Source organism: Betta splendens, chromosome 7, assembly GCF_900634795.4.
Source record: "Betta splendens chromosome 7, fBetSpl5.4, whole genome shotgun sequence".
Taxonomy (NCBI): domain Eukaryota; kingdom Metazoa; phylum Chordata; class Actinopteri; order Anabantiformes; family Osphronemidae; genus Betta; species Betta splendens.
Window position 1 is genome coordinate 11,877,962 of NC_040887.2, and position 205,416 is coordinate 12,083,377.

General features: G+C 42.3%; 12 protein-coding genes across 26 annotated transcripts; 4 read left to right on the forward strand and 8 right to left on the reverse strand.

Moving 5' to 3' along the window:
* Positions 1-4,666: 4,666 nt before the first annotated feature.
* Positions 4,667-24,533, reverse strand: epha2b (eph receptor A2 b). 2 transcript variants are annotated; one of them, XM_029156908.3, is made up of 17 exons: positions 24,377-24,533; positions 23,697-23,776; positions 21,906-22,554; positions 12,574-12,729; positions 12,120-12,479; positions 11,905-12,035; positions 11,641-11,812; positions 11,470-11,566; positions 10,770-10,825; positions 10,559-10,684; positions 9,700-9,885; positions 9,516-9,577; positions 9,120-9,329; positions 8,860-9,009; positions 8,553-8,746; positions 7,499-7,654; positions 4,667-6,232 (listed from the first exon to the last, which is right to left on the reverse strand). In XM_029156908.3, exons 1-17 carry the CDS (start codon positions 24,459-24,461, stop codon positions 6,124-6,126), a joined length of 2,979 nt encoding a protein of 992 aa, XP_029012741.1. In that variant the 5' UTR covers positions 24,462-24,533; the 3' UTR covers positions 4,667-6,123. The 2 variants fall into 2 exon arrangements, with proteins under 2 accessions (XP_029012741.1, XP_040927517.1); XM_041071583.2 differs by having other exon boundaries at positions 9,688-9,885.
* An 11,808-nt stretch (positions 24,534-36,341) lies between these two features.
* spen (spen family transcriptional repressor) lies at positions 36,342-59,848 on the reverse strand. 2 transcript variants are annotated; one of them, XM_029156776.3, is made up of 15 exons: positions 59,506-59,848; positions 56,645-56,965; positions 50,634-51,248; positions 48,824-48,981; positions 48,489-48,689; positions 48,250-48,401; positions 48,015-48,140; positions 47,750-47,863; positions 47,549-47,662; positions 47,360-47,460; positions 39,506-47,261; positions 39,031-39,366; positions 38,746-38,940; positions 38,400-38,558; positions 36,342-38,294 (listed from the first exon to the last, which is right to left on the reverse strand). In XM_029156776.3, the coding sequence occupies exons 1-15, from the start codon at positions 59,586-59,588 to the stop codon at positions 38,163-38,165; spliced, it is 10,563 nt and encodes a 3,520-aa protein (XP_029012609.1). In that variant the 5' UTR covers positions 59,589-59,848; the 3' UTR covers positions 36,342-38,162. The 2 variants fall into 2 exon arrangements, with proteins under 2 accessions (XP_029012609.1, XP_029012610.1); XM_029156777.3 differs by lacking the exon at positions 59,506-59,848 and adding an exon at positions 57,760-57,981.
* Positions 59,849-62,340: 2,492 nt separating this feature from the next.
* tmem82 (transmembrane protein 82) lies at positions 62,341-64,818 on the reverse strand. Of its 2 annotated transcripts, XM_029156783.3 has the most exons (6): positions 64,686-64,818; positions 64,512-64,581; positions 64,205-64,397; positions 63,631-64,045; positions 63,317-63,504; positions 62,341-62,931 (listed from the first exon to the last, which is right to left on the reverse strand). In XM_029156783.3, exons 1-6 carry the CDS (start codon positions 64,759-64,761, stop codon positions 62,854-62,856), a joined length of 1,020 nt encoding a protein of 339 aa, XP_029012616.1. In that variant the 5' UTR covers positions 64,762-64,818; the 3' UTR covers positions 62,341-62,853. The 2 variants fall into 2 exon arrangements, with proteins under 2 accessions (XP_029012616.1, XP_040927367.1); XM_041071433.2 differs by having other exon boundaries at positions 62,341-63,504.
* Positions 64,819-65,676: 858 nt separating this feature from the next.
* Positions 65,677-68,292, reverse strand: mad2l2 (mitotic arrest deficient 2 like 2). Its single transcript, XM_029156787.3, has 8 exons — positions 67,938-68,292; positions 67,731-67,849; positions 67,564-67,635; positions 67,371-67,471; positions 67,173-67,267; positions 66,469-66,542; positions 66,251-66,343; positions 65,677-66,135 (listed from the first exon to the last, which is right to left on the reverse strand). Exons 1-8 carry the CDS (start codon positions 67,975-67,977, stop codon positions 66,097-66,099), a joined length of 633 nt encoding a protein of 210 aa, XP_029012620.1. The 5' UTR covers positions 67,978-68,292; the 3' UTR covers positions 65,677-66,096.
* Position 68,293: 1 nt separating this feature from the next.
* On the forward strand, positions 68,294-70,931 carry LOC114858983 (solute carrier family 25 member 45). Its single transcript, XM_029156786.3, has 8 exons — positions 68,294-68,575; positions 68,659-68,750; positions 69,148-69,203; positions 69,298-69,341; positions 69,417-69,488; positions 69,607-69,795; positions 69,933-70,167; positions 70,304-70,931. The coding sequence occupies exons 3-8, from the start codon at positions 69,167-69,169 to the stop codon at positions 70,582-70,584; spliced, it is 858 nt and encodes a 285-aa protein (XP_029012619.1). The 5' UTR covers positions 68,294-68,575; positions 68,659-68,750; positions 69,148-69,166; the 3' UTR covers positions 70,585-70,931.
* Positions 70,932-70,947: 16 nt separating this feature from the next.
* LOC114858980 (solute carrier family 35 member E2A-like) lies at positions 70,948-76,932 on the reverse strand. Its single transcript, XM_029156782.3, has 8 exons — positions 76,619-76,932; positions 75,564-76,019; positions 74,985-75,120; positions 74,690-74,817; positions 74,165-74,285; positions 73,963-74,089; positions 73,698-73,843; positions 70,948-72,711 (listed from the first exon to the last, which is right to left on the reverse strand). Exons 2-8 carry the CDS (start codon positions 75,841-75,843, stop codon positions 72,483-72,485), a joined length of 1,167 nt encoding a protein of 388 aa, XP_029012615.1. The 5' UTR covers positions 75,844-76,019; positions 76,619-76,932; the 3' UTR covers positions 70,948-72,482.
* A 222-nt stretch (positions 76,933-77,154) lies between these two features.
* On the forward strand, positions 77,155-82,782 carry LOC114858982 (uncharacterized). Its single transcript, XM_029156785.3, has 9 exons — positions 77,155-77,371; positions 78,578-78,674; positions 78,963-79,137; positions 79,936-80,081; positions 80,922-81,098; positions 81,283-81,399; positions 81,523-81,609; positions 81,860-82,007; positions 82,269-82,782. Exons 1-9 carry the CDS (start codon positions 77,358-77,360, stop codon positions 82,286-82,288), a joined length of 981 nt encoding a protein of 326 aa, XP_029012618.1. The 5' UTR covers positions 77,155-77,357; the 3' UTR covers positions 82,289-82,782.
* A 106-nt stretch (positions 82,783-82,888) lies between these two features.
* nadka (NAD kinase a) lies at positions 82,889-94,483 on the reverse strand. 3 transcript variants are annotated; one of them, XM_029156779.3, is made up of 12 exons: positions 94,324-94,483; positions 93,568-93,733; positions 91,758-91,841; positions 87,333-87,462; positions 87,146-87,254; positions 86,956-87,041; positions 86,766-86,868; positions 86,523-86,665; positions 85,965-86,064; positions 85,459-85,616; positions 85,281-85,363; positions 82,889-84,862 (listed from the first exon to the last, which is right to left on the reverse strand). In XM_029156779.3, exons 2-12 carry the CDS (start codon positions 93,717-93,719, stop codon positions 84,715-84,717), a joined length of 1,296 nt encoding a protein of 431 aa, XP_029012612.1. In that variant the 5' UTR covers positions 93,720-93,733; positions 94,324-94,483; the 3' UTR covers positions 82,889-84,714. The 3 variants fall into 3 exon arrangements, with proteins under 3 accessions (XP_029012612.1, XP_029012611.1, XP_029012613.1); XM_029156778.3 differs by lacking the exon at positions 94,324-94,483 and adding an exon at positions 93,994-94,024; XM_029156780.3 differs by lacking the exons at positions 91,758-91,841; positions 93,568-93,733; positions 94,324-94,483 and adding an exon at positions 89,482-91,737.
* A 1,022-nt stretch (positions 94,484-95,505) lies between these two features.
* Positions 95,506-120,693, reverse strand: LOC114858178 (guanine nucleotide-binding protein G(I)/G(S)/G(T) subunit beta-1). Of its 4 annotated transcripts, none has more exons than XM_029155036.3 (11): positions 120,299-120,693; positions 106,555-106,659; positions 106,109-106,147; positions 105,470-105,576; positions 102,775-102,838; positions 102,057-102,219; positions 100,891-100,957; positions 99,634-99,835; positions 98,964-99,180; positions 98,016-98,131; positions 95,506-97,727 (listed from the first exon to the last, which is right to left on the reverse strand). In XM_029155036.3, the coding sequence occupies exons 2-10, from the start codon at positions 106,609-106,611 to the stop codon at positions 98,025-98,027; spliced, it is 1,023 nt and encodes a 340-aa protein (XP_029010869.1). In that variant the 5' UTR covers positions 106,612-106,659; positions 120,299-120,693; the 3' UTR covers positions 95,506-97,727; positions 98,016-98,024. The 4 variants fall into 4 exon arrangements, with proteins under 4 accessions (XP_029010869.1, XP_029010870.1, XP_040927369.1 ...); XM_029155037.3 differs by lacking the exon at positions 120,299-120,693 and adding an exon at positions 118,980-119,125; XM_041071435.2 differs by lacking the exon at positions 120,299-120,693 and adding an exon at positions 107,736-107,789.
* Positions 120,694-123,804: 3,111 nt separating this feature from the next.
* Positions 123,805-153,323, reverse strand: cfap74 (cilia and flagella associated protein 74). Of its 6 annotated transcripts, none has more exons than XM_029155031.3 (39): positions 153,168-153,323; positions 152,599-152,697; positions 152,362-152,443; positions 152,005-152,157; positions 151,200-151,298; positions 150,982-151,086; positions 150,360-150,533; positions 150,068-150,178; positions 149,527-149,629; positions 149,022-149,179; positions 148,651-148,861; positions 148,410-148,565; positions 147,074-147,232; positions 146,798-146,916; positions 143,342-143,408; positions 143,111-143,200; positions 142,789-142,974; positions 142,484-142,604; positions 141,622-141,737; positions 139,942-140,064; positions 139,733-139,854; positions 136,931-137,059; positions 132,842-132,929; positions 131,491-131,664; positions 130,923-131,056; positions 130,532-130,799; positions 129,535-129,660; positions 129,304-129,434; positions 128,978-129,112; positions 128,513-128,622; positions 128,350-128,405; positions 127,940-128,059; positions 127,613-127,768; positions 127,317-127,455; positions 126,932-127,086; positions 125,450-125,582; positions 124,985-125,118; positions 124,681-124,815; positions 123,805-124,464 (listed from the first exon to the last, which is right to left on the reverse strand). In XM_029155031.3, exons 2-39 carry the CDS (start codon positions 152,690-152,692, stop codon positions 124,363-124,365), a joined length of 4,974 nt encoding a protein of 1,657 aa, XP_029010864.1. In that variant the 5' UTR covers positions 152,693-152,697; positions 153,168-153,323; the 3' UTR covers positions 123,805-124,362. The 6 variants fall into 6 exon arrangements, with proteins under 6 accessions (XP_029010864.1, XP_029010863.1, XP_029010866.1 ...); XM_029155030.3 differs by having other exon boundaries at positions 152,599-152,700; positions 153,168-153,318; XM_029155033.3 differs by lacking the exon at positions 153,168-153,323 and adding an exon at positions 152,809-152,934.
* Positions 153,324-154,386: 1,063 nt separating this feature from the next.
* gabrd (gamma-aminobutyric acid type A receptor subunit delta) lies at positions 154,387-165,595 on the forward strand. Of its 2 annotated transcripts, none has more exons than XM_055510133.1 (9): positions 154,387-154,799; positions 160,660-160,775; positions 161,922-161,989; positions 162,447-162,667; positions 162,843-162,925; positions 163,002-163,139; positions 163,546-163,701; positions 163,815-164,026; positions 164,642-165,595. In XM_055510133.1, the coding sequence occupies exons 1-9, from the start codon at positions 154,777-154,779 to the stop codon at positions 164,963-164,965; spliced, it is 1,341 nt and encodes a 446-aa protein (XP_055366108.1). In that variant the 5' UTR covers positions 154,387-154,776; the 3' UTR covers positions 164,966-165,595. The 2 variants fall into 2 exon arrangements, with proteins under 2 accessions (XP_055366108.1, XP_029010868.1); XM_029155035.3 differs by having other exon boundaries at positions 154,387-154,771.
* A 150-nt stretch (positions 165,596-165,745) lies between these two features.
* LOC114859469 (transmembrane protein 26) lies at positions 165,746-172,179 on the forward strand. The gene is made up of 3 exons (XM_029157631.3): positions 165,746-168,969; positions 170,142-170,286; positions 170,826-172,179. Exons 1-3 carry the CDS (start codon positions 168,773-168,775, stop codon positions 171,552-171,554), a joined length of 1,071 nt encoding a protein of 356 aa, XP_029013464.1. The 5' UTR covers positions 165,746-168,772; the 3' UTR covers positions 171,555-172,179.
* The last annotated feature ends 33,237 nt before the right edge of the window (positions 172,180-205,416 follow it).

The window sequence follows — 205,416 nt, forward strand, 5'->3', positions numbered from 1 at the left end:
TCAATTTCAAAAGCGTCCATCATCGCTCAACTTTCTCCTCATAAATCAGCGTTGTCGTATCTTCTATACTTTTCGACTAGTGAGCGTTTAAATATGGTGTGGTTTTTGTTAAATTTTCAGCTTTTCCATTAGTGTGTATTGGGTCATTTAGAGTGCGTGATGTCACAGCCAGAGTGCGAGGGTGCGCTTTTTAAAGACAGAACTTCTGTCTCTAACTCGTCACTACAGCCACAATTTTTACTCTATCAACATAATTACTTCACTAAATCGTAGTCATACTTGTCTTCTTTCTAATGATGTGTCTGGATATACCCTCAGACCTATACTTTAGTCGCTATCAACCTCAAAGCGCAGAGAGATCCCGAAATTCTCCCATAGACTCTAATGATAATTTTCGGCAGACGTCTGGGGAGAAAAACAGAGGAGACATATTTTGAAATTGCCACTGTGGCTACAAGCTTTTATCCTCAAACATAAAATTCACACCATTTGCTCACTGAAGCCTTGGGACTCGTAAAATGAAATAATTTTTGTGATAACTATCATGGTTTAGCTGAAACAAGCCTGTTTATACAGGGTGAAACTCTGCGTTTACAGAGCAGAGTGAGCCTGATTTTCCCGCCTTTCGTCTCCATGGCGACGGCGCAGCTGCAGATTTCACTGACAGGTCAAACTGCTGATGCTCAGTGTAGACAGCAGTTCCATGCTTATTACTGATTACTCAACTACACTATTGGATTGTGTAGTAATTAAGCACACACTTCCTCTAAATCCTTTCAAAATAAAAGCACCAAGCCAAATAATTAGCTTTAATAGCAATATTTCAACTTTTAGATGGGTAATTATGGCTATTTAAAGATAGATTAACAGTTTAGTAATTACCCACACGTGCTTCCTCTACATCCTTTCAAAATAAAAGCACCAATGCCAATTATTAGCTTTAACTGTTTTTGCTTTTGAATGGGTAATTAAAGACTAATTGACAGTTACGCTATTACCCCCACACATTTCCTCTAAATCCTTTCAAAATAAAAGCACCAATTACAATTTATTACCTTTAATGGCAAGATTGATTAAAAAAATTGTGGTTCTGAATACTTACCAATCGTTAATGGGACTACTTTAGAGTTCAGTAAATAGCCACTCAAACTTATTAGGGTGCTTTTATTCTGAAAGGGCTAAATCTAAATCTTTTGCTTTAATAGGGCTATTCTTGCTATTGAATGATAAATTATGATTATCTAATGACTATTTTATAGTTTAGTAATCGCCCACACACAACCTCTAAATCCTTTCAAAATAAAAGCACCAATGTAATTAATTACCTTAAATGGCAAGATTTTTGTTTCTGACTGGTAAATTTCTACTAGTTATTAAAATATTACACAGTTAGGTAATTATTTACCAATACTTTCTTCAAATCAAAAAGATAGTCAGCTTATTTATGATTGTCAACAATGCCCCTTGGTCAACTTTTTAATGTTTGACATCTTTTAACCGTGGTCAACTTTTGAATCATTGTCATCTCTTTAATATTGTCATAGTATGACCTTGGTCATCTTTTTAATCATCATCTTTTTAATCGCCATCTTTTGTCATCGCTTTAATCTTTGTCAACGTTTTCTCGTTTTCATCGCTTTGCCGTAGTCAACTTTTGGACGTAGTCAACTTTTTGACGTCAGCAGCTTAATCAGCGTTTGTCATCGTTGCGGCAGCAGATCAGCTCTCCCACGTAATTTCTCGAGAAATTACTTTTTCTAGTTATTATTATTATTCTTCTTCTACTTATTCCGCCCTTTTTTTGATTGCTATCTACTTTTTAACGCTTCATCGTAGAATCGTCGTTCAACTTTCTAAACGTGTGTCATCTTTAGGAGATGTGGGCTATTACTTTTTATGTTTTCAGCTTTTCAACTTTTAATGTTATTCAACTTTTTTCATCGTTTTTTTATAATGGTCGTCTATGGGAATCATCGTTCAACTTTTTGTCAACTTCCCTCTTTTCATCAGCGTCTATCATCGTCATACTTTGGCGTAGAAACGTCATTTCAACTTCAAAAGCGTCCATCATCGCTCAACTTTCTCCTCGTAAATCAGCGTTGTCGTATCTTCTATACTTTTTGACTCGTGAACGTTTAAATATGGTGTGGTTTTTGTTAAATTTTCAGCTTTTCCATTAGTGTGTATTGGGTCAGTTAGAGTGCGTGATGTCACAGCTACAGTGAGAATGTGCGCTTTTTTAAGACAGAACTTCTGTCTCTAACTTGTCACTACAGCCACAATTTTTACTCTATCAACGTAATTATTTCACTAAATCGTAGTCATACTTGTCTTCTTTCTAATGATGTGTCTGGCTTTACCCTCAGACTTATACTTTAGTCGCTATCGACCTCAAAGCACAGAGAGATCCTGAAATTCTCCCATAGACTCTAATGATAATTTTTGGCAGACGTCTGGAGAAAAAAAAGGAGGAGACATATTTTGAAATTGCGACTGTGGCTACAAACGTTTGTCCTCAAACATAAAATTCACACCATTTGCTCATTGAAGCCTTGGGACTCGTAAAATGAAATAATTTTTGTGATAACTATCATGGTTTAGCTGGAACAAGCCTGTTTATACAGGGTGAAACTCTGCTTTTACAGAGCAGAGTGAGCCTGATTTTCCCGCCTTTCGTCTCCATGGCGACGGCGCAGCTGCAGATTTCACTGACAGGTCAAACTCCTGATGCTCAGTGTAGGCAGCAGTTTCATGCTTATTACTGATTACTCAACTACACTATTGGATTGTGTAGTAATTAAGCACACACTTCCTCTAAATCCTTTCAAAATAAAAGCACCAAGCCAAATAATTAGCTTTAATAGCAATATTTCTGCTTTTAGATGGGTAATTATGACTATTTAAAGATACATTAACAGTTTAGTAATTACCCACACATGCTTCCTATACGTCCTTTCAAAATAAAAGCACCAATGCAATTTATTAGCTTTAGCTGCACTGTTTTTGCCTTTGAATGGTTAATTATGATTATTTAAAGACTAATTAACAGGTACGCTATTACCCCCACACATTTCCTCTAAATCCTTTCAAAATAAAAGCACCAATTACAATTTATTACCTTTTAATGGCAAGATTGATTAGAACATTTCTGGTTCTGAATACTTACCAATTTTTAATGAGACTATTTAAGAGTTCAGCAAATAACCACTCACACTTATTAGGGTGCTTTTATTCTGAAAGGGCTTAATCTAAATTTTTTGCTTTAATAGGGCTATTCTTGCTAGTGAATGATAAATTATGACTATCTAATGACTATTTTATAGTTTAGTAATCACTCACACACAACCTCTAAATCCTTTCAAAATAAAAGCAACAATGTAATTTATTACCCTAAATGGCAAGATTTTTGTTTCTGACTGGTAAATTTTTAATAGTTATTAAACTATTATTTTTTATTTGCTATTATTTTATTTTTATTTATTATTTAATTATTTACAAATACTTTCTTCAAATTAAAAAGCTAGTTAGCTAATTCATGATTGTCAACTTTTTAATATTTGACATCTTTTTACCTTGGTCAACTTTTGAATCATTGTCATATTTTTAATCTTGTCTTAGTGTGACCATGGTCATCTTTTTAATCATCATCTTTTTGATCGCCATCTTTTGTCATCGTTTTAATCTTTGTCAACGTTTTCTTGTTTTCATCGTTTTCATCGTTTTGCCGTAGTCAACTTTTGGACGTCAGCAGCTTAATCAGCGTTTGTCATCGTTGCGGCAGCAGATCAGCTCTCCCACGTAATTTCTCGAGAAATTACTTTTTCTAGTTGTAAATCGGTTCCATTTCTCTTGGGTATTTAATGTAATGAATTAATCATAATAATCATAATCATCATCCATGTCTACACTTTTAATACTCTGTAGTTATTTCACCAGATCTGAAAACATGATGATTGTGTAAACTGTTTAAAGTCACGCAGTCCGGTTCTATACAACGCAGCGCCGATGCTAGTGTTAACCAGATAAATGATCCAGAAGGATTTTACCTCTCGCATTGTAAACATGATTTACGTCATGAGTGTGCGTGGCTGGAAAAGGAGCTGTAATAACCATGGGTAGGTGAGGCATGAATAACAAAGCTAGGTGCATGAAACCACGGTGAAGTCATGTCTCAGCAAAGGTCACATTTTTTCCCTGGTTTTCGGTGTAAAGGGCCATTTCACTAGGGAGGAACTGGGAGAAGAGTTAGGAGATACACTAAAGGCCATTCCTCAAGGCAAGAGCAAGCAGATAGGTTTTATCCAAACATCAGGTCTAGATTTGACATTTGTAAATTGAATTTCCTCTGAATGATTAGGTCGCATACATCTAATAAGCGCTGAGTGATGCTGATGGAGAAGCGTGTGCGTGTGGACCCTCGCTTCCTCCTGTAAGCACTCACTTGTTTATTACAGGCTCTGACGGACGAGCTCAACCGTGCTGCAGCATTATAAGGATTTCCAGGTGGAAGTATAAACATCCTGGCACAGCTTAAAGCAAACAAAGCATTCCTTCGTTCTGTTGTGTCAATCACTCAGCGGACGCTGCCAACTTCAGTTTAAGGCTTCTTGGCTCCACATACGCAAGGCGGCCAATCTCCTGTAGAAATAATTCAACGAAACAGAGACAGCGGAGATTTTTTTTTAATTATGAAGAATAAGAGCACAAATTTCAATTACAATCCCATCTCAGTGTTTCAGGATAAATAAATACAAGTACAAAATAAATAGACTATTAAATACAGTATAAAACAGGGAGACGTTTGCTTTTTCTCTCATAAGGTTTGGTAAAGCAGGAAAAGTAAGGCAATCGAAAAATATATCAATTTGGTAATATGGTAAATACAAAATGCAAATGCAATCAGTAAACCAGAGTAATAACAAAATCCCTTTTCCAAAGATGGTTTATCAGCTACAAGAAAGTCATATATGCATCTGAAAACAGTTCAAGTTCAAGTAAAGGAAGGTACACGTCAGTAATACAATAATTTGCAGTCATCAATTAAGAGCACGGGGGGGGGGAACTGCTCCCCTCTAATCTAAACTCCACACACAGGAGCTTCAAAATAAAACATGTTGCGACCAAACAACAGAAAATGAAGGAACATTTGTGTATCTACTATAAAACTAAATGAAACATTGAAATTGCAAACCAAACCGTTACAAAAGTATGAAATCATTTTCCCACAGTAAGACTCAGGTTATGCACATTTTATGCTAACCCACCAACATCTTCATTACTGGCCTGCGACAAACAGATGCACTGCTTCGTGTTCCATTCACACGGTTCTCTTTGAGTTTCCAGTTTGCGTGTGATCACCCTCTCCTAACCAGCCTCACTGCTTCTCATCGTTGTGATCTCAAGTGCTACATTTTAAGTTTTTGGTAATCGCCCAAACACAAAAAAGGAGTGATTTTGTACACAGAGTACCTCAAATGCCTTTGTGACATTTCTTTCCCGTGCGTCATCATGTTTATAGCTTAACTTCAGCTTGGAGCCAGTAAAAATCCAGCAAAAACACCAACTCAGTCTGTGTTTATGCACCTAAGCGACAACGTGTCTTTAACTTTGGGCCAGCTCACGCTCCTTTTAGCCCTCTCCACGCTTTGTTCCCATTGGCCTTTAAAGAAATGGGCCAAAGTGCCGATTAAAGGGAGACACCAGCACCGGCCAGACCGGTGCCGCATTCCACTGCTCCCACACCATCACACTCACTGCGTTTCCCTTGTTTGCTCGACACTGGATGCAACCAGCTCCGGTGTCCTTTTGTAGTTTGAGGGTGAGCTGGCTTGATTGTTGGTGTTTATTTAAATCAGGAATGTGAAATGAAGAAAAAAAATATATATATATAATAAATGCATTAGCAACTCATTGCGTCTGTACAGTTATTTCCCATGTAGATAGAGCGAAGAAATCAAAAGTGTACAGTAAGTCAGTCTGATTCAGTCGGCGTCGGGGGATGGCATGACATTTCTCTTGGTTCTGCCGATCCAAAGCCGTCCCTGCAGTTACGCACCAGCTCAGCTTTGAGTTCATAGGGCTGCCGGCCTCAGTGCCCAGTTTTAATTCCCTTCATTGTCAGGATCACACTGCGAACACACTCAGGGTGCTGGTCTGGTCCTTTAAGCCCAAAATGCTGTAGGCGATTCTTTTCAAATGTCCAGGCAGCCTCACCCCTATGTTCTTGATATCCCTGTGAAAGACAGAGAGGACAGCGGGTAAGAAGAGCAGCACGGTTTGGACTCGGCCCAACACTTAACACACACACAACACGCACATCCTTCCTGCTTACTGAAACCAGCCTGAGGCTGGCTCCAGTCAACTGGTTTGATCGCTGAACTGGTTCAGTGGGGAGTGCTCCGCGTTAGTTCTGTGCAAGGGTTCGAACTTCACGGACACATGATGCAGACCTGCAGAAACCCTGCAACGCAGCAGTTTAAAGCCCTAATTACAGCCTTAATTACCTAACGAGGATTCTCCCTCTTGACCATGAATCACTTGTCTGGCGAGCAGAGGGTGGGTCGTAAATAACCACTGGTTTGCCAAGAGTGCTACCAGATGCCCCGAGATGGAAACACGCGGCCATGAAATCACACCCTTCTGCATGACAAATACTTCAAAAGGGCTTGTCGTCTGCTTTCCACACTGGCCGTCTTCTCAAATCAGCACCGGGATCAGCTGACGTACAGTGTGTGCACCGCGGCGGGGGAGAAGCATGTGCTCGATTTTCCAAAAAGGCGTTCAGAGTTCACTACATTAAACTGTCATCTTTTACACATCACAGAGGAGCCAATTGCCCTAAACTGCGCTCCGATAGGGTCAAGGAGTGCACTCCAAGCGCACCTCTTCAGTCGGCACATGCAGACAAGTCTCACCCATCTATTAGAGTTGCCTAATCTCCTCTAGGCACTCGTGGACCACAGGCTTTTCTCCGCTCTTCTTTCCTCCTTGTAATGTTAAAGAAGCCACAGAGGACCTTTGCCCCGGACCAGCTAAATCTGCGGTTCCCAGCGCCGCTAGTACGAGTGGGCGAAGGGAGGGATGAGAGAAAGAATGAGGAGAGGAAAGGAGAACAAGGACTGCAGCGACCGCAAGCCAGCACCGCCAGTCGACCGCGAAGGAGCCCACTCCTTCTTCTTGCCTCCATGGTTTTTTTTCCCCATCTCAAACATTTCTCTGATTGTAACAGAGGCTGGAGATTATATTGTGTACAAACTATTCTGCTGGCTGTTACAAAAAACGCTAAAAGGTTTTGGAAAACAAACGCATAAGAGTCCAGTTGGAAACCCACAACGCGCTTCATTTTTGGGGTGAAAAACATTCATGTGCAAAACGCTGGATTTAATCCTCGGCCGCCAGAGAGTCGTCCCCTCTGCCAGAAACACACTTAACAACTTAACGAGTGAAATAAACGGTTTTTAATGTGGCGCACCAAAACCGAACATCCCGCCCCACTTACTCGTTCTTCATCTGCAGGACCTGGTCCATCGTGACCACCCCGGCGCAGGTGAAGTTCTCGCTGTACTGGCTCATCTTGATGGACTCCAGCCACTCGGACACGGACCTGAAGGGGGACCCGTCGGAGCCGCTGGTGCTGGGCAGGCGGATGGATACGCTGCGAGCAGAAGAAAAGCAGATCCAAATGATGATAATCAACTCAACGCGCTTTCCCACAACAAAGGCGGGCGACTCAGCGCTGTAATTACAGCTCAGGAAACGAGTCGATGATAAAAAAACCGGTTGGGGCACCGAGGGCGAGAGCTGATTGAGTCCTGAACACGACAGCGTTTGCCCTTTCTCACCGTATCTGGTTTTAATGCCTCTTCACAAAGGGAAAAAGTGCATCCATGCATGCAATCACTTAGATAATAATGTTCCTCCAGCAGTGCACACATATTTCTTTCATTAGTCTGGTCGGCTAAGTCTTTTTAATGGTGAAGGTAGGCCATCTTAAACCTATTCCCTCTTCCCCTGCAGACTACCCTAAATACACCATGAGTCTTTGTAAATAGAAAGCTGCTGCCGGAGCTGTGTTTAAGTCATGTGAAGCAAGTCCAGGTCAAGTCTGAAGTCTGGTATGTTTTAAGTCAGAAGAGGCGATCAGTCAAGCCTTAGAGACCAAATTACCACATTGAAACATAGTTGTCTCCTATTTACTGTCTTGTTTTAAAAATAAAATAATAGCAAGCAAGACAGTCATAAAATATAACTTTTTGTTGATACGACCAGATACATATTTTTTAATCAACAGTGATGTTTAGATGGATGAACAGTGGCGACTTTAAACATAGCTGTGGTCACAATAAAAAATGTTTGCCATCCATTTCTGGCTCGTTCTAAAGTTGATAAATGTTCTACCTCCGACGAACTCAAAACTGTGGATGCTTAAGATTGTTATGCATATATGCAACATCAGGCAAAAGGAAGTAAGCCAAATACTTGGCACTGCTCTTGCTTATGATGCGGTCACGCAGCATTTCAAACCCTTGCTTCAGTAAGTAAATAAATCTTACCGTGGGTCAAAGTCAGCAATAGCCTTCAGCGAGTCGGGGCTCCTCAGCAGCTTGTCGATCAGGCTGACGATGTCTCCGAAACGAGGCCTCTTGGAGCGGTCCTGAAGCCAGCACTGCAGCATTAGCTGGTAAACGGCAGAGGGGCAGTCCATGGGCGCCGGCAGCCTAAAAGCCTCGTTGATGGCCTTCATCACCTGTAAGCAGTTTATCGGATGACAACTTAGAGCCATTGGCGGAAGATTGGTCTTGACTATTTGACGAATAATTTGAAGTTGGCTCTGAAAACAAAGCGCAAACTCAGACTCACCTCGTGGTTGCTCATGTCCCAGTAAGGTCTTTCACCAAAAGCCATAACCTCCCATATGACGATGCCAAAGCTCCACACGTCACTGGCTGAAGTGAACTTTCTGTATGCTATCGCCTCTGGAGCAGTCCAGCGGATGGGGATCTTACCTCCCTGTTCAAAAGAAATGCGCTCAAGTTGCAGGTACAAGACAAGAAAAAGGAGGAGCAACGAGCTATGCTACATTTGGCCTAAAGGGAACAGAAGGTTTCATATGAGCTTACACTCGTGGTGTACGTCCCCTCGGGGTCGTCCTCCAGCACTCGAGACAAGCCAAAATCCGACACTTTACACTCAAGTGTGGTGTTGACCAGAATGTTGCGGGCCGCTAGGTCGCGATGGACGTAACTCATTTCAGAGAGGTACTTCATGCCCGCAGCGATGCCACGGAGCATGCCCACCAGCTGGAAGGAGGAAAACTCCCCATCGTGGTCCTGATGGGAGAAAGCCCAACTTATAACTCAACCAAAACGACACGCAGACGTTCAAGTACAAGACTAGACAGTCCTGAAGTAGATGTTGATGCATTGCAGTTAAACTAATTAAGCTGAGAAAGGTGATTCATCATTCCAGCTAAAGTTATAGTAGAAATCTGAAATGTGAAATGAGGAGTGACTCACCCTGAGGTATCTGTCAAGGGCTCCATTTTCCATGTATTCAGTCACAATCATTGCATGTTTAACTGCACACACACGACAAAAACAATCACAAAGTGTCCAATAAACATTTAAATAGTACAAACACACTGAAAAGGACAATTATGTGCCCAAACTGGCCTGAGGAAAAACTCACAGAAATCCTTACATTTGGTGACGACTCCCTCCAGGCGGATGATGTTCTGGTGAGCGAACTGCCCCATGATGGAGGCCTCGCCCAGGAAGTCCTGCCTCTGCTTCTCCGTGTACCCGGGCTTCAGCGTCTTGATCGCCACCGCCACCTCCTTCCTCCCCGGCGCCTTCAGAATACCGCGGTACACCTCGCCAAACTCGCCTGCGGCAAAACAACACAAGTGGGATCAACCCGGTGTAAGAGAGAGAGATATCAGACAGACGCGCGTTTGATATGTCTTCCCAGGTTTCTAGCTGCAGGGGCTCGATGCGCAACGGAGGAAAAATCAGAACGTTTTGCCTCAGGCGGTCTCGTTGAGGTGTGTTCTGGCGGGGTATTGACAGATGCAGCCTGTGTTGTATAATAGGAGGATGGCCTGGTGTGAGGGCATGGGAATCAGCTGTCTTATGAGGTGAAGGGGGGTGGGGGGTGCTGAGGAGGGGGTTTAGGCTGAAAAAAAACAACAGTTGGCTCAAAGCGTAAAGGTGGTCGCGCTTGAGTTAATGCATCGCATACTGTACGGAGGATTTTAGCGCCGCTCAGTTCAATGAGCTGACATTCTTCCACAACATGGTTTCTGCAACACTTTCTTTTTGGTAATTGTTCATACTTGATCCAAAAATTAAAAAAAAAAAAACACAGATCCTGCAGCGAAGTGTTGCCCCACAACAAAATGTCTCAACTTGTTGTTGCATGAACTCAGTCACACAGATGCGGAGCGCCGTCAGTCAGCCAACTAAGCTGAGGAAAGTGTACAGTAAAAACAGTGGAGCGCTCTTTCAACATGTCGGCGTTGAGCCCAGCAGGAGGCTGCCTCAGCGGGCCTGTCACTCACCGGCTCCTATGACTTTCTGTTTGGTTATGTGGCTCGGGTGGATCTCCGTGGCAAACTTCAGGACGGCTATGTTGGGGTCTTCGTATGTATGCGGATCAACGTAGGTCTTCAAAGGCTTCAGTTGTTCTGTGGGAAAGGGATGCGAAGCGTTTAAATAAATAAAAGAGAGTGAATAAAGTAGAGAACGAATGAGAGTGAAACTAAAACATACCAGAGCTGGAGAAATAGGTGTCCTCTGGTCCTTGCCGAGCGTGGGAGTTCCTCTTCCTGAGTAAAAAAAATTAAGAAAAAGCTAATTAATAGATATATTTAATAGTAAATCATTTATGTGAGCCTGCTATCAAAAGCACATACTGTAGCAACCCTTGAAAGGACTTTTCTATATGTGCTAAAGCACACAAAAGGGACCAGGCACTGGTGCAATGCATCCATTCAGAGGGAAGCGGCCCTTTGATAAACGCTGACGATAGACGGTGTTTGCCAACGAGATTTAGCGACTGAAAGACAGACAAGCAGGTGGGAGGGAGGCAGCCAGACGGGCCACCGTCCGCTACCACAGGCCCGGGTCACCTCTAAAGAAGCGCCTGTGGCCCCGTACAGAAAGAGCCAAGCGCCTCTTATCGCCAACAATGCACCACTCTGGACCAATTTCCTTTGAAAGGCCCCAACACTCGCTAGAATGTAACCATTCAAGCAGTGACGAGGCACATTCTTCCCTAGCGAGCACGGCGACACAGATCGAGAGACAGACAAGGGGAGAGTTGGCTGAAGGAAGAGGGAAAGCGGGAGGTGAGGATGGAGTAAATGCGAAAGGGCATTCGGAGGCCCCACAAAGGAAGGGCAGATGAATGAGAGAGGAAACCAGCCAAGGAGAGCGTAGACGAGAGACGGGGAGGGCAGCATCCACTGACCGTCTGCACAGGAACAGGACTGCTATGACTATGAACAACATGGCTGCTCCGCCGACCGCTGCCCCAAAGATGACTGCGTTGTTGTTTGGCGTTAGACCTAGAACAGAGAACCAGTGAAACTCTGCTCTCAAACCGAAACACAGGTTTTTTCAGGCAGCTCTTTAGCGGTACCTTCAGGGAGTGTCTCGAACTGCTCCTCCACGCTGGAGCCTCCGGGGCTGCCGTCGCCGCCAAAGGCCTGCACCTTGAACAGGTAGGCTGTGCCCGGGCTCAGGTCCCCGATTTGGACAAAGTTCTTCTCAAGCACGTGCACGACATAAGTAGTCATGGCCACGTTCTCGTCCTAGAGGAGAGAAATCCAGAACGGCTGTTTAAGACTGAAACCTTACAGTGAGGGCAAAGTGGGAGGCAGCAGATTAAACAAGAGAGTCGGACCTTTTTGCGGTAGTTCAGTTGGTAGCGAACGGGTCGTGACTGGGCGCGGGGCTGGGGCGACACGTCCCAGGAAAGGGACAGGCTGTTGGGCGTCCTCTCCACCAGTCGCACGCTGGTAATCTTGGGTGGGTCTGAGGAAAGCGGACAATCAATGCATGTGGCGAGTGGGAAGGCCAGTCGGCGCGCGTGGCGAGCGTCGGACCAGCAGCACCCACCGGTGTAGTGCAGCGACGTGGTCAGGGTGGCAGCGGACGGAGGCCGGTTCGACCGGGGCGTCGCCTGGCCAGCCAGCGCCGACACGCCGCTCCGCGCCTCCACGGTGAAGGTGTAGTTGAGATGCGAGTCCAGGTCGCTCACCGTGACCCTGGTGTCGCTCAGGCCCGCGTTGCCGGGCTCATAGCGGATCTTTTCCCCGCAGGCCTGGCACACGGTGCCCTCGCAGCGCTGGCATTCGACGCTGTACGTGATGTCGGTCCGACCCCCGGTGTCTTCAGGGGGGCTCCAGGACAGAACCAGCCTTCCCGCCGAGTGCTGGGTCGTGGTCGCCACCAGGTCCTTTGGGGCCGAAGGGAGACCTGCGAAATGGATCAAGATGGGAGGTTAGATAAACAGCATCAGCTGGTTTCTAATCGTTGAACGTGCGACATGCGAGTCGAGGGGACTCCTCACCTGAGCAGGGTCCAGTAGGAGGATCATTAGGGGCCCGGAAGAAGCCACTCGCACAGGTGCAAGAGGAAGCGCCGGAGCTCGGAGCGTGGGTATTGGCCGGACACGGCGCACACTTGTCACCGGATGCTGTGGCTTTGAAGAAGCCGGGCCGACATTCTGCAAACACCAGAACACATTTGGATGAGCAGGTGAACAATAGCGACTTTAGACAAACATCTGATGTAATGCAACACGGGGCCAGTTCCTCCAGGTCATTCAAGCCTGTTCGGAACATCAGTGTTGTTGTGAACTTCTGACCTCGTGTGCAAGTCAGCAAGGTTGGGTGGACGTGTTATTATGTCGAGGCTAAAAGGTCAGATTTGGACAAACGACAAAGATACGAAGGGAAAACAGAAGCGAAGGCTCTGCACAACGTTGGTGCCACGGACACTGTCCATTACAGCCACAGTAAGACGCTGCTCATGAGCCCAGCCCTGGAACAAAAATGCGGACTCCCTGCCTATCCGGCACTCCTACTCTTTACTTTTCAACCACCAACCCCCCCTCTGTTGTTGCTTTCCTGCGCTCTTCCAACAAACACAACCAGTCATCCCACATTCCACAACAGTCAGTCAGTCTTGAGCGCTGCGATACAAAAGAAATGCAACGAGAAAATGCGTTTGCACTTGGTCTACTATACGATACCTTCTCAAACCAATATGCAGAAACTCTATCGCCTGGATAAGATGGCAACTAATGTCACACATGCAACTCAGAACGAACAAATGCAGGTAAAAGGTCCGGCTGTGCGCAGCAGCGGTGAAATATGAACTTAATACGGTGTGAAATTTCTCAGAGTGCACCATAAAGCAGGGTGAAAACGCAGGAGCATTCCTGCGCCGGCCGCTCACGTCCTCGCAGCATCACACGTTCACGCACAGACGCACACATGCACAAAGTACACAGACATGTATGCAAAGCACAAACGCAGGCACGGGGCTAAACCCCACATCAGAAGTGGGATTAGGTTTGCTGCCCGTCACCTGTTCATGTCTGTCAAGCACACGCCCAAATGCACAGAATGTGTGCACAAAGGTGCTTCCTTCCTTATTCCTCAAGTCGCCGCCTGAGGGGTTTAAAAAGGTCTGTGACGGATGTCGTAAGAGAGTCAACAACAAACAAGCTGTAGGCCGAAGGACAACGGATTAAGAAACGTGAGAAGAAAAGAGGAGAATGCTATGGAGATCAAAAAGACTTGACAACGGAGAGCGAGAAAGCGACAGCCAAATAAAATGACGCATGCACGGCAGGAAAATTAGGCTCATGTGACGAGCGGGAAGCAGGGAAACGAGGCGAACGCCGTTTCTGCTTCCAGCAGAGGCAGAGCCAAGGCCTGAGACAATATTGGATTCACTCAGACACTGTCCTGGGCCGCGGCTGCCTCGGAGTGCGGTTCAGTTGAGCCGCGTTCATTTGGAAACTAAAAGTGACCACACGAGGCAGAGAGCGCGCGGCTCCCGCTCCATTAAAGTCATATCAAGGGGATTTACTGGATTGACCGCAAGGTTCGGGTTTTTCTTCCTCTGTAGCTGTGGTGCACCAGGCTGCGGCGGAGCTGCCGTAAGGAGGTGTATTAACTAAAAGGAGCATAACAACAATAGTGGGGTGGAAATACACAGTTTGTAAGTTTGTCCAATACTTCGCCTGCTGCTCAACCGTCCCCTCAAAGCAGCACCTCATCCCCGACCAGCTGTTTCACTAACAGCTACTGCTACTCATTAACGCAGGCCGAGCAGAGCACGGGTCAGGCAGAGAAAAGGCTGGATGAAGGAACAAAAGGTTCAAGAAGGACGAAAAAAGGGGAGAGAGGAATACTGTATCCCACTGAGGAAGAAAGAAAAGACGGCAGAAAGAAAAGAGACAGGCCAGGGTGAACTCTTCCATTGAGAAGGGGGAACAGCTGCTGCCTCAAACCCCGATTCATACGCCTACCTCTCCTCCTCGTAATCCCCAAATTCCTTCCTCCCCTTCCTTCTCTCCTCCCAGTCCTCACTAAAAAGGCTCCTAGCGAAGCCATTAACATTGCTATTCAGCACTGACCAGCAGGCAAGGAGAATGCCATGCCATTCAAGTGCTGAAGGAGAACGAACACACACACACACACACACACACACACACACACACACACACACACACACACACACACACACACACACACACACACACACACACACACACACACACACACACACACACACACACACACACACACACACACACACACACCAAAGGAATAGCCAAAATGCCACAAGGCATCTGAATAGAGGAGGGCTAGCCTCTTTTTTGGAGCTACAGTGCCGTTTGCTTTGCATCGTGGTCGGGCCTGTGGAGATGATGGCCTTACACTGTAAGCCGCCTCTGTAATCATGAGGCATTCCAGTGCACACCACCCAACAGGAGGCCCGTAGCCGAGCGCCTCCACTGCAGCTTCAGCCTCAGCTCAGATCCCCGTTGTAAAAGGCCAGCGGGTTTGTGCATCGTGAACATGTGACACAAAAAGATGGTGAAATAAATGACCTCTCCGCTGAGGTATGAGGATTCCTCGACAAAACAGCAACGGTGCTGAGAGGGAACTTCCTGGTTCCACGGAGGAGCTGGACAGGGCCTTTGAATTGTTGCTGGACACAACAGGAAGCAGGAAGCGCGATGATGACGCAGGCTTCCTTCCTACAGCAGGCAATCAAAGCCTGGAAACACGGGGGAGTGTGACCAAGACAAGAACCAGCACCAAGACTACCAGAGTCGTGAGACGGAATAATACACGCGAAAGGAAGCAGAAACCTGTCGACCCGACATCAACGTGGGCCCTAAAGTGAAGGGGCGGACGGGTGGAGGGGGCGTCCTCAGATAAACGCCTTCCCTCTTATAAACAAAATCCTTTTAGTCTCTTAAAACAACTGACCAACTCAGACCTGCTATTTCATCCTACGCCGTTGTACAAAGCAGGGACCTGTTTGTCATTTGAGAGGCCCCGTGCGCCTCGAGTGGCTCCGTGTTTGTTTATTGAGAATGAGCTCAGGAGCCCGTTACATTCTGGGGGCCCGAGTGGCTCCGGAGTGGGTTCCCCCTCAAGGGCCTCCCGGGTTTTTTGTCGGCAGAAGTTAAGATGGATGAGACGGCGATAGTGATGAATGCACCGTCGGATAGAAGGATGAATGGGTAACATGGTGGCTTGACAACAGAAATCGCCCTCAGGACTGGGGGAGTAAGTGGTAAAGGGCCCCCCCCCACCCCACAATTGGGTCCGGCGCTGCGCTTTTAAAAGGCAGAAAGGTCATGTCTGCCTCAGGGTAGATGTGAGTTAAACTGTGCATGGTTTTACAGCGAGTCGGTGGCCAAGTAAAACAAACACATGCTCCGAGAGAGGAGGAGGAAGGAGAGAGAGCTGTAGTGAGCAGCAGCAGCAGCAGCCGGTGGCTCGTCTCAGGAGGAAGGTTAAATTAAGAAGTATGGGCAGTTAACGCAAAACATCTTGCAACAATAAATTCATGAGAAATACACACATGTCTAGATTTGTATCAGAGCCAGCTCCACAAAAAGAAATCTATTAAGGCAAGGGAGTCCTCGCCTTGTCTTTGTACACCCCCTTCTTCTCCCCATCCCCCCCCCCCGTTCTCACTCGAGCGCTGCTCTGACCCATAATTGCAATATGTCATGTCATTTTGTTTGGATGCAAGGTGACAACATGTCATTAGCATTCTGGGGGAGTTGGGCAGCGGTGGAACAATGAGGGTCTCTGATGGGGGAGGAGGACCGGTAACATGAGCCAGGGGTCACTGAGGTAGAGGAAGGGCTGGGGGGGTGGGGGGCCGTAAAGGTGTAGAGGCTGATGGGAGAGTGTGCCTGTGGAAGAGGGGGGGAGGTTAAAAGAATTAGTCAAAAGGATTAGCTGACCAATGGAGCAGCTGTAAGGGCATTACATCTGTTTTACAATTGCACTCCGGCTTTCATCTGAGGCCGTTAACAGACACAATAAATTCCCTGATGCCGTTTCTCCTCTCACTCTCTGTTATCCTTCCCCCCTGAGTGGACGGAGTTAAAAGGAGGTTCAAACTGGGCCCAACAGAAGAAGAAGACACCAGTGGCCGACAGCTTGCAGAGAACCACCGTGGATCACAGGCACGGTCATTTGGTGGCGTTTCTCCGTGTTGCCGGTCGGATCCAGACAGCCAGGTGGCAAACACAACACCAGGTCACGCAGCGGATGCCGGCAGCCGTCTGCTTCCTGGCCTGGGGAGGGCTCCAGGACGAGGCCAAATGCACCAATAAACAAAATGACTTATCAGGCAGGACAACAAAATTGAAAGTGGCTGAGTGAGGCCGCTTAGAAGAGAGCGACAATGGAAAGCCCTGAGCCAACGGATCGGAGCGTCACCGAGGGATTAGGTGACCTCCGGTTTCCGCTTAGGGCTTGTCCTGTTAGCAGCGAAGGGCAGGCGTTGGGGGCGAGAGAGAGAGAGAGAGAGAGAGAGAGAGAGAGAGAGCGGCTGATACGCTGGAAGGAAAGTGCTGACCTCACACACCAACGCAATACAATGTTCACATTGGACTCCCCCCACCGCCACACACACACACACACACACACACACACACACACACACACACACACACACACACACACACACACACACACACACACACACACACACACACACACACACACACACACACAGCTCAGGAATGTCACCAAGAGGAAATGTGTCCCAACCTCCGCTACAACCAAAACAGCCGAGACTTGCTGAGGTTACGTTTTTGATTAAATATGATCAGTGGATTAAAGATGCACCTAGTGTGCGTGTGTCTATGTGTATATACATAGAAAAGTCCTAATTACTGCTATAGTGGGCCTGTGTCTTGTGGCTGAGTACGTCAGCCAGTTTTACGGTTTGCTATTAAAATGTACCATTTCCGCTTCATATCGCACCATCACATGCATTATGTTCTTTAAAAATACTGAGGGAAACCTAAAGATTCTTCCATGTCAGGATTCAGTTCAACATGTCAGTCACGTCACTGCAAATGATCAGCAAATATGAATATGGAAATTCAAGTGGTACAGTTACAGTGTCAGCCAAAGGCAACATAACATATCAGACACGAGTGGTTTGTTTCTATTATTCTGACAACTCAAAGGCATTACATTAATAACACTTTTACGCCACAACAGCATAATTAGAACTAATCCACATTCAAAGCGCCGAGAGGCCACCAGTTCTCCTCATAACTACATTTCCTGTCATCTATTTCACGGTAATTGTCGGTTCTGTTCATCACAAAAGTGGACCAACAAGACGGCGCATGACACCACTTGAAAGTGCCTTCGGACCCCCCCCCCATTATCTAACCAACTCCCTCCAGTTCTGCCTGCTAGGCAGACGTTACCTTGGCACGAGATCTGAGGAGTCCACACATCAAGTAATCATGGTGTCTTTCGAAAGCCAAGGAATTAAGGGAGAGGTTAACGCGGCGTGCGCATCTGAATGAGCAGCGCTGTCCACCAACGTTTTGCATTTGTCAGATTAGAAGCAGGAGAGCGAATTTAGCTCAGCGGTGAATATCAATGCGGGGGAAATCCAGCAGGAGCCAGATGACTCCATTATCAGAGAACTGGGAGCCAACGAGCTCAAACCCCTGAGCTCCTGCAGAGTGTGCTGCATTCAGCATCTCCCCATCAGATAAGCTGGAGTTGCACAAGACCTTGGTCTTAAAAAGGTTCAGGGACGTTCTGATGAATGAGGCATGAGCACTACTTGCTTTCTTTCCTTTATCCTGATCTCGACTTCCATCATGGATTCAGCAAAGAAAACAAAAACTGACAACTGCTGTTTATATTTCACCTTTACTGTTTATTGCTTTATTCGCTATGTGAACAAAGAAAGTTTTCCTTCTGTCCGGCTTCACTCAATTGCTCCGATTTGCATTGTTCGGCTTTAGCCACTATTTATCTTCACGGGCCGGCCGTGGAGAAATGTATTTATCGAGGAAAAGTGTGCGCGGCCCAAACGCTCCCACCAGGGCCATGTGAAACGGGATGTTTGAACTCCATTGGTGTCATATTCATGACCTGCATCAAAACACCCGGCCAAAAATAACAGTCGCTCTGTGATTTCACGGTCAACAAGAACACACCCCACGAAGGACAAACTCGGCATTGTCTGCTGGTTTGTTTTACTAGTCAGGATCACTTGCACAAGAGCGTCCATCTTGCGGGCAAACGGCATTAAGAGCTGTAAAAAAAGGTCATGGGAATTATTTATTGAGATAAGACGCTATGAAATAAACACGAGATATGAGGTGGAAAACTACAGTTAAAATAGAAAGACTCCTCCGGGACAGGGAGGACGTGAAGAGGGAGGAGGAGAGATTTCACAAAGGCAAGGAAGCAAGCAGAACTAGTAGTTACTCCACTGAAAACGCACAAACACACCCAAGTCAATTACTACCCGTACAAATCACTCACCGCTACACGCAGTCACTCTACAACCACCTCAGTCACCAACTGTTTGTTACATCAGCCGAGGATGAGTCTGGAGACACGGGCGGAGAGGGAAGGGGGGGGGGGCGAAAAAAGTTTACTGGAACCTCTCTGGCGAGAGGAGTAACAACTTTACTGGAAGTCCCTGAACAGTTGTTCCACCAAGATGCCATTTTCTCCACGGCACCAGGACCAACCTCAGCGGAGCAAACACTCTCCCTTCAGAGACACGGCCCTGAGAAAGCCGCCGCGCGGGATTAAGTCCTGTTTGCGGAGGCTTTGGAGCGGCGCGCGAGGTGCGGACCGGGACGGTTAAAAGGCACCGGCCGTGGCGGCCCGTCTCTTTGTGGGGCGAACACCGTGTGCCGCTCCATTGTGCCCATGAGGATTATGGGTAAGGAAGGGCTGTCGGAGAAAAGCTGCGAGTCACGCGTGGAAACACCGCCAGAGAGCAAGAAGAAAGAATGTATCTAAATATTATTCTTCATAGCAAAGGGGATTCAAATCATTCATATAAGATCTATGTGCTATTTTTGGAGATTAAACTTTTTCCCTTCATAATGTTCTGCAATGCCTTTATGAAAAACAAAAGAGCTGCTTTGTGCCTCACTGCATCGGGTCATAAAAGCTTTTACATTCTACACACTGAGCAGGTTTCTGCAGCGCAGGAAGTGATTTGTTTCAGCTCCGGCGTTTGTTTGCCCCGAAAGCAGCGTGGGGCCGCGGAGAGAGGAGCGCCACATGCCACGAGGGATACCTGCACAGAAAAAATAAAACGAGAAGCCCCTCTGACGGGCGAGTGATCTTTACGGCCGCAGCTCACCGCTGTGCTGATGAAGAGACGGGGACGAAAACCAGGCCGAGTCACAGATTTTTACTTTAACATGTCCCGTGGGGCCGGGAGGCCATAAAGCTGAGCGATCACATCGCTCAACATGGAAAGTTTCAACCTAAGCAAGAAAGAAAAAAAGGGGGGCACCACAATTGAAGTTTTGTGGCTTCACCCCGAACGGCGTGCGGCGCGGCGAAGAAGTGGGGAGAATGATTAACTGCACGTCGGTGCGAGATTCCGCTTAAAGCCCTTTGAATCATTCACGTCAACCCTGCGCCGCGGACCCGTGATTCATGTCCGCCTTCAACGGCGACTGCGCTCGTGCATCTCTGACCTCTCATTAGGCTTCATCTCGGTGGTTATTTTTTAAAGGGGAGTATCTGGGGGGGAGAGGGGGGGTTTGTTTAGTCATTTTTATGTAAGGGCTTGGCCTCGAGCTGCTCTTCCTCCCCTGGGAATTCCACAGGTCTGGAGTAATGCGTGGAGGCTCCACCTTGGCAAACTGATCAGTATGTACCAACCGAGCGCGAGGGGAGGGGAGGTGGAGGGGAGGGGAGGTGGAGGTGGGCTCCTCCGGCCTCGCATGGAAACACAGCTCTTCATTGTTCCCTCTGTTTTAATATCACACCCCTCCACCGGGCCCAGAGTCTCCATCTCCTCTGCGTGACTCCTCTCTCATTCCTCCTCCTCCTCTAATCATCCTACCCAGCACTTTCCAGCAGCTAAAAATGATCTACTGACAGAGAACGTCATCGCTATTATCGGCCTGTTGCCAATAAGAGGGCAGCTAAGTGGGGAAGCGCCTCTGTTAAAGCTGACTACCTGTGGATTTACGGCCGCGGTCCAAGGTGTGCGCTCGTACCCGTAAAAGTGTGTTGCAGGTCAGGCAAGTGCCAAAAAAAAAAAAGGTAGGAGAGGAGGAGTTCTTTAGGCGTTCTGTAGCGAAACCGATCTGAGCAGGTCCATGCACGCCAGCCAGTCCTGTATAATCTCACAATACAGCTCAAAGTAAAGGCTCAAGCATTTAATAAAACGGGGACCAGAGGAACACACAAGGAGGGTCTTTGCTTGAACAAGGTCCAAGCAGCTCAGACGCTTCCTCCTCCCTCCTCCCCGCACGCCTTGAAGACACTAATCCATCACGGTACAGTAGGCTCCCAGCTGCTTTGATCGCTTTCAATCACTCTGACAGCCCTTCCCACAACAATTAACACATCATGTGCAGGACCTGAAACACAACCGTGCCACAGAGCGACGCTACAAAGTCCTTTTGACTCTGTAGCGTCTGTATAAGAACACATGACGACGAGACAGGGAATCAACAGAGCGTGGGCTCAGAAGGAAATCAAAAAGTCTGTGACTGACATAAAGATTTGTGGAGGTTTATGCACCAAAATGAGCATTATTAGTTACATACAAACTTTTTTTAAGTTTTGGTTCTTATTCAAAAAAAAACATTCCAAATGGTAGCAAAGTTTCTTGAGCCCTTGAAGACGCAAGGAGTAGAGCATTTTACAGCACAATCGAATCACCCTGAATGGGTCTGACTAGATCTCGAGATCATAGCTGGGGCGCAACGAGCCGGTTCTTAATGTTATAGGCATCAGTTCAAGGTCAGGGATGATGCCAGGACATGTACAAGTAGGCCTGAGCATTCCTTCCATTGCCGAGGAGGGTTGTTAGCCAAGGGGAGAATTCCACAGAACAATGGTAATAACACCTATGATATACATACACAGGCTTGTTTTTCAACACATGGCAATTACAAGCCAGATTCCTTGTGACTAATTCTAAATGGGCTACCGTGGGAACCAAATTCTGTGTTTTATGTCCAAACAGGATGAAAGGACCAGTGTTCCAGCAATCTAGGAGAAACTTACAAAAGAGCGACCTGCTGTCGACCTTTTTATTGGAGAATTCTGTTTGTCTAATAGATATGACAATGCGTTTTACACATTTATTCTGAGTCATTTTAACTCATCTTACCTTGACACGCCTCTTCGACTTCCTCGTAGCCCGGGTTGCACTGGCACTGTCCGACGGGTACCACCCACTCCCCGTCCACGGTGCAGTAGATGCGGGGCAAGTCCTCGCTGCCGGCGTTATCCACGCACGCCCCGCTCACCTCCCGGAGAGCCTGGTTTTCGCCGCCGGCCACCGTCTCTGGAAACGACGCCAGGCTCTTCACCGTGGCCGCACACGTCTTGTAGTAGACCCTCACGGAGAGAATGGCAACACAGGCGCCAATGTCTTGGAAGGCCAGGTAGAAGCCCTTTCGAGAAAGGCTCTCCACCACCCGCGTCTCTGTGTTGATGCGCAGGTCGTTCCGGTTGGTGATTTCGTCGGGGGCGATGGTGGCCACCTTCCGAAACTGGCCCTTGCGGAAGGTGGTGCCCACGTCGGCGTCCGACTCGCACGTGTAGAGGTTGAAGGTCTCCTTGCAGGTGAGCGAGGCGCCGCCGAAGGAGTTGCAGTCGCGCACGATGAACTGGATCTCCACGAAGACCCGCGAGGCCGCGGGCCGCCGCTGGATGAAGGTGGTGCGCAGCCAGTTGTCCTGCTCGCGCTCGCCGACGTTGCACACGGAGTAGGTGTAAAACTGAGACCCATTCAAGGTCCTCTGGACAACCTCCCACTGTAAACAGACCACACAAAGCGACAGCGTTAGAGGCATCAACACTGAGCCCTGAGGTGCCCCTAGGCCTTTTGGCCTGACCTGAGACTCCACAAGCGCAGCCACTGGAACCTGTGAGGGACGCAGATGGCTCTACACACAGTTTTGTGTTAATGAAACCCCCTGAATACTTTAACAATCCTTCAATGCAATAACACATTCCTGCAACACGGAGAGCTCAACCTTTCATGCCTTGGCAGCGTGACAATGCGGATAATCTCAACAACCCTGTGCGAGAAAGCATTTGGGACGAGATTTTCAATCACACTGCAGCTTGAATATTAAAATTGCTGAAATGTCGCAGCGTGTTGTAACGTAACCTTGGCTCTCGCAGAACAACTGGCACCCACAGGGACGGAGAGTCTGGTTTGCTCTCTGCATGGAGCCACCGCGCTATTAATTAGAGGCCTGCGAGTGTGTGGCTCTGCATAAAAAACTGGATACGCCAGCAAAACTAACACCCATTCAACAAATGAGGAATCGCCTAGAAAAATTCCTAATGACGCCTGATATCCAGTTTCCCACTGTGATCGTTTAAGGAGTGAAACTCCTCTGAGAAAGTCGGGGCGAGTCACTGAACAGCACGTCTGCACATGCCTTTGAGTCATCAGCACATGAAATGGGGCCATTTACAGTGAATATGCATGAGCCTGGCTGGTCACCTAACTGAAGCCTAAACGAAGACAAGGATCCTACAGTGATACACATTTTACCACTGTGGGACCAACGTAGTCCTACAGATGCATCTCTGAGCACATACTGCTTCGCTTTCCAAATCTAAAAACCCCTCCTCTCCTGAAAAAGAGCCACCACACGCTGCAAACTTTAAAAGTTAATTGCGCTCCAACATACAATTCTGGAGCTGAAGCCTTCAAACCGCAAGAAGCCACAACTATTCCCAGCTTGGAGCGACCAGCTATTCTGTCTGCCTGCGCTTCAGAGCGGCCCAGACATGCTCAGCAGGCAGGCAGCTCCTGGTGGGATCCCACAGCTCCCGTCCATACGCTCCATACGCTCACGCGAGGCTCCCGCTCGCACGTTTTATAGAAACCTGACTTAGGCCTCCTCTCGCGCGTGTCCTTCCAGGGCAAAGCGACACTCACCCCAGATTTGTCTGCCTGATCCATGCGCCATGTCAACCAGCCCAGTTCACCTCCCGCTGCCTTCATGTCCAGTATCACTTCTGTGAAGACATGAGAACAGGTTAGTTATTTGAGAATGCAACCAATGAGGAGGTTTTATTTTAGTCCTGAACACAAGTTTCGACAAATGACAGGTAGTTGAGCTTTGCCACATCCAAAACGCACATCATGTAATTACATATTGCTGCTGAAGCGGCGCCTTGTTTTAAAACTCTGGATGTGTTATTACAATTATTTGCCACGTGTTGCCTTACAGTTGCGTTTAGCTCATGCGAGCTCGTCAGTGTCAGCTTTAATTAAAAAAAAATCAACAAATAAGAGGACAGTGCGCAGTCAAAGCTCCAAAAAGTGTTTTAAAGTGAACAAACTGTCCAGAAATCACCTGCTGTTACAAAGTGGCAGCGCGCATAAAGTACACGCTCGTTAACAAATCGGCGTGAAGCTGCAAATATAAACGTTTTATATATTTAGCACCAATTAAAAATATGTTAGCGTACATTAGTGTAATAAAGAGGAATAAAGTTGGTTTCCTGCTTTTAGGAAGTTCCTTGAAGGAGTTTCTCCGCATGTGCGCCCAACTTCAACCAAGTTTGGAGGAACGTGTCAGGTTGTGTGAAAGTCATCATTTTAAACGCACTCACCTTCTTTGGTCTGTGTCGTACTGAGGACAGCGTTCATGAGCACGTACGAAAGTAATAAATGCCTGACACCCCCAAAGGAATCCATCGGGCCGACTTTTCCTTCCTCTCCGCGTCTCCGCTCCTGTTCTCGGCTGCGACCGACTGAGGTGAGCTCCGCTCAGCGCGCAGCTCATTCACAAACGAGCCCGCGCGTCACGGACTCCGCCCGCTTACTGGTACTGGGCTGGAATGTGTGTGTGTGCGCGCCCGCGCCCGCGCGCGTGCACGCAGGGGCGTGCGCGTCGGGGAGGCGGCCGTGGAGGCGCCTGAAAAGTTTTTGCACCCTTTAGGGATTGTCGGAATTTTACCCTTTCGGGCGCAGTGGGAAGAAGTCAGCGCTGTAGAAAGTCCAGAATCAGCTTGATGCTCGACTCGGACTTTAAAACTGATTACTATTTTAACTTTTATTCTTTAGAAGTTCCGTGTTGTTATTAGATTATTATTATTTTAATTTAGTGACAATAAACGCTAAATCAGCTGTTCAGATTCCTTATTTTACTAATTTTTCCTGAAAGTCTTCCCTCTTCCACCTGTTAACCATTTTTATATCAACATGAAAATCTTACAATTTTTACTGTATGAGTCTGAGAATTTGTGACTAACACATTTGTTTCATATTGAAACTGAAAGGAAAGTGGGATATCACGAATTTGGGGCAATTGTAACAACATGTTATCACCTATTTGAAACATGTCACAGAATAAGCTAATCATGCAGTAATCTACAGGACAAAATAGCTGTTATAACTCTTCCACTGTGACTTCAGCAAATTTACAGCTTCTCTTTCTAGATTATGCAGAAAAGGGAGTTCACAAAGTGCACTTGAAGGCACCACAACGCAGATTACAGTGCTGCCTACCTGGCTATCAAACAGCTTGCAAGGCACCACAACCATTTGCATGGAGGTATTGATGCACAATTGTTTGCCAGGCCTGAATGGACCCGAGACGGGACCCGGAGCAGGAGCCGCTTTACTTGACGGCCCTTTGTTCTGAGCATCCCCACATACAGAGGTAGAACTATTGTGACAAGCGCAGAGAGATGTATTCATATTAACATAATAGCGAGTGTGAATACCAGAATTCAAGGGTACAGCTGGCCTACTGATAGCTCATCATAATTTATGGGAAATATCCCAAAAATGCTGCACCCCGCCAACACTACAGATAGGCAGTTGTCAAGTTATGAACAAAAAAATGTTAATCTAGTTTTTCCCTCTCATGAGGGTAAGTGGGAGTGCAAATGGGGGTGTCTGCTATGAATATGGGGAATTAAGAAAAGTCCTCTACCTAGCAACTGGTGCAGAGAGGAATTTGCTGTTCAGCTTTATCTGCCTTCCTTTCATTGTTTGTTGCCCAGCGTTACTATGGTGAAATATTAAACTTGAACATTGGAAAAGATAAGGAGGCGCTGTGCATTGTAGCCTGCTGCTTGATGCCCCCCCCGTCCTGTAAACCACTGAGCGTGTCTCTATGGGTGAGGGTTTGTTGCTGGTTCCTGAGAGCTGGTTCCCAGTTGTGTTTACCTTGAAGCAACCAGCCTCTTCCCACAATAGATAATTACAATACAGTGTGTCATTGATCAGCCACGGGTCTCTCTCTCTCCCTCTCTCTCTCTCTCTCTCTCTCTCTCTCTCTCTCTCTCTCTCTCTCTCGCTCTCTCTCTCCAGCGCACACACGCATTGTCGTTCACACACCTGTGACGCTGACACTGCGGGAAAAGACGTGGCCCTCTGCATCCTCGCCCTCCCCCTCCTCCTCCTCACCCTGCCCTGTGCCTTCTGGGGGCTCCAGTTTCACAAAGGCCCCTTCAGACCGCGGAACCACGCCGCAGCTCTCAGCGCGCTTTTGAACCCATAAAATCCGACCACTCACACGCCCCCTCTCGCCTCAACAGCCGCCCTCGCGCCCCCTTCACCCCCACTCCTCATCCGCGGCTGCGAGCGGGACAGAAAGGGGATAGCTACTCATTCGTGGGCCCAGGTAATGGGTTAACGGAGTAAAGGAACCTTCGATATGCAACTATAACGTGCGCCTGAAGGGCCACACGCGCATTTTTCCGAGCCGGTAAGCCTGTTGAATATGCATTGTTCTTTGTAGTGCGGCACTAAAAGCTACCGCAGGATGTAAACCGAGAACTAAAGTGGATGGGGTGTGTGGCTGGGGGGGGTGCATAGATTGGGGAGGGGAGGGGGGCGATCCCAAGCACAGGTGTACGGCAGCAGCGTCGAATGGGGCGAACAGCAGGTCCATTGTTCCCGCGCACACTCACGCGCAAACACGTATCGCAACAAGTGTGGCCCCGGCCCGCGTGAGCGAGAACAGGATACTGGCTCATCTGTTAGTCTGATTAGCTGCCTAGCCTCCCCAATGTAATCCTCCCACTATAACAACACCTGATCCTGTTGATCCGGCTATGCTCAGGATGCAGCATGAGAAAGTAGAAGCATGTGCCGCGTGGGATTTACTGCCCGGCGATAACGGCGATAATGAGAGGGAGTTACGGAGCAGGTTCAAGGCACATGGAGCCGGAGGAAGTGCAAATTAGCTTCAAGCTCCACTCGGCACGAACGGCTCACAGTCTGCAAAGATAATGGCTTCTGCGACTTGGACGATTGTCATGCGAAAGCTCACAGCGCGGCGCCGTGGTGATGGTTTCCTTCAGTCGCTCCAGCATCCACCGACGCACACGGGGGACATCTGCGCGTCGTATGCATGGGAGCAACCGCGCCGTGTGTGCGCTGAGGTGAGAGGCCGGAGGAGCTGCAGGGCATGTGCGACCTGTGTGTCGAGTTGTAACGTAAACCAGCCGCGTGCGGCGGGCTTCGGTGCGGTCGTCCGTGTTTGAAACGGGCAAAGAGGCCGGTGTTGAAGGGAAACACTCGGCGAGAGCTGGGCCTGAGGTTAACCTAGCGTTCAGCGCTCTCCGTCAGGACACTCTCTACGCTTTGTTCGCGGTGTGTGTGGACTGGACATGTTTTGTCAGACACTTTAGCCCTCAACTTTCCCCCAAAATCACGTTGAAGGGAATTAGAACCGCAACAAGGATCCAGCAGAGCTCAAACAAGAATATGTTTAGTTCAATATGTTTATTATAGAGTCTATTATAAGCAGGAATTTTGTCAATAAAACATATTTTTCAAAGTCTTTACAAATTCAGTGGTGAAGAAACTTTTATTTATGACTCATCAAAGAACACACAACTGTACTGTAACATATAATAATTACCAGTTTTGCCGGATTTTGTAATGCAAGCTGCCCCTTGATGGAATGCTGAGGTACTTTTCCACGTTAAAAGTGTCACATCTACCTGTGACCAAACGCTAAATCATTGCCAAGCTATAAAATAAACACGCTAAAGCCTGCTCAGATTCGGCCTCCCTCTCCTCCCTCACTAGAAGTAACTGTCTATTTGCACTGAACTCCCCTGCAGGGGAAAAGCTGCAGTAGACGCACTGTGGCGCTCATTCAGCTCCTTATCACAACATTATCTCAGCATACCGATGCCCTGAGCTGGAACGCACTCATATTCTCAGTCGACGCCTCCCGTGTGTGTGTGTGTGTGTTTTTTTTTTCTGCTGGAGCCGCGGGTCAGGATGGAGTGGCAGATGTTCCCATTTGCTCACCCAAGTAGAATGACCTGCTCCTCACGGAAACTCCTTCCTCCCCTCCTTCCAGATCGAGTGACTGGCAATCTAAAGGCCTTTGTGGGCGTTTAAGGAGGCACAAAGGCAGGCACAAAGGGATACAGCACTTAGAATTAAGTCGAGGTGGATTCCTGGAGGGGCCGAGGAGGCGGCGGGTCCTCCAGGCCCCGACCGGGCGCCCGCGTGCTGCGGAGAGCCTCCGCGCCCAACCACCTGTTGATTCAGCTCCAGAGGACCCGCGGGAGCAGTGGTATCAGATGGGACGGAGGGTGGGAGGAAACGATGCACACGGAGTGTGTGAAAATAAACCTCTGTTCATACCGTAACGTTTCCATCGCGTCCTGTGCTCTGTGTGTTCCGCTCCTTCCTCCATACAGATGTTGTTCCAGCTACAGACTGACACCTGGAAAGGACACACACACATTTATTGATTATAGTATCACTGTGTTTAGTTTAGGTTGCTAGTTGGAAACCTGCAACCAGAGGTCCATAGTTAGCTCAAACAGCGGACCCCCACTGCACAGACAGTGCAAACATAACACAGCTGGATGCTGAAGAACCTGCAGCCCGGTGACTGAATCGAAAATTTGGGGAAATTGTGGGTCCAGCTGACCAAATACTACGTAACCTGCCGTCAGCCTGATTAAAAGGCGGCTTCAAATCGTGGCGTGGCGGTAGGTAAGTTTAAAGATCAACGCTAAGACAAATACACACGGTTCCCGTCCTTCCTTCCTCCAAAGCAGCAGCAATTAGCAGGTGATTGACAGCACAGAACTCAGCTTTCACGCTCCGGCGTACTTGGTCAGACGCCCAAACACGGCTTCATTTGGATGCAAACAGAGGCCCGTGCCAAGATTCTGACAAATGACGGGACTTATTTGTGTTGCTTTTGCCGAGCTCACGCAAAATGACGCGTGAAGCCGCAGGAGACCACACTTTCTCCGGCTCCGCGTCCCCTTTTTATTGTTATTGACGTATCTGGCTTTTCTCACAGTTGTCATCGCTGCTCGCTCCTGCACACAGAGGCGCGTTATGAGCAGCTCCCGCCCGCGGCAGGCGGTGACGGGGCCTCGGCGGCACCTGTGGACCACCTCCTCCCGGCGCTCGGCCGACGCAGGCGCGTCAGGCACGCGGGGCCCGGCCTCCGGGGGAACGAGGGCCTGTTGTGCCAGAGACAGTGCGGAGGCAGCTGCGTGCGTGCGTAGAAAGGCCGGGTGTGAAACAGGACACATCACCTTCACGTACCTTCATAATAATGCATGAATTTGGCAAAAAAAGTCCAAAAATGAGCACCGACCTCCGCATCATCCGGCTCTGTTGAGCGTTTCAGCATCCGTTAGCTCACTGTTGGCCGTTCAGGGCTGCTAATGTACTAATCTGGCTTCATTTCACCACACTAATCCACCCAACAGCCAGCTGCAGCTGTGCTAAGCTGCGATGAACGCGTCTCCCAGCCAGGGGAAACATTATTAACAGGCATTTCATTTCCCCCTGTGGGACCATTCTTCAAACCAAATTAGCATTCTCACAAGATTAGAAACAATAATGGAAATATATCAGATAGTTTCATTTAATGCACTTTGCAGTCATATATAATGTACTGGATGAAAAACACTCATGTCCATTGTTCCAGTCAGGAGAGTGCTCCAGTTACGGTGGAAGTGGTTTGTGGGCTGTTTTTGTTTGGCATGTGCCGGATTTTTGTGGGAAATATCCAATACTCACAACATTTTCAGTTTTATTACTGACACGACTGGAAAAAATGACAACATAATTGAAAATGCTACTAGAAATATCAGTAGAGAGTATAAAAAACACTAACTGGGAAAACTCTCAACAAATGTAATTGTTTGGATCAGGTGGACAAGGTGTGTGTGTGTGTGTGTGTGTGTGTGTGTGTGTGTGTGTGTGTGTGTGTGTGTGTGTGTGTGTGTGTGTGTGTGTGTGTGTGTGTGTACAGTATTTGAAGGTGTGGTCCGATCTGTAAACCACCAACATAAGAGATGTTAGTACCTTATTTCCTTGTTTATTCAAGAACCAGTTGCATGGAACTTTGCACCTGCTCTCTGCCATAAAAAACACTTTGAGGGAAAAGTGTTTTTCCACCATCAATGCACCTAAAATGATCTTCCAGATGGTAAACGCACACACGTTGACTTGGTCCGAGGACGCTGCTGCCTCGTGGTGTTTAGACAGCCTGCTGGCAGCTGTCGCGCCCACACACACACACACACACACACACACACACACACACACACACACACACACACACACACACACACACACACACACACACACACACACGCTCCAGTGTGGGAATGCAGGGCGTGGGGCCTGCGCTCCGGCAACGTGTGCGTGCCTGTGGGAGCACGGAGGGCGGGGACGGTACGTTCAGGGGACGGTGCGTTCAGGTACCTGTGCGGCTCGCTCCCACGGTCGCTGGACTCGGAGGCCACCGGCTCAGCAGCTGCTCGTTGGGCTCTTTCAACAAACGCCAAACGCCGGCGAGCGTCTCTCTGCACCTGCGAGGCTGCTGAGCGCTGCCTGCTAACACGTGGGCGTAGGGAGGGGAATTAAAGTCTAAATAAGCTTCGTAATGACTCGGCATCTTGGAGGTACATATTTTTATTCTCCAACGCCGGTCCGAGCATGTTCCTGAGCAAAACTGCCCAGTCTCACCAACTGTTTTCTCCCCAGCTGGTTAAGTAATGACTTAAGTAAGGATTTAAGTGGCAATAAAAGCATCACTGTAGAGGGTGTGTTGTGTCAGGCCCTGGATTAAACGTCTGGAAAGTTTTAAAGAAACCTAACCTTTATGTTACAAAATCATGTGCCAGTATTGAGCACAGGCGTTTATGTGGTTGAGCGATGCAGCAAACTGCCACGTGCTGCCACTGAAGACTCCACAGCCCAACTGTGTTTCTCCTGCTGTGTCTTTACTTTGACCTCACATCACCGACAGACACACACACACACACACACACACACACACGCACACACACACACACACACACACACACGCACGCACGCACACACACACCCCTGTGGATGTAGTCACGCATATAGCTTCGCTTCCATATGCTGATGTATTGAGACACGCCTCTGTGATCGTCTGCCAACACAAAGATACAACGCGAGTGCAGTGAAGTGAGTTTTAACTCAGATAAGAAGTGACATGAGTGACGGCAGCGCAGGCCTCAGCTCAAGCTCTTCCCCCGGGTTCCTCAGGGTTTTTGAACATTTCTCCTTAGACCTACTATTTCCTCATAGAAGGTCTTAGATATTCAGGTGAACTGGAGAAGGAAAACAGGTTTTCTCCAGCCAGCATCTGCAAGCCATCAGTGGGACTGCACCTTAATGATCAGCCGGCTGTTTCTTGTGTTACTCCATGTGCTCCATAGGTTTGTAAGTGTGTTTCAGTTCCTCCTGCTTACGTCATTTATAGCACTGACCTTCTAACACATCCAAGATTTTACCTAATAATAAATCTGCTTTTGAAAAATCAGTCCATGCTTATTTTTTCCTTGTTTACACAGAAGTTTGTGGAATTAAACCTTAGTTTGGGTTAAAAAACGAATATCCCCAAGGTAGAAATGATCTGATGATGGGAAAACGTTTTATTTAAATGTCCAAATCTCGCCGTCAGAGGCACAGTGTCCCAGTTTACACGACTGAAAAGCCTCCATAGCATCACAGCAAGACATAGATTTATGTGGAGCTAGACTTTGGTAATTGCCTAAATCCCTGGTGAGACCACAGCTCTGCATAAATCATAACATGGTTAAGGTTTGAGGGCGGCAGTGATATTCCTGTAAACGGCTCATAGCTCGTTATGGCCACGGATGCTCGGCCGAGGAAATCGAAAACCAACAAATACAAACACACACAGTGGAAAAGAACACTGCTGTCTTGGTCAAGTGTTTTATCTCTTCCTTGATTCCACTCTAGTGTTTTCCAGCATTTAAAAAATTCCAGCCCTATAATTCGGACCGGGCAGAGCTGGCTGAACAATCAACACATCCTGACTGGCATAATAGCTCTTTGTCCTCCCCCACCCCAGCGCTGGAGAGGCTTTCAGAAGGAGCCAGGCACATGCACATGTTTTCAAACCGACACCCGCCTCAAGTGACCCGACTCTTCGTACTGACACCCGAGCACCCGAGGCCCAGTCTCAAGTCTCTCACACTTATTCACGATGGCTGACAGATTGGGTTCTGGAGGCGGGGAGAGCGGTTAAATCCGAAATAGATGGAGGGGGGGGCACAACAACACACAAGCCTGTCTTTTATTTTCCCTGAAAAGTGAGAGAACCGCAAATCAACTTCACATCTCCCTCGAGCCAGATCACGATCCAAACCCCACGGGTCCAGAGAGGAAGGAATGAAACGAGACACACACACACAGTCCCACTGTGATATATGGAGCATAGCACTATATTTAACCACTGCTTATTTGAATGCATCACAAGTGGTAATTTACTACATGTTATGTCTACTGTGTGTGTGTGTGTGTGTGTGTGTGTGTGTGTGTGTGTGTGTGTGTGTGTGTGTGTGTGTGTGTGTGTGTGTGTGTGTGTGTGTGCCCAATTGTTTTACAATACAAAAGCAGCATCTGAGCTAAAGTCCTTTTAAGCCTCAGATTTTATAGATGGTGGGTTTTCCCCATGCCTGTTTAAATTCAAGATGTTTTAGGGCGAGTAACATTAAATTAATTGTGTTTATTTCCAAGAAAACCATGTTTTGAGAGGGAAACATTATGGCACAGCCAAAAAGAAGCCTGACAGTGAATCCAGTTCATAATCAGGCAAACCCTCTTATTCGGAAAAGAAAATGAAGCCATTAAAATAACTAATATGCACAATAACCATTACAGTTTACGGCGCAGCCTTTGATTTAACATTTTTCCAGTGTTTATGTGTGGACATTTTTGGCTGTTCCCAGTTTCGGTTTCAGCCGCAGAGTCTTTCGCCATAAACTTGTTACAGTTTCCCCCTCCGGCCCGTTGGCAGCGCTGTGAGTTGCTGTTGCTGTTCTGCGGTTCCGTTCCCTGTTCAGGTGTGTCTCATTTCATTGATTTGCGTCTGTGTCCGTGCTAAATTTAGAATTTCATGGATGTATTCAACCACACATAAACCAAGTTAACTGTGCCTGCAGCTTGATTTGGCCTCTGATGTATGGACAATTGTGTGACTAAATGAATTTATCATTCAAATAGTAATCTAATTTACATGCATCAGAATGCAAAACAGATTAAAAAACACGTACCAGTGACATTTGCATAATATCAACAAAACTGAGTTTTTATGACAACAAATGAGGCAGTTTGAATATTCAAACGTGCAGATATCAGGCTGCAAATAGCACACGGAGCCTTGGTGTCACGGGAAGGCGTCTCGGCTCACGAGGGTGAGGCCGTCCTGCGGTGGTGCCGGTCCACACCTGTGCACTGTGACCCCATCAGTCACTGGAGCTTTTCCTGACTGCCGTCGAGTCGATTGTGCGGCGGAGTAATCACGCCGTTGCGTTTCATTCAGCCGAGCTTGTCCGACACTGACCCCGTCCTGTTCAGCCTGCAGGAACCCTCTCGCTTTACACGAACGGGGGATGAAAGTCAGCTACGAGTCACATTGTTAGATTTTACATTACAGAAAGTGGACGTTAAACAGAGTTTAGTTTCTCATGAGAGCGGTTCTCTTCCAGAGTGTTTTCTAATTAACCTGATGGAGCCTGCTTGCGTTTATCTCCGTGACCTTTGCCTCGTGCTCTTCCTGACTGGAGTTCCTGACCTGGTGAAACAGCATCTTATCTAGCTCATTACACGCTTTGGCTTGTGTTCATATTAAATCTCATAGATTAAAGCATTTACACCCAGGCTCCAGCCTGTGTTTGTCTGCCAAACCTTCACCTGATCATTTCTTTTACAATCAGCAAACAGTAATGTGACCTTGATAAACAAATCCCACACTCTGCATTACAGCACTTGATGAAATCTGAGTTTAGCTTGTTGACACTGTTGCTTCATATGCGTGAAGGACCACCAGTAAAATAATCTCTGTGCCTCTTGGTGTTTCTTGATGAAATATTTACACTATGGGTTTTTCCTACAGACAGACAGACGGAGCTTCAAAGCTCTGTTTCTGCCACACAGACTCTTTTATTGGTCTTGATCTGTAATAAATAGGACATGATCTAGTTCCAGCAAGTGCAAAGGCTATTTGCTTATCAGTCTACAAATGAGTCCAGTTTAAAAGCATCTATTCTATAAGATAAACACAGAAATTCTTGGAAAACAGTCAGTTTTGAAGCAAGTCCAACAGGTAACACATGCAATCAAGAAGCGAACCTCCAACATGAACATCACACGAGAGTCCCCGAAAAGACAAACGCTTCCACGTGTGTGTGAGTTGGAACGAGTTCCAACACTGCGCTATCAAAGCTCCCCCTGCGGCTGCAGGCAGACGGAAAGCTGAAATATGTGACAAATCAAGTTTGGGGTCTTAACTCGGCGGAGGAGCGCCTGATGAAGCACCTCGGGTCTCTTTTAAAGGGGATGTTACTGCTTCCTGTAAAGCGTGGGGCCTGGCCTCCATCTGTGGAGCAGAAGGGCACTCTCCGAGCCTCCGAGGCAGCTCTGCATTGGTCCGAAGCTTCATCTGCGGCTTCTCCATCACCCAAAGAGCCAGCGTGTATATGTGCATGTCTAAATGAATTCTCCCAAAGCTCCCGTCGTCATCGCACCGCGCCGCCGTGCAGTTCACTTCATCGAGCTGTAATGCAGCCGCTAATACTGCCCCCCTTTGTTCTGGCAGGAATCCATCACGCTGCGCTAAGCACAGGTTCAAATTTATAGGACAAGCAAATCTCGACCGTTTTAAACAGCTAAGTAATCAAAGGCAGCGGCCTCGCGTAAGAATAGGCTGTCCGAGCAGCGTGGAATGTAGAAATGTAAATGCCAAGAGGACACAAACAAGAAAACAAGTACTTATCAGTGTCTAAAAACACCACCTATGAATTTTCAACATTCTTCTCATTTTAGCTAAAATTGGGCCCTTGAAATGTCATCCTGTGGTGACAGAACCGGCTTGTGCTGAAGCGGACGAGGTCCACTTTAAGGACAAGGGGTGAGATCTACTGTAGCTTCCTTTGCTCAAAGGTGGAGTCTGTGCTCGTAGAAGAGCTACATGAGGAGGAGGAGGGGGGGGGGGGGGGGGGGGGGGGGGGGGGGCTACGGGTATCTTGGGTTCTCCCCCCACGCGATCTGCTTCTTCTCCCGCTGTGGAGAGGGCGTCAGTTTCAACATCCAAGTCTTGTTCTGTCAGAGAAGTGTAAATCATTTACGCCTCACTTCTGCTTTATACTGTAGACGCAGAGAGGGAGAAAATGTGCGGCGCGCGTGTCTGACCCTCCTCTGGGTGCTCCGTCACCAGCCTTCCCTGCTGTCGCTGCTCTTCTCCTGTGTCTGGGCCGTGACCTGCTCAGAATAACGATTAAAAAATAACATTCCTCAATGGACTGCAGGAAGATAATTCATACACTGCGGCTACATTGTGACTTCAGGACTATAAGGCAAAAGCCGTAACTAGTGTTATGCCTCTTTACAGGCAATTTGTTTTTGATTGGAATTAATTACACACTAAGACGTACTTGAAAATAATGAATAATGAAAGATGCTGCAGCCGTGACCGCCAAACATTCCCAAAATGAATTCAGACCACCACCTAACCCCATGGGCCTGCCTCCTCTGGGGAAGCTGCCAGCTAGCATCGTCTTGACTTCCACGGGTGCAGCCGGAAACCTTCATGTTCATTTCGATTCCTGAAACCGTGGCGCTGCGTACTTGCTGCAGGGATGAGTCTATAAATGTGGCCTTGGCATCCACGGTGCTCATTTAACGGCCTCCGCAGCTACCGTTCGAAAGACCGAGGCACAGAAATATTTCCACACATATCTGACATGATGGTACAGTGTGTGGTTGGTACATACTTCTACACTGCATCAGACCAGACTTCATAGACAGACACGTGGTATTGGTGGCGAGCTACTGACACCTTCTGGCTGTTATAGGAACTGCAGCTCTGACTGAGTCAAACAATGATGGATGTGAGCAATTTACCCAATTCTAACTGCTGTCACTCTCAGAATGTGAGCAAACAGAGGTTACAGAGGTTTAAGACCCTGGGTCCTAAGATTGTAGGTTGCGGTTCTTTTTTAACCAGAGAAATTAGCCAGATTCCAAAGAACATAAAATCAGTGTGAGTGACCATTTAATGATCTTCAGAAGTAAGTTAAACAACCATTTATTTTACATTTTAAAATGTCCTCATGGAGGAACAGCAAAATACACTCAAGATGAAGATTGATCAAAAGACAGTTTTCATATTAATCATCGTTTTTTTTCTTCTTGTTTATCAAAAATTATAAGTGCCTTCAACATAACCATGAGAGTATTCAGCTTGCAGTCAGAGAAATATTTACACCACAAAACTGACAAGCATGGTTTTACTTTCAGCATCGGTTTCAAACGCCTCATCTCCTGTCTCGTTCAGACTGCTTTGTTTTGTTGCACAAAGCAAAATAAGGACCCTGAAGAAAGACAATTATAAAGGGGGAAGAATACACAAGCACAGATTAAGGACATAAGTATTTACAGCTTGGCTCAAAGAGACGGATAAAGGAAGGGATGGAGACAGATGATCAACACATCCATTAGCGGCATGATGTCAAGTTCAAGTCACATTCTTTTCATCAATGATTTACTTTACCCTTTAGGGTTAGAAAATAACGCATGCTTCAACGCATCAGACATGAAGTCATGGCTTCAACGACCTCAGGATGCAGTTCTTAATGTGGAAAACGATGTTCAGACAGCAGGGGGCAGTAGAGGACCACATCAGGTAAATACAAACAAAAAAATGCTACCCCTACAATACAATAAAAAGATCCCTTCAAAACGAGGATACAGATTCAAAATGTTAAAGCACTGTAGTAACAGATTTGGATTGATGAACAATACAAAAAAAATTCATTCTGCTTGGTGACTGGCAAGATACAAAGTCACATATGAAAATAGGTCTTGATCAAATTCTGTTTTAGATACAGAGTTTGTTGAGCATTTGGCACAGAAAATGTCTTTTTGTTAATACCACTCCAGGATCCTTTACAATCCTCCAAACCCCTTCATGCCCCCACCGAAAGAAAGAAAGAAATAATGAATGAATGAATGAAAAGAAAAGAACATCTGATGATCTGTCTTGTAAAATAATTCACTTGGTCTCCACATTGCTTCAGTCTTTAAATATTTATAGTATTTACAGTTTCACAATTGTCCACAATACCCTTAGGTTTAAAGAAGACGCAAACAAAAATAAACAAATTAAATATTCTTTATAAAGTCCCCTGTTGAGGCATTAAGTGTAAACTGTACAACTCTAAAGGTCCCTTCACGAGTTCCTGGGGCAGGGAACACTTGGGGAGGAGTTGAGTCCAGAAATGAAATAGAAGTTAGCTGATGGCGAAGGAACAAAAGCAGGCTGATCAGACCGAAGTGACTCTTGATCAGTATCTGGGCAATGATTTTTCTTTTATCGTGCACAAACATGGCTGATCATGAGAATAATTCTATAACATGTATGATATTATAATCAAATCTGTACAGAGTCCACAATTATCCTTAACATAGTGCAATGACGTCTCATGTCATTTTCTTAAAAAACAAAAAAAACAATCACTTTTATGAAGGTAAAAAATATCCCATAGGAAGGTCTCAATCCATAGCTTTTTGAATACTATGAATTAGAAAAGGCTTCAACAACACCTCCAAAAACAATAGCAAAAAAGGAAATTCATAATCAGAAATGATTCCTTAAAAAAAATCCAAGTTCGACCTTCTGCATCCTCTCTGTAAAGGTATCGTTTTTGGAATTCAACGTCATTGGGTGACTTAAGGACTCGGTGAAGTGAAGGAGAAAAGGTGAGTGCGTGCTAAATTAGAGTTTTTATAAAGTCAAACTCATCAAAATATGAGGCAATGCCAGTTTACAAAACTGGATGAGTCCAAAAGGGCTGGTGTTGGCGTTGTTCAGGGGGGAGAAAATGGAGGTAATTAAACAGAGGCAATGACAATCATGAGGTGAGGGGAAATGCTGGAGATGCTGTTAAGAAGGTCCGGGGCCAGCCGTGACAGGTGGTTCTCAGAGAATTCACACGGTGGGAAAATCTGCACCACGTAAGCTGGCTGTGAATCCAAAGACGAAAATGATTGGATGAGAGATAGTAAAAGCAAGTTAGTGCATTTAAGTCAAAGTAAACCTAAAAGAAAACAAGCAGAACTTCCACAGACCTGATTAGAGCCGGGGTTGGGCACGTTGATGATGCCAGCTGCCTGTTTGGCTTGCAGGTACGTGATGAAGCCACTTTTCAAGGCTTGGGTTTGACCAAGCACATCCTCTTGGTCACGACCACAGGGTAGAGCCAATAGTAAACAGTAGTCATTCTCCACCTAGGAAAAAAAACTCAACATTTTTATCATTACAAAACAACACGCCCCTAAAACAATTATCCCTATGAATACGTTTGATTTATGATCAGCTTCCAAACATTTTCATGCTCTCAGTATCTGTGTCTCCATTTTGTTCTCCAAGTTGCTCATCAAAAACAACAATGACACAACAGTAATAAATCCTCACAGTCATTCTGCGTGCCACACTGTCCAACTGGGACGCCTCAAGCCTCATCCTCTGGACAATCCGAAGGAGTGGCCCTCCCTCTGGGGGTGGCAAAGAGCGCTGTGCCAGCATGGTGTTCCCAGAAACAAAGTGCAGCTGGACAGCAGCCTGGTCGTTCTTCAGTGCCAGCAGACCTTGCCAAACAATAGGATATTTCTGAAATAGAGAGAAGAACAGAATAGTGTGTTAAAATTGTACGTGTGTCTGTACAGTATGAAAACTCGACTGATATACACATCGTCCTACCGTCAAAAGCTGCACCATGTCAATGGAGCGATGACCTGAATGTTCCAGCTTGGCTTCGGGTCGTGGCTGCAGTGAACCCGATGAGGGCACCGCTGGTGGAGGTGTTGACATGAAGGGAGGGCCCTTCTGAAGTGACACATCAGGCTTGTGAGTAAGACTCATCGGGGACGTCATGGGAGACTGATATAAGGGCGAGATGGTATCGCCTGGTATTCGAGAAATGTGCGAGTGTTCCGTAGATGGAGCATGGCGAAGATGGGACATCTCAGGTTTGCAATCGCTTCCTCCTCCATGTGACAGTTTACCTCTGCGACTCAGGTCAGGCTCAGCAGGGACCTGTTTAATATAGTTCATGAAAAATAAAGAATTAATTTGGCACCTGTAGAGAAATCTACAATGTGAATTGTAGATTGCAGTTATTCATAATAAAAGCTGATTATTAGTAACAAAATGTTAATAAAGCATGTCGGCTGACCTGTGAAGATGTAAGGCCTTGGTTTGTGATGCTGTGTCCTGATGAAGAATGTCCTGGAAACTGTGATGTGAAGCCTCGCACGTCCCTGTACACTGAAAAGGAGCTGGCACCTCCTGGATGCATGAGCTGAACCCCATGATGGTGAGGAGACACCATGACGGGACTGGAGGCATGAACACCTCTGATTCTACTTTCACCGGCCGGTGGATGGATCAGCTTTGTTTCTAGTGGTTTCAGAGATTCCTTTCCGGAAAGTTCGATGGCCTTCCCTGCCATGGGACTCTTTGAGATGCTGCTCGAGGACGGTCCAGGCTCTGCGGTGCGTGGCTGTCTTGCTTCTACAACACTCTGCTCTCCCAATTGCTGGTGCAAGAGGATTCGCTGGTGCATGTCTCTGTACTGGTCCATGCGCAAGCTTGGATGGAGCACTCGGTGATCACTGTGAATCATCATTACATCTGACTGAAGCTGGGGCCCTGGTGGTCTACTAAGGGCTTGGTTGAAGTGTCTGGGGTCCTCATCGGTCATGCTGCTCCCACTACCACTTGATACAGACTGGGGGCTTGAATGACTCTGCAGTACCATATCTCGAATAACATTTGACTGAGGGGTGTTGCAGCGCTGTGGAGGCCCTGGATGGGATGATGAGTGTGAGTCACCTCGCCTTACGTAGTTAATCCCCGACATAGGAGGAGTGTTTATTCTGGATTCATGAGCGACTGACTGGGTGACACTGTGAGCTTGCATTATGACGGAGGACTGTTCTGAGTGCGAGTGATGCATACTAGAATGATAAGCAGACACTGATGGCATACCCTGACTCAGAACAACAGGGGTCCCTATAGGAGAACTGCCTGAAGCACAGGCTTTGGTGAAGGTTGAAGGTGAGGGAACAGCTGTCCGTGGAGACTGGGGCTCTTGTTTGAGGTGTAAAGTTGAACGATCGGTTTGGATGCCAGGGCTGGGGGTCATTCGAGATCCAGACAGTGACGGGTGGTGTGGATTCATGACCGGGCTGAGGTTAGACTGCTGAACAGCTTTGGCAATGTCCTTCTTCTTTGACAGCGGTTCTCTCTTGCCATGCTGCTGGATCACAGCTGTATTATACATCAAGACCTGTGGAGAACTAACCGGTGGTTGGAACATCTTTACCGTCGGGTGATACGGGCGTTCATCTGACTTGTCACACCCCAGACTCTCCTTGGTGCTTGAAATGACAGGTTGGGAGTTATAGGACTGGCCAGTCAAGAGAACTCCTGTGTGCCCGTAAGATGCAGGAACTGGACCCATTTTGGGGCTAGGGGACTGGGATGATGAAGAGAGTGGGTCTTGCTTTATCTGAGATTTAGAAACAGATTGCTGAAACTCTATATCACCAGCACTAGCTTGAGGAATTTGACTAATCTTGGCTCTCATCCTGTGAGGTCCTTCGGTTTTCTGACCAGAATAACTCAAGACAACAACACCTTCAGATGTGTTGACCCTCAAGCCTGGACTGGAGCCTGTACTATAAGAAGTGGTCTCAACCACCGAGCGCCCTCGGGTTCCATCTTCTACCATATCAATGCCATGGTAGCGATTATTCTCATTAGAATTCGATTTAAATTTCTGCTTGGGAAGTGACAGGCCAATGTTCCTGTTGCTTAGGGAAATCCGCGGAGTTTCCTCTGTATCATAAGGCATTGGAATGCGACTTATTACTGAGGTAGCAGGAGAAATAACCGTGTGCTGGGTCTTTTCTCCACAGTTCTGCTGGGACTCTGTCAGGGGAGATGGTTTGTGATGTATAGGCTGCGGGGTTAATGTTGGTCTGTCTTCGGGATGTAAATGTCTTGAGCTCAGCGTATGACAGGGATTTTCATTCTCTGACATCCGTGAAGGCTCTGACAAGGCAGACGTCACCATGGTTGTTGGTATAGAATTGCTCTTAGACGCAGACACGTATTTAGGCTCCATTAGAATTTTTCTCAAGGTGCTTGAACTGGGGTCTATGTCTGAGGCCTTCGTGTCGGGCGGCATTGGAGGGTTTGCAGAGGAAGTTCCAAGAGCAGTCGATGCTGGTACAGTAGGAGTCACTACTGTGACATGACATGAGGGAGCAACATAGATTCTACTTTCTTCTGGTCTTTGAGGCCAGTCAGGCGAAAGTGGCATTTTGGCGGGGCGCAGCAGAGATACACCGAATGGGGATGCGGCATGTGAACGGGCAGGAGCAGAGGCAAGTGTAGGGGTGGACGGCTCTATTACTGGTGGATGCTTTTTACAACTGGATATGTTAGTTGTGCCTGAATGAAAGGCAGATTCTTTGGGTACAGGTTGTTCAACCTCAGGCTGCTCTGCCTCTTTGGGTGTGTCTACAGTTATAGCACTGGTGGCGTCACGCCTACAAGTTGCAACAGCCGTGACCACAGAGGTTGCTGCAGTTGCTGTAACTGTCACTGCTTTTAAATTAATGGTTTCTGGGTCTTCTGGAATTGACTCCGGTAACTTGACGGGGGAGGGTTCCGGTTGTGGTACCTCTTCAGGAGAATCCGCTTTCTTGTTACCTTTGCGGCTTCTTGACTTTTTGGGGGTTTTTGCTCTGACTTTGCCTGTTTTCTTGGGTGTTTCAAGTAATGGTGCATCTTCAGCTGCCTTCGACTCTGGCACTGCTGCTTTTGGGCTGGATGATAGAGGACCCTCATCTGAGTCTGCTGCAAGAATATTATTAATGACCATGTGGGTTTCGGGTTCCATAATTTCATTTGAGGATTGGGATATCAGGGATTCGGGGGTTGGAACAAGGGCAGTGTAAGTAGAAGAAGCCGTGAATCCGTCTGCATCTGCACATGTTTCTTCTGTAATGGAATCAATGGCAGCTGCAAGTTCAGTTTCACTAGCAGGATTTGCTCGTTTTTCCTCCTCAACCTCTACTTCTGGCTCCACTATGACCGGAGGCAATATGATTGGTTGCTCTGAGGGTGGTTCTTTATATGGACGGGGAGGATGCTCAACTGTAAGTTTTGCAATATTTTCCACAGCCTGCTCTAATTCCATTTGTCGCGCTAAAAGTGCAGCAGCTGGATCAGCAGGAAGTTCAGGTTCTGATAAACAATCTTCGTTCTCCTCTGGTGATTCTTTTGGAAGACAAACTATTTTTGTTTCCTCATTCCCTTGAATTACTGTCTTTTTTGTAATGACAGAAGCCTCGGCCGCCTCAGGTTCAACCTCCTCCGAACGAAGCAATCCTTTTACGTCATCAACGCTTACGCGGATCTCAAGGTTTTTTAAGCTGTGTGATTTCTCTTCTGTGATTTGCCGAGTATTTTTTTTAAACCTTGGTGTTTTTACTTTTATTACGCTTTTTTCAGGCTGTGGCGTTCTCTCAGAGGAGTTTGTCTCCATACTTTCTGTAGCCACCAATTTCTTTCCACCAGGCTCTTTTTCTTTTCTGTGCACTGGTGATTCTGAGTTTTCTGCACCTTCTGCCAACTTCCCAAACACTTCTGAATCAGCTTTAGGCTTAACCTCAGACTCATCCTGACTTGCAAGATCAGATTGGTCACCTAGTGCTGTTGTGCCCCCTGACTGTTTTTCTATTCTACTTCCTTTCTTGCTAACTGGGATCGATGAGGCCAGCTGTGTTTGCTGCACCTTCTGGGTGCGAGGTGACCGCCATCCCTCACAGGGCTTAACAGTCTCTACACTGGTTGGGTTGTCTTTGATGTCCATCTCCTCTTCTGCAGTTTTCTGTTGATCCCCTTTCACCGGTGATACATCCTCACTTCTTTTAGCGCCTCTTTTGGGTGGACGCCCTCGCCTTGTATTGGTAGATGGAATTTGAACATCTTGCTGTATCGGTTCTTTATCAGCACCACGTTTGCGCATTGAACGTGATGACTCAACCATCTCTTTGCTAGCTTGGTCATCTTCGTGTAATTTGGCATAAACTGACCGTACATTCCTACGACGGGTTCTCCCATGGATCAAACTTGACTCCAAGTTCTGTTCAGAATCTGATGCGTGACTTGGTGACTTTGATGAGGTTTTAGGCTCAAATGTTGCTTTTGGTGTTTCTGCTCGAGGAGATGATGCCCTCTTAAGTTTTTCTCTGTCAATCCGTTCACTTTTTCGTGTTGCAGGTTTTTCACTCACAACATTTTGGGAAGGCTGTGGTGTGCGCAAAACCGTAAGTGGCTTTGCCCTTTTACTCTTGGGCTGTCTGCGATTTGGAAGTGGTTTTATTTCTGCCTCCAGTTCCGGCATACATGCTTCACTGTCCGTCTCCGTGTTCTGCAACTCCTCAAAGTTTTCCGGTTCCTGAATATCTATTTTGGGCTCTGGGTTTAAGATTTCAGGTTTTTCATCTATCTTTGGATAATCAGAATAAGCCAAGTCAGTCGTCTCTTTTTCAAACACACTTGGGGATCCACCAGGAGTAGCCGGCTTATCTTCCACTCGAGAATTATGTTCCACTGCCAATTTTCCATCACCAATTTTTACTTTAGGTTCATGCAGCTCTATCTTGGTTTCTAGATCATTTACTATATCTGAAGAGGCAGTCGGAGGGCTTATGCTTAACTTAGGAACAACTGGTTTCAAGTCATCCATAGGCAGACAATGAGGCAGAGACATCTCAACAACTAAATCCTCGCTTTCTTCTTTGATACACGAAACAGTTTGATCCACAGATGAAGTTAAGAAATCTTTCTTTTCTGGTGACATTTCTTTAGGGGAAGCATCAAATTGTAAAACTGACAATGCCAAAGTGGGACTGGTGGATTTGTTTTCAACTTTTAGTAACTGCTCAGATATTTTATCTGACAGTAGAGTATCAGAATTCTCCACCTCCTCTCTTTTCATGTCTGTTGCTAACAAATCATTTTCGGTGTCAGGTGTGGGGTGGTCTTTGTCCTTCTGTTGTTGAAATTCCAGAAACCGACGGTGGAAAAGAACTATGGGCTCTTGAGGGATGTCACTACTTCCAGAATCAGACGGTCGCTCGGTAGCAGCTGGTTTAGCAAAAGACCTACCAGTTCTAGTTTCAGAATCTTGATCTTTGCGTTCCAGATGCTGCAACCTCCGAGAATCCTGTTCAAAAATGGAGCTATGAAGGAAGCGAGAGGCAAACAGCTCCTGGCGCTCTTGGTCCTGGGGATTAAGGTCCTCCTTTTTATCATGATGTTTTTCATCAGAATTAGTCCGAATCTTTTTCTTATACCAAGAAGGAATAGGTCGAGGGGCCAGCTCTACCTTGTCCTTATCTGAACAGCTGTGGGAGGTGGGAAAGCGTGAAGGAAGAAATGACCAATTATCTTCTCTAGAGGAGTACAGTGTTTTGGCCCTCTCAAGGAGTGCTTTCGTATCAGGGGTTATAGTTTTATCCAGTGCAAAAGAATAAAACTTATTCTTTTCCAGTGACCCTGAATGTTTTAAGTCTATCATTCGCTCATCATGTTCCCTGAGGATATAAGACAGGGAACTAGATTTAGGCGAGATGTGTTTGTTTTCTCCATTATCGTCATCCTCATCTGAATCTGATTGCACTTCACCAGGTTCTAAATCCTGGCTAAGTCGTTTGCAGATGCTTTCAAGTTTGACTACATCACTTGGAAATGTCATTTCCCTTCTAAGTGAATCAGATTTCATCCTTCTTTCCCAACGTTGCATTAACTCTTCATCGCATCCAAGCAAGGTAGTCTTTAGCTTCGGCAGTTCGATGTCTGAAGACTGAAAATGTCTAGTCGTTAGCCCTAAATTGTTTTTTACTGACTCAATATGGGCCAATTTATCATCTATTATTGGAGAGGATTTTCTGTCTTTGTTTACAACAGACATCAAAATATGGGCTGTGCCATCTTCATCATTTGTAGAAAAATGGCCAGTTCCTACTGGGGATGTTATAGTATGATATGTTTCCTCATTCAATTTTTCTGAACTTGCAAAACTGCGCTCCCCTTTTGCAGCGCCCATTTCAAAATCAAAAGTCTCCACTTTCTTTCGTTTTGAGGAAGAGAAGTCGTCATTAGCCACTTCCAGAATTGGTTTTCTGGCATCATGTATGATGTAATCCTTTTCAAAGTCTCGAGTCTCTTTGTTTGATGGTTTTTCAAACTTTATTGACTTCTCGGGATCGCCAGGCTTGGACCTGGACCATTGATTGTGTTCAATTTGTTTTGTGCAAAGATTAATCTGGTCAACGTGCGAGTGTTCCTCCCCATCAATGAAATCTCTGCATTTTACACTCCCTTGTTCATTTTCAGACTGAACCGGTTTCTGTTCATTCAAATCAAGACTACCATCATCTGGCGTCTTTGTGAGACTGCTGTGAGTATCACTCTTTGAGCCCTCTAAATCCATTTTAAGGTAGGCAGAGTCTAATTGATCTGAAGAGTCCTCTGGCAGTTCTCCCAGTTGGGACGCCCTCTCCAGAGAAAGGCCAACAGAGTTTCTCTCACAGTCTTGTTCTTCTGAAGGACTGCTAACTGAGACCACGCGAACACCTTTGTCTTTGTGGTGCTCCTTTTTATGGCTCCCTTTTATAAAAGGGTTCCTATCCAAATCAGTTTCTTTAGTATTGTTCCATGGTTTATGAAGCCCAGATCTTGCAAGGTCCTCATCACTGGTTCTCTTTTGTCGCTCGTTTTTTCCAGAGTCTTCAAAGCGCCTTTTCCTTGCAGCTAAACGATCAATATCAACACAAATACTACTGTCAAATCCTATTTCAGCTTTTCCATGCTTTTTGGATTTTACTTTAGTATCCTTTTCTATAACCTCCACTAAACTGTGCATGTTTTTATCCCTGGGCACCTTACCATGTTTGGAAATATCTACTTTTGATGGTTCTGTGCGGAATAGAGGGCTCCTCTGATCAGATGAAGGTGATGCTAACCTAGGACTGTCACCCCCCCCTCTCTGTACTTGTTTGTCTTGCACAGTCTGACCAATCAATTTCCCTTCTTTTTCTTTAACCCGTGTTAACTGTACAACACAAGGGAGAAGGTCCAATCTTCCTTTGCTCAAGCCTTCCTTTAAAACTTTACTGTTTTTACTTCGAAGGGCAGATTCCGGACTAACGTCTCTTTCAATCTCAGGGTCTGTCTCACATGCTTGGATAATAGGTGATGTAACTTTGAGCTTCTTAAGTCTCTGTTTCTCAGTTTTGTCCTTGTCCCCTCGATCTTTACGCCCAGCCCGCTTCTCCTTTTCAACCAGACTGCTTCTTTCAACTTCAAAAACACGATCTTTTTCAAGTTTGTCCGTATTATACCTTTCAGAGCGTGTTTTTTCAAGTTTTTCAAATCTAGGTGGAGAAACTGAGCTGCAACTACCACTTCTATCAGATGATCGACAGCAAATGCGACGATCTGAATCACTTGGAATCCGCTCAGAGAGTGAAGGGGAAGCAGTGGGGCTAGCAGGACGACGATTGCTAATGTGAGACGGGCTTTGGCTACGCTCAATGGTCCTCCTTCCATGATCACGTCCACGATCTGTTTCAAAGCGTTCTCTCTCTCTTTCACGTTCCCGTTGCAAGTAGCTGTATTTGCGAATGTCCTGCTCATAAGGGTCAGCTCTATATTCCCGATACTCCCGAGGGTCTTCAAAGTATTGTGGATCATAGTAATCTCCCTGATAGGGGTCCCATTCAGTGTAGAACTCCCGACTTCTAGCAGAGTATTTCCTGCGTGAATCTTCAGTATATGCTCCTGGTGTTCGCACATTTTCATAATATTGTCTTTCCGCTGGAAATTCATACTGAGTTCGTCGATCATCTCTGCCAAAAAATAAATAAATAAACAAACAAGGTTTAGCAAGATTTTTCCAGTTATGTTCTAATAATTGTTTAATTTAGTTCTGCATACAACCACAAACCTTCTCTCTGAGAGTATGTCGTAAAAGTCTCTAATATCCTGACCAGACGCCTGCATTGAGCGATAGAAAGCCATCTGACTTTCCTGATTTGCAAAGTCAACCTAAAAAATAAATAAATTTGGAGTGTTAAAGAGTACAAGAAATTGCACAGCACAATTTAAGAGCTAAAATACTGTATGTTACACTTGCTTTGATTTTACTGCCTCCTATCTTCCACCCCTTCGTGTCTTTGACAGCAGCTTGTGCATATTCAATGTTGTTATACAGGATAAGGGCCATTCCTTTCATTCTGTCGAAAACAACCTTAGGAAAGAGAAGAGAGGAAAATAAGAGCCCCAGTCTGCCAGAAAAAGCAAAACAACGGGCAGCGTTGAAAACAAACAGGCTTACCTTGACAACATGTCCATAGCGGCAGAAATGGCGAGTAAGAAACTGCTCGGTTGTATTTGATGCTAATCCATCCAACCAAACACATGTTGTAGGCATACTCTTTCCAAAACCCAGCTGAAAAAGGAAGGTTATATTGTCAGGTTTCAATTATTTCTACCTAATGATGTAGCAACATGTACAAATGTAGTCCTTTATAACGTCAAACATGGAATTGAAAGTTAAACATGTGGGGGATTAAAAATTAAATTACCATTGTGTTTCTCACCTTTAGTCTGTTGTTACCAAGGTACTCCCCATCCATCTTTTTTATAGCCTTGCAGACACTGGCAATGTCGCAGTATTGTAGGAAGGCATACTGTGGGGCTCCATTCACCTTCTTAATGTCAATATCCTTTCAGAGTGATGGAAATTAAAATATGTTGTTGTCAAGTACAACAATTTCAAACTAACATGCATACTTCAACATGGCTAGTAAAAAGTACTTTACAAGATGAACATACCACAATTTCTCCAAAGCGTTGGAAAATGTTGAGCAGGTCATGATAAGTGGTCGTCTTCTCAAGATTTCCAATGAATAAGGTCCGTGTGGCTTTGGGATGAAACTCATCTATCCTCTCATCCAGGGGACGGAATTCATTCTCACTTTCCGTTTCTAAATAAAAGGTTTTCAATTAACCTTGTGCATTTTCATCAACAATTTAGTTTTTTTGCTAAACTACAGTCACAGATCAAAACTTACCAGGTCCATTCCAGGCTGTGACATCAATCTGCATGCCAAAAAACAGCTTCCCCTTTGATGCTCCCAGGGCTTTCTCTTGGTCCTCTTGCTGGCGGAAAAAAACAAGCCCATAGCGCTCTTCTGAAGCTCCGTGTATTTGCACAGACGTGACCTTTCCATGTTTCTTAAATTCATGAAACAAACCATCCTTCAGGCTCGTATCTGTAGTAAACGGATAAAATTAATACATTTGAAATAATATTAATAACCTAATATTGACTTCCATTAATATTTAAGCACTTGACATAAATATAAAACACCATTTTTCCACACTGCTGGAGAGCACTGAGACTAACCTGTGGAGCGCACAGGAAGGTTTTGGACCTTGATGCCAAAGCTTTTACGTGGTTCATCCTTGTCAAGGGAGGATAAAGGAAGTGCTGTGGGTGCCGGAACAGCAGCAGACTGCACAGAACGTGCTGGGGAGTCATCACTTGAACTACTGCTAGAATCACTGTGATAAGAGGGATAAAATACAGTAATTCATATTTTGATATTGCATCAACATCCCAGACTGATCTGATGTAAATTAATTTTCCACTAACTGATTTGCTATGTTGCAGTATATTACACAGATGAAATATGACGTAACACTCTAAAAAATTTAAAATTACAATGTTAAGATAAAATATTACAGTTTATCAAGGAGGTGTGTGTTTAATATTTCCATTACAGCAGCTGACTAACGTCTCTTTCTTCTTTTCCTCTTTGAAAAAGAACCCTGTTGTGCCTAATTCATATTCACAAAGCGCACCTGGCGATCAGTATAAAAAGATGGATTTGTCAGAGACATATTCGCAGCGGACTCGTGCACCCTTTTCTCCGACCATTCCCTCGCTCAGCTTTCTAGGCCCTCTGCCGTCTGCCTCCGTCTTACTTTCTCCTCCTGTGCTCAGACACTCCCGGAAGTGCTGCTGACGGAGCCTGGCCTGTGGGAGTGGGCAGGCAGCCAGCAGTGGCCAGAAATTTCCAGTTCCAACTGGATCTCACGGAGGGGGGGCGGTCATTACCCATACACGGAGGTAGGCAGTGAGAAAAATATACCAGCCGTCTCCTGAAATTCCCCCTATAGCACTACCTCGTCAAACCACATGTGTCGCTACACGTCGGTCAGAGCGGCACCCAGAGGTGATGCAGCTGAACAAAAACGGACCGGGGTGGGCTGCACTCGCATAAGACAGACAGACATCCGTGTTTTTAAACCTTCCGACCTCTCTTGCATTTTTTTAATACTAACCTTTTTAATTCAGCAGTTCTCATTCATTGCACAAAAACAACCAAATCCCCTAAAACATTAAAAATACATTTGCAAGAAAACGAATCTCAGAAGGTTCTTGGAGCAAAACCAAGCATTTTGCATTTGGCCAAAAAAAGCTGTGATGATGCAGTTTTGTAGCATGTGAAAACCAGAAACAACATTTAAAACACAGTGAGTTTTGGACCTTAACCTGATGCAAAGCACTAACAGCTGCAATAAACCCATTCAGAAATCTTAATAACACCAGAAGTGTGTCATTAGAGTCAACACAAGCAGCAAAGGTCATTTTTCAGGGTATGAATTCACAAGTAGTCTTTACACGAAGGTGCTTCACACACTTCCAGTGTGTGTTATTGTCAACATTAGCTGCCGATCGTGCTCAACATGATGATGTTTCTTAATAATCACCTCATTATTAAACAACATAAAGATACTTGGATGACATTTGTGCCATGTGCCATGTGGAGCGAGGAGATAAGTTCCAATATTCTATGCTGAAAATTTGAGCCTGTCCTTGCAGATGCCTTTTGCAACATTCTTGGAAACTCTCGGTTCTTTTGCAACACTGCAATGAAAGCTTGCCCTAATTAACCATCTGCAGCACCATAACCTTTTAAAACCTGTCAAATAGCAGTATTCCATTAAATGTTTAATCATCGATGTTTAAATATATAAACCGCAGCATCTGCCTTTTAGGATGGAGAGCACCAGAAAATAACATGACTGTCTTTGTGTAAATAAATTTAAAAGAAAAACATGATGGAAGCAGCAGTAAGCGTGTCATCAGCCAACTCTGTCCAGGAATGCACAAAGGTAAACAACAGTCATGCTAGATTAGCCTCACTCACCTGCCACTCGTGCTGCTGCTGGTACTGCTGACCGAGTCTGAACTGGAGGAGCGGCTGCGAGAGCCTGACCCACTGTGGGAACGTGGAGGACGGGTAGCTTGACTCGCCAGTCTCTGAGGAGAAGGGTTGCGAGAATGTGTTGAGTGTGGAGACCGGCTGCGGCTGTGGCGGTAGGACCTGTCCCCCCGCCGACCCCTGTCCTCCCGGTAAAGGTCCCTGTGAACCACACTGGCCAAAGTGAAGGGTTCCCTGCCACGAGACTCATAGCGAGGCTCTGGCGTCTCAAAGCGACAAGGGCTCCTGCTGTGAGAGCGGTAGAAGCCGACCCCACTGGATGTAGATCCCCCACTTCCTCCTGTCGTGCCCCCTGCTGATCCGCTTGTTCCCGTGTTGCCAGCAGCAGTGCTTACGATAGTTCCACCGACTCCCGATGACACGGTTGTACTGCTTCCACTTGAGGTACCAGACCCGCTCCCAGCTGTACTTAGAGTCCTTTCTCTCGTGTCACGGTAATAGTCTGTTTCATAGTGCCGCTGGCGGTCAAAACTGCTACCAGGACGCTCATGATGTCCGTAGGCACTGTGATCATATGCCCGCTCCCGACTTTCAGCAGTCCTAACGAACAAGAGCAAAGAATACCATCACATTCTTGTCACAATTTAATTGTTTAAGAAAACTGCAACTAGACAAAAATGACCAGGTGGCTCTAGTGGGGTTGTTTTAATTAGACACACGGGAAGACGCCCTAAAGTGTTTGGAGAGGGATGTTTTTTAAGCATCTGAAGGAAGGATTCATTCCCAGCCCTCACATAGAGCTAACCAGGGGATTAAATGATTTAAATGCCTGAGAAAAAATTCCTATATTTTTATATCTGTCTATTTATGACGCTGAAAGGACACGTATCAGATCCTATGGCCACCATGGCAACCAGTTATTTCAACAGAAAGGAGGATAGGCACCAGTCTTTCACTTTCACTAACACAAGCCTCAAGTGTATTATATGAAAACTGTCTTTGAATTTATTATTCTGCAGTTCAAGAATCAAAGATAAGATAAAATATTATACTGAAATCAAGACAAATCACTAAGTTTTTGTTTTTTTATTCGTAGCAAAAGCTATGTATTAAGCAAAACCTGCAGCTTATTTCAATGTGTAATTGTAGGATATATGAAATTTGCCCAAAGATTTAAAAGGAATTAAACAAGAGATTATGTCTTTACACATTTGTCAAACCACTTCCGTGCTGTAATATCTCGTAATTTCAACAAGAGCCACATTTTGAAGGATTTCTCATTCTACAGAGAGGCTTTGTTGGTGTTTTTTTGTACATTGCTTATGACAAGCCTTTTGTTTTTAATGTTACACAATTTGACACCGCTTGTTCTGCTGGGAAAAAAGGAGGGGGGAGGGGGTCTTCAAAGCATCTTTGATGAAAACGAAAACCAGGACATTCTGTCCAGACCCGAACACACTTTCTGAATAAAGCAATCAGAATTTAATTTGGTAATTCGTCCGCTGTGTCATTACAGCAGTCATATTACCAAACTCCCTGTAATGAGCAGGACAGGACAGCAATTACCACTGTTTGAATTCAGATCAAATTATAATGAGAAAATTAGCCATGATGTTCCAACACAGGGCAAGATATAGTTTAATATATCAACAGCTACAAACCCTCATTATAGTCATAATTAAAATGAGAGATTGCGATTTATTTTTGACTAGACTTTAATGAAAAGTAAACCTGAAAGGTCATAATACTAGAAACCTATGCATTGAAATTAAGTCGATTTAATAATTTGCAACAACTGTACCACGCAGATTATATGTATGTATGTATGTATGTGTATTTATATATGTACACACTGTACATACAGTAGCATGTACATGTGATGTTTTTGGTTTAGCTCATGTTTCATTTGGAGACAATCCAGTTCAAGAATGAGCTTATATCTATGTGGTTCTTTAAAAACTTCTAAAGAAAAATAAAAATTTAAATTTGTATTTCTATTGAAAACCCTCAACACAAAAGAGCAAATATGGAATGATGTAAGATTCCTGTGGGGCCGCTGCTCTAATGATATTACTACTAAATGAATGCCCAGTTCTTGGTTTGAGTCTTGACCTGTTCTGCTGGTGTCATGTCTTCACCAACTCTTTGCAAAATGTCCAGCATCTAATATTTTGAAAAGATTTGTGGAGCTTTCTTTCAGACTGATGTATGAATAGAATTAAAGTAAAAGAATGGCACCTGGTTGCTTGGAGTATTCAAATGCTTTAATTCCTGACAACTGACTGTCTGATTTGGGGAATCAGAGTAAATATTTATATCCAATTTGAAGAGATATAACTAATTAATTATAAATAAAAAGAGAAGATGTCAGCAGATTTTGGTTGGTGATTTCTGAGTAATGGTTCAAATGAGGAAATGATGCATTTCTTGTGACTCTTTAGCAAATAACTGGAATTATGTATTTTGCAACACACTGCACTTTAATAATAACCTTTTAATTTGATCATTTTGAAACTTATGCTTTAAAATGTCAAACAATAGACAGTGTTGCATTTCCTTTAGGAAATATCTATTGAGTTAATCTATTTGTCAACCTGTATAATAAAAAGTAATAAAAATCATATTCATGAGGTATGACTCTCTGAGAATCCAACATGGGATGGTGCTAATAGCAGACTGTGCTCATTTATCTGAAGACATGACACGAGCGTTGTCCTCCGCTCCACTGATGCACAGTGATTTCCTGAAAAGCGATTTGCTAAATGAGCCGTGCGATGAGATCCCTAAAATGTCTAACTCGACCTTAACACCTAACAAAAAACATCCTATCTCACACTTAGGCTTTAGTACCATAAGATTAACCTGCACCAAATAATAAGCCTCAAGACTTTTCTAAATTAATATTATAAAATTAAATTTTTAAATTGTTAATGTTGAAAGTATAATTATTTAGTATAATTAAAGCATTTCATACCATGTGGCACAAGAAGAGGCACCTGGACTATAACCATATTTCACTGCACTTTAGATAAACTACAACAGATCAGGGACAAATTCTGCTTCAGTTTTTCTCATTTAATCATGTGTGCAGGACTCATGAATAACATCTTTGGCATAACAACGTCTGCTGTGAAATTGATGGATTACCTTGACCCCTAGATGCTCTCGAAAATGCTAATTTGGTGGTGCAGGCTCACTGCTCAATAGATAGCCTTCAATTCCACTTTACACAAAACATGTTCTACATTATTCATGGAGTGTAAAAATAATTCAGTTAGACTTTTTTGGCAGAATTTCCATCAGTGTTTGATTATTCTCTTGCTCTGGTGCATGCTAAGCACATCAGCGTGAACAGCATCATTATTAGGATGTATTCCTGCAGCAGTCTTGCATGAAGGCAGTCGCCCGGGAGCAATGCATGTGTATCCAGTGGATCCACGATAAAAGTGTTATAAGCGGCGCGTCGTTAAATGAGCTGCTGCCATGCAAACTAACTTTAACGGCTGTTCTTGCAGGTTCAATAATAAATCATAGAGCAAGAGTTGTGGAAGGAGTCAAATCTATCACAGTTCTGTTTTAGATCAACCTTATAGAAAAGGTCTAACAAAAATCTTACTGCAGGGGTTACATTTCTCTCGTGTTATATGTAGTGTTTCAATACAATTCTAAATGTTCAAGGCTTGGGAAAAAAAAAAAGAATACTACGCCTTCATAATGACTGTATATACACATTTTTAAACTAAACTGAGTTAATTGGATTGTTTACCCTTTTCCCCTTCAATCTAAGCACTAGCCTTATATGTTCCTCTTTTCTTTTAACAGTCATTCCGCACACCTTGTAGTAAAGCAAACACATCATCTGCTTTGCACATGTTTTTAAATGAGCACCTGATAAATATCTAAGTCCTACGTTTGTTTGTGTAACAATGGTGTAATATTATTGCACTATTGTCTAAATGTCAAAAATTGAAATATTTTACTTCTAACACTTATCATCTGTGCAGGAGTTAGAGGAGCAGGGAAAAGGATCTGACAAACTGAGTCAGGTAGGAGGAGGAAAAAGGAAAACAAAACAAGGTAAGATACAGAATTTTGCATTTAGACACATAGTAATAATAGTCTATGCACCAGCTACTTCAGTTAGTGGGGAAATGGAGAGAGACAGGGGTTCAAACTAGGGGGTTAGAGAGGACAGCTAAAATACACAGGGCAGGACATACCAACCTTTTGAGAGAGTGGTAACTTGACCTATTATTCCAAATACAATCTAGGGAGATAGAACTTTGTGAGCAGACAAAAATGAGCTGTTGAGTGGAGAGGAAAAAAAATGTTCACGCTAGGAACTGAAAATGTAATCCACATCTTCAGGCTGGGAGACTTGGTGTGCATAGATGAGCTGGAGCGTGTCGGATTGATTCGAATGAGGGAAACAATCATATGGATCCAGGTTTGGACATTCGGTACGCTGGGAAATGTCAATGTGAGTCTATAAATCCATCCAAAAGTGGTGGGGGATAAATAAATTGATGCTAAACTTAAATCCTCTTAGAACGAATAATAACATTTTTAGAAAACTGATATCCAGTAGTCTGTTTCACACTGTTGAGCCCCCACAGTAACAATAAAAGATGTAAAAAAAAATACGTCTTGCATCTTCATTTGTACAGTCCAGCACGTTCCAGTTGGGTCGCACTGTGTGCGTCTGTAAAGTCATCAAACACCTTTGGTTCTGGAGGAAAACGACATGCCAGGACTAGAAACAAAGACGTCTCCGAAATAATCCAGATTCTCATGCACAGTAGCGCTGCGATCGTTCAATACTCATCTTGAAGGTGATTGATGCTAATGTCTGTTTATCCTTCGCTGAGGTGTTGCAGACTCTTTTGCAGTCCAAACATGCATCGAGTCAGTTCAGTTCATAGGTGCACACAGATCTGCAGGACTGCTTGCGATCATATCCAAGGTCTAGTTATAGTTCCACGTTTAAGAAGGTAGAAGTAATCCACAGACATGAGATACATCTCCAATAGGAAGGCTGGTACAAATTTCCAGTCACCTTTTCCAGCATGTCTCTTGTGAATTGTACAATCCAAACACTGTCCATGTTGGTCCTCATCAGTTTTCATTTGGTGAAAAATAAAAATAGTTTCCAAAAAAAAAACAACAACTGTCATTTGCTCACGTTTAGTTGTCTCTACTGAGTTGGATCGCCAGTAGAGGTCTCCCAGTGATCAATTTGCAAAGCCCTGATCTTAGATATAATCCCAAATAAATCAACAAAGAATTACAAAGAACCAAGAAAGCACCCCATACCTGTAGCATGATAGCGTATCCTTTAGGTGTCTGGTCATTGTTAATCCAACAATGGGGAATAAATATCCTGTGAAGGTTATCCACATGATTCCAGCCCACAGGAGAGGTGTGCACAATTTGAAATTAGACTAATCCAAACAATGGTGTCATATACCTTTAATGTGTGCTCTTGGATGTTTTATTACATGAGGAAAAAGGTGACATTAATCCACCGAGCAGGGCACGTAACTCCAGATTAGGGGAATCCCAGGGATGGACGCTGGACCACTCTCTCTTTTTCTCTCTTTCCCACTCTCTCTCTCTCCAGCAATCTCCAATAATCCTGGGAAATTATTACGATATCCAATCTTTGCCCCGTATTTTCCACAAATGATACATCCACCTCACAGATGTTAAAGCTCACAAAGATAATCCCCAACAGCCTTTTAAGCTATCGCCTACTCGTTTAAGTTACACATGCGTTTGTGTACAAAGGCTTTCACTTACATAGTATTTCGACTACTACGTGAGTATAAATCCAGGAGCGGGTGCCTATTATATTTAATTCTTGAGCATCAACTTTTTTTTCCTCCTCTTTAACCCCCAAACAAGTGAATGAATAGATGATGGAAAGATGCTTGGGGATAAGGTGTCTACCAGAAACCACGGTCCCCCCTGCCTTCAGAGAAACTTTGTCCACTTACCCGTCTAGTCTGCGTTCATAGCGTCCATCTCTGCTGTGGAGAGACGTGGGGGGCCCATACACGACCCCCCCTGCTGCCCTTGTGAACCCTGATACATCCCGGCCACGAGAGCCTAAGGACAGACTATCGTCCAGCCCTCTTGCGGCACTAGGAATTGTGCCTGGTTCATTGTAATCAGTGCGCAGGTCTCTGTCCCCCATCTTGTTGATAGCATTATGAGCTTTCTGAGCACTTTTAATGTCCACAAAATCCACAAAGGCGGCAACTCCACCTTCTGAACCGCGCTTGGGCAAGACCTTGACACTCTCCACGCGTCCATATCTACAAAGAACGCAAAGGAAGAACAAGGTTAGAATTGGGGTTTACAGTACACTGCAAGAATGCACTTGATTCCAAACCATTAGTTCAGTTGTATTTCTTTAAAAGAAATGCATCGTGAGGCCACTTTTTTTTAATTACATGAAGATGAATTCATTTTAGTCAATGCATGTGTCTAGGGAGGGGTGGGAGGCAAGGTGGGTTGCCACTCCTATTTTCTATTCTGTGGTGCTTTCTTACAAGGCAACAGTAACCCAGCAACTGGACTTGAAACCTGGATGCATTGCACGTTATTAAATACAGGGATTTTCTTAAATTAGCATGTGTCTTAGGAGGGAAGGAGTTCCAGGAAACCAGGGAAAAAACTGATAAGGCTTGACTGGCATTTAAACGCAACATTTCATATGATGTTTTTAGGTTTATAAAGACAATTCACATATGAATAATGAAATTAATTATTTTTAACTATTAGGAACGCATTTCTGGTGTAGATTTTATAACTTCTCATTCCGCATTTTACTTTCCTTTAATCCAACTGATCAAAAAGGAGCTGACGCTGTTTTATACATGAATGAATATTGTGGTTTTTTTTTTAAATAAAAAAATCCTACAAATGCACAACATCAATCTATGGCTGCAACGCTTTCTCTCAAGTGCGTTGCGCTTCCTCCCAACCTTCGTGTGTTTCGTCTGTGTCCGACAGACGCAGGAGGGTACCCATGAATTTATTGGCATGCCAGTTCTCAACGTTGAGCAGCCTCCGACGCCATTTTAGAAAAGCTGTTCACACTGCTTACTCATTCTGCCGCCCCCCATCTTCACTGACTTCTATCACACGTCGGGCTGTCATGCACCTGCATGCTGTGGCTGCCTCTGGCTCTGCGCTGGGGCGGCACGCTCAACGGCGCCCACCGACCGCTGCTGCTGCAACAATATGCCGCCAGTCGCCGCGCAACGTTACGCACGTCGCTGCGCGGACTAATGTAAATAAACGCGCTCGTAAGACGCGTGATTCGGAGCGTTCCGCATGGCTGCGTGGATCGGACGCGAGCCACGTTCGTCGTCCGAACCGCTGCATCCGTCAACCGTCAATATGGGGATCCAGAGTCCAAACGCCAGATTAATCATCGTGGCGTATGTTGGGGGGCGCCTTCGGTTGCAGTTTTGTTAAATAGACATGTATGATTTATATTGGTAATTTAGCAGCTTTCGTCTGATGTGGCGACGCCTACACAGTAAAAAAATGGAAACGCAACCCCGCTCTGATGTGTGTACTGTAGACTGATGTTTTTCAGCCTTCGGCTCTCCAGCACATATGCAGTGAGAGGCGGGCTGCTATTTCCTTGACAGTCGTGAGCGCGCAGACAACCGTGAAAGCCACACAAAAAAGTCATATTTACATTTTTTCCCTCCATCCGAGCAAGACAACAAAGCAAAGAGCTGAAAGGCAGCGTGAACGGTGCGTGCGTGGCGTCCGCTCCAGCAGCCCGAACTAAACGGGACACATGGAGCTCGGCGTTAATGCCGCAATTAAAATATCGATACGTTGTCTGTTTTCCTTAAAATCAGACCGCGCTGCAGGCTGTGCAAGTCAGCAGCTGGGGGTGAGGAGGGGGGGTTTCGGGGAGAAGAGGGAGCGAAGGGGGGCGGCTTTAACGTAGCAACGAGCCATTTTCTGTGTTCATACGCGCACAAAGTAAATACCAAGAGCGGCGCTACGATGTTGCGCATCAGTAAGCGCGCGCGCGCGGCCGCCCCGTTCAATCGTGGCCAGCTCGCGACGGCGTTACAGCGTGATGTTGTGTCACCGTACGAGGCTTCGCCGACTTTTGTGCTGGATTTCCGAAGAAATCTCCCAGCAGCTGCAGTGCACGCTCATACCGAGATATGCTAATCAACCGTGCTCGGTGCACGCGCGGGCTTAGTCAGAGGTAGTGACCTGGGGAGCCTCGCGGAGTCAAGTGAAACACCGGATCCCATTTGCTCGAGCGACACAAAACGCACACCGATGCGACGTCGCGAGGCTCCCGGCGATGAACACTCTTACAGACGCAGCTCGTATGGCGTGAGCAGCGCGGCTGAAGTTTGTTTACGCTGACAGCGTGATATCAGCGTTCGGGCTTCGGCAAAAAGTGTCTCCTTTACGGCCCCCGGGAGGCAACGTAGGCAGCCTGGAAGTCAAATGGTCACCTGGTGGGAACGCAGCCGCACGCGACGCGACGAGACGGATGAAGTTGCCCTTAGCTAACAAGTTAGTGGCCGTAGCACAACAGCAGAACCATATGGTCACAATCCGGGGGGCTGCTTGCTAGTCATTGTCATTTTTACCAGCTACCAGGAGAAATGCAGCGCGGTGCTGCTGTTGTGGCTTGTGAGGAGCTGACAGCACGGTTGCCAAACGGGACTTTGCTACGGGGGAACCTCCTGCTTCATCCCGACTTCACTAAAATGTGACACAACAGAGGCAGAGATGCTAGCCGTGCACTCGTCCTTACATTATATCCACAGACACACACGCGTCGCTCGTCAGCGCTGCTACTCACCGCTTGAAGTGCTCAATGATTTTCTCCTCTCGTACATTTTCGGGTAAATTTCCCACCCATAAATGTCTGGTTTCCCGGACCATACTGTGTGCTCCTGCTCCCCGATCATACAGATGAGTTTGCTATGTCAGTTTGTTCCCGTGCAAAATAGAGGAGCTTTGCAAACTAATGGCCGAGCAAGAGGAAAAATGCTCGGCGCAAATCATTGATTAGTCGTTGTGACCCAATGTAGACCATTAGGTTGAATCCCCGCACGCTGTTTGATACTCTTCACTGTTAAAAGCGCGATCATGCACCTCGTGAGCGCGCTTTGGACTGTTCCCGTGACTAGGCGCGTCCCTGACACCATGCGACCTTTGGGTGTCGAAAGAAAGCGTGTAGCTTCCTAAAAAGATGCAGCAAGTTCGCTTGTAATGAGAGGCACACCGCGCAGGCGTGGCTTTGTGTGTGAACTTCTTTTTTCCCCTCCCAGATGAGATAGTTGCCCGCCCGTGCGCATGCGTGAGAAAACCCCTGGTTGAATGTTACTGCTTTGACATTTGAGAAGCTTTGACTCGCAGGAGGATCCCATCAAATGAGTTTGCCAAGGTGAGGACATCCGCAGGCAGCAAACCCAAAGAGCCAAAGTCTGCTCTACTACCACACGATCAATGTAAAAATAATCATAAAGTGAGCCGTAATCACACTTAAAACGGCAACAGAGCAGCATTGATGATTGCTTCCTCTTGTCTAATTGTTGACTTATGTCAGTCTTTCGTCACTTTGGCCATGTTCTAATAATTACAGGGTGCTTTGGGATGGGCTCCAGCCACTGTGCTGTGAAACACAACAACATATTGTTGAACTTGGTAAAGGGAGGAATTCTTGACATCTTTTTAAAAACAGTCTAATAAAGTGTTGACTATTTTGACACACAAACTGTAAAAGAGACCTGCAGGTAACAGGTAGGCTGAGTGTTAATGATTACTTCACAAACAGACCATATGTTTAATGCCATACCTATTAATCTGTATAGAGCCCATTAAATTTCTCTCATTCATGTTCAGCTCAATAATTCCCTAATGATTATCAGGATGGTTAATAAAAGGTTTGGTTCTTCAGTTCTCTAGAACCTCTTTGAAATTATAAAGTAAGTCTAGTTGCCCCTTAAACCCAACCTGACATAATGTCAGACCTGACAGGATAAAACAAATATCATCTAAATGTTAGATTTTACTGAGTGACACCTGCCCTTGCACATGAACAACATTACCACAATATATTCATTAAATTACTATTACTATTATTATTATTATTATTATCATTACACTCCTCTTAGCATTGTCATGTCCATATATTTATTGTACTGTTTTACTCTGCTATTATGAAGTGAAAAATGATGAAATAATGGCAGGAACTTTGCCCTGATCTAAGCTTTGTTTTAAGCTAATCAGTAACATGAGATAATTGGACATATGTCCAAAGGTCAAAAAGACCAGTGGTGATAAGCTGCCGTTTTATGTGTTTACTGAAAAACGGTGTCCCCTCTTTTTATCAAACTTGACAGTCGCTTGAGGTCATAAGAATAAAATAACATCTTTATGTCAATAAATGTTTTCCTCAGTGCATGTTTGTATCACATAGTGCAGCTGCGTGTTTAGCGTGATCTCTGACTTGATGTTTGGTCCAGAGGAGCTCTGTTACTACACTACAGCACCATTCTGCTTTTGTTACTATATTAAGCTTGCAGACCATTGGAGACGGGAGTGCGCATGCGTTAGCATGCGGTAACTGGGGACACGCAAAGCCGATCGGCGCATGCGCCCTGCCTGCCTATGAGGTGAAAACAGAAAAGACTGGAAATCTCCAGAGGAGGTGAAAAACCACAGCTCAGTCTTATCAGAGGACATTTTCACCACTTTCGGGGGCTGGTGGAGATCCTCCTCCCCGTGTCTCCTGAATTCGTCCTGATGTGGAATTTTCTATTCGGTTCAGTTAAAATTCAATAAACCTATGGGAGTACAATTTCTTATTTTGGTGGATCGACTAGACACCAAATCTAAATTTCCTCTTCAGTGATTTTCAGACCTGGATTATCGTGGAAACTGGACGACCAGGCTAAAGTGCCCATTGTAGTTTCACACGCCTTTTTTTGTCACGGAATGACGGGACTAATATAACAAACAAACCTATCGTGGAATATGTTTCTGTGAGCACACAACTCTCAATAAAGGCGCCTCAAATGTGGCTTGATGTGGATGTGGGTGTCAAGACGAAAAGTCACAGTAGTGTCTCTGCAACGGTACTGAGGCTGCTGCAAAGACGAGAATGTAAAGGCGGCAACACATTAGGGTCCCTCATTAAAACCAACCGCGCGTGAATGTGTGTCAGTGCGTAAAAGTCTCCATTAACGCGGGTACCAACAGCAGAATAGTTCGCACGGGTCCGAATAAAACCAAGTAACGGCGCATTTTATTTGTCTAACGCCATTTTGTGTGACTTTGCTGCACTAACGCTGTCGTCAGCCATTTTGCTATTTCTTTTCAAGCGATCTCTGGAGAGACGACACGTAAACGTAACGACATGCACAAGTGCGTTAAAGCTGGGCGCGCGAGCTAACGACGGAGCGGTAAAAAGCCCCGCGAGGTGCGGGTTTAAAATGCGGCGAACGAAGGTTTGCGGCCAATGCAAGACGCGCAAGAGGAGGGTTCACCCTCGCCAGACGTGCCACACGCCTTGTGGTCCGTGCTGTAGATGGTGTGTGTTCATTTTGTGAACTAGTTGCGCGTCACGAAGTTTAACGGACATTTGTTTTTATTGAATACATTTTGGGAAATCTAAAGGTGAAAACGAGCATTGTTTTATTGGAAGTAAACGGTAGGCGAGTAAAATGCATAGTTAGGTTGTGGCTGTTTTTCCCCATCAAACACATACATTATGTTATGCGAATCCGCTAAATGCACAGGTAGGTGTTATTGTAACAGCAGCGGTTTAAACGTCGCCTATTTTACCTTTTTGTGGCGTGAAAATGTCGCAACCGCCCTCAGGCTCCCCGCCCCCACAAAGAAAATGTGGCACAATGAATCTCCCCCGGACTAATCGTCAAAACCGTCCTGCGATTATTGCAATAGATCATCTAAGAGGCCACAGAGACATCCTGGGTTTGTTTCAAAGCACGTGGAGCGTTTCTGCTTTGTAATTACACCTAATATCAAGGACCGACTCTTCAGGCCACACGTTAGTTTGGAAATTTTAATGAAAAAATAATCCATTCTACAGGTACAAAAACTCCTGAAGGCTGACGTTGCCCTGATGGGACTAAGACTAAATACCCACATTAAAAAGAAGCAATCCAATATCTTTAAACCTCTATCTTTGCTTCTTCTGCTGAGTTTGCGTTCTTTGGTGGTGTTCTCTTTCAGCATAGTCTGTGTAATCCTCTTCATCCTTTATGCACACAACAAATATGACAGATGAAATAGCTGCATACAAATACAAAAACAAACACTTGACAACATCTACCCATTATCTCTCAGCTGTATTTGTCTTCTACACAACAGAAAGGCATAAACAACTATTTAAATTTGAACCTTTTGATGCTTTCATCTGGCTTTTTAAGTTAAAGGGAAAGTAGGCTTCGTATTCCAACTCATGGGATGCCTGACCTGAATCTGTCTTAGGGGTCTGAAACCTTCTCTACCTGGAATACAAGTTCGAGAAGCTCAGCCTCATCTTGGGACCCAGTCTAATGAACGCATTGATATTCTGCCCTAGTTTTATGGTCTCGATGGACAGAAATCGCTCTCGGCCCTGCACATTGCTTCGCACTGACCTGTGAGGATGCTGCGCCCACAAGATCCCAGTTGGGGATTAGACAGCTGGCCTCGCCGAGGAAACACATTAGGATGTGGAGCACATCAGCCCAGTGTCCGACGGTCAGCATCAGGACCAACAACCCCCCCAGGCGCACCACCACTGTGTTCAGGATGACCTGGCTGCTGGGCTGACTGTGCTGCTCCTCTGCAGAACCAAGAAAAGCAACGGACATATAAAATTAATCAGATTTCTAGAAATCTGTCTATGATTAAGCTTGGGCATCGGTTCTGATGAACATTTCACCATGACGTCTGACAATCACGCGCTCACCCTGCATGTACACGACCAACAGGGTGTAGCAGATAGTCAGCGGCGTCCAAAACCTGAGGGCCTCAGTGGCGGAGAGGAACTGCTGATTAATGATGGATATGGCGGAAAATACAGCCACAGAGAAGGTAACGATCAAAACCCTGCACAGCAGGGGCAGCAGGAGGCGGCCTGATGTGAGCAGGCCGATGCAAATGCCACAGTAACGCTGGGAGCTGTGGAGTTTATAGAGAACGGTGACGTGGTGCAGCAGCCGTGTGGCCTGGCTCGCCAGGGACCAGCTGAGCATCGCTGCCAGCAGTAGACACAGCCAGCGCTGGGGCGCCCCCTCGTGCAGGAAGTACAAACTGCAGCTGAGAGCACAGCCCAGGGAGAACTGGCTTTGAACCAGCAGCTGCTGCAGACATTTGCTGGACTCCTGGTGGGAACAAAGGAAACAAATCTGATGGATGAATCAAAAGACAGAATCAGCTGTTTGCTGAAGATAACGTGACATGAAAAAGATCTAGCTCTGCACATCTCAGCATTATAAGCAAATCAGACAAAATATAATTGTATGACATGACTGATTTCTTACTGGTCTAGCTGTAACCCATGCAGACACGGTCCGAAGACAAAATTCTAATACCACCAGGGAGGCCACACGGGAGCCCACAACAGCCAGTGTAGCAGTCACCAAGACAAACTGGAGCTTTGCACCAAGTCCAGCTTTATGTCTGTGGTGATGACTCCTCTGAGCTGTTGTGTCTTTATCTGTTTTATCACTCCAGCTGTAGAAGGCGTGGGCAGACATTTAAAAAATAAAATCCATCAGTGAACCAGAACTGGAATAACAATAGCTCATTTCCTTATTAAATCATGCAAAGTCAGATTAGCTTTCTCACCTCTCCTCTAAAAGCAGATACACCCTCATCAAGGAGGTTAACACCGAAATGCCGCATGCACACACCAGACCTGCAGGTCACGGAAAACCAACTGTGCAACGCGCCATGGAAACAATGCAGCAGCTGCTTGTAGCAATGTTGACATTAGAGAAAATGAATGGATGAGGAGCTCACCTTGAAGCAAACTATTCAGCGGATTCCTCTCTAGAGTCAGCCAGCCTGGCAGAAAGGAAGTCAGAAGAAACGACATAATAAAAGAGAGCGTCGTTCTTACACTCAAAGATGACCAGTTTAGTACGAATGCACAGGTCACCACAACTTAAACAGTTACACATTCAGGAGCCGTATAATGTGGTTAATGCAGATCCAGTTGTAACAAGGCGTCCGTCTGTTTATTTCCGCCTCAACTTTGAGCTTTGCCCACAGAGAAGCCTGTTCTGTGTCCAGTGCCAAAGTTCATCTAAGCGTCAATGGAGCAGAGGCCCTCAACAGTGTGAGTCATAACAAGATAATAGGGGTTACTGAACTACAGGAAGCCTATGTTAAATTATCTAAAAACCCAGATCAATACCATCAAGTGAAGCTTTACAATATGAACAGCACCCTGTATTCTTACCATTAGATACATCTGCCTTTAGTTTTAATGACATTCATAAACATAACACAATGTGTCTTGGAGTTTTGGCATAAGAATAAAAGAAGATAAAATGTTAACACACAACTCTAGAAATGCAAGACAACAAAAAAAACCTGCAAAAGATTTTTGTTTGAGACTGAGGGGTCTTGTAAGTTTAGTATCTGTCCAGGAGCGGGCAGCAGTGCACAACAGTCAGGGTAATAAATCTCTCCTAGTTACTGCAGGTAATCAAAAATCAATACAACTAAAATGGAAGGAGAGGTTAAAACGTGCAGGTTCCCAGTGAGGTCTCCCTGGAATCAGCTTCCACTCTTTTCCCTTACTGCTGCTAACAGGATGTCACTTGAAGCAAAACAAAATCCAATGTCAGACACAAAAACATGTCACCGTCAGCCCTTCAGGTGATAATGACAGAAGGAAGATACAGCAGCATCTTATAGCCTGTACTGAAAGTGAAAGGATGCAGGCACTTTATTACCTACAGATGAGTTAAATCAGGGCTATTCTAAATAAGCACAGAGTTCTAGGTTTGAAGCTTAAAAATACTTTTATTACAATTTAACAACATATTCAATCAGGCTTATCTGAAGTAAAAACTGAATAGTCCTGATGCTACCGTGAAAAGAAACTAATTTTACTAGTACGTTTTACTTTCCATGGTCTGTGTTCAAACTATGCATTAAAAATAATATATGACAACAATCCAATCATGTTAGTTCATATTGGCATGGGATGTGTATCAGTCAGAGGCCTGGAGCAGTGTGGATATTTCTTATGTCAGCCAAAATAACAGTTCATCCATGTTTAAATCAAAAGACAGTATCTGTCATGATTAATCCATGCAGACATTCATCTTTCACACTGTTCCAGCTCTGAGAGACTTTAATGTACATCCTCATTATTCAGTGTAGAGTGACGGGTGCCACAGCACCCCTGGTTTCTGACGACCTATGATTTCTGTGCTCTCTCTTCGACATACAACTGCATCTGTAAAAGAAAAACAGCTGTAAAACACGGAGGAAGACCAGGGGACTGAATTTTGATACTTGTGTTGTTGTCCTTGAATAAATAAATAGTGCAATGGAGGGTTGTTTCCACTCACTTTCACTATGTCAGACGTCATGGTCTTCAGTGGTATAAGTCTAGGCTCCTGCATGTGAACCTCCTGCTCATCAGCAACAATCCATGGGAAATCCTGAAGATGGAAATGCACATATGCCGCGCCTGCCTTTAATTATTCTGTATTTCTACATATTTAAAACTCATTACAATGCTTCCAAGAATGATCCCATATATAAGTTGAGGTTTTCACAATCTCACCTTTATGACTTGAACCTTTTCCATGTTGCGTGTAGCAGCATCTCTGGTATGTACTAGTACTGTAAATGAACATCCTGTGACAAAAAACAAGTCACACAATTACATCTACTAACTGATTTTATCTATTTCCAGCTGCTTATAATGAGTGGATTATATCCCTAAGAACAAAGGCACTACTGTTAGAGACTTATCTGTCTTTTAGGTGCCATTTTTTTATATCTTGCATGGTTGTTGTTAAACAGGACTCTGATGTACCCACATTTAGCCTATCGCTCCCAAAGATCTTGTCAAAGACATGTTTAGTACCCAGAAGACTTATAATAGCATCAATTAGTAAATTATACTTAGTTAATACATCTACCATTCCTGCTATGACATGGAACATGATACTTTTGCTTGGAACAAAAAATAACATAGTACTCTGATGCTGACAAGACTCAAATTTCAGATTAGCAAAATTTGTTTAGTAAGCAATACCACATGTTCAAACATTCAGAAAAACAAGAAAAATGGATGTATTGATCCAATTCTGAAGAGCCACAAAAAACTCACTTGAATGTGGAAATGTGAAAAACAAAAATCGGCTTGTTTCATTTTTGTTTCAAGTTGATGAAAAAGTAATACATTCATGCATGCAATAAAAAATGTAAGAACTTTTCTTAATATTTAATTACAAATCGCAAAATGTAAAAAAAGAACAATACCTGGCGGGTTATTAATTAAAACAGCATCACACACACTGATCTTCAGGAGAAACGCTCTTAGCAGCTGCTCCACATGTGATAGTAACGTGTCAGAGCTGTAGTGCCAAAACCACAGTTGATGAACACAATCAAGCTTGTTCAATTTAAAGCACTACATGTATGAGGAGAATATACTGTGTAATAATTTATATTAATTACCTGATAGATAAAAGTGGAGGTTGGGAAATTTCAAACACAAATCGTTCTACTGGTCGGTGTTCTTTGTCCGTGATGACCACTACTACCTTCTCTGCATCATTCTACAAAAAAACAGGCTTTAGTAAAGTTAACAAGTAGATGAGAAATTAAATTAATTACAGTCTATTACCAAGGTGGCTTAAGGAAATGTTACCTTCTCAATAAGTGGCTTCACACAATGCAGTGTATCTTGGATGTACTGATTCAACTCTGGGTGACACGACATCTGTAAAAAACAGGGCAGACTCTTATTAAAGAGAAGACGCAAACATGTACCTTAATACAAAGTGAGCTCACTGAATAACTACAGATGTTTTATACCTGCACTGGCACATTGTATTTCTTTCTCTTCTGAAATATTCCAGAGGGATAAACTTCACGGACATACAAGATGAGATGAATGGCGACCTCCAGGAACTCACACAGGATGTCAGCAACCACTAGAAAAGATATACACGCGCAGATAAAGAACCTCATCCACACGTTGAAACGTTATTTAACCATGTCGTGTTCAGTTGGTTGTCTTACCTTGTCCAAAATTGAGGTCTTGCCTTGTTATCGTTGTCATGTTTTGCTCATTCAAACGACGTTATATCGCCTTTTTTAAAAAGCTAATTTTAAAAAGCTAAAGCCAACCAAACGCTATTTAACAAAGCTGCATCAGGCAGTCGCTGAGGCGTTTTTATTTCATCGACATTCCCTTATCTATGCCCGTCATCAAAGAAGACACTCACTTAAAATATGAAAATAAAAAATACGGAATCGTAATTTTTATCAAGTTTTACGTATAAACAATCCACGAAACGTCCTCCTTGGTACCTTATTTCACAGCTTCAATGCGCATGACATTGACGTCACTACTGTTTACAGGCCGCCAGCGTCCAGTAGTGATGACGTTGACAACGTTTTCGTAAATTATTCCGAATCAGAATCAGGTTTGATCGCCAAGTTCGCACATAAGCTTTATGTCTGTGGGTTCTGGTGGCCATAGCTCTGTAGCGTCTGCCAGAAGGGAGGAGTTTAAGCATGTGTGCGAGGTTTAAGCTCAATCACAATATCCCCGACACGTTTGAGAAGATTTGAACACACAACTATATATGGCTAATGCCATAAAAAGTAATTTTACATTCAACCGATCAAAAGTAAAATTTCCCCAACACAAAAAGGTTGTTAATAGTTATTAGTATTAGTAACATGTAGTTTGGTCCACGTTGCGCTTGAAAAAATGACTGAACACTATTCCCTGCAGTTCAACGTGCAGGAGCGGATAATCATTCATCCGAGAAGCGAGGAAAGCGACTGATAACGATTTCATGATGGTGAGGTGATTTCTGCTAGAAGGTAAGCCGGATGCAGAGTGAGCTCAAATCAGTTTGTCGTGATACAATTGCAACAGTGTATCATCAGTGATACAGTACCATCAAAGCGAGGATCGGCGGAGCTAAAACATCCTTGATTTGTGTAAAAGTCCAATGCAAGGCTGAGGAAAATCAGCAGTCACACGATGTCAAGCCCTCTTTACAACATGCTTAGTAACAGCGTAGTGTTAGCAGCAGTGCAAAACGTTGTACGCGAGTTAGAAGTTGTATTTAAAGTTAGTAAAAGTAAAGTTTAGAAGCATGTTTACGTGTTTGTTGATTTTAAACTTTAGACTTTGAGTCATATTTTAACCCTCTGTTTCCTTTACAGCGGCTGTAAAATGTCCCTTCTTCAATTATTAACTTTTAATTATTTTCAGGTTGTTGGTTGAAAAAGACATGCCTTTTTTGGAATTCATAGCTGGGAGCATCTCAGGTAAAAACTATCCATTTAATCTCATTATAATATATATGCAATGTCATTTATAGCGTAATAACATGGCTTTGGTGCTTAATATTGTATATTGTAGGAGCCGTGGGGCTGACAGTGGGGCATCCATTAGACACAGTGAAGGTTGCACAAAACATTATATCATACACAAACATCTTTATTCATCTACTAGCTTTGTCTCATGACTTTTATTTGTAGGTGCGTCTGCAGGCCCAGTCTGTGTATAAAGGAATATTTCACTGTGTGGCTAAAACATACACACATGAAGGGGTAGGCATCACTTCCTCCTGTTTCACTGCATGTTAAGTGCAGTTCCAAGCTGCACCATCAAACACCCAACAGAAGGAAACGATGCATGTGCACTTATCTGCTTGTGATGTCACATCAGCTCCGTGGATTCTTCAAGGGCATGGCGTTTCCCGTGTTGACCAATGGCCTCATCAATTCCATTGTCTTTGGCTCTTATGGTAATGCCCTGGATTTTCTCACCCAGTCTCAACGCAGTGATCGCATTGAAGGGAAAGCAGCATCAGCTGCACATGTCTTCACAGCCGGTTGCTTTTCAGGTCTGGTGCAGGTGAGAAACCTTCAAAAGACTACATGGGCAAAGTATGGGTAAAGTTATATCTTTCTGACGACCATATATAAACTGTATAAATGACACCAATGAGGACAATTTACGTAGGTTCACCCTTTAATATGATCTTCTTTCAGGTGTGTTGTTGTGCACCCATTGACCTAGTGAAGGTGCGTCTCCAGGGGCAGACAACCTCTGACAGATACCGTGGACCCATTCATTGTGTCACTGTCATCCTGAGGGAGGAGGGACCCAGAGGTCTGTTCAGAGGAGGACTGGCCCTTGTCCTGAGGGACGTGCCCTGTTATGGACTCTACTTTTTGCCTTATGAAGTCACGCGGAAGGCTCTGACAGAGAGCGGTAAACAGCCAGGTTAGTGCAGGTGCAGCAGGTCTCTCATGTAACTCATGTAACCAGTGTAGACTTTAAGGTAAGGATGCTCATTCATTTCCAGTATAATCCTCATTATCATTAAATTAGTTAAATCCCTACACTTTTATGTTTTCAGGTACGTTTGCAATATTAATGGCAGGTGGGATCGCAGGCGTGGTGACCTGGGCCTTCGCCACGCCCATGGACGTGGTGAAAGCCCGGCTGCAGATGTCGGGGGCCGGCGGGCGGGTGTACAGGGGGGTCCTCCACTGCATGCGCGTGAGCATCAGGGAGGAGGGAGTGCGGGTGTTCTTCAAAGGCCTCCTGCTGAACAGCCTGAGGGCCTTCCCCGTCAACGCCGTCACCTTCCTCAGCTACGAGAGTCTGATGAAGGCGCTCTGTCCACTAGCGACATGACATCTCTGTTTGTTTTGTTTATGACACGTTTCTTTTTTGTGGGTGTGGAAGAGGTCAATTATCACCTGACTAGAATGTCAGAGAATTCTTGCAACATCTCCTGTGACCTGTACTTTCATATCATGGTTACGCTGCTCATGTTTACTGGAAACTGAATCCACTTCACTTGAATTACATTGTTGGGACAGATTCTTTATATGAAATGATTTTAGCTGGAAGTTCAATGATATTAGTAAAAACTACAACTTACAACTCCTAAGTGTTACTACTGTGTGTTATTTCATATCTTTAGTAACAACAACCTTGGTTGACATGCTCCTTCAACAATAAGCAATTTCCCCACTGTTTCACAACATTTGAAAATTGGTGAAGAAAACATCTTTTTTTTATTAACAGCATCCAATAACACAATTAGATCCTCACTAAGGAGTTACATCAATTATGACCACCACATCTCACATATGAACAGGCCCATACACTACATGCTCTTTTCAGTCTCATTCTATTTGTGAACCTTTGATGATACAAATACACACAAAGACAGTTTCCCCAAGAAGCAGCACTTAAGATTTAATGAGAGAGACTAGTGTTTAAAGAAATAGCAGAGCCCACTTTTGTTTTTAAAAGCACTTGACAAAGAAAGACATTTTCAAATGGTAATGCAAAATAACACACAACATAAACTATATGTTCAAGTCTGATAACACTTTTGGTTCCATTCAAACAAGTTGCCTGAGTGTGTGTGTAAGACACAACAAAAAAATAAAGGTACTTGTTGAGGCACAAAAGAAAAGCTGGGAAAAAAAGGACACAGGTGTGAGACCAACAGTGGCCAACACATTTTTGACTTAACGGACACACAGAGCACTTTGTTCTGTTTCAAAAAAAAAAAAAGTGCAAATGCCAGACACAAATATGAGCATAGGAGGAAATAAAGGCAGGAATTGAAAGTTGGAATTTGTTCATCCGGTTCATCTTCTTCCTGACACGCACATATGCTGTTGGAAAGATTTCATTTGCAAACAAATGCAAATTAGCCAATTTCTATACATCACCAAAACCAAAATCAACAGCAGCTGAATGAGCCCTCTTTGCACAAACAGGACAGTGGGTTGAGGTAAACCAGGAACTGGATTGTAAACAGATATATTTTTACAAGAACTGTTCTGTTTTAGGTTTACAGTTCACCATGTGATGGTGTGAGTTTAGTGTCGTTTGTTGTCTGACTGTTGGACATAACTGAACCAGTGGAGAAGCAGAACTCAGGTCATAAGCAGGTTTGGTGATCCATCCGTTCGCCACCCAGCAGCATGCACAGTAGGTGGGTCAGATACAAGTTCATGGTCAATAATGAGCATTCCTAGAATGCAGTATGTGCCTTTTAAATGTTCCACACATTCTTTACAAGTGTGTTAAATGGCCAGCCCACCTCCGGGTGGACCAGCCTCCAAACTCCACTTTGGCCCAGTACACATCATTACTTAAGTGCAACTAAGACAAAATTTACGTCCCATAATGCAAAACAGGCTCCATCGTCGCAAATTAAACTTTTACAGCTACAACGTTCTGCACATATTGACAATAACGTACATGGAGCAGACGCTGTATCACATCAGTGAGCTGAAGGCCTGAGATCCCCTCGCACAGACCACCACAGGATGTCGTTTCGTTAGGGACAGAAACATACTTACACATTGTTCCACAGGTTTAATGATGGCTCTGTCAACAAGCCCTGACCTTCACCAAGCCAGTCACCAAAGGTCTTCCTGACAGTGGCACTGAACAGAAAACATGAATGACTCCTTCAAGTGCAGAGAGCAAAGTAAGCAGCCACTTCATGAGGACAGCCACAGGTGCAGTAAGCCAACAGCTCCGTCTTAGTCATAACTGTGCTGTTCTCAGTGAGAATGGGAAGCTTGGAAGTCCAGGCCGTGTCGTAGCGCCTTGTGGTTCTGCTCCGCGGCCATGGCCTGTAAGGTCTTCCTCTGTATCTGCCTGGCTTTGTTGTAGAGGAACACGCCGATGAACACGAGGACGGTGCCGGTGGCACTGAGAACGGTGATCTGGTTACTGAACACGATGACACTCAGCCACACCGACAGGGCGTGCTTCACAGTACTGGCAACACTGAGAAAGAGAGGGGAGTCATGACTACATTAGCACAGAAATCCTTGCTACATTTCACATCTCATGTTTACAGGTTCCTCTTAAACAGCCAATGATGTGGCTGCTACTTGAATTCTAAAGCATGCAGCCAGAAAGTGAGTAAACATTAGAAAAGTGACATCTGACACTGTGCAAACTAACATACAGTAACACTGTCTGATACATTATAAGAGGTACAGCTTTAGAACAGGGTAAAGTAAAGGATTCCTCATACTTTGTAATATATGTCTTGCGTATGAAGACGCCAGATCACAATAACCTGGTAAAAAGGTCACAGGGAGCGTAGGTGTCAACGGTGAACGATCTGCTCAGGACGTGTCGGCGCACGTTAACCCGAGTCTAAGTCTGTGTTTAGGGTTGACTGAGTTTTGATAAGGTGCCTCACGGCTTCAGATGTTGAAGCCACAGCTTTAGATGTTGAAGGCTCGGATTCATGATGTTGCAACAATTTGTGTTGCCTGTATATACTTTCACATGTGCAATGGTTTTGCTTGATCAACAAAACAGTGTGTCAAGTCATGAGTCAACTCATAACATTTCAAGGTGGTTACTGTGATTTATCCGCAAACCACAGCCCAACAGAGCACGTTAAAAATACACTCAATCTGTAACCGACGTCTGACAAGAATCTAACTTAGTGAGACATAAGCAGACATAAACAATTAAACTGCACTGCTGATACAGGTAGAACAGGAATTCACAGCAATATTTTAATTAATGTAATTATAAGCCCTGTTCTGCCTTAAGAGAAATTAACTGAATTTGAACAATGAATTGACTGCTGAAGATTTTGTGGAGGCTGAAGGTTGCTATTTAGCAAACATTTTCCAGGTCACTGATAAATCTTATCAAGAATTCTGAGATACAGGAAATAAACGCAGGCCACACTTTAGTGATTAGGCAGGTGTGCAAGCAAAACCTGTGTTAAAGAATGATTGGTCTCCTACCTGAAGGTAACAGGGGAAATCCGCCCCATGAGAGCATAGGCAGTGACACTCTGCAGGTGGAACAGGGCCCCATCAAAAAGCAGCAACAGGATAATGTCTTGGCTGAAAATGAAGCTACGGCCACTTTTCCCAATTACTGGAATGTCCTAGAAACCCAGAGACAGAACACATGCAGCCACCTGATCATTCATACTTACATGACTACCTCACAGACATCGCCCATGTCATACTGCTTCCTCAAAGCCCAACATACTTGTTTACCTACCAAGAGGAAGACCCAGGCAGGCACAAGCATGATAACTGCTGCTGCACTCGTGTAGAACTGCAGCTCTGGAGGGCTGAACTTGTAAGTGTCTCCACTGAGCAGTTTCTTGGAGAAAACATTCTGCAAACTGAGGCAACGAATAAGTCACAAGGTTTAGATAACAAGCAATGCTATGAAAGCTGTGTGTTGAGAGCTGCAGTACCAGTCCATAATGTTGGTGGAGAGAGCAGCGGAGAAGCCGAGCGTGTTGAAACTGATCTCTGTGACTGTGCAAAGGGCCAGGCCCGCCATGACTGGGAACAGGGACAGGTTCACCCACACCCCTGCATAAGCAAACAGCACATACCATGAAGTGCCACAATACATTCATTATCACAAAAGCCATTTGACCGTAGAAACAGAAGGGTGGTGAAATAAAAGCTGTAAGACATAAGTTCATAATAGAAAGGCCCTCGCCCATGTTTTACACAGTGAAAGTGACTGGGTATATATGGTTTATTAGATAAACTCCTGCTCTTGTTTGCTTAGAATGATAAATTTTAACAGCCCTGCTTTAAGAGATTCATTAAATTTGCCTGGATGCGACAAGCTGTGATTTGTGTGTCAAGTAACGCAACTTAAAGTGGTATAATATAATATAAAACTGATGTCAACGTCTCCTCTAAATGGACCAGTGTTTGACTTCAGTGTCTCCTACCCCCCAACATGAACATCACTGTGCGTTTACCTGTGTACTCCCCGAGTATCAGTCTAGACATGATCACAGTAAAAATGGGCGCCGAACTCTTCACCGTCTCTGCAAATGACACAGCCACATTCTTCAGGCTCACCAAGCCCAGGACCACGGTGGTGAACCTGACACAGATGACGGACATATAGAGAAGTTACATATGCATGTCTGCAAGTCATTAAGCTACGTGATCACAGCACAAAAACACTACTACAGTGCTCAGTAGTTAGTATGTTTCCATGTGTGCTTTTAAGCATAATAAGTTGTTATCAGTCGAACAGAAGGAACACACCTCATGAGTCCAACAAACAACATGATCATTACAAAGTTTGGAGGGTACTCGGTTCTGGATTTGTGCTGGTAAAGGCAACAAGGGATAAACATTTTTAGACAGCCAATGACTGTGGTAGACAACATCTGAACAGCACCTGGGGAGCAAACAAAAGTAGAGCTTGATTAAAGACCTAGAGCAGTGGAGATCAGGTTCTGTAAGTTTTGCACAGAACCATTTATTTACAATGAGCTTAGGTAAAGAGCGGCTCACAGTGACACAGAAATAAATAGTATGCACACACTGTAACCGCATCTCTTTGAGGGGCAACTTACTCCTACAGTACTTAAATGACACTATCATCCATATATCTATGAAAAGGTTATAAAAACAAACACGGTGAAAACATTATGACAGCTCGTTTTTCTTGATTTTCAGAGTTTGGTATGCGGTAGGAAGCGTTGGATCTTAAGTGTGCCTGATTACCTTCAGACTGCGACTGTCATTGCCAACAAACAAGCACAACCAGCTACACGTTATTTAACCCTAACCTACTTTTTCAGTAGTCAAAGCGCAATAACATAGCTTCATTATTCTTACCCAGCATGCTGGGCTCCCCCTCCAGCAGCGTCAGAATGTACTTGTTGAGGAAGAGGGTGCAGAAGCTGAAGAAGAACCAGAGGCCTAGGTAGGTCAGGGATCTCACATTCCACACCCCAGATTCCGCCTCGATCACTGTGGTTTCCGTTACTGTGATCTTGAGCACCTGCTCCCCCGGTAGGCTCTCACTGCGGGCCAGCACCACGCGCTCTTGCCGGTTGCTGAACGGTGACAGAAGGCACCACAGGGTGTGCTTGGGGGTCTGCCTGCCACCTGGCATCGCGGCTGCTGCCCGGGGGCCTCCAGGGGCCGCACAGGTGGGTGATAGGAGGAGGATGGAGGAGTTGACAAGAGTTTGCCTGGTTAGTCCATCTTCTTATTGGTCCAGTATTTAGCCAGAGTCTTCTCCTTGTAGTGATTGATGGGAATGCTTAAAATGTTAAAGTACTGCTGTTCCTAAAAAGGATGGGAAAAAAGAGGAATAAATACATCTGCAATCATTTGGCTCTCATTGTAGAATGCAAACTAGATATTTTTTCCATCAGTCCATTGTGCTTTATATGCAGTTCACACAATTACATGTTTTTCTGGTTATTGTAATTTGATCCTTTATTTATCTTGACAGGAAAAAAAACTGCATGTGTGTAATTTAGTCAAGTTGTGTCCAAGGTGTCTGTCTACATTTCATATGATCTGTCTGCCGCTGTCACTGCTGTGAGAACCCGCAGTTTGCTTAAAGTATATTTACTGGGCGTATGCTCCATATTCCACTTCAGACAGATGAGAAGATATGTTTGTTCTAAAAGTCGTGTATACTTTGATGAACCTGCTGTGTTACTGTACAGACCTGCAGATGTAGCAGTTCTACACTAACAACGAAAGCGAGCGGCTACACGTAGAGGACGGAAAATCAGATGAATGTGGCCACAAATAAAAGCGGCGTTGAAGGAAGTAATGCATTACACTTTACCGCACTTTAAGCGCAGCGCAGCGCTACAGGCGCAAGTAGACGTGACAAGACTGTCACCTCAACAAGCGATCCTGAAGTCTCTTACCTGCGTTTGATTGTGGCCGCTTCACTTGGAGCTCAAGCGCAAAACCCGCGACGGCAGCAGGAAGTTCAATGTTCAACTAGCCGCTATTTGTTGGCGGCAACACGGGCTTCGAATGAGCTAAACAAGCAGCGGCGCAGTCTGCCATGGTCTACAGCATGAGGGAGTGTTTGCCGAGTCAACACCCAGTCCACGCAAACATGAACGTCTCCTGGGCGAAGCGCGTGTGTGCACCTGCGGCTGAGACGTGGCCGCTAACACCGAGCGCAAAGCAACGCCAAGCTAAACCACAACAGTTTCATCTTCTTCTTGGTCGTTAAAGCGGGTGGTAATCGACGCCGTGGTGCAACACCTACGCCCCCTGCTGGTGATTACTGGCAATACAAAATATTATACAAATTTAAAAAAATAAAGATATATAATATTAAATATTCATTAATTAAACCTCCATGCAAATGTGTAGAGGTTATCATGATGTTTTGTTTTAAGACAACGTTTTAAACCAGAAAGAATTTACTTCATTTACTCTGGAGATTAAACCGTTGTCCCGGACGGCCACTAGAGGGCAGCAGCGCAGTCGACGAGCCTACGCGCTGCAGCCGCAGCAGAAGAAGAAGCGCTGGTTCCTGTTTGTGTTGCGAAATGTGAAAGTGAAGTTTGTCAGGAGGAGCCCCGCTCGCAGGAACGCACCAGAGGGTAGCGGGGATGTAAACTCCGGCCCCTCTGCTGTGTCCTCAAGGAAATGGACGAAATAAGGTTGGCAGCTTAATTTGTACTATGTAGACTTTGTAGACTTTGTCGACTGCTATTTCTTTTATTGCGTAGTGGGATGAAGATGCTGCATGTCATTGGCACAACATCTTCTCAACCAACACAGGATCAAGCAACAGGTTTTTCCAATGGAATGCAGACTGTCCAAGTGCTGAATATTATATAGTGTGAACATGTGTTTGACTTCCTTTTTTAAAAAAAATCACATTGTGGCTGTCGATGACTAATCCTGGCGTGGCTGCTTTAAGATCAGAAGGAAAACCGCCACGAACATTAAACTAAAGAGCGAAATGCATAAAAATACCTTTTCAAATACACGTGACACCCATTTGAGTAGTGATCACCAGATTAACCCCCAGTTTTTGAGCAGGATTAATTAATGTTAATGTAAATTAACATTAATAAGTTAATGTAAATTGATGGTTACAAATTAATGTAACCATCAAGTAACAGCCAGTGTGTTACTGGATTCTATTAAACAGTGCCGATCTTTAACATGTTTGTACTTGTCTGTTTGTGCAGCGATGACTTATGAAAGACTAAAAGTATGAAAAGGATGTACAGATTCAATGCAGAGCAGCATCTGGGTGGACCAGAGTCATTGTGGGAATAAGCTCAGTGGACAGAAAAAGACATTGAAGATCTTTGCCAAATAAAAAAAAACAGTCATCGATTGATAGAATGTCTTTGTCAAGGGCATGAGATGGTCCAGTGATCCAGTGACTAGAGCCATGCTGCTCTGAGTAGAGTATGAATCACAATATAACCCTGAACCCTCGCACTCAGTATTTCCAATGACTTGGGAACACCTTGACAGAATATAAGTACTTGTTCGTTGGGCACACGCTTTTATCCAAATTGATTTATAGCACCATACGAATACAAAATACACAGTGTAATGAAAAGAAACGCTTGAGTTTGGTAAGTCGGGTACTTTCCATAGTTACCAAGTGGGAATTATTACCAAGTAGTAATTCTGCATAGTTGTATTATATTTTGTAAGGCCTTGTCTTGAAATTGTGTTTGTATCATAGGAATAAATGTAAAGGGATGAAAGAGCTGTGAATATGTAGAAGGATTTCCGTATATGTACACCAGAGCTACATCATTTAGAAAAAAGGAAGAAAGAAAAGAAGAAGTATTTATTAAATTACCGCAGCTCTCAGTTCCCGATACTGTGTTGCTCCACAGACCTTTGTTGGGCAACCAGCCACTGGAGGGCCCAGACCCTCTGCCACTAAACCTGAGGCCCAGGCACCAGGAACTGATTCCGACACCATGTGGACCTGTGAGCTTCTCTGTCCTTTGTCTCAGTATTGTTGCAACTGTGTGACCATTGAAATCAAATAAATAGTTACTACTAGTAACTAGTCAATACTAGTTAGATCTAAAGTTGAGCCTTATTTCCACGTAGCAATGACTTAAATTGAAACTAATTATGTGGGTGCGACAAACGAAAGAGGACCATAGATATAATATTTGAAATAACTAAATGGAACAATGTGTAAATACAGTCACAACATAGTTTTTTAACTTGCTTAGTCTGATTCTTATTGTTGTCTCCACCATCTTGCAGATAAAATCCTGGTCAGAGCTTTCGCGTCTGCTGAAGCTCTATTTCTGCTTAGCCATAGCGTCTCTGCTGGTTTTGCTGGGCCTCACCCTGACCAGCATTTACAAGCAGCGCATGGGCACAGGGGTGACTGATGAGGACAACTTCACCGTATCGCTGATCCAGATGGTGGGAATACGTGAGTACCATGGCTTCAGCAGCAGGGAAGGCATTTACTATCAGGAAGTCCATGTTACGCCACACCTGCTTTACCAGTAAATGAAAACAATTCCTGGCGCAGGTAAAATGAGGAAAACTAGGCAGGAGATGAATACTTTGCTAAGCCTTGATTAGAAAGACATTATAAATTATTTGTTAAATTTATTTACATTTTTTTGTAAAGTCATTATTTTATCATTCCATATTCTGCATTTGATTTTTAAACGTATTTGTATCATCATCATATCTCATCAATCTCTTCTTTGGTGGTGCTGTCTCTGTAGTACAAGGAGAGAGACACGCAACTGGACAGAAAACAAAAGTGAAAGGTCTGATTAAAGTGCTCAACAAGGCTCCACTTGTTTTAACGACTTAAAACCAGCTCTAACATGAATCAGATGTTCCAAACTCGTTCCAATCCTGGCTTTGGTTAGAATGGACGTTTCAGCCATACAGCAGCAGAGAATTCTTCCTATAAACATGACTGTGCTTGTCAAGGACACGCAAACATCAAGTCCCGTTTCATAAACCTAGTATCACCTTTAGTGATCGGTATGTTGACCTGCTGTATATGGGTTTAAACTTCCCTTTATATGTTATGGCTAAATCCAGATCACTGAACAGCAACAAAGAAAACTTGAATGAATGTCCCAAAATGCACTCAGATGTTGGCATGCTATGCATTCAATGATTCACAGGAGACCACTCTGGACCATAATAACTACATCCTTTCTTGACTGTGTAATAAACCAGAAGCTCCTCATTCTGTCTTCTACAGTGTTCTGTGTGTACTACATAATTCGGGGTGTGCTGCAGGAGAACAGACAGGAGCTGGTGGCCTTCGTGCTCAGTGTGCTAGTTCTCATGATTCGATCGGTTGTCAACTTCTCTGTGCTGGGAACGGAGGGCAAGCAGAAGCTGCTGGTAAGTGTTCAAATTAGTTTGACAAAAGTCTTTAAAATAATAATTATCAGAAAAGCTTGTTTCATTTTCTTGCATCTTGATTGATTTGATACAGTAGCTTTACTGTACGACCGGTCGAGGCAGATATCTGCCCACAGATGCTCTTAGCTTTATTATTATTATTATTATTATTATTATTATTATTATTATTATTATTATTATTATTATTAATAATAATAATAATAATAATAATAATAATAATAATAATAATAATAATAATAATAATAATAATAATAATATTTAGTTATTCTAGTTTAAAATAGTTGTGACCACATATTAGCGTTACTTCCTCAGGTCACCACTTGATGTCAGTGTTGTCAAAGTGTCTTTGGATTAAAGATCATATTGAAAACTAACCTCCAGCTAATCCGTCCATCTCAGCCTGTAGACTGGGGCATTTAGTACGTGTCTACTGATTTTTATCACCTCATCAATAGAGATGAGTGATTAGCAAAAGCTGTGGGAGACCGGTTTTGGTGTTCACCTTTAGACACACAGGCCACCCCTCTGTAAACCGATAAGGATCTTAGCTGAGACACTGCACTCAGACTTGGTGTCTGCGTTAATATCAGGTTCAGAAAATATCACATGTAAACGTGACAAGGACAAATATGCCAAAGTAACCTTAAACCTCAACATTAGCTCAGGGCTTGGTGTCAAGCATGGGTTAGACTCCGGGCAGATACTAATCTGTTACCTGGCCGTAACATCACCCACGAGTATCTTCTGCCTGTTTGTGGATTGCGCGCTAAGATTCATTTTCAGCTGTGCGTTACCGGCTCTGCTTTGCTCGTTTTGCAGGCTCGATTCGTGTGCATCATGTGTTTGGGTGTGTTGCACATCTGCTGCACCTTCCTGCTCATGCAGAGGCCAAACATGATGGCGTTCCGCGTCGGGGGGGCCCTGCAGAGTCTCCAAGGGCAGTACTTCTTGCTTAACCTGTGCTTCTCCATGGTGACCTTTGACCTGCAGGCTCAGGTACATGAGCTCAGTTTTTTTGAGGCTGTGACTAGAAACAGTGAAAACAGTGATGGCAATTCAAGAGAGCAAGTTTGTCTGGTTCAGCTTTCCATTAATTTCAGGTCTGTCAATGTTATTGTTCGTTTACTGTGGCTCAGGTTTAGAGGAAATAAAACTAAAACTGGCTTTGCATGTCTTTCAGCTGAGTCTCTGTATCCTAATCACAACCTCGGACTCGGCCATGTCGGATCTGAACCGGATCATCCTGGGTGTTGGTGTGTTCTGGGCCTGCCTGACTGCCGCTGTAGGCACCGTTGCAGTAAGTGTGGGTCCTCACACTGAGACTTAAACCTGTTAGTAGCACATTTCTGGGTTCTAAACAGTTAGCAGAACATATTTATATAATTCAAAAGCAGATATGTTTGCAACCACCTGTTTTCAGGTTCTGAAAGAGGCCAAGGTGTTGGTTTGGATCTTCATGGTGCAGAACCTTCCTCAAGTAGCCTTCTTTGTTTATGTGGTGTATATGGTAGGTCAGCTTTCAATTGTGTCAGTATATGGAGAGAACTGACTTCAACACAAACTTTGGGAATCACAGCAAAAATAAAATTGATGTAGGCCTCAGTCAAAGTAAACTAAATTACAATAATGCTAGAAGTGTGTATTTTTCTAAAACGTTCTAATACGGATGCATGCATTTTGACAAAACCCAACTTGTTAACATATATGTCTCTTTAATGTTTTAAACACTGCATTGAGATGCACTGCTTTAATTACAGACGGCAGAGAAATGGTCTCAAGACAATATATACACCCAGGAGGCAGCGGCCGTCACCGGAGCCGTGATTTCTCTTTTAATTAAAGTGGTTCTGTTCTGGGGCCTGATCAAACTGGTGCAGAGCTTCGGCCAAGGCCTGAGGGAGAGAAGTGAGTGAGCCGTCTTATGTCGCTGCTTCCATTCTTCTGTGTCAGGCCTTTACTCTGAGCACAAGGCCACCAAACGCTGGAACAAGGAGCTGTTTAACTAACCGTTGCCTGTTAGCACATTTCTAAATATCCTCATCTACTTCCCCTTCGTGTGTCGTCTCAAACATTTCCCCTGTGCCGATTAACCGAGCGTGCCGACCTTGAGTATGTTTATGTGAACTAGAAAACCAAAATGTTGCCATTATTTTTTTTTTTTTGCAGTGCTTGAACCCAGCAAGTGATAAAACCACCAGCGGTAAAAGACCAAGGACAAAACAGCTGCACACCAAGACGCTTTCTCTCTCTGCTGTTGAACTCAGAGCTTCGATTCATTCCTGTCATACCACTGAAAGAACCAGCCAGCTTGGTTTTTAACATATGCTGCTCTTGGAGATTTGATTTGAACTACTTTGTTTTGTCTGTATCTACAGGACAGAAAAGCCAAGTCCCCTGAAAATGCATTCGCAGATTTTCGTATGAATTCGAATGACATGCCTTAGTAGCTTCATGTTTAATTGTCTTTTTCCACTGGCTCTGTGTTGGTAGCAAACATTTCAGTTAGTGGCAACGTCCTGCACTGTAACAGCATAAGACATACACTAACATCAGTCTAAGCTCATCTGTGGAGTATAGATGATGCAACACTCCAATGTTTTTTAGTAAAAGTTTTTAAAAGTGTTTTATCAAACTTCAAGTGTTTTTCATGCAAAGTTCCTAATAAAAGGTTCAAATGAAACTTTCTGGTTTGTTGCAAAAGTATGTATAACAGTGATCTCGTGTATGCAGAGTTACTGTACACCCAGGTAACACACATGTATGAAGCACACTGATCAAACAGAATACACACTTCAACTTTGTCCGTTTATTAAAGTGCTCTGGGGAAAAAAATAGTATTCTAATAAGAAAATGTTACAAAAGTGGAAAAGCACTAAGTCAAGAGTTGACAATTGTTCTTGTAGTGCTGGGGTTTCCTGCAACTGAATAAAAGGTAACAACATTTTAACTATACCAGTGTTCAGACCTTCAGCTGACTTTGGCTTCATTTCAATGTTTTTCTGATCGATTACAAAGTTGGAGACTTTAGCTTAAAATGACCCTTCAAAGAGAATTAACAGAAGTTTTTAATATTAGAAAAGTACCAAATAGGTTTATTTTCAGCAACGACACACTGTAAACTGCTTAATAAACATAGACAAAATACATATTCAAGCATCACGTGTATGTACATAATCAGTTATAGGAATGATTGCCATTCAGAGCTTGTTGGTCCTTCTTTAGCGTTAACAGGTGACACAGTTGTTCAACTTTTTTGAGTCATTCACAATGAATAAATTACCATCAAAACAGATACTGTATGTAGGATAGGCCACCAAAGTATTCAAAGGCTGCGCGGAAGCAAACCGGCAGCAAACTGATATGAAAGATGCACCAAGTGTCTAATAGTTCAATCCTTCATCAAACACAGATACTGGTCTATAAAAACTACAGAGAGTTGAACTATGGCTTAAAGAAGAAACATTTAAAAGACGCTGCCGACATCAAACTGTGGTCTGGGTGCTTGGAATGAATAATGAATGCCTTCCGACTACACAACAGCCACTATGTAAAATACTACATCATTTAATTAGTCAGGAGTCGACGCGTTACAATAAAAATGTACGAGTCACAGGTGTAGGTAAGTGTGCGATTTTAAAAATGACCATGATGCAAAGTTTAAAAAAATAATTTTTCTATACATTAATGATACCAGTGTTTAAGGCACATTCTGGAGAGTTGGGCGACTACTGCCAATCATAAAAGAAACGCACCTAAAGCTACGTAAAACAACATCATTTTCTCATGGCATTAGATCACCTTTTCCTGATTCATCTAATAAAATTTTAAAATATTGGGGTACAGCCTGCCCAACGTTTGTTGTTCACTGAGTAGATGTGTTTCTGCCACCTTGACCTTAAAGATTAAAATGTACTCATACAGCCCCAATAACATATCAACTACACTGTAATAATTGAAATCCACAAATGATATTGGGCCTTTTAGTCCAAGATAAAAGAAATAAAAATAAATCTACCATTCTGTGGTGCTTAGACATGAGAAACATGAATGTGGGGAGCGTATTAATGCTGCTACGTCTAACATTCAACTATTTGACCATCTGCATGTTTCATTGTAACATGTTCAATTTCATGTAGACACTAATGGAACAAAGCCCCTTTTTCTTAAGTTTGTTCTAATTAGTACAAATATTCTAAAATCTCACTTTAATTCACTGCTTCATTCAAAACATGAGATTTAGAATTACATTTATGTAAATATATACTATAGAATAAAAACGAACGTTTGAAAAAAGGAACTTTGTAACATTAAATATAATGTATATTTTTGGCAGATTATTATTTAATTAAATGTCTTATTCTATTATTTCATCATTAAAGTTTGCGTCTTAATACATTTATTTCACAAAAACACAACTGTGACAACAGCAACAAATGTGTTTTTACACTCAACATTTCCTAAACCAAAACAACATTATCCTGACTCTTGAAATGAGTTCGGAGAATTTTCCTCCATAAAAGACAGCACAGAGAGCGCAGTCAAGCTTAAACCAAGACCTACGCGGTCCTGGAGACCTGGGAGAACCTTAGAGATGGTAAAGGTGAACGTGGCCTCAGAACTCCTCGTCCTCTGAGCTGAGGTAGTTCTGCTTCTTCCTCACATTCCAGTGTAAACATTGGGCGAGGCTCTCAAACCAGTCATTGACTGGGTCACGGAAACAGATGGAAGGAACAGGGAAGCAGGAAGTAGTGATGGTAATACTGGAAATAAAAAGGACAAAGAACAAGAAGGTCTCAGTGGCTAGAAACTGGATGAGGAAAGTCCAGTGTTTCTGATCACGAGGAACAAAAGAGGAGCAGCAGACAGGTGCAGAAATCCCCAGCCTCCCTCTGAGGCAACCTGGGTAATTCAGTAACTTCTATGACTGGCAGCTCATTTCCAGACGCACAAGGTATGATTATCTCTGGACGAGCAAAAACTGGACCTAGCCAAGTGACACTCATTGGCTCCAGCCCACTAAGCAAGTTGATAAGGTTAAGTAACAAAGCCTGTTAGTGTTGAGGCAGCTGCTGACGGACTTACCGTCCATTACTACGTGTGCAGGCTTTGTTTCATTACTCACTGCTTCATCCTCATTGTCCCTTATTTGTGTGTGTGCAGCTCAGCGTGTGCACCGACCTGTCTCCGTGGCAGATCTCCTGTCTCTTTCTTCCATCGAACGACACCCAGGCCGTGTTTCTGGCATCACGTGACAGCATTATCTAACAGAAAGTACCAAGTTGGTTGTTTTACCAGAAATGAGGCTGTGTTTAAATGAAAAAGCAGCTAATGAGCAGTTCTGCAACAGTGTGACTACCTTGAGCTCCACTCCGGCAGGCACCACGATGGGCCTGAAGGAGAGGGAGTGCGGGCAGATGGGGGTGATCATGATGGCGGGGACGTTGGGGTGGATCATAGAGGCTCCTGCTGCCACCGCGTACGCCGTGCTGCCTGTAGGCGTAGACACGATGACGCCTGAGGGGAAGCGAGCACATGTGACGTTAAGGCACAGCATCCTGTCAGTCACAGCCTGCTCAGTAGGTGACAGCACACACACTGGCACACACTGACACACAGTGACACGCAGTTAAAAATCACTTTTGTCACACACTGTTCAGTAACACATATGTTTAGTCTATTAAACTGCTAAAACTATCAGAACGTCCCAGAGCCCAAGATGACATGAACTGCTGTTATGTCTGAGCAACAAGCAACAATTAATTGAAAAAAAAGCAGCAAATCTTCAGAATAGAGAAGCTGCAATCAGACAACATTGTCACTTCACTTACTGAGTTAAACAATGAATATACTCTGCCCACTCACCGTCTCCCTGCACTGTAGTGATGAGGTGTCCGTCCAGGAAGAGGTCAACGTTGGAGAGATAGGAGGAGGGTCCTCTGTCCACCACCACCTCATTGAGTACCTGCAGCACACGTACAGCACACAGCTTCACATGTGATGTCCTCCCGTGTTATTTCACAGACGCTTTCAGTCTCAGGCAGCACCGAGGCCACAATGACATATTTTAGTCATGTGGTTCCTAAATGACAGGTTCAGGCCTAAGAGTGAGGACAGAAGAGCTGTTGCCAGTGATGACATCACATGCGTGAGCTGTTTCGCTGCTGACCTACTTGCAGAGTACTACAGGAGTCTAGGGTAATTGCCTTAGGGTCTTTTGCACTCAGCAAATACCGGTTATATTTTTGCCGTCATTACGGCATCCCGGTGCTGCGGACCGGCCGAGTCTCACTGGGGTGAAGAAACTCGGCTCTCATTATGAACCCGGCTGCCGTAAATCATTCAGTATGAAAGAATGCTCATTTCTCAGCTTTCTCGCTCTGTGTGGCGACGAGGAAAATGTGAATTTACCACGCGTGCTACCTGATATTGCACAGCTTTGTGGCCATTTTCAATGTCCCTATTGGTCAGGATGATCCCCTTGTCGTCCACTCTGGCTTTCTTATCCCAGTTCTCTTTATGAACCCGGACTTTCAAGCGACTTCGGAGGACAATAGCAGCATTACCTGTAAAAACACACGTGCATGTATGTTGGTTTGTAGCCGACTGCTGGAGCACAACATGGAACAAACAACAGCTGAAACAAATGCTGACAACAATCCACACCTTCAATGATTTGGGTGACCTGAGACTGGTAGGTGTCAAATTTGAAAGGTGTCAAGAAGCCCAGGGAGCCCAGGTGAAAGGCCATAACTGGTGGAACGCTCTCCTGCACGCAGGAAAAGAACATGGTGTGTAACGGGACCAGTAAACGCTTTAACACACGGCTGTTCTCGAAGTGACGCCTGCTGCATACCTGGAAGAGCGAAGACGCATACAGCAAGGTTCCATCACCGCCGAGACAAATGATGAAGTCTACACGATTGGAGATGTCATCAAGATCTGAGAAATATCAAGACAGGGATTCAGTTAAACAGCTTATAAAAAGGATGAGAGACTTTAATAGATGCTGTGTCAGCAAAACAGAAGACTCACTGCTCCCTCACCTTCTCTGAAGGTACAGAATTTCTTGGTAATAGCTCCAAAGTTTTCATCCCCTGAAATAGCCGGGTCCTCCAGAACCTTCTTTTCCACGTAAACAATCATGCTTTTCCTCTATAGTAACACAAAAAGACTCTGACATCAGTAAACGGACACCATACATCTTCAGGAATCAGTGAACCCGGGTCTCACCTCTGTGAGGAATATGCAGAGCTCCTTAAAAGGCTCCAGCAGAGTTGCGTCTCGGATCTTCTTGATGACAAGGACACTTTTTGGTGGCTTGTTCCACGTCAGTCTCTGGCTGGCGGGGTCCTGAATGTGCCTGAACACACAAAGACAACGGTTTTTTTTACACCTCAAGAGCAAAACAACAGCTAAATCTTACTGTTATTGTGCATCAGTCAGGACCTAAGAACAAAGCCGGGACTTTGAACTCATCTAAAATCTCTTAACTGAATAATTAAAGTGTTTATCGTAAGCAAATACCTGCTTACTACCTATCCAATTAGACACATCGGCTTAAGGTCTAGCTCCGTTGCTGCATAATGCACTGTACTGCTGACCACCCATGCGTCATCTGCAGAGCCCTGACGTTAACTTCTCCCTGGACAGTGGCTATGACAGACACCGTGACAAAAAGCCAGAGTGAGAAAAAAGGTTATTTTGGTGAAACTATTACCTAAAATTGACAAATGACTTAAACAAACACAGAACAATGGACACAAGTGAATATGAAAACTGCAGTCAGCTTTAAGTCTATTGAGTTAGTTACAGCTCTCATTAGGTCATGGACAGTGACTAAACATGCAGTGAGGCTGGGATTACTTCTCATAAAAGGATTTATTAGTGTGACATTTTCTAATTATACACGCACATTTCACAATAGTTCACTTCGTGCTGATAACAGGCTGACACTGTGTCACACAATGAATAAATAAGGAAATAAGATTTGAAATAAGCCTCAGTCATTTTATCAGGAAAGCTAAACAAAGAGTTCACGTCTGGAACACGTGAATTTACAGTTTAAGTCACAGAATAATATAGTATAGAATACTTTAAACAGTTTGAAGACAGAAATGGGAAGAAGTTTTTTGAGGCTGTGCGACGCTAGTTAATTACTTCACGGGTGTTAAACGACCCATTGCAACAGTTCATGCGAATGTGCATCATTACGGCAGAGTTGGTTAACCGCGCTGTCGCATTTCCCCACGTTAGAGGTAGAAAAAAAAGTCCGTCCTGTGAACTCGACGCTCACTAATTTGTCTTTTTCTTGATGGACAAATTTTATTTTAAAGCAGGTTCACGTTCAGTGAGTCCGTGCTGAACTTTATCCTACTGCAAAGACGCCCACACACACGCACACACACACTTTTCTCCCCTCATCTGTCACAAATCCGTCCACCCTCCACTCGCTGCGCTACTTGATGCTCTTTCTTGCTGAGCCTGAAGGAACCATCTCCCCTCCTCTGGTCGTGCGAGGCACCAACACGCTCTCACCCCACAGTTTCACAACCAATGTGCTCTGGAGAGTCAAGGCTCCATTCATGTCACGCCATGTCAGCGCCTACTGCTGCATGAGGGGGTCACCAAGTCACTCGCGGGCTGTGACTTGCAGACATGGGATCCCGTCAGCATGGAAATCAGCTGCCTTAGAATGAGAAGCAGCAAAACTACAATACTGAAAACAGTTCGAGACCAGGAGCACAGACAAGCAAATGACATTCTTATGACTTAGCTTCATACAGTTTTTATCCAGTTAAATATTAAAAAAACATAATCAAACCAAATCAAAGCCTCAGCCTTGCCACACGCCTGTTACACTGCATTATAAGTCAAGGTCTTTGTGGTCTAAACATTTCAAACTAGGTGCGTCCTGGCCAAACGTGGACACGCACACACACAGAAGCTGCAGTGGTCGGGTTTCCATTAGCAACGCAGGACACCTCATTAGCGTTTGAAGCGGCGCTGAGCTCTGATCTGTTCACCAACGCCTATTCCTCTGAACACTTCATCACACGCCGGCCCTCCGCTTTCATCCAGCGACCCCAAACCACAGGCTCGCGCTGATACAACGGCCTGTGACAGCACGCAAGCCAAGCCACTTGATCTGGAACAATCAAAGCACCATATCACATGTGACCAACCCTGTGCACACAACGTGGTATCAGTCTGCCAGTAACCATGAAGAACAACATCGGCAAAAACAAGCAGATAACGTTCTAAACGGTTCTAAGCGCAGCTCTGACAGGAGATCAGTGAAGTTTGACAGCACTTAATATTACACTCAGACATGTGCTCGCTGTTGATAAAGACACAGACAAGACGCTAGGAGTCCTCTCACCATTTCCACACTTTGTTGCGGTCCCCAGGCGTGTCCTGCAGTGTGCACCCGTTGAACTTCATGGCTGTACACATGTAACACGGATGCTGCCTCGGGCCGACTCAGCAGGAGAACGGAGCTCTGTCCAGGCGACCTGCGCCCACAAAACCACTCATTCTGCCCTTAACAATGTCCTGGAATGCTACGCGCCGCCGAGTGGCAGGACCATCTGAGCCCCTTCGCCGGTCGTGGTCAGGCGCTGAGTCGGCCGCGGGCTGAGGCTGAGAGACTCTCCATGCGCTGTGGTCGGGATCCGGGATCAGCTGGATTCACCGCGCTCTTACTGGCCCCACCGACGACTCCACACTAAACCTCCCTGGTGCATTCTGCTGCCGAGTTAAAGCACTCACTAGCCTTAAGTTGACTCCAACACTGAGCCCGCCCACGCCACTGACCCCGCCCACTTCAAGGAAGGGCTCTGCTTACTGCTCAGGTGTGTTCCAGTGAAACAATAACAGCGATCGTGTTTTTCCTAAAACAAGCAATTCAACTTCCACCACAGGGATTGTGACAACTCTCCTGCAAAGCACCAGCCCTCAGGTGACAATGTGGTCTGTGGACCTGCAGTAAGAGGGGAAGTCCTGAGTGGGTGAATGACGTGTGTGTGTGTTACTACAATAAGGAGCTTATCACTCACCGGTTTATAAATATATAAATGTAAGATGTTAAAGAAGCTTCTTTATCATTTACTTATGAATCACCAGGACGTGAACACAGGAAACTCATGTCCAACACATCTTACGACTACAGTACACTGATTACTTTTACAAACACACCTACTACATCGTCTCATCAGCCTTGTGTGTACAGTGGTAACCCACAACACACTGCTACATGTGGTATCGAAGTGGGCCGGTGCCTTCTAATGTAACCGCATGACTTGGCTTTAAAAATGTCATCTTGGCTCCTAGACTTTCCACTAATCACAATGAGCACCGAAGTCGCGACACACCCTGAAGCTAAGCTGTTAAATAACAAACGCTTTCATACAAAAATCACCCGCGACTCGTACCTGCAGCCAAACAATAACATTTCTCTGTGGAACTTGATTTTCCTGAAAGTACCAGAGGCAAGCCTTTATTGCGGCATAAAGAACGGCTGTTTAATGTGCCTTTTAACCAGTTTGTCGGGAGGCGAATCCTTCGATTACTCCTACCTGAAAACAATGCGTGCCGAGAGCCACTTACAGCACCAGACCATAGGAATCAAAGACAGCCAGTCTGATCAGGTTTTGACAGGAACGCATCCACAGTCTTTCACAACTCTGTTTACCGATCCATTATGTGGATCAGTTTCAGCAGGTGGACGCACAACAGTAACACGAACCATGTTGGGTCACATTATATTGAAAAATCCGGTTACACTGCATGACACTGCATTTACAGACCTACAAACCCCAAGTAAAGGAATATTTGATATCTGAGCAGAAAGAACAAGTCGGTCACTCAATTACATTAAAGTAAACACCCCCAAGTGCACTAAACCACTTTCTCACTGTAGGTAAAAATGTCTGTTATCTGTTTTGCACGATAAATCTAACAGATATTTGATTAATAAATTATTCTTAGTGCAGAGACATTTGGCAGGAGTCCTTTCACATCATCGTCTAAAGCCAAAGCTGCTTAAAATGAATGGACGATAGTGTGTTGCTTCCACAGTTCACATTTTCATTTCAGACTCTAAACAACGCATAAACAATGAACTACAAAAACATCACTGCACAATACAGGTGCAGTTTTGTGACAAGACAAATAATAATTATAACTGATGATGCATCAAGTCTTAAGATGTCATCATCACGTAAAAATAGCAACAAACATCGCAGCAAATCGCACAAGCTCTCACTGAAACTGATAAATGTGTGATGTTGCCAAGCTGTACATTTTATTTGACTTACATGCGACACCATAGGAAATTAGGAAACTTGAGGCTGCCATTATGATGTTACACGATTCTTGTAAACAGACCACTTAGGAGAAGTCGACCATCAAATGGTTGTGCAGATTTAGCAAAGAAATGTTAAAGGTTTGCAGTGTTTACGAGCTCACGAGTTACCAACATGTGAAGAAGTAAATTATCATGAGCTCTAATTTTGTCATACTAATGACCTCATACCTGCTAACATCCAGCACAACATGCTGGTCCTTAGACTAAATAACGGCTGGTAAAAACAAAGCTACAACCACTCCTTACTGTGATACATACACATAGGATGTGTCTGTTCTTTCTTTACTTACATAACTGCATGTGGATTCTGAAGCATGCACGCCTTAGGCCCAAATGTAGTCACAGGGCTTGGGCCATGGAGCGACTGCGTTCTCCTGAAAGAGACAAAGACAAATGTTAAAGCTTAACGTTTCCACAGAAGCCCAGAACATATGCAAAAACCTTCAAATGCAAACCCTGTTAAAATCAGTAGAAAAAAAAGAAGTGAAAGTCACCCATAACCAAAGCAGCGGTGTTCAGGTTATATGTACTACATCCACCAGACCCTACACTCTTTCCCTAATTACGACAAAACACCATTCTAATCTAATGTGTTACTGTATTTTATTTTGAACAATACCACTGGTATTGTAGACTTCACCTGTTTGTATCTAGACATTTCAAACGTTTTGGCAAATTGTAATGATTCAGAAATTTTAAATAATGAAATAAACCTCATTAGTTTTACTAACATGAACAAAATACTTTTCTTAAATTTGAGACCACACATGAAGCAACGTTCTGAACAGTGGAAAAATTCCTTGCACACCCTGTCTTTACGAGTCTTTGTGTGTAGTGCTATGGTGTGACTACAATGTGATTGTACTGGGAGGAAGGGTCAGTGACACTAAGCTCTGAAGCAAAATAAGATGGTTGGCTCAAAGTTCAGAAGCCTTTGAGCTGTGGCACATCATTTAGCCAACAAATCCTCTTAACGCTCTGACTGTGAGTTCACCATCTGCACTTCACTGTTCCTAAAGCTGCATTGATCTGAATTTCATTTTACTGTGGAACATAAACATGTAGCATGTCTTTTGCTGGTAATCATAACCAGCACAAATATAATAATCACCTATTCTGCGGCCTAGTTTGGTATTTAAGTGTATCTGTCACATAGATGTAAACATTACTTTAATGGGATGATAATGACAGTAGGCAACTCACTGTAATCTTGTCCCTTTGTCCTCTACTGGACAAAAATATAATTTATATTCAACAAGTGCGCAAAAGTCACACCACACCCAAAATCTGCATCAGGCATTCACTTAACCTACATTAAAAACACGTGCCCACATGCATGATTCAACTTACTTCAGTGCATGATTAAGCCTGAAAATTAGTGTCAAATGTTTGGCGTGGAACTGGGGAGGACGACCTCAGTGACTGCACAATGTCAAATGTGACACATGGAGGTGGGATCTTTAAAAAGATCCACCATGATAACATGCAGCATGTTTGCTTTGTATGGCAATCACGCAAACTGTTGTTTGTTTACACTAAACCTTCTGTTAAATGTCAAAAAAGCAGAAGTTAGGAATTAGGGGAAAAAAACTCAAAGCTATATTTGTAGGCGTGCGTTACAACATTCTGGACATGTGTAACCTTCAAGTTACTGTAGGGTTGCCCACTTCTCCTTAAGAAGAAACCTCACCGGTGTTGCTGCAACACAAACAAAGACCTTGCAACACCTACAGTGAACAAACATGTCAAGGTTCTGTTTCCTTGGAAACATTGAAATTTCACAAATGCCTGCAGTAATGTGATTTTCAGGAACCAGCAACATGTGTTCTCAAATAGACACAGGAGTAACAGAAGCCACGCATCCCAGGTGAACAACTGAACAATGTGGGCCTCTGTGTCAGGTCTGTTAATTGCTGCACATTATGTAAAACTGGTCTGACAAACTAGTGCGGCCTAAACAGCATTTAACAGAATGTACCGTAGACCTGGCATGTCCCATTTGTACAGCACATTCGTTGCCACAGCCTGATGAGCACATAAAATGTTGACACCAACGCTGGTAGGAAATTACAGCCCATCAGCCCTTCCTTCCACACATACCTGTACTCAAATGAGCAACTGGCCGAGGAGGTGCTCAGGCTGCGAGTCTTCCTGCTGCGTCGAACCCGGCTGCGGCTGGCGCTCTCCCCTCCATCACAGGTGGAGCAGCAGTATGAGGCAGCTTCCATTGGGACCTTCTCTGCAGTGTCCATCTCAGGCAGCGAGGCTGCAAAGAAACCGGCCACATCAATAATCCACGAAGCCCAAGTTGACGATCGTTAATCAATCATTCAATTAGTGACACGGTTAAATAACGCTGATCCAGTCTGGGTCAGAGTTTCGCGGAGGAAAACTAATCCCAACTTCATTGAAGAATTAAAAAGCTCATTCCAGCATAAACGACCCGACAACATAAGTGGACATCAGTTGGAAGATTTGCCTTAAATACTCATAACTTTACTTATTCAGACGTTAAAAATAGCACACCAGCAAAGCTCGCCATGCAGCATCATGCGAGGATAATGATCAGGTGAAGTGCGGTTAGCTGTAACCTAGCTACACGCTCTTTGATAGGACGGTTATGTAGCAGACACTAATGTCTAACACAGAAATATTCGGTGCAGTGGTTAGTTAGCGTTAGCTGCTTAAAGAACTCCGCCGGCTGTTAAGCTGGCGGGTGGTGACACATCCAGATGGTGGCATATTTACAGAGCGCCACCGCTAACTAACACTTTTAAGCCGTCCAGTTAGCATGCCAAGCTAGTAGTTGGTAATGTTTAGTAAGCGCACACAAAGCGTAATGAATTCTAACGCTACCTTTCACCCACGGCTTTACAGGGAACGACACAAGTCTGAAGCGCAGCGGACTGGCGTAGGATCAGAGCATCTCCATTAATTTATTAGAATATAATGTTGCACCATCCTACTTTGCAACAGAGCTGTCAAAAGTCAGCTCACCACTTCCGGACGGCGACCGACCAATCAGAGGCGCGTTACACGACGACGTCATATTGCACGATCGCTGCTTTTGTAACCTGAAGTAAGCATTGAATACACAGTAGATGTTAAACACTATTTAGATTGTTAGGCTTATATTATTTGTTTGCATTTGTAGATCAAGTTTAAAAAACAAAAACTCGTCAAAGCAATTGACCAGAGGTTTGGACAGTGATACAACGATGCAGTTAAAGAGTGAAATATAAGCCAGCATAGCGCCACTGTCTGGTTAATTTGTCCAGCATTGCTTGTTACATGTTCCAAAGCCTGGAACAAAACTGTTTGCTCTCACAAAATTATATACAAATCTCTGTCAATGTGTCACAGTTGTACAGAACAGTACTGCAGAACAAGATAAACAAAACCTGCAAGTGCAGCTTTGTCAGCTACCATTACTTCAAAAAAAAAAAAAAAAGAAAATAGAAAGAAATCCAGTTAACACATGATAATCATAGAAAAGTAGGTTAAAAAAACTTCAAATAGATAACATAAAATATAATAGATAATATAAAACAAGCCTCACTGCAACGTGCCTTACTTATTATGATTGCGGTTACACAGATACGTATCACTGATGGAAAAGATAAAAGTGTCAACTTTTGTTCAGTAAACAGCCTGTTCAAGTACAGCTAGTGGTACTAGAACAAAGCATTAGTCACAAGAATAATAAAAAAAAAATACAAGGTACATATTTTTAGGACTTCGAATGGAGGTAAAGAGGAACCAAGCACAACCAAACACTTCCAATTGGTTCATTATAGCAGTGTTGTAATATTCTACATAGCTTTTTTTAAGCAACCCTTTACTGAGTTACATTATGTTGCTTCTGTTAAAGTTCTTTTAAAATATAGTTCACTGAACGCTAAGATTATCCTTGAAGCACAAGAAACATATTACACAAGGAAGGCTGAAATGTTTAAAACAAAAACTGTCCAGAAGAAACTGTATAGTAATAATTAAAGAGGCAAACATGTCAATGACTGTACAAATGAGCCAGGCTGATTCAACAGTGGATAAGAAATTGTTTATTTGACTTAAACATAATTACAAGAAAACCAAACAGTCCGCAACATTCTAGCTTCAGTGGGAACCGCTCTAAGTGAATCACACTCAACACAGTAGGTCATCTCAAACTGCTTTTTATTACATCTTAAATAACAGTACATTTTAATATAGTTTCTATCTTGCATCCAGCTTTCGGTTGTACACTGACTGACTTTAAAATTAAATACAAAAGGTGAAAAGGGAACAGTGGGGGTGCAGAGCTCTACAGTTATTTGATGGAGAAAGAGAGAAAAGGAAAGGGATTTAATAAATTTTTAATATTTTTTATTTCGTTTTATTTTTTGCCAACTCCAGGCCTAACGCACAATTACAGCACATTTTTTGTACAGAATGTCGCAGAGAAAAAACAGAATGGAAAAAATGTCACTACTGCTAAAGAAAGAGCGTCTGTTTACAAGGAGAAGGGAACAACAGAAAAATCTGCCATTCAGATGCTGCAAGAATTTTTTTCCATTTTTTTATTAAAGGACAGAAAAAAACCTGTTATAAAATGTTTTTCATCATAAGTGGAATTTTTGTTTGCTACAGAAGGAATGAAAATTTATTTGTTCCATTTAAGATTGTGTATGTTTAGGTGAATGGATGTACATATGCATGTGTGTACAATTTAAACATTTACGTCTAAATTTGTGGAATCCCTCCCAGGTATGGACCAAGTAACCATTTATGTTGCAGGGTTTGCTTCTCAAGTGCATAGCTTTGACATTTTAGTTTAATCATGTATGCACAGAGTAGCCAAAAACAAAAGAAATCAAAGAAAATGAAAAATATAAATACCATTGTATTGATATATTCAACAGGTTATTTTCTTAAAGAAAAACATCAAAGGACTTATTCCATATGCACCTTTTTAAGCAATTCTACAGCATGCGATTCTAAGAGATAACCCACCCATGGCAGACAACCAAAATCTTTTTTTTTTTCGTTTTTAACTTAAAAAGTTTCAATATCATTATTTTCAAACATTGATTTATACAACATGTCATTCACAGAGTAGTAACTGCATTTCCAAGCACGGAATGGGCACCTCTGTTGAAAGAGAAGCATCCGGATTGCAACCGGGCTAAAGTGGAGGTACTCTCTACCCAACCAAATCACATCACCGGTCCCTACCACGGGCAACAGAAACCAGGGCAAAGAAACGAAAAGAAGAAACAAAACGAATAAAGAAAAAAAAAGAAGGAATAAAGAAAAAAAAAAAAAAAAAGGAGGGGCAGGGTGGATTACGGTCCGATGGGTTAATCTTCATTTAATTATTCTACACTGTTGCCAGACGAAAAGGTGTAAGAATGGTTAAAATGGTTGTTTTTTTGTTGTTTTTCCGTTTTAAAAACGAGCATTCATTATCATAAACAGCATGTGCTTGGTTAGTTAACTTTTTTCCTTAGACATTATTCTATATATGCAAAGTTTAATTTTTGTGCAAACAAAGATTTGTGGACTACACTGGAAAATAGAAAGTAAAAGGTATCATGGGACTAAATATACAGAAGGGCCAGAAGTGGCTTGAGGACTCCCTGTTGAAGCTCAATTCTCTCATTTGTTCTCCAGTGGGATAAAGCTGGATTTGAAGATAACATGATCTGGAGGTTCTTTTAGTTTTCAACTTAAAACATTCTCTAAAATGTGTAAAGACTAGAAAATAAAACAAAGCTTTGATCCTCATTTTAAACATTGACAGTTTGCTGATCTACTTCTCTCAAACAAAAAAATAACAATGAAGACAACAAAAAACAAAGATAAACATGGCCAAAAAGCTATTAAGAGTTAGATCACTGTCATGTAATAACCTTCACTCAGACTTGTGTATGAGCATGAAGAACATGTGTGCCTGGTAGTGATGGTGACAGGTGTTTGTATTTTCATTTTCTACCATACCAGACCATAGTCATGGGAGGAATGCACAATTTTTCCCATCTGTTTCATTCTGAAACAACTAAATTCCTCAAGTTTTTTTTTCTTTTTTCATTTTTGTAGCTGAATGAGTGACAGACAATTGTGCTCTTTTAAATGAGAAAGAGAGAGAATTTTTGCCCTTAATAGTTTTTTTGGGGTGTTTGGAGTCAGTATCAGTATTTTGTAAAGATTGGATATGCAATAAAATTGAACATTGTGACGTTGGAATGGTCTTCCACTCAACTTTGGAGTCCGGATGCCAACTAGAATCAAGTAAAAGACAAAAAACAGTTTATTATTACAATTTCCTAAAAGAAACAATGTATGAAGTGTTAATTATTTGTCCACCCGGGTTCCATTACCAATATTGTTATATGACAGAAAATAGTGGTTAAAAAAATGTTAGGCTTGATGTTTTGGTTTCATGATGCACCTTTATTAATAACCCCCAGATGGCAGTGAATACTAACTAACTAGACTGGGCTCCATGTACCTGAAGCTGTTAAGAAACCACCATTAAACCACAGTGAACATTACTCTCAGTGCGTTACCTTCAGAGTCTAGTTCCAGATCTTAAGGAAGCTGTCCCAGGACCCTGTTGCCACTGCCATGCCATCATCGGTCACGCCCAAGCAGCTCACTCGGTTATCATGACCAGCCAGGACACCTACGAATACAGCACAGGTTGAAACTCAGCCACAACGTGGCTCTGCCTGAATGACTTAGCTCTGACGAGACCATTACCGAATGCTGACTGGCTCATGACTTTTGACTAAAACAGTAAGAAGAAAAAAAAAAACAAAAAAACAAGAAACGGTAAAAGGGGTTTGAGAAATCTTTTGTTCCACCTTAAGTGAGTAACACCACAAAGATTAACACGGAAATCAGACATTATTAAAGGCCTATACTGATTCACAGAACAAATATGAATTACACACTCCAGTAGATCCCCGGTAGCAGTATCCTACTATCCGATCATATCTGTATTCATGGCTTCACATGTCTTTTTCGGAGCTAATAACATTTGGTGCTTAGCCCCACATGTGTTTTGATTTGTTTAATACTCTGACAAAAATTGATCTTATGTCTCTTTTCATCAATTGTTAAGAAAAAAGATGGAAAAATCAAAATCAAAATAGCCATTGCAAAAATGTGGACCATCACCCATATAACTATTTGTTCCAATACTTTTGCTTACATGAAAAATGGGTAGGTTCAAATAAAAGGTACTAAGGTGTGCATCCGATCTAGATGTAAATACCTGGAACCAAAATCAGAAACACTGGCTTCATTGGATTTACAATGCTACACGTTACCTTCATCAGTACAACAGAGTATCAGTGACACCTTTGCTGCTTTTTTTAAAGCATTGCACTAACTAATTTGTTTTATCACTTACAAAAACATATAGGAGTGTTTGCTGGTATTAGCAGTCCTTTGCAAGGACACAGCACAGAACCCACAGCTATTTACTAGCTCTTTTCTGCCAAGTGGCTTACCTGCACGGTCAGCCTTCAAGGTGTCCCAGACATTGCAGTTAAAATCGTCATAGCCAGCCAGCAATAAGCGGCCACTCTTGGAGAATGCCACTGAGGTGATACCGCAGATGATGTTGTCATGTGAGTAAACCATCAGCTCCTGGTCGGCACGCAGGTCGAACAACCGACAGGTAGCATCGTCTGAGCCCGTGGCAAAGGCATTGCCATTGGGGAAGAACTGCAAAAACACCCAAGGAACTATTAGTTTTACTGTTACACATGCATTCGGGAGAATGCACCTGCACACATCACATCTTCACAGCTTTAATTTTTTAGAAACTAAAATTTCCCTAAGGTTGTGCAAATACATATTTTAACATACATTATTCATTAGTTACTTGAAAGGGTCAACATACTGTATGTCACCAAATAATTGTACTGGTTAGAGACCCTGAAGTGTCCTCTTTATAAGTTTGCTTTATGAATTACTAACTAAAACTGATCTAGTACTAACAAATAGAAACTCCTTTATGACTAACTGCTTTGAACCACCAGCTACTTCACTTCATCTTCCATAATAACTTGGAAGCTGCTCTGGCAGACTTGATCTAAATATGTCTTGAGAAATTCACACCACGATACGACAAGTGTACGACATGTCAGTGTGTTTGTGTGCGTGTGCAGTTCGTACGCAGATGGCGTTGATGTCTGACTCGTGGCCGGTGAAGGTCTGTCGGCACATTCCTTCTCTGATGTCCCAGAGCTTCGCTGAGGCATCACAGGCTCCAGATACAAACAGCCTGGTATCAGGTGCCAGAGAGAGACTCATGACATCACCGGTGTGACCAGCAAATGTAGTTGTTTGCTGACCAGTTTCAATGTCCCACAGAGCACTGCAAGAAACAAAATCATTATGGTTAAAATCCACAATATATTATCAGGAACATTGGGAAGTTCCACAAAATTGTCAGAAGGTAAATCGTAGAGACATTCAATGCAACTCTGGTAGCTCTAAAGTTAAACAAATACAGAAAGACCTAACATTATACCTTAAAGGGAACCTCTCTTAGCATTGGCTGAGAATTTTATATGCCCCTTTTGACTCTAACTATTTCAGCGCAAAAAAAACTACATGGGACAAGAGAAAGCTTCATCCAAACAGTGCAAGTGGCTAACATTTTTCTTCACGAGTCAAAAATAAACAAAACTATCAAAGGCCACATCTCTGCATGCATAACAATGCACTGCTTCAAATCTGTTTAAGATTAACCTGATATTTAAAACTATTGCAATAATTTTAGACAGGCAAAATTGAGGTAGGAGTTTTGGAAATAGCCTAAGCGCGTACCACCATGAAAATATAATCTTGACATTAAAAAAAGGAATAATGAGAGCATGGTGTTTTGTGACTATTACACCTGGACAGCTTGGCAGGTAGGTTGAGAGGCTTAGTCAGAGACCAGCTTTTACCCTTTACAGAACAAATGGGCTCGACGGAGCTGTTTAGACTAGATGTACTAAAGACATTGCAGCAGAAGAACATACGTAAGTAAGAATTATCTAGAATTCCTTTTTGCTGGTTTATTCCAGTTACAGGAAGTCTGTGTGCTTATTACCAGCAGCAAGGGTGGTTCAACGTGTTGCTAAATCACTACTGCCGTTTAATCTTTCAACCATGATTTTGTATATTCAATGGATTGTTATTCCAATGGTTTTCAGCTCAAATAGTAGATGATACGTGACTTTGGTGAAAGTTAAATGTTTTATGACCAGTTCATGTAGAAAATGTGTTACAACAGGGAACATAATGTTCATAACAGCTTCCATAGACACATACACTATATGCATTAGCACTAACACTTTGCTAATGCATTGCAACAATAATCTTGAGAGCTTTTTTTGTGGTGCTGTTGAATTAAATGTCACTGGGTGCAGTATCACAACGTACCAGGTGGTGTCTCCAGAACTGGTGACAATCTGGTTGTCATCCAGGAAGCGACAGCAGGACAGGTAACCTGAAAGGAATCAAAGAGGCTGATGAAATAACTCTGTGCCGATCAACAGTTTTGTCTATATCAACAGAAGCTGTAGGTTTCTTTTCAGAATTGTCTTGAAAAAGTATAATTTAAAATCAATATTTCATGCAAACAATCAAGTTTCTGGATATAGGGGCAGTGATTTTTCAATTTACTGGCAGACACACAAACTCTGAAGTACATCCCCTGGTTAAGAACTTGCTTCCATAGTCGCTCACTAGCTGGTAGGGTGTATGTACCCCTCCCAATAGGGAGAGAACTGGAACTAAAATGCTGACACACTTCCTGCATCATGTGACACTGATCAGATGAATGCTCCTTGCCCAAAAGCTTAACACTTTCATCGGTTTGAGTTGAAATATGGCCCTGTTTTTAATAAAGAAATCACATACACACTCCATGTGACAGGCATTTCTTGCATGCGAAAGTAATTACCAGTAAACAAATGATTTCATATTGTATATAAAATAATATGTCCATTGTCCCAATACATAATTCCTATAGTTCTTTAGACATACATACATTTAACTGCTTCTGAACAAGAAACATGAGGACTACAGTCTATTAATCTGGAAGTTACTGGAAATTTCATCTTTTCAGTACAAATGTAGCTATTATGTTAGTTTCTCTTTCTTTCTTTCTTGTGTTAACATACACAACAATAACAGTTGAGAGTGCCTTATTCTCCACTGCTATTTGTGCAAGCTAACATCTAATGGTCACCCTTTGTGATATATGCTACATGACTCGTTTAGTTACCCAAGATGTCAAATTATATTATGCTGAATGACAGAATATATTCTTCTAAACAGCGTTTAGCTGATTAATGACACAGGCTCAATGCAGCTAATCAGTGAATCATTAACTTATTTAGTGTCATTTACATAGATAAATCTGTGCTAAGCCATAAATTGACCAAAGTTTTTTTTTTTACACTACAGTTAAATAGACTATATGAAGCAGGCTTTACTACAAGAATTTGGGGGAAAACAAAAAAAATAAGATTTTGGCAGACATTAAAAAACATCCTGGGACTGATTAGTGAATGTGTACATGCAAATGGATGTTTCCAGCCTACCTGTGTGCCCGGCCAGCTCACGGCTAACACGCACATTACCCTCACGGGTTTTCAGGTTGTAGATGGAGCAGATGTTGTCCAAGCCTCCACAGGCGACATAGTTGCCAGAAGGGGCATAGGCGCACGTCATCACCCAGGAGGAGCGCAATGGGATGGCATGGACCTGGAAGAGAGGAGGAAGATTTAATATTAGATAGCATGTAGTGACAGATGGAAGAGAAAGCATGTGACAGTCTGGCCATAATATTAACTTAACCTTTCAAGGACACAAGACCTACTATAAATAGCAATACTTGGCATGAAACACTTGTGAATTGTTTTATAATGAGCTCAGGATTTTATTCAACCTGCTGCCAGAAAACAGTAAGCTTTCATAATACCCCCTTCCCCCAAATAATAGTTCACCTTAATGCCATTTGTAAAACCAAGACATTTAGGTTTAGGTTAAAGTAAATCATACATACATTTTTCATATTTAGACTTATTATTCTGGCTTATAGTTCCATTGTATCTTTTGAGGGAAATATTTGCCTGTTTACTAAATGATCATGAGGGCAGCAAGAGTAAACAATACCATCTAACAATCTAGTTTGGGATATTTTCTATTAATCAGCATAGCTGGAACATTTCACTAATCCAAAAATAAAGCAACAAGCAGAGAATATTTAAAGACATTATTTTCCAAGTAGATCAACACAAATGTGTACTTAGACATTACCTTGTTTGTAGTATAACTGTCCCAGATTATGAGTTTGCCATCCTGGGAGGCACTGACCAAAAGCCTGGTGGGGGGGAAACAGATGGCATCTTAAACTATGAAACATTTAAAATGATCTATTCTGTCAAACCTAGGGAAAGTCTTGTTTTATTATAAAAGCAGTAGACATACAGTTTACGCTTTCATGAAAAATGATCTCATTTTGAATTTGATGGTAGAAATCTCTACGAGAGAGAGAGAGTTGGAACAGGGCTGTGTTTACTACTCTATAGCATGCCCTCTTATTTTGACAACGGTGTAAACGACCTGGGACGTCAGAGGACCAGTTGCTACACAGATTGGAGATTTAGGAAAGGAATGTTGAACCAGAATTACAGCCGATGCAGTGATGCGTGCAGTATGTAGTTTAGCAAGGCCTTCTTTGAAAGAGATGTCATCTGGAGGGAAACGTGTAATCAGCCACCCGAGAGGCCAAAGATCTCACACATCCAATTTAACCTTCACCCCTGTTCCATGCAAATACTTCTGAACTGCTGACCATCTTCACATAAAAAAGGCTCCTTTTATATGCGTCATGACCTGATCTGCCAAGTTAATTCTCAAACGTTATTTTTCATTCGTAGAAATTACTTCCGTCCTTTTGCTCCAATCTTAGTTGTGTGCTTGTTAACTAAAAGCTAATATTTTTCATGAAACTGTAATATTTCTGAAACCCTGTTTTTTGCCTTCTAGAAAAGAATGACTCTCAGGTACACTCCTGTATCTCTGCCCTCTAGGCACACCCAGAAAGAGTAACCACAGTGATGGTCCCAATGCACATAGGAAGAGGAAAGAAGAGTGAACACATCAAGGACTATGCAAATCTTAACTACCAGTCTGTCAGGAAACACTCATGGGAACACTGCAGCACATATTAAGCTAGGGACAGAATTGCTTGCACTGGGAATTCTAGTTTATAAGGATATGAAGTATCACTTTCCGGCTCTAAAATGAACCATTAATCTCCAACTAGCAAAGCTTATATACGATGCAATGCTTGATGACCTCCCTTTCAAGTCAGAGATGAGCCCTGATACAAATGCCACTGGAATCAGATGCCCCAGAGCTCTGAAAGGTCTACATTTACTGTTGTGCAAGACTGTGTAGACTGTGGAGGATAGAGGAAGTCAAAGCTTGTATGACAAACAATAATTGTGACATAATATTAAAATAAAAAACAATTTATACCTTCTAATTAAGACTTAATTGACGATAAGATCAACTATAAAGGTAACCGATACAAAAACCACTGATTTTCAGTTAAGGCATAAAGTAACAACAAAAACCAAAGGACTGATGTGTGAAGCAGTGTTTGAGGACATATTTTCATGTGGAATATGTGAAATCTGACCAATTGCAAGAGGCTTTAGGTAATTTAATTCTACTTTTAAGCTTGCCAATACCAATACAAAGTACAAGTCAATCAGTCTTTTTTAAATAAATGTTTTCAACCCTTAAATATCTTACTTCTGATGTACACCAAAATTATACAGATTCTATCTGATCTATCAGAAACAGGACAGTGATTTAAATTTTTAGAGTAATGCTGACTGAATTAAAACTATTCAGTCTCAAGTATTATTATTATTATTATATAACAATAATAAATAATAAATAATAAGAATTATATTATTAAGGCGCTGATATTATTGAGAGTTTGTTCAATGTGATTATCAGTAGCAACACATTTGCAGGTGCCATAATATAATAATCCCAACTAGAATTTTGCTGTCAAAACTAGAGCTGAGCTATCATAAGAGTTGATTACTGTTGACTGTTGTACTGTGTGTATTCAGAAATGCATGTGCAAGTGGTGAATAAAAAACTAAATTAAACAACCTTTTTTTAAGCTATTGAAATCCCACCCAGCCTGAATCCAAGTACTGTCTCTGTTGGACTAAAAATAGCAGACATAGCCTAGACTCTGGGTCAAAACATCTTCATGTGACCTTCTCTCTGGGTGGCTGGGTCTCAGCAGGTAGTACAATAAATACCCCAAGTCCTCTGGGAGGTAAAACATTAGCAGATGAAACAAACAAACAAGACATAGCTTACACTGGGTAAACACACCAAGACCCTTTCTGAGGTACATCAATGTGGGATTGACAAGGTGACGTTAGCAATTTACAAAGGCCTCTCTGTGGAATGATACACACCGGCAACAAAATGATTAACGTTTTGGTTGCTTGGGTGAGAGGTGTGTTTAACTCTGGGGAAAAGGGCTTTTTGTGAAGTAAGGAGTGTTGCTTCATCTGCCTTGGCTATCAGCCACAGCACCGCTCTAACAAAGGCAGACTCTATTTTGAGTATTTTCCCTACCCACATACCCCACCCCCAATGAACACAAACACACAACACAATGGACACACTAAGAGTGACTAACATACGCCCAATATGAATTTAAGAAAAAAAAAAACATCTACCATGCACATGTACACATACACCCTCATGTAGAACATAGTATATGTATATCTTTTGATGCAAAAATGAAATGCTGTGTAATGTCATAAATTGAGGAGGGCCCTCAGGAGAAGTGGCCAGCACAAGGACACTCAAACACACTTTTATGTCCATTTCCTGCATTTAGGCAATGGGGGGCTGGGCTGATGACATGAAATGCGTAGTTAATGGATAGAATGAAGTTGAATGCCATTACCTCGAATCACTGCCCCAGTGCATGGCATAGATTTTAGCCAGATGCCCCCTCAGTGTCCGTCTAGTGCGCATCTGAATTCGGCCAACAGGGTCAATGTTAGCTGTGATCTAAATAAGATGAGAGAACAGAACTGAGGTTAGAGAATGTCATTCTGAGTCCAGTAGATGATGCTTAAAGTTTACAGTAGTTTAGTGTACAAAATTTAGTTTTTACAGTACATTTATCAGCAAGTCAGCAATTGACAGTGTTTACTTAAAATATGCATTGCAAATGCAAGACTTAATATTCCTTAACTCGCATAAAAATGTACGTAGGCCAAACAACTCTACAAAGCAAACCAAATGTTTTAGACAGTAACACAACTGAAGCTGCTGAAATGTGAAATTTGCCAAGACCTTAAAAGTAGATGCTGTAAAAAATAAGAATCAAAGATCAGTTACCCAACAACATGGCTTAAAAAGAAACGTTTTAATGTACTGGGAGCTTGATGATCTGTACATAATCATGATTGCATCATGCAAACGTAAATAGTCTTGTGAAGTAAATGGAAACACAGAGAGCTTCGCTCCAGTGAATATACTTTGTTACAAAACCACAAATGCAATTCATTATCGATCATGGTATAAATACTTTTCTTACCTGAGACAGGGTAGCATCTGCACACGCTTTCCTGGCATCCTAAAGCACATTAACCCAATCAGAGATATTTCATGTTATATGTTATATGTACTACAGCACTGCACAGGCATCGACACACATCTTTAACATAGCATTGCTGAAATGGTCAGTGGAAAGCTGTACAGTGCCTAATGATGTCCTTGGTACCTGATCTGCAGCTAATGTGAGTGAATGATGACAATTCAATTCAATTATCAACAATATATATCACATTTGGTTACAGGTTAAAAAGAGGCCAGTGTTTTGAAATAAGAAATTGCAGTTCAGTCCAGCAGGCTAACATAAAAATGACATTAACATAGGAAGGTTCTCTGTGAAAAGTATGCTTTCATCAACATCAGTTGGAAACATGTTAAACACAAAGTGTCAGTCCGACTGAGCTACGCATAATGTAGTGGAAGACTTACTCTGATCTGGTTCTTGAGCTGCTCAGCCTCCTGGCGTAGCTGATCCAGTTCACTCATTTTCCTCTGCTAATAGTGTGCTTCGCTACGCCGCCTATACTTGCAGATCTGGAGGAGACAAGAAATAAGAGACTCAGCAAACATACCCTATACTGCTCATTTAATTTTGGCGTAATACTCAAATTGTACAATTATTAATCTTTATATTTTTCTCTGCCCTTTATGGCACCCAATGACATTGATAGGTGAGAGAAGATATTGGGCAAATGTCCAAAGATGGTGTCTTTTGTGATGTATTGCAATAAAAAGGCTTTTAAATCCAATCTAAAGACCCAGACAAAGTTGCAGGGAGCCACAACAGACCAACACTCTAGATAGCTCTAGACTTGTCCTTGCCAGCTGGTAATGGTTACCTAGCAACAAGCATTAGGCTCTCCTTTAGGCTCAAGATAATTTTTTTTGAAGATGTTGAATTTATTTTTCACCCCTATTTCAAACAACACCAAGAGGAAAACAGTGAAAATATTTTTTAAACCACACTAAGAAAGTATAACTGATGAAACTAAACAGCCAACCTAAAAAATAAATGATTAAAATAAAAAAATAAATAAAAAAAACAACCAACAGAGACCGAGCGTACCTCCTCCTGACTATCAAAGCTATGGGAAGCAGAAAAGCAGACCAAGAGAATTGACACACTACAGGAACAACCTCAAGGAACTCTTGACAGTCAGGGTCTGTTAAAGCCATCAATGCTCTGGCCTCTGGATTCTCCTCCAATGTCATCCCTGTAATCCTGGGACACAGTTGATTCAGCTCCTCCATCCAAATCCGGTTAAGACAAAACCTGCTGATGATCCTAAAAGCAGCGACTATTCCGCTGACCCCAATCCTCAGATTGACACTCTTAGCACCGACACTTTCACTGTCTGAAAGACGATGAATTATATGAAAAATGCTGTTGTATAAATTAGCCTTTGAATTACAGGTAGATTTGACACTGAGAAGATGTACTGTAGCTAGTAGACTCATCACTGCCTACACAAAGCAAAGAGTTGGGGTTTTCAGTGTCCACATCTAGTGAAATAACTGGTATTCCATTTATGTCCACTTGTCTTACTCATTCAATAACAATTTGAAACAAAAGTTAATTGCAAGAAATATTCTAAACAATCAAACCTTACCTCCCTGTTGCTCCGGGTTGTGATACAAGTCCTTTATCTTGGGGAGTGTGGAGACCTTCTGAATTAATATTTTATCCTTCAAGCATCTGACGTCTTCACAGTTACCAGTCACCTGATTGGCCAGTGCTACTAAATGGTCTGCACCTAAGCAAGCCGCCTTAACCTCCCTAATCTTGGCTGTCTCATGGTAATATAACTAACCTATTTTCATCTTCTCTGCAAGATCCCTCTGTGTAGGAACATAAATCTTCCTATGGTTCTATTCAGCTGACAATTTTTTAAACTCTGTGCATCTCCTTCCAAAATCTTATAAACTTTGTAGCGCAAAAGTTCTATATACCATATTTGATATTACCATGGAATAAGTTAGCAGACTGTCACCAACTGACACTAGTAAAAATGGGGAGAAAAAAAAATCATACTATACTGTTTTTGATGAATGAACCTTTACAGACATATCACCAATACTGCTTTTATTTGATTCAGCTTCTTACCTGGAGCATTATTTTAATTACTATACATTACACAGAAATGGCCAGACTATTCACCACACTACTTTACCACTATCTCTCTAGCAAATATTACATAGCATAAGTCTTTTGTTATTTTCAAGAAACTGGTGGTTTAAAAATCCAAATGGTTGAACGCATAAAGAATTTTGAGCTCAAGATTTTGTCTTATGTATTGACGAAACATTCACAAAATACCACTTTCATTAGCTCAACGTCAGTTCTAACTATAAATGATTCCAAATTAAACTAAATGTAATTTAATTAAATCTGTGTATCATGCATACCTTGGACAAAATCCTTTGCAATGCAAATGTAGAAATACGTTTTTCTCTAAACCATGTGATGCTACTAATAAAACCTTTTTTGAGATAGAAAAAATCAAATATCTGAACTGGACATGGCCTATACTTAAGTGTGAAATCATCGCTGCCTTTCACAAAGAAATTATTACAAAAAGATTTAAATGTCACCAAATGTTCTAAAGATACAGCTAGAACTTGAGACTGCCAAGCTAACAATGCCATTTAGAGCAAGGTAAAGGTTCAGTGATGCCTTGGGGATGCTCTGATAAATTTTAAGAGTGCTACACTTGACTCTTTTTTCCCCTCCAAAACCAACCTAAATCTATTAATTAAATCTATGAATACACAAAGTCTTCTATTACAACTATAAGACAGAGCTCCTTACTAGCGATTAGAGGTGTGATGCAGAGGACTCCTTATGCCTAGTGCTGGTGGTGGGGGAGTGTTGAAACCACTGGCAGTCCAACAGAGCCCAGACTTTTGCTGCCTTCTCTTTCTACCAGCTATTTTTAGAGAGGTGGTGGTGGGGGAGGAGGAGAAAAGAAGAGGAGGGAAGCAGACTTCACATTTTCCAGCCACTCCTATCAGCCCCGACATCTCAGCACAACACAGTGACAAGGAGAGAGGAAGTGTAATTTGACTCCAGAAACACACACAAACACACTTCACTGGTATTTCTCCTTCCCATTCAACAATGTTCACAGATGCACCACTCATTTTCACACTATGCAGACTGGGAAAGATGAGCTTCCTAGTCACAGAACAGAGAGGCCTGTAGGTTGATAAGGTTCCTTTAGATGGAGCACAGGTGGAGGACTGCAGAAAGTGAATTTCAAGCCTCTTTGAAACTATCAATTACAGGACATAATTCAAAGTTTACCTCTTAAAGATAGAGAAGACTAGATTTTGGGGGAGACAAAAGGCTCTACTGATGACATAAGGGGTGGGGTAGGCAGAGAGATGTTCTGGTGCACAAGAGGATAGAGGCAAGGAAGGCAAGCTGGAGGACAGAGCCAGATTAAACTAATGAGAGTGAACAAGCAGAGGACAATTGGGAGGGGAACCGTTAATTAACCCCATGGTGAAAGAGAGGGAGCTTGGTAAGCTTACCAACACTAAACACTGAACAGAGGAGGTCTATGTTTACTCAACGTTCAATAATTTACATGCTACACAAAAGTCAAAATGCACAGCAAAGAATAGATATAGTTAACAAGAGCTGAGACAGAAACGGCAACACTGTAAAGCACTCCATGCAATGCCTCTGCATTTTTCATCATTCTGTATGAAAAAGGTGCAAGATAAATGGTCAATCTAATGTATGCGATTTAAATTGTTATCCAAGACAAAGAATAACTATAAACTATATATATATATATATATATATATATATATATATATATATATATATATATATATATATATATATATATATATATATATATATATATATAAACTATAAAGTGTAACATTTACCACTAGATGCTGTGTAATTATTTTTACATTAGTAAATATCATTCACTTACTATAAAATTTGAATTAGGCGACATGCGATCACACTGGTCTACATATAAAATACAAGAGTACAAACCAAGACAACGAATAGTACAGTCATTTACGTAAAACTCATGCCAAACTCATGAGGTAGCAAACAAAAGGAAATATGAATACAAGAAATTGTTGATTTGGGAATTGGCATTGCATGCAAAGGAGAAAAGGTGTGGCAGCACACAAAGTTTTACGATGCTTTCAGTCTTAATGAGCGTGATTAATATTTGTTTTACATACTGTCCAGCTGTGAAACACAGACATACAGTCACATATCAGGCACAAGGTAGTGTTCAAAAGGTGGGGCAAAAATGGTGGATTTAATAATTTATGACCCCCTCCTACGATACCAGCTGTCCCTGCTCCTCCTTCCATAAAGGTGTGCTCTTTTGAAGGACTTTGTGCTTATGCTTGCCCTCAGCAATTTCAGTTGTGATTTGCTACCTCTAGAAGTGTGTTGTATGGTACAGAGTGCTATAGATGATGTTGAGACTCAGTCAGCAGTTGCCTGTGGCACTGCCTTGGTTACATCTGTGTCAGAATGTTCTCCACGTTAGTATGAGAGTCTGTCTAAGCAGGCGTTTCCTTTTTTAGGGTGTTTCCCTAGATGTGCTCGTCTCTCTCTTCACTTTGTCAAAACATGTAGCGGATGTGGCGACAGCACACGCACACACGCACGCACGCACGCACGCACGCACGCACGCACGCACGCACGCACGCGCGAATACACTTGCTCTGAAGGTTTAGTTTTTGCCAGAGTCCTTCCAGACTTTGTTGTTGTAATGACAGTGATTGCACAGTTTTTTTTTCGAAGTTACACCCGATATCTTGACAGGCAGGTTTATATTAACGACAAACTTAACAGTTTAAAGACAACTAAATAAAAAAAGGAGAGGAGGCTTGCACTTCACAATAATTTAGGTCAGCCCGACATTAGGTCTAGCCTGTACTGGTAAACAAATAATCACAACTGATACTATGAGACTAGTCAGTGCTAAGCTACACTGCTGACATGAAAAGGGTCTGCAACAACAACCAAAATAACCTCATACCTACTGGAACTACTGTAAATAAACAAAACATGTTTTACACTATAGGAAATGCATGAAAACATGCTTAAGAACAGTTCAATTCTAATTTATACGAAGGTTAAAACAAACCCTTGGATAATGATAAGACGCATCAATTCAGGAAAGGGATACCTCATCTATGAATCTATCTAAGAATCTAAGATCTATGAACTTCACTTCATTGTAAAAAAGCAATGTTAAGCTGGTTGCAGAAAAGGATTTTAATGTGCTTTTCCCCATCGATTTTTAGGTTTACTCATACTGAAAAGGTTTTAGCAAGTAACATGCACTGCAATTGCACTTACAACTCTTTATGCAACTGAAATGGCTATTAGTAAAGCACTCTGTCTGGAAGTTATCATTTGCCCGTCTCTCTATCCATTCATCGGAAGAAAACTACTGCAATATTTAAAAGAAGTCTCCCACCACTGTGCCGTTTCACTTTGACCTGCAGAAAATTTACTGTGTTCAGCACCTACAGTCTAACCAGTAATGGCAGCTTAAACAATGACTAGCTTCAACTACCAAACAAGCAGTGAAAATAATCTCAAACTATCAACAAATACATTTTTTGGATTATATGATGGTACCAGATTATGCAATTTTTCTGAGATCAAAGGAGAAACACACCTTTAAATTTTACATGATCAGATCTTATAACTGATAACTTTTTCCCCTGTTGACTAGTTAAATTTGGCCTTTGTATTTGTGCAAACCAGAAGTCAAGTGATACTGTACATGCATGCTCATCTGGTTAGTGGGTAAAGGCGGAGTTTCGAACTGCTGAGGGCAAAAGATGCATGGTAATTGTAGTTGTAAAAATACAACCAGGTCATAAAGATGGCGGGAACAAGGGACTGATGATGCAGTATAAAAAGAGAGAAAGAGATTGCTCCTAGACATTTTCTAAAAGCATTAAGGCCAGGACTGCTCAAATGCATCACTAAAGAGATCCTAAACCAGTTACTGCTTACTTACGTATACTGTGACTTGAGTGAACCTGTCGTTTTTGTCCCTGCACCCTTTTATCAGAATGCTACATCACCTGAACCCCAATGGACTTCACCCTGCCAACAGCATCGACACAGCTCAACCACAACTGTTGAAATCAAACACCTCAAGCTGATGTACCTTTTAAATTAATGATACTTTAAATATTTGCTTTCAATTGACAGAACACAGCCATGTCATCTGTGCTAACAGGACAATCTAACCAAAGCAGGGTTTTGGGCATAGGTTTGAGCTATAAACAAATCAAAGTAAAGGTTTTAAACACTTAATACAATTTGTTTTTGTTTTTTTTTTTGCACGTCACACATTTAAACAGCACTTGCACTAGCCTTCTATGTAGTTTTAAACAAAACATTGCATTAATCTGCAATTGTTTTTTTTCCTCTTATCAATACTTAAATATTTTTAAATGTATGCCTTTCTTGACGCAAGAGGTTGGTCGCCAGCTGGATAAATAACTGGAATTCTGAATAGGACAACTACAATCCCCAGCTTTGCCCCTACAGTCCAAGGGCGTATATCTTTATTTTTGTCCAATAGTAAGTGGAATGAGCACAAGACCATTCTTTGTACTAATACACAGTACATTTTGTCAGCTTTTACCTTTTGGTTTATTAGAGTATTTGTTTAACCACCGTCTGGGACGTAGGTGGATTTTAAGACCTTCATGGTTATCAAGAAGAATGGCTGAACTAAAATGAAAGGCCGCAGGCCCCATAACCCATTTTGCTTTTCTGAAAGTAGAACAAAATCCTGGGGCTACAAGTGAGTATGCATAGGGTGACACAGTTTAGATGATGTTCCACTCAGTTTAGATGACTGAAACATGAACAATACAGTACAAAAATTTGCTCAAATAGAGAGGCTATCAGATCCACTATTGGCTACTTAATCTATAGCACAAGACAATGGACCAGAACATCCTATACATGATGTTAGTATGCTTTCAACATTTGTGGCATTGGTCTACTTAGCACTTATGTCTGGAGAGATGGGGTTTTGGCTGGCAAAACCTTTTTACATCAACAAGCTACAGCAGAAACAGTATGCATATGGTGTAACCTGTGAAATTCCTGGATAACACTGAAACTACTTCAAACCTGAAGAAAACGCAAATGCAAATATCTCTGTTACTCAAGGTATGCAAAGTAATTAGGTGTTGAAACCATCTTTGCCTTCCTCCAGAGATCTTTCAATATGATCAACGTTTGGTGTAATTATCTTGCTCAAAGAATTGAGAAATCACAGCATGGCACTGAATCTTTTTTAGAGAGCACAGACAAAACTGTAAAAAATCCAGTGTAGCCCCTATCACTGTCCTCTCTGCACAGTGACATTATTAACTGAAGCTGCTGTCTGTTGTTCTCTCTGAAGTTTACTTGTTCTTGTCCTTTTATGCTCTTTATATGTAGTATCAAAAATAACTTTGCTTAGCGAACATGAAATTAACTATATGTAAATCTGTCCTCTTCCCTGGGCACTACACTATGCGTATGCGCTGTCAGGGCGGCAGCCTGTTGTGGATAATGGTTGATGATAGAGAACATGACATAATTGGAACCGACAGTACAGTTTAATTGATTGATTAGTAAAACATTCCATGATGCAGAATACTTTCAGCAGTAGTTAAGAATAGCATACATAGTTATTGTAGCGTAATAAGAAACTCCTGACAGGCAATATAAAGCAGCTCAACAAAAGACAACTACTATAAAAAATGACTTGCTGGCATGTCAACCATCACAACATGTGAGGAAAAGAAAGAACGCACCAAACACAAAAAGACCCCAAACAAACATATTTCACAGGCTAGCAGTTAGGTTGGCAAAAGGGCCACATACATTAACAAAGCTGTGTTTTGTACTTTTGAATAGCTGCACAAACAGCTTTTCATACAGTGGAATGAATCAGATTAAAAAGGAAAGGAAGGTCAGGCTAGCCTAAAGCCAAAAGCATGATTTTATTTAAAACATAAAATACACTCCTTTGATTGCATTAATAATCATACCCATCCCCCATGATTTCTCTCCAAGCTTCTAAGAGGAACAAATACGTGTGTGTGTGTGAAGAGTCACATGACAGCTAGCCCACTATTTAGTTCAAGTGACTACGGAGTTTATTGCTTTGAAAGAGGAAGAAATCTGAGTGAGGTGATGGTTTCTTTCACCATCACCTCAGGATTCAGGCTTGGTCACATTTTCTCAGTTGCAGTCAAATACATAGGTTACAATGTAAATCCACAGAGACACCATCTATTCAAAGCAGAGTGTGCGTTAGTATGACCATGCAAAGTAAGGCTAGAGCCTGTGATGGGCTTTTGCCAATATTACACAGAGTGGTGACAGGCTGGGTGTGGGTCAGCAAGCAGGCCTGGTGCCACTTTGACTATTCAAAACATTGGCCAAGCTCTTCTGGCCAGTGGTGACAAGTTAAGTATGCATAACAGCCCCTGCACTCCAACTACAGACAAGATATGAAATCAGAAAATATGCTTAACAAAACAGAAATTTATATATATTTCAAACTGAACAAAAAGTGAAACGTATACACATACATATAAAGCTTAAAGAATATAAACCTTTTGGTTCAATTCTTTGTTTTAAACCATTTTAACAAATGAGATACTCTCTGCAGCTAACAAGGATATAAAAACATTCACATTTATTAATTTAAACTACATATCTGTAGCAATACTAAGATGTTAAACGTGTCCACGTCATGACTTGACATGTCAACCACATTCTTTCGCTTTCAGGATCACGTCCTCAACAACGAACCGGAGATTACAAATGTAGAGACAGGCAACTCTACATACATTTTAGATTGTCTAACGGGTCCTGCAGGTAGAGAATGCAGTTAAGGATGTATACTGGAATTGCAATTGTCATTAGTGGAATGGTTTGCTATGTTTCCCTTTCTCTTAGCAGAAGTTGTTGATCCAACTTTGGAAATTCAAATCATTTCCAGTTAACCAGAGTTTCGTCACCACGCATCACTAATCTAGTGCAGACATCCAAGTCTATTGATATTTGCACTGTGCTGGCAAAAACGCTGTAGTAAACAGTAGCCCATACAGTTGCAGAATTACCAAAACGTTTTGTCAGTTTTACTTTCGTCCATGCCCATATATGCACATCCTTCACTCTTCAGGGAGTAGTCTTTACTGCAAGTCAATATAATTAAAATTGATGTTTTTTTTCATGGCGTGACAAAAAATAATGTTATACTACACCCAATGGGGGGTATCAGTTGCCGGGGTTACATTTTCTACAAGCCCTCACTGGGACGAATGTGAGAAGGGTCTGGAGTCTTAACTTGTGTACAGGTAGATCAAGCCCCCCCAACACACACAGTTCCCCTAACATGCAATTTCCTGCCCTTGATTTAATATGAAGCAGTGTTTGTAACCTTGACATGGGATGAAAAGGTGCATATGTGGTTAGCCATGTACATATGAGCTACAAATGACACTAAAGATGTGTTTCACTGACTGTGCTTCTTTGGTTTCCCTGACAGGATAGCATTCATGTAATGTTGGTAGAACATTAGATTAAAAAAAGATGCAGATTCTAGAACTTTGTATGTGTCAGAATCAGACAGTTTTAGACCGTGGACATTCATGCATTTTTATCCGGTGGTATTTTATACCATTTTTAAATAAGTCAGCAGTTAATCAATTGTTTTGAATTCAAAAGAAGTTGTTCAATCCATCCTAAGGTGCCAAATTAGAGTGCAGCTTACGAAATTTTGACCAATAGTTACCAAGTCATGTGTTTGTAGATTTTTAATATAAACTCTAGACAAATTACAAGATGCAGACTTTTCATTAAAAGGGACAGTTACATGTACCACTAGGATTAGAGATAGTCTACAAGCAAACTGATTACAGTATAATATGAAAAAAACTGGCCTGCAACTTTATCTCGCCAGCAAAGACCAGCATTTCTGAATTCTGAAATAGGGACTTTTTGTTCAGCAGGAACCTCAACACATACTTAATTTAGATGCATGCGCTTGACAAAATGCAAACAAATTTCCTAAGTTCCTTTAACAGGTTACACGCTTCTGAGAAACATTGTTATGATTGAGAAGAACTGAAATCACGTTCTTCTGAATTATTAGATATAATTTTCAATCTAGTCAAAGCTTTTGCTGTTTGGAAAAATATTCCTCTGATAAAGATTTCCTGTTGTTTCAGGTTTACTGGTAATTAAAACCGGTAACAATTCGATTTTAAAATACTACACCGGAACCTTTAGTCTGTTTCACCTACATACAGTTAGACTGATGATCAATACCAATAGATAGTTAGTGACACTAGACTATCACAGACCTTTAGTTACACTCACTTGGGCCACACATGAATATGAATGTGGAACAAACCCTGAAATCTATTTCAGCTAAGGTCTGTAGGAAGGAAAATAAGAAACTACCCAAGAAACTACCCAATCATAATACAGCAGTCCTTTCATGTAAGACATAATCCCACTATTAATGGTCTATTTAGATTAAGGAAGAAGAATATTGTAAATGACAAAGACAACCTTCGTGAAGAAATCCTTTAAAAGCATTGAGGGTGACAGGTGACAGCTCTATGAATTGGCAAAATGTTAACCTGACATCTTTATCTAACTCTTACAGGACCATTAGGCCTCTTAAACCAAACATTTTTATTGTTCATGGTATTAAAGTGATTACAGTGAACGCTGGACCTGGAAATCCTCTGACTCAACCTTTTAATGATACCCCTGTCTGAATACTTACATATGATCAAAGCTGCCTGAAATTGTGCAGAAAATGTAGGAGGGCACCATTAAGTGTATAGATATAATTTCATATAAAAATACCTTCAGTACATACTGTAGTTGTGGAGTTAGTATTTCTGGACCAGGAATAAACGTGATTCGGATGTACATTCTAGTCAAAACAGACACACTTAGATGACTTGATGAAATGTGTCTGATACAGAGAGAGAACACAGCAAAGGGTGGGTAGGATGGGATGAAATTAATGGAATTATCACAGGTGTTTTTTTTACTAACAGGCTAAACAAATGTTGTACTAACAGTTCTTTCAAACAGTTGAAACCATTTTCAACTGCTCAGTTTTTTTTTTAAAATAGACTTCTTTGGTGGTGTTTGTTCACTTAACATCTGCACACTTTCCTCCATTCTAAATATGCCTACTGGACAATGGGATGAGGGCAGGATGATATCAGAGGTGAGAGAAAAATAAGCACTACTACTAACCAAAGCAACATAATCCCAAAGACCAAAATCCACAGACTAAGAATATAATCCCATTTATATTCTGCATTTGCAGATTCACACACGTGGGAAAAAAATTCTTATTTGAAAATAAAAGGCCATGTCCAATGTGCAAAACACTGATTTTCTAAAGGAGGACATTTACACCACTGACTGTCTTTGTTTTGCAGAAATGCAGGCACAAGTCTTCAGACACACTTGACTGCCAGACACTTTCAGACAGGCCTGTCATACTCTACTTGTACCACTGTATAGGCATCAACACAGATTCCCACATTATGTCGTCACTGTCCACCAGTGTTAAAAATCATTCAGGGTGTCACTAAGACACTACAGTGTCCCACACATCCTGATCACCATTTAAAAACCACAAAGTGACAAAAGTTATATAACTTTAGAAATAACCCATTTTCCAACCAAACGAAAGCCATTACTAAAAAAACATTTGGAAAAAAACAAGAAAAAAAATAAGGCCAGTAAAATCTCTACAGTAAGATGTCTTGCATAAATTCACATTTGTTCAAATAAAGCCTTTGAAGTTGTACAGATTCATCATTTGTTTATCAGAATAAACATGCTAATGTGTATTTAGTCACGAACATGGAATTTTTATATTGTAATTGTCATGTTCCCCAATATTCAGGCTCATAGTCAAGTATGTCATGTACAACACCCCTTTACCACCATGTCCTGTACCCATAGAGTACATATTGGACTCGTCTCACCGGGAATCCGTTAGCTTTACAACAATTTATTACAAACGTACTCGTATTTTACGATAATGGAAATCAAAGAAATGTAGCCAGCCAAGCCTGAACCCACCGATGCTCGGCAGCTGTCTCTCTCAGTCTGAGAAAAAGCGGTGATGAAAAAGGCTTTGAACGCCATCTTGTTCATTGCAGCTGCTTGGGCCCTGAATACAGGAACCCATTCATTCGAGGAGGCGGAGGGAGGGGGCACACTGGCAAAATGAATTAATCTTTGTGAAACAGTATACACAAATAGCTCTTTTAAGAAACGCCAAAATTTCCTGAGATGACTATAAATCTGCCATTTAAAAAAAATCCATTCTTTGCATGCGATCATTGAACGGTGGCGCGAGTCGATAAGTTCGCCCAGGCGGCAGGCTACGCTGAGCCCGCTTCAGCGCCGGAGGAGGCGCTCAGCTCGGCTTCCTGCGACAGCACGTCTGGCTCGCTTCTAAACCATTGTTCGGCTTATTTACCACTAAATATAGTCCTACGGTGTGATCTCTGCTGTAACACCACATTCTTACGCAAGGCCTCTTCTTTGAGGCTGCGCTGTGAAATAAGCGTGTCCGTTTTCCGGTGTAGAGTTGGAGACACTACGGAGAAGTGCGGCCCGGTGGCTGTAGCTGCTAACAAGTTGCCCTGCAACAGCCCCGTGATCCGAGATTAACACATTGTCTAATTGGATTTCTACGATCTCGTTTATATATCGTTAAACGAAGACGGCCAAATTAAGAGCGGACTGTGTCTCTGTGGTTTTACGCTTTAAATAAAATGGTTATTACCACTATCCGGTCCACAGAGGCGCGGTACTGCCATTATTCCGACGCAGTCTCACAGCTGTGTTCCGACCGCTACAAATGTAAATAACATTTAGTGCAGTCCGAGGAAGAACCGCGCTAAAGCATTTGGCATTTCCTTAACAGCACCGCCAGTGTGTGCCTGGAAGGCTGACTCTGCAGACTAGCTGTGTGGATGTTAACGTAACGCTAGCTGGAACATACAGTAACTGTAACCCATAAGGGTTTGGTTTCGATTCAGTGAGTTGAGCACTACCAGCTCGACGAACCCGTCTAAGCCGAGCTAGGCAAATAAGTGTCCACAGCGGGGCTATTCCGCGTTACGTAAATAATTTTAATAATGCAAATACCACCGTTTCAGCATTTGCCCGTTTTACATACAGTGGGAGTCAACAGCACCGTTTATATTCACCGAGAGGCTAATAATTCCAGCTGCCATGTTCGGGATATACACACCCCGATCAGCCATACCAGGCTACAAACGTAGGCTGTGGCCACTGCTGGCTAACTTGTGCGGACCGGCTACAGAACAGTGTGGGTGGTGATGATTCTGGTAAAGGAGCCATTTTTAGACTCCCTTCGTTGTCAACTGCACGATGCCACAGTTTTCCAACACGAGTATAAGTACGTGAAAACTGCTCCCGTTTAAGTTGAGCAAGTGGACGGAGTCGCTGCTATCTGATCCCCCTGACCAGATCGCCAATGGGTTAGTGGTTAATACACCGAGAGTAGAAAATGCACGACTAATTAGCTTAACTGGTGATCACTTGCAACTACAGAGCAAAGATGTGGAAATGTGGGCCAACATAGATGCAGAATACGTGGTAATAAATAATACACCTCGACTGAACCCCGAATTTCTCCACTTAATTAAACGGAACCCTATTTAATTAAAAAGCACCAGCAGATTTCTGTCAAGAGGCCGAAAGATACCCGGACGTTGGAGGGGTGCTGGCTAACGTTAACCTACCAAGCTGTCACTAACTAGCCTACTAATTAACAATCACCGCCCATTAAACATAAAGCTCAGACATAACGACCCGGCACGTAAGACGTCAAATTTTGCGGTGATTAAATTGCAACTGGGTTAAATGAGTGGGTTAAGTTTCACCAACGGTGACCCCCACCCACTCTAGCAGCGCCCAGCTAGCAGCGAGCTAACGGCAGCTAACTATCGGAGGAGCCACTCAACACTGTTAACCCCTTTCGTTCATCTTCCCCTCTCGATAGGCTAGCAAACTGCACAGACACTCCATGCATTTCCCGAAGCACAATTTCAAGCAAGCATCAATGTATATCCTTACCCGCTTTCAGTCGAGGGCGTCCGTCGTTTATATCACATTGACTGGAAACGGCAAAATCTTGTCTCTCCTCTCTCCGCCGCGGCGCTCAGATTTAGCTAGCTTAGCTACCGAGGAGCGGCACTCCCCGAACCCAGTTTTTCACCCGCCGAGGGGGGAGACACACCGGCACAGAGACAAGGCGGCGTTTCACCCAGACAGACGCGCGAGAGTCCCGTTTAAGCGCTCTCCGGTTTTCAAATTCCAACTCGAAGCCGAAAAAATCCCGTCAAGTCTTTCCCACCGTCGTCGTCCCTCTCTTTTCTTCCTTCACGCCAGGATCTCAGTCGATTCTTCCTCCGGCCATCAAACAGCAGAGATGGGCGCGGTAACCCTGCACTCAGGTCTGGGAAACCCCACGTTACGGCAGCGTCACAACGCACGGCGAAGGGCAGGGGACCACTCCGCGAGACCAGGAAGTGCTGCCATCTTTGGTAGTAGCCGCACACCTAGAGACACGTTTACCTGCCGAGCTGCCGCGATCATCTAGCAATTCGGATTATTTAAAATATTTTATAAAAAAACTTAGATCAGTCTATGAAAAAGCTGTTCGTACCACGGCTTCAGATGTGTACAGTTTATAACATCCAATTATACCCTAATTGGTCATGAATAATAAAGTTAAATATCTTTGGAATAACTCCTTTATGCGCCTGTATCCTTTAAGTGGCAGTTAATTTAAAATGCCCAAACATGAGATTTGGCGTTTCTGTAATATAGCTCCAGGAAGATGCATGCTTCACTGTCTTTGATTTGCTACTTGTTAACCATATTGTTATATATAGAGAGAATTATTATACTAAATATTAGTTTAGACTAGAAATACTTGTATACTTGTGTACTTTTAAAACATCATAAAACAGCTCAAATTAAGAGACAACTGATACAAGACGCACTATGTTTTCAAAGGCTGTAGTTGATTTTATGTTTCTTTATGGTTTCTGGCTAAAAGCTTGTGGTAGCTTTATGCAGGACATAGTCTAGGTGAAGGAATATAAAGTTGAATAATCAAAGGTGTACATTATGTGATCCTGGGTTTGCTACAGCATGCTTCTAAAACCTTCGGGACCTTTACACTCAGGGAGACGTTTCAGGGACTGCTCCAAACCAATCATTTGCAATTCAAATCTGACTTAGCTACAAACGTAAAAACAGTACGGTCCTGCCAGCATGCATGGCTAGATCCAAAACCAGTACGCTGGCATGTACCGTTAATACATGAACTATAGTCTTTTTAGAAAAATATAGTTATTATGGATGGGCGTGACTGTCATGGCTGTAGAAACAACAAGATTAACAAGATTACAAAATAAGAAGACCTGAAATTTTACAGCTAAACACTTCTAACACAATCCTATCAGCTGAGTTTCCTGCTCATTATCCTTTACACTCATAGTTTGGCGATATTGAATAATTCATCCTGATCCATTAGTAATCCCTTGACAGTCATCAGTCACTGTCTCTCCCACCAGAAATGTGTTCAGTCTAACCTGGAAAATGAAGGATTTGTTGACAAGTGTTATTCTCAGGATATTAACTTTGCCTTGCTTCATAGTTTATGAACTGATGCCTCCGTGTTCAAGATAAGAAGTCAGCAGGGATTTACTTCCTGTGTTGTGTGTTAGTGGGTGGACCTTGACAGCCGCACAGAGATGACTCGATCATTATCACCACTAGTCCAGATAGAGTGCTCAGAGGAGGGGTTAATGCTCAGCAGGTTAAGGCGTTACTTGGAGACATGGAACACTTTGTTGTCCCAGTGGACATCAAAGTGTGCACGGCTCGGCTCCAATGGGGGAAGTCGACAACATCATCAGCTTTAGTTTGTATAAAGAATGCTCCTGAGAAATCTGTGTTCTGTCTACTGTAGCCAAGTAGCAGGATGTCATGTTTGTGCCGGAGCTGTTTGCCGTCTCACTACGTTTACACATCAGGCAGATATTATAAAAGTACAGTATATACAGATTCAGAAATGTATGTTTTTATTTGCAAAAACTCATCTATGCAAAATATATTATTCAATCTATTTTAGTCTCATTTTCAGTATGTGAATGGGAGCATTTGTAAAGACACTAAGCTGTACAGTAGGTGCATATTAAGAATGAGTTGTTTGGCTAGTATTTCTAAATGACTCAGGTCGCGTGAGCTGAAAACACTGCTTGTGTGTCGCCTGGCGCTGTAGGTGTGGTGTTTCCACTGAGACTCATCTGCCCAGGTTAATGCTGCTGAGATTTCGTTTCCCCTGGATACACCCCTGCCTGTCTGCATACATGCGTTGTGAGGCTTCTTCAGCAAAGCGCCAGACGACCCAAGGGAGAGAGCTCATTGTCTGTGTTTAGCCTTTTGATGAGGAGACAAGAAAACGAACAGTCCATACAGTGATGTGTGTCGTAAGCTCTAATGTAGCTTAAAGCTATTAAAAGGGAAAAGTATTATAAATAGTAATTATATTTACAGTGATTCCTTTGAGGCAATCACCTCCTAAAGCAAAAAAACGCAAATTCTTGATTTTTTTGTTAAAAGTATTGATTCTTTTATAACTTATAATATGTACTACTATTTATAAGAGTGTTTTATTTAGAAAACCCCCCACACATTGATTAATTTAATATTTTCCCACTGTTCCCATGGTAATGAAGTCATTTCTGCCTTGCTTTTAAATACTGTACACATAACCTATGAATACGATCTGCTCAAACACGAGACAGAATCCATCATTTTTACAATTTGGCATTGCTTCAATAAACTCACTAACTGTTCACATACAGACAGACATGCAGACAGCAGAGCAGGGGCCATAAGTAGCTCTATCTCACAGTATTAGCAAGAGATCAGTGGAAAAATCCGATTAGAAAAAGAGGCAAATTGGCAACACTAATATTGTCTAATATGATCTGATACATTTCATAAAATGAGTGACATTACATGAGGCTAAGCTCATAATGACCTTGCTTTTTATAGGCAGGTTGGGGTACAGTAATCTGATTTAGCATAATCTCCTACAATCTCTGATAAATGCTTACAGCATGAATCTCAGAGAGGTCGCATCCTATTGGTTTGTTTTTAGGCATTACTGACATCTGCTGTTCAGGCGCACAAGGCCTAGTGTTACACCTACGTTCACACAATAGGGAAATTGTCTGAATTTATTTAGTGAAATCTCATCTTTAGGAAAAACCTAACAGTCTATATTTGTATGAATAATGACAGAACGAAACGTAGATAAGAAATACGAACTCTGGATAAGGGTAAAGGCTGTTGTTAGTTACATGTGATTTTTATGATAATTAATGTAGCTGACATATAGATAATTCAATTTTCACAGATATAATCCAGCACTTTTACTATTTTTTCTTATACTTTTGCATCTGAGATAAACCACTGCTAGTAATACTGACTAAATGCTATTCCATTTCAGAAAATAGCTTTTAATTTCCAAAGATCTACAATTGATCATGATCAGAACACACTTAATTTGAAAATCGCTTTACTCATTCACTCTATTTATACAGCACCAGCAGTGCTACAGTGCATCATTGGACTTCACATGGACTTCATCTGCTGGGTTACATTAGCTGACACACCCTTATGATGATATGACACAGCTGCTTTCATGCTATAACACACACCCCCTGGTGGTAGAGTTATGTTCATGCAGTCAAATACGTCACCAGATTTACAACAAATGGGAAAACAGAGCTCTCTAGTCTGTTCCACACTGTTTCACCTCAGCACAAATGCAACAGATAACCTGAAGTTTGGTCATCAGTAAGAGTCACAGCAGGTTGACACAGTTGCATATTTGCTGTACCTTTAAGGAATTCACAATTCTTCAGAAAGTCATATTTCCCCCTTAGTGTTTGTTTACACAATTTGTTTTATCCACATTCAAAACGTGAATTGTTGAAACAATTGATTGTGCTTACATGTCAGAATTAGCATTCCCACATTTAGGTTCAAGAACAATATTCAGATTTTTTAGTGTGTGTGTGTGTGCGTGCGTGTGTGTGATCCAGGCGCTGTGCTCATCAGCCAGAGATGGAGACCAAAGCTGTCAAGGTGACTCTGTAAACATTCACCTCGTCCCCCTTCAAGGTTAAAGGCACAGATGCCTCCACCACCTCACATGGCTGCAACACACACAACCAATTGTTAATGGTCAAGAAGGAAAAGGCAGATTTTGTTTATTTCATTTTAATCTGATTGGTGGTGTCATAAAACAATGTCATAAAACATTTGTTGTTTTTGCTGTTTTCTGAATGGTGTCAATTTATTAGCCAAAATGTTTTATGACCAGGTAACCCATTCTCAATCAATGCCAGTGGCAAAGCTTCTGTGCTTCTTACCTTGTATCCCCTCTGGGGTGTCCATGTGATAGTTATGGTGCATTTCTCGCCTGCCTCTATCATGCCTTTGGTAGGCTCCACATTGAAGCCCTGTAGATGTATGGGCACCCCACTGTCCCAGTAAAACTCACCACCCTGTGAAAAAGAGAAACAACATGTTCAACAACAACAATAATATCCAGCATTATAATGTACTAGTTTCTAATATTTGTGTTGGGCATCGGGGTATGTGTGACGGAGAAGCTGCACATCGGCGTAAACCTTCTGCCTTTGTTGTTTGCACTTCAGTATCAGAGCACGGCACCTTTTTACCGGCCAGTGTGGACCGAATGCAGCCAACATGCAGCTCCCTCACTGCCGGTCTGATGGCACCACCGCTATAACAAGCCTGCAGAGTCACCAGTACAGGGATGCTGGGCTTCCCCATGGCCTCCGTCTCTGAATAGGGAGAACCATGTTAGCACTTTTAAATGTTCCACCCCACAAATGCAAATCATGTCTCCTTTTTTAAATAAAAAAATTACATTTTATCAGCAAAAATGTGTCTCCTTTAACTTTGTTTAATGACCACGCAACACTGAATAGAAGTTATTTGTCAGTGCTTGTGTTTCCGGTTTGGCTAGAACCTTCAGTTTGCTAGAAGGCAGCTCTGAATGTCAATGAATTTGCATGGGATTTGAATTTACAGAACAATATTTCCATGTGGACAATTCATTCCATTAAGTTACATCTTTTCTGTCATGAGTGATGAAGGTGAAGACATTTACACCTGTTAGCTGAGCTTGACTGGTCATCAGTGAAGGCAGGAGCGATTCAATGGGCACCGTCAGTATGTCTCCTCCATACAGATACATGCTATGCAAAGGGACTGCACCCTTCACATTCACCTCAAACACTTTATTCTGACGGACAGAAATGGAGCAGTTTACTGTATCACTAAGTGATTGCAAAGACAAACACTGTGCAGAAAATACAACAGGACACCAGGAGCCTCATTTACAAAGACGTGTACAGTAGATCTCCTTCTAAACTTTGCATAAGTTCCCAGATGTGTCAACCGCTACTACTGTAAGTACGAATCTACCCGTGTTTCCTTCATACGTCCCAATCAACTTAGAGGCGCAGATGATTGAGTTGCACACTCCTCCCATAACAAGCAATATATATATGTTAATTCATTTAAATACAGCCTGTGTCTGTGCAGTACACTGAGTCGGACTGTGTGCAGGTGTTAATGCTGCAGGTTCCGCACAGTAGGAAATAAAAAAATAAAAGCGGTCTGACATGAAGATGGACGTGAAACAAAGGGTGGCCATCCACCAACAAAGTGTCACCAAAACAGGTGGAGGTGAAGGAAAAGATGAACCGACCCCCTGACACAGATCTGGAACCAGTTTCAAATCTGATCTGTCATTTAAATGAATGGATCATCATTAAACCAGGCACCCCACTACAGTGTTGCTGCCTGTAGCTGCATTTACACTACATTGATCAAATAAACATGTTTCCTGTTGACATGTGTCACTTAATCCTGTGGCGGTGCTTTTACAGCGATGTGTCCAGACGATGGCTCAACTAACATCAGGTAAATGCTTTGAAGCGCTTTAATGTTGCCCTGATGAACCGTATGGCATTTGATGCCCTGCTGACATACACAGAGCTGGCAGGGTTCGGTTTAGGGTCCACTCCCTGACCGGTGTGCTGCTCCTTCCGGATGCCTGCGTGGCTGGGACCCTGTGGTCAGCAGCTGCATGAGCGCTGGCTGTGCAGATTCTCACTGTGTCGCGGTTCAAAAACAGAGTCCGCTAACAGATCCTCTAACACAACTAGAGCCATATAGGCATGTATACTAACAGGACTATAACCATACAGGCATATAGTGTTTTATGTGTCTGTTTATGACATGTTTTTATATCCTCTCATCTAACTGCAGACACGTGGCTTTATCGTTTTTCTAAGGTGAGACTAATGATCATTTTTACACAACTGACAATTTCCCTTATTGTCGCCAATGAACAACAGTACTTACAGTACAATAGCTCCCTGGCTGGTGTAAGTACTTTTCTACAGCTATTGGTCTACGTAGATCTACACACATTTCTACTTTACGTAGCTAATCCTCTGATCGTGGGCGTAGGATCGTACTTACTCCAGATTTTTATGCGTAAGTACCCTTCGTAGATGAGGCCCCTGGAAACTATTGCAATCAGGCTGAACTGTGTGGGTTTTGTGTGTTTTAAGTTCTACTCACCTTATTTATGAGTTCTACTGTGAGTCTGTCAGAATAATTGACTGAAGGGTGATCAGGCTGAAAGGTGACAGTAATGTCCTGGCTCTGTCCTGGAGGAATGCTGCCCTCTATTGGCATCACACTGAACACACATAGCCCACTGTAGTTCTGGGTTCCTGTACAGGACATAAAAGATTGGATACTATTATTAGTTTCAATTCATTCACTTGGTTTTGTTTAACCTCGTGACAGTTTTGTGGCTTAAATTGCATTTAGTGAGCATTGTTTTGCAGACATTTGTTGCATATTTGGCCAGTACTACTTGCACGGTCAACTTGAATTTATTCAAGGACATAATGATGCCTTGCTCCCTGGTAAATGAGTCCAGTGGTAAACATCAGCTCACCTACAGTAGTCTGAACCTTAGAGTCTATGTAGCCGCCCAGCAGGAGGGTCACACGGTCAGCTTCATCCTGAGGCGTGGGGGCACAGAGACTGGCCAACAGCACCTTAAAATCCACTGACACAACTGAATTGTTCTGCAACTGCACACAAAGCAGATGTAACGTGATTACATGAACTAAAACAGAACATATGAACTGTTAACAAACTCAGGTCTGATTTTTCTTCAGCTAGAAACCTACAATCGGGTTCTAGTGACTATTATTCTGGGGCTCTGGCCATTGTGCATTGGTGACTGACCTTCAGGACCTGTGAGACACTCTCATTCTTTAACACATAGCCAAAGTCAAGGACGCCTCCAGGAGGAGACAAGGTGACAGCAGGCATCACGCCTTCACCACGCAGAGTCAACGCCAGGGTCATTTTCTTGCTACACACCTCCAGAGTCTCACGGTACTAGAGAACATTGAAAGGTGTGTGGGTCAGCGTTTTCATTGCTGAGAGATACAGTTAACAGTTTAGACAACTGGTCATTTGTTAGTGGGTAAATTTAGAGTACTGATAATAGTGCATGTATATTTCTGGCAACTTTGTCAGCAAATTATCATCGTCGTATCAAACATCCACCTTTTTATCCTGACTTGGACTGAAGGACAGCACAAGAGTGTGCTTTTCTCCAGGTCTTATGCATCTTAAAGCATTAAGTAGTGAAAAGGGGCCATTCATGTTCAGCACTGATGAGCTCAGCTTGAAAAGGGTTAGAGAAAAGTTGCAGTGTAAAGTCATTATTGCCATCACTATTATGTGCAGTTGTACAGTAAGCTGTAATGACTACACTTTAATGTGACTTAGATAAACGACTAATAGCTTTAGAATGCAAAAGATTTGTCATTTATGTCTGGATGAACCCTACAGTTTAACAAATCTCATCAATCTCATATTAAGCAGTATTTCAAAGTAAATCTGAACAAAAACAGGTTGCCTTTGTGTTATATTAAATTTTCAAATAAAATGTTTGCTGTTTGGAGGAAGGATACATCCAAAGACTCCCTTGAAATGTTTTGAATTGTGCATTTTCGAACAATTTTCATGCCTGAAAAATAAATAAACAAAAATGAAATTAGACAGTAAATGTATTTCTAAAACGAAATCGACAGTGTGTGTGGTGACCAAGATCCACTGTAATTGCAAATAACTCACCTACAACCACCTGCTGGAAGTCTATGACACTGCGTCCATTATTGGATAGCACCACTAGGGGAGGCTGCACCGCAAGACACTGCAGCTTCAGATACAGAGTATTGGAGGGGCTGGAAAGATGTTGACATGACAAGCTATGAGTTGAGTCTGGGTAAAGGCTCAGACATTAAAATAAACATATACATAATAACATATAATACATAATAACATATAAACAAACATACGACAGAAGATTGAAGACTGATAATAAACATCATATACTCATATATATAAAAATAAAAAAACAGGCAGATGCAGTTAAACAGGGTCAGATATTGACATTGTTTTAAACATGTCAGATTTATACAGTAGCGACTGCATATTTATTTTCTTCCTGAAGGCATTTTCTCAAATATTTAGGGCCAGAGAGAAAACTGTGAAGAGCAAGATAAAACATACATGGCTGCACTGTTTTATTAGTGTTACCTCCACAGTGGCTGAGCTTGTCTGTCATTCTCTGGAGGGTCTCCATCTGATATGAAGCAGGGAACGACGTACTCGCTGTATCGTTGGCTGAAGGAGTACAGCAGAGAAGCTCTGGCCTTCTCATACGCTTCTGACCTAGAAAGAAAAATATTCCATATACTTATACAATCCCTCCTTAAGATAAGTTGAGAGCGAACTCTGTATTGAGAGAACTCGTAAAATTCCCTTAAGCTCTCTGGAAAAGGTTTTCTCTGTTCTAAATTTCGAAGTGCAAATGGTAAATAAGTATTAAAATAAATATGAATAAGAACAAAACAAACTCCTACCCCGGGAGTATGCTGTCAGGATGTGGTGATTCAGGGAGTTTGTCTGTCTTTGAGTCGTCTGACAAGTGGGCATCCTTTTGGTTCATAGAGGCCTTTTTCTTGCTGGACTTCAGTGGAATCTCTATTTCAGTCTTACAATACATGAACATTATTGATGAGTTCAGACTAAGGGAAGACATATGCAGCTGCTACATTCATGTATAATTTCAGCATGGTTGTGTGCAGTTGTACCTCTTGCTCAGTGTGTCCATTCCTCTCCACCTCCTTCTCACAGGCTTGGTGTAGGAGGCGCATAGCCTCTTCTTTGATCTCCTGCTCTAACAGTCTGGGTCTAAACATCACTTGAACCACACATCTCTAAGATTGAAGGGAGATTGTCAGTGATGACTTATTTATTAAACAGACTTTTAAGGATTCAGCAATATATTGTATATTATATATAATATATATATAATATAATATTAATATTGTAATCGTGCTTTAGAAAGATGCTACGATTGTAATACACAATCACTATACAATCACCCTGATGACTTCTTTATTAAATGTTCTAATACATATTTCAAAATGAATGAATTAGTTATGGGCAGTCTCCTATTTTGGGCTTTCTCTATATTGGACCAAGCAGACCAAGGACAAAAATCCTTCTGTTTTTCAATTGCAGGCTATTTACTGGATTTCTTCCAATAGGAGTCTGTTATCCAAAGGATTATTATTATTTTCTACAAACAGAACGTGAGTATGCAGAAATTGTTCAACTATCACGAACCACAGACATATTTTAACTGTGAGATGATGTTGCTCCCATAAATACCAAAAATAAATTGTTCCATATTTGTACTATAGTCACTATTTACTGATATTGCAGTATAGGCAGTGTAAAATAAAGTAGCATGCATTCATTTTCATTTGGTTTCCAGTAGAGTGCATTGTAACACTAATAAAGCAGCATTTTGAGTCAGTAACAGCTATGATGGCCAGTGTTGAGGTTAATTGATGCCTGTTTTCCATTACTGTAGAAATACTGTAACACTTTAGACTAGGATGACATGCAGGTCTAACATGTAGTTCTCTAGCTAAAACAATGGCAATATTTTAGTTATGAATACACTTGGATGGGTTGGTAAAATAGAAGGTAGCTCCAGTAGTGCCAAAAACATCTCATCTGACTGACATCAGATGAGTTCCCCTTTGATTAGGTGTAAACATGCAATGTTTTTTACTTCACCTCTCCAGGAAGGAGGCGTCCAGCGGAGGGAGCAATGCTGATGTCAGAACCCTCTGGTGGCGCGAAGGAGAACAGTCTGGGTGTCATGGCATCCTTGCCCACTGGAGGAACTGCTTGTTTAAAATGGTTACACTGAGTTTCTTGATTGATCAGGTGAAGTATAGCAGTGCATTTGTCTCCCACTGCCGTGCCCCCAAACTGGATCAAGGAATGTGAGAGTTTCAGTGGAGGTCGGACACCCACTGCTCGGCAGGACAGGAGGAGATCTCTGATGAAGAGGAGTTAGGTGGTTACGGTCTATGAACCTGGTATGTCAACGAGTAAACCAAACCACATCAGCTGTTAAATACAGATGCATGACAATTCATTTACACAAAAATTAAATGTAAACCTGTTTATTCCAGACTTGCAGCATAGTTGGAAACTGTACTTTTTGGCCTTGTTGGCACTAAAAATCAGGTCAATCTCCAGACTTTCCTTTGGGAGCAGTGTACCAAAACCATCATTAGGCTGGACTTCAATGAACTGTAGTGTGAAAACATAGCAAGGGAATTAATTAGGAAATCATCCTAATCCGATTATACTTTAGAATAAGAAAAACAAAAGTACATTTTGATGATTTTGACCGCATGACTGTGTACTGCATTGATATTAATATGATTAATATTCTGTCCAGCCCACAGTTCACAGTTGTGAAGTGTAGTCGATTTAATATTAACTGCTTTTATGCAGAATTAAACCACTCTGAAATGTAATTGTGCCTAAATACGCTTTATAAAAAATCTGAATTGATGTTTTATACAAATCAATCCATCCATTATCTACCGCTTAGTCGCATGCAGGGTCGCGGGGGTACTGGAGCCCATCCCAGCTATCTATGAACGAGAGGCAGGGGACACCCTGGACAGGTCGCCAGTACATCGCAGGGCAACACACAGACAGACAACCATGTGTAGTACCTCTGGAACACCCAAGAAGCCAAAGTCCTGAGGCAGCAGGGACAGGTTGGTAAGGCGAACGGTGCTCTTGACTGACTGGTAAATGGAGCAGTAGCCAAAATCCACATCAGTCGGGTCAAACTGCATATCGGAGGAGGTCACAACTGCATGAACTGTGAAGTGGACAGGCTGCACCTGGAAACAAAACCATGAAGCATCTTATATAAATGAAATCAAAATGTTTTCATGTCAGTGAAGCACATCGTTGTGTTAATAGAAGTGGGTCTTCTCGACCGGTCGGTGGATTACAACGTTACATTTTGTTTGATTGTGTTTTAAGCAATCATTCATAATTTTGGTGATCTAATCTGCATTTGAAAAGCAGGCCTCCTCCCTGTCATCTCTTTTCACAGTTTTATTTCCCAATGTGACCTATCACGTTCTGCCAGTAATCAGCAGATGACCTTGTATATCGGTCTCTGCATCATTGCCTTCCTGGCCGTTGAGGAGTCTGGTGACCGTACAGTGTTGACGTGCTTTCATGCCAGGAGCTCAGGGCTTTGGGTTGAGGGCAACAGCTTTAGTGCTCCACAGGAGCATCCTGGCCCAGTCTTTGGCTGCTCATTACAGCTCGGCTCCCCCACACCACGCTCCCCTCTTTATGCGACAGGAAATAAGGACTGGATGGGGAGTGAGAGGAAGGTGACGCTTTGGCATGAAGATAAACCAGATTTAGATTTACTGGGAAAGAGGACTGGCATCAGTGCAACACGAATGTTTAAGCAGCTGCTCTGTTTTTTAATAAAGGCTGCTTTTCTCTAAGCTTGTTATTTGCCACTTCAAAGGCTTTTAAAGTGAACGTTTAAAGAAAAGGATAAACTTAAAATGAAAAGACATGACACTGGTTGTCAGATTCATCTCAGACCCTAAGAAGAACCTTTTTCTTACCAAGATGAGATGATTTGGTCAGCACGTACAGAAGTTAGAAGAGTATCGGTCATATATAGATGGAGATAATAAATAGCTTCCTTCAGTCAGTAAAAGTTAAATATATATATTTAAATTCATGATATATACTTAAGTATGAGAAAAGAACACATGACTTGTGTTTTCCTTCATACTCATTCTGAGACATTTTAGTGAAACAAATGTGAAACAACCTTTATGGTTGGTTTATTAGCACCCCTGGAGTAAGTGGGCCTTGAGGGTGGGAGATAATTTTAGCGTGTTGCCAGCTAAATAGGTTACAACCTTCAGTGGCTCTGGTTCTGTTAGGGACAAAGTAGGACAAATGCTGTATTGCAAGTTATTCAGACTAGAGCACGGAGAGGTTTACTTTAAAAAAAACTGCACTGTACAGCGTGATACAAACCTGGCCCGCCACGTGCACTGTCATTGGGAACTCCAGGACGCCAGTATCACTGTCGAAGAACCTCTTGGCATCTTTGGATAAGGAGTGTCTGTAAGGGAGGCAAACAGGTCAACACAGCAATCATGCTAAGTGGCACATTCTGGTGAAACATTTTTACATCAACAGAGGTGAGTGAACCCTAATTAGAACCTGAAAACAAACACCTACTGTAAAAAAAAAGGCGACTTTGAAGGTTAAAAATGCTTCTCAGCTCGTTCAACCACAATATTCGAAAGCTGCTGAGCGTTTTAAGGAAAGATAAAGATTCAGACTCTGAAGACCCATTACTTTACTTTAACCCACGACTGTGGGATCGGCTCGCCAGTGAAAGCAGGAGAGATGTAGAGTGCGCCTCCACACTACTGTAGGTTGTAGCCATGGTGATAGGATACGTAAGTTATGATTCAAAAAGGCCCAGTAGTCACGCACAGGCTTATGTAAAAAAACCCTCCAGTCCCTCAACATCCTCCAGTGTCAAGAGCTGCTCTGAGGATAACATACCCCGTGTGTGTGAGTGTGTTTTACTATCATATAAACGGTGGTCAAATGCTGTTTGTAGCTCACATTCAACCCCTCTTCTCAATTACTCACAATGTCTTTGCTCTTTTTTTACAGCTTTTCCTTCCTGTCGACTATCTTCTCTGTCTTTCCCGCTCCACACTGTTAATGCTGGGTGAAGGCTTGAAAGCTAATGCTGTAAATGTCAGTGGTTTTAAGGCTCTTCAGATGTCGGCATTTTTTTTTCAAAGCACTACAACCAAGCCTCGACTTGAACAAATCTGCCCGCTTCAGGTCTGGCTTTCCATACGTCCCAGGCCACACTGCTGTTTTACTACAGCATCCTCAGTGATTCAGAGCTTTCTTACATGCGAAAATCCAAACTCTACACATTTACAAAGAGGAAAAAATCCCTTCATAGCTTGACCAATGAGCTCTGATGATGTATTTAAGGAAGCACTCTTGTTCTGAATGCTAATAGAATCGCTGCTGGAGAGTCACTCTTGAATTAGCTTGGCAGAGCAGAATGGAAAAGCCTAGTGGGACATCGCCAGGCCCATATGTTCAGGAGAATTTTGCGGATGGACAGGGTTTTGGATTTGTCACTGTCCTGCAGATTTGCTTACGCGCTTTTTTTTCTCTGTGGCCAGATTATCCACAGTCTCATCTAAAAGTAATTTAATGACACTTCTGAGATTAGTAGAGGAGATACAGTAATACTGAAATAGTGGTTCTAACTTGGGATTCTATACCAAGAGAGCTGCAATGTCTGTCTTCAAAGGATTTTACCACAAACTAAGGCAAGTGTCTATAATTGAAAAAGCTCAAAGTCAAGAAGTAATAATTATGAAGAGACTAAAACATCATGGGTCAAAAGCAAAGCATGTATTTTATAGGAAAGTTCAACAATTTGTGATTAGAACCTATAAACAGTTTGAATTTCACTTTTATTAAGAAGTGATTATGATAAGGATTACAAAGCGGATTAAAAGGCTTAGGGGTGTTTTAATATAGTAGGAAAATAAAATGAAATGAAATGAAGGTAATAAATGAACTAAATGACCCCAAAAACTGAATCCAATAAACCAAACAGGTGCTTTTTTAAGACTTGTTGCAACCAAATGTTTCTCACACTGGTGTGAGTGATTCGGCTGTGACAGTGGTTCAGTATGTGTGGAGCTGTTCAGTGTAATCTGTAGTAAATCATCTTGTCGTAATCTCCCTTTTATCAGACAGAACTACAGATTTTAAGATTACACCTAAATCGCTCATTTAAGTTTTGCAAATCGAATGAACTCGTCATTCCAGAATTCCACAGACAAACTAAAGAAAAAATGTTCAACTGAATTTCATTTGGAAAGTTTTACTTTACTATTAACTCTGAAACTCATAACTACAGTAGGAAATGGATGTCCAGCCTTCACTACCCCAAGTGGCTGGAGTTGGATTACGTTATTCAATTAGCATATTATACTGTAGTTTTTGTCCTGATTGAAAAGAATAAAATATAAATCACAAACAAATATTTCAGGCTAAGCAAAGTGAAATGAGTCCGTTCAGTCAGATTGTTCTGGGGGTTCTAATGGTCTGTGTAATTGAGATGTATTCCTGTTAGCTGAAGCAGATCACAAACATGTGAACCACTGGCCATTATGCAGTGTATGGGACAATGCTGTTGAAATGTGAAGGGAAAGTGTGGGCTGGATGGTGACAAATAAGAGTGGAGGAAGACAGGCAGAAAGGGATGAGGCAAAGGAAACATGGTTAAGGATGTGGGCAGGTTGAACACAATCCTCCAGAGCAGGAAGGAAAGAATGTGCTCACCCGTCCGCTCAGGAGGGAAGGCAAGAAGCAAACCCCGTGTAAAGAATGAAAGCTATGAGTCATTTTAGGATTCAGATTTAACAGTGTATGTGAGTGTGTGGATAAGGCAGTGAGTGAAAGCAGTGCTGCTAATGAGGATTTGGAAATCCAATCACAGGCTCTCGCTAGGAAGACTTGGCAGTGCCAGTCTAAATGACACACTGCTACTGCATAAACAGAAGCAGACCCATCAAAAATCAACAGATTTGAAGGCGACATCCAACCATGACACAGATGACACATCCATGAACACAGCTTGCTGACATGCTGAAAACGTAGTTATTTTTTTTATTCCCAATGCCATTTATATTAACTGGAGTACATTGGTATATATATATATTTGTCTCACATTATATCAATAATTTGATGAAATTTAAATAATGATACAATAAGGATAATAATGATTTATGTTGGCATTTTGTTGGTTTATGTCAAACCTACAAAATATATCTCTGTAAAAATAAACTATACTTTGAAAAATAAGTGTTTTGAGGAGAGCACAGGGAACCACAGCCTGTGTCGTAGGTTATGTAAGCAGAATCAGGGCCAGTATATAAGTAGTGGTAGATGGTGGATGCAAAGAGTGATGAGAGGAGGATATAGTTAGAGGGGAAGTGAAGAAGAAGAGACTGTAAAAATTGACACAACCAAAGAGGGGCACAGTTAAGCACAGAGGTGAAAGGCCAGAAAGAGAAGTATGAAAGAGTGGGAGAAGATAGGACAGAGGCAAAAAGGAGAGTGAGAGAAGAAGTGTGATGCGATGGAAGGGGGAGGCGGCTGCAACCGAGCTGGTGCTGGTGAACGCTGCACCATCTCAGCCGCGGCAGACGTAATGCTGTACTCTAATCCTCACATTAAAACCTCTGCTGATTCACTAAAGCAGATTACTGGCATTTTCCCACCCCCCCGAGGCCTCTCACCCTGCTAAACGACGACACACATTCCCCTAACTTCCTCGTGCGCGCCGAAATGTCCTTCTGTTATCATTTTCCTCCATCGATATCATGTCAGCTCCCAAAACGCGGTGCTGCCGAACTGTGAGAGGAAAAAACAGTCGGGTGGGCAGAAGTGCACTGGCGCCCACGCTGCGTTTTTACATACTGCACGCCTCTCACATTTGCCCTGGGGGTCCCCTGTCCGCTCTTCTGGCATTCAAACCGCAGTTCAACTGCTGCCTCTCCGTCTAAATATAGAGGCTGTGGAAAGAATTACCATGTCCTTCAAAGTCATTAGAAATCATTATCAGAAGCCTTCAAGCCCCTGCGCTCACAGTGCAGGTGCGTCGAGGCAGCCCTTCATACCTACAGTACTGCTCGGTGCTTGTCTGCAGACTGGTGCCATGTGTTGTCGCTATCAGACAAGTGGGAAGCTGAGGATTGCAATGCTACAGACCATATTTCATCCCATTATTAAGCTGATAGCACAGATGTGTATTCATCAGCAGCTAGCAAGTTGCTAGCTACCTACTATAGGAACCTACTTAAAAGGAGAGTCTGGTGTTTCATGCAGCTTTGGTGAGCAGAGGACAGAATGTCAGCGAGCCTGGCTCTATAAATATAATAGGTCTCCTTTGGAGTGGACAATTTTCATTGGAGGTTGATAGAATCTTAACAAGCTTATAGTCTAAAACAAGATTAGGAATGCTCCAGTGATTCCATTAACATTGCATCCTCCGGGTGCCCTTCTTACCTCGGCGAGAACTTGAGTTGGGCTTTAAAGCTGGATCCAGCCTGGATGAAGCCGGTCTTGGGCAGGACCTCCATGTGTTTTCTCATTTCTGGACACACCTCAAAAGTCAGCCTCAGAGCTGTGCTGGCTCTGCCAAGCAAGATGATAAGATGATGTAAAACATAAGGCATTCATATGAAACACGTCATTACTGATGATTAATACAAATATACATGGACAGTATCGCTGAATCACACAAAGGGTCCACAGGCAGAGAGAAGGATTTCAGCTCCACTTGACATTCAGTGGGTTATGAAACGAATGCCACAGCCACTTGCTGTACTTTACTTGCTAGATTCTTATGATAGTTGAGTTTTAGTTAAGTTTCACATCCCATGAACGCGCAGCAAGGACAGAGAAAACACTTTTGTTTGACTGACACTTAAGGAAATTGCCTAGTACAGAGTGATGCACCAGGTATCACTTAGCTGACCCATTTTCATGGAGCTCCAACAGATGCGTGTGCCAGTGGCTACGAGCTTCAGCTATGACTCGGGCTTGTGATATAAATGGCTCCTCACCTTGGGAATTCTCCAACTCATCCGACCACCATCTCACACCATCTCACACTAACACACCTTCACAAAAAGATGACAGCACAAACATGCTGACAGGCAATGTACTGACGGCTAAAACCACCCCGAACGCTACAAAGGTAAGTGATGAGCACACTGTGACCAAGCATTTATGTTTTGATTCACCTCTCAAACAAAATGACCCACTTTGAAGTGTGAGGTCAAACAGATGGCTGCTTCCCTGAGGCAAGGACTCTCAGGGACACTTGGGAGATTAAGTTGCTATCTCCACTCTGTGCAAATGATAACGTCCAAATTACTCAGGAAGGCATATTCATAGATACATAATCATTTTGGGTAATTAGGCTTTTTAATTAACAGGGGCATTTAGCTGATCTGTTTAACATGCTGCCGGTGACCAGTTTACTTCTAAAGCACATTGGTAAGATTTTTCAATGGTTCTAGTCTAATAGAGATTTATGTCATTGACCAGGATAGTGGAATTGTATCCATAAGCTTCATATGCAAGACTTAATAATCACATTTAATTCAATTCATTTTAGGTCTTCAAATGCTTAGGTACGCATGCAAAGTTTTCTCAGTTGGAGAAAGGAAACTGTTTCAAAAGCAAGGAAAACAACAGTCAGTCCTAGAAAAACCACATTGTACATTAAAACCCTGGTTATTTTTTTGGTAGTATTATAGTGCAAACATGTGACATGGGAGGAGGTCCGGGTGGACAGATGAGTCAGTAGATTGTCTTTGATTTCAAACATGAAGTCATCATCTTGTGTGTGAACAGATTTGCCGACTTGTTGATCACAGTGTTTTGAAGGTGTTGCTCTAAGGAACAAATAATATATTTTGCCCCTATTTTGCCAAGCCCTCATGGCAATGGTTGTAGGCAGCCTTCTCTTGTAATGCAGCATTTTGTGCTACATTATGACCAACTGGACAAACGGTGCATTGTGTATGTAATTGCTCTGTCTAGGAAAACAAAAGACGCAGGTTGACTAAGACACGGTACAGAGAGAATGTTAGAAATGCAATTAACTGTGAAATTGGGGACAGGAGGCCTTGTGAAATTGGTTGGTTGTGTTGTCTGTGGCCTCACATTGGAAAGGGATTCTCAACTCCCCAGCAGGTGCCATTGGAGAATAGTTTAAAAGTCCAGGCTAGAAAAGCAAACAAAAACAACCTGCTGTTCCCCAAAACACAAGCACTGCCAACTGTATATTCCAATCACTGGCTCAGAGGCAAAAGACAACACGCACATTTTAAAGCCCCTAAAAAGTATTTTAATTAGTAGGACCAATATCTGAAACACTGGTTCACATACAAGCGAGACATATTCAATTATGCATTGTGCTGCTTCCTTAAGGAGACGGTGGTAAAATATCTACACATCTGCTCAAAGTGACAAGTTGTATGATGAAAGCGACTTATTGTCTCCTCAAAAGCCTGCCAAGCGATTCCATGTTTAAATTACTGACATGGAGGCAGAGTGACATACTGCATAGTTTACTGGTGCAAGCATTAGCCTTTTCTTAAAAGCTGCCGTTCACACTGATGCTGTCATCAGTGCTGTCACATGTGCTGGTGTGCCAGTGCACCAGATGGCAGTTGTCACAAATCCCCCTCTCCCACATATCCCCCCCCCCACGATGTGACACAGTGACTAGGTGGTGGCCACATGCCTGTAAATGTTAGTGCACCTGGCGTAGTCTTAACATTGTGTGTGCATTATAATGTAACGCTCATAATCATAAAGGATTTACTTTTGTTCTGTATGACTGTATAGACTAAAGAGGATTGTGGGGTTATGAATTGCCCTCACTATCTTCCATTGTTTGGGAACATTTATCAACTAAAACATCTTTTTATATACATACATTTGTTCAATATCTTAATACGGCACTCAGTGCTAAATGCGGTTAGCCAGAGAGCCTGGGCTGGCTGAAAAGTAAGCTGGTCTTGTCAATTTTAAGGGATTTTCCATGAGCCGTTTTCTGTGAAAATGCCTGCTTTGGCAGAAACTGAGTATGTGAGGGCGTTTTAGTAGATAAGCCAGCATGCTACATCAGCAGTCCATCCCACTTTATTCACCACTCGGCTCCGAGGATGTTTGTGAGTATGACAACAAACAAGATGGTACATTACTTGCACCACTTATTTCTGCAGTTAATTAATTTATATAATAAAAAAGGTATATTTTTTCAAATCGGCCATTTCAGGCTTCGGGACCCACCTGCTTTGCATTGTGATAACGTCTTGATATACAAAGTCAAACATGCAGATCTTCAAGTCAATGTTGGGCTGAACGACCCACACAGGAATGCTGACTGCAACACCCCTAACCTGGATGAGTATCTGTAAAAATCAACAAGTCTTCTCAGAAAATAACTAATAATAGCTGTATAATATTTGAAATGCAACTATTTTTACATTCTGTCTTACTGGTTTGCTGGATATGTTGGAGCACTTGATTTGGAAAGTCAGTCTGGCTTCTCCTGGAATAGTTGGAGTGAAAAAAACCTCTAGGTTGATGCTCTGGAAAGGTCCTATCTCCCCCTCTCTCACCTGAGAGAGGATATAAAGAAATATAAATATATTATATAAAAGTGAAACTTAATTTTAGTAATAAAACCAGTGGCAATGCAAAACTAGACAGAGCCTCCGCATACAGCTTCAAACTGCAGTGAAAGGTGATGTGAGTCATCATTAAAGTTTGAAGGTTGTGAGAGCAATAACACAAAAGTAAGGACAGTAACAGCAACTGTTATGGCAAAAATTGTCCCTTCTTTATTTCTATGTGTCTTCCTTATTTCTATGCAGTTATTATATGATTTATGACTTATGTTCTGCAATTAATATTTTATGTTTTGTCTTACTGTATGCATTTGACATTTCACCTAGATTGTTCAATGGTTGTCTCTGCCTGATAGACTCTCAACTCTAGCTCCCAAACCCAAGGTCGGGGAGTTGTGTCTCTGTCTGTTGAGACTTGGTGCTCCTTTCTCACAGATAGTTGGACGTCAGCAATGCAGGTGTGAGAATGTAAATATCTTCACACACACTGCGACAGGGAGGAGATGGTGCATGTAATTTGATTGGGTTAGAAAGACATTCCACCCTAGTCGGACAGAGAAGCTAAAAGGCAGAAGCAAATTGAGGATCGTGGGCTCTTTGCATCACACCTTCGTGGTGTGTGCACTGATCTCCCCAGCTGGTTTTTGGTTTGTTGATGTGCACGATCAACATCCATGCTTTTTATTTGCTTTCCCCATTATTTTTATTTTCTTTATTATTTCAATAAATCGCACAAAAGGACAACTCTCTCTCATCTACTTCTTTATGGAAAATTTCCACCACAGCAACCTGCTCAAAACTGTGAGACCAAGATAGTATGATGGATAATCCAGAATTTACCCAGACTTCAACCGTACAACGTTGTACATCAGTCAAAATGACAATGATCGAGCTGCAGGCACAAGCAATACACACCACCACAACAAGCACAGAGGGAGAGATGATGCACCATTAACCTCCGCCAGAGAGAAGTAATGAACCCTGAACAAATCCAGAACTTCACAGGGGCCACAAGGCACACAAATTGTCACTGCGACTAAAGTCTCTTACAGACGGTGCTAGTAATGTGTCTCTTTATAGAGAGCAGAGGGACTGTGTCTGTTCCAGCTTAACAGCAATTAATGCCGAAATGTTTTCAAGGGACAGTTTTAATACAAGCAGCTGGAGGAGTGATGATGCTGTTCATTCAGTTGTTGATCAAGACTTCACTCAAAGGACAGATGGACATCAAACTTGATACGGATAGTTATGAGCAATATATTTCCCCAATAGTAACAGATACATGGTGTACTGACACTTTTGGGCCCCATAGAATGATGATAACATTTGGCTTGGCTATGCTTGTGCATTTCCCCCTTTTTATTCTAAAGATGGACTCAAAAAAAAAATACTTAACTCCTGCTGTCATTTTCTTTTTAAAGCCAAATGTATTTGGCCTATGGTAAAATCAATTATTAATTAATTAGGCATGCACTTCTAAGTACTTTCATATTGGACGGAAAATAAAGTGTTATTGTGAGACACAGTGTCTGTGACTCCAATACTTACATTTCCTAGAGTGAGGTCATTGGAGTCTGAGGAGCTCTCGTCTACCTGGGCATCAACATTAATGAGCGTACAACCATCAGTAATAGCTCCTGGGTCTGCAGCTGAAGCCTCTGACACTACAACACACAGCCACACACGGCAAAACCGGATCAGAGGTGGTTTGAGTCTGCTCCTCAGAGCTGCCAACCCCTCAAACACAACAGAAGAACAGCACTGTGGACGCTGTAGTGGACAGAAGAAACATAACATTTCAATAACTGCTAGCTGAAGTTCAGAAAGCAATGTCAGCTACTGTATGTAGAAATGTGGCCAAGATCAGACACACTTCCTCAATTGTTGCAAAAAAACTGAGACAGAGACACTTCAACACTGTATTTCCAAAGATAGCGGAGTAGAGGCAAAGACAGAACAGCTTATCAAACCATCAGTGGAGGAAAGTGCTGAGTGCAGTGATGAAGGACAGAAAGGAAAAAAAACCTCCCTGTCACCAGCTGGGAGAGCAAGACGAACTCTGTGTGTGTGTGTGTGTGTGTGTGTGTGTGTGTGTGTGTGTGTGTGTGTGTGTGTGTGTGCGCGTGTGTGTGCTCCCTTTCTTTTGTTCTTCAAGAACCAAATGTCCCAACATGGATAGAGAGATGAGGAAAATGAACCACAATGAGGCATTTTGTCAGTCCTCCCATCTTGTATTTCTGTTTTAGGAAACAATGTGACCTATAAATCTTGCTGAAATACAAGTATTCTGCACAGACAGCACTAACGTTCGACACAAGTGGCTCTGTGAGGCTGCATTTAGACACAGCGGTGCTCTGCGGGGTGAAAAATGACATTAAATGATTACTCTGCATACGTATTAAAGCTTTACCTGGCTGCTGGTGCTCTAACTCTTCAGAGAGCGGCTGAGTCTCTTGTTCTGGTTGGAGATCTCCAACATTCACGGATGCAGAGCTCTTATAGTCAGAATTTGTGCTTTGGCTCTTTGTTTTCTATCAGCCAATAAAACACAAGCATTCACCAGTTTAAGACAATAAATAATAATTTATATGACTTAAGTCTTCTGACTCTGTATTGTGAACTGACTAAACATTTTAGTCATGCTGTGTTAATTTTGTCGGTAGCTATAATGACATTTACATCACCATCAAGGAATGTTCAACTTGACTGTCTGACCTGGCATGTGTTAGCAGAGATCTGGGATGGCATCTGGACATGGCTAGTTTCTGGACTGAGGCGCGTTGAGGTGTCCAGGCTGAAGAGCGTGGCCAGTGCGCCTTTGTTGGTCAAGGTGATCGTCCGTGAAATTGTCTGGCCAACCACGTGCGAACCAAAATCAATGAACTGACTGTCAACCTGCAGCTACAGTAGAAAAATAATCAGCACATTAGCAGTGAAAAGTTGCCACCTCCAGTTTCACATTAATATTTCACGTACATATTAATCAATAGCAAGGCAAGACAGTTGCATGCATGCTAATTGTTTTTAATGACCTCACCTCACATTTCATTGTGGTGCATCTGACAGGCACAGAGAAAGGACCCACTGCTGATGCAAACTGAATTTCTCCTTCCAAATCCTCATTGATCTGCAGAAATCAGACAGCTGATTGGTTTGGTAATTTATTCTGATGAGTTATTCGATAAAAAAGAAAACAGAAAGATAAAAATGACAAATGTTTAAATGCCTGTGGTGCAAGTGTAATAAGAGGAGGAGTTAAGCAACTAACCATGGGCTGGAAAACAGCCTGTAGATCACATGACATGCCAGTAGCTAAAGACCCAAGAGGCTTGAATCTAAAACACAAACCACAAATTATTTATGGATAAATAATGATGACTTAAGTAGATATTACAGTTATGAAGACAGCGATAACATTGCTTTAAGTATAATATGCTATTTGCTTTTTTAAAAGCAAAAGCTATGTTTGTTTGTGAGTTGCTACATTAAATGACCTCTACAGTGAGCTAAATGTTTCACAGCTAAATTGTATATATCACACTGCAAACTTTACAAGACTCAGAGTAATTATTACAACACAAAGGTTGTGTATCTCATGTTTAAACCAACTCTAATGCTGCCCCCAGGAACTTGACTAGTTGCCACCCCTCCAGAAACTCAAGAGGACAACCCGATCAATACGGATCTACAGTAGAAGCTGCCAAGGCGGGCAGAATTCTTAAAATTCAATGTATAAAATCCATAAACTTTCAACTGTCAGCATAATTAAAAGCAGCTGGAGTTACAGAATAGAGCGAATGCTTGTGGTACCTGTTAGACCTCAGTAGTGTTATCCTCTTAAATCTGTGCAGTAAGTCAGTAAGTTAAGGTGCATCCATGAAAGAGAGGCAGCTCAATATGTGAGTAATGCCATGCATGTAACTGCACAGTACATTTAGCATATGTTTAAAACAGTTCAACCAAAAGGTTTTTGGGAATTTAGTCAACTTCTGTTAAACATAAGACACTAAATGGCTCAAGGCTTTTCCACAACAATATTTTTATGCTGGACAGGACTATTACATGCTGCCGTTGGTTCTGCACAGTAGAAAGTAGCAGCACTAAGTTGAGTCAGTTAGATTGTTTACAGGCAGTCGTTGCTCCTGTGGTGAATAAGGGTAGAGAGCTGGCTGAAGGCTGCATCCAGCTCAACACTGCATGGCCTTTTTGACAAAAGTTTCTTTTGCCTTTTTCAGCCTTTCCCAGTTCTTTCTTAGTTTCACGATAGGTGGTGTTAAAAGGCGTGAAGGAAAATAGAACAGTTCACTTGGGAATAAGTGAGGCAGTGCTTAAAGAAGCCGACTATAGTCCTATATAAAGTGATGCAAACAAGGCCATCCCGTACAGTAGATCCAGTGCAGCACGCTGAAGTGATGAAGCGTTGCAGTTTGGCTGATACAGTAAATCAATAACCACTCTCAGCATATTATTCAGGTTAGCCGTCACACTCGTAACTACTTGTAAAATCTACAGTCAAGCAGCTAAACTCTGACCTGACGAGTGACTATTATCTGTGTAATCTCTGAATTTATTTGAAAGAAGTTACATTTTGTTCTAGTTGTTGAGCTTGTTCTACAATATTATACACAATTCAATTTGTAGCTTTAGGAACTTTATGAGGGCCATGGCTGACACGTTTCCATAGGTATTTAAACTATAAAACCCATTTTATACGACTACATCCACGGCTGACGTGACCCAACCAGAAGATCTCCTCCTTTTTGATTTTTATCTCAGCTTGTCTTGAGGGTTGCTTCTGAATTTGGAAGCTCCTTAAGCTCTGGCATTCATCAAGTTCCACAGGCTGGATGCAAAACCGAAAAATGGACGAAGCTGTAGGTGTGATTGCACCCTCGGGTTGTGTTGAGTAGTACTGTTTCTACCACAGCTCTCTTCTTTGTCTAACAAAACACAAACCATAGAAGGGTGCTTTCCTCTCTACCAGTAATTTGCAGTACGTGCTAAGAAGTGACACTAATTGCAAAAACACTGTTTATATGCAATGGCTTTTACCAGGTCTGGCAAGCCTGGGCTGTTGTTGTTTTAGTCCCAATAGTGAAAAGATACAGCAGAGCCTATTCTGGCATGAATGCACCTACGCTGGGTGGTGGGTGTAGAGGGATGAGAAGCAATTTTTAGAAATTCTGTGGGCGTAGAGGGAACCATGGACTGGTGTGAAAAAGCCCAGTGTGTTCCTGGTTTATGTTTCTCTCTCCTGTTGTGCTAATGTTTTAGCTGTAAACCATGTAGGCTTTGCACTTGTCATGTCTGAGCTCAATATTGTAGGTGTTAATGAGTGAAATACCAGCAGGTTTTGCACACAGCCGAAGGGGGTGTACACCAGTTACTGTGAAGGAAGCAGGTGAATATATCAGCATGTACTGTATGATTCAGTTTTGAAATGCCACTATTATGGTGACGAATACAGCTAAACAGTGGTTTCCGAATAGCTTGTAAAAATGTGCAAACATTAATTTTTTTAGCATTTAAAGGCAAATATGTGATGGAAAAAGAAAAGATAGTTTTGTTATTTTGGTTGGAAATAGTGTGTGCACGGATGATGGACAATCTAAATTGTACGCAATAAAGCCAATGTGACAGCTTCCGCTCCAGTACAATGACAGCATTATGAAATTATATAATATTTGCTGAAGACTTTAAATAATGAAGGAACATTAGCTTTCCATCACCAACATTAGGTACTGATCCAGGCCTTTCAAATCAAAGTTATGAACCTCCTGTATCACCAGGTACCTTGGATTATTTGAAAAACTGACTGAGGTATCATCACTATGGCAAATCCTTCTTTGAAGTGACTATAAATCTGTAGTTCAGCAAGACGGCTCAAGAGTTCAGTAGGTTTTAAGTTGACTCTGCTGTTGCTGGGGAAACTCTTCAATCAGGCAGCTAGAGATGGTGGGGAGCGGAGCAAAGTGGTACATCAAGAGTGACCTGGAGAACGACACCAGCCTGCTCGGCCTGTGGGCTGCTGGCAGGCTGAGAGAGGAGATAGCAGAGACAGAGACTGACTCACTGAGCTGAGTCTCATAAGAGGAGCTGTGAGCGTGGTGATCTAAGCTGGCGTCCATATGTGGGAGGACAGGCTTTGCTTTCATGTCCTCTCCATCGTCTTTTAAAATGACAAGAAGTGGTTGTGTTGAAATCCTGAGTGGTGCAACACGGGCAGATGTTTCTGTGATAACTGAAGCAACCTATAGTGGTTTCATGGGATGGTTCTATAAACATATTTACCTCTAGTGTCGTCACAACAGAACAACATTGCACCCAAACTAGATTATATATTTAAAATAATTACATCACCATCAAGCATTGCAATTGAAAAACAGTTTGAGTAACTAAAGTCACTTTGGTCTCCTATTATTCTTATTCCTGTCGTACACATTTAATTTATAGGTGTTCGTCTTCAGGTGCGACAACTTGATTTTACAACAACTTTATACACTGGCCACTGATTGCTCCCTCAGGACATAGGGTTAAATGCAAGAGTCCAATTAACAATTAGATGTGATAATGACCAATATAGCCATTCTTTCTTGAGTTTAACTTAACGTTTTATCTGCAGTGTAGTGCAGTACTAAACATGCAGCTGGATGCGTTGATGCTCTCGGTTCATTTGCAGTTTAGTAAGGCATGATTACAGATTCTGACAATGTGGAAATCTTACTTGATAGAAATAAAATCCTTCAGCTGCGCAGACAGCCCGAGCAGCTTGCAGTAGTTAGTCACGTGGCTGGTGTTCGTCAGGACGATTTTCTTCTTATACATTTTGCCCACTTCAAAGTCCTAAAAACAGACATTTCAAATGTGTGAAGCATTTGCATTCACTTGCTACAGAAATCTACCAGCAAAAGCTAAATAATAAAAACACTGTCCATCCTTGTTCCCAGGGGTTTTTATACTTGCAAGGGTGAGGAAGTGCTGGAGTCACAAGTTGTGGTACCTTAAACAGGATGACACCAGGCTTGCTGATGAACGGAGCCCCCGCCAACTCTGTTCCATGAGCTTTCTTAGTAGACTTGTGGATCTTTCCACTCTGCACTGCAGGCTCTTCCTGATTTATGCCTCTCAGGTTTAATGTATTCCTCTCATCCAAGAGCTTCTGTAGCCACACATACACACACACACAACAGCCGCAATCAGTACTGTACACTAGAAATGTAATGGAGCTTGGACTAAGATGAAAAGTTCTATGTACTGTAAAAATGCATCCAGTGACAATAAAATATAAGCAAAATAATAATGTTGAAACATGTGTCTCTTGTTTTAAACAGTTCCTCTGTTTGTCTGCAGTAGGTCACAGTGCACACAGTATGGTACACAGTATAAGTACAGTACAGTAACAAAAAAAGTTCAACACTCATTGCTGGTTTGAACAAGCAACAAAAGAACTAATTAACTGTAGATTTAAGGCTTTGGTTGTTTTTGCCCCCCTCATGAATCATTGCAATAACTAAGTTGCGTTGATTTGCTCCTCTAGGGGTCGAGCCGCAGCATTTAATGAGGGGGCATCCATCTCATTTGTAAGTTAGGAAGAGAGAGCGATGACTTCCAGTCCACTTGTTACTTGCTTAGAGCTGTAACGCCACGCTCGCTTGGAGACCTCAAAGGGGTCAGCACAATGAGAAGCGATGCCTGTCTCCGCTCGTTTAGATTGTGGAGGGTTTACAAAGAGCCAGCTCACCTCTGTGGCAGCGAACCAGAGAAACGCCTTCCTCTGATAACAAGGAAGAAACAGCCCTTGAGCAAGCGCAGAAATAGTGCTGATGTGATTGGCATAATGGAGACTAAGTTAATTAACACTAGATGATGGCAGTCATAGTCATGACAATGGGAAGTGCTTACCTACCCTACGACCTGGGCTAAAATGCTCTGACTGTTTTAGTGTGTACAGTGGGTTGCCAAAGGGACTCAGCATGCTGTATGATAGTGTCCTAGTATTACAGTACTCATGACACACTTTACTTTGTAAATGTGATACGTAAGCTGACCAGTACGTTTTTCCCTGGTCCTAACATACATTTATAAACTACAGTATTTCAGCTGCTCATACGTGTGTTGTTTATATCAAACTTAAGCAAAGTGTGTGCTGGCGTACAGAGACATTATTTATTGAACATGCTTTCAGGAAATTCATCTGCTCACAGAGATGCAGGAAACACAACCACAGAAAAAAAAGTGCCTGCTGTGTTTGGAACATGATTTATGAGTGTTTAATTTTAGCAGCTGGCAGGGATTGGCTTGTAGTTGGCAGTGGCTGTTATTACAGGGTACTGCACCTTGGAGTTCTGCTCCCAAAGCCCAGAAAACTCAGGCTCAGCAAGACTGTCAGGAAAGCTTTGGTGGTCCACTTCCTGGAGCGTGGCTTCCTCCAGGTCCTCGATGTCAAAGGAAGTTGATGATGTGGCGCTGATGTCACTAAACTCTCTATATTGCTGAAAAAGACACGCATTGGCTCGTAGCTGCTCAGATCTCTTCATATTGATTTCACGACTGCCACACTTGTTATGAACCACTCACAATTATCCTCTCCTCTGTGAATGATGGTGGGCTGGGGTTCAGGGAGTGCCAGAGCTTCTCTCTCGCCCTCTCCAAAGAAAGGAACTTGTCAGTGACGGGGGGCTTAGGCAGCAGTACCTGCTGACTCTTTCTGGTCTTTAACAGCTGCTCCTCCTGAAGAATCTTTGCCACAATCGCCACCCTGTTTGACTTTTGCTTCTCCTCAAATTCCCTAAGAAGAGCAAATCAACAGCTCTGCATTATAGTGAAATGGGGTCATATTTTCCTTAGCACACAGTAAGAGAAAACACCCACACAGTGCTGCATGGAGTGGGAGTGGAGGACATGCACGTGGGTTAGGAGGAGAGGAGGGGGGGGTATAGAAGACTTACGCCTGTTGTTGCTTTAGCCTCTCTAGTTGTTTCTGTTGGTACATGTGCTTGGTACTGTTGATGCCTTGAGCCTGCAGAGATTGTCTCATCTCACTCTGTTGCTGTTTTGTCTTCTGGGCATTTGCGTTCACTCTGCTTTGTCGAACCCGTAAGCTCTCCTAAATAATAAATACAGTAAGCAATAGCAGACCAATAACATTATAGACGACAAAATAAAGCCTTTTGCCTTAACCCTGACACAAAATAATTTCTGTATCATGACCTAAAATATGTGACTTCAGATTGTGTGGATAAAAGTACAGTACATTGTTTTCAATGCAGAATTGCAATTCCTGTATATTTGTACGTAATTTTAAATGTAAATATTGACTCAGACATATATATAGTAACATCAAAATTACTTATTACTTATTTGTATAGATAGCAGTTTGTGCAGAATTAGGTATTCAGGTGTTGATGTTAGCATTTTGCAGCAGTATTAGTTTGAATGGGTGCTGTTGCTTACCTGTGTGGCTTCTATGTTAGATTTCAGTGACTTGATCGCCTGCATCCTCTTTTCCAGTAACTCCCTGGTCTGCTGCTCCTTCTCAGCCTCTTGCTGTTGCATCCTAAAGGTGACATGGACAATCACAAAGCATGTACATGCTCAGATACAGCTCAGACTGAAAAACAAATCTCTCTCACCTGTGTGTTTTGACTTCCAGCAACCAAGTAACATGTTAATTGCTGTAAATTAGCTCTCTAATACTGTAGATGTTTCTTGGTAGTGTAATTACTTCAATACAATACAATATAGTACTGTATTTGTATGTACAGTACAATACTGAACATTCGTTCAGTGTATGTACAGTATGTTTCTTTAACTGTGAGAGTTTAATAAACAAAGTGACTAACTAATTTGTTTTCACAGCTTAAATATATGCAGTTTCATCTAAACCCTTAGATTTAAAACCATTCCATATATACCCTACATGTACAAATGAAAACACAATAGGAGACTTCAACTTTCTAACAAATGGTAATGGCTTATACTGTAAGTGGATTACCTTTTCATGGTCTCCTTTAAGTATCTGACAGCTACCTTGCGGTTTGCCTGGCTCTGTTCAAGTTTCTTCTGATCTTCAGACTCCTTGTTTTCAGCCATGCTTGTCTGATTACTATTAAAACATGATCACAGACACTTGCTGTAAATGAGTTATAATATTTCCCCAAGTACATAAATGCTATTAAATAAAATGCAGTGTCTCTGATTTTATCACTTTGCAAACTAAGATCAGTTTTCTGCATATATTGCATTAAAAAGTAGTAGACTGTAAGAAAACAGTCTCTCTCTCCTACTCCTTTAGATGCTGCATTCTAAGCTGCAGTCTCTTGCTGGCTTTCCTCTCCTGCTGCAACCTTGTCGCTGCCTTCTGGGCCTTAAGGACCTGGAAAGCCTGCCCCTCCTCCTCCAGCTCCTGCCGGAGTGAGGAGAACCTGCCAATCTCCACCTCCACCTTATTCAGCTCCAATCTAACAAGCCAGGACAAAAAAGGTTATATTCAAACAGAACATGCAGCTCAATATGATGACCGGTTGGGTTCATACGTACATATGTATGTATTCACTCACTCAGTTAATTATAATGGCAATAATAATACAATTTGTATTTAAGTAGGCATTTAGTTAAAAAGTAGACATGATATCCTAAACTTAATTGGATGTTTGTTGAAAAAGTCAACAGCAGTCAAACTGAGGTCACTGAGTTTCATGGTAAATATACACAAATGATGAGTCCTGCCCCACATCATTCTCAAATAATTTATTTAAATTATCCAATATTAAAATTAAATGATAGCTATTTAGTAGTAGACCTGCTTCTATTAGTAGAAAACGTCGTTTTGAGCATTTCCATGTGATAATAGTACTGTAGCTGTCACAACACAACCTTGCTGTCAGACCATTTTTCTTTTGGACTTACTCTTGTTGCTTCAGCTCAGTGATGATGTGACCTTCCAGATCCTCCTCTACCTGCAGTTGTTGACACAGCTGTCTATGCTTGGCTCGCAAACGAAACACAGCAACACTGCAAGTTAAATAAAGATTAGAAAATATAGCCGCAAAATGGCAGAAGCATTACAAAAATGAACGTAAATCCCACACCATCACTGATGTACTCAACTCTCATTTTTAACTGACCTGTTGTCTGCTGCTTTTTGTTGATCTATCTCTTTCTCTGCGTTATCCCTCTGTGCCATCAAACTCTCAATATTCTGACGACAAAGATTTAGATTTTCTCTAGACAAATGACAGAATGTTTACATAAAGAAACTGTTAGATGGAACGCTTTCAAAGATGTTTTTTGTGCATTTTGTAGATTTCATTGCAAAAATAAAGCAGGATGAAGCTGAGGAAAGGAAGGCAAGGAACAGCTGAGTGAGCATAGAAACCCAACTACTGCCCAACGTTCTTTTTGTAGTCTAATGATAAGTATCACATCCATCTATGACAGGGGTTATAGGGTAATACTCATAAAAACATGGAACATACAGTAAAAGCTGAAGACTAGTCAAAGGCCAGGTGTGCTTGGGTGGCATTAAATTCCTGTTTGATCAGAGTGCAGTACAGCTCCACAATGACCTGTGATGCTTTGTGCTAAAGGGAAAATGACAGTTCATTGGCTGCTTAATGGTTCGAAGTGCAGACAAATAAAAAGAGGAACGAAAAGCAGGGAGAGGGGACATTATAGGAAATGTTCTCTCTTGAACTGAAATAATTTCCTGCAAATTACTGAATGAATTGGCACAGAAATGATTAGCCCTGTATGACCAGGGCAAAAGGGGAAGAGAAATAACACTGAAAAAGAAATTGTAAAAAGGCTGTGCTATACAAAAAACAAATGCACATTTCCCATTATTCGCACCGGCTTTAGTAGCGTCATAAAGCAAAGCGATTTCAATCTGCTTTAAAGTGCTGTGACTCTAGAGGCCTGTTGGTTCCAAACCTGGCTTTAAGCACGTCATGCTCCTTCTGTCGGTGAAAGTGGTCCAGCTGGTCCAGGTTTTGTCCCAGCTTGATCCTCCGTGATGTCTCGGAGTAGCTCGGCTTTTTACCTTTATCCGCTGCAACTGCAAGGTCACCATCACCATCATCCTGCCTTGGGAAAGATGCACACTCACATCTTTGAACGCTTCTTTAACTAATGCAAAACAGACAATACGTTTGTGTTTGTGCACATTAAGTACTTTATACTTCTGATATGTTTCTTGGCGTTAATACTGGGTGCATTTTATAAAACATAATACGTCTCACATACGATATGTGAGCGATTTACATGCAAAGGAAAATATCAAAGACCCACTTCTCTAATTCTTCTAACCACTCCAGATAAGGTGAAAAAGTTGGCTCCTCGTCTATAACAGTTTCCTGGTTTAGACCTTCATCTGAAATATGTACATAAATCAGGTACAGTAAGCATATCAACGCCTCTTTAACTGGGGTGAAACAAAGTTCATTTTATACATCTCATTTATAGTTTATGAAGAGAAGAAGGCCAGAAGGCAGAAAAGGCAGGTATCACCTTGGACCTCTCACTTACCCTCACTGTCCCCCAGGGTGGACAGGTGGAGACCTGGTAGTCCACAGCTGTCTGACAACGCACCACACGGACTTTCCCTGTCATCTTCATCCATTTCACCTGCTTAATGTACAGCAAAGGCAAACGTGTCACACGTTTTCATTGCTTAAAACAAACAAAAAAAGTTATCTGTTATTTCTGAAAGTAATTTCTCAGATGTGACAAACATACTGTATTAAGTCAGAACACATTTTCACTGCCTCGTGTTCCCTGTTAACCCGGTGTGAGCTGAGACAGGAAGCTACCGTTTGTCTTTATCACATATTTATATTTGAAATGTTTCTCATAGTAAACCACACATGTCATGGATTCAAATGTCGCCTCGTATGACGTTTCCAGAAAGTGAGGACACATTGACAACAGCCAGATTTGAGGACAGAATTCGGCTTAGCATCAGCTTGATAGGAGCTAGCTAAACCTGGAACGCTAACTCCTGTAGATGACGTCAGGTAGCTTTTACACAGGTAATGTTTCAAATCGGCTGAGTGGCATTTAATGTTAACTTAAACTTGAGTTGACAAACTTGTTACCTTTCCTGGACTTTCTCTTTTATTGGCGGAATACCTTCAAAGTTAACGCTAGTTTTCCTTACGGCAAACGCTCCACTCACACTCGGTGGTTGTTACCGTTTCCATGGAAACAAAGCGCAAGTGGGCGGGGCCTTGACGTCTCCTGAAACGCCCAGCATCTGAACATCGAGCTAAAGGTTCTGCTTGTGCCATATTTCACAATTGTAGCGTAGTGTCATGGGCTTTTAATGTGGCAAAAAGCTTCCATCCAGTTCAAGATAGCACTAAAGAAAAAAATCTTTCTTGACTTTTTAATATTATCACATAGATTAAATAAATAAACAATAAGTTGTGGACGTGTGTGTGAAGCAGAGAGACGAAAGCCTCCGTCTGACAGAATGAAAAGATCAACGGGATGAACGGAGAGACTGAGAATGAGGATACGCAAGGATGAAGTGTGTAAAGTGAATATAATCCAGGCGGTGCCTAGCAGAGACGTATATTCATTCCAAAAGAGCTTGTAGTACAAATCTAAGTGGTCCAGTAGGAGAGAGAGGCAGTGGTCTCACCCCACTGATTCCAGGTCAGCGTCTCATCCCAGGGTGAGGCAGCACCGAGAACAGGGGCACTGCTGCAACTAAGCCACACTACAGGGGACGCTGAGTGAGCAAAGAAACTGAAAGTAGCTGAATGAGTAACTGAATTGGTTTTTTAGTTTAGAAAAATGGAGCATTGACTTTTTATTTCACCTTCAACTATATCTAACTAAAAATGCGTATTGAGATAATACTCTGAGACCCACATCATTGCTTTTTTACAGTATACAAGTCAGTAATAGACTCGGGGGATGTGGAGGGTACAGAAATGCTTTACATGTATCTATATGTGCCTACTGGCGTCGTCAGTTGTTTGAAACTGATACTGAGTCACTAACTGTCCACTGAATTAATAAAACAGTCCAACAGCGGCCACTGCTATGTTCCAGTAAGGAAAGTCTCTTCTCCCCACGCGATGACAACCTCCGTTCCATCAGAGAGGGAGTCACTTCATTAAAGGCACTAATGGGGATGATTCAAACGTGTCAAACGTTACATAATCGACTAAAGTCTTCTTCCGTCCTCGTGCACCCCACACCCCCACAGCCTTCCGCAGCCAGATGGAACCTGCCGTTTAAAGGCCAAGAAGCGAAGGGAACGACAGATTAGTGACTCCCCCCCCCCCCCCTCTCTCTCTCTCTCCGCTCCGTTGCTGGAGGACAGGCGGCGGCGGCGGCGGCAGAGGCATCGACTGGTCGCTGCGGTCGGAGTTCTTCTTCTTCTTCTCCCACGGTGCGCTCCCCTCGCGCGCGCGCGCTCCTGGACGCGGAACCCATTGAGCGAACTGATCATGGAGTCGTCATCACGACCGTCTTCGGCAGCGTCGGCGCTCCACTTCACTACTTTCTTCTCCGCAGCGCCGGATCGCGAGGAGAGCGCGCTAAAATAAAAGCCGTCGATTTGCAGCGAGGGAAACTTTTCTTTTTGTAAAAGAATATTTTTTGATCGAGAGACGCGTGGAATGGAGATGCCAACTTTCTTGCTGTCGAGTCTGGCTCTGCTCTTTGTCGGAGGGGATATTTTCACCAGGTGAGATGAGCCTTTTTTTCCCTTTTAGGTGCGTTTACCCGCATTTTAATTTCTCAATCCTTTTAAAATATTCCGATTAAAAAGTATCATTTAACAAATTCAAAGCCTCGCCATAAAAACACGTGAAGTTGTGATTATGTAACGAGGAGCGCATTATTTTAATATCTATTTACGACATGTAAACTCACTTACTGCCCATTACGTAATAATGGCTCAATCAAAAGATAAATCTAAAACAGAACTAAATATATTGCAGTTAAAAATTGATTATTTCTGCTGGAATGTGCTGGTTTCTTCGGGCTGAGCGTCGCCTCCCACGACGTTACTTATTAATATTAATCTACTGTAGCCTGACGCATCAAAAGCTGCTAAAGCAAATGTCTACATACTTGCTTTTATACCATACTTTTTCACACCCACACCCCTGAATCTGCTTTCTGCTCTTCCTCCGGGCACATGGACTTGATGACACTATTTGCATTATGCATATGCATTAAGGGGGTGATGTTCTTTTCCCACATATGGCGGATGAGGCGAGCAGGTGTGTTTCTGTGGGGCGGCAGCGTCCCCAACCTAAAGGCCGGTTCAACCGGGGCCGAACCTCGAACACATGGCAGAGGAGTCATTTGCAGTGTAAGAGCCAGAGCTGCTCAGTGCACACAGTTTATATGGGAGGACTGCAGCATGTTGTGATGTCATTTCATTTAAAAAATGATCATATTCATCTGAGATGATGCTGAACAACTCAGGCAGTGCAATGCTGATCCTCTGGAGTTGGGGAAAGCCCCAAACCCAGGGAAGCGTTAGTTCACATAGCTGCCGTTGTGAAATTTAATCCAACCACGACCTCTGGATTCTCCAGATTACGAAGGACCTCTTTACACAGATTTCCTAAATACATGACAGTATGCTTTAGTCAGTTGGTTAAACCAGGTGTCTCTAACTGTGTTACACACTCCAAACTTTGTTTCAACGTGGGCCTATTGTGCATCAGTCTGTGGGCAGTTAAAACTCTCGTGTACAAGCGTTATCCATCAGTGACGTCCAGTCCAGTGTGAAGCTCTGGCTTCTCATGAGTCTGTATGCGTGTCTGCATAGGAGAAGGCCAAAGGGTGAAGCTACTTAAGCTTTGGGCGACTTTGGGTGAATCGTTTCTGCTCATTCTTTTTTCACCAGTAGAGGGAGGAAGAGTCGTTCTAATAGGATTTTAATTATATCAACAGTATTGTTCTCAGTACAGTGCAGTGTAGGCTCTTTCTTGCACCTCATTATGTGTTAGCTCTCTCTCTCTCTCTCTCTCTCTCTCTCTCTCTCTCCCTCCCTCCCTCCCTCTCTCTCTCTCTCACACACACACACACACACACACACACACACACACACACACACACACACACACACACACACACACACACACACACACCCTTCACATCACCAGTACAATCTGTATCCAAATCCTGTTAGATTGGCCTCTGCATCAGAGCATTTTATGAGGAAGCGCTAATGTTTAGCACATGTATATTCAAAATGAATGAGTAACCAAAACAATACAGTAAGTAAACAGAGACAGGTGTCGAACCGACCTGTTGGGCCCTTTGGCTCTTATATAACACGACTTTTGAGTTGCAAAATTTGTACAAAAAAACAAACAAACCAAGAGAATGCAGCAACAATAAACAGTCTTAAACTGTTAAAAAAAACACCACCAGAGTTGAAAAAACAGATGAATTAATTAGTTCAAAACAGACCAAAACCATAAACTGACACAAAATGACTGTAAACGGTCTCAAGCTGATCGTTAAATGATCCCAAAGGGTCAAAAAGCTGATGTGATGGTCCGATTTGTAGCCGTCATGTGCATCTCTCACGGCCCTTTCTCCATCTTCAGCTTAAAAACAAGAACAACAGGCGGGAAAACAACAGCAACAACGGGTTAGGGAGGTCAGGAATTCTAATGGTAACCGTGACAACTACATATCTATTGCTTTAGTTGTGAAGCAACTGCACGAAGTGTTGAGTCTGCAGCGCATTCAGCTGTGGTTACAGCGGATTAGTGAACAGTGAGGATGCTGCTGGATCAGGTCAACAAAACAATGCAATACACAGGCGTTACTACAGAAAGTCTAAAGAATGACATGCTATAAAAGAGCGTGATGCATACGTAACCTAAAGCTACAATACATACTGGTTGGGACTGAAGCTGCAGTAGCTGTAGCGTGAAACTCTAAATCACTTCAGAAACTAATACAGTGTTTGATAAAATACTGCCGCTGGACGTCCTGGTGCTCCTCGTCCTACAGAAGTTTCTATTGTTGAATTAAATCACTGCAAAGAAGCTAAAGTGGGGAAAAGTGCTGGTCATGTGGATGGAAGAGGAATTCTGGGGCTCACTAGAGCATTAATAGAGGACGACCACGAGTAGATGGAGTAGGTCAACACTTTCCTCCCACCACTCATCTTTTCCCTGGGGGTCCCCTGGTGGGTTAATCTGGTCCTGCAGTCATTGAACGCTTTTAGCAACTGCACATTTTTTTTTTTACTGAACAATCCTATAGTAGACGTTTAAAGAGGCTTGGGGTCATGTTTTCCATTATTTTAAGAGATTAAATCATTGTTTGTGTGGATCTGTAGGATACTGTATTTGCAATAACAGATTATAGTTAAACTAGTGTAGCAGGAAGATGTGTTGCAGCAGGAAATGATCCGCAACAATCCATGATCTTTTTGGTCTGCTGCACTTGTCCTTAAACCTGTAACAAGGTGGCACGATTCCCCTGACTAATCTGGATGAGAGGCTGAGTCAGCGGATAAATCCCACCCACCGTCCGGAGAGCACATTCCCAATAGCACGGTGATTTGATCCTGCTGCTCGCGGTGCATGAACTGGCTCCGAGGCCTCACTGTGCTCCTGCTGCTGGGAGAGGTGGTGCAGGGACACTCCAGCGCCTCCACCTCCCACACAATCTGAGGCGGTGCAACACGCGCTGCATGTAAACAGCACAAAGGTGGTCACAGACATTTCCACAGCCAGGAATTATTTAGATACTTCATATCATGTATTTAAAGATATAGGCTGTTATTTGCGATTTGATACATAATGTCATATACATAATAAAAGATTCTTTTACTTGCTCATTTAACAGCACAGTTGCTCCGTTAGAAAAACATATGCCATATGTTCTGTAAATCGGTGCCAAGTTCCACTACTGGATTGAATTAGACTGTACAGATGTTACTAATAAAGTGGTAATATGACTGTACCGTATATTAAACCTTATCAATAAACCAATAAAAGTAATTAGGATATAAGTCCCAATTATGCCTGTTATGAAATACTACTTACATAGAAAAATTTACAACGAAATTATGTACAGCATGCTGCAGAGCTAATTTTTTCTTTTTATTCTTGCTTCTATTATAACAATAAAATAGCAAAATAACACCACATATTCCCAGGATCCAAATACTTTATTTGATCTAAGTCAAACTAAATTAAAATATGTTAAAATGTTATCATCTAAATAATGAAAAATGTGATTAACTGATATTTTACTGATTTGACTGATCATTTCATCAACATCTGACTAGGTGAGGCGCACAGGAACAGCGATGGTGCAGTGTGTGGCTGTCACCTCCTTCCACACATGCAGCGATGGACCCTGTTCAATGTACTTAGACGCTGAGAAGCTTCAGGGGTCGAATGTGGTGCGTTACAGAGCATCTGGGGTGGTTTGATGTGGTGGAGGACGGGGGCAGTGGGTTCTACGGTGTCTGCTGACCACCACAGCACTTAAACCACCAGATGATGTCAAAAAGGTCTGGATGCCAAACCCCATGGAGACTCATAAACATGCAGCAGCTGTGTCTCTATTTGGTACTGATTCATGTTCGGTGCTGCTCATCTCACACACACGCCACAAAATGAACTGAACGGTACAGTAGGTGTCAGAGGAGGTGATGCTCGAGGAACTGCCTGCTTGTCTTCAGGTAACCAGCAGAGTCCGTATGTGGAACCCGTTGGGCTTGTTAGTGTTTACAGTCACAAGAAGACGGCATCAAATGGAGCTCGGCTGCTGCTCTGTCTTCTCCTCCCATCTGTTTAATGTTAGCTCATAAACAAACGGGTTTAGATCCAAGCCTCAGGAGAGTCATTTGATGAAAATGAAATGAAAGGAGCAGCTACACACTCTCAGTTGTTTGTCATGGATGATGGGAGGGATGGTTTTGTCTCCTTTGAGAACCACATGCGAGCTTCTTGGACATAAAAATACAAACTCAGGTCCGGACAGAGAGAAATAAATACACATTTTTCTTAAGCATCAAGTTATAACATCGGGGGAAATCATACTGGGGTTTAGAGAGCACTTAATGAAAGCAATAATCCGAACGTTTCTAGTAAATATCCACTTTGCTCGTGCAGTATTTGCAATTACAGTATTGATTTAAAAGATCAGAGACAAATAAACACGAGTTTTGAGCAGCAGTGAATGGAAAAAAGTCACGCATTAAAAGGCTAAATAATTATTGATAAATCAATGATGAAGCTGCAAAACCAGGAAAGTTTATAATTATTAAAATATTTATTAGTATTGGAATTAGAAAAAATGTAAAGAGCAGTCAATTAAATGAAAAGAAGATAAACAGTGGAAGTGGTCCCTCAGTCTGTTTGACCTTGCTTTGTTAATGGATTTCTTGTAGGAAAAGCTTTCTTTCCAAATTTAGAAACTACCAATTAGCGACGAAGCCCAGGAGTCACATAGTGATTAATTAATTCACTCAGTGCCCCCATTTATTTCAGACGCGACAGTGATTGTCAGGCTAAAAATACATCTGCCACCAGGAAATGGATCCGCTCAGCGTGCGTCACGTGGCAGAAGTAATGTGAGAAAGCAGATGTTTTGTCTGTGTGGGGTCGAGTTTAGGTTCCTGCTCTTTCTGAAGTCGACGTTTCCGTCTCGTTTCAAAAGCTCAGCGAACATCTTTTGGCTTTTAATCAGTGACGCCTTCGATCCCGTGGTCCCGTCTCCCGTCAGTGTCACGGCTCGCTGTCACTTCCAAACCTTCGATTTGTTTGTTGCACAGCAGACATTCCTTCCAACACCAGATGACAGTGTTGCTTTTCAAATTAAATTCTAAAGCTCATGTATTCGTGAAAATAAGGCCAATGAAGCTCTGCCTGTGATCAAACAAAGCATTTATTGATGGTATTACTGACATTACGTTGGGTCTTATGAAATAAATTCAAGGCGTGCATCTGCATACACACATATCTGCTTAGAGCTCTGATGTTGATGATGCCACCTGGTGGCGTCTGTGCTCATCTGCTCTGAGCTGACACAGCACTGGAAGGACGATGTCACTCTCCCACACTAGAGACTGTAATAGAAAAACTTCCTAATTAACGTTAATAAATGGGCCTCTGTAGTGCAATAAAAAGCCCTTTTTGAAATTCAGAAAAGGTTTTGTGCCTGAAGGCACAGCAGGACGTCCACGCTGAGCTGCGTGAAGTGTGATGCTGCGCTGATGGATGTGGAGCACAACAACAAAAAACACTAAACAATACAAATAGATGTTTTACAGCTCAGGGCTCAAATCTGTGCTTTGATCATTTGCATGAGAACATCTCCAACATACAATTTAATGTGAACGTGTGAGGGTGGGTGGCATTGATTTGATTAATAGGTTAAAACAAAATAAACAAGAGTGGATACAGTTAAAAAGCACAAAGAGCCACCTTCGTGCTACTCAGGTCCCTATATGTATATATGTATATGTGTAGCTATGGAGTTGTGTTTCACACCCAGTATTACCCAACCACCCCCTCAGTGTTCCTTTCACGCTCTGTTTAATGAGCGCTGAAGCCTGCTGTGTTTGCCTTTTGTCTCTTTCAGGGCCATGTTGAGTGACATCGGAGACTATGTCGGTACAGACATTGAAATCTCCTGGTTACCTAATCTGGATGACTTGATGAAAGGCTACGCCAGGAATTTTCGCCCCGGTATTGGAGGTGAGTGTGAGATCTGTCCTCAGCCCAACCTGAGCTAAAATACACAGACACAGCTATTTGCTTTTCACTGTCTGGCCTGTATTTGTTTTCCTTGTAAGGCAGTAGAATAAACCTATTCAAACATCTCTTTAGTGAGGTGACTTCTAGACACACAGACTAAAACATTGTGAAAAACAGAAGCATTATTAAATGGATTACTGAGGATGAGGCCCTTCAAGGACAAGAAGAGAACAGGTGGTGCGAACGACGCCACCACTCAGGAGACGTACAAAGGATGTCTGAAGATGTGAAACATCCCACGACCACAGCGATAGAGTCCCTGTTGTCACAGCTGAACTCTGTCGATACATGGGACGATATGGAGAGGAAACACAACGTTTGGGAATCACAAATGTTCCAGCTCATTTTGAAGCCATCTGGTGGAATGCAAAATTGAGCTACTCTGGAAAAAATGAGCCCAGGTCAAATTCTGAGAACTACTGTACATCTAATTTTGATGATGATGATTTCTACTTTAGGGGTTGATTTGTACTAGTTATGAACCACATTTGTGAACTAAATTTATCTTTTATCCCCTTGTACAGTCTTTAAATAGCATCCACTTGTTGCCAGGGCAATGCAGACTGTTCATTGCAACATCAGTTACCAGTTCTGAGCTCTTTCATCTTCCACGTACCTGAGGTCTACGCTCGGTCAAATTTGATTTGTCTGGAAGCTGCTAAATGGAGGAGAGTGTGCGGTTCCTTAATGTTGGGTATGAACACCCGTCGCTTGAACTTCCACGCAGATCCCACCCTCTAGCATCCGATCACAGAGACAGACACCGTGCTAATCACACGGCGGTCTCTCCAGGGGGAGGCTACAGTGTGTAGATGTGTTAGCAGGAAGTCGCTCACTGTGCGAGTCTGTGAAAGCCCAGTGCTGTTTATGAATGCCCACAGCGTGATGTGCCACTTAGCGTGGTTAAACTGGATAATGCTTAATCCGCGTGCACTGTAGGAGTGTTTGAGATGTAGGAGCACGACGGTGGGAGGGAAGCAGATGGGTGATGGAGTGAGAATACACTAATGGATCCATAATGAGCAGAGAAGGTGCGTGGGTGTGTTTGAAGTTCGGCCATCTTTTCTGACTTCTCGCCCCTCGCAGGTCCACCAGTGAACGTGGCCATGGCTATTGAGGTGGCCAGCATTGACCACATCTCTGAGGCCAACATGGTACGTGTTACGGAGCATGCTACACCACGGATCCCCATCATCCCTCAATGTCACGTAACTGCAGCGAAGATCAAAGATTTGCTATTTGCATAATCCAGTTTTATCCCACTTGAGGGTTTGAAAGTACTCAGTGTGAACATGTGTGACACATTTGCTAAGTTGTTAGATAATATGATATGTTCATGGATTTAGTGCAGTGGGATGATTCGGTATTCATTGGCTTTGGAGTCTTTTTACTGGTTTTATCATAAGTGACAGAAATTGCTTTTTGAATATTTTTACCATTATTGTATTTTAAAATATCCTTTTCAAGTTGAAACTTAATTGAATGATAGTTGATATTTTGAGCTGGCTCCTAAAAACAAAAATGCAGTGACCTTTTTCCCTCCTGTGACGTCTGGTCCAGCGCTGCCCATGACTCAGCCTTTACGTTGCGTGCTTGTGTCGCTCCTGGCAGGAGTACACGATGACCGTGTTCCTGCGGCAGAGCTGGCACGATGACCGGCTGTCCTACAACCACACCAACAAGACGCTGGGGCTGGACAGCCGCTTCGTGGACAAGCTGTGGCTCCCCGACACCTTCATCGTCAACGCCAAGTCCGCGTGGTTTCACGACGTGACTGTGGAGAACAAGCTGATCCGGCTGCAGCCCAACGGAGTCATTCTATACAGCAGCCGGTAGGAAAAAGATCACAGTATGGTCACCAGTCAACAAAGCAATGATTATGACTTTCAAAGATCAAATTCTTGATCATTTGAGATGTTTTTTTCTCTATATATATTTGCCATAGAGAAATATACCTGGTGACTGTGTAGTAAAGTAGGTTTTAATGAGAAAGTGTTTTGTTTCTAGAATCACTTCAACAGTGGCGTGTGACATGGACCTGACCAAGTATCCTATGGATGAACAGGAGTGTATGCTGGATCTGGAAAGTTGTGAGTTTTGGGATTTGCAAACATGCCTGCAAACGTCTTTACTGCTTGGTCTGACAAAAACCTGTCCTGTGCTCAGATGGTTACTCCTCAGAGGACATTGTGTATCACTGGTCAGAGAGTCAGACACACATCCACGGCCTGGACAAACTGGAGCTCTCCCAGTTCACCATCACGGACTATCGCTTTGTTACGGAGATGATGAACTTCAAATCTGGTGAGCAGCTTTCAGTCAGCTCCAGCTCCCGTCTGAAAGCTCCTTGCATGTTTCCTGAGTGTTTCATCCATTATGTAATATTTGCTGCTCTGCGACTTGGCTTGCCTCTTGAGTTGGAAACCGCTCCGGATTCTTTTTGAAGCAAGTTATATTCTATGCATAGAAGGAATGGATCAAGTCAGGCTGGCTGCAGAGCCAGGCGGGAGGTTTAGGAGACGCTGGGAACGGAGGAGACGCCGTCTGCACATAAGTTAATGTCTCGCACACGTGAGCGTTGCCGCTGGGGGGAACGGGTGAACAGACAGCGCCACCGTCCGTAACAGTGTCTGTGGAGGACGATTAGATCGTGACAATTAGCTGCTTCAGTCAAGCACTGACACCCAGCGTGTGTGTTTCTGCTCTGCAGCGGGCCGCTTTCCAAGACTCAGTCTTCGCTTCCAGCTGAGACGAAACCGAGGCGTCTACATCATCCAGTCATACATGCCTTCAATATTACTGGTGGCCATGTCCTGGGTCTCCTTTTGGATCAGTCAGTCAGCCGTCCCCGCTCGCGTGACCCTGGGTGGGTATAGGCTGACCTGTGTGGTGTTCAAATACTGCATTTAATGCTGATAATGATAACGAACAGAGCCCGGACACTGGATCATCAAGCAGCTGTTTGCTGTGTTTCCACAGGGATCACGACCGTCCTCACCATGACCACGCTGATGGTGAGCGCCCGCTCCTCCCTGCCACGAGCGTCAGCCATCAAGGCGCTGGACGTGTACTTCTGGATCTGTTACGTCTTTGTGTTCGCGGCCCTCATCGAGTACGCCTTCGCTCACTACAACGCTGACTATCGACTCAAAGAGAAGGCCAAAGTGAAGGCCAACAAGCTGAGCTCGGAGGTGAGCAAATAATTCCCATCATGTACTCCCATAAGCAGGCAACAATGCGCGGCTGCAGGGGGGTGTTGTGAGTAATGAGGCTGCCTTTCAAACACAGACCTTAGCCAGGATTTAAGCTCCGCTCCTGACAAGAATCCATCCTGCTGACCTTCAACAAGACAATGAACATTTCCCTATAGGCAGCAATAGTGATTTCTATTGTACTGTCAATTTCCTTTGTTGTTAAACTACCCAGAGGATAAGATCTGCCTTGATTATATTTTTGTTAAATTAAATTTATGAATATAAAAAAAAAAAAATGCTGACATACTCACAATAAAAGTTGAACGATGACAAGGCCTTTAAATTAAGTGAGGGAATTTCATTACACTGGATGTGATTTGACATATGTCACCATGTGTTGTTGATAGTTTGTTAATGTTGCCAAAACTTATAAATAAAAAACATCTATTGGTATCACCGGCTTAAGATCTTGGAGTTGCTGAAGCTCGTCCAAGTCACCAGTGACTTTCATTTCATAGTCATCATTGAAAACTTTGTCCAGTGCAGGTTATTCTTTTAAATGTTTGCCTGTGTTTGTATTACTTACCTTCCCGTGTCTCTGTTTCTCCCCAGTCCATTGTGAAAAACGGCAAACAGGCGATGGTTCTGTTCTCCCTGTCGGTCACCGGCATGAACCAGGGCGTGGTGATCTCGAGCCGCCAAGGCCGGAGTCAGCGTCCCAGCAGCGAAATCCCGGGGGAGGGCTGCGCCGAGGAGCCCGAGCCGAGGAGGAGGAGGTCCAAGCAGGCGGAGGAGACGGAGGAGCAGAAGAAATGCTGCTCCAAGTGCGTGTGCAAGCCCATCGATGCCGACACCATCGACATCTACGCCAGGGCCGTGTTCCCTTTCACCTTCGCCGTGGTGAACGTGATCTACTGGGTGGCGTACACCATGTGAGGAGTAGGCAGCAGGTCTGTGCAGATGGCCGCCATCCAGGACTGTACTGTACATAAGGAACTGCTGGAGCTGGGCCACTTGAGTGTGGGCAGACTGGTGCAGCTGCAGTATACTGTAGGAGAAGCAGAAGACATGCAGCTCCACATCCCGTCAAGATGGAAAATGGCTATTGAGGAAACTGCCGTAACGGGGATTCATATCTTTAAATACAAATACACAATTTGCTGTATAAAGACGATGGACTGTGTCGCCCCTCGGAGATTCAGTGAATGCAACCTCACCAACGCTCCAGATTCCTTCATCGTCCTGCTTGAACAACCTGCAGCACTGACCACAAACACGTTCCAACACAAATAGTCGTAGTCAGCTTAACTAACCCGAAGCCACAACAACCTGGAGTGAAGCGCTTTTTATCTTAACAAAAGCAACAAGAGCATAACCAGAGGTGAACAGTTATTCTGCATGGCTGATAAGTCCCTCACCCTCCGCCCCCCACATTGCCACCCCCCCTCCGCTCCTCCACCCCTTTTCTTTTTCACTTCATTTTTTGTTTAGGGCACCGTCTGGAGTGTCTTATCTCTTTCTGCCAGTTCTGCCTGTTTCCTTACCATTAAAGGACTTCACTACCTGTGTTTGTGTATGTGTGTGTGTATCACTCTCAACTGCACATGGTCACTTTTGACAGATGCAGCTTTGCAAATGTTAACAAGACAGCTCTCGAATGTTCCCCCTTAATTGGGGAGTAAGAAACAAAAATAAGTTAAGGTGTAATTCTCTGAGGAGCCTGATGGTAAACTCTGTAGACATGTATCCTGAGAATGAGAGGGGGCTTTTATTTATTTTTATTTATTTATTTTATTCAAACATTTAAAAGCAGTTTAAACACATAATTTTACATTACACATATACAAGAAAGTGCAAATCAGCTTTCCATTAATCTAGTACATGCTTGAATGGAGTAGGAAGAAGTTAGACTTAGTCGTACCCCATGACATCAAATTTCAATCACTGATTTGTAATCAATATCTAATATTTACACACACCACATAAAGTATTATAATAAAGAATTATTACAGAATGCTAATATTCGTACACCACTCCCACAATGTTCTAATTAATCATGAGCCTGTTCTTGCCTATATTTACTTACCTATATTTATCATATATAGAACTGTCGCAGTTCTCTGCAGTTTTAATATTCACAATAGATTATAGACATTTAGTCAGTTAAAAATCCCTGTATCCGTCATGGGAACATCCTGAACAGGTATTTTTTCGTGGCTTACTAATATTAAGAACAGTAGCTGTCTGTCAGGCGATCAGCTCAGCCCTATATTCTAACACTTAAAGAAGATAATCATACAGTAGTCCAGTGTCACTGTATTTCCTGTTGTCATAGATTGGAGTCATGCTTACAGTTAGGCTAAACATTCTGGTTACATTTAGAAGCTAGTTAATTAAAAAGATAAAAATCAGACATGCTACACACATCACAAGTCCACGTTCCCAGTTGTGAAGAGAACACATTCGTGTTGTTGGATGAAGGTGCTGGAGAGTTGGCCTGCACGGTCCTGAGGACCCTGACCTGATGCAAAGCCCATATAAACCTGACCACTTCTCTTTCCTGATTTAAAGACTAGAAAGATCAACTAAAGATCAGTTGGAACACATTTTAGTGATTCTAAAAATTAATTATTTAATTTAATTGATGAAATAACTTTACTGTAGATAATGAGAATGAGATTTCTTTTAAATGTGCAAATGCAGTATATGTCTGTCTGTGCCCTTACTTGTGCAGTAGATCCAGATTCTTAGACAGAACAAGCTGTGGGTCATTGTCATTCTGATGCAATAGCAGTAACATACTCACACAACTCTGAAGATTGCAGGAGGCCATCACGTCTCCTCTCCCCCCTTTTCTCCCATGTTTTCTGCGTGTGTGGAGGCCAGGAAGCGAGGCCCTTATCAGGGCCAGCAGTGCAGAGGCTGAGCAGGCATGGGTGGGAGCAGGGCAGGGCTGGGCGCTCTCTGAACAGGGAGCGCGGCACGCCGGCTTCTCCCAGGCAGATAACTTTGTTCTGGGCCAGGAGAGATGACATCATGACGGATGGTGATGAAGACGTGGGCGCAGAGGGCAGGAAACGTTATCTCTTACAGTGGCACCGAGAGGATGGAGACACACAGACACTCATAGAACACACTACGGCTCACTGATATTCTACTTTAGACGACTTGAACAGAAGTCACTCCCCACTGAACACACACATGCGCACACACACACACACACATGACATGCGTATCCAACCAGAGGCTGTCATTTAAAAGGCAAAATCAGGCACGTACAGATCTGGGACCGTGTGTGATTGTTACTGTGTTTTTCAAAGCTTTGGGAGTCACTTTGGGAGAAGAAGTGGCCAGCCTATACTGTAGGTCTGTATTGCATGTATTTGTACTATACATACTGCACAAACTGTTTGATGGATATTGGTATTCATGATATCAGCACACATCACTGACAGGGAACAGCACAGGCAGGCTGAGTTGGATTCAAGGTATTTGTGTCAACAGGATGAAAGCTGAGACTATGCAGCCTGAAATATAGGAAATGTCATAGACACCGTACTAACCATCCTAAAAACACAAATAATTCATTTGTATCGTATTTGTATTTATTATCATTTACTTATTTATTATAATTAATTATTTAACTAATTAACTAAGTCTTTGAAATGGCACATGCTTTTAGTTCTTTGGCTTATCAGACTCCTGAACTGTTTTATGCTTACAAACACAGACCTGATGGCCTGTTAATGGCTAAACATCGTATTATTATTAACAATGCTTTACTAATAATAACTGAACCTCATTGATCCCACATTGGGGAAATTAATCTTTGCATTTTAACCCCCTGGGGGGGAGCAGTGTCCAACAACACTGGCAGCATGGAGAAGTGAAAGTCCATGTACGCACGACTTCAAGCTGGGCTTTATTATCCATCAACAGCGCGGCACCCGGGAGCTACAGTCGTGTAAAGTGTCTTGCTCAAGGACACTGGTGCTGGAAGCAGGGCTTAAACCTTCTGCTTCCCAGTCCAACGCTCCACCTACTGAGTGACCAGGCCACATATTTTCTCTGAAAATAGTCTTGCTTGTGTGCGGCTTTAGCAAAGTGGCATTGGCACAGACAAGAATCACAACGAGCCTAAGAAGGAAACAAACATGGGCTTGGCCTGATCTGAACCAGGCTATTTGGAACGCATCACTATTAATAACTGGATGCCTCCTGTTCAAGTTCACATTCAGGCCATCGAGTCATTATAATAATCCACGGATCCAGGGATCAAATTTGAGCAAACTCATACAAAGCCTTTAAATATTGACTAAAAGGCCAGTTTGTCTTGCTTACTAATCAGTTCTTTCGCCTGAAGATCAGAAGCTTTTATCCTGCTTATCCTGCACACTAACATTTTGAGACAAGATTCTGATAGAAAGAGTATTTTTAAGATTTATTTGAGCTTTCTGCAGAGGAAAATGACATTCCTTCTGAGTTTATTCCTTAAATTACATGCAAAATACCAAACACTTAAGTGGTCTTTGGCAGTGTTCCATGCTTTGCTCTGCAGAAACCTTCACTGCTGAGCACTAAGTTTATCGGAGTAATTCAATAGCTGAACAATATTAGGTTTAACACTACATAAAGCTCTTCAGCGTGAACAACTTTTTATCTCAATTTACAATAATTTATGTTGACTCAGGGTCGTATTTCGTCAAATAGGGACATATTCTCTGTACAGGTGTTTCGTGGCGCATGATGTGCCGGCTCCTGAACATCCTGCTGGCTTTGCTGAGCCGCTTCCTCTTCGCCGTCCACGGGGTGGTGACAGTGTGGCGCGTGGTGGCAGTTAAAGGGGAGCCGCTCTATTGGCTGCTGCTGACCGGCGTGGCTCTGCTCGGCGTGGAGATGGCTGTAACTCTGAAGTGCACCCGTAACTCCGAGTGGAAATGGTAACACCTGCAGTAAATTTGGATTTATGTTCAAGTCAGTGCAGTTAAAAAAAAAAAAAAGTTTGATTAGTTGCGGTTAAAATTGGTCTTTGAAATGCAACTACATCATACAGTAGCATGAGAGGTAGTGCAGTGATTAACAGTCTGTTGGTGTTTAATGATTAACATCATCACTCTCTCACTTCAGCGTTCCAGCACTAAACACCTTGTAAAACAGAAGACTCCTGTTCTGTATTTTACTGACTTGTTTCATCTTCTAGGGGCCACAAAGGTCTAGACAACGGGAATTCATAACCTCCAAAGATAAAGAGTTATTTTAATAGTTTCCTTTCCTGCTGTTGTTCAGAATGTGTGATGAATGTATGTATAATCAGATGTTGCGGTGTGAGGACTGAGGTGGTTGAAGCAGGCGGCGCTGTGGACGTTGAGGCTGAAGGACTTGTTGTTTGTGTGGGGAGTAAATAACTTTTAACTGTGTGAACACTTTACAACCTATCTGCCCACCGTGCTGAGAGTCAGCTTGTCTGAGGCCTGTAATATTCCCTGCCACTAAAGTCTCTGTTATTCTCTGCAGCTCGTTCACTCTTTCACTGTCTATCAAGAACAAATATATCCTCTGCTGTGTTATTGCTCTGTCTCTCACTGAGCTGATGTTCTGAGCCTATCGCATTTCTGTCAACTCCTTTTCTATAGAGAAAACGCATCCGGCTGACTAGAGTCATGCCTGACCAGTGATCAAAAAAAAAAAGGAAATAAAAAAGGCTTGAGTAAACATGAAATTGACTCCAACCTTTATCATATGAGCCTCACTAGGATATTAGTATTTAGTGTCAATCCTCATTCAGCACCGAGCTACGTCTCATTTAAATGTTGCAACTTTCCGGCATATTCTCAGTGAACATCTTCAGACGAGAGCTTTCTTCAGGCTTCTCTTTTTCTAACCGAGTCTTACTTTGAAGTTCTCTCCTCATGGAGAAGGCTTTGCACTGTCAAGTGGGATTTGCATATATGATGAGAATAATTGCCTGTCTGAAATGCGATGCTTCTTTTGGAAAAAAAAAAGGAAGAGGAAGAGGACTCTTTCTTCTTTAGAGAGCAGGAAAAAAAACAGCCACTTACTAAAAATAACCTACTTCCACCTTTCCCCCCCTTCTTGGTTGGGCCTCTTTTAGGTTCTCCCCAATGGTTTTCCTCTACCTCAGTACTGTCATCCCATCCATTTGGTTTCTGGAGCTGAGCCTGCTGCAGTCCAAGCTGCCCGCCACCAATTCCTCGGGCGCCGAGCTTCATTTGTTGGCTCACATCCCGATCACAGCGGTAGGCGTCCTACCACAAACTGGCCTCCCTGCCACACGCTGCACGCAGCCGCCATGAAAAAACACACATCTGATAAGATGTCAATCTAGCAAGGGGAGTGGATAAACTATTAGTTGCAGGAAATATGTAATGGACACACAGATGAAGTCCAGATAAGGCACCTGCTTGAAAAACTCTCAGATCTTTTCTCCTCTGGGATGGTTTCATTGCAGTTTCTTTCATGTAGGATTTGGGAGCTTTTTTGCCCCTTTGCTGTGCTTGAGGCTGGGTGGCAGCTTTTGAGGCGTATACAATACACTGTGGTGTTTCAGGAGTGTTTGAAATTGTAAAGGTGTGTTGCCAGGATAATCTCAATGAACCTTGACACAGTGAGAAGCTGATTCAAAACAATTACATCGACACCAGAGGTGGCACCTTGTTGTTATTTAACTTGCCTGGCTTCTCTTTAAATGCAGAAATAAAAGATAAAAAAGATAAACCAGCAAAAGGCTTTTGACATTGAGTGTGAAATGATCTGTTCTCTTCTTTGCTTCGCTCAGGCCATTGTGGAACTAGATCCAGAGAACTGGGTGGTCGGCCTTGAGCAGACGATGCTCATAGTGTTGGTTCTGGGTCGATGGCTGATGCCCAAGGGGGACATGTCTCGTGACCAGTTGTCCCAGCTCCTCATGGTGAACGTGGGACTGGGAGCAGACATCCTGGACATTTTCGACACCTTCAAAGAGCCAGAAGTCAAAACCAACAGGGTGGTCGTCATCATAGGTCTGACCCTCTTCTCTTGGGCTCTTATGCAGTTTCCTCTGGTGCTCACTCAGACTCGACCCCAAAAGGGTGAGTCTCCTGAGAAAAGCACGGGTGGTTTCTTATGCTGCCCTGGAGCTCCACCCTCGTTAACTTCCTGCTGCTCCAGTGAAGTGTGGAGCCTGCTGCTCACAGTGGGACTCCAGGATGGCCCCTTCCTGCTTTACAGGCTCTACCTCATGGTTCAAGAGAAAGTACTGAACCAGCTCATGATTTTCTTCACCTGCAAGAACATCCTCATTGTCCTTTTGGAGCTCTACAGAATCTACGTGGTTCAGTGCGAGCAGCAGGTACCAGAATCAGGGTTTGGCAGATGTGCTGCTCTAGTGCACTGGATTCAAACCCAAAGTGGTGGCGAAGAGAGGAGGAGCGAGGAGGAGAAACACAGTGAAACAGGGAGAGAGGGAACCTGTCATACAGACACAGAGCGAGAGACTGAAAAGGAGGAAGATCAGAGATGTTTCTAGGTACAGAAGGGCTAAAAGTGCTGTGAGGCGTGAATTTGGCCCTTAGGGAGAGGATGGCTTTCACAAACCAAGTGAAAAGCCGAACCTATCTGCCATCTCTTGCATCTAAGCCTTGTTCAGAGACAGTTTTGTGTCTCTGGAGCCTCAGCTACCAGAAGAAAACCACAGGAGAAGAGAATAAGTCCCCGCTGGAAAGATCAGAGATGAATTTATACAACTGCCTTTGATAAAAACCTTTTGAAAAAAAGTCCTGTTTCAGTCAAAGGAGGTTCCTCTGCTAAAGAAAATCAAGTCAACAAGTTCATCATGAACTGTCACTCTCTTGAACAAAAACCAAATCAACGAAATTATGTGCTGTAAAGTTCAAGACATTCAGCAACAGGATGAGAAAATATGCCATTATGATTTGAATGCTTCTAAAACTGATAGTAATGTTAATGACTTCAACAGCATATATCAACTAAATCACTGTGGCAATTTAAGTTGTTGATCATGTGCCTTAATTAATAACTCTCAATAAAATGTGTGTGTGAAAAGTATAAAGTATGTCTTGAGAAGCACAATGCTCTGTTCTTTCTCCCATCACCATGAGATGGCAGTGTTGCCAAGTCAACCAAAGCATAGACAAACAAACGTGTTTACTTGAGACATGAATGCCAGTTATATAGAAAAAAAGAAGAGCAACACTATAACAGTGACAGCGTTGAACATGTGTTTGTGCTGTTTTTCTGTATGAAAAGATGATGGAGAAGAAAGCGAAATTCATCTGATAAAATCTTTAAAGGATTTCGTCACCTTCAGCTATGTAATTAATAGTCTAATGTAGTTAATGTAGAAACACCTCACAGTTTAACAAGTAGGAGGACACTGGAGAGGTTTGCTTCATTTGTCAAGGTTCATTTTCCTCTTGAGCACAATAAGGCCCATCGATGCCTGGTTGAGAGCGCAGAGCATTTTTATTATGTCTGAAAAAGCACACTCGTGATTATGTGGGAGTTGTTCAAGTTCGACATTATTTGCTCTCCCTTTTACTCTTGCGAGAGATGGAAGCTGCTTTGAGATGTTCCAGCCAATAAAAGCGAGACACTCTTTTGAGGGGCTATTAGGACAGATATTCTTTGAGATGAAGTTTGGGGTCTTTGGGCTTCAAGGCACTCCACGGCGGGGACAAATAGCTGGAGCACAATACCTGTCCTGTGAAATGAGAGGTGGGACGCAGCCATCCAGGGCCTCTAGACAGCCCTTTCACTGCAGGTCTCTTCAACTATGCTGAGCAGCAACGGCAATGAGTGGCAATTCAATCAGAGGCTTTTCTCATGCTGCCCTGTATCCGTGTCCATCAAACAGCCAAATTCACACAAGCTGCAAATGATGATTGGAGCTGAAGTGATGAACAAGTTAGGACTCAATGTGTTCAATCAAGTCTGGATGAAAACAATAAAAAATAGAGGCAAGAAACAAGAGAGCAGTTATGCAGTTTTGTGCATGTGTTTGAATAGAAAATGCAAAGGATACAGTATAAGGAGATTTTCTAAATGAATAACTGTAGGCTGCTTCTAGCTTTAGGATTTGCTGGAGAACGCTACTGTATTTCATCTTTGTGGGAGCACTTTTAGCCAAATTATTGATGGTGGCGCCAACTTCAAAAGATTAGTGGAGGGTGTTGAGAAGTTAATTCTTCAAGCAACGTAATGTTGCATATACAGTATGAACCTCGAGTGCTGGATAATGCCCAATTTACTAAGTCACTCACAGGCAAATGACATCACACAGAGCCAACACGAGGGCGCCGCTCCTCCTAAGCACCTGAGTTTTAGGAGAATCCAATATTCCTGTGACAACGTGATGTGGGCAATACAATAGAGTGATGAAAGAAGCGCATGCTTGTGGAGAGAGTCCTTCCTCTTCAGATTAACTGCATGCTCTAACAAGATTGTGTGGGTATGTGGGAGGATGGGAAGCGTCAGCTGATCCACGGACTGCCCTACATAGATAGAAAGAGAGCGTGCAAACTCAAAGCCTGCAACTCCACTGCACATGGATCCGAAAGAGAAAAAAAAAGAACCCTCACAAGCTCTTGACAGGAAAATATGTTCCCATAGAGCAGAGTGATGCTGCCATCAGGTGCTCATGTAAAACTCACGCATGTGTGTACTGTAGCTAATCTGATCGACTCATTAACTGCAACAGTGAGCAACATCTACTGTGTAATTTTCCACTTAATTCTTCAAACTTCTCTGATCATGTTTCTAAAGGACAAAGTGGGATGACTGATCACTGACAGCATATCATTCTGTTGGAGTGATGAGCATTATTAGTGATATTAAATATACAAAAGCTATACTAAATGCTTAAATGTTTTCAGCAAAGTATGGTCATTGAACAGATTTACACTGTTGTTGTTACATTATGATGCAACTTTAGACGTGTGTCAAGGAAAACATTGTTGCAACTCATTGCACATTCACATATGTCAAATCAATAACAATACAACCTGTATGTTAGTAACAGTAAGATACAGTATAACATTAAAGACCATGTAACTACTCTAATTTCAGGTAGTCCATCCAAAAACTAAGACTATAATGTTTATGTGCACATTTATGTGTTCTTGTACTGGTTGTTAATTTCTACAACCTACATACATACATACATTACAGCAGCCTGTCACCTGCACATAACCACCATTAGCTTTTAAGTCTCTGACTTTTTCTGTCAAGTGGATGCAGCGTCATCTCTCATTTGCGCCTGCATTCATTTGAAATTAGAACTTCAGCCTATTCTTTTGCTAGGTGCTGGACAAGACTGATGTGTGGGCAGCAGCAACAAAAACATGGCCCAGTATTTCTTGAATAGCAGCAGAAAGCCGGCGTATAGTTGAGGATGAAATCACTAGAAAAGCTCAGAAACAACACACATCCTAAAAAAATGTGTAAAAATAGTACTTTTAAGAATTACCCAGAGGTTGCAAAGTGACTTTGGATCCTGCACGTCTAGTGTCGTTATTTGTTTTCATGGCAGATAATACTTGAAGAATCAGTGTGATGCAATGTCAAATAATAAAGATATTGATATTACCCACAAACTGTGAAGGCTGGAGGAGGTAACCGTGAGAAAGACAGGCAGACTAGCTAGAGCCAAAGCCAGACTCACTTGACCTGAGCAGGTGCGATTCCCACGGCAGCATGAGGTGGTTTCACCACATGCCACAATTTTCCTATTTTGTGTCAACTAATCAGGAAGTCCAAACACTCCGAGGTGCGCCTCATCAGCCTTCAATCCGACAGACACCCCACCAACACAACAGTGGAATATTACAGCATGAGGGCAAGAGTGAAAACAAAGACAAACTTCAAATGAACTTCACAAGTGTCAACAGGTCGCAGAGGACCCAGCTTACGCTGCCTGTTGTAACAACAAATGGAGAAACCATGAGCTCTGCTTCACTGAAGCTACCGTATACAGGACCAACTTGTTTGTATAACAATAAAATAGAATCTACTCTATGTGATGTACAGTAAAGATACCACAAACATTTAATCTGAGGCAAAATGACAGCGTAACTACCTACTGAAAAGGCCGAATAATTTTTACACTGAGCTTTAAAACTCTCCAATGCACCTTAGAGGTTAGGGTCCACAGAAACAAGAACATCTCACAGCCCGCACATATATTCCTCGATAGTTTTTAAGCCACACATGGTCTAGACCTGGGTATTGACATTATGTCACAAAGTAAGTGCTGAGGGTTGCAGCCACAAGGCTAAAAGTAGGGGTCGAATCGATACGCATCAGGGTGGTAGATCTGGGAACCTTGCAAATGAAAACTCGTCCTCAGAAAATGGAAAAACACCTTTTTCAGAGAGACCGAGCTGGTGTGATAGCTCCATCAAAGGCACCCAACTAGTTAAGTAGCTTCTATCCTGCTGCTCCTTGGCTGAATTGTGAATTGAAGAAAGATGAATACATGTTCATTATTACATTTAGTTATTTTGTGGAGAATTTAGGTAACTGACAATCCAGAAGCCAACTTTGTGCCTTAGCACTACTCAATCAATGCTAAAGTGTATTAAATAAACATACAAACATATAAACTTTAGCTGGGTCAAATATTAGATGGTAATATACTGTAGAAGAAGTAGTTTTTAAGGATTTGAAAACACTTTTTCTAAATCTTTTATGTATATATTCTAAGTATTCGTGACCAAAATAAACACTGTGTCTTTATTCTCAAGTGCAAATAGAAATTCAGAAATTTACCTCACGTCCTGAAGTAAAGAGTTTTACTTTACCAGTTAATTCTCGATCCGAGGACAAACTAAACTTGGAAAACACCATTAGCTCCTCAGGTCTCTGATAATTTCAACTTGTCTCTCAGCTTTATTTATATTCATTTCATTTTTATCCAGTCTTAATTGCTTCTGTAATCAATTTTATGCAGAACACAAAAGTGAGCAATGAATACGAAATCCCCTTCTAAATGGAGCATTTTGAATTTCTACCCACATGGCAGTTTGGGAGATAACTGCTCCGACAGCTAACATTTTAGTCAGTCAATCTCATGCCACAGAGGATGTATTGTTGAAATATTAATAGGTCGCATCCTTTGCCATCTCCCAGTTCCTCAGAGCTGGGAGAGCTGCCACATTACCCAGTTCCAAGCTACAGCATGGCCTCTGGTCATAGAGGCCAAGGCTACGTCAGGATACCAGTTCCAATGAGAAAATGCACTCCCATCTTTGACTGGACGGCATAATTAGGACAGCTGAGTGCACTCGATGAACAAACGCATTTTAGAGTTTAGCTCAAATGTTGTTTGAGCCATATGCCTTGTGATATCCCCACAGTGTGACGCTCATGTCCTAATTCTGTCCTCCACAAAAGGGGAATGGCTACTCCTGACTCATTTGCACTACATCTTACCACTGCTTCCCAGAAGGTCTCACAGACTTAAAGAGCAGAACCTTCATTTAAAATTTACTATGAAATAGAACATATTCACTAGACTGTAACGCGATACGTGAAAGTATAAAGATAACACAAAGGAAAACTAAGAAAACAAGATACAACAATTTCAAGAGAATTATGATCATGCAAAAAAAGAAGAATGAATTTAGTTTATTTATTTTCTGGACCTCTATTATCAGACCAAAGTTTACAGAGAGAGTGTTTTTACTGCCCAGCATCCTCAATTCCCACACGATTAACAAGTCAAAGGAAAGGTGATGTAACACAGTGGTAAACATGACACTGTCCACACATTTTTAGATTGTGTTGCAGGCTTAAAATTCTAAATTTAATTTACACTTAATTTAGGTAAAACAAAAACTGAGAATGAACAAAGCCACAAAAGGAAGGAATGCCAAAGCACAATCTACACTGTAGTTCAAAAATTAAATCTGCTAGAGGCAAGTGTGAGCACACTGTGTGTAGTGAATGAAAGCATTGTCTCCTTCTAAAGCCAAGCTTCTGAATGTATTTGATATTAATATGTATAGTGGTGCAGTGTGCAGCTGCTCAGTGTATGTACTGAATGTTATCACTGAAAGACGAAAGACAAAAAGAAGTGGAGAACCAGATGACAAACTCTTATCAAAGAAAATTCCCATTCTACAGGTATGCTCCTCTTTAGCCATATTATTCTTAAAAACTTCCACAGGTGTAGACAAATATTGTGACCTAATTAGTGTGTATGGTTTGAGAGGCTGTAATAACTCTGACTGACAACTAAACTTTCCACTACAAGCTCTAAAACATCACGTTTTTCTGAACTGTCCTGAATGCTGCAGAGAATTACTAAACTGTATTCATTGCTAAAGTGGTTACAGTAGTATAGTATGCACTAAGGGAAAGGATTCTGTATTCAGGTTTTATTATTGTATATTCCCTTTTTTAATTAAAACTGTAAACAGGTTGTATATAATCAAAAAAAGAGAGTGTGTTCATCTTGACGAGGTTCTGACATGATCTGTTATGTGAACATGTAATGTGTCAAAAAAAGAGGGCTCAATAGTGAGAAAATGCTTTCACTTCAATGACCTGTCAGGTCATTGAAGACATTGACCTGACAGAGGCTGAGCTGAAAGCGCCTGCGGCTTTAATGGCACCAATAGGATATGGTGTGAGGTCGTAGGTGTGTGTTCATGTTCGTGTAGCGCGGCACCTCTTAAAACAAGGGGAAAGCAAATGAGACGGTACCCACTCGCAGACTGAACCACCATGTGAGGGTAAATGTGGTGGTCCTCAAGTGAGCCAGTATAATCAATGAAGGCATCACAAATGTGAAACAACTAAACCGCTTCCTCTTAATGGCTCAATAAACGAGCTGTGTTACAGGAATGCTGCAATACAGACAAGACACGTGGAGCTGTTCTTCCACTCATACAACTGTAAAGTTTTTGCCTTCTTAAAATCTGTTTGCCTCCTATTCTAATTCCACTTTTAAAAACTAGTATTATATAATACACACATGTAATAACTGTATTGTTTATGCTGCAAAGCACAAAACATCATGTGAGGCATTTATACTGTATGGGTTGCTTATACTGCACAATGGTGAGCCTGACTTTTTAAGGAGCAATTCATGAAGATTGAAGCACAGAATCATTTTGTGGTAGGGGCAGAAAATTGCAGATGTCATTTTGATCCCAAGAAAGCAATCAGCTGCTGCAGCTGAAACAGTAACGGCTGAACAGAACTACTGAAGACCATTGTCCATAAAATATGTTCTGATCAATATTAACGCAGTAACACAGACAATAACCGTGTATCCCTGGGATAAGAAGGGCATCACCATAATCAACGGCATGCTTCAATACATTTCTGTGCATTTATAGCTCCCTCACTGATTATCTCCTATTGATTGCGTGGTAGATTGTGTGGGTTCTTTTTCTTGGTTTGGTTTACATAATTATATTATGTAGGACATGGGCAGCCAGAAGCTCTTTTTCTCTTTGGAACACTTCAGAGAGTGAATGGAGCAGATCTATTTCAGGAAGTGGGTTAGTGGCGAGGGGAAGAGACTTGAATCAAAGAATAAACACATTAAGATATTTGTTATTGCACCATGCAGCCTCTGGTGTCCTCAACTTCGCAGATAAAGAGATAAACCATATCGGGCACATCCCAACATGGATAAGAGTGGCACATGGACTACAGTAGCGTAATGCTCTAATGTGTATGCAATGCTTAGCAGCATGCAGTGCTACATGGGTTAACCAGTTTCCAGTGATACCACATGCATCTGTTAAATAGGTTTAAGTAGTAACAGCTTTGAGAAATACAGAGACAGACTCATGAAAATGAAAGTGGAAATAAATGATAGAAATAAATAATCTAATAAATAGAAAATATAGATAAAAAGGGAAAAAAACATAACTTGAGCATCGAGAGAGAGAGTGAGGTTGGTAGAATTAATTTTCCTGTTACTATCAATGAGCTAAACCTGACAATAGGTACAGGAAGTAACAGGCAGTGCTTTCACTCAAACAGACAAGTAGCTTTACCTATTTACTATTTTCCGCTTATGAAGATTGTCTCTATTTTCACTCATCTTTCATGATAGTGACATAAAATAGCAAAATGGCAGCATGAGGATGGAACACTGTGGTGGTATCAATGGACTGGTGTGGAATATGTGAAGCACGGCAGTGCGATCAAGGAGTGAAAACATGGGCAAAGTGACAAATTGTGCCAGGATGACAAGACAGAAAATAACACAAACTGTGTTATTTAAACCCAGTTTTTTCATTTGAACCCAGAGTTCTTGTCTTGCCATTCTTTGGCGCATGGGATGCAGATGAGCATGTATTGGAAGTGCTGAGGACAGCAAGGACTAATGAGAAATCTGAGTCTGCTCAAGAACACTCTCTCTCTCTAAATGTGTTAAAGGGTGACTCAGATTCAAATGTCACTTTGCTTTAACATACAGTGGGGCAGTTCTTCACTGATTCCCAAAGTGTCAAAGCAGGCCACCCAGTGGTTTCCTTGTGTGCCTGCTTTGTCTGAAATGCCATCGCCTAACGCCTTGCATTCCATTAGGCCCCATAATTATGTAATTGTGGGGGCTCGTTGACATAGCCCCTCCACCGTCGGAAAAACCTCTTCCCCTAAACGCCACCTGCAGCGTGTTAGTCAGCTGAAGGCAGCTGCACTAGCACAACAGCTAAATCTACTGGAGAAGAGTAAAAATACTACATGTAAACAAGTTAAATTATTTCACAGAACTCTATTTATGACTCCTTCCCTGGAGTCATAAATGATGCATTTTATAGAATGGAGGTGAAATATCTTAAAGAACTTCAAGTGAGTCCACTTATCTAAAAACAGCTGTTTGACATTCATATTTCATTCCGGACTAACAATAAATGGATTTCCCAAAATAATACTTTCATTTTAGGCTACTCATATACAACGCCTTTGCCTGGAGAATAGTTTAATCAAGCCAAGCAGCCAAGACCAAAATTATATTGATTCTGAAGTCTTTGTGATGTACAGTCCAAATAATCTGCTTGCATTAATTCAGCCATAGCATTCTTAATGTGTCACAGAAGTATTATTGGCCTTGTCCTTGAAACCCACTTACTGTGATTTGATAAAGTGCATAATTTTTATGCCTCACTCAAGAAGATGCTCAAGCTTTTGTGCTGTGGACTACGACCTGATTTCCTTGCAAGATACAGCCTCACCTTACTATGAACAAAGTGACAGATCAGGGGGGAAAATCAAAGCAGGTCAAAAACAATTTAACAAGCTAATGGATTTAAGGAGGAGGTGCTTTATACTCAGATTGCTTTAACCTGACATCATGTGTGTATTCATTCTGTATGTTCCCCAAATTATATTTGATGAAGTCACTGATGTACCGATGCCCAGGTACTATAAAAATCTTTTGAAGGTAGATTCTCTAACATTCCTCCAGTGTGTTTGCCAGAGGAACAAAGAGCAGGAACATTGAGAAAGGGAGCAGAATAGCTACAGTACACACTCATTAATGTGGCTCACCTCCCATCTATCTCTGCTCTGGCTGTGGCTCTCCACAAGCAAAAAAAAGGAAAGCCTGCCTCATATGTCACTGTCAATACTGGCCCACATGAATCCAATATGTACAGCAATGAGAGACTTTGTTCAAACAGATTATTTGGAGCTGGATAACAAGCAAAGAGGCTCAGAGTGCATGTATATATGAAAGTGTCAATGCAGTTATTCCTGTATACCAGAAAAAAATCTAAACTGCACTCACTGTTCTGATAAAAAATTACCTGAATGAGAGAAAAAAACAGCGTCTAACTTTTACCAACACAGTGAATTGTTTTCTTATAGAACATGCTGCGATACGTGCCCCACAGCGAACTAAAAGATTGCTTAATGCAGAGTAGAATTCTTTTTGCTGATCCCTTGTTTTTGAACAAATAATTGTATTCGCCTACCTAACGCCTCGGGGATCGAAGGAAGCGAGGAAGACGGAGAAGAAGGGCCGCCACATCAGTGTAATTGCAACGATAAAAGGAGATCACGAAATCATCAGCACTTTTAGTTTTTTTCAGGCTTTAAATCAGCTGCAGACACACGAGGATAGGCAGATGAGAAGGAATGAGCAGGGATTAGTGGTAATGTTTTCGCTAATTGAATGTTGTTCTAATCAGGAACCACACTGAACCTCAAGTAACATGAGGCTCAACTCACAATAAACAAAACTTCAATTTTCATAGTTCAGCCATAAGGGCAATGATTCAGTTTGTTGATTTGACTCAGCACATTGGATTTGAAATAAATAAATAACTTGGCAGGTAAAATATTGACCTTTAGGACCAAAGGCTAATACTGTCATTCCAGTTGTTTATATACTTTAGTTTTACTGACTTAGATTTGTTGCTTGCTTTGTACCTTAGGTCCATTAGACAAAAGGATAAATCTAAAAGCAACATGTTCCTAATACAGAACTAGAGGTCACACTTTTTAGTTCTGTCTAGTTCTATAAAGCTCTTGTTTATTCTAATGGAGCTTCTATGTACTGTACTGTGAATGGTCTGATGTGGACCCACTTTGAATACTGTTAGTACATTGCCCTGTGATGGACTTGGTGACCTGTCCAGGTTGTACCCCGCCTCCATGGCTTCAGCTGGTGACCCTTAAAAGGATAAGCGGTTCAGATGATGGACTGATGTGGGAATGCACTGATCCACAATAAAAGCAGCTATGCACTACCATGTGCAGCGAGGTGGGATGTACTACTCCTACATTACTTTCTCTTGTGGGATCACACCAGACAGGCTACCCTCTGCTCCCCAGGCGTATCAGTAAGCCTTGGGGGCCCCTGACCCTGCCAACATACCACCAGTTATCTTTCTAAACCACTTTCTTGGGACTCCTTACAGAACTTGCTGTTTTGGAGTTGCTCTGACCCAGTTGTCAACACTGCTTAGGTCCTAACACTTGCCTATTTTTCCTTTTTCAGATGTGCCAATTTACACATTCAGCAGTTCCTGAGAAACATTGCCGTTCATTTAGACTCCCCTCTTTTTCAAGCGCAGATTTCTACCAACCAGATTGTCTACCTACTCTGGGGAGAAATATTTTATATTTTTACTTGATAAATGTTGTTCTGTGCCTGTCTATCATCTGTCTCTACTATTTGGGGATAAGTTAATGGTGTAGTAGTTTTTTTATTTTTGCTGCCTGCTTCAGTCAAAAACAATATTACAAAAGTGGCAAGAGAGAAGCAAAAAATATTACAGCTTGGGATGATACAAACCTTCGTAAAGCTGAGTAGATTAATGACTAACCTCTAGAGTATATTGTTATGACAGCATGTGAACACACAGGGAACAGACTTACGGTGAGGAAAAAGTGCTTTTACTCTTATTGTTTGAAATTTGCTACTAAATTGCACTGCCTCAGCCTCTCTGACTACTTGACACCACCCTCCAGGCTCCTGCAGGGAAAGTCCAAGGTCCATGCAGAGGGTCATTACACCTTCATGACAAAAAGAATAAAAAACTACAGGCCAGTAAAGCAGTTAGCACTATGTTAACATGAGTCTCGTGTGGCCACAACAGTGGCAGCTTATGAATGATCATCAAAATCGAAGTGTTTAAATTATGTGCAGGCTTATGATGAACAATACTGCTTCTATAGCTTTTGCGAATGTTATAACTTTTTGGGTTCTTATTTTAGCCTTTTGAGTTGCAAAGGTTATTGTCCATAATGAGTTGTTAAAGGTTAGAATTCTTGCTTTAGGAACGTAAGCTTTAAAGCTACATATCTCAGGTCCTAGTCAAATACTCTCCAAGCCATTGGGAATGAGTGATCCACAACCCTATTAGCCCTCAACAAATATATTATGACCATTTCGTGTCATGGGATGGGAAAAATCTTATTACTGACCTTTAAAAATAAAAAATATCAATTATACTTCTAATGTGAAGTCAGCAGTTCACATCAGTTTCACAGTATAATGGACAGCAAATAATATATCAAGCAGCACAAGACTTCGGAGGCAATTCAAGGTTGGGTCAGGTGATGCGGGAGTTTTTCTTGTTGAGTGGGAGTACGTCAAGGTTTGATGATAGATTTGTTTCCGACGCACTTCTCACAGCACCCAGTCTCGCGTCGCTCCAGCGAACATGGTGAAGCTCCCTCATAAGATGATCTAGTGTAACACTTAAAAGTCGACCGACTGGTTTTATAACCACATTTATCATTGTTGCTCTTGTACGCTTAGGGAGCCACCTCAGCCACTTGTGGCATGGAAGCGCTCAGCAAGGTTTTTGTGACTTAGGACCAGGGCAGACCAGCGGCCAGTCGATAGCACATTCCCACTGCCTTCTATAATTTCCCTCTGTCACCTTGCTATAAAGTTCTGGCTTGCAATGTGACATGCAATTGTCCTATCATCTATACATCCATTATTGTAACTGTCCTTGTAAGAGTCGCGGGGTGCTGGAGCCTATCCCAATCATCATTGGGCAAAAATAGTTTGATAGTTTCACTGACACCAGGCAATTTAGAGTCTCAAATTAACCTGTCTGCATGTCTGGATGGTTAGAGGAAGCCAGAGTGTTAAGATGACTCAGGCACACACACACAGAAAACATCATGAAACTTCACACAGTACCCATGGCCGACCCAGTATTTAAACCCAGGTCTTTCTAGCTGTAAGGGGACAGTGCTAAGCATCACTGTACATGCCCGATTATCATACCTTTCTCCATATTTCAGGACCATGTCTCTTTACATGTACAGTACCACCATCTCAACCTGAAGTTTATTTGCCTTAATTTAACCAAACCTAAAGAGACGGAAACAGGGTTAAAACCTGACCTGCTTTGTTGTTCAGGTTTGAGGACTTGTTGACTTTTTAGCATCCCATGATGACAACTGCAACTTGTGATGCAGGAGGTCCACACACCAGCAGGGTTTGACACATGTCACAAGCCAACTCTCCAGAAAAGCATCATTTCTAACACATTTATTGCTCCTCGGAACAACACATCCTGGCTGCTGTCGCATGTGTGTGGAATCGTTGTCAAGTCACGCTTATCAATCACATACCGCTACGTGACATACTGTGGCTGGTGTGTGTATGTGTATACTTCTCATCAACCATAGTATGTCAGACATCTCTCTCTGGAATATAAACATTTGAGAGAATAAGTGACAGATTTTGAGCATTTTCAAATAGCACTCAAAGGCCCACTGGAACATAACATCTTTTGTGTTGAGCATCTAGCAGCTATTGTTCTTGGTAGCCATTTGCTACTGCTCTCTCTCTCTCCTAATTCTCTTTTCTTTTTATCTGCCTCACTCGGTTTTGCCGCCCTATCACCCCGAAAATAACCGAAGACACCTAAATCCCCATCCGCAACAGCTGAGAGTGCTTCTGTTTGTTGCTCCCACAATACTTTAAGTGTGAAATGAATCCCCCTTGCCTGCCTCCAACAAGATTTCACCATAACCAGATACCAGACAGAGGCACTTGTTGTGCTCTGTGAGGAGTCAAAACCTCAGCTGTCTGATTGGCACCTCATTTATTCAGCGTAATGGAAGAAGGTGGACCCTTGGGTACCAGGAACCACACGGATACACAGATTGACTGACAGGCCTACAACATTGTTAGAGACAGGCCCCTGGCCTTGACTTTGTTGTACAGCATGTGCCTGCTCCAACAAGAAGAATCTGAATCACAATAAAGTGTTTTAGCTGGCGTGAAGTTTCTTCAAAGGAGATGTGATGTTGCCCTTCTAAAATGACTGAAGGTGGCCTAAAGAGAAGGTTAAAATAAATAAATCTACTGGAGGCGTTTAAGGATGAGATGATTTATGAAAAATTGAGTTGCAGGGAAACATATATAACATTATCGAATTTCATATTTTAAGCAATGGCTTAGCCTGAATTCAATGTTACTTCCATTGTCCTAACCACCACCTAACGGAGATGTAGGACCTACTGTATACACTGTAATCCCAGGGAGTTGAGTTTACTTAAAAAATTAGTAGACTGAAATGTTTATTTTGAGTTCAATACACTAAATGCAAAGTTCAGTTAACTCAAAATCTTTAACAGTCTAGTTCACTTAAAACTTTGCGTTCAGTGCACTAACTAAAAAATTGATTTAATTTAAAAACATGTATCATTTATACTATATAGTATAGTACTATGTTATCCATTGACTTTGCATTAACATCTACTGCAGGCAGGACAGCTCAGTGGAGCACAGATAAGTGCACCTCTGCCTCATTCACCACAGGAGCTAAGGCTGGTCTTACAAACAGAGACTAGTTCTCAAGTCCTCTCTGTCAATAATTAGCCATTGCTGCCTGTGAATGCATCACTGTGGATGAGTTGGTTTTACACCCCTAGGTAAGATTTGCTTGTTTAATAAACATTCATTCTAATCAACAATGCCTTAATATCACAAGCAAACACCTGTAAACCCAGTGTTTACTGGTCAAGGGATTGATCATGCATTAATAGGTTTATGTATAATAATGAAACTTTTGGTTACAGAGGAAAGTGACCAATTAGACATAGAGTTGCTATAAAGAAGTCGACAAAAAGCTTGTGTCAAATGAAACAAGAAGATCATGTTTAATGGCTAAAACGCATCATTTTGACCATAGCTTAAATATAGGTATTGTCAAGCAATCAACTGCAACATTCAAAGTTGTTTAGGCAACTTGCAGAATTCAGGAGTTGTTTGTGGCACTCTCGGTTAAGAGAAGTTGAATATCTTATTTCACAAATGATTTAACCAAAAAGGAGGGTTAAAAAGCTTTCCCGACAGTTCGTGGTTTATGTTAAAATTATCTCTCGCCTTCATTTCCGTAGGATTTCAATTTTGTGGCTCACAAGCTCGCTTGCGCTGCAAACACACACAAAAACACAATTTATGTATTTATTCATTTTCTCCGCACCTTGTTCAGAGCGATGTACACATCACCCTCTCTTGACGCGTGAAGCTTGGGATTTTAATTATTCATTCGATGAGATCTAAAGCAGATACAGTACATTGCAGCACTTTTCTGCTGACAACTGGGGCTTAAAACAGAGTAAATGGAGGACAATTTGAGTGCGCAAACATCTCCTACAGGGTAGTAATACCATTTCAGCAGCTTGGTCTCTTCACTCATCATGATAATGCTGAGCTTCCTTTGACATGCTGGAATGCATTACTTGGCTACAAGATAAACCCTGACCTACCCAACATCCTAAATGCAGCATCAGGTTCTCCATTTTGTGATGGATTTGTTTTACACAAGACAAAGCAAAGATCTGCCTCCACAGCCCTCTGTGCATTTTGATAACCACTTTAATTGCTTAATGTGAAAGTATACAGCGTGCTGCAGATTAGCTGAATTTAGTTACAGAGGTCCAATTCCCCCCGGGCTGACTTCCATATAGGCTACTGTGCAGTAACACTTTAATGCCTCTTTGGTCACTAATGGTCTGGAGCCTTTTGGGTTCACAGCTATTATTTTGCATTTGCCTGCAGTTGTTCCACCCTGACTGACAATGCAAGACATTTTTAGCTACAGTACTGATTTCAGTTCGCCTTGGTTGCCCAAAAGCAACCCAAAGGAACCAAAAGGAAAATGAGAAGTGCAATTTTATTTATCTACAAGTTTCCTGACAAGTGCAGAGCGCTAGATGACTATTTGAAGACCACCAATATGTCGAGTTTAGTTGAGTGGTTCCTACTGCTACCAATGTGATATTATACTGGTTACATCCAGGAGCAAGAATAATTAGGAGAGATCTTTTGAATTCTAAGTCAAGGTGCTGCTACATGACAAGCTGCTGCTGGAATGGGACGTGCTGCTAGCCCAGCAGCATGAGGATTTTTATTGATGATGGTAATGACAATGATTAAAGCCAATCTTTCTTACTTAGTAATGATCATTATGGTGAGAAAGTGCACTTAATGTGATCTAACGAGCATTTAAAGGAAGGCGAGTTAAAGCTAAATAACACTTCCATCAGTTTTCCTTGTTGACAGTGGAAAATGCCATCATTACATTGGCTTGACTGAGAAATGTGTCTTTCCTTACTGATGAAATCTGAGATTGAGTGTGAGTCTGGAGCACAACAAAGCTTAGTAAAAACTAATTAAAGTAGAGAGACGTAAAGTCATAGGTGACAACAGAGAATACAAAGGAAGCATACTGTATATGTTTGCCATAAACCTCATAAACACAGCTCCTGGCTGTGCATTGCATTTTTGGAAGACTGCTTTAAACACCCTGAGCTGAAACAGATTCAGTTGATTGTTTTTGTTTTTCCTTTTCCCTGTTCACTGTTGATTAATGCAAAGATGGGCCTTCTGGGGGAACTATCAGCTTGGAGTCAACTTATTACGGGAATAACCAATCCTCCTGCAATACATTTGGTCACATCGCCCCAACCCAGCATAGTAAACAACACCTGGCTTTGTGACTGACAGTCAGCTGCATCGTTGCTTGGCAACAACAAAACAAGAACACGACATGACACTTAATACAGTATGTGACAACTGTACTCTTTCTTTACAAACCTTCAATTGAAAGCTACATGAGTGTGTAGGTCTCCTTGCTGCTGTGCTATGATGCTGTGATGTTTTCACTGCAGTGTCACTGCAGGAGGTGGCTTCATCGCGGACAGTTAATTACCGTGGAATTCATCAGACCCTTAGCGGTTATGTTTAATGGTAATGATAATCACTTTAATACCACCATTATTAAGTTATGACGGGAATTCTTATTAGTTAAACACAAATGCATTACACGTTATCCATTTTATTTGCTTTATAGTTCTCCTGTTATTTGTTATTTTCATTAACATTTTCTTAAGATAGCTTAAAGCTGTATCCGATGTCTGATGGTTTAGATTGAAGCAATTAAATAAAAGCTCTCAAATGTAATTGCTGTACAAGTTGCTTTAGCCAGTAGTAGTTCAGAGCCAATATGTAATTATATGAATATACAAGTCAGATGATGTCATATTTAAATAAGCATGTGACCAAAAGGTCTTTGAAAATCCTACTGAGTAGATGTTGTTGTGTGTTTGTTTTTCATCTTGGCCAATGACATGTTTAAACAGTAAATATTTACAATTGTTGTTTATTATGTATTAAGATTAACAGAATACAAGTCCAATCCCAAAGGTTGCACCCCTTTTTTATCAGATGCCCTTACAAACATGTTCAGAAACAGTGGTTAGAAAATTCTCCTGTGAAAAAACTGAACAACGGGTGGATCTCAATTCCCTTAATTGCATCCCTGTTTCTCTCACTTGCATCATCTGCATTCCTCCTGTCTTTGTGCATTCCTCCCACTTAAGATACAGTGAGATGCAAGTAAAAGATGCGAGGAGAGAGGAGCCGAGGAACCGAGGAAAGGGGGTTGCTGTCACATGTGACGTTAGTCTCTCTCATGCATCATCTGCTGCCACGTCTGTTTCTGATGACACGGCACAGCTGTGGAATCAGCTGTCAGTCAGACCTGAGAGTTTCTGTAGTCACTCCTGTTAGATACAGTACAGTAGAAGTTTGTAATTGTCAACAAACACCAGAAAATTCCAGTTCCCACTAGTGTGTTTTAATGTTCACTCTACCTGAATATTTGAATACACATTTATCTAAACCAGCTATTTTACGGTCCTCAGTGTGTAATTAATTTAGACTTCAATAGTAACTTACTTTAATAGCTAATGACTTCAAACAAATATTAAAAACATTTTCCAGTATTTTGTGTTGGCATACATTTTGTTATAAAAGTACATTTTTATTTTTTTATTTTATGATATTGGTTTGTGGACATGCATTAATATGTAATAATGTAGTTCTTTTATACTCCTGTTCAAACTGTCTTGATGATGATATCCATAGTATTTGTAGGGTATAAAGAATTAATGTGTTTTTGTCACTAAGCCCTACACACACAATCTAGATAATGGATCAAAACAATAATATCTCCAGTCTCTTACTGTATTGACTCTGTTTAAAACTCTTCATTGTATTTTAGTATAAACTTTCACTGGTGTTGCTATGTGGTATCTAATTACCATCAGGTTTCATAAAATGAACGCACCCAAGATGCCTAAATATTCAAGGACACAGATGACTATAAAAATGTTTTAGGTTTTAATAAATAAATGTTTTTATATTTAAACATAGACAAGAACTCTGATGGTTCAAGGAAAAGAGATTTATCTCTTTGCTTCCTCTGTCTTTTCTTAGCGTCTCTGTGCACATGTAGTCAGACAGTAAGATGCAAGAACAGAACTCAGGTGACGGAAATGTAGAAGCAGTTAAGGAAATTGTGAAGTACCCTAAGTGGTAGGGCCCAGAGGGATATTTAGAAATAGGCATTTGAACTTTATATTTTATCAGGACTTAATTATAACAGTACTAGTTTGACAAGGCAGTGGTTCAGTAAAGAACTTGATTTGGATTTCAAGATTTAAGTCATCACTTCATAAGATTCTCCAACAAGATAACAACCCTGAGGCTTCATGACTCCAGTCCAAGCCAGAAGCTAAAGAACCCAAATACTTCTCTCCAGAACTGCAAAAATACCACCTATCTTTGCACTGCACTGTATGCAGAACGAAGAACCACAATGTTTCATCTGATGGGTAAATGTACAGTAAGTAATAAACACTTAAAACCCAATGAAATGAAAGCCTTGAAACGTGGTTATTCTGTTTATCTCAGGTTGTTTTGATGCTTTTCACTAGTTGCCAAAATGCCTCATTAAGCACAATTTTAAATTATTTGAATATCAGTTATTGCACATCCACAAAGATCTAGAAATATTTTGTATTATTCAACTAGTGTATAGCTATTACTGACACTGCCTCAGGAACTGTATGACGTATAAAATCAATGGAGATTCCCTTTAATGTAGCACAGAAACAAAGTTAAAGGTTAATTTGTCTGCCTTAACGATGCCACCCATGTTAAGCTGCATTCCTGTCATAAAACCGCCTCACACAACAATGACTCTGCTCCCAAGCTCTTATGTTGTTTTGTAGCACAAGGAACAAATGTGGAAAAATTATGAAAGTATTGTGATTGCTCTGAGGATGAAGTGCTGGGAGAAGTCACCGTTTCTCCAGCATATTGTGCCCTAGAGCGAAGGAAACAGAACACCACAGAAGACTGTGCAATGTTTCCATTATTTTTTATGATACAAACCCATTTAGAAGAATGTACTGAGCCATTCAGAACTGAGAGGATTATGGTGTCCCTCGCCGCCATCGGCTGAGCAGCGGAGCCCTGCAGCAATCGGTTCACCATCAACTTTTGCTGGTGCCACACATTATAAGCACTCATACACATTGTACAAGTCCATGCTAATCTTCATTCTCAAACTAGGTATGATAAGTTATTCTTTCATTTAAATGCCATACAACTGAGTAGCCTATTCTGCTACTTTACAACATTTGTCACTCTTAACTAGTCACTGAAGAACTTCTAGTTTTCTTATTTTTAGCAGTTCATTTTTATTGTTTTGCATTTAATTATTACTTGGTGACAGGACAATGAGTTCTCACACAATTGAATATATTTTATTTATATTTTTTCCCAGAAGTGGTAAAAAAACTGAAGCTCTTCTGTGGAGTAGTAAAACGAGGTTGGTTAACATAACAAAGCTTATTAAGCAAAAAAAGCTGGCAGCAGCACATTCCTTTATTTCAGATACTCTGAAACTATAAGGTCAGCACTGTCAAAACAGCTGGAAAATAGTGCAGCACTGATAACGGTAGATGATTTAATTGGAATTAATTGATTTTGCCATATAATCCTAGTGTGACCAAGCTTTCGGGGACGAGGACAGGACATATAATTGGTGTAATCGTTAACAATAAATAATTAGACATGCTAAAGTACTGGTGAGCACTGCAATCTTCTGTTTAGTATCTGCTCTTTTGGCTCTGTGCAGCTACCGATACAGTCAATTCCTGAAAACATGTCACGCTTTTCAGTTTTAAAATTATTATATGACTTTACCAGTAAAAACACCAAGTGACTGATGTGTTTTCAGAAGCCAACCTTTCACTATCTATCCGTACTAAAAATACATAAAAAAAAAAAAAAAACAAGACTGCTATCTTTGAAAGGAACTAAGTCACTAAATATATTAGCCAGCACACTAACAGCAGACAATGCACTGAAAGTTGAGCGGATACAGTTTTTTGTTGGCCCTGGAGTTGTCTCGGCAACAAACCTCCGTACAATTGTAATGATGTGTGTCTCTGCTGTGACTCAGCACTCCGCAAACACTGTCACTGTGGAAACCCAGAGAGGTGATTTCATGCCAAAGTCACATTTTGTGAGATACTTGATCGGTAACAGCTACTGTAAAGTCGCACATCACCTTGGCTGAATTTCAGAAACTGGATTTGTCATTTTGCCATTTGCTCTCTGTTCTGTTATTCCTCCTGTCCTACCATTACCCATCTCCCCTACCCTGCATTTAAAAGATTTCAAGATGATCATTTGTATTTAAACATATCTGTAAAAAACAGGTTGTGTAAAATGGTCTAATCGTACAACACACAGAATGCATTGTGCTAAGGTGAATCTCCCGACCAGCTGTAACTGGAACGTACCTGACTGCTGAGCATGTTAGTCCTCCAGTTTACAAGACAAACTGTCAGACATTGCTTTTTAACAAAACGTTATATTTTAACAATGTGTTTGTTACGAGTCGTTTAGCAGCCTTTTATTTTGAATCAAAGCAGACAGTTGTTAGAAAGCCACAGATCCCTCATTTAGCCCAAACCCTCTTCTTTTCTTCATCTACTGTTAGTGGCTGGCAAAACAAGACGGTAGTCCCTTCCAAGAGCCAATATTACCTATAAAAGGAGGAAATTAATTGTTTTATTAGTTTTAAAGTTGCTGCTAGCCAAGCTACTGTACAATGTTAGCTAAGTAATTTAACCCTACTCCCATGTCTAAAACACAACGAGCAGCATCTTGTAAATTTACTCAAACACATTCAAGCTAAAACAATAAAAGAGTAAATATATTACTCAGTGCTCATTCCACCTTTCTGTCACCGTTGTTTTTCTCTGGTTTGTCCTTGGCATCCTGAAGCTTGTTTTGAATGCTACTGTACTTTGTTTACATGCAGCCCAAAACGAATGATCTGTAACACACGTCTCTACATTTATTATTATGGAGGAGTCTGAGTGTCCCTTCAGTCTTTAAGATTACTCAACAGGTTTTTGGTCAATCCCCACTGAAATTTGGTGAAGTATTCTTTTAATTCAACAATAAATATTGTTATATATGATTACACACAGCAGTAGGACTGTAAAATGTTTCAAATATCCTGCAATACAGTGTGGCATCAGACGTAGTACCACCCCCAACAACAGCCAATTAAACATATCACTGATAGGTTTTATGCGTCACGTATCAACATGATGTCCGTTAGTTGTTATGCTATTGTAGTAAAATAAAGTATTCAGCTTAGTGTGTATGTTCAGTTTTGTAATTTGATGTTGTAAACAGGGTCACATTCCAGTTCTGCCTGAATGCTGTTATTGAAAATGCCACTAACATCTCTGTCTCCACCTCCGCTTACGCCTTTATTAATGCGGGCTTACGATTTAATAGATGGAATTGAAGTGCATATGTATTTGAATTCATTGAGCAAGTATTTTGCATGTCAGTGTCTAGGAATCCAATTAGGCACACAATCTGATTAATTAATACAAATGTATCACATTATATCTTAGGCTTTAACACATTTCAAATACACGTTGTCAGATGAGTCAATGAGTAGAGGACATAATGATACACGTTTTTCACTATCTGCATGCTACAGTGTCCTTTCAAAGATGTGCTCAGTAAAAAATGCAAAAATAAAATGCATGATTGTGGATAGCATGGCTACAACAGACTTGATGCTACTGTTTGCATCAGGAGCTTTGTTTAATTGGACCTGTACTGTAGGACCTGTAGGATCTGCAGCTGTAAGATGTATTCTATTGCAATAGAAAGTGTAATATTTCCTTTTGAAATTTAGTGGTGTAGAAGCAACAGAAGACAAAAGACTTGAGGAGACTGTAGAAAGAGAGATTGTCTTTCATCCAAGGCTTGATTTTAAACAAAACATTCATGTAATATTTCTTTGCAGCTGTGCCACAAATCACTGGAGTCCCCTAAAAATGAAGCGCAAATTGCAAATTCACTTAAAATGGCCAATGAAGCAGACACTTCAAGAATCATGTAATTTAATGGGATCAAATATTAAAAAAAACTAAATGATGCAATGGGATTCATTAGTCATGTTTCCAGAATACGAACATGAAATGATTTAGAAACTGACAACCTGTAAAATAGTAAATGAACTGCACTATATATGCATTTAGCGTTTTTCTAACACAGTGCTTCTCATTCACATGCCAATGACAGGTAGCTGACCTGAGTAACCAGAGGAAACTTTAGTTTAGTGTCTTACCCAAGGACACTTTGACACATGACCAGAGGAGTTGGACATTGAACCACCAAAGCTGCCATTGGTGGATAATTGCTCAACATTATGAGCCACAGCAGCTGTTAACTTTCTATCTACTCCAGTTCAGCCATCAAAACTTTTAATAGGGGTGTTAATATTTTCTATGTGAAACACACACACACACACACACATGCACGCACGCACGCACGCACAATGTGAACAAGGGTGAATGACTTTTACAGGTTCCTATTACATACATAAATAACTGCTGACATTAATAAAGGTTAATTGAGAAGGGGAATGATACAGTGCACTGGTTAGCGCTCACAGGTTGGGCCAAAATAACGCACCGGCTTATGTGTACAAAGTTTTACACTTACTAATAAGGTAAAACTCAATTTGTTTGAAAGAATGATGTAAAAATAACATTTGTAATTGGATGAATTTTCAGTCAAGTAACCAAACTAAAAGTCAAAGAGGACATTTTAGTCATTGCTTTGCCTTTAACAAGACACCTACTAATAAGGCAGACGTACTTTCATTACCTGACACACGTGTCTTTTGCTCGATCAATCTCGATAAACTGAGGACTGTAACAGACAAATTCATCTCAGGTAATGAAGACACTTAACAATGTTTTTCTGACGTTGAAGTGCCCCGAGAAGCGCTTGGAAAAATACTGCTTGTCTGGTAACTTATCTAATTGCCACAGGGCATAACCTCTGCTTTAGATTTCCTTTATTAGTTTTCCGAGCCCAAACGAGGCTCATTAGCTGGCTCGCTCTAATTAGAGGACATATATCAGAACACTCTAGGGTTTCTTACACTGCATGCTGGGAAAAATGAAATGCTATTAATCAATCTAGCTTCCTGTTTAATGTTCTGGACAGTGGAAACCAATGAAATGCTGATCGAGTCAGTGGTACAGAAATGTATCAAACCAGTAAGCCATTACAGATGTGCTCCTGTGGAATGTTTTGAGGTTTTCTCAAGTCAGGGTTATTTTGTTGCATTAACACTAGTAGTAATCAACATCCACGTTATTTAGCAAGTTGAATGCAATTTGAGTATTTCATAATATTTAGAACATTTATTAAAAAACAAAAAACACATCAGCTAATTAAGGGAAGATAATTTATATTACTCTGTGCTTTAATTGCTTAAGAACAGTTGAGAGACGCCTCAGTTGCTCCTAGACAAGGAAGCCAAACACAGATGGCTGCAGGAACCTGGAGAAATTCCAGTTCAATAAAGAAAACAGAAAGACCTTAGTCTTTCAAATATATTATGACAACTTTAGACTTGGCAAAGTGTGTTGCACTGGGATCAACATGCCATTTCTGTTTTCAAACGACACCCTCTTTAGTGTCTGAAACATTCATGAATTTGAACAGCTTTCATGTCATTTTCTAAAGTGAGTTTATTACACAGAGGAATATTTTGTCATTTTGAGTCCATTTCAATACAACTTTTTTTTAATCCAGAGGACTAAAAAGGATCTACACCTCCTCATATGTTTTAATTAAAAGCTTAACTTCCTTGTACATGTTGTTTATTAATATCTCTCAGTTCTAAATTATTAATTGTGTTCAAAAGGTTCAGAATCAGCATAGATGATACACATTGTATCAGCATATTATATTACATTCACGTTTGGCCTAGTGGGAGATAAAATATCAAAACAATATTTCCACAGTCCTAAATCTGGTGTCAAATGTGTTATATATTAGTAAGCTGCTGAGTATGCCTCAGCATAACATACTGATCATACAAAGACATAAATCCTTTTGCTGATAGGTTAAATAAGATAACTTATTAAGAAACTTAATAAGAAAACAAATCATTTAAATTCAATATGATTCAATCTAGTCTTCAAGGTTCTTAACACTGAGTGGAAATAAGCAAAATGTTGATTAAGTCAATTAAGTCAAAGCATTAATCAACATTTTATGCATCCATGTTAATCAGCATGTTGAATGCAATTTACAGAAAATAAACAGTGATGTCAACAGACTAATGCTGGGATCATTCGGTCTCAAAGTAATCCACTGTTTCGGATCAGTGGTTACAGTGGATGCAGAGTAAATGGATGGTGTCCTTAGGTTGGAATGACAGCTAAAAATATACTGTGTACAAAAGAACAATCTATTTAGGTAGAGTAGCAGGAAAAATACTGTATCAAAGCAAATCCTGGCTACAAAAACACAGACAGTGCAGCCCATAATTTTCTTTTGTTTTTGCTAAGTACTGTAAGGCAGGCCGCATGTTGCTCTGTTGATCCAACATTGTCATACAGTAGAACACCTGATGTGACAAATTTCAGCGAGTCGCGTGGTAAATTGTTATTTCACAAACAGATGAGAATATCTATTCCCACACTGTACAGCCAGCATCCCATATGCTTGCTGTCCATCACCTCATCTATTTTTACAAACACAGAAACTCTCATCTCACTGTCACTGGTCACTCTGTACTTTGAGAGGGGAAAAAACTCTCTAAGCCTTCGTGCAACCTCTAATGCACTGAAGCCATTGAACAGGCAAGAGGGGCTGTATTGACTTTGATCTGAATTGAGCGACTTTCATGGTCAATTTTACACGGGCTGTGAGCTCTGCGCATCAGTTCACCCCAAGCCTTTTGGCCGAGAGGAAATGAGATTCTTTCTTCACTTGAGGATCTAGTGCAGTGTGAAGAACAGATACGACCTCTCCCACTCTCACAACGTTAGATTCTCTAATCAAGAGATACTGTAGCGCACACACACACACACACAGACACACACACACACGGACAAAAAATAGTTGACCTTTAATTCTAATATTGCTAAAGACCTTCTGCAATACAGAAATTCATTTACTATTATTACGTAACACGTTACATTTTCCAACTGTAACATAAAGTCATTATTATCTAAGAAGGTCAAAGTTTCACGTCAGCTGAGTATTTAATTCAATAACTAGGCAAACGTGCAAGAACCACTGAATTGGCTGCTGCTCGTCAGGCAACACAAGCAGATACAGTGTAAATGTGCAGTTATTTCGAACTTGTGAGACAGTTCTCTGTGACCGCAGCTAAAAAACAATCTTACCACGTGACGGCAGGTAGCGGCAAAAATGCACATTACACGGCAAAAACTGTGAAACGTAGCCTGGAAATGGCACTTCGACACCACTTTTTAGAGACACTAAACTTTATTAAATGACGAATGTTAGAGGCTACTAAAGAAGTTTCCTAAAACTAAATTAGGTAAATATTAATAACTAACCATGTGGAAAAAATTATGAGGGTTAAAATTTACTTTAAACAATATTAACTCATAGTGCATCTAGTTTGTTCTTATTGTTGCGTTTTATGGGCAAACAATATCAACCAACAAGCTGCAAGAATGGCTGTTCATTGTACAGCACATACAGTACTTCAAAAAGTAAAAAAAAAAAAACAAGATTTCATCGCAAAACAAACTGTGAAAGTGTTGGATATTTACTTTGACACAGGTAAACATTTTATCATTCCAGTCGGACTGCATGGACATAGCTTTGAAGATTCTTGCTTTAGGAAAAAAAAGGTTTAAAAAAGATTTTATTTTTTGCCTAAAGGTTGGCAGAGGCAGCACTCCAAAATCACAGAGCAACATGGCAAGTGCTGAGGTTCCACATGGGGTCTTAGCTGGAAGGTAATAAATCAATCTAGAAAGCTATAGCAGGCCAAATTATCCAAAAAGTCAAACAGATACACTGTCAACAAAAATATCAGTGAAAAATATGTTTCTATATAGTTTATCCAGTAGTAAATGCAGCTCTATCTCTTAAAGGGTAAACACCGCGCCTCTCTGTGCTTCGGGAGGTGGTCAGAAGCAATAAATGCAATTTTATCCACCCTGTAGTTAATTGAGCAAAATGTACAAAAGGCATATGTAATGGTTGTCCAAGGATTTTGTCAAAGGTATGTATTTAAAAAAATGTGTCGCTTCAAAATTAAATGGATTCCACGCAATGTTTTAATAAAGGAAACTTTATTTATGTCACCTTGTGTCTTGATTGCTACTCTTCTACATACTTTTACAGCACATTTAAAACCTTCTTTGAAGAGGGATTGAAACATTGTGGCTCTCTAAGGGGAACAAGAAACAAAAAACAAGGAACACCCGCCCCCCCACACACAGACAGCCACGTACATGCACTATGTATAAGCATTATATATTACACACACACACACACACACACACACACACACACACACACACACACACACACACACACACACACACACACACACACACACACACACACACACACACACAGACTATATATGGTTCCAGTTAAAAGGGCTGTGTCATATTGCAGCTTTTTTTTCTGAGCCATGTGATTTGGACTATCTCTCCCAGTGGTTCTCTTGCTAAAGAGCTTTGGCAACTGGGAGATGCAGCGGGGGTGAAGTGTAAGGATGAAATTAATTAAAAATGCAGGAGAACATCAGCACGCTTTTCTCCAAGCAGGCACTCTCATGCTCTCTTCTGGTATGTGTCATATAAAGTGCATTTTCAAATACATCACTGCTGTTCCCATTTGGTGTTACAAGCTGACCACATTTGCGGTCGTCCGCTCCCTTAGACGATCGAGCGAGGAGATGAAGGGTGTCTTACAAACTTCAGCTGAGTAGTTTATTCCTTTTTATAGGACAACCCAAGAACTTTGTCGTAGGCCTCTGGTGAGCTCTGTGCTCCAGTGTGGATTACCCAATCGTTACCCACAGGAACGGAAAATTCAAAAGACATAAGTGAGCTTCTTTTAACATCAGTATATGCTTTTATCTATTTCTTCTTAAAATTCTTAAATTGAGCTCGTGAGAAATAACCTCTCTCTTGACTCAGTTGACTCATGATCTTGACTCCTTCTCTCACTCCCACAGTATATTTCGACTGTTCCAGGAATACCACCACATTCTAAAAATAATCCTATGGACTCACAAGTAAATCTGCATTTCTAGTATTCAAACACTGTACCTTGAAGACAACGATTTTTAAAAACAACCAGGTTTGGGCTGTCTCCAAGGTATTTTGTTGCATCATCCTTGGCTTAAAGTCAGATTAAACACAATGAAGGACTAATTATTGTTATACATATTTTCTCCTCCTGTAAAACATTTAAATGTGTTTTATGCTTTGTCCTACATTTGGGGGTGTGAAATAACCACATCTTATTTAACTGTGCTGCACTTCACTTTGTTAGTGTGTGTGTAGAAACTGCACACTTTTCAAGCTAAATATTTTTGCCCACTGAAAAATACTTAGATAAGTAAGTTGTACAGATACAGTAACAAGCTAAAAATTGCTTTTGGACTCACAAACAAAGCCTTAGCGACTGTAGTATTAGAGCTTTATGACTTCAACCAACTCAAACAATGAGAAACTGTACTGTAGTTTTAGCTGCTCAAAATATACTTGCTAATGAGTGAATATTATTTGGGAATTACTGGTACTGTAGGATAGTTTACAGTAAATGAAGCTTCTAATGAAAACTATGCAACTACTATGCTACGACAGCAGTGAACCTGAGCCAAACGAAGAAAAGGAGCAACAGTAAAATAAAATGCTAAAAGGGGTTAATGTGCTCTCTGCGTTGTTATGAGCAACCATGGTCACCCTCACACACTTTACTTTGATTTATTGTTCATAAAGGAAATATTGATTGGTGACTTATTACTGTGACTTGCAAGATTGAAGCCAATATAAGCAAGGTCAGTGATGTGCTCCAGTCCTCTGTCCACTGACACCCGCTGTAGTGTAAACCCAATTTGCTTTAAACAGTTAGAGCTGTATACATTGCATTTTAGTCAGCCATTGTGTGTGAAAGTAGGTGAATGAGAGACACATTTTGAACCTCTTTGGTTAATTGGGTTACACAAATGCCGCCATTTACAGTCAAAACTGTTACAAAACACAGCAATGCAAGAAAAGTCTTTAGCATTTATCTTTTGCTTGCACATGCTTGGCTGTTTTTGTAGCAGTCAGTATCTCCCAGAAACTTGCCCCTTGAAGTGATCCATGTGACCATATGCTGATCTGGCGTTTTTACGGTTTAAGAGTGGCCAAACACACAACAGAGTCAAAGAGTTTGAAAGATGCTCTGTTGTATTTACTTGTGGGAGATACAAAGTAATAGCTTACAAAGTTTTAGGATTTTGTTTTAGGATTGGGCAGCACAGTGGTGCAGTGGGTAGCCCCACAGCAAGTTTGTGTCCCCCACAAGTCCCCACACAGTCCTGGGTTTGATTCCCGGGACAGACCTTTCTGCCTTTCTGTGTTCTCTGGCTTCCCCCCACGGTCCAAAAACATGCATTAGGTTCATCGGTTCATTCCCCGTAGGTGTGGGTGAATGGTTGTGTGTCTGTGTGTGTTGCCCTGCAATGGACTGGTGACCTGTCCAGGGTGTACCCCGCCTCTGACCCGTAGATGGCTGGGATAGGCTCCAGCACCCCTGCGACCACACATTAGGGATTAAGCAGTAAGAAATGGATGGGTGCATGTTTTAGGTTTTTTTCTCCTTTTTCTCTCCTTTGTAAATAGTTTTATTGCATATTAGCATATTGAAGCTATTCAATAAATTAGGAAACCAGACATTATACTGTTAGCAAACAGCATCACGAGATGATGGTGTGGAGAATATAATCCTGGTAGTGAAATAATAAACAGACTTCTTTTTGTCCCACTGAAGCTTTGAATTCAATCGCTTCAAATCTAATAAAAAAACAACCTCTCTTGGCTTTGGAGATTAAGTTTTGTTTAATATTTCATTAACTCTGTGCCGAGATGTTTGAGGGCAGTATCACCCATGAAGCAGAATCAATGACCCATCTATCACTGGCTGAGGATTAAGCATCTAGTTTGGTTATGCGTCATTGTTTGCGCTGCGGTTTTTGTTGTCAATATATCCAGAGGTCAATAGCCTGATTTTGTCCACATAAGCATGCAAAAACAGAATAAGAGTGTGGCTGTTACAGTCCTCTAAATCTAATCCTGATGGATTTTTCCTTTTCTTGTGTATGTAAGCCTCACAGACCATAAAATCAGAGACTTCATTGCTAGGCAACTAGTCTCTGCACAGAGAAGGGGAGGGTGTTCTGTGTTTACTGTCAGAGATATGCTGCTGGTGGGAGTACAGCCTTTTCAAAAGAGAATAGATAAAAAATAGATAAAACAGATAACAGTCATTTGTGTAGACTTAAAACAACTTAAATTGCTGAATGCTGAAAAAAAGTATGACTTGCTTGTGTTAGAGGTCTGTCCTAGCCTGTATCGTTCAATGCGTGCTCTAAATGAGGCATATTCTCTGGATTACCACGCTGTAAATTTACTGGGCTGAGTACAGAGGAAGAGGGAGCTCTCAGGAGGATGGGAATGATGAAGTAATCATTCACCCTGATCTGAATTAATAAGGCCTCATTAGGTAGTCAGAGACACAGTGCAGCGCTCAGAAGAACCACAATGTAGATTCCCCCCATCATCTCCTCTGGTCGGATTTGGTGCAGCCCGCTGGCGCACACTGTGTTCATTAGAGAACTCCATGTCTGATTCGTACTTGTGCATTAGCCTGATCTGAGATGCATGGGAATTGTACAGTATGTCGACTGCAAGAATGACCTTGTGCTACATGCTCATGCTTTGTCACAACACTATATTTGGGCTAAAGGCTCTTCTTTCATCTGGAAATGTAAGGCCATTAAATTCAGTTTATGTTGTTGTTTGCTATATTTTTCAGATGATTACATCACATAATCCATCATATTTTTCTGCGTTTGAATACATCGCCTTTATTTTGATCTTACCAATGCAAGAGGTGTATTCTCAGTCAGCGTGAGAAGGCCTAAATCCGCCAAATGCCCAAAGGGCAACTTGTGACCGCTCTCATTCCCTTCAACTGTCAACAGTCTTTCTGGGTTTACACCCCTGTGAAGTGAACCTCAATGTGCGGACAGCTTCATAGAAGATCACTCAGGGGTTTGATTAAATGGCCAAAGAGCTCACCACAATCAAGATTTCATTACCCAGAATAAACACATTGCATCAGGGCCTAAGCTTTTGTCTTCCTGCCAGTCTGTTTTGAAATTCAATAGATTGTAGTGGCAGATCTCTGAGGAGTGGCGGAGAGAATTGTTTCATGGAGTGGAAGCCTGTGGTTTTGGTTTTATTCCCAGGGAGTAGTTGCCCGAGCAGACTGAAGGGCACTTTGGTTCAAAAAGCACCCCACCTCGCCTTAGTCTAAGTGGATGTGACAGGTAGCATTGAAAAAAAAAACAAAAATAAAAGAAATCCAAAAAAGCAGAAATCCAACAAAGACACAACAGTGAGCTTACTGACACAAAAATGTCTGCCTGCCCTGGCTTTTCCCCCCTGCTCCCCATCTGTAGATAAAAGTGTTAAGCATGAAAATAGACAGGCAAAATAAACGCGACAACCAATGTATATGTAACACACAATAAAAACGCTCCATGTTTAATCAGCATATCATTTGCTGTTTTCTGAAAGAGGTGTGACGAGCAAGCAAAAAGAAACTTTGGGGTAAATTATTGATGACTTAGTCATTAACCTACTTCTGCTGTTTAGACCAAATTAGCCTCAACTAAGAATAAAGCAAGAAATTAGGGCCAGACACTTGGAGACATGACTGAAATAAACACATTGTGTTAATATTTAAACTTTTTAATGGCTGTGTTACCTACGACAGTTGGTGAAAAGCAAACAGGAAAGTGAATGTCCACACCACAACATAACAGATGGCTTGTTACAATATGAAACACTAATGTGCCTGATGGACCTGTGAGTCCTTCGAGGGGCAGATCTGCTGCAGTGCAAAGAAGGCAAAAGTCCCAGAGGAGAGGTCGTTTATAGGACAGAGCCACACTGTCTGTCAGAGCAACGTTAGCATCGCTCAACACAGAAAAAGTGGATGAAAGGAGAGTCAGGGAGAGGCCAAATGTGAATTTCTTTAAGATCTGACGACAACATTACTGATACAGCAAGATGTCAAACACAGACTAAGATATCAGTCGGAAGATAGCAAAACAAGAAGAATTACTAGATAGTGTAATATACTGAAACAACTGAAGACATTGTATTGATCCACATGTGTTACTGTAGCAGTAAGCCCAAATCAATACAGTCCCAAATTTTCTTATTTTCTTAGAAAATGTTTAATGCAGAATGGTTCCAAATCCTTTTTGCAGGTACAAGCTCCAACTACAGGAAAAGAGTGTTTAGATTATTACTGCCCAAGGTGGTGATGATGTGACATATTGCTACTGTACAGTGTATTACTCTTGCATCTCTACAGTACAGTACATACAGTATGTATAGTAGATAATACATGACATAAACTGCAACTTTATACAATTATTGTATGAAGTCAAATAAATACAAAAACTGGATTCCTCTTTGCATTTGAAACAGTGTCTAGTATCTACTCAGGTGGAGTCTCAGTCACTGGCAATGATGAATATTTCTTTTATACCCACCCAGGGCACAACCATCCATACTGTTCTTTAAATAACCACAGTTAAGTATGCATGATGCTCCAGCAAGCATGGCACACAGCATTAACACCAAAGGTCAGCGAGACAAGGCATGTGAATGTGCATCGATATAGAGCCATTAGTCAGGCTTCTCCTGAGAATTCTCACTTAAATATAAAACCGTGTATGTGACAAGCAACCTCAACGGCATCAACTGCCCCTTCGGAGCTGATGTGTCTCTTGTGATATGTGACGCCCACAGCTTCCAGCAGACTGTGGTGAAGCAGCAGGCCCTGTTGGTCCCTGCAATTTGCCCTAATGCTTTTACATACCTCATTCAGCGAAACAGTCACTTTGATTTACCTGAGCGTAGCAGGACGCTGGGAGGACATTGAGATTCCCGCGGATGGGTGCCATGTACAACGGTGATAAATAATCCAGAGGGTGTGTTTAACAGATAAAATGGCTTTTTGCTTGAGTGCCGTCCCTCCTGTGGCGACCGTGTGGGCCTGGAGGGGCTGCTGCAGTACCGTCCTACCCTGTACGCTGTTTATTCTCACCGCCTGTAGCTTTAACGCTCAGCTGCTTCGCTTTCTTATTCCACTCCTGGGACCAGGTACATACTATTAAAAATGTGTGACCTACAAACACACAGTCAATAAAAGTTTCTACTCTTACGCTCCTGAACACTTGGGATATAATGGCCACAGTACATAAAATGACTTCATATTGCTTTAACAACATCTATTCAAAAGAATACTTCTTCCTTTGTTATCTTAATATGATAAGAGGCATAAATGTATAACTTATGTGTTATATTCTCTTTTTGATGAACTGTAACTCATTTTTGTAATGTTATCCATCCATCCATTTTCTAAACGGGGGGTCACGGGGGTGCTGGAGCCTAACCCAGCTGGCTATGGGCGAGAGGCAGGGTACACCCTGGACGGGTTGCCAGTCCATCGCAGGGCAACACATAGACAGACAACCATTCACACACACACTCACACCTACGGGCAATGGAGAGAGTCAATCAAGAGAGAGAGAATCAACCTAATGCACTGTGGGAGGAGGCCGGAGAACCCGGAGAGAACCCACGCAAACACGGGGAGAACGTGCAAACTCCACACAGAAAGGCACCAGGGCCGCCTCCGGGAATCGAACCCAGAACCTTGCTCCTGAGGCGAACAGTGCTACCCACCGCACCACCGTGCTGCCCTATTTGTTACGTTATGTGTTCATTAATTATCTGCTGTAGAAATTCTTGATTCAAACTATTACATCTCTATCTAAATTGTATATATATATATACAGTATATATATATGTGTGTGTGTGTGTGTGTATGTGTATATATGTATATGTATATATATATATATAATAATGCTATTTTACTGTATTATATGTAGCACATCCAGCCATTATTGTGAAACATTCTGAGAAAAGCCATAGGAGGCAAGCTAGAGCTACAGTACAGTTACCAATGACGACACTAAGGGCCTTTTGCTCTGTCTTCGGACCAGAAGGAAACTGTTCTTTGGTTGGTCGGTTCTCACCAGTATGACACTGCCTTTTTCCTGCATGTCTCTGCTTTTCTACTGCCGATTACCAAAAAATGTAGGTACAACATGCAGTTATTTCAGGTATAGCCTTAGATCCAATTTTTTTCCACAAACAAATATACAAGGCGACAAGGCCAAAATGTGTTACTTCTCCCCTCTTATCTGAGGTGCAATGTGTGGTTTGGTTCCACAGGACAGCTGCTGGGTAAGAGCTTAGACCAAAATCCTGTGTCACTAAATGTACTGCCATTACAGAGCCGAGGTGCAGACAGCAGATACGTTTATGCAGCTGGATGGAGGTTTTAGGAATTTTTACTGGAACTAAAACCCTCAAATTTCAGTATGCATAGTTTTGAAGTGACAACAGAAGAGAGACACCTTTTAATTGGTTCTATTGTAATTGCACAGCTGTTACACAAAGCTTTTGGACACGGATATCTGCTATTTTGGTTTGTCACTGTGCAGCACTACAAAGTGCAAAAGGGCTGGATGACAAATGACAACAGCAGCAATGTAGAGGAACTTGCAACTTGAAGAAATCATCTGCAGCCAGATGGCAGACGGGGTTCATTTTTTAAAATACTTAATCTTAAAAATAATACAGATAAATAGTCAAAAATGTTTGGCCCAAACAAGTCTAACATAAGACCAGGTTATTTGCTTTTAAATGGGCAATAAACGCAGAATTTATGAGCTCAGTTACCTACATTATACCTATATTTGGCGCAAAGATCAAACTAAACTACAGTATAGATATATGACTGGGGCCAGGTACCGCATTAGTATACAGCATATTCTAAAATGGACTGTTCCATCATTCATTGATTTCATCTGCTTTATTTATTCACA

What these genes read in the sequence shown, in the direction of transcription:
- epha2b (XM_041071583.2), bottom strand. Translation starts at nt 24,461, where the DNA reads ATGGATTCCTTTGGGGGTGTCAGGCATTTATTACTTTCGTACGTGCTC. An exon ending in TACGACACAGACCAAAGAAG is followed by an intron (nt 23,777 to 24,376) that starts GTGAGTGCGTTT and finishes ATGTCTTCACAG; the next exon opens with AAGTGATACTGGACATGAAG. An exon ending in AGTCGAAGAGGCGTGTCAAG is followed by an intron (nt 12,730 to 21,905) that starts GTAAGATGAGTT and finishes TGGTGTTTGCAG; the next exon opens with AATGTCGGCCCGGCTTCTTC.
- spen (XM_029156776.3), bottom strand. Translation starts at nt 59,588, where the DNA reads ATGGTCCGGGAAACCAGACATTTATGGGTGGGAAATTTACCCGAAAAT. An exon ending in TATGAACGCAGACTAGACGG is followed by an intron (nt 51,249 to 56,644) that starts GTAAGTGGACAA and finishes CTTGTTCGTTAG; the next exon opens with GACTGCTGAAAGTCGGGAGC. An exon ending in TTGGTAACAACAGACTAAAG is followed by an intron (nt 47,864 to 48,014) that starts GTGAGAAACACA and finishes TTCCTTTTTCAG; the next exon opens with CTGGGTTTTGGAAAGAGTAT.
- tmem82 (XM_041071433.2), bottom strand. Translation starts at nt 64,761, where the DNA reads ATGTCGTTTCTTCTGACTTCCTTTCTGCCAGGCTGGCTGACTCTAGAG. An exon ending in GCTGAATAGTTTGCTTCAAG is followed by an intron (nt 64,582 to 64,685) that starts GTGAGCTCCTCA and finishes CGTGACCTGCAG; the next exon opens with GTCTGGTGTGTGCATGCGGC. An exon ending in TATCTGCTTTTAGAGGAGAG is followed by an intron (nt 64,398 to 64,511) that starts GTGAGAAAGCTA and finishes CGCCTTCTACAG; the next exon opens with CTGGAGTGATAAAACAGATA.
- mad2l2 (XM_029156787.3), bottom strand. Translation starts at nt 67,977, where the DNA reads ATGACAACGATAACAAGGCAAGACCTCAATTTTGGACAAG. An exon ending in CCTCCACTTTTATCTATCAG is followed by an intron (nt 67,268 to 67,370) that starts GTAATTAATATA and finishes TTGGCACTACAG; the next exon opens with CTCTGACACGTTACTATCAC. An exon ending in TTTAATTAATAACCCGCCAG is followed by an intron (nt 66,543 to 67,172) that starts GTATTGTTCTTT and finishes TTTTTGTCACAG; the next exon opens with GATGTTCATTTACAGTACTA.
- LOC114858983 (XM_029156786.3), top strand. Translation starts at nt 69,167, where the DNA reads ATGCCTTTTTTGGAATTCATAGCTGGGAGCATCTCAG. An exon ending in CATAGCTGGGAGCATCTCAG is followed by an intron (nt 69,204 to 69,297) that starts GTAAAAACTATC and finishes TGTATATTGTAG; the next exon opens with GAGCCGTGGGGCTGACAGTG. An exon ending in ATCCATTAGACACAGTGAAG is followed by an intron (nt 69,342 to 69,416) that starts GTTGCACAAAAC and finishes TTTTATTTGTAG; the next exon opens with GTGCGTCTGCAGGCCCAGTC.
- LOC114858980 (XM_029156782.3), bottom strand. Translation starts at nt 75,843, where the DNA reads ATGCCAGGTGGCAGGCAGACCCCCAAGCACACCCTGTGGTGCCTTCTG. An exon ending in GATACTCGGGGAGTACACAG is followed by an intron (nt 74,286 to 74,689) that starts GTAAACGCACAG and finishes TTGCTTATGCAG; the next exon opens with GGGTGTGGGTGAACCTGTCC. An exon ending in TCCACCAACATTATGGACTG is followed by an intron (nt 74,090 to 74,164) that starts GTACTGCAGCTC and finishes TCGTTGCCTCAG; the next exon opens with TTTGCAGAATGTTTTCTCCA.
- LOC114858982 (XM_029156785.3), top strand. An exon ending in AGGGCAAGCAGAAGCTGCTG is followed by an intron (nt 80,082 to 80,921) that starts GTAAGTGTTCAA and finishes CTCGTTTTGCAG; the next exon opens with GCTCGATTCGTGTGCATCAT. An exon ending in CCGCTGTAGGCACCGTTGCA is followed by an intron (nt 81,400 to 81,522) that starts GTAAGTGTGGGT and finishes ACCTGTTTTCAG; the next exon opens with GTTCTGAAAGAGGCCAAGGT.
- nadka (XM_029156778.3), bottom strand. An exon ending in GGTCACCCAAATCATTGAAG is followed by an intron (nt 86,666 to 86,765) that starts GTGTGGATTGTT and finishes GTGTTTTTACAG; the next exon opens with GTAATGCTGCTATTGTCCTC. An exon ending in ACAAAGCTGTGCAATATCAG is followed by an intron (nt 86,065 to 86,522) that starts GTAGCACGCGTG and finishes CGTGTGCTGCAG; the next exon opens with GTACTCAATGAGGTGGTGGT.
- LOC114858178 (XM_029155036.3), bottom strand. Translation starts at nt 106,611, where the DNA reads ATGAGTGAACTGGATCAGCTACGCCAGGAGGCTGAGCAGCTCAAGAAC. An exon ending in AGCTCAAGAACCAGATCAGA is followed by an intron (nt 106,148 to 106,554) that starts GTAAGTCTTCCA and finishes AATGTGCTTTAG; the next exon opens with GATGCCAGGAAAGCGTGTGC. An exon ending in ACAGTTATACTACAAACAAG is followed by an intron (nt 102,220 to 102,774) that starts GTAATGTCTAAG and finishes CCTCTCTTCCAG; the next exon opens with GTCCATGCCATCCCATTGCG.
- cfap74 (XM_029155031.3), bottom strand. Translation starts at nt 152,692, where the DNA reads ATGGATGAAGATGACAGGGAAAGTCCGTGTGGTGCGTTGTCAGACAGC. An exon ending in ATGACCTCACTCTAGGAAAT is followed by an intron (nt 140,065 to 141,621) that starts GTAAGTATTGGA and finishes ATCCTCTCTCAG; the next exon opens with GTGAGAGAGGGGGAGATAGG. An exon ending in TAAGGTTCAGACTACTGTAG is followed by an intron (nt 127,087 to 127,316) that starts GTGAGCTGATGT and finishes TGTCCTGTACAG; the next exon opens with GAACCCAGAACTACAGTGGG.
- gabrd (XM_029155035.3), top strand. Translation starts at nt 154,704, where the DNA reads ATGGAGATGCCAACTTTCTTGCTGTCGAGTCTGGCTCTGCTCTTTGTC. An exon ending in CCCCGCTCGCGTGACCCTGG is followed by an intron (nt 163,702 to 163,814) that starts GTGGGTATAGGC and finishes GTGTTTCCACAG; the next exon opens with GGATCACGACCGTCCTCACC. An exon ending in CCAACAAGCTGAGCTCGGAG is followed by an intron (nt 164,027 to 164,641) that starts GTGAGCAAATAA and finishes GTTTCTCCCCAG; the next exon opens with TCCATTGTGAAAAACGGCAA.
- LOC114859469 (XM_029157631.3), top strand. Translation starts at nt 168,773, where the DNA reads ATGATGTGCCGGCTCCTGAACATCCTGCTGGCTTTGCTGAGCCGCTTC. An exon ending in CGTAACTCCGAGTGGAAATG is followed by an intron (nt 168,970 to 170,141) that starts GTAACACCTGCA and finishes GGCCTCTTTTAG; the next exon opens with GTTCTCCCCAATGGTTTTCC. An exon ending in CTCACATCCCGATCACAGCG is followed by an intron (nt 170,287 to 170,825) that starts GTAGGCGTCCTA and finishes TGCTTCGCTCAG; the next exon opens with GCCATTGTGGAACTAGATCC.